Source organism: Carassius auratus, unplaced genomic scaffold (assembly GCF_003368295.1).
Source record: "Carassius auratus strain Wakin unplaced genomic scaffold, ASM336829v1 scaf_tig00027954, whole genome shotgun sequence".
NCBI classification, from domain to species: Eukaryota; Metazoa; Chordata; class Actinopteri; order Cypriniformes; family Cyprinidae; genus Carassius; species Carassius auratus.
The window spans coordinates 37,166-292,500 of NW_020525644.1; the positions used below are offsets into that span (position 1 = coordinate 37,166).

Consider the following 255,335-nt stretch of genomic DNA (forward strand, 5'->3'; position numbering starts at 1 on the left):
TCTGAAAATTTTCTAGAAAATCCAACTAAAATACAATCTCCATATAGATCTGTGTGTGTGTGTGTGTGTGTGTGTGTGTGTGTGTGTGTGTGTGTGTGTATAAAGTATTGATATATAAATGAATTCGTTTTTTTAATTGTCAACACTATCAGAAAAAAATGCAAAAGCTGTCACTGGAGCACTTTCAAAATATAGAGGTTTCGTTAAATTATGTCCTTAATATTTTTATTGTTTGATTTTAGTATTAAAAAAGAAATGATAGACTATGACCATACTATATTGACTCATTCACATCACCTCCTCGTGGTAGAACTATATAAATACCATATGCTATACTTTATTTATTTTCATAAAGGTATCATGACGTTAGCATCTGATGCTATCCTGTTATGGTCACGCAACAGCACGTTCTTGTACTGTGGTACAAACAGTTTATTTCACTTCCAGAGGCAGCCACAAGAGGCCGCAGTAATGTGTGCTAAAAGAAGCCCCATGACACTTCCAGCACAAAAAGCTGACTAACAACATAAATGACCTGTTTAACTGAATGAGATTGCTCGTCCAACAATAATTCTACTGGACCAAAAGGTCAAAGCTACCTTGATTAGATTCTGATTTTCAAAATCACATTACATTTGCAGGCAAATAGAAAGGCCTTTTAATCCCTAATGAAGGTGTTTGAAAGATTAGAGGCAGAACTACATGAGATTGTGACTGTGGACACGTGATGTGTACCTGAGGGTAATTTTCTTTGTTTGATGCGCTGGCCGTCCTTCTCCCTAATCAAGCTGATCTTGCCTTTCGGCTCACGTCTATTGACTCTCTCCACCTATTCTGCCGGCTATAGCAGCAAGATTAGCCTTCATTTGTTTGCAGTTTGATAACGTTTTCATTACGCACAATCCCTTAAATTTAAAAGTAGGCAGAGAATGGGGAAAATTGTGTGTGTGAGAGAGAAGGAACTGGAGCACATGGGATATATTAACTTTTAAAGCGTCCTCTGCTCCATCATCTAAATGTGTCTGATGATTCAGGTTGTGAATAACTCTCTTCTGTTATTAATTCAGTTGCTTTCATCATAGCAATTTTTTTTTATGACAGGGCCTTCTGCATTAAAAACAAGCTGAAACATCAGAAAACTCCTCAAGGCTTCATTTAAAACTGTGAGAGGAGCCAACTTCTGATGTTAGGCTGATATAATCAGTGGATTATATCAGTATCAGTATCGATTGCTGTACTGTATTCCTGCCGTTTACCTGGAGAACTGATCTTGACACTGCATAATATACGCACTATTTAATAATATCATTTATAAATGGCTCAGAGCTCTTGAGTGCGCCCGATCTTGGCCTTATAAATAGTAATCTTCTGAAAAATGAGAGTACATGCTGTTTACTTAGTTTTTATCGACCCTATTTTCAGAATAATTTTCTAAATGTTATTTTCTGTCAGTATTACTTTACAGAACCCAGATTGTTTATTCTATACAAACGCTCCGGTTTCTGCACCGTAATGATTTCCGCACACTTTCAAGGGAAAGTTTCTATCTCCCGCTCATTCCCTCTCTCTGTATCCATCCTTCTGGCTCTCCCTCACCCTCTCTCTGAAATTACACTCATTCATTCCCCTGTGTCAGAGCAGGAGAGAGAGACAGCCAGTGCGTATCTGCAGTTGACCTGGCTCTCTGAGAACATATGGATCTAATCTAAGACTCGATTGCTTGGCTCACATGTGATAGTGCCCATCAATTTATACCCTGTGATGCAATGGGAGAAAATCCTTCCAGAGTTCTGCGGGTATTATATTTCAGTGAAGATGATGCCGGAGCAGACCAGGACAAAATAGATTGTGGCCTCATGGATGTTAAAAATTTTAGCTGCTGCTTTTTTATGAAATATCACCTTGGACTTTAGTTAAACATTTTGTTTAAACAGTGTAACCCACAGTAAGTAAAGTTGTATTTCTTGATGACTTGATCCAGTTCTGCTGCTTAAATTCACAACCCCAGGCCCAATATTTTTTCTTAACAGAAGCTTAAGATTTCTTAAGATTCGTGAGTGAGTAGATGCTATGTGTCTGAGTTTGTTTTGAAGTAGTCACCTCCATTCATCTGTCCATCCACCTGTCTGTCCAGCATTTTATTGATTTATCAGTTTATTGATTGATTATGAGCAGATGTTCTGCATCAGACTAATCATGGTTTATTTTCCAGTAATGACATCAATAACGATTTTTAAAGCATTGCATGGTATGTATCATAACATCTTTCATTAATATATGTGCTACATACATTATTTTAGGCAATGCTCAGTTTTATATAAAGTCTACAAAACTGTAGATATAAAACTCTCTCTCCAACAAGACTCTTTGGCCAACACTATTAAAATGTAAAGCTTTCAGTGATTTTAAAAGAACCGTTTTTTTTTTTAGTGTGAAGAACATTTTAATAATAATCTGAAGGAAGATTATTATTATTATTTATTAACAGTTTTCCATATATTAAAGGTTCCTCATGGAGCCACAGGTGCCAATAATGAAACTTATGTTTAAAAGTGTTTAAAAATATGTTTAAAAGTGAAGAAAAGACCGGGTTAATGGCTTGACTAAATCTTTTTGAGGTAGTTTTGCATTTTAATAAACTTTATCCATGTGTACTGGGCATTATTTGGTTGATAATGTTTTTTTTTTTAAATGGAGAATCACTACTTTTAATAGAACCGTAATTAATCAGAAATCACTCACTGCTTTAAACTAATTAAACAACGTTTAATCAAAAGGACTCCTAAGTAGTTTTCAGTAGTTGGAGAGGACAAACGTCCTTCAGGGAGAGAGAAGAATTATTTTGTCAAGAGGACATTGAGAATTACTCTGCCTCTCCAAATGTAAAGTCTGGTTGAGCCACTCAGAATCAATTTAAAGTGTCGCTCCGGTAGAGGACAAGCTATCTTTGCGTGTTAATAACTGTCAATTAATGAATACAACTCTCAGATGGTTAAACTAATCACAGCTCTGTGCTGTTGTCTAATATTAATGCTAATGATGTCAAGATCTTCTGAGGGCAAACTTCAGACATGCTGAAATGACTCTTAATGGGTCAGAAATATGTGTCTAAGGAGTGGCCTCCCGGTCTGGAGACTAAGAGGCGATAATTGCACGCTGCTGTGATGTCAGCATGTTCTGACTCTGACCCAGGATCACAGAGAGATGTTAGCCTCCGTTTGGGTCAACAACGAGGCATTTGGAGAGACTGAGAGAGAGGGATCAGCCTTGCATACCTGGACAAAATCACATATTCAGAGACAGAAAGAGACACAAAAATGTCTTATTAGCTTTTTAGGCCACTGAAAACTGTAATCGTAGCTGTAATTAACTGATCTTGTTCATATAGTTTTATTCCTTGTGATTTTTCATCATCAGAATTGCTTAGAATGTCATGCACGCCAAATAAATAAATAAATAAATATATAACATACAAAATAAAATAAAAAATAAGATATGACTTAATTCCTACTGTCACCATACTAAACATATTTTATGTGTCTCTTCACCTTATAATGCCTCAGTTATTTTATTAAAATATGCCGGAACACAGTGCTGTTCAGCATTCCTGCAAACAGGGAATGTTTTCAACTTCTCCCAGTGTGACTAGATGAGCCCTGGTCCAGTTTGTTTGCTGGAAATGGCCTAATACATCCTTGTTAGGCAGCTGGAGGGACTGTTGAGTGATGCTGAGCTCACCAGTGATCCCACATACACATTCGGCTGCTTGTTAGTCAGAGGAAAGCAGAACGATCGAGAAGTGTAAGAGTAAAAAAGGCAAAATAGACACAGAGAAAGAATGAAGTTTGTGCAGTTCAGACTGATGCTTGCGGCCCTCTGTGTCCTGAGTTGGCTGCTTGTTAGTACGCTAGGACCTATGTTTTCCTTCGCCTCCCCTCCCCTCCATCTCTACTGACCCGTGTGCTCCTGGATGGCCAGGGGTCACTCGCAGCCAATTTAGAGTGATGCACATCTACTCTGTCAGCCGCCAGCTTCCACACCGAAAATAATTATAGAGTGAGCATCTGCTGTCCCTGAGAGACAAACGATAGAGTCTGACACGAGCAGGACGGAGAAATTCCACACTGTTTCTCTTTCCCCCCACTAAATGGTGGAGCAGGCCCAGAGGAGGCTATAGAGAGAGAGAAACACCTGGTGAAATTCTCCCGAAGTGATCTGTGCATATGCTTAATAACTTTGCTCTTTAGTTAATTGGAATAATTGCCCGGAATGCTCTCGGAGAAAAAGAGCGCAGGAGGCCCTGAGGAGAAAGGAGGGAAAGACTGCAGCACATGCATTGCAAATACTTTACATGTTCCTGTCAAGCTCAAAACACATATGCTGTGTCTAAAACCAAAGGCAGGTGCCTTGTTGCCTCACTTCCTAGCATAACCAAGCAAATGTTCAGTTCTATACTGAAAAAACAACCATCACCAAATTAACCTGAAAATAATAATTTATACCAGTAAAAAATGTAATGGCTTAAATCAGCTGGAAATAGCTCTTTAAAGTAACAATTGTATGTTACCAATTTTCACATCATAGCTTATTCCCCAGAAAAGGCAGGCATATTGAAAGTTAAGAATACTAATACTAATTTAATTTAATTTAAATGCTATTAGTGATCAATATTTATTATCTTGTATTATGCCTGTTTTTTGTATCATCTATATGACAGAATCTTAACTTTATAGAAAACTTTACTTAAATATTAATAAATCATACTCAACTTAAATTCTAAAACTCACTCAAGATCAGATACAACGATGTATTTCAAGTTACAGACAACCAATAGCATCCTAATGACAGTTCGAAACGGCTAGGCTAACGCGCGAAGCTAAGTTTGCTGAAATCACGTGACTTAGTTTGACACTGCGTTTTGAACAGTGATTTAAAACAAATGATTCGTGAATGTTCCTAAGCCTTGTGATGCTGTGTTTCAGAAGGTGTCCGTGCGTTTAGAAATAAAAGACGCAGTGCAGTGGAATGGAGTAGAAAGCCAAAGACAAACTTTTTTAATGGGGTCATATGATGTTGCTTTAAAAGAACATTATTTTGTGTATTTGGTGTAATGAAATGTGTTTATGTGGTTTAAGGTTCAAAAAATGCAAACATTTTAGTCGCATCATATAACCCCTTTAAAACGACACCACGTCCCACCTAAAGCAAACCACCCCCCACCCCCCAAAAAAACACATTGCCTGCACCCTTTCTTCCATAGGAATCGATACTGCCATAGGTTATTCAGCCTTTTCTGTTAATGGTGCATTTCTAATGATCATATGTTTATGTTTATGCATCATTTCTCACTGTGTTTGTTAAACTGTATACTTGTTAATGTTATTTGAACCTGTGTCACCTTCATTGTTTTTTTTTCTGTGCTTAATAACAGTGTTTGCTGTCCAGATCATCCCTAGTTGAGTGTCTTTACCCTAAAAAACAGTGGCATGTTCATGCATGCTTGCTGTGCCCTGTCATCAATGATGAACCGCTGATGGGGCAGAAATGTGAGCTGACTGTCCTTACACAGAGGGGTTGCTACCCTTTTCTGTCATCTCACTGTCTCTGAACTGCACCTGATGCTTGATACAAGCCACTACAGGCTTGATGTCTGTACCTGCGGTAGATGTACTCTTGGAAAGGCCCCTTTTTCTATCATTTAAAATGAAATACTAGCTAGTGTTAAAAATATGATGAAATGTTTCAAAGGTTTAGGTGCTTTTCCTATCAGAGGATGAGACTGGAGAACTTGACACTGTTTCTGTTAAGTGAATATTGTGAGCAACTGATGCTCACTAGTTCATTCCTGGGGAGTGATGTTTCAGTGCATTGGAATGATTTCGATAATAGGATGGCCCGAGAGATGGCTCACTTGTCGGTGTATTTACTACTTACCTAGAGATGGGTTGATGCACAACCTAAGATTCTGTTAATAATGATAGGAATAGCTGAAGATCTGCCGGTCTAGATGAAGCAGCAGATGATATTCTGTACTACAGCCATACTGCATAATATTATGTTTTTTATATTTAAACAATTGTTGATGAAGTTGATTTTGTTAGAATACACAACATTAAGTCATATACCTTCATGAAGAAAGTAAGATATCAAAGTGTTGCTGTTGAGAAATAAGAGACAGACAGTTAAAAAGAGCAGAACGAGTCCAGATGTTGTGCTTGTGGATAGCTTATTAACAGACCTAAGTGTGAGGCGCTAAAACGTCCCAGAGCTCTGCAAAAATGTCCACAACAGAGACTAATTATAAAAACACACATTTCCACACTTCTCATCACACAGCAAGATGAAGCAAGTTAAAACTGAAGTATGAATTTGATTAAGGTTTGAAATACCACACTTAACTGTTGTTAATCTTTAGGCTGACTTTTGCCTTAGATGTAAAACGTGCCTTGTTTCATTGGTTTAAACTGCACATTTTTTTTTGCATTTGAGCCTAGGTTTTTTAGTCAGTTACATTGTTTAAACTGCACGTTTTTTATTTGCATTTGAGCCTAGTTTTTTTAGTCAGTTACATTGTACATTATAAGCAGCTTTGACATTTTTGTAATAACTATTTTTATTTTTCTTCATTGTGAAGTTAATTAGATGAGATTCAGACAATATGAAGGTGGACATAATTTTTGTTGAAAGCGAAAATGTAGCTTGACGTGGCCTATATATATTTTTAATTGCATGCAGTATTTTTTTTTTGTAATATTTGAAACATAAAATATGTATTTAAATCTACACCTGTCCATCTTTTTTTCTATATTTTTATAATAATATTGTATTTAAACAATTTAATTTTTTATAAAAATATTTATGCAACTTAATATATATATAATGTATTTATTTAATTATTTATTGTTTAAGATACATTTAAAATCACACGTGCTCTCTCAGCTTGGATGGGCATGATGCGTATAGGAATATAGGAAAAGGGACTGGAGTGATCGATTGCTGCAAGAGCAATAATGACCCATCACTGAGTGTACAGAGGCTAATGCATGCCATGTATTTTATGCACTGTTCATTTATTCAGCCGCTCTGTACCTACATTACTCTTACAAGCATTTTGTATGTTGTATTATTGGCCGATTAGTGATCTGTGCTGCTTTACTGTACATTATTCAGCTGCAGCTTATCCTTGTAGACACTAGCACATATGTAACATGACTTCATACATATGAATGGGTGCTGACATACTGCAAGGCTGCATGTAACAGAGGCCATGTGCCTCGCGTTCTTCACACACGGTCTTACACGTTTCTACAGGAAGAGCTCTAGACCATTTGTCAGTTGAATATATTTATTTCAAGGCTATTTTAATTATAGCTCATTGCAGTGTGTCACTTCACTTGTGGAGTGTGTGCGTGCAAGTGTTTGCGTTTGAGCTTGCTGGGTGTAACTCCCAGGTCTTTATGTGAGAGAAGTACTCGTTCATCACTGTCTCGGGGGACAAAGGAAACCTGTAGCGCATGCTAAGTGGCGCAGCCCTCCGCATGACTGTAAGAATACATTAGGATACACACACACAGCCCAGCACATGGCTGCCTGAATACATTAAGCTCTACACATACACAAATACACTCACACACACATTTCCCGTGATAATGAGTGCTGAATTCTTGATGCTTTCCTTTCTCATTCTCTCATATCAGCACTCCGCAAAATCAATATTGAGTGGACTGATAAAACACATGTATGGACAATAGACACCTCCTTTGTTTGGTGGCGTGCTTGTTTATTATTCAGTTGCATTGTAGGACTACTTGCTTTTGCTCCCTGCGGCATGTGCTGTCACTTTCTCATACGCACTCATACACACACTTCTCTGACAATGTTTTTTGTCTTCTTTCTTGGGCATAAGCAGGTATTCCAAAGCAATGCTTCTTGCGTGTTCAACACTAAAGCTAAAAATGATGGTAAACCCTGAATCTGGAAGCAATCAACCTTAAATTTTTTATTTTTTATCATAAAAAGTATCAATACAATACATTCCGGCTGCTGTTTTGTACTTATTTCCTTAAATTATTAATATTATATAATATATTATCATATAATATGTATGATTATATATTTATTATATAATAAATTACAGCTAATTTCACCTATGAGAATAAAGATAAAAATAATGTTATTAGTTACAAATGACTACAAATTATATCATTTGATAAATAGCAGTCAGTTAATTCTAGGGATAAAAATTCTAAATGAACTAAGCTAAAAATAAACTAAACTAAAACATTTTAACTAAAAAATTAATAATATTTTTCTGATTTATTGAAACAAGCTGAAATTAAAGAAACTGAAATACTGAAATAGAAATAAATTAAAGCTAGAAATACAAAAATAATAATAAAGGACAAAAGCAAATAAAAGTATACTAATAAATAATACAATAAAACAAATAATGCTAAAGTAATGCTTATTATACCTGATAAATAGCAGATGTTAACCTATATTAAAATGCTATAATAATTTGTATAAATAAATTAAAAATAATTAAAATTACATTTAATACTGTTTTTATGAGCATCAGATGACAGAAAAGTTCATTTAAATGTCAAAAAACATTACTATTAAATATACATTATATGTATATACTGATACATATTATTCTGATGGTCTAGTATTTATGATAAAATTATTGCATTATGTCAATAATATTATTTTATTTATTTTGATCTTTTATTTTATTTTTTATTTTTTTTATCACTCACTCATGTCACATACCACTTTGGAAACCTTCACAGACCACCAGTGGAGCACAGTTTGAGAACCATTGTCATTACATGTGTCATTGGATCTCTAGTGGTGGATATATTCATCATGTGTGTCTATGTTTTAGGAAGCACTCCCATCAGGCCTAGCTTATCAGACAATGTCAGACCTCGGGGCTGCCAGTTTGTTTCGTACCGATAACGTCTAAATTAAATCTAGATCCTCAACCAAATATTTCCCTTATGATGACAATAATTGTCTTTGTTAGCATCCGTAAAACCAAAATACATGCTCAGCCAAGGCAACCCACGGCTGCCGTATGTTTTGCTCTTGCTTTTGTATGTTTTGGTTGTAATGGCATGTTAGAAGTGAGTTGATGTGTTCGTAAAGCCTATTGCTGGCTGTTTTTGTGTGAAGGTCCAGACTGCTTCAACCCTGCCAGGCTATTTTGTCACTGAGCATATATACACCCCCCTCTCTACACTCCCACCTTCTTTTGTTGCTCTAGCACAACATTAATATGGTCAAGAAGCACTTCAGGGTTATTTGGGAGCTTTTCAGGGAAGTGTGTAAGCCGAAAGGAGAAGGAATAATGAGGTGTGGTTACACAAAACAGACTAAATGAAGAGATAAAACAAGATTATTATTGTGGAAATGGCAAAGTCAGCAATCTTCCTTCAGGGTTCTGCATAAATCTAAAATTACCGAATTATAAAACTATAAGAAACAGAATTGGTGTCTCATGCACCAACCATCTTGTGATTTTTTTTTTTTTTTACTTTTTATCACTACATTTTCTTTATTTATTTTTTCTCTATTTATTTTTTTTCAGTTACATGCACATGCTGTGAATGTTTTGAATTTCAAAGGGTTGCAAGTGCTGAATTATTTGTGGGGAAAACACTCAAATTCTATGGATTTATTCATCCCAAAATAATCATGCATATTCATGAGTCCCGTCTGCATAATATTTGGGGGGAGGGGCAGACACAATAGTGGGTACAAAGCAAATCTGGTGTCTGATACCATTTGCGACACCTTCTCTTTTGAAAATCTTGGTCAGTTTTAGACTTTCTTTTCTCCCCGGTATAACAATGAATAAAATGCTAAGTCTTAATTTTTTAAAGTTTAATTAGGCCATTTACATATATACACACACACACACACACACACACACACAGTAAAAGCTTTATAAAACCTGTGACCCATGTAAATGGGAGATAAGCAGGTTGAAAATCAGCCTGCAGCAGCAGGTAGCCTGTATCGAGGACAGCAGACATCACCCCCCTCCTCCGTAACACAAACAAACCCAACACAAACACACACAACCGCTCTGAGGAGGCAAAGACTTTAAAAGTTTATTCTACTGCAAAATAGCCTTCGAGAACAAGAGTGGGTTTACACACAGTTATGCTGTGGAAGCAGAAGTGTTTGCCTGTAATAAAAGCTCCTCTGGGATTTGCTTTTGTTTGTAAATGCAGTGAAGTGGTTGGCTTAGAATTCCACAGAGTTCTGCAAGACATCTTTACTGCAATTGATTTCATTTTAATGGGCTGCGTTCTTCTTTGAGAACATTTTTTGTATTCTTTTTTATTTCTTTCCTTCTACTTTCCTTTCCTTTTTAATTCCAATTATCTAATATACATTTTTATATAGTAATTATTTTATTTTCCCTTTCTTCTTTTGTTTCCATTTACTGTATTTTCCCTCCCTCCCTTCTTTCCCTTTCCTTTCCTTTCCTTTCCTTTCCTTTCCTTTCCTTTCCTTTCCTTTCCTTTTCTTTCCTTTCCTTTCCTTTTTCTTTCCTTTCCTTTCCTTTCCTTTCCTTTTTCTTTCCTTTCCATTCCTTTCCTTTCCTTTCCTTTCACAAGTGGTTTGTGACTTGATGACATGATACTTCAAATTACATCTGTTAAAGGAAAAATGAACCCAGTAGATAATATTAGATGATATCTGCTAAAGGCAGTACATTTTTTTTATGATTTCAGAGAAAATGCCCTCCCTGGGGAAGTTTTGGGCTTTTGACCAACGGATGAAATCAATCCCACAACTGAAACGGTATGATGATATTAGACTCCCCATGAAGAGCAGGTTGGTCCAGGGAGACGTTGGTGAGATTTAGCTTTACTCTCATCTTTTTCCTTCTTTCTTCCCCCATTACACATCTCCTTTATCCTGGCAGGTTTTCAAGCAACCGTAAGGCAGGTGGGGAAAAAAAGGGATAGAAAATGGAAAGAGAGGCAATGGGGTAGAGAGGAGACAGGCAGATAAAGAGCAATCTCCTTGGCTGGTTGTGAGGATGTAGGTACACTCCAGATGGTGACCCAGAACTGGATGGGCTACACTGTGGAAATAACTCAGAAATCACTCATGGTCCAATAACAAACCTCTTTCTCTGAGCCACAGCCACCTCCATCACAACAAGGACACCTTTAGAGAATACGATTCTGAGAAGCACCAGTAACAGTTTTTCAGTTTGCTGGAAATCTCCATTACGAACAACCAGTTCATGAGGGATCTAGCAGAAACACGAGTGTAAAAATGTACTGACATTCATTAAATATTAGGGTAAGTCAAGTTTAATATCTGCTTTTATGTGCTGTCCGACATAAATATATTGTATGAATTCTATAGACAGCACTTGGAATAATTTGCTGTATATAATAATATAATAATAGTTGCATTAAACTTTTAGCACTATAGTCCAACTTACAACTTTATTCTTTAATTGTTTCTCCACACTTTATTTAATAATTTTCTGTCATAATTTACTCACTCTGTGATGTAAAATAAGATATTTTGCCCATTGTATGGACAAAAAAATACAATGGAATTCAAAGGGAACAGAAACTGGGTTACCAGTATTCTTCAAAAATAATCTTGTTTTGTTTTCTGGAGGTGTCAGAAATGCGTACAGGATTGGAATGGCAGAATTTTTTTGAGTGGAATGTCCCTTTAATCCTTCATTAAAATATTACTATTTTTAGCACAGTTTAGGCTAGCAGAAAAGGATGAAGGCCAAAAAGAGAAAATAATATTTTAAGCTTGACTCACCAGCCCACACGGACAGATTTCTCTCTGCTTTGGGATATAAAAATGGATTTTTGTCTTGCTATGTATTAAAAAGGTGTTAGTGAAAAGATGAGAATTTGATTTAACATGTAATATTAATAATTAACAGCATTGTCCTTTCCTTAGCATCACAAACACAATCAAATCTGCTTTTCAGCTTTGTTGACTAAAATACCCCTATCCCCAGCCCACCTCACTAAACTTTACATAATCAAGTGAAATCTGCATGCTGCACCATCCCCCCCCCCCTTCTCCCCTGCTGTGCTACAGATCACATGTATGTTCATTAACATGTGCAGTGCTGCTCTGTTCCTCAGGAGATCCGCCGGTTCATCCGTGTGACCTGGAATGCTGATAATTAACTTGTGCTAAACCGGTTAAGCCACCTGTAGTCAATGCACATTTGCATCAAACATCATTGTTGAAAACAGCTGTGCTGCTTAATATTTTATGGAAACTGAGATAGGTTTTTATTTTCAGGATCAGTTTAACACATCCTGGCTGAATAAAAGTAACATTTTGTGTTACTATATCGCCCCAAAGTTCTTAAAGCTAGTTGTAGTGAAGTAATATATTTAAAAATTGATTTTAGAAAGTTTCAAACCCAGTGGAATTAGTTTTTCCACACTAAATAAAACTCATTTATGCTCAATAAAATTAATCAACAAAACCGCTGAGACCTTTGCAGTTTAGTAAGAGCAACAACTACACCAACAGCAAGCATCCACCTGCTATTTCATATCTCCCACCTGTTAGTAAAAATCCTAACTGAGATTAATTCTGAAGTACAGCAGAGTGTTTGCATTTGCGTTTTTCACCAGTGTGTCTTTGTGCAGCATACAGTATAGAGACTGGGAAGAAAGACAACAAGAACTCAAAATAAACTGTGTCTTCTGGAGGGCTGTATATTCAGGTAAAGAGCACCCTGTATAGAGTCAAGGCAAATTCGCAATAACATTCACAACCCTCTTTCTCAGGCCTAATAATAAAAGGACACAAAGAGAACATGAAATAAAAGTAAGAGTTGGAGCACCTCTTCACTCTGCTATATCCTTATTATTGTCGACTCATCTTGAATTATTGAACACTACAGAACTTATGATTACTCAGATGTACTCAGAGGCTGAACAGTTGATTCAGCCTTGACTTGTTGTGGTTACTTGCAGAAATCTACTTGTTCTTCTTGCTTTATCGATTGTTAAGCTATTGCAAGAATATAAACAAGCATGTGTACTAAGACAACTCTGACAACTCGACTCTTTTAGTTTATGCTGATATGTCTTTATTGTTTTCATGTTTGAGGCACCAGAGACACCAGTGACATATGTTTAATAATAATAATACAATGATAATACTGAATTGATCAAAATTATATATAATTTTCCCTTTATAGTTTCTCTGACTTGATTAAAACCCAATCCAGTTAATGATATTGTGACAGCAAAATATGGTTTTCAGTTCATACAGTATCTCCTTTGTATACTCACCATTTTGTTAATAGATCTCCAAAGTAAACTCTTTGCTGCTTCCAGATTCTTATCACCAGAGCTGCTTAAAACCTGCTGCTTCCACAAATCCAGTCAGAAATCATTAGGATGCTCTTCAACACATTTCTACTGACACGTATGTTAATCAGTGCTGTAAATTGAACCCTGTTTAGATGATGGGATGACACAGGAGGCTTACAGCCACTGAAAGTGACATTTCATTGACTTTTGCAGGCCTGTGTCATCCTTTACTTGGACAGCCAGGATCGTTTTCATCTTAAATGGTGTATGCTGCTGTTGATGATAGTTTACACACAAACACAAACACTATGAGACACTCTATATTAGCAATGTGACCTTTTGTAGAAATAGAGGGTGAGCGAGTTGTTTGTATGCTGGAATGTTCTCATCTTATCTGTGCTTGTGTTATCATTGAAGAAGCAGACAGGGTAGAAGTCTTAAGCTGCAGTGTACAGTCCCAATCCATCCTGATTGCTTACAGCAGATGTACTGTACACATTGCCATTTTTAAAATAATATGTATATATATATATATATATATATATATATATATATATATATATATATATATATATATATATATATATTTAAAAAAATGTAAAGTCTATTACAAATAAATAAATTAAAGAATCTTGAATTTAAAAAAAAATCATGTCATTATAATTGTCATTATAAATGACAAGATATATTAAAATAGAAACCAGTTATTTGAAATTGTGATAATATTTCACAACATGACTGTTTTTTATTTAATTTAAATAAGAGATCAACACAAAACTTTTAAACAATAATGTATCCTTTACTGTAAAATGAAGACATATGCGCCCAGAGTCTGATTCATGAACAAATTACTCTTATGGACTGGTTCTTTTCAGTGAATCAAACCTTATCCAGTTCACAAAGAGAACTTACTGGTTTGAATACACTTGAATACATTTAGATACACTGTATAATTATTGAATATCTTTTATATGCAAGCAATATTACAATAGATGCAAATGAATCTGAATCCCTTTTCTTTCTTCTTTTTTCAAAATCAACTTATGACTCAATTTCTTCCCAGAAGTAAGCATTTTACACTGATTATTATTATTATCTTACATATCGTATTGAATTAGTTTTAGATCATTGTTTAGATTATTGTTCATCAGGGTGCTTTGGAAACCTGTGGCAACTGGGCAACTTCCTTAGATTTAGGACACAGCCAGAGTTTTAATTGTGCAGTAGTTCATTATAGATATCAGAATGTGGGAGCTGCACTTCTGAGGCGAACAAAGACAAACTATAGTAACTGAGACCCAATGTGCTTTATCTCACCCACTCACTGCTGCCATAACTTTTATGCTAAAAACCTGTTCACTGTTGATCTAAATCACTAAAATGTAGTATGCTGATCAGCAAACATTTAAATGCATTGAAAGTCTTTGCTTGAGCTGTTGTGCAGGTTTTGTTGTGGTATTTGAGTGAGCATCATCAAGTAATGAAGTTCACGTCCATCTGTAATAAATACTTAACATCTGTCAAGCTCTATGGTTATCTTTCTTTATTGAGCAATGCACAGTGAATGGAATCTCTCTCTCTCTCTCTGTGCGTGTGTGTGTGTCATCCTGCACCATCTGGAATAAAGGTGTTCACAAGCATACTGGTGCGCTTTGGGAGGCTGTTAGATAACCACGCCCTACCAGACAGAAGATTCATATCAAGAGCCCATTGAATCATTCGTTCTGCTGATAAGAGCCGATCTTTAACATCACATCTCTAAATCGAGTGAACGACACGTGGCACATCTAATTATAACACCTTTTAAAACCTCATCAAGGTTAAATGGGTTTATAAGATGTACACAGATGTTTATAATGTTGATTAATTGCCTCAACTAATTCATTTTTAATCCGTTTTGAAATTTCGTGCATTCCCAAAAAGCTGTTGTGATTTACTGATGATTAAAAAGAAAATATCCAGGCAGCAAGACGCAGAGTGTTTGAAATAGGGTAGGGAAGGAAATATGTGGCTGGGTTGAGCCAGTCTTAGCATTTAATTATCAGCCCAGTGTTTTCTGTTCATTATCTTGACTGATTTTGCCATCCAGATTCACAGTGTGCACGTAAACAGCTCTCTAAACTGCGTCTCTGTTTGTTCATCATAGTCTTGGTTTAATCAAGCTAGTCATTCATCAAGGGAAATGTGGAGTGATAAACTCAGCGTGCGATTTCAGTCTAAACTTTAAATCTTGTCGTTGTGGTTTGAAATGGCGTTTGTGTCACACGAACACACACTTGGGATTCTAGATTATAAGCATTCAAACATAATAAATATACAGTAACCTGCAATGTTTTTTTTTTAAATCTAATTTGATTCTGAAAATGTGGTTGTGTTGGTATAATCTATAGTAATACTTTTGACTAGAATAAATATTAATTTAGCATTATTTTCACTTCATGTTAAGGTTCTCAGCCTTTTTGACTTGAAGGGCCAGCTGTCCAATGCAATACTTTGTGTAAGGCTACACAAAATAATGTAATTATAAACAGAAACTGGGAAAGTTCAACAACTGTAAATTCTTTGTCTTCTTCTTCTTAAGATTATTGAGAGAAAAAAAGATTTCAGATTATATCAGCATTAATGTTTTTTAGTGGGTTAACTGAGTTAGATAATCTCAATAAATACTAATTATTATTACAACTTTTATTATATTATTAATAATTGCAGTATTATTTATATATTATATCAATAGTAATTATATATATATATTTATATATATATATGAGGACCACTGTTTTCAGTCTGCTTTTTACACATATGCATAACATCTTGTTAACTTTGTTAACACTTTTTAATCATAAAAAAGTACTTTGTTTCTTTTTTAGGTGTTTAATTTCTATCTGATCAATTATAACGGACAGCAATAAGTCAGCAAAGTTAAGTATTTAATAAACAAGCTTGCAAGAAGTCCACAGTTTTAACATTTGGTTGATGAATATTTGAATGCCAACTTTCATATTTGCAGTATTTGATTCCATCATGCCATATAAAGTATGTGCAGAGTTTCTCAGGGATTGGTTTCAGATCAGAGTCTTTGCCTGTAATCCTCAAACACAGGCATACTGAGCTCTGCCACACCTGCAGCTGAACTCAGGGTTTGTCTTTACTTTCCATAAACTGTTCATCTCGTGTTAACCTTGATGTGATGATTCTCTCCCTTGAGATAAACATCACAAAGCCAGTTCACACCAATATGGCATCAAGTCTGTCCTGCTATCAATCTCAAAGAGGGGTTATCTGTGGAAGAGAGCTCAGCTGCCTCATTCCTCTCCATCTGACGTCTACCTCACTGCACTTATAGTCTCCATCACGCACTTAGAGGATAATGAGATTTTTCTAGCTTTTGTTTTTTTTTGCCCAATCTTTCACAGATAGAGAGGACCAGAGAGAGAGAGAGAGAGAGAGACAAAGGGATTGATGTGCAAGTATTTAGTGGATAGTCCACACAAAAATAAAGATTCTGTCATCATTTTCTCCCCCTCATGCTGTTCTAAACCTGTAAGACTCACTTTATTCTGTGGAACACTAAAGAATATATTTTGAAGAATGTTGTTAACTAAACTGTTTTAATTCCCTTTGACATCCATTTTATGAACAAAAAAGTTGAAGTAAATGGGAATCGAAACTTTTTGTTTTTAAATATTCTTCAGAATATATATATTTTTTGTGCTCAGAAGAAGGAATTAATTCATAAAGGTTTGGATGAGGGGGATTTAATTATTTTTCATGTTAATATGTATATTTATTGAATTAACTATTCCCAAGAAGTTCATTTCACAAGGGTTTTCATACCTACAGTGATTCAGAGGCATTTTAAATGTTTGCTCTTCCTTGTTTTAAAGTTGAAGTGAATGTAAAACACTGTCCTAATTCATGCAGCGATCGCATTATATGCAATATTATTCTTGTGTCTTCTGTGTAATAAGGCAGTGCAGCAATGCCAACTCATAGACCTTCTGCCAGTGTACTGCATCAGATGAACTAATTATCTCTTCCAGACTTCATGCTTAAGAGCGAGGAAGGCCCTGCTCTCAGACTCCAACAGAGAGACGATAAACTTCACAATTACACACACAAACACACACAGATTCATCTGTAGGATCATTGGCGCACAGTTCTCGGATATTAGGGAAATCTTTCTCTCTGTGTACTCATAAATAGCTTTCTTCCCTTCAACTCTTTGGCTGGTTATTTTCCATCAGGGAGTGCAGGACGGTTGGTTTTGTTGGGTGAAAAAAGGTGTCGTACTCGGAGGGAGGAAATGGATTCTGAATAAAAATGCTAATCAGATTAATTCATTTGACCTTGTACTCTTTGTCTGCAGGGTTAGAGTTCCCTGCCAAGTCATGTCTATTTTCAAATGCCTCCGTTCCCTCCCCTCTACTTTCCTCTCTGTCTTTTCTTTTCATCACGATCTGTTAATTATAAGGTCATTGTCTGGTGTATGTTAGTACATTGTGCTCAGCCATTCAAAGTGGCCGGCTTGCTTCATTCATATGAGGAAACAATGGTGCGGTGCACATATAATCAGCTTGCTGCGCTGGTGAGCTTTAATAGGTCAAATGCAGAGGGCGATGGGGATGTACCCAAAGCTTGTTCGGAAGAGTAAATAAAAGACAATTTCATGGGTCTTATTAGCATTACAGTGTGGATACTGTCATGCCGTTTCAGTGGGGAAGCACTATATATTGATACCCTATTGGTTATTGTTAAGTAATAATGTTAAATAAATAATTTAAAAGGTTTACATTTATTTCAGTGTGTCCCTAATTTCTTTAGGATGAAATTGGTGCTAGTAGTGTCAGTGTACTAGTTTTGTTTTGATGAATGCATGAACTGAAATAAAGTGTGTTTGTGTATATATTTATATGAGAGTGTCCTCTAAAAGCGTAAAAATGCAATGTAATGTGGGTCAGAATGACTTATTCTTGAAGTACAACACGTATGCCATGTTTTATGGAGTTACTTGAAACGTTCCTCCCTTGTTACGCTGCATTTTTATCTGAACCACAGTACTCCCATACCTAATATATTTTACAGCATGATTTTGCTGAACCCGTTCAGTTAACTCTCCTGTGTCTTATGCCTAAAAAGCCTCTTGCACCCACACATACAGTACTCACAAACACACTCTCATACAATACAATGACAAGCCTCTCCATTATGAAACTATCTCCAGCCAAAGTGTCCAATTATCGGACCTACTCAGCTGAGTCTTCACACATGGAAGGGCACACACTGAGGCCAGCACGCACAAAATTCTCCCTTTCTCTTTTTTCTCCTTCCTTTAACAAGTTGGGTACAGAGTGCGAAAAGACAGCATAGAGAAAGAGGCAGAGAGCGAAAGAAAGCGAGAGATGGAGGAGAGAATGGGCAAAAATCAAACACCATTTGCATAATGTGGCTTTTGTCCCCATTTTCAGTCTCTTTAACAATCACATCTAATTAGAGCTCCAGACTGCCAGCCAGAGATAGGGCTGTGTGTATATGTGTGTGTGTGTGTGTGTTTGGGTCTGTTTTCACGATTGGGTGAGATAAAGAGGCTTTGCTGAGTCCCAGGCTGGCTCGTTCCTTTCCCAAGAGACTGCTTATGACAAATAAGATTAATGTTGTCCCTCTGTCACCGGACCGCAGTCCTGTAAGTGATAGGTGACTTTTTCAGCTGGTAGCCAAAGTACATGCTGGTCAGCGCACGCTTGAGCTGTTTGGCCATTTGGACCTTGATGGAGACCAGCCAAACGATGGGTCAGACATGAGGTCACAGACTCTTACCCATAGACTGTGCTCTAATTGCAGTACTTAATGCATCCACTAGAAACCCTGAAATAGAAATCTACTCCTCGTGAAACCCTGTTCCTGTCGTGTAGCCAAGGCACACATGCCACGGGAAAAGCATTGCGGGGGCACCCTCTGGTCTGTTTGTGTTTTAATGAAATATAATTCTGAACCCATCTGCTTGTCAGAGAAGTTGCCAGGTAGGCTATGCCGCTATTTGCAAAACTGGAAATCTGACAATCGACATGTTTAGGAAAGTTTCTTTTGATTTGAATGTGCTTTTGCAAATACTGATTTCACTTTTTTTGAAAATGTATTGCAGCCATTTCCGTGTTTTTCTAATAACACCTCTTTTCCCCCCCCCCCCTGGGTGTTTGTATTTGTACTGAGGGTTGACAGCTTGACTGAACAGACGGTATTCAGCCTTTCTATTAGATGGGGCAACAGCCAATCAGAGAACTTCAGCTGCAAGGTGCTTTGCTGTTAGGCCAAGCTGACAGCCTCAGTGTTTAGGAGGTTGCCCTTTGTTACTGATGTGAGGTGAGTGACATTGGTTGTAACACTTTCTGCTTTAACATCTGCAAGGCAATCATTTTTGCATTTGTGAGAATATGAAAAATAATTATTATTAATAGATTTTGATGTGAAAGGACAAAAGGGGATGTACTTTTTCAACTGTTGAAGCATTATTATGGATGATGGATTTGTTGCTTTAAAAAAATGCAGCCTTTTGGCTTCACAATATGAGGTTTTATTAACAAAGTTCGGGAGGACCATGTTCAGATAATTAACACAGGTGGAGAGCACTCAGGCAATCAATGGTAAGAGGTATATATACAGCAGTCTCACCTCAATTCATCTGACAGTCTTGCAGCATCCCCCTACCACCCCTTCTCCACACTTCCGACCTAAAACATTTACATAGTGGGGAGCACTTTGGTCTCGGGCCGAACTCCAAGCTCGGAGCCCTCCCTCCGGACAACACGCCAAATACACATTCAACTTTACCCCCTCAATTTGATGTAAGTGTGAACTCTTGAAATGTCAATTGATGGATTAGAGAAGGTTTTCCTGCTGAGTTTACCTCTAACCCTAATCAAATACACCTGAGCAATGAGCATGCTAATCAGTGTCTTCAAGATCATTAGAAAATCACAGGAAGGTGAGTTTGATCAGGGTTGGAGCTCAACTTTGCAGTGCATTGGTCCTCCAGGGCAAGATATTAGGAAATCTTGTGGATTATTGTGATGTTTTTATGAGCTGTTTGGATTCTTATTGTGACGGCACCCATTCACTGCAGAGAATTTGTTGGTGAGCAAGGGATGCATTGCTAAATTTCTGTTCTAATGAAGAAATAAACACCCCTACATCTTGGATGACCTTAGGGTAAACTTTCAAATGTTTGTTTCTGGGTGAGCTATTCCTTTAATGTGCAGAGAGTGCTGCTGTGACAACCAGCCCCACTAACAGGGTGAATCGTAACAGGTGGTCTGGGAGGTACTGGAACACCGTGGAAAATAGACATTAGTTTAAATTTTGAGTTTTGTCAATCAAATTGACGTTTTCTTTTTCTAGAATTATTTAAGATTTATATTCCAACCCCCATTAACCACTTGCCCAAAGTCAGCTCACTTCATTTTGAGCTTTTTAATCAAAACATGATTACAAAAAGAAAAAAAGATTATTTTAAAATTGCAAATAAGTTGGAAAAAGTATTGAACAAATATACATAAAGCATAAGTTAGCAATCAAGAAACAGTTTGTCATTGTTATTTATAACTGCTCTACTATTAAAGTTTCTATTCATATTTTGAAATGGATTTTATTTTTATATTTTTTATACCATCCCTTGTATCCCCTGTTATTCAGGATACAGAATTCAATAGGAAGTCGATCTCTGGGCAGTTTCTCTGGGCAGTGAGTCCACTCTGAGTGATCGGGCTCATCACAGTGATCTGGAAAAAACATCTGAGAGCCTTTCAATGATCCGCAGGGAGACGAATGCAGAGGTAGATTGCTAACAGTGCATGTGCTTTTCTATGTGCGTGTCTGTTTACGTGTCAGGGTAGGCTATAATATCGTCTCTGAGTGAGTGTTAATATCGCTCTCCCTTGGCTCCGTGTCTTACCGTTCAGAAGGATGTAACCTCCGATCACTTCTGACACACCATTGTTTGACTGTCAGCAGAATTTAATGATGTCTCTCTATCCTCTCTTTTCTTCCGCTCTCCAAAACGGAATTCCCAGTCTCCAGTATGTTACCCTTTCACAGAAAGGCTTGTCAAGTATAGAAATGCAATTTCACTGATTCAAGGCAATTACCTTGGAGCCTCTCTCCTGATCAGGATGAAGAAACTACAAAGGCACAGATGGAGGCTGACTCTTGTAAAGGAAGGAGCTTGAGGCAAAGATTCGCAGCAGCCCCACTGATACTTGCGTGGTTATGTCTTAAATCACTAAAGCGACAAAGAGGAGAGAATCCTAATTACCCACCATCACTTGCATCATCCTCAATTAACTGTGAATGTGGTGGAAGAGAGAGGAAAGAGAGAGTAAAATACAAATTCATACAGTGTGTGAATCGTAGTGCCCCCCACTAACTTTAGTATCTCGGGTGTTTGTCTCACTGGTTTGTCAATGTAGTATGTTTTACTGAAGTCACGAGAAAAGAGGAGCGCAAGGTGTGTTTTACTCAGACCAGCATTTCTGGCCTGTTGAGGACTGTACTCAGCAATATTTTTATTGTTATTATTGTGACAGCACGCTGAAGGATAATATGCAGCAGTCCCCTTCATTTGTGCACTGAGATCTCTGCTTTTGTAGTTTGAGTTTAAACATCGTCTTCACTAATAATTATAAATTCATTATAAATTAAAAATAAATTAATGTTTAGTTTAGACAAAATGGTATATAATTTTATATTGATTAAATATTTTCTATAAGATATAATAAATATTGAATACATATTGTTTATTATAATTTAATATTTAATATTAGTATTTGTTAAAAATCTATATTTTAATATCAGCCATAATCATTAGTATGTCCCAGAATTTCAATATTGGTGTCATTAATATGTACAAGGCCTATTCTCATTCTTTCTTTACTTGTAATGCCTTTTACATTGTAGCTGCTTGTTGTTAACCAGGTAGCAAGTGTACATAATAGGTTTTTGTTTAAATATTTGGTTATGATTTCTTCAGTGTTTCTAGTGTCTGGATACTTTGTTAATTCAGTTCAGTCTATTTAAGATGACTAACCAACTATAATTAAATATAATATAAATATAATATAATTTGAAAACTCTTTTCAAATCTTTAAAAATTCTAGGTATAAATCAGAATGCCCTTACGAAAGGAAAATATATTTACCAATATATTTGTTAAAATATATTGTGATATATTGTAATATATTATTTTACCTTTTTATTTTCTAAAATTTTATATATTTGAATACATTTAATAATATATTGATGATACATACATTATATAATATATTGCAAAATATACAAATGATTGCCGCTTTCAATATATTGCAATATATTGGAAAAAATAAATATATATAAGAATATATGCCTAATATATTACATGATATTTTCCAATATACTGCAATATATTTTTGTTTCGTAAGGGTGGTCCAGTTTAGTGTCAGACTGACAGAACCGCTCTGATTGGCACATTTTTGGGGGTGAGTTAACTGCTTTCAGACCATTTACCAAATTTGTGTTGATCAATTTAACACTGCAACCTCTTCTCTCAAACTCCTTGCCTCTCTTTCTTCTAGTGATTTTTGAGTTCCCCATGCGCCCCACCCACCCACCCACCCAATCCCCAGCTTGTTCCCACTAGGCTCCATCTGCTCATGGAGGGGGCTGCAGCAGCTGCAAAGCCTGAATCTTGTGCTCCTCTGTGCTTGCCTGCCTGCCACTGCACACGAGCACCAGCTGTGAACTAGCCTACGCAGCCTATATAGCACTGCTGCTAAAAATCACTGAGAGATTAGGCAGGTGATGAGTTAGTGAAAGCACTGAGTCGATGAGATTTTTAGAAATAGTTGTTAAACAATATAAACAATAGGCATGTTTTGGGAGTACTTTATGTCTGAAAAGCTTACTGTAGAATTTAGATTCTGATATCAACTCAAAGGGTTAGGGGCATTACATAATATTCGCCACTGGCCTCTGTGTTATAGATGTTATACAGGGTTTTTTCTTCACTGCACAAAAGAACAATAAGCAGTGTAAAATAGATTATTGCCATAGCATCTTTATTTTCATTCATTTATTTTACAGTATATATACACACAATATTTTCTGCCATTTCTACTTGTGTTTTTTTTTAAGTAATAAATTAAGAGGAATATTTCTATGTTTATATGTATAATGGGTGACAAAACCACCTGAAGGGCTTTTATGGAGTTTGTGGATGTATTTTATGGAAGCTTCAGAGTTGTTAACCATAGTTAAGGAAAAAATTAGAAAGCTTTTATCATGTAATTATTTTCATATAAAGAAAGAAAAGGAAAAACAGCTGTAAAATGATTTTATAATCTTAAAGACAATAGAAATCTAATTTCAAAAGTTTCTATCTCTTGTCTTTGGTCACAAAATGTGCAATTTTCATGAACCTAACCCTATGAATACAAATCAAAGAGAAATAACCAGTAGATTAGTCACTGACCATAATATATAGATGGGATTTAAGGTAGTGCTGGTTAAACAATATAAACATGTTTGAGTGCAGTTTATGTCTGAAAAGATTTAATAGCAACTCAATAGATCATTTGTATTATCCAATAATCTTCTTTCAGTACTTGATGTCTGCCTCTTACCTTTTTTTTTTTTTTTTTTTACCATAAGGATGTGTTTTCTTGTACAGTACCTATGGTGGCACAAAAACAACATTTATCTAACGCATATGCCCATATAATTTTAAGAAAATATAATATATACAGTCGTGGCCAAAAGTTTTGGCAGTGAAATTATGTTTTGCAAAGTTTGCTGCTTGAGTATTTGTAGATTATTTCTCCACATGTGTCTATGGTATACAGAAAAACAATGATAAGCATATCATAAGGTTTAAAGGTTTTTATTGGCAAAAAAATAAATAAAATACAACTCAGTGTTTACAATGTTGACCCTTGTTCTTCATAACCTCTGCGATTCACTTTGCCAAGCTGTACATTAGCTTCTGGACCAAATTCGACTGATGTAATGTTGAAAGAAGTCTCTCTTGCAGGACATTTTGATACCATTCTTTATTCATGGCAGTGTTTTTGGGCAGAATTATGAGAGAACCCACTCCCTCGGTTGAAAAGAAACCCTACACATGGATGGTCTCAGGATGTTTCCCTGTTGGCCCAACACAGGACTCATGGTAGCCTTTTCTTCTCTTAACAATAGATTTTCCAACTTTCTCAAACAGTCAGACGGGAGCTTCATCAGAGAAAATAACTTTGCACCAGTCTTCTGCTGTCCAATCCTTGTACTTCCTGCAGGATTTCAGTCTGTCTTTTTTGTTTTTATTAGAAAAAAGTGGCTTCTTTGCTGCACTTTTTGACACCAGACCATTGTCTAGAAGTTTTGGCTTCACTCTGTGTGCAGATGCTCTCAAACCAACCTGCTGCCATTCCTGCGCAAGCTCTGCACTGCTGGTGACACTTTTCTGAAGCTGACTCCTCAGGAGGAGGCTGTCCTGGCGCTTGCTGGACATTCTGGGATGTCCTGGAGACTTCTTCACTGCAGTCAAAGCTCTCCTTGAAGTTCTTGATGATCCGGTAAATGGTTCTTTCAGGTGCAATATTCTTTGTAGCAATTTCCTTACATGTGATACAATTTTGATCCAAAGTGATGTTGGCTGCACATGTTTCTTTAAAGGTAACCATTGCTAGCAAGAACACAATAATTGGAAGTGCTTCTTCCCTTATTTTATAGCAACCAGTCTTCTTCACTCTTACAATCTAATAAGCGTTTTCACCTCTAGAACTCTTTTAGCAATTATTTAAAATGCAGTAATCTAGAAACAATGTGAATGAACACAACAACTACAACAAAGCAGCAAACTTTGCAAAACACAAATATTTTGTCCATGACTGTATATATAGTCACCTGTATATTTGAATTTGAATTTAGCAGACGCTTTCATCCAAAGCTACTTACAGTGCATTCAGGCTAACAGTGATTACCTAACAGGTGTTCCCTGGGAATCGAACCCGCAACTTTGCGCTGCCAACCTAATGCTCTACCACTTGACCCACGGAAACTTATAGAGGTTATACTGTATACATGTATATGTACTGTAGAAGCAACTATCCCTGACTGTAAGCCTAAACCTGACATTTCTTGAAAACTGATCCCTCGATTCTGATTGGTTGATTGGTATGTTGTTCCAGGATCAACAAGGATGTTGATCCAGGAACATGTTGTCCTCGGTGAAATCACGTTCCCCCAGTATATATAGGCTAGAGGAAGATTTCTGTTAATATTTGTGATGTACTTTTTAAATGGGTGAAAAAGCAACCCGAGGGTTTTATTCATTGTTGGCATGTGTATGAATGTCCAATGTATTTTGTGCAAGCTTTCAGAGTAGAGGTGCCTGAAAACGTCCAGAGAAAAGAGGAACAGGCCAAGTTTGAGGTGTCACTGCTTTTTCATATTGACTTGCTTTTCGAGAAAAAAGAAAAGGAGGACTGTAAAATGATTTTAATTTTAAACATTCACGCATGATTTATAAAAACGGTTTACTTTGATTTATGAAATGTGCATTTTTGGATGAGACTCGTTAGATTGTCGTAAGACTTTTCACAAAAGTAAATTCTTAGTCCGCAGAAATATGGCGGGTTCCGATGAACGTAGAAAAAAATAAAACTGAGAGACGAATAAACAGCATCAATAAATCATTCTCGTCCAATGTTGTTCCCGGGAGCTTTCTGATGGATGAAATTAAGCACTTCCATCTCCATCTCCCACCTGATCGCGCGCGTATAAATCCCAGCAGCTGATGAGCAGAGCTCAAGCATTTAACCGACCCCGCGCGAGCAGAGACGGCAGCGGACACCTCTCTCTCCCGCGTCAACGTTAACAACAGCCCTTCCGGAAACGTGCTCGCATTTAAAGCTGCCCATTTTTGGAACGCATCCATTTGGGTCTGAGCGCACTCTACACACGGGCTCCTGGAGGCGGATCTGTTGCTGCCGTCGCGTGCGCTGTCCAGTGCTGAAGTTGCATTTCGTCTGTGCGGAACGGCTCGTGCACAGCTGAAGCTCCGGAGGTTCCGCGTCTTTCCCCGCGCTCAGGTGTTTGACTTTTAGCCCTGCTGGACCAACTCTTATTTTTTTTGCTGTGGATAAAGCGAGGATAACGTGCCGGGACAGGCTTTCCGCTGTGCGCTCTAAACATGCCAAGGTCTTTTTTGGTGAAAAAGGTGAAGCTAGATGATTTCTCATCCACTGAACTTGAGAGCGCGTACGGCAGGTCCAGGAGCGATCTTAGCTTTCGGATACACGACAAAGGTAAATGCAAAGGAATGCTTATGGGTTTTTTTCGGTTTATTTAGCACCCTTTAACCTTATTCAAGAGGAGTTTTAGATGCAGCCATAATCAAACACATCTGAAATTGCTAAGCATGTTTGTGGTGTTCCTTAATGAATGAAACTCTGTAGGAAGGGATGTAGAACTCTAGTAGCGGGATTGAGGACCCCTGTGGCTTTGTTTGTGATTTATATGAAACCATAAGGGATGCAAACATAATTAGTGGGATTCTATCACTGAAAAGGCATAGTTAACATTTGCATGCAAGCCATGTGAATATCTGCTGCTGGAAACGATGCTTAACTTCTCAGCAACTTGGAGCCGAGTCACTTCCAGATGAGCTTAGGTGCTCGTTTATTCTGCAAATCAAAGAAACGCTTAGGGCAGCTGCACACGGCACACTGTGCTTATGGTGGTGCCTTTAGAAGGAGGGTAATTAATCTTCCACTGTAAAAAAAAAGTGCTATCTGTGCTCATACTGTAAGTCCATAGTAAATGTGGCATCCTTCACAGCACCACGGCTTTGTCCTGAAATAACTCTGAAATAATACGAAGTCCAGCTGACACATATTCTATTTGAAATGTCCTGTAGTGAGTGGTCATTAAGTCTAATTATATTCTAAGAGAAATGCTGATTTTGTTAAACACATAATGAATCTCAAAGAGCACTGGCACAGTCTGGTCGCCGGTTACCTTTGCCAAGGTGGAGATAAATTGAGTGGAAAAGTGGCCATCGCATCGCCGAACCCCATTGTCCTCACCCGATTCCCTTGTGAATATGAATAATTGAATAAAAGATCTTGTTCTCTCCACACTAGGCTACATCAGTGATTACATCTCCCCGGCTGTTTATGATGGAGAAATTGACGGTGGCACTAAAGTACCTTCTCCAGGGCCGATTTACGACAGCAACCACAGTGACTATGGGACACCTGACTCAGACCAGCCAGACAGCCCACAGTCAGAGATCACATCTGGGTACATCAATGGCGACAATGCAGTGAGCGAAGGTTACACTGTGGACGCATTCTTCATCACAGACGGCAGGTCCCGTCGGAAAGTGCTCGGTGCCTCGCGGACCCTACAGCGACACACGTGCAACGAATGTGGCAAAACCTATGCGACGTCTTCCAACCTGAGCAGGCACAAACAGACACACCGGAGCCTGGACAGCAAGATGGCCAAAAAGTGCCCTACATGTGAGAAAGTCTACGTGTCCATGCCAGCCCTGGCCATGCACCTGCTTACTCATGACCTCAAGCACAAGTGTGACATATGTGGGAAAGCCTTCAGCAGACCTTGGCTACTGCAGGGCCACATGCGCTCTCACACGGGCGAGAAGCCCTTTGGATGTGCACACTGTGGAAAAGCATTCGCCGACCGTTCCAACCTGCGAGCACACATGCAGACCCACTCCGCATTTAAACATTACAAATGCAAGCGATGCAACAAAACTTTTGCGCTCAAGTCGTATCTGAACAAGCACTACGAGTCGGCGTGCTTTAAAGGCACGTTCTCACCGCTCGCATCCGTCGAGGCATGACTTCCGGTCTGAAAACACTCACTCCCCCCTCAAATGTTAGGATGATTACGCTATCTTATCCAGTTATGTCTCACAATCAAAATGAAGTCCAATAATAGCACAATTTTATCTTTTTTTTTTTTTTGCAAAGTTGACCTTAAAGGAATATGGAACCTTTGCATGCACTTCAGCACCCATGCCCTCAAATTACGTTCAGACAGTTCACCTCGGTGCTGCACAGCACTTGACTATGACTTGCGTCCAATGAAGGTTTGAGCGACGCCATGTTCCTCATTAAAATAAAACTCTTTTGTATTGTCAGTGGATATTATCATACTGCTGCAAGTGGCCCAAACGTATTCACAATCGAGGTAAACCGGTATTATTTATTTGTTTTTTTTAGATATGTATATTTATTTTTGGTTTGTCAGATTTTATTACTTCATCTAGGATGTATGATTCTCTGTGATGCACTGATAGTGTGATTTTCATGTATGTATATATTTATTTATTTTTAAAGGTTCATTTGGCCTTTTTTTTTCTTACTCTATAATGTTGCCTTTTGGGTTATGCCAGTCTTATTAACATGCCAAAGCATTTAGATCCATGGTAATAATTTTAATTGTTTTTGGTTTGTTGTTTGTTTGTTTTTTTATTTGATATTTTTTTTGCATACCTACTTAATGCATGCAAAAAGAAAAGAAATCTATGCCAATACCACAAAGCTTATAATTTTGCCAAAATGTAGAGATAATACCAGGGGGCAATATTTCTAGGGGTTCTCATAAGAATATAAAAAGCAATAATCATAATGCATGGTATTTTTGAAAGTAATAAAGTATTACCTATAGCAGTTTTTTTCTAAATCAGGTACATTTTGATCCAACACTCTTAATAAACATTTTAAAATACCACATCAGGGAAAATGCCAATGTAGAGTTTAGTGAGAATCCATAAGTCTAACCCATCTTTCTTTGCTCTCTGCTTATGCACTGCCTGCCTCAAATTAAAATGTAGATTTAGGATGTAGGCCCAAAGTGCTGTAACTCCACTCTAAGCAATTCAGAACCATTCTCTGGAAGTGTAGAACATGTAATGGCTTTTCTGAGGTTAACTCAAAGGGACTCACAAGGACAAGAAAAGGGCTGGAGTAATGGGACAGTGTACCATCTGCATAGCAGTTCTGTAATGCACTCACACTGCATTTCCAGCTCAGATCAGATACTTCATTTTCTCTTGTTTGGGTGTCCCTGAGGTTGCAAACACCTTATTGTAAAAATCCTTAAAAAGTAGCACAAAAACCCTAGATTCAGGTAGATGTTACCTAGCTCAATCTTCCTTTTTTATACCTCGAAAGAGGAATAACAGCTCAGTTTGTGAGATGATCTTCATGTAGATACTTGTTTGAAGAGGAAAAACCTTTTTACTGTAGACGAATCCACTAAACCTGTTCAAGAAACAAACAAAAAATGTCCTGCGACTTTTTGAGCCAATGTTCAAATGATGTAAGCACAAGACAAAAGGCATTTTAAGCACTTCATAATAAAGGCAAAGTAAACAAACTAAGTCTATTGCTCATTTGTCCCTGATTATTGCCGTTCCTCTGTGAAATTAGTCTATTAAAGAGGCCAATTAATCTTGGTGAATGAAAATCAATGCACACACACTGACGTTGCAACACAGGCCAAGAAATGGGACGGGTGAAAACCTGCTATGGTTATTTACGGTTCAATATATCCACTCCGGCAGTAGCAATTGGTTGTTTTTAATGTAGCACCAAAAGCTAATATAATGGAAATAATGGAGTGGCGATAATGAAAGTCCAGAGGGAATAATTTCCACAGGTGCTGTGTTTCCTTCAGGGTGATATTCTTGCCACACAATCTTTGTTGGATAAGAAAAACATGCACTTTTGTTAACTCAATTCAACAGGTTTCATGGTGAAGCTGCAAAGCTGCATGATTCTTTTCCATGATTCTTTTCCAACCGCTTAAAGTGGATGCATTATACTTGAGTTTTGGTGACTGTTCATGCAAGATAAATTGCCTTTGTGTTTGAATGCAATACACTTCACAAAAACACTACGAAGTGCAGCTTTTACTGCAGTTCCATCTGTATCTGCTCAGTTCTCATTCAGCGAGGCGCACCAAACTCTCCCACTCATGTTAATCTAACTTGTGCAAACGAGGCCACCAGTGTCATCAATTTGCTGGGAATCATTATCCGAGCATTCTGAGTGTCTACGTTCCGGTCTCCGGAGCTCTGGGTAATTGTGCTAGCAGGATGGGATCAGCAGGAGCCATTATTTAACTGGAGACAGCTGTGTGAGGGGCCGCACACGTTGATCTGTTTGCTGTTTCATCCCTGTCTCTCTGCTTTAGAATCACAGCATCCCTTGAGTGATTCCTGTGTTTTCTGTACTCTCCATGTACTTCGGGGTCCTCGGCTCTCTGACAAACCCCATAACGCTCTCTCAAGTCGAGCAGGTTTAGTTTTACAACACAGACTGAGCTAGATCTCAGATTAAACATTTTTAGAAATGATTATTGGATTTGGGTTCAGTCAAAGAAACTGCTTATTAGTGACATTGCTGTTTTTCGTTCTGGAAAGCCAGAATCAATATCCATGAGTTTACAATCAGCAATGGTTGAAATTGTGCTTGTGTCAACTAATGGATTAGATCAGAAGCTATTGAAGCAAGCCTTGTACTCAAAAACACATAGACAGGGCAGAGAACAGTATTTATTATGAGTTTGTTGTTTGTTGATGTACTGCTACTAATAGCTGGCCAGTATCTGTACATGCCAACACTCTCATAAGAAAACATCAATGTAATGGCTTTTATCTTGCACCAGAAAAAAACAAAACAACTCTACTGTATTTTAAGTTGTTTGTTTTTTTCTCTAAAATGTGCAAACAGTTTTTTTTCCCACTAAATGTCAAAGCTGCATTATAGTCCACTGTATTCCTCTGATAAAGGCTACAGTATAAACCTCCTGAAGCCATGTTTTAATGGAGGAGTTTAAGTTTTGATATTCCCTTATTATCTTCCCCTTCGCTATTGCACTTATATCTTTAAATATTCAAATTGGTTTACCTTAAGAAACATAATGAAGTTTAACAATGTCAGTTGCCGTTAGCTCTTGTGTGTCTTGTAATGTACTGTGATGTGTAAGTTTAAAGATCTCTTTAGAATGAGATTTAAATTGTTTTTTTCTCGTGCATATTTCGCTATGAGTTCAGACTAATTCTGCGTGTCCAAGCTACTTGGTTTGAAAGTGACTATGAACTGTGCTTTATTCAATAGAAAGTGGAAATTTCGCTGACGTGACCCACACCTACTTGTTTCACAAAACCAGACGTCTGTACACTGTAAAACAGGTTGCATTGCGTCTGATTCAGGTCTCATGTATATGCTTTGTTAAATAGGAATGTTTAAGTCAAAATGCCTTGAAAGAAGCTGCAAACGATGAGCATGACTGATGTCATATACAAACTGATACCTAAAAGTTTTTTTAGTAATATTTTAGATTAGGGAAAACATTTTACTATTAGCTAATTGCTTGTTAGCATGCATATTACTAGCATATTGGCTGTTCATATAAAGTACATATTAATGCATGGCCATATAGATTCATAGTGCCTCAGCTGTCTGTCACATCCTGTCTTTCTCAGATATGTTTCCCTGTCCAGCGATTTCCATTCTGTTTATCCCAGCAGTTTGTGTCTTTATAGTCATTTTAATAACATACTAATCCATATGTGCACCAGCAGTGTAACCATGACACCTATAAAATAAACCATACTGTTCCTCCTGATGATCTCATCATATAGAGAGGGTTTGCTTCCCTAGCATTGTGTAGATGTCCATACTGGTGTAGGTGGAGGTCTTGAAAAGCAATGTCTGCAGGCAACTTTGCTCATACACACTTCAGTAGCTACAAGTAGCAGCCGGGCGCTCAGAGAGAGATAAAGAGAGAGAGAGAGTTTTTTTCTTAATATAGCTGTTGCACAGCCACTTGAGAGAGTGTTACTTCTGATGAGAATAGACATTGTTAAGCGCATTGATTTTATGCTCTGTGTTTGCATGTGGTATATACTTAAAAACATTTTTTTAAAATATTTAAACATATTAAATCGATAGATTTTTTTCAGTGGATGAAAAAGGTTGTAAAAATAGCACACCTTAGGCTGAAACAGCTGAAATTCTAATTAGCATAAGGTTAAATGTTTAACTTTTAGGTTTTGTAGTAACTAACCCTGAATTCCTCCCCAAAGAGGTCCTTGAAACAGAAATAGTCAACATTTTTAAAAGATTAAACCATCCTTATTTACATAGAAGTGTGCGACTTATCTGGTAAACAGTGGAAGATTCAAATAATTCATGAAGCCTTTCAGTCATTCATAATGAGGTCTGTGTGTCTATGAGATGTCTATTTTGAGAGCGGGAAGAGTTCTTGTTGCATGCTCTTGCTCTGTTGCATGGCAAATGTTCCCAGGCAGAGAATAGCACTTTCAGGACTCTAGGAAGAGGAAGGGTGGGATGGAGAGAGAAAGGGTGGGAGGGATGGAGAAAGAAAGAGAGGGAGAGCGAAAGAGAGAGAGAAAATGAGGAAGGAGGGAGGGAAGTTGACCCAGTTTGGATGACATGCAGCTGAGAAAGCGTGTTCTAGCCTGAACAGTCAGTACATTTTTAATAGCTCCTTTTGAATTTCCCTATGAGAGGAACGGTTCAGTTCCTTAATTGTGCCCGACCGAGTCTTCTGCCCATTAGTGTGTATAAGCCAAGTGCTTGTGTGCAATCGTTGTCTAATGTTAGGCTTGAAGGAGCATTTATGAAGAGCCATGATGTTCTGATTATTGTAGCTTTGTGGTCGTTTCTTGTCATCTGTGCCTGTTGCAGTAATGTAAGCTGGTAACATAAGCACTTCAAAGTGAAGTTTTAAGTAATTTATAACTATCGTTTTAACTATTCCAAATAGATATGTTGCTTTGAGTATTGAGCATGAGCACTTGGTTTGCATAACTGAGTGTTTACTGTAGTGTACCATGGGCCTCTCAGTGATGAATTTGTGCTGAATAGGCCAGGCATGTGCTTTTGTTTCGACCTTTCATTTAACGTGGCTGAGGAATTAACACATCGTACATATTCAGCAGGCAAGAAGGAGGAGCAATGCCCCACAACAGCCTTTGATGTGTGTGTGTGAGCTGTTGCGAGAGGCAGAGATGCTGCATTACCGTGGCTTTAGAATAACTAAGACCTATTTATTCTCCTCCGCTACAGGAATGTGTGTCTCTTCTCACTGCAGGTCCATTTTTACACTGACTCTCACTTGTTTTAAATAGAGCACGTTCTAGCGTATGGGACTGAGAGCATTGTGAAGTGCTGTGACTGTGTGTGCCATGTCCACTCGGGTTAATTTTGCAGGTTTGAGGGCTTAAAAATACATGTTTAGACACTGTTTGACCAGAATCCCATTTCAAATAAAGGGATTGGAATCAAATGACAATGAACACTTGTTGAATTTAGTCAGGAGATAAATGCAAACTGAGTTTAACCAATTGAGAAAATACTTTGCGAATTGTTTTAAGCGCACAATTTTCTCCCCCTTTCTCCCTCAGCAATGGGATTTAGACCCATTCTGCGTCATAACCTGAATGATGTCCTCAAGGAGAGCTCAGCTCTTGTTACATGATACTTTTTAATCACTGATATAGGATCAGCCTACCTAACAACAGACTAAGCTGAGCTTTAGACTGTAGATTAAGCTGAACATCCAAACTGTTCCAATAACGGAGTATAATACATATAAACAGTGACAATACAATACTGGAGGTACAGTAAAGGTTTGTGAGAACCCTGAGCCAGAGTGTCCGACTCTGTTCCATGTTTTGTGTGTGTTTCTGTCCCAATTGTGTTCTTTCCAGGTGTTCCCAGTTTGCATTAATTTGATCCCAGGTCTTCCCATTGTCTTGTCCTGCATAAACAGTGTTCCAGTTTTGAGTTTGCAGTCAGCTGTTGAAATGTTTTCAATTTTGCTGTGTTTATGCTTTGTGATTATCTTAAAATTCCATGTTGAAAAAATCGCCAGCGATATATCCGTCTGTCAACCTGTACTTGACCTTATCACAGGCATTTTTTCAATTAGACCGATATTGTGATGTATCACTTTAGGATTGTCTAGCAATATATAAATTATGACAGAATTGCTGTATGGTGATGTTATCTGTATCATGAGCCATGTATCATGTAGTGTATCATATTGTGAGGTACCCTGTGATTCCCACCCCTACCCTCCACCCCAGATTCAGTGTTCAGATTTCTTCCAATATTTCAAACCTCGCAAACAGTGAGCTGACGCGTCTCTCTTCTCTTTGCATCTCTCTTTATCGTGTCCCATCTCTCATCTCTGTTAACATCCTGAAGTATTTCCTCATTGGAGTGAAGCAATATTTACATAGGTGGAGCAAGATACTTCATTCTTCATCATTCTATCCGATTGGGTTTACGCTGTCAGTTTATGCTGTTATTGCAGAATTGGCAAACAATACCATTTCAAAGAAGGCTCCTCAACACTGGTCTCTTCCTTACGAAATGCTTTCTAGCTTCACACCATATTATAATGTGATATATTGTTTAAGTTATTTCACACCTTGTATTGGGCAAGAATTAACTTCATCCTTAACTCTACAATCTGTTCCTTATAGACCCTCTCCTCCTCTCTATCTTTGCCTTTTTGTCTCTTCATCTCTTTCCCTCTCTCTCCAGGGCATTTTCTCACCCCAGATTAGACTACCTGCCTTCATCATTACACAGGCATTAAATATAGCACAATAACCTCAAGACGAAGAACGGAGAGAGAGGTTATAAATTACACCTTTCTTTACAGACATGCAGTATGGGAGAGAGAGAGAGAGAGAGAGAGAGAGGACACTGCAGGAATTATTTGAAGCTGATCTGTTCTGTTCCTTCTTTTTGAGTTAAGTAATAATGGAGAGCGTGAAGAGGTAAACTGACTCTTGAAGACAGTGTGCTGATAAATGCAATGTTGCCTCCTGATTAACGCCTCTCAATGTTCTACATCTCGTTTGAAAATTCAACATTCCTCTCTTGTCTCTCAGTATTTACTGTATGGTGGCCTTGCCTTGACAGCTGTATGTTCAGTTTGAATAACAGAGTCTCTATGAGTTAGCCGTACAATGCATTTGGGAAATGCATCTGGTCTGTTTTGTTCAGTTTATTTCGGTTCATATCAGTTCAGTTTAGATCAATTGTTCTGTACCTTTAGGTAGTTCAGTTCACTAGTTAAAGGGCAAGTGCTGCATTTCCCAAAAGCATAGTAAGCATAAGTAGATCATGAGACCATTGCTGCTAATGATTACTACGATCTATTTAGGCTTACACTGCTTTTGGGAAATGCACCCTGTTATTTTTTATATAATTCAGTTCAATTTCTGCTCTGTTAAAATCAATTTAGCTAATTTTAAGTAGTTCTGTTAGGATAATTTCAGTTCAATAATTTGTTATAAATCAAGCCTATTTTATTTATCTGTTTTATTTATATAATTGTTGACTTTTGTTGTAAATTCATATTTAAGCTCTTTCATATTTGATTAAAGTTAGTTGAATTCTTTTAAGTACCATTCTGTTCAGTTTAAATATTGGTACAGTTTAATTTTGTCCATTTAGATAAACTTCAATATATTTATTTTAGTTAATTTTTCTGTTTTGTACTTATAATATAGTTCACTTCAGTTTAGTTCACTTCAGTTCTGACTTGTTTGGCCTATTTCAGTTAGTATTTGGTTCATTTTTATTCTATAAAAATAGATAAATCAGTTCAGTAATTTGGGAAGTTCAGTTCAATTTAGTTCAGTTTAGCGTAGTGTAATGGAGTTTGCTGATTAGGTTAAAGCAGCACTGTTCAAATGTGCATTGCAGTGCAATGCAATGCAGTACCAGGAGAAAGAGAGAGAGAGAAGGATGCTGGAGTAAGTAAAGTGTTGAAAATGTTGGTCTGTCTTCTGTGCATGTTTTCAGCTTCAGTGGGTCAGGGTGAGTCGTACTTCGAGCTGCTCTGCCGGATCAGCACTTTCTACGCCAATCAATGCAGCCAGGAAACCAGGACAGGCATGTTCCTCACTAGGATACACATGCAGTAGACATATACACTCTCAGAAATAAAGGAACAACAGCTGTCACTAAGGCGGTACCTTTTCAAAAGGTACATATTAGTACTTAAAGTACATATTATAACCTTTAGTGTACCTTTTGAAAAGGTACTGCCCCAGTGACAGCTGTTGTACATGTGGGGAATGTTCTTAAACATGTATCTCTGAAGAATACATAGACATGTGCTTGCAGGCATGATCCTAATCACACCAGCTAAAGAGATTCATGCAGCAACATTATACAGACTTACTTTACACACACACACACACACACACACACACACTTGTATATATTAAGCATATTCCATTGTTGCCACAGACTAACCCTAACCTAAACCTTACTTTATACCCTAAAAGAAATATGCATTTTTAAAATAAAAAAAAAATACACACACACATTCACAGCTGTGCATGCATGAAAAAATGCACAATACAACAGACAAATAAGGACAACCTGAACATACACACATGCACACACACAAGCATCAGAGCGTTCTGACTATTGTGTAAATAGAGTTGTGACCTGCTCTCTGAAGCGGCAGGTCTATGTGACCTTGTCCTTCCATCATAACAGGAACACAGCAGGATCGAAACGGAGATGAGACATGAGCCAGATGACTCAGGGTTTAGTCGAAAGCATCTCATTCTCTTGTACGGGACTTAAGAAATCATTACAGGGTTTGTTGAAAGATAAAAAGGTATCTGAATTTGGAATATGCCATGTCGAGAACAGGACAGATGCTTCTGGTCAGATTGTACCCCGGGGGGCAATCGAGGTTCAAATTAATCAAGTGGCTTTTAGCAGGAATGCTGCTTCTGTTGGATTCTACAGAATTGCCGCACAAATAAAAACAAAGCGCACAGCCAAAAGCACAAGAGGTCAGTTAGTGATATTTATAGTCTCTGCTCAAGGTCTTATGGAAGATAATGCCACACATATCAAATCATCAGTAAATGGAAAATAACACCACACAAAAGTCTGGTGTATCAGAGCCCTATTGAGAATCTGATTTTGAACGTTTTGATGAAATTTTTTTTATGGTTTAAAATTTAAGCATCCTGTGCTAAGGCCTTTTCAGTTAAATACTGTTCACTGGAATGAGAAAATGTTGTTTTTTAATTGTTTTCAACATAAATTATGGAATTCTGTAATCTTATATATACATATGGAAAATCTTTTAAGCATAAAATTGATAGAAAGATAGAGAGATAGATAGATCTGCCTCTTTTTGAGCGTGTGGTTTATACATCAGGGTATTGTTTGTTTTTATGTGTGTGCATATTTGTGTGTGTATCTGAAAAGTCTGTTGTCTTGGCAGTTGCTTTGTTAGTTTTCCTCAGGGCAGGACTGTGTGATGTCTGGTTTGAAACAGAGAACCACTCAAAGCTCAAAATACACTCACTTCAAGCATGGGCACAGTTTAAGCAACCGAGTCAGAGAAAGACACAGTCTCAGACAAGAAGAAGGAACATTTTGAGCATTTTACTCTTAGAACAAGGACAATCATCAAGGGGGAAAGACTGTGAACATCCGGGTCATGGGATGAGGGGACTCCAGTAAGCTCCGCTGTGCTATAACTTGGCATGGGTTACAGGTGGGATAGTCATGTTGGTGATGAGATATTGTTTATATATAAAATTAACTTAGAACATGTTTGTAACTGTCATTTTAATGTCTAATGATCTAAAGGAATAATGAACATGAGAAAGTACCCAAAAATGAAAATTGACAAAGTTTCTTGATCAGAACCGATAGAGGAAGGGTTATTATATATTATTATATATTATTATATATTATATATTATTATATATTATATATTATGGACTGGCATTTTGGCCAGAAGTAGTTTAAATTAAAATGTTTTAATGAGATTCGGGACTATTGTGATGTTTTTATTAGCTGTTTGAATGCTCATTCTGACGGCACCCATTCACTGCAGAGGCTCCACTGGTGAGCAAGTGATGTAATGCTAAATCTCTCCAAATCTGTTCCGATAAAGAAACAAACTCATCTACATTTTAAATGGCCTTAATGAACTTTAAATTGTTTTATTCTCTTTAAAGTATTTGCCCTGGTTTTATCCATTTCCTTTTTTTTTTTTTTTTTTAAGTGGGTGGGTTTTGGTGAGTTTTTGGGTGGGAAATTGCCATTCAATCTGGCTACACTGTCTGGATGAGTTTTCTCTTTAAGACATAAAAAAACACAAGACATTGTGGAATACTTTGAGCTTTGTGACTTTCCAGATCTTATACATGCAGCTACATAAGACACTAAGAAAAAGGAAGACCTGAAAATGCATAACATGACCTTTTGAATTATTATCTGTCACTAAATAAATATGAATGCATCAAATTATTTCTTTAGACTCAATCTTGAGGAAAATTATCAATAGTACACTTTTCACAGTATTGCACAGAAATGCACACCTGTAAACAGCCAAGTCAGAGAATATTTTAAATACAATTGGATTTTAAATGGTTATTATTATATTGTTTATTATATTAAGTATTGTATTGTTATTTATATTTCTTTAAATAATAATTATTTAAATATTTTTGTTATGTAAAAATGTAAAGGTTTTTGAAAAAAAGCCTTTTATCCTCACCCAGGCTGCATTTATTTGATAAAAAATAAAAACAAATATTGTGTAATATTATTACAATTCAAAAGAAATGTTTTCTGTTCAGTATATTACAAATAATTTTATTTTGCATTAATATGATGATTATGATTCACAATATTATGATTTGTTTTTACTGCGTTTTTTATTAAATAAATGCAGTTTTCATGAAAAACAAATAAATAATTGCATTTGCACTTTGTACTTCCCCCGGCTGGTTCTGGTATGAGCGCATATTTGGTGGAAAGGGGATGAGGGTCTCATCTGAGGGTCGGTGATATAGTGACAGGATCTGTTCGTCAATTTCCAAGGGTGTTAAACCTCAGAAGATGTCAAGAGCTGCCTAACCTGTCACCTCGACACACCTCAAACACACACACACACACACACACACACACACATACTTTTTTAAAGGCCAGATGATGAAGTGAGTCTGGCCTGTGTGTCTGTGTGTCAGGCCTAGAGAAAGAATAAAGAAGTAAATGAGGGACAGCCAGCACACTGGATTAGTATGACAGAATGTGTGTCTACCATGGTGTTTTTGAAAACATTCATATTTATATATATCCGTCTGTGTCTAAGAGCCTCTGACATCTCTGGGGGCTCTCATTAGGAGGTTTCCAGTTTGTGTGCACTTATGTATTTCTGCCTAAGGGACGCAGCATGGAAAACTGTTAGAGGCCTAATTTAATCGTGGCAGTACAGACGGTCCTGTAACATTTCAGTGGTGTAGAAGTGTGCTTGTTTGTGTTTGTATGTGATGCAGGGTGATCTTCTGTTGATCTCCATGCTGAAGTCTCTGATGTTGAGCCTGCCCCCTGCAGTAATATCACCTATGGTCTTTTGAGGGTCTTTACAGTTCTCCCACCCCTTTAAACTCCTCTGAGCCCTTGAATTACTGAAGTGTACTCCTGAAGATCTGCATTACATATGACCATATCACGCTGCTATAACTCAGATGGTGTTGATTTTTGTCATGGATCGCAGCAAAATATTTGACCAGTAGATTAATTCAGTTGGGTACATTTGGTTATCATTTGCACCAATACAATAAGTTATAAAAATTTAATGTTTTATATCAATTTATTGCATGCATTTTGAACACCTTGAGTATACATAAAAATGCTCAACTGCAGGTTTCTCTCTTGTAATTAAACTTTTTTAATTACTGGCAATAGTACAATACATTAGGGGTGATTGAAATTCTTATTATTATTATGTGTGGTATGTACTTTTTTATGTTTTTTGAAAAAGGTCTCAGCTTTAACTGTTCCTAATAAACTGTTTAACTGCAGTCGCAAGTAAATCTCCAATTATTTTGTGGGATAATTAAATATACTCTAAATAAACTACAAACGTAAAAATATATACATTTATTTTGTCCTTACATTCTTTCTTGTAACTCTTCCCTCTCAGTCACACACCTGACTGAAAGACTCATTATGCGAGCCTTTGTCTTCTAAGGCGTAAATTACAATGATTTTCATGGTCAATCACGCCTACTCACATATGCCCTTTCGAAACAAAAAGTGTCTTAGAAATTTAAATCAATCTATTGTTTTCTGTGAGTGAGTAAACAAGATGATTTTCACATCATTTTGAAGCAAAAATACTAGGCTAAAAGCTCCGGGTTTTACAGTCTTGTTAACAAATGTTCTCTGTGTGTTTTATAACCTTATTTCAGTGACTTTTTAGAGAAAAATGTACGTTTCTCTAACTTGCATAAAGGTTGTCAAAAACACAATCATGTACATACATGCAATTTATAGATTATTGTAGCCCAGTTTGTACTGAATTCAGTGTTTTCAGACTTTAGCCATGTATATGTTTATAAGCAACTGAAAAAAGCACAAAGTCAGGGCATGTTAAAACTTTTCCAGGCCTCCAAAAGCCCCTAGGCCTCAGAGGGTTAAAATCCACAAACAGTCATATCACTGCTGGGAGACGTCTTTGTAAAAGCCATCATGCCGGTCAGAAAGCAACTGATCTGAGATTTTATCAGCTATTGAGCCGAAATCATTATTCCCAGCATGAAAGTATTTGATCAGTTTTAATATTTGCATGTCAGATGGATGTCAGGCTTCTGTTTGAGCACCTGAAACAGGGCACAGAGGCTTTTTTCAGGCTGATTGATGGGGAAGGTAATGAGCCTGTATTATAACTGTTACCTAAATTAGCCTCCTGCTGTTGAGTGCATATTTGAAGGGGTTTTCATAGCTCATTCTATAGTTACTTTATATCTTAGGCTTTATTTATTTATTTATTTGATGGATGACAGCCAGCTCTCTTGACCTGAGGAAAAGGATGAGAGGGGAGCGTGACAGCCTTGCAGTTCTCACACACTCACATATATAGTATGTACACACATACATTGTCCTCTAAAAGCCTTATAGCTATAAGTGACTGCAAGGTATTTCCACAGTGTCAGTCAATCAGAGTTGAGAGCAGTGATTCTGTGTCTATAATGAAAGCTTACTGGACTTCAGAGGTTTAGTAACACAAGGTGAGTGAAGAAAGATCACTTGTAGGTCAGGGATGTAGACTTTACACTGAAGTCATGAAACACATGTTAATGATATATGTTTTGAACCAAAAACGTGATGTGTATACAAGAAAGAAGGGCATGTGTTCAACACACTGTATATAACTCCAGCTTCATCAGACTCTAAATAGATAACAATTAGAACTTTACAAAGAGCCATTGTCCTCATTTAAGGTAGAAGACAACAATTAACATCCATGGGTTGACAATAATGGCATCGGCCATTGAACCCCCCCCCCCCCCTTTTTTTTTCTCTGTGTTGCTGAAAATGAATTAAGTCATGTAATGCCGTTCTGTTCTGTTGGTCCACTCCCTTCCATTTGTCTTTCTGTCTCTGCCGTTTCTTTTCTTTTCTCTTATCCTCTTCTTTTGCTAATGTGTCTACTTATTACTTTCCTTGCACTTGATGTGTGCTGGAAATATGGTAACCATACATCCTCTTTTTCCCAGACGCGTCCTGGCCAGGATTTCAATATTTCCCAAAATATCCAGGCTTTGGCTTTGTTTTCCTGTTTTCAAACTTGCTGAAGGTAATGATTGAAAAGTAGTTTGACCAATAACATGAAGACATTGTACTATTGTACTGATTATTGTACTAATCGCGTGTGAGAATGTGGGATCTATAGAGAACAGTCAAAGCGATGCAAATACACATAGATATCAGGTGTGTTTGTCCTGAAGCCATGCTGAGCAGACACATCCAAGTACTGCAAAAGCGATTCAAAAGCATTAGGAGTCATCTGCTCATTATAGCTCTTATGGTAATATAGTAATCCTGGTCAGGACGTCCCAAGGAAAAAGATCACATTTAGTCAACCTACTAGAGAGTTTCATCTTTGTGTATTTTTTGTGCTGTTTATGGGTCTTAGGTTATATCCAATAACATTTTGTTCTCATTTAACCATTGAAAATATTACTCATATTTGGGAAAATCTGGCTAAAGATGGCATTTACGGCACATGCACTGTAAAGCATACACTTTCACACCCCAAAGTAAATAAACGGAATTACCGTGTTAGCAGTAGATACCAAGCCATGTAACTAGGTTTTGGAACACAGCCAGACACTGAATCAGTTGACAACTGATCAGTCCTAAAACTAACAGTGAGCATAATTAACATTTAATGAACATTTTTTTGCAGTTAATTAGACTGATGCATTTCTTTGTTAATGAGAGCAGCCAAAGTCTTGCATTAATAAAGTTTGTGCATTAGTGTATCTCATTGAGGCCCATAGATTCCCTCTGGCAGGTTTAGTCTAGTTTTCCAGTTAAGCATGCTAACATTTAAAGCTTTCATATGCTCCACATCTACAGCGCCTTGTGTGCCGTTGTGTTTGAGTCCAGACTCAGCAGTTCTGTTCTGCTAACACATCACTGCCATGAATCTCTGTACATTTCTCAGCTGCACTCTGTCACAATGGCATCCTGGGCATAATATGCTAAGCATGCATAACCGCGTGCAATCAGTAGCGGTGTGCATGCTTTCGGCTTTTTGCATGCATGTGGATCTTCAGAGGGAGGATGAATGGGAGGCTGTTTAATACATCTGCCTATTGTGCGAATTCTGAATTCTGAGTTTGCATATTGTAATTATTTTTCAGAATAAAAAAAAAATCTAAATGCAGTTTTTCTTTTTTCTTCTCAGAAACTGCAAATGTGTAACTTGGAAATCTTAGTTTATATCTTGAAATTTTGACCTTTTTTCTCAGAATTGCATACATATATATATATATATATATATATATATATATATATATATATATATATATATATATATATATGTGTATGTGTGTGTGTGTGTGTGTGTGAAAAAAGCAGCATGAATATTCGTTAATTTTCACTTATGTTCCACATTAAAGCTATTTTTTTGTTTGTCACCAAAAATATTCCGCTATTGTTTGTTATTTACATCTATTTCCTCCACCTTAAAAAAGTAACTTGGTGAGAAGAGAAACTACACACTCATCAGCAGTGTGATAGAGTCATGAGTGTTTGACAGATGGCATCATGGGACTGCTGCAGAAAGCGGGTGTGAGTCTGAAAAAGGCCTACCTGTTTTAATTAGGCAGGAATGCTTCTCTAAGCACAGCTGTGCACTCTCACACACTGTCTTTGCTTTTGTCGGGCCAGCTGTGAGACAGGCCTTCCTGTCAGTTCGACAGTCTTTCCGTGCAGAGAGTCTGATCAATCCCTCTCCCTCGAGAGCAGTGTGCACAGAGAAATCAGTGTAAAACAAAGACCTGTGTGCCATTCTACATCCACGTTAACTTTTGCTTAGTTTTCCAGGGTCAGACTTAAGCGAGTCTAAGCCTAATCTTAATACAGAACCTACCATTTGTTTAATAAATCACATGAAAATTCTGTCAACATTTACACATTTATTAATCCTTCAGCAGTTTTCTTCCATGGAACATAAAATACTGTTACTATTGACTACTGTTTTTTTAATATAACAATATATTGTGTTTCAGTGAATAACTAGACTTTCATTTAGTGTGCAAGTTGTTTAGACTACTTCAATGACGTTTTTTTATGATGCTTTGTTCTTCATTTTGACCATGACAGCCCCAAACCTCATTTACTTAAAAAAGTCACCTTTTATATGCCAAAGAAGAATATTATTTAAGGTGGTGATTGATGGTTTACACAATTATATAAAATCAAAAGGTATGATTAATTATACTTATATACTGTTCGAATTTATGGATTTTTTTCTCATATGCTTATCAAAGTGGCATTGATTCAATCAAAAACACAGTAAAATTGTGAAATATTATTACGATTAAAATTCTTACTAGTTTAACATATTTTAAAATAGAATTTATTCTTGTGATGACAAAACTGATTTTTCAGTATTTTCAATACTGTAATTTTCATTGTCACACAATCCTTCATCTGATTTGGTGTTCAAAAAAACATTAGCAAATGAATATACTTTATAATTTTGTGGAAACTGTGATACATTCTCTTAGAATTCTTTGATAAGGAAAGTTCTAAAGAACAGTATTTTTGAAAATCATTTGAAAAATCTTTGTATTTATATATACACTTTTTTTGGAGGGGGGATTATTTATTAAATTAATTATAACTGTGGGATTTAGTCCTTAGTATTTAATATGAGACAGAAACTTTTTCGGACATGTTTTTTTTTTTTTTTCATAGAATTTATATTTGACAGCATTTTTATTCAAAGTACAATATACAATACATATCTTGAACATTGCAGGCACCAAACTTCAGCAAGAACAAGAAGTGGATTCTGCGCCGTGCTCCATTGGAGTGTGGTCACTGGAGTGAAAAAGAGAGGGCAGGACAGAGTTATCTTTCCACAAAGTAAACATGATATACTCAAGCAAAAACAGACAAAACATACACCCCATAAATGTGTTGAATCGGTGAACCAAATGGCTCAGACTAGCATTTGAAGTCTCCGTGCTGAAGTGCTAGCATGATTGTTCTGGTGACCCAAAAAAGGCCAGGCCCTGTCGCATATCTCCCTCAGGAATACTTCCCTATGATCAGACAAATGCCAACAGACAGGGCCAGATCTCTTTGTCAGCACAGAACAAGAGTCTGTCAGAAGGTGCCGAGTTCATATTAAATAGAAAGGCTAAAGGGATAGTCCACCCAAAAATGGAAATTCTGTCATTTTACTCACCTTCATGGTGCTCCAAACCTGCATAACTTTCTCTCTTCAGAAAGACAAAAGAAAATACTGTTTCAAGAACTTTGGCATCCAAACAAGATTGTCTAATATATTGCTTTGCTGGACTATTGACTTCAGTTGACTGTCATCTGGGAGCAAAGTTATGAACGATATTTACAGCAGATATCTCCAGTTAATCCTATTACAGCTGAAACCGAAGCTTTTTAAGCGTGTGTGTTTGTGAGACGTTATCTCTGTGAGTTTCAAAGATTTAATACCAGTCCCACAGGCCTAATATCAAGCATCAAGCCTAGTTACACTCCCGATGGCTTGACTGCTTATGAAATATATTTTGATTGCTTTCAAGTACAAAACATCGACTTTGAATCTTGTATGTGGTGGCTGTTTGGTCTATTTAATAAAGCGAAATAATTAAATAGTCAAATATCATCGACAGTTTTTGTTCCTAAAGCCCACAGAGGGTTTAGGTAACAATCAGAATGGCGAATTGAGTTTAACTTGCCGTGCGGCGGAATAGACCTCTCGCAAACTTAATTATGGTACATAGTCTCAGAGGAAGCTTCAAATGCTTGCAGAGCAACATTGCCTTCCAACCAAACTGCTCCTAATTTATTGAAAAATATTTGTTTTACTTTTACAGGCTAAACCTCTGCTGACTTGTTACATAACAGAGAATTTTATGGCTGTGTTTATGTCGTATTAATTTCAAGTGGCACTCTGAATTCTTATAGGGCTTTATCTGTATCTTTATACCTTTATTCACTATGCAGTGCAATGTTGGTTGTGTCAGCCTAGAGTGTGTATATATTTATATGTCCCTTTGGTGAAAAAAGATCTACAGAGTAAATAACCGTAAATGTGCAGTTTGTCAAGCCACACCATTCACTAAACCCCACTATGTGTGAAATTGAATTTGTATTGTTGCCGCAAGGTTCTCCAGAACTTCCTCTGAGTAAAGCTGTGCTAATTTGCAGCCGGCTACAGTGTCATTCCAAATTTACATTCCCAATGACACGAGGACTTAACATGCTGTAGGTTCCTCTGCACACTGTGGGAGAACATTATAGCCTCGGGCTCCAAGTCAAACAGTCAGGACAGGAAGTTCCATCACTCCTGTCTTCCAATCAGGTGCTCCAACGGTGCCGCTAGGTGACAGAAGGGCTCGATTGGCCCAAAGCATCACCCAGTGCTCGGTAGGACACCAGAGGACACTGGGACGGACTGTGGATCCATAGCCAACAGGAGTACAGGATAAAAATACTCTGCTGACAAGTCAATTAATCAGGGTTTGAAGGTGTTACAGTGGAGGAGAAGAGTCATGAGGGGAAGACTGGAGGGTGTTACCAGGTTCACAGGGAAATGAGGTAAAAATAGTGACCAGTTGCCAGACCCACACTGTCAATCATAAACTATGAAATCCACAATTAAAACTTTATTATTTAAAACCAATATAAATTCTATAAAACATAAATGTATTGTCTCTAATTTCTGTTAATATACAATTCATTTTCAAACTGTAATTTTCTCAAATTTTGCAAGCAGTAGGATTTTTTTATTTACATATGCATATTAAATTCATTGTGTAACAGAGGTAGAGATGAGACTCTTCTTCCGTATTGTGATGTGCTGAGTGGAACAGGTTATTGAAAAGAAAAAAAAATAATGGCGGGGACTTGGTCCAGTTCTTCCAATCCAATTGTGAGGATGATATGAATGCAAGCTTGCAGTAAGTCGTAAGAAATATTGAGGGTTAAAGTGGATGAAATGATTGGAGAAGACTTACATTTGTCACCAGAGAGAACTGGAATATCAAGTTTTGACATTTTAATTAAAATGTACAAGGTGAAAACATGTGCATGGATTACTCATTCACGATAAGATGAATAAAAAAGTTGAGGCCAAATTTATTAATACATTAAATGCTAGCTATGAAATTAGCCATAGCGAGACAAAAATAAATAAACGTTAAAATGTCATTGCCATGACATACGTGATTGAAAATGTATTAGAATTTCACTAGTGGAAATTGAATTAACTTTGAGAAAAGGAACATTCTTTTATATTATTATGGTAACATTATATATAATATTTTAGTTATAATATGTAGTTATAATGTGTATATAATATTATAGTTTTTTGTCACATTTTTTAGTTTTAGACTTTATTTCATGGTTTTATTAACTATGTTTGGTGTTTTTGTAGGTTTTTGTATTTAGTTTTAGTTTACTTATTTTTTTATTGGTTTTGAAATAACTAAACTGAGAGATGTTGCCTTAGTAACTAAATGAAATTATGTGTGTGTGTGTGTGTGTGTGTGTGTGTGTGTTACTTCAGTTTCAACGTTTATTTTATTCCAAGTAACAAAAATGTTTATTTTTTAATTTTTAATGTATTTAGTTTTAGCTAACTATAATAACCCTGGTGTGCATTAGCCACCTCCACTGTCTAAATGCAAATGAACATAGAGCTGATCAAAAAAAGGACATCAAGCATTGCCTTTTTAAAACCATTCACATTAATTCAGAAGCCTCTCGGCAGAAATACTGCATAACAATGCACTGAGGTGTCTTCTCAACACTAGTGTGAGTGTGAGCTGTCAATCAGCCCTGATAACACTGGGTTAAAGTCCAGAGATGTCTGGCCCCCTGTAGGAGGTGCTGTCAGGTTGATGTGATCTTATTGTCAGTGCTGGGGATAGGATGTCCAGAAGCAGTGACCACAGGCAGAATGCAACAAGTTATTGTTTCAGGAGAATGTCTCTTTATTTATTTGAGAAAATGCACATTCGGGCTAATTGGACAGTTATTGGCCCAAATAAGCCACAAAGTGGATGAGATTTTGTGCTGATAGTCCAAAATCTTGTTCTCCAAGGCATTTGCTCGGTTAAAACAGGCATAACTCTGTCAGCTCTGCTTTTACTTTCAGAGAATATTGCAGTTGATGGAATGGTTCAGACCTGGGCCATGAACCCACATGGACAACTGTAGAGATATTAATTTCACATGATCCCTCTGACAATAAGAATGGAAGGCAGCGAGTGAAAAAAAGGTCTTGAGGGTCTCCAGCACCCCATATGATGAATGGTCTACCTGACAGAACGCACAGTCAAAGTCCACTGGTCCACCACCTGAGATACTGTGGTATTGATTTCTGTGTAGAAATTCAGCATGAACCTCAGAGCCCTGGGCCCTTTGATAAAAGCTTTCATCCATAACGGCAACAGTGCGGGTAAACCGTCTGAGACATGAAGTCTGGAACAAGCAGGGGTTTTTTTTGGAGTGATACGAATGTCTTCGCTATGCCCTCTTACATTACAGTCAATGCCACCATTGATATTGATCTCTCAGCGTTTAGTTTGTTGTGTTCCAGCACCCTGGGTGTGACCCACTATTTCCCATCACTAGAGACACCTTTCACTGTCTCTGATGCTGCAGATCACTTTATCTCAAAAAATGATAATGTCACTGAAATTGAAGGATTTTTTCAACACCAATAGTTCGCTAACACCAAGATTTCTAAATTATTTACTGTACATTTAGATACATTAACACATTTTTGAAAATGCAAAAATGTATTATACATTTTTTTCATTTTTATAATATTGATTATTTTGCATATCTTGTGTATCCATAATAATGAAATTATATACATCTGAACATAGTTGCATTCACCAAGCTATAGAACTGTGTTCCTTAATCGGAACAGATTTGGAGAATTAATGCTAAAATACCTCCATCCATAATATTGCTTTCTCCGGTGAAAAATGCATCTTGTCTGAGACAGGAGAGAAAGAAAAACAGTTCTAAACAAATATTTTGGTTTTAATTTATATTAAATGCCTTTATATTAGGATAGAGATCCCTGTTGGCACCGATAGCCTCATGGGCAGCAGGCAGACGTGCCATTGTATTTTGGTTTCTTTGAATTTGAATCCTGGGTTTGTGGACTTTTCCCTATCCCACCTTTCTCTCTCTAACATTTTGCTCCCTGTCTACACAGTGTCCTGAAGTCAAAAATGCCAAAAGATAAATCTAAAGTATAGGGATGCCTTCATTATACAGGGTCTTTGGTATTAAACTAATTGAGAACCCATGCATTCAAATATGCAACTGTAAATCTTTTCTGGTTGAGCTGCAGAATAGGTCTTCCTTATGAATTTAAGGGTTAGTGGACACTTTTCTTCAGTGAAAAGAATGATCACCACTCCTTGTCTCTATGTGCTGTACGTCTGGCCCCAGGGAAGCAAAAAGTACTTTGTTAAAGTGTGCACCGCGCCTTACTAGAGAGAGAACTCGTTTATAGGCTACACTCTGAGCTTGTTCCACTTTATTAGAACACAGCCAAGTCACCAAAGGGTCTGGAGAGTGTGGTCAGACTAGCAGAATGTTCTGTGAAAAGCTTCTTCCATGAATAACTCCTAGGAGATTTTTCTATAAGAAAAAAACAATGGACCCTTAAACCCTTATCACCTTGGTAATAGAGGGAAGCAGACTTTTCCATTACATCAAAACAAGAGGGTTTGCATTATTACAGTTATTGGAACACTGTAAGACTGTAGTCAGCTGCTTGGCAAAGATGAGTACCATTAACATCAAACAGTGCTGATAACTGCAGTAATGCACATTCATAAAATGCTTTTGTGAGACATGCCTTCATTCCTCACAGCATATGTTCAAAGCGCAGTTTCGCATTGCAAATCTATCTAGACTAGCAAACTCTTTCCATATATCTACATGTTGTTATAGAAAACAGAGATGCACTGCTCTGTGTTTTTGTATGTAGAATGCTTTATATGAATATCTTTGCTCAGTTCTTATATCAATATATGCCTGTAAATTAATAAATCACAGATGGCTCAAAAGAAGTCAATAAAACTGGTCTTTTGATATTTTCTGCTATCTTAGCTTAAATTGGAGAAACTAGTGTAAGACAATAATTTAATTATTACAAGTATTTATTTAATTATCTACAATTAATTAACAATGTTTCAGGCTTAAACACACTAAATATTTTTGATAAATAATAAGAATAAGAATAATTCAGATAAAATCTTTAAAGGGCAAAATTCAATTAGAAGTATTTTGAGAAAAAAACAACATTTTAAACCAAGGCAAAATTGTCTTAATGGGTTTTGATTTCTCAGCGTTAACTGAAAAGTATATGCAGTATTCTTTATTTTCTTTTTCATAACAAGAAAAGATCAGAAAATTAAATTACAAAATCAGATCGGCATCTGAGCACTGGCAGACGGGGGGAGTGTTCCAAAAACCTGTTTGAAAACAATCATTATTTAATTTTTATAAACTTTATAAACAGCTTAAAAAAAGACCCATAGCATGTTTTTATTTTTATGTTTTGTCATATAATTAAGTTTGCTTTAACTGTCATCAACTACCATATGTGTGAAATAACAAATCACACATATTTCTAAATAAAACTGTAAAACTGCTAGAAACGATCTCAGATCTGCTTGCATGTGTTCCTCTGTCAGCCTGTGCTGAACACTAACACAACGTCTCAGATATTAAGAAACCTACGAATGCAGCATATTCTAAGCTCTGTCACTAACGCAGCAGGAACACACTTTCAGCTAATTAGAATCTGAAGATTGCACATTGTCTGTCACCCAAACAAGTTCACAGATGGAAGGGAGGAAATTTCTAGAACTCGGAGAGGAAGTGCTGGGGTCAATGGTCCCTGACGAGAAGGGTACAATAAGAAGCGTTTTAACAGAAAAAATATTAATTATTATCTTGTTATCTATATTATCTTGATTACAATATTGATTAACATGCAGTCAATCAAAAACAGCTTTAGCAGTGAGCAACCACATTTTGAATGGTGCCATTGTTATCTTGTTTACATAAAACAGATTCATTTCTTTTAAATATATCCTTCCCCGTTCAATTTGCAGAGATAAACCCAATATTGTTTGTATGCTGAATTAATAATCTCTAAATATAGAGGCGGTTCATGTCCTCAGGTGGCATGTTCACAAGGGAATCTTTGGCAGAAGAGGAAATGGTTTCTAAGAGACTTTTCTCTCCTTGCATTAAAGTCTGCAACAAAACTGTTTGAACCGCACTTGGAAGTTATCACATCCCTGCTGTCAAACACACGGTGACGGACCACTGCCTCCATCTGGCTCAGATGTGTTGAATTAGAATAATTTTCTCCAACATAATTTGATCAACTTCTGTGGGGGGAAAGAAAATCTTTCTTAAGCATGATATTTTTAATCTTCATTGTTCTCCACCACAATCTGTTCCTTCTTAAAGACAGCAGGTACTGTAGTACTGGGACAATATTCACTCTGGACACTATGATGTAAGACATTAAGAAGCCATACCTGCTGATTATTACACCAAAATTAGCATATATCTCCAAACTTATATTCTCCACATCCATTTGTCTCTGTCTGATAGGCACTTCTACATGTCATTTCAAAGAAAGTCTCTCGTCTGCATTCGTCTAATTTAGTCACGCTGTCTGAACGGGGGTTTAAGAAGAGCTGGGTGTCCTTTTATTCACCCCTGGGGAGACACTTAACAGATCAGTCTCTGCTGAAGTTCAACCTAATTGTGTGTTTTTCACCTGAACTCTTTTTAGCGGCGGGTCGCAGGATAAGATGGGACGGGGATGAGGAAGTACAAAAGAGGGGTATAAGTCTTTCCTTGATAGCCGAGTTTCCCCCAGTGACTGCAAGAGTGGCAGAGAGAGATTCCCGTTTGATCGTCACTCTCAAACCAGCAGTGGAAGGAAGCCTGCTGAAGCCGAGGAGTCTTTAGATTCAGACATGGGAAGATGACTTCTGAAGACACTTTCAGGCTCCTTATCAGTACAAAAGTTGGTTAATACATTCACTCTTGCAGTTCTGTTATAAAGGTCAGCTGCAGTGTTCGAAACAGTGCTGTAGTGGAACTAAACAGTGTTCTGATTCTTACTTCTGATACAGAATATCAAATCAAATGGCATCTGCAATTTTTTATTTTTAAACTATTATATATATATATATATATATATATATATATATATATATATATATATATATATATATATAATAGTTTAAAAATAAAAAATTGCAAATTTTAAACTTATTTAATATAAAATATTTTACACTTATTTTTTAATTGTTAAATATATATAAATAATCTTTAATATATGAATATTTGATATACCGGTATTGTACTAATACACACACACACATATGTATACATATGCATTGACATAATAAAAGTGAAGTGACATTCAGCCAAGTATGGTGACCCATACTCAGAATTTGTGCTCTGCATTTAACCCATCCGTAATGCACACACACACAGAGCAGTGAACACACACACACACACTGTGAGCACACACCCGGAGCAGTGGGCAGCCATTTATGCTGCGGTGCCCGGGGAGCAGTTGGGGGTTCGATGCCTTGCTCAAGGGCACCGAAGTCGTGGTATTATATATATATATATATATATATATATATATATATATATATATATATATATATATATATATATATATATATATATATATATATATATATATATATATACATACCCACACACACACACTCACTGGCCACTTTATTAGGTACACCTTGTTAGTACAGGGTTGGACCCCCTTTCGCCTTCAGAACTAACTTAATTCTTTGTGGTATAGATTTAACAAAGTGTTGGAAACATTCATCAGGGATTTTGATCCATATTGACCTGATAGCATCACTCAGTTGCTGCAGATTTGTTGGTTGCACATCCATGATGTGAATCTCCTATTCCACCACATCCCAAAGTTGCTCTATTGGATAGAGATCTGGTGACAGTGGTGGCCATTTTATTAAAGTGAACTCATGTTCAAGAAACCAGTCTGAGGTGATTTGAGCTTTGTGACATGGTGCATTATCCTGCTGGAAGTAGCCATCAGGAGATGGGTCCACTGTAGTCATAAAGGGATGGACATGGTCAGCAACAATACTCAGGTAGGCTGTGATGTTTAAATGATGCTCAATTGGTACTAAGTGGCCCAAAGTGTGCCAAGAAAATATCCCCTACACCATTACACCACCACCTCCAGCCTGAACCGTGGATCATGCTTCCATGTTCTTAACACCAAATTCTGACCCTACCATCTGAATGTCGCAGCAGAAATCTAGACTCATCAGACCAGGCAACGTTTTTCAAATCTTCTGTTGTCCAATTTTATCCACCCGGTGTGGTCTTCTGCTGCTGTAGCAATGTGTTGTGCATTTAGAGATGGTATTCTGCATACCTTGGTTGTAACAAGTGGTTATTTGAGTTACTGTTGCCCATTCTCGTCTGATCTCTGACATTAACAAGGCATTTTTGTCCATACAACTGCCGCTCACTAGTTATTTTCTCTTTTTCGGACCATTCTTTGTAAACCCCAGAGATGGTTGTGCATTGAAATCCCAGTAGATCAGCAGTTTTGGAAATACTCAGACCAGCCCATCTGGCACCAACAACCATTCCACATTCAAAGTCACTTAAATCCCCTTTCTTCCACATTCTGATACTTGGTTTGATCTTCAGCAAGTCGTCTTCACCACATGTAGACACCTAAATGGATTGAGTTGCTCCCATGTGTACCTGATAAAGTGGCCGGTGAGTGTATGTGTATATATATATATATATATATATATATATATATATATATATATATATATATATATATATATATATATATATATATATATATATATATATATATATTATCCAATACAAAGATCTATTGTTTTTGTTGTTAATGTAATTGTACAAAATGTGCTATTTTGCTTCAACATGTACCGTTAAGGTCTACTTGTGAATATTGTTGGACTGGAAGTAATTAGATTCATATTAAGTATACTCTAAATGATTTCAACTCAATACTATCACATTTTAAAATTCTTGCATTTTAATGACTTGCATGACTCACGTGCAACCTTAAGACTTTGTCCTTGGGTGGAAGTGAGTGAAATATTTCATTATAATGGTAGAAAGCCAAAGTATAATGTGATATATAGTGAAAATATGTTTCTCTTGGTTGCCTGTACCACTGCAGATTAAATTAGATTAAATGATGAGGTATTAAAGATCCTGTTTACTGAGAATTAATGTGAAAGAGGTCAGAGATACACTCGACAAGGCAGCAAAATGTCTTACCCGACAAATGGACAAGATCACCTTCATGGCACTATGCACATTATTATGACATGCAAAAACGTTACCTGATCATGGGCAACAACAGCAGAAGGAATTCTCTCAGGGAGGTACGAAAAACAAGCTTGTATTAAGTCAATATGCAAACACATTTTGCAAACACAGGCAGATGTAGTTTTGCTGATTTCTTCATGTTGATTTCACATTGACTTCATATTGATTTCTTCTTTGTGCTCCTATAAGCTGTGCGTTGTTCACAAGGCCTTTATGTCCTAAAGGAACTTCATTTGGCTCAGAGTCGTGCTGAGGGCCAGACATAATGACCTATTCATGTTTGCCAACTATTTGCTCAGTGACTGGATACAATTGGTGGGCGGATGAAATAATTCAGGAGGAGAAAGAATATTGTAGGGCATTTGTCTGGTGTATTAATTAATCATTTGTTCTCAGCTGTGACTGCAGCGAGGGAGATTCAATGGAAGCGTTTCTCATCTCTGTGGGAGTCTGATTGCAGCTCATCGCTGAATAGATTCACTTATTGAGTAGATTTGGCTTGAATGTGTCGAGCTGATTGAGTGCCATGTGACTTTCTGTTATAATCGTGGCGTGAGTTTCATATGGCACGCCAGCCTCCTTTAGCTGGACCACAAAAGCACTGTAATGCCTGTAAAATAAGTCCAATGTCACACATGGCTTATCTTTAATGGCATGTATAAAGCTGGAGGGGTAACCATCCACATCATTGAAAAGGTCACTCTTATGGGAAGGGCTGCGCACCACACACAGGCTAATGAAACAGCTAATATTGTGGATGGGTGTAGATTTCATCATTTCATGGATTATGGGCAGAGAAGCACTGCTGGAGAGCTTTACCTTTAAGAAGTGATTGCAAAATATAATAAATGATGCACTTGATTATAATAAATGATGCACTTCATGTAATAATATATTGCAATAGTACTTGCGTTAAGCATCACGAGAACAGAGGTTTCTGTAAGGAAGTTGCATTAGATGCCCACAATACACTCAAACGGCAAGGATGTTTTGAGCAAACACTTTGCAGTCTGCCTCGTACAACCTGTGTCTTTAAGAGCCGCCTTTTGCTTTTTTGTATTTTGGGCATGTGATTGTTACTAAATATTTACTGCACTCAACACCCCCCTAAAGAGTTCAAACTCAGAGAGTGAAATCACACCAATTTCTGACGCGAGAGGGTCTATTTTCTGCCTTTAAAGCGTTTTCCAGCCCCTGACTATGCACCATCCTGTTGAGACGTGCCCAAAAATACACTTCTGCCAGCACCCTGGCAGCACTGTAGCATATGTGACGCGGCTGGCCTGCGGTGGCCCCCTACAGAGCTGCCTGCGCTCACATCATTGTCTTAAATACGAAACTGGCACACTCGACGGGCAGTCACCACATAAAACCCCCTCTATCCTCTCCGCCAACACAAACACACATTTATATCTGAGGGACAGAATAAAAACACAGAGAGCGGTATGTTTTCTGGTGCATGTGCGCAGCGGCACGGAACACTTTTACTCCCACACAAAGGTCACAGACTGATTCAGTGTCCTCTGTTTGGATAGTTATCTCAGCAGGGATTAAGGGAAATGGTCTGTCTGATTGGATCTTGAGCTGAAGCTAATACGGCACTCTCTGGCTGTTTGCGATATTGAGGAAAATTATAACCTGTGAGGGTGTCAAACAGCGGAAAATACAACGCATACTTCATCCCAGCGGTGGATGAATTAAAGCAGCATTTGGAAGGTATATTAGTGTAAATGGGAATATAAGAGCCATTCCTAAATAATATACTTGCAAATATTTCCCTCTTTGTATTTTGTGAGCTTTGAGCAGGGTCTAATGAAGGCAAAATTATGCCTACACAAATATGATAAATGAGGAGCTGCTATTGAGCTCTACTGTGGCTCTGCCTTAAATGGCACCTTTGCTGTCCTCCTCGGAATTCACACTTTGGGGACGGATGTGTACTCTGTAAATGGGCACCTCATGAAATTTTGCGAATCCTAAAAAATTCTTCTTATCCCAGGCCAAAATCTGCTGTCGATTTTACCTGAAATTCTACCAAGGTCAGACGCAGTCCTGCAATGTAACCTCTCCTATGCCATCTTTCAAATCAAGAACAACTTTGTAAAAAAATGTGGCTAGCCACCATGGCTCACCCTCACCAAACATGTCTTAAAGTAACTTCCCCAACAGTGTTATGGACTCTCATTCCCTACCAGCCAGTATCTTGTCAGTCATTCTGTTAGACAGTATCAGCATATCAGATCGCAGTGTAGATCAACAGGGGCTCCCTGGCACAAAAAAAAAAAAAAAAAAGAAAAAGTGTCAGATGACTCACAATCCCTCTGCAGTACTTGCTGATGCCTCTCTATCACCTGATTTTATGATTCACACTCAGCGGAGATGCAGGCCTCCAATAACACACATGCAGCACTTCTAGTGAAGCAGACACTGCATCAAATTTAAATTTTTGTTACTTACAAAAATAAACACTGCCCCATAAATGAATTTTCGGCAGAAAAAAAAGAAGATCACTGCATAATAATAGACCGCAGACGCATCCTTTATGGCTGAAACGGCTCCTACTCTACAGAGATTTGTTACACTAGAATAATAAAAGCAAGAAGAATGGAGCGTCTGTCTGATCTTACAATGTAATACATTATTTTCCACTTTTTCGCCAGGGCCGCAGGATGCAAGCAGGAACCAGAGAAAGGGAGGCATGGGGCGGATGGTCTTAAAATAACCGAGTTATAAAAGTCTAATTCAAAGAGCCTCCCCTCCACATTAAGCTGATCTGCTACTCCTGCATGTGGAGGAGGAGCGTTGAGGTCCACTGTTCAGATGAAGATTGACAAGTGCAAGCCAAGAGAAAAGATCAAAGACCTCGACTGACGAGGCACACGCAGCCTTTCTGTTTTCGTCTAGACAAGAAAACTGTTGCCTAAAGCATGTTGTAAGCAAGGGTATCAAGATTAAAACATTACATCATAGTTTATGAGGTGAAGTTTTACAGTCGAAAGGTGAACTCAATTCAGTAAACATAATTTATTTAAAGTTTTTCTCATATTTTTTGCATAATAGCAAAATGCACAAATTAGCACTCAAGTTTTGAAAACACTAATGCTATCGATTTCACTTAAAACATTATGCACTTGAGAAGCTAAGAAGTAACTTTTTCATTGAATGCATTACACACTCCAAAAGTACACTATGTATGTTTCTGATCTCACTTCACTTTTTTGTACATTTAGTCAGGGCTGTACAGTGGAATTTTACAATAGTTGATGCATAATGATCAAAAAAATAAAAAATAAAATAAAACATTTTATAGAATTATTTTATAATATTATATATGCCTTTACCATCCCTTTTGATCAATTTCATGTGTCCTTGCTGAATAAATCAACACTTATTAAACCTTACTTTTAAATGGTAGTGTATCACAGGTCCACAAAAGTATTAATCAGCACAACTGATTTCAATATTGATAATAATAAGACATGTTTCTTATGCATGAAATCAACATATTTACTTCAAAGTTATACTTTATTAATTTAATTCTAAAAGTAATTGTAAAATTACTGTACAAATATTGCATAATACTCTATCAGTGTGGTAAAAAAAAAAAAAAAAAAAAAAATCCTGCATGTAGATTAATTATTAAACCTGATGAGAAAATGCTTGTATAGATGACAGCATCTCTCACCATTGGCCAACACAAAAATCAACTTTCAAATCGAATGTCATCTCACGCATTATCAGATCTTTAAAGCTCATATTTCCTAATTCAGCACCATAACTGAGCATTAAGAAAAACACAATTACAATCTGACTAAAAAGCAGAAGAACTACTGCTTTCCTGAAACCTAGTCCAGCACAACAGCTCTTTCAGGTTTGTTTTTTAGCCAGAAGCAACTGGACTTATCTCAGCTCGAGCTCTGAAGAAAGAGGATCTCTTCCTGACGAGCCTGCTGAAGATAAACTTATCATACCGTATTTCACACCCATGTCTCTCTCAATCTGGCAAGCAGAGAGCAGGTGGTTTGCTCTCAGGGGAATCGTGCCTGATGCACAGCACTATATCACCAAGCCACATATATCAAATCAATCTCTGCCTGGAGAGAAATGTTACAAGTGTGCCATTGTAGTCAAGTTTCATAAGACTTATCTAAATCTACTTGTCAAGAAGTGTTGACAAATTCTTAAGGAACCATTTGGTTTTATAGCATGCAGAAAGACATAACAATCTGCTTGATTGATTGCAGATAGTTGATGAGCACATTAAATATTTCTGAAATCTACTGTGTGTAAGCTTTCATCATTTGATTAGGGCTAAAGTTAAGTATAATTTTCGATTATGTCTGCACATCTACAGTATGTAAACCTATGTCATATAAACAGATGGAATTTCAAATGTGTTTTTTTTTTTTTTTACCCTGCCTTCAACAAATCTTTGCACTGCAAAAAAGTTTTTTTTTTTTTTTTTAAACAGCTACTACTTTGACAGCAGAAACTTTTTACCTAGGTTTAATCAGCTATTTTCAATCCAAGTTGCTGTCAGAAATAAAAAAATGAATAAATAAATTAAATAAATACTGTACCTTTTCCCTCTCATCTTCCTTATAAATGATGCTTATACCAGCTGTTGGTTTAAAATAATTCTGTCTCTCTGACTCTGAATGTGTGAGTCTCGCTTTGGTGAGAAAATGCAGACAGATCTAGAGCTGATCTACAGTTAGACATCATGTTGAATAAACGTCCAAGACCTCTCTATAAATAAAACATGTCTATTTTAAGCCCTTTTACTTTCACAACCAGAGAAATACTTTATATGTGCCATAGCATCTTCAAAACTATTTTATAGCTGGTGATATTATCCCAGTCAACGGGAAATGTTCTTAAAATGTTCTGGCCAGGTTCTCTCAAAGTTCTGAATATATGTTTGTATAAGTTATCTGGTTTTTAATATCATTTTCAAAATGTAAGCACAAAAAACATTAATACACAATTCATGGAACATTTTTCAGGAACATTATAGTTGGTCTGTTTAAAAAATAAATAAAAAAACATTACTACTTACTACTTGTTTCAGATGATTCAGAAAACATTCAAAAGTAACATTCCCAGAATGTTTGCAAATTATAAAAAAAAAAACACATTCCCTTAAGGTTTTTAAAACATTTAAAATCCTGTGTGCTTTGAACATTCTGAGAACTTTCAGAATTTACATTTTCATGCAGGTGACCATTTTTATGAATAACAAACAATAATAATGTAATGAGAAAAAAGGTTCCATTTTATAATATAATATAATATAATATAATATAATATAATATAATATAATATAATATAATATAATATAATATAATATAATATAATAACAAAAAAGGGTAATTTTCGAAATTGAGAGTTATAAATCATCTGAAAGTTTGGCCGAAATACAACTATTTGAATATCTGGAATCTGAGGGTGCATAAAAATCTAAATATCTGAAAGAAACACCTTTAAAATTCTCCAAATTAAGTTCTTAGCAATGCATATTTCTAATAAAAAATTAAGTTTTGATATATTTACAGTATGAAATGTACAAAATATCTCCTTGGAACATGATCTTTACTTAATATCCTAATGTTTTTTGGCATAAAAGGAAAATCAATAATTTTGACCCATACTATGTATTTTTGGCTATTGCTACAAGTGACTTAAGACTGGTTTTGTAGTCCAGGGTCACATATATACTTTCACACTTGTCAGTAGAGTCATATATTTTTCTCTGACTCTAAACTTTTGACAAGCCAAAGGAAATACTGGCTAAATAGAAACCAACATCACATAGAGATTGCCTTCCCAGGAAATATTAGAAATTTCAGCACACTCCCACAGAATTTCCATACCCACTTGACAAGTGACATCCATCAGTTGTGCCTCAGTGCGGCGTAGACCCAAAAAAACGCTGCAATTACTGCTCAGACCAATGCACAAAATAATTAGGGGGAAATATGTTATACTCTGACATCATTTTACTTCATTCTCTTATTAAGCCTCATCCATCACGAGTAGTCAAGACTGACTGTTTCCTTTTTGACAAATACCGGCTGAGGAACTGCACCCACTAACATTCTCTGGTTTTACTTATAAATGAGCCTCTTTCAGCAACAGGCTCGTGGAGAATGCGAGCGCGTCATTGCTAGGATTAATCAGCTTGATTTGTATGACAATGGGGCTAGTGACATATGCTCCGCGGTTATGGCAGTAAGTGTTAATGAGCTTTGGTTCAACAGGCGGAGAATGTCGAGTCCATCTATAATGCTGCAGAACAAAGCCTGCACGCTGTCTCAACTCAGCGAAGGTTGGGTGTTTACATTTCTAATAAAAGACTGTGATCCTTAATCGTGTCTTTCTGACATATGGCGACATGTTTCGCACAATGGCAGGATTTCTTGCTTGCATACTGAAGACAAATGTGAGTGGAATACATCAGGTCCATCTGTTGGACCACACAGGCTTTAGTTATGAGGTTACAGCAGCATGAATTTATCTGGTTACTTATATGTAGTTGCGGATGAGAGATTTGGAGAACCAAAACCTTTTGACTTGACCCACAAGAAAACACTGTTAGCCTTCAGTGGCTTTCTGTTATATTCCTAAGCATGCAGGGCTTTAGTTTTTTATGGCCTGAAAGAATAAAGGTTTGTTGACTTATTAAATATTCAAATGAAAAGCTAAGTTCAGGCCAGAAGGAAGGCGCTTCAGGAGGCAAAGAGTAACGATAATCACCAAAGCCATTTCCAGACAAATACATGCACATAATAATAAGACTCTCAAGGGTGGATCAGCTAAAAATAGAGCATCAACTGCAGATTGATTTGAGATAGGAGCTCTGGATCTGATTCAGCTGATAATTTCTTGGCAAAAAAAAACACATATTTTCCTCTGGTTTTCACTCAGTAGATATGTGCTATTATTTAAATCTCTCACAGGATTTAGTCAAAAGTGACTGGACTATATAATGAGTTTAGACATGCTTAATAGCACTTGCTCACCAGTGCAAGACCACAGTGTGCGTTACTATGCCATTGCATGCATTATAAATGAAATTGATATTTTAGAAATTATTCTTCACTGGATAGTTAATGTAAGGTTGGAACGACATGAACACAGAATTTTCATTTTTGGTGAACTTTCTCTTTAAAAACCAAAGTTACTAAGCATAAAATGTCCCTGCTAACTGTGCTATCTGACAGGTATCACTAAAATAGGTGTCATACTGGTCTCTGTGACACCTCTAGGCTCGATAAACAAACCATGATGCTGCGATGATGGTTTTTCAGCAATTCAGATACACTCTCTTTAGTGTTGGTGTTTCTTCAACTTGCAGCCTAACTCGAAATTATGCACTTTAAAAATATATTTTATTATTTTTATCATCACATATCAAGTTTCATATTTAATCTCAAGTTTGCCACACTGTTGTCTCCTTAATAACCAAGTACATTAACTTTCCAAAATAAATAAATAAAATTAAAATGCATATTATGCAAATAAATTTTAGGGGTAAATTCAGTGTTGTGGCAATGACACCACAACTGTGGAACAGGTGAAATAATAAATAAATACATTAATAAAAATAACAAAATAATTTTCTCATATTTAAATGAGCTATTTTACTCAGTTTAATATAATTAAGTTTTTAAATTCTAATAATGTATTAATATCTAATACATTTTAAGACTGAATATCTGATCTGGGACCAGGCTAAAATAAAATCTATAAGAAAAACTGATATTTTATAACTGACAAAAGATAAAGACATGGTTTTAAGTTAATTTAGGGGGAGATAGAGGGATGGTTGTAACATTTACCATTTCTTGAAACACGTTACAAATCACCTTATTCACTTCACACGTTCTTAGTTTAGTCCTTTTTCCACATTTGAAGAAGCTGATTTTGGAGAATAAAAACAAATTTTGAGGTAAGACAGTCACTTTTTATTTTTGTGATGGCAGTCCCTGCTTTGCAGCGAAACTCATCCAAGTTACATTATGGTGGCGACTTTTTTTTTTTTTTTGCAAGTTGTTAGTGTTAATGTTTTGGCTGTTAGCTATAAGGTTAGTTAGTTCATGACAAGACTCTGGGTTAGTTGTGACAGGAAGGCTCAAGATTAGTTGTAGCAGCAATGTTAACTTACTCCAAGCAAATATTTGATTTATTTATACGTTTTTTTTTTTTATTTCAGTATGCCTTGGTATTGAAAGAAAGAGACAAATCCGGGGGTGTCTCTCAATGTTCAAGTTCAGTTTCATCATGGTCAATTGCTATGACTGACATTAACAAACATACTCACACACACACACACACATACAAACCAATTATGTTGAAATATCAGTGTTGAATAAAAAGTCAGTTTTTTGTCATAATCCTTATTGCACAATGTTACATCTCACCCTGGTGGATATCATAATGTTACATCATACCCCAGGGTATGTTACAACTAACTCAGACTATATGGGGTGAATTGGAACATTTTACTCCTCAAGTTTTAAACTAATCCATACATTTTCTGTTTGTGCTGCAAAGATAACAGCAATGCCATTTAAAAGTAGACACATGTTACTAGTTTGAATCACATTTTTTATGCACTGGTTTAAAAGACCTCCTAGATTCAGACAGAAATGTCAAAAATGTTACAAACATCCCAGGTCTCCCCCTATATCACTACAGTTAGATTTTTTTTAGATACACATTTACACTACACATTTAGATAAAAAAAAATTTGAAATTTAAAATATTAACACCCAGGTTTGCTGTTGTCTGGCTAATGGCGGAAGTCTTTACTGGAGCTTTAATGTAAAAATGCCCAAAATTGTTCCTACTCTCTTGGTTGGTGGTACATTAACAGCCGGTACCATCCTGTTCCAGGAACCACTGCATTAAAGGCACTCAAACTCAGCCTGTTCTGAGGGAACTGTGACAAACAGTATCTGAGCCTTTACCCACAATCCTCTTTCTCTTATGCGTTATTTACATTACAACTAATAAAAAAAATTATATATTAATGACAATTTAAGACTGCTGTTTCTCTCCTGAGAATATTGATAAAAAAATAAAATACAATAAAAGATGTTGCTGTGCCATCTAATTTAAAAATCCTTAAGAAATCATAGAAAATTCAGTTAATGTTTATTTATTTTGTACTGTATATAAATGTATGGGATCGATGTGTTTACGTAAGCTGTCAGTGACAGATATCATATTGATCTGATCTCTTTTGTTTACTCTGGATGCTCCACAGACTGCAATGGATCATTTGTTTGTGTGCCGCTCGTTAAACTTGGCCTTCAGCCTGTTCTCAGAATACACACGGGCATCTACATGTATGAGCAACTCGCTAGAACAAAGCATATGTGGGAATAAACAAACATCAAAAGGTCTGAAAATCTGCCATTCTGAAACATGATGATGAGTGGTCGCTACAGAGCCTCAGCTGAAATTAGCTTGACTGTATTGCATTGGATGTACTAGCGTGGTTCTTTGATTCTAATGTCTGAGATTTTCTTTTTTTGTTATTGCTATGGTTGTTTGATGATTGACCCCTGTTCCTTGGATCCAGACGCTTCTCTCCCTTCCCTGTCTGTGTCTGGAGCATAATTAGCATCAGGTTCTTTTTCTGTTCTCTTTAGCTTTTGAAGCTTCTGCATACACCCCCCACCACCACACCCCTCCCCCAAAGACGGTGTGAAAGGCAGTCTGATTTTTCTTGATTGTTCAGTAGAGTTCTCTCAAAACGTGAAAAAAACATGTCATTTGGCTGTCTATCAACAAGCCTACATTATGAAATCAAACAAATTACAGATTAAAACCCACATACATGATGGCAGACATAGTTATTAACATCCCTGATTGGAATTTAAAATGACATCTACTCCACAGAGGAGTATACTGTATATATTTAGAGTCACATTGTACAGATAATGCCATTTTAGCTCTGTTCAAAAATGTATATACTACATACTAATTAAAATGGTACCTCAAAAAGCATTTAAATCGCATCATTCAAATAGAATCTTCAGTCGGAGCTCACAAAGAGTCAGTTGATTCCGATAGAGTTTCACATTAGCATGTTGCTAAGCTAATAATGAAACACACCTTAGCTGTGTCCAAAATCACAAACTGTCTAGTTGGCAATATAGTTAGTTTGAAACTTACTTTGTGACTGTTAAAAAAGTATGTTAAATTGTGAATATGGGTAGTATGAATAAAAATTGGATCTAGTCACTGTCACATGACCAATCTCAGTGTCACACTGCCATTCACAACTCCTCTCCCAAGGCCTCATGGGACAGTTCAATTAAGTGTTCATCAGATGCACATTTCTGAATCTCGCCGGAAGGTAACCCATACTTTTCAGGAATAATATGAATTCAGACATACTCGATAATAGAGACTATATGATAGAGAAGGCATATTCAGATGCAGGGTTTGACTTTTTTTGGACTGGTAGCAAAACAAAAAAAAAATGTTCTGCCTGTCCAACATTTGTAGTGTGAAAAGGAATACATGAAATTGAACCTATCCACCTTATTTTTAATATAATAGCTGGGACAGCCTTTTTTAACTTGAATGTGCAAGTCTTCTGGTTTCAGCCGCCAGTTATTTTAGCTGCGTAAAAATAGTCCATTGTGCTGCCCGGAGGTGTTGCAAAATATGGCTGCCGAGTGAACTGACTTTCCTTGATAGTGACTTTGTTATAACCTTCAGTTTCAAGTCAGATTTAAAAAAAATAAGCATTCTTAGCCTACAGTGAATGCAGTGCTCCTATACATTTTGGCCAAATCTTAGTAGGGAGCATACTTAAAGGGATAGTTCATCCAAAAATACAAATAAAATTCTGTCATCATTTACTTACCCTTCACTTCCAAACCGTCTTGAGTTTTTTCAAGATATTTTGAAGAATTGTTGGTAACCGAACAATTGACGGTAGCCCTTGACTTCCATAGTATGAAAAAAATATTATCAAGTCGGTGACTACTGTAAGCTGTTTAGTTACCAAAATTCATACTGGCTTGGAACAATTGGAGGGTGAGTAAATAATTACAGAATTTACGTTTTTGGGTGAACTATCCCTTTAAGTTGCCTACCTTTATGAATAACCTTTGCAGGCACCTCACTGAGTTTTTGAACACAGTTTTCTGCAGGAGACATCAGACGGTTTTCACTAACTGTGTCATTCTCTAAACTGGTGTCCAAATGTGAGGGAGTGTAAGACTGGAGGCCAAATCTGTGTTACAGTAGCTTTTGGACAGTGCAGCACTGTTTTGAGTGAGATGGTGCCCGTGTGGTAAGGAGAAAGGGAAGTGACTCCACAGCTTCAGGCTGGCTGGCAGAGACATTTGGGGTGGTGAGGGCGAGGTCAGCCAGCATGGACGGATCTGACAGCAGGCAGTGCCAGCTTGGCATCTCAGGGGCTCCGAACACGCTGCCAGCACCCCCTACAGAAATACAGAGAGACCACTCTCCTCTGGGAGGCAGAAAGAGAGAGACACAAAGAGAGGGGTAAGGTGAGGAATGTTTGTGTACATGTGAGAGAAACAGCGAAACCAAGACAGTGAGAGAAAACAGGAAGGAATGGAGGCCAAATCTGCTGCCCCAGAGTTTAGCACCACAGGCAATGGAAAGAGGGTAAAGACAAAAGAACAAACAAAGGCAAAGCTGCAGAGCTGCATGGCTGCAGGTTGTTGACATATAGCTGAGCTCAGTCCTCTATGTTTCCTCTCAGATAATGCACTGGCTTAAGCAATACTCTGGATCATCAAGCACAGATGAGATCAAGCTAAATCAAGTCTTTCTGAATAAATTAATGTCTGACGGATGCCTTTATTTGCCGCTTAAATACAATTTGCTTCTGCACAGCAGTTTTAAATCTTATACACTCATCCATATGTGATGCTAAAGATCTGGGAAGGACTACAGCAAATTGAAGCATGTCAGGAGCAAATGGGGAAATGCCACTAAAGGGCCGTAGGTTGCAGAGAATATAAGCATCAAAATTATTATCAATATTATCATCATTTCTGATGACTTAAAACTTGCAACTCTAAATGTATTTGATTTATTGCATTTATATACAGTTTCTGGATCTGTTACATACAAAAAAGCTTGTATTAAATTGAATAAACTATACTATATTAAGATGCATTGTATTAAATGGATCTTATATACTTTTTGTTATGCAATTTTTAAATGTATTGGATTTTAAGATCCTCTTATAATATAAGCCAATGGATTGTTGCACCAAAACAATCATATTTTGCAGATGACTGTTGATCAACCTCAGGCCATTAGAGTTAAAGTGATTCCAAACCTATATGAATCTGGTTTTCAATGCTTTGACCCCTGCATACTGTATGTTACAGTAGATTTTAGTTAATTAGGCAAAAGTCCCGTCTCACTCTACAGGAGTATAAGAGGGAAATGGATTTTTGCTGCTTGGTCAATTTAGTGGAAATTTTTTTTTGAACTTCACACCTAAATGTCATTGCACGCAAATTCAAATGATGTAAATTTGATCAATTCATAAGCATCTGGTTATGACCATTTCAGTGGTCACAACCAGATATATTCAGGTACAAACTAACAGACATATCTGTCAAAAAAAAATTGGATTTTTTTGTTTCGTTGTATCTACAATAACTAAATGAATTGCATTCAAGTTCTACATTTAATTAATTACATTTATTAAACATTTTTATTTCTTACTGTGTCTGGGTGAATCTGGAGAGGGTGATTATTGAATATCAAACTGTAAGAAATCTCTGTGCTCAGTGCTCATCTCTAAGGGCTTGGAAATCTGCCAAGTGAACCATGCCTTCATATTTCTGGCTGTACTGTTCTGCCTCTTTCCTGTCCTCTAACAGTTCTCTCTCTCCTGAGCAGCTATATGATTCATGATTAAACCAAGAGCACATCTCAAGCTTGTGGTGAGGTTCTCCAGTACCCCTTCGATCCCCTTGTAATTCCAGGGTGAAGCAAGAATTGGATTTAAATTAGTTTCACAGTGAACACTTGAATCCCTCTTCCTCTCATAGTGTGACCTCATTAAACAGATGAGCCACAAGGCCTGAGAGCAAGTACAAAAACATACACACACTTTTGGAGAAGCATACAAATACACATACAGTACTATAAACACACAGAGACAAACTGAAATCATGAAGGATCACAGACCAAGGTTAGTATCGATTACGAAAATTGGAAACAATATTGTTAGCCAAAATAAAATTATTAATTTACATTAAACTAAATCTGACACATGAAAGCTTTAGCTACAACTTTAGTAGCACAAGAAACACCGTGGTCATGGGTTAGGTTCCCAGTGAATCTTGAATGCAACATATAGTTGTTTTGGATAGACCATCTGCCAAAAGCATAAATGTATTATTTGCAAGATACCAACTAAATAAAACAGAAACATTATCAAAACACATTTTAAAAAATGAAATCAAATGAAATACTGTTTATGCATCATTAAAAGTGGACAGCTAAAATTGAACCAACATAAAGAAAAACATTTTTCTGAACGATAATAATAATGCTGTCAAAGACCCAAACAAAATTATATTTATAATAGATTCACATTCATGCGCACAAACAAAGGGCATGCTGCCTAAATATTTTCTGCATAAATGATGCTGATTAGTGTAGCCCAGTTACACATGAACAGAAACAAGACAAATTGCCAAGTCTGTGGAAAATTCTTTTTTTCCCTCTCGGCAGCCGAGAGCTGACAGAGCAAAAGGTCATTAGAAACAACTCTTGAGTCATCTTTTTTTTTTTATGCAAAACTCAAATACGAACATTGGCTCATAATCAAATAAAGATATTAGTGAAAGTCCATCCATCTTAAAGAGCTCAACAGTGTAAAAACAACAAAACCAAGCCTAATGAACCAGAAGAATGGGAAAAAAGCTAATTGGCTAAAAAAATTAGCATCCAGACACTACTCTGTTTAATGTGATGATAAGTTCATTTAAGCCGTGCTTATGCAGACTGACATGAGATGCTAGAAGATAAGTGGATAAGCGTTTTTAACTGTCTGCAAAGCCATGTTTTCATCTCAGTTACACTGCACTTTTGTGCACTTTTTCTCTCATGGAGAGTGGTTGCAGGATGGAGACAAGAGAATGATTTGTATGCTGTTCACCATTCAAATGCTGAAATCAAATTTATTATCTATAACAGTACTCTTAGAAACATTACAGAGGGTGCTTATTATGTTCAGTTTAAACACATTTAGGGTTGTTTTGTCCCACATTATGGACATTTTGTCCTTGTTATTGGATGGAGTACCGCTGATCTAATATTCCTGTTATTACTGTAAGTGCTTCAGTTCCTGTTGTTTCTGCCCTCTGTGCAGTTGTCTCCAGTTAATAGATCGTTTAAAGGCTCCTCCTAAAAATCTGTCAGTTGTACAATTATTGAAATGTTGGTCTTTGTTGGGGCCGTGTAACCAACTCATATTTATATTATTAAAGGAATAGTTCACTTTGGAGTGAAGAATTCATTGACTCATTGGTAAAGGCTTCTTTTGCTGCTGAATGAATAAGTGATTTTTTTTTTTTTTTAATCACTTGTTCGGCAAAGTGGGGCCCCAGGCTTGAGGTTTCACCACACACAATGCCTCTCATGTTTCTGCCCTGACTCTTCTGTTTGCTCACTGACATTTACATGAGGATCTTTCCAGAGGCTTTATTATCAGCTGTACCCATGGCTAATATCCAGATGTGGCTTGTGTCCCACTCTCTCTCTCTTTCTTCAGGCTATATAGTGTGTTCCTCGCTTCTACGCTTCTCTCCGTGTATTATTTTTCTACAACTCTTTACATGTACCCTGAGGCTCCACCCACAGATGCTGTTTCTCCGCTGTTGTAGCAGATTAACGCACTTGTCACCGCAGATTATACCGTCAAACAGCCATTTTTTTAGCAGCGGGAGACTGACACAGCAGTGAATGAAGAAACTGCAGCGTCGTCATCTCTTCTAGAAATCAATAATGTTTGATCACCGGAGGAGAACTCTGCTGCAGCAGCGGCGGTGACACTTGAGTTCCACAGCTCCACGTATAGTCTAAAAGTAAATCAGTCTAAATCCAGTTTGCTTACAGGGAATTCTGGAATTTAAGTTTAAAAGTGTCTGACAATTGTGAAGACAATTTGACAAGATTATAAATAAGGTCAAAACATGTTCTCATAGTTTGGTGTTTCTTCAATCATGGGCATGTTTAGCCTTGCAGAAAATAAACTCTCTTAAAACAGTTTTCACACTCTCACTATTTTTATTATTATATATCCAGATGTGGACAGACCCCAGTAATCCAAAAGGGCAAGCAGAAAAAAAAAAAAACCCAGACATGACATTAAAACAGTAAAGCTGTTAAAATATTAAATTAAATCTTTATGATCTTAATAATCTTTATTTAAAACAAATATAAAAGAGTAAGGCATAGAAAAAGTTTCCATGTCTATGTTTCCAACTATAATATTTAGAAAAAAAATTATTCATCGTGGAGTGCAGAAAGAGGTTTCATCCAGCAAGGGACGGGGTCCAGATATGTGCTCCCCTCCCAGCCAACTTAATAAGATCTTATATTGCTTTTGTTCCATTTAACTATATTTTCCTGTTATCTTCTCTTTATCTGTTCTTAAATAATTGAAGTTAGAGATTGACTGCACAGACATCTCTTTCTATCTCATTCCAGGGCTGACACAGGCTCCCAAACGAGAGTTCACATTCAATCGTTTGGAAGAAATTACAAATTACTATTGTCTATTCAGTGTTTTCTGCCCATTCCACCTGCTGCTGGTTTGGAAGAGCACAGTGTACTTTGATGTCAGTTGTCTGTACCTCCAGTTCTCCATCAAAGCTCTGTGTCGGTCAGCTGGGTTCAGTGGTCTGGCTCAGCCCAGCCCTGCAGAATATGCTGTGAATTTGACAAATCTCCTTGACCATTATCACATGACTACTGCTGACGTACGTAATTACCATTCTGGGGTTTAGCCATGCGTTTGTACTTGAACAGTGTTGACCTGCGTTCACACACACACACACACACACACAAATGTATCAGAACAATAGTCAAGAATATGGACAAAAGAAAGGACTTTCAAAGTAGATGATGGATGCCCATCTAAGTTGTTCTGACCGAGTGGTTGGACATTTCATCGACAACTTTCAGTATTTGAATGTGTGGTAAATTAAAATAAAAATAAAAATAAGCAAATTTTTACAATCATTTCAAATAAATTTTGAATTTAACCTTTTTTTCTCTCTCTTTATTTTTGTGTGTGTTGTGGAATAGGAAGACATTTGGCATTTCCCATTCTGCACAATGGTTACAGAACATGCTGGAACTCTGTGCTTTCTTTGAGTTCTCTGAGAGAATTAAACACTAAATCAATACACCTGCACACAGACATAATTTGGTTTTCATTTACAACGACCTTGTGGATTCATTTCCCCAATGATTCTAGATCCAAACACACACATATCACCTGTGAGGCTTTGCTTAGTGTTATATTTAAGTAGCAAAACAACTCATGTTAAAAAATATATATATATTTAGTGTCATGAGATGGACAATAAAAGCATCAGCTTCAAAACATCAGCCCACTGCTGGCCGGTTCCTGTGCAAGAAATCCACCAACTGCACATCAGGAAGACTACAGATGAAAGTCTTCCCGGAAGTCTTTGTGGCTTGTATGGCTGTCAGAGATTCAAGTGTAGAGTTTTACGTGCTGTTTGTTTCCAAGGGAGAGGGAGGCGTAGGAACAGAGAGCCAACAGCAAGCTGCCAGTGTAAAGAGAGCCTTTGATAACACCGGCACTCTCAGTACCAGCTACATCGACTTTACTGAGCCACTAGACACATGTGCCATCACTGAAACACACACACAACCCTATCATACTGTAGATATGGTCCAACATCTTCCTTGTGAGTGTTTGTCTTAATCAAGGCCAAGTCTGACCTCTGTCACGTCTTACAGTCAGCCGAAAAAATCTCCTCTCTTTTCATCATGTCACTTTTCAGTTTTGCACCTTTAGAGTGCTGATGCTCCATATGCGTGGATCTGTAACACGTCTCTCTGGGTGGCCCCACATCGCACCACACCCCGCGGATGCGGCAAGATGAACAGAAAGACATGTTTAATGTTCGTTCTCCTTCTCCTGCTGAAAACATATCAATTCATTGTTACCAAACCATGCTCTTTCACACACTCTGTGTCACATTTTCTCATTCACCTAGACAGTCTTGTTGAGCACATTCAAAGAATGTAGCTCTCAGTATAAAAATGAAAAAACAATTTTAGCAGCTGATGCAGTTTAGTGTTCAAAAGGAGCCTTCCTCTGAGTAAAAAGCTCCTTCCCAATGGCGGTAATTGGAGAATTTATGAATCTCGACCTCCTGTGGGACCCTTGAGGACTATTTTTTCTTCAATCAGCACTCTAGGTAACATCCATTTAGATATATAAAGGAACGTAAATGTAACGTTATGCAATGTTGCAGTACTAGTTTGGCTATTTAAAGGTACATTTGCAAGTTAACCCGGTCCTGTGATTCAATGTGGCAGCTCAGAGACGAAATTGAGAGGTTTTGTTTTCATGGATTAGATTGTCAGGCCTTATAAAGAAAGATAAGCTCTGAGCTCCAGTAACATGGGACCAAGCCCTCAAATCTGCTTTTGATGAAGACAAATGGAGGATAGGCTCATTTAACCATCAGCATATAAAATAAGGCTCATTTTCGAGTGCAGTGTAGAGAAACATACATATTCAGTAAGTAACTGATAAATATTCAAAATCGCCCCAAAGTGTGCATGTGATTGGCTCATTATATTGTACAGTGTGCAGAATAATCAAAAATAGAAAGAAGTGCTGTGGATTGATGCTCTGTAATGTATGAAATCAGTCGTATTGATTTTTCTAAGTCAACCCTGGTTTAGTCTGTTAACAATCTTCACTGTCAAGAGGCGGAAAATAGGGTACTGAGCAACAGTTCTGTCTAATTTTGACTCTTGATTAAAAACAATTCTTAATAATGTGTTTCACTCAAATCATTTGATCAGAGAAATAAAACTTTTTAAGTGTTTTGGATGATGAGAACAATGTTTAGATGATTGGGTTCAAAGTTTAGTATATGAATATTAATAAAGATATTTGAGACTTTAATGACTAATCAAATTGGTATAGCCGAATTTAGATGTTGATATTTTGATATTTTATAGACAAATTATTTTGAGAAAATAGCCTACACCTGGTCTGTGCTGTGGATTGCAATATTTGAAGATCATTACGACATTATATATGTCATATTTATTTTTTTTTCAATTAAAAAAAAGAGCCTGTGAGGGATAATGAATGAATGTCCAGTGCCACAGCAAAATCATTAATATTTTACACAAGGTGTCCATGTATTGCAAAATAATGCCAAGAAAACATATTTTTAATAAGTTGTCCTTGCGGTATGCACTCTGCACGATTCATGAGCAAATGTGAAATACTGTGACAGTATTTTTGACATAGTGTGACATTTGCTTCTCTGAACTGACTTACCGAATGCATCAAAGCAATTACTTAAAGGAAAAAAAAAAAAGACTTATTTACTTCAGATAATTATTTCAGCTTCTGATAACACACAACTCTTTCCAAAAACAAAGCTTATTTATTGTAGTTTCATCAAATGCAGGCAATTCAAATTCAGAATTGCCCAGAATGTGTGTGTGAAATGCCAACAGGGGGTATTTTCATGGCAGTACCCACGAACCAGTCCATGCACTGGCACAGTGATTGCTGACTACACTCACTCTGTGGGCCAGATGGCAACACATGTTTGCAGAATACCACAATCATGTTGCTTGGTCACGGTGACCATGGAGACATGCAGACCACCAGCTGGTAATCAACCAGATGCCCAATCACATCATGGAATAATGGTGAGATGTTGGGAATTTGCGTACGACTCTGATGATTAAATCTTGTTTGTTTAGCAAGTAGTTTACTGACACAGTTGATTCTCAGTGTCCCTCTTTTTTTGTAAGGCATTTGTGTATAGCTAGCTATATCCAAACTGTTTGTGTAAACTGGATTTCCTGTGGCCTTTGTCTCGATCAACACAGTCACATAAGGTTTGTGAGGCTCATCCAAGCTCTGCAAGCCATCTCTCAATCCATCATCTCTCTCAACACCTGTTCTTTGTTCCTTCATGTTCATGATAAATCTTTCTGTCTCTCTCGCTCACTGCTGCTCATCCATCCCTTGCTCATGTTCCCCATGCCAGGTCAGGTCTGAGAGGTCTGAGCATGTGGCTGTTAGTTGATGCCCTTTGCAAAGCAGCGGGGTTCTGGCCCATCTGCCCGTTCGGCTCTTTACCCCATCTACTGTCAGAAAGCAATGCGCTCCAGATGCAACTGCTGTGACTGCTGAGCCCTCTGAGCCAAAATGGCTGCCAAAGCTGGGAGCCCTTGTTGGAAGTTGATTCAGAAAATGATCCAAGACCAGATTACTCTATGCAAACTCCAAACCTAGAGGTGCACAAAACTGATTAGCCCAGCAGAGAAGGTGGTTTTGTCTTCATTTGGATGTGGAGCTGTGACAACCTTGGCAGATGTATGAGTTACTACAATTATAAATGATATGCTTTGTGGTTAGAGATGAAGAGAGGCTCAAAAAGTACACATTTTAGTCTTAGCTTTTGGAAAGGCTACAGCGATGACATATGATGACAGGATAGCCTGAAGTTCGCTTGCCAATGTTGTGCTAGCACCTGATGCCTAAATGCCATGTGCATCCACTATTATAAATCTGCTCCTTAAAAGCAGAGCAATTTATGAGGCAGAGCAGAGATCTGGGTGTGTGTATTGTATGTGTGTAATTGCTCCATCCACTTGTGTACATGCGAGATGACACATAAGCTCGGATGATTAAAAGATAAGATTTCAAAGACAACTGTTTCACGCTCAGGCAGCTTTTAACTGAGGTGCCAGTGAACTCATCTGAGCCAAATGTCCTTCCTTTTTACTCTCTCCTTTCCAACAAAATCTACTGCCAAGAATAGACATAAAACACCCATCTTATTTACCCGGCTATATTTCCATCCTGAAGGCAGGTCCACATTATTACAATGCTCGGTTGATAATATACAATAAGCAGCATCGTTCCACTTCCTCAAATCGAAAAAGTTTTAAGCCGTGCATAAATCTTTGGAAGTCACTTGTAAAATTAAAAGTATTTATAAATCAGCTTGTCATTGACCCGCCCACATCCTCTTTTACACATTTCTTTCTATCTCTCCTCATCTCCTGTCTATTGTATATGGAAGCATGTTTAAAAAAAAAATAATAATAATTTATATCTCTCCATTTGCAAAGTTTTCCCCAAAAATAGTTCTGAATATGGCTATTTTTTGCAATTACCGCTTTATACAGTATATATATATATATATATATATATATATATATATATATATATATATATATAATTTTTCAGAATTAATCAAATGGTAGCCCATAAATTTATTTTCTCAAAATAACAACTTCATATGTGTCACTATTTTTGTATTTGTGACTTTGGTTTTCTAAATTTTGACTCTAAATCTCACAGACCCTGAGGTGGAAACAGGCTTCCCACAAATCTATAATTCCTGTGATGTCAGTTCACCCAATTCTTTTTCACATCACACACTCTTCCCATAATGACATATAAAAGTCAATAGAGCTCTCTCCCAACAATCAGTGTGTTCAACCGATATAAAGAGCTCTGATGTAATGAGACAGAGATTTTAATAATTCAGAGTATTTTCCCTAGTGGGACACCTGGTTTGTTCGTTTATTTCATACACCTGACATTCATTCCACATTAACACTCTAAAATACAGTTGCCCGATTTCTCAGTTAAGCCACTGCTGACAACCGTTTAATTTGCCCTGGGAAAGCTCTTGGAGAAACATCTATTAATTATAGGAATCAATCAGAGAGCTCCTGGCCAATTGGCCGTGCCCAATCCAGACTGATGAGAGGACCGATCAATGGGTCCACAATGCTGCCTCCTTCAGACCCCATGAATCAGCACCTGTTTGAAAACTGGAATAAAACATTAGGATGTTTTTCATGAAGAAGACAGAGTGCTGGAGTCTACAGAAACAGTGACTAACAGACTGTTTTTTGAACGACTGTGTAAATGACATAAGGAATACGAAACTCCCCAGATTTAAGACAAAAGATTTATTATACCAGATGGAAGCCTGCTGGCGGTACAGGAGGTTATCAGTATGGCTGCTTTAGGTTTCACTGCCTCTGAACTGATTTGACTTGTTCCCATGAGACTTTGTGACGCTCTGCTGCACAAAACCTCTCATTTCTATCAGTTTCCTTCTAGATTACATTAAATATGAGTCTAACATTTTGCAAATGAGTCTGAAATGTTACAAGTAAGTCTAATCATTGAGAGCTGTAAGGGTGAACAGATTTAGTTTGCTGTCTATAATGACACTTTTGCTGTATGATGACCAGAAATGATTCACTGTTTGTCCTCTCTGTTCAGGTTTTTAGTTCAATGTTCTTGCTTTTTATATATGTTTACTCAAGAAAGGTTTTTTCAAGGCCGTTATGCTAGTTCCCCTGTAGTATCCCAGGGTTAAGGGCCTTCCCCAACGCTCCACCAATGGTCAAACGAAGGGCTGGGACATTAGAACAAGCGCTCAATTTGAGTCAAGTCAGTATGTTGGGAAGCCCTGCAGGGAGTTTGAATCCACAACCTTCTGTTCACTGCTTTTGGGTTGTTACCCACTACATTTAACACTTTTTTACATACACGCTCATATACAATTCATGCCAGCACTCTTCATTGAGTTCCCTCTGCAAGCAGATAAATGGTTCTCAAAAGTAGACTTTTAGTGGCCAAGAAGAGAAAAACATGTCAGAAAAGCCTCACTGCTGCACAAAGAAGTCCTGTTATACAGTCTGAGTGTGCTCAAAGCCTAAAGGAGCTCTCACTTTTAACTCAGCATGTGGAGTCTTTCATGGTGATGCCTTTTTAAAGCACTACAGGTGCTGCTAGGTAGGATAGTGGAAATGCAGAAGCAGCAAATCATGGCACATGTAATGCAAAAGCGAAATGCATAATTTACAGACATTTCTTAACTTTGTCTGGTTTCTACAGACATTAAAGTCGGCATGAATTGTCATCTGCAACCCGTTTTACTTCTGTAATCTGACAGACAGATATCTAAATTAAACAGGATGGAAAAAATGTTCTGGGGCCAAATGCAAATTTGCTAAAACTTGCTAATCTATCCACCTATCTACCGGTATCTATCTATAGCATATATATATACATATCTTTGGTAATGTTTTTTTTTAGGGCCGGGACTCGATTAAAAAAATTAATCTAATTAATTAGAGGCTTTGTAATTAATTTATCGAAATTAATCGCATTTTAATCGCATATAAATATTTGACCTGAGAACAGTGAGAAGTAATTTTTTTTTCACATGGATTTATAGTATACCATTGAATAATGACTGAATACATAAGCTTAAGCAACAAAATATTGTTTATTTTTGTTCAACCAAGTCTAGCAGACCAGTGCAATTTTTGCCATGAAGTGTAGCAATAGCATATTTAGAAACAATTTAGAAATAGTACATTTCAGAAATTCAGGAAGCTTATAGGTGCTGGAACCTTCTGTAAAGTGTTTTTTTTTTTTTTTTTTTAAGTAAAACACAATACTGTCAATTACATTCAGAACATTGGAAACACTGACTATTAGAAAACATGGAACTCAATTGGAATGCACTTCCTTTTCTGACGCGCAGACTCAAACGAAGCTTGACGACGTCAGCAACCTGTCTGACAGATGTAAATCTTCTAAGTGGCTGTGCGTGCAAACTGGCATCGTTAATCTTGCAGAGACGGCGAGCTTGAGCAGGGAGTTCTTTGCCGTGAGTGAGCAGGAGTAAGTATTCTGATTAATTATTTTGTATAGTATTTTAAAATGTAATGCCAGTACGCCATATTAAGTTAATTGCCTGCGAGCTTCTCCTCCTGTCTGTACGGTAATGCAACAGAGAGTCGAGTGGTTATGACGCAATCGTTAGCCTATTTTTACAAAAACTGTTTCTACGGGGCCATAATGTAACATAGAAGGTAATGGAGCCCTTTATACATTGTCGTGTATCTTTAGAAATAAATAATGGACAAACGGAGTCTTTAAACGCCTCAGATGTAAAGTTATTCGCTGTCAAAGTGACGCCAAAATGAATGGGAGTCAATGGGAATGCTAACGCAAGTGAAGTTCTGCTAAAAGATGGCAGCCCCCACCCAACTTCAACTTCCGGTCGAGTTCCTTGCCCCCTGGGTGATACCATAGACAGTAAAAGAAATGGACACAGCGACCCCATTGGAACTCAATTGAGACAAATGAAGCCCAGTTTTAGCGTTTTTTAGCACTTCCGTTTCTGACGCGCAGACTCAAACGAAGCTTGACGACGTCAGCAACCTGTCTGCCAGATGTAAATCTTCTAAGTGGCTGTGCGTGCAAACTGCCATCGTTAATCTTGCAGAGACGGCGAACTTGAGCGGGGAGTTCTTTGTCGTGAGTGAGCAGGATTAAGTATTCTGATTAATAATTTTGTATAGTGTTTTAAAATATAACGCCAGTACGCCATATTAAGTTAATTGCCTGCGAGCTTCCCCACTTGTCTGTACGGTAATGCGACAGAGAGCCCAGTGGTTATGACGCAATCGTTAGCCTATTTTTTACAAAAACTGTTTATACGGGGCCATAATGTAACATAGAAGGTAATGGAGCCCTTTATACATTGTCGTGTATCTTTAGAAATAAATAATGGACAAACAGAGTCTTTAAACGCCTCAGATGTAAAGTTATTCGCTGTCAAAGTGACGCCAAAATGAATGGGAGTCAATGGGAATGCTAACGCAAGTGAAGTTCTGCTAAAAGATGGCAGCCCCCACCCGACTTCAACTTCCGGTCGAGTTCCTTGCCCCTTGGGTGATACTTGAGGCTCGATGTGCTGCTGCGGTGATATGCGAACGCTAGTTGGTGCTCCAGTATAATCGGTCCCGCCGAAACTCATCCAGTGAGAAACGTTCCGCGGTGCAAAAATAAGTTATTAAAAATGCGGGATTTTTTTTTCTGTAATTAATTAATCTTAGTTAACGCGTTATTTTTTGTGCAATTAATTAATCTCAATTAACGCAGCCCTAGTTTTTTTTATATAAATAATGGAAATGTTTATATATATGTAATGGTATTTATTCATGGAAACATTTTTAATTTATGAATAAATGTGCAAAATTGATTTTCATTTTGGCTATTTGCCCAGTATCTCGCATTGCCTTACCAGGCCCTGAGTGAGCAGGTGTATTTGTGTGTGTGTGTGATAACAGAACATGAAGCAGCAAGTATTTATCATGACACTCAAACTGATGGTCATTGGCACTGATTATCCCATCAGGATTGAAAGACACTCATATGATGGTAAAGGTGATTTTATATAGCGAGTGTCACCGCTGATTATGATCCAGCACTAAAGACCAATAGCATTTATGAGTCAAAGCACTGTCCCTCTCCCAGACCTGTCATTTATATAATGAGATGAGAGCAGTGGGCATTGTGAAGTACAACTCCAAGGAAAGGATATTCACATATTCTTTAACCTTGACTGCAACACTGTAATGCATTCTGGGGATAGAATGCATTTTTCACTTAAAACAATAATCAGATTCCATGTCACACATCCTGAATGTCATTCAGCCTAATAATTCACTTTCACACCAAAAGATCTTGGCACCCTTGATAGTATGACTGATGGATGTCAGTGTGAGTTTCCATGTAGGGGTAACTGATTATTTGATCATAACAGTGACAGTTTAAGTACCACGAAACAACTTACCTTGTGAATAAAGTATAGGCCCTACATTTAAAATCACCATGAAATCAAAAATGACAGTTCTTATGTTTTAAATATTGCAGTGTTTATTCTAAAAATGTATTCATGCACATTATTATTTATTTATTATTCTTTGAAATTGTGCCCTCATAATATCTAATCAAAAATATGAATTTTCCCTTTTCCCTTTAAGCACCCAATCATCATTCAAATTATTTCTGAAGCACTATGTCACACTGAATACTGAGTATAATCTATTGAAAATTCTAATCTGCCATCACAGGAATAAACTTTAAAATATATTACAGAAGAAAACTTTTATTTTAATTTGTAGTAGTATTTTAAATTACATTAAAAATCTTACCAACCCCAGATTTTTTAACAGTACTGTACATAATAATATTACCTGAACAAAATGACAAATCCACAGATGAAGTTCAATTAGTCAGATTTCATAAATCACGTTACTCTTTTTCTAAAACACAGACCATAATAACGAAACATATAGAATTTACAGTATTGTAACATTACATTACGTTTGAGTAAAACTAATGAGCAAATTTGAATTTGACATTAAATGCTGACTTCAAAAACAAAAGCTATGATTAAAACAAAGAATCCGTAGAAATTGGTGATCTTACTTGAATAGAGGGAGAGTTTAACCGCAGGGAGCAAAACTGCAAAGAGGGTTTGATGGAATCAGTAGGGGGTAAAATATCTGTGTGTGTGTGTGTGTGTGTGAGAGAGAGAGAGAGAGAGAGAGAGAGAGAGAGAGAGAGAGAGAGAGAGAGAGAGGATGTGCACCTCTTGTGGTATAGTCTTCTCCTTTGATCTTTCCACTTGGCCCACATTAAGAGTTGGAGAAAGACATTAAAGCATTGTTCATGTTTTTTGTTGTTGTTATTTTTGTCAAGATAAATGTACACATACACACTGTTTCCAAAGTTGTAGCAGATTCCCTAAAGTTTGTGTGTGTGTGTGTGTGTGTGTGTGTGTGTGTGTGTGTTTGTGTTTAATTTATATAGAATTAGGCAAGCATATAATCACTGAGACATGCCATATTTATCACAAACAATAAAACCCTCCCCGGCCTCCACCCCCAACAAAAGCACAAAGCACTCTCCCCGGAAACCAAAGAACAATAGGACCGCCTTTCATGTAACGGCATATGTGTGTGAGCCCCTGAGATACGAGATAGTTTCATAGTATACAGTTACTCCCACGTGAGAGAGGAGGAGATATTGATTGCTCTGAACTGCAGAAATTTTCTTGCTTGGATCTTTCATTCCTGTATCTCTTTTTCTCTCTGCCTATTGTTGACCTTGTAAAATCACTTTTTCCACAGGCTGGAAATGAGATGTCCAAATTCAATCTGGGTGCTGACAGGCAGTGTTTGGATATAACAGAATAGGATGGAGGCAGGCAGGCCATGGCATTGTTGCATCACAATGGCTTTACAGGCTTTTAAGTGCGCTGTGGGGGAGATGTGATGACACTCTAAACATTGCCATCTGCTGGAGATAACAATAACATCCATAGGACTTTCATATTTGCAGACATATTGAGAGACACTCCTCAATATGTTTAAGACAACATATTTTCTGGTTTCATTAACTAGAGATTTGTTGGTCACAAAGCACTTACATCCCTGGTAAGTGGTAAAACATCCACTTTACTATATTAACAACTATAGTTCAGGTCCTTTGATTTGATTGTAGCTTTTTGTCTTTGTGTGTGCATTCCAGACATCAATCTGTGCATTTAGTGTTGGGGATTTTTCCAACTACTCTTCCTGCAGGTTATAGTGTTGTCACATTTACTTCTGCTCGACAAAATCCAGTCGTTTCAGAGAATGTCACAACAAGTGGGAAGAGCTTATTCTGCAAGTAGGTGGAGAGACCTTCAAGTTATTGGCATGAAGTTTAGGGGTAGACCTTTTTTTCAACCCATTTGGAACTATAGTTCCACCTATTTTGGAACTACACTGCCCACTTGGAGCTGGTTCTGGGCTGCTGCGTTACCTATTCTCATAATTTCAATAGGAACACACACACACACCTGAATCAGTGGGCAGCCATATTGCTGCGGTTCCGGGGAGTAGTTGGGGATTCAGTGCCTTGCTAAAGGGGCTCACCTCAGTCGTGGTATTGAGGGTGGAAGAGAGCGCTGGTTATTCACTTCCCCTATGACAATTCCTGCCGGACCTGCGACTTGAACCCTTCATCCTTCTGAAGGTAAACACTTTGAAGGGTTTACAGCATAGGGATAAGCCCTTCAGAATGGAATGCAGCATTATTTATTAAGAAACAAATCAATAATAAGTCACTGAATTTTTCACTCAAGCGATTTTTCAACACACACAATGATTCAACATGTAACAAGCCACCACTACTGTACATGCTAACAGACATGCATCCAGCTTGGGAATGTTTTTGTTGGTGAAGCAAAACTAGAAAAAACTGACTATATATTGAGTCACTGAGTTAAGTTGATTCAATGCATTTACTGAAATGATACTGTGTATAAAAAAACCTCTGCGTATTTTTATGCATGGAGTGTGTTATGGCTTTTACCAGCAGGGGCTATCGAGGCAACTCTTACCCTTGGTTGATTGCATCATAAATTAATCTTTATTATGTCATTGTTTTCATGAACAAAACCCTATCATCTCACTGTCTGTTTCTTCCATTCTGTCTATCTACCTCACTGGTCTAGGACGATCTGTATGGCTTCTCTGGGCTTTGAATGATTCGGTCTGAATCGGTCATGCTTAGCTGTGTAATCCCTCTCTCCGTTGAGAAATGCATCTTTATCTCACTTATCCAGTGTGTGTGTGTGTGTGTGTGTGTGTGTGTGTGTGTGTATGGGTGTATGCTTTTGCAGGTTCCGGCAGCATCTGTCAGCATGTGCTAGCCTTCCTGCTGAACAGAGCACTTTGAGCTGCTTTTGTAAGACAATATGCTGCCATAGCCAAGACATATGCATTATTACCTTTCACAAATAGAAAAAGGTGGAAAAATACTTATTTTTGAGTTCATAAAACAGCATTAGGTATTGAACACTGTATGAATGACAGACGAATGAAATATATTGAAAATAATGAGCTGTTTATGAAATTTTCATTTATAATGTCTGAATTAATTACCTCTTTCTGGGAATTTCAGAATCTGCAGTATTTTATAGCATGTTCTAAGGAAACAAGGAAAGGATTCACTAAATGAATGATTTAGCTATAATGAATGAATGCACAAACGAAACTGCTCAGTGTGCTCATTTGCCTTTACTTAACCCCAAAAACTCAAAATGATAAACTGGGGCAATAGTTTGTGAGAGTACGATTTTCTGTTCAATGTCAGAAAATTTTGACAAACTCGCATGATGATACAGAGGAAGCTACTTTTGTTATTTATTTATTTATATATTCAGAAGGGAAGATAGAAGAGGATGTGATGGAGTGAAGTGGTGGAATGGGATTAGGAAGATTCGAACTGGCATCACCCACACCAGTGCCACAGCCATAAATGTAACATTCTCATATCACAAAAGGCATCGTGACATGACATTTTGATTAAAAAAATAATAATATAAAATACTTTGGTTGAGTTCTTTGATTAGTTAGGTGACCTTTGAGATATATTTAAATCCTACTTCATGATTAAGCAGACAATGCAACAGCATATTTACATATTCTGAGCTGCGTTGCCAGGCAAAACTCTACCCTGAACTCAGAGACCTCGACCAAACTGACCAAATATGGAGCCCTCTAATCTAAAGCTCTAAAATTAGCAAATAAAATGTAATTACCCACATGAAAAGATATTGTATTTTGATTATATTGTGGGGAGTAACCATTTGCTCAAAATTCTGGAAGTTAAGTGGCGTTGAGGGCCTCAGGTGGAATAAGCTGATCCACAGGTGTGTTGTAGCTGGATAAACAGAATGTGTATTACTATTCATGAGGCAACATGCATGCTTTCGCTGCCTAGAGACCTGTCCATCTCATCTCTTCTCAACAAAACACTAACTCTGACAACACAATTATCAGTTTTTAATTAAACGAACATCAACAGAGCGTACACCATGAGCAAAGAAACACAAAGTGTGCCTGAGAGAGCTTTTGCATGAATGCGAGTGTGTGTATTTTGCCAGTACTTGTGGGGGGTGATGAACCCACAGGAAAGAAAAATCTCAGTTGTATCTCCTAGACCTAGACAGCTATGAGACTTCAATTGAGGAACAATTCTAATAAAATGAAAATTGTCATCATTTACACTCATGTCATTCCAAACGTATTACTTATTTCTGTTGAAAATGGTTCTCGTGTTCCACAGAAGAAAAAAGAGTGATATATGTTTGGAATGACATGAGGGTGAGTAAATGATGACAGAATGTCCCTTTAAGTCTACTCCTTCTCAGATTTATCTCAAAGTAATGTGATGTCAGTTGTATAACATAATAACAATGAGATTTCAATATGGTGTCCATATTAACCATGCAAAGTTATTTTAGTGTAAGTGAGATATTATGATAGGTCTTTAATAGTTATAGTATAATATAATAGTTATAGTAATAGTTTTCATTTTATGCATTTTTGAGTTTTTTTAATATATAAAGTTTTGATTTATGATTTTTTATTTAAGTTCTAGCTATAGTTATTTTAATTAAGTTAATTTTAATTTCAAGTAACAAAAATGTTTTTCATAGTTTTATTTTTAGTTCAGTATAATAACCATGGTCAAAAGGTCTATTTTTATTTCTCTTTAAGAATTTTATCATTCACATCTGATCTGAGGCAAAAAAAAAATATATATATATATATATATATATATATATATATATATATATATATATATATATACACACACACAAAACTGAAAACATTTAAGTAATATAATTTTTCTCCGGTTTGAGAGAATCACTACCTGGACCTAGACATCATGCATCTCTTGATGACGGCCTAATGACCTGTTAATCTCATAATTTGTGCTTTGTCATAGAGTGATGTCACTACGGCGGATGTTATTTAAATGAATCAACCTGTCAGTTAATACGTGAGAGCGAGCAAGCGTGCTAGACAGAGACATATAGAGAATGACAGCGATATCAGGAGTCAAGTCCTTGACTGAACTGCAAAAGTGCTGACACCCGTGCCACATCTGAAGCGTCTATCAGTCTGCCTGGATCACAACTGAGATAAACTAGCTTTCAGTCTCTAATGACTGAGTAAATGTGGCATCCCTGTGATAAAACATGACGTGCCACTACACCACACAGGAGTGAGTGATTTCAGCCTCACAACTTCATTACAAAACCAAGGACATGCTCACAGCCAGGCACATACCTCCTCACCTCAGGCCTACACAACCAAAGCCCCTGCCAGCTTGCTCTGACAACCCTGACAGAAGAGAGGGTCACAAGTCATGCGGCCAGGCATAAAATACAATCAACCTGCCACTGAAATGTACAGAATTAATCTCTCTCGGGCCCCTATTTCATCTGGGGGCTCTCAGCCAAGTGAAACAAGCGGCAGTATCTTTACTGAGAGAGCAGAGAACAAATGCAGCCATATGAATTCTAAAGTCACATTTTGATTCTGCTGCCCTTGCCAGAGGTTGAGCTTGTGAACTTACACCGATGTTACTGACATAAAATTAAGCTCCTTTTTTATTTTAGATGCACTGGAATAAAAAAATTTAGCTATCCCAAATACTGTATGGCTGCACAGAACAGTTTTAGCTGCACTGCTCGGCACTGCACAGCATCCAAAATGTTGTTTCCGAAATGTCTTGCTCAGGTTTACTGCAGACGGTTTTTTTGTAGTTTACTTTGCAACTTCGGGAAGGTGAAATGTTCTGCCTCGATGAGCACTGAGCATCTTGGTAAAGCGTTTGAAGTCAAAAACTTCACAAGACAGATAACTCTTACCTGCACACTTGCACAGCTTATTTGCACCTGTTTTCACTCCTGGCATAAAATATTCTGGAATCACACAGAATCCTAAACTTCAACTATAACAGAAAGTTACTGTGGTTTCCAGAATACCACATTTAAGGGTCTACATATATATATATATATATATATATATATATATATATATATATATATATGTATGTATGTATGTATGTATGTATGTATGTATGTATGTATATATATATATATATATATATATATATATATATATATATATATATATATATATATGTAGACCGTTAAATGTGGTATTCTGGAAACCACAGTAACTTTCTGTTATTTTTTTTAAATATATATATATGTATGTATGTATGTATGTATGTATGTATGTATGTATATATATATATATATATATATATATATATATATATATATAAAATTAAAATGTGTTACTTTGAATTAAAGTGGTACTGTATACAATATTTTAACAGGAAGATCATGAAAACTTTTATGATATACTTTCACTGTATGGAAAAAAGACCCAGCCAAAAAAAAGTAATAGGAGTTTCAACACCATAAATTATTCTTTGTTCAACTTATACTTTACATTATTTATAAAGGTCATGGTTTTACTGAAATATCACAACATGACCTTTAAGGCAGCTTAGAGTTACACTATTATACACTGCTGACTCCTATTGGCTTAGATGAGTCCTTTTAATGCCAGAACGAACGCGGAACTAGATCCGGGGGAAAGTCGTAAACCTCCCCGAGACTCGTGTTTTTATCAAACGTGCTGAAGTCCACGAACATCTATTTGAGTCAAACTGCGTTATTACCAATCTTGCGTCAGTCTAGAGCTTGCAAAACTGGGGCTTTGAGCAAAATCTTGTTTTTCCGGTCGCAGAGCCAAATGAAACTCCAGCGTGAACTCGGCTTACTTCATTTGTTTGCTAAAGGCTTGCTGTAAATTTGCTGGAATCATGACTGACAATGGTGATTTTGGGCCCATCACACGGAACCGTAGACGCGCGACTATCACGAGCGCAAAGAGCGAGACTGTGAAACACCGAAACGGCGCGACCGCATCAACCAGTGATCTCACAAGCGGAGCCAAGGCGCGGGAATCTTTCACCAAAACCTTAAAACTAAACGAAGACAGCAAACAGAAATGCGATCCCTACGACAGAATGAGGTGAAGTATAGTGTGCGTCAGGACGTCATGAAAAACGTAGGTTGTTGTTGACAGAGTACATGGTCACTCACTACAGAGAGACGGACAGGTTTCGCCAGTGTGCGTATGTGGCACTGTAACGTCACAGGACGGTTAACCTCTTTTTACCCCAAATACCATCATTTCACTTATCTTACTGTAAATGAAGAACCATTTAACTTATCCTACTGTTACTGAAGAACTATCCCATTGAGCAAAAAAGAAAATAACACATGCGATGATTTCAGGAATTTTAGACAACGTTACATAATTCTGCAACATAATATAGAAACGTAGTTCCAGGCAGCTCTCTTGACCGCATTACATTTCCATATCACTTCGCATAATTAACTGTAATAACGGAAATTAGCATACAGTACCAACAAAAACAAAGTAAATACACTTGACATTTCTCACTAGCGAGGTAATAACTGCTGAATAGAGACGCTGCTGCATAACACTGTTGAGGGACCAGTGGTGGAAAGAGTACTGAAAATTTGTACTTAAGTAAAAGTACTGTTACATTGCTGCAATAATACTCAATTACAAGTAAAAGTACAAAGCACTCCTTTCAAAAACTACTCAGAGTACTAATTACTAGTTACTTTTTAGTCTGCAATATTTAATCACCAAAAAATATTCATATCAAAGGCCTATGGGGATAATAGCAACTTTGAACAAAACCAACTTTTATCTTATTGACCAAGTATTTTATTTTTCATGTAATTTACATTATTTCAATACCTTTCTCCCCAGTCTGGCACATATGGTTCGATTATTTCTGGGTTTGATGAAGACCTGCCTTCTGAAAAACTAAATGTGCTGGATTGGTTAGCTGTCCCAGCACGTAGTGATTGGTGAACGGCTCAGACAGTGTTTCAGTACTGCCTGCGGCTCTTCCCAAAGCAGCAAGTTCTCTCTGCTCCAGTATAGTTAAGGTGGCATCCATATTATCATACATTTGAGCTGGATTTAAACCCTGAGAATATTAAACAAGAGGATCACGCTTAACCTTTGCACGCACAGATATTGCAAAACATATTAGAGTGGTAACATTATTGTTCTTTTGAAGCCAATATCAGGACTGTATGAAATAAGCAAATCAGATTTAGATAAAATCCTGGTTAGATCAACATTCATCACACAATACACCATTGTATCAGGACAAATTTGCACTGTATAGCAACAAACAGGTGTTTAGGAAACTGCTGTGACAGTGTTTGATGCTATGTAGTGTTTTTTGGGAGGGGAAGGGGGTCTAAAATGCTTTTTACATTATTTTAGCCTTGTAATACTGTATGAATTTTATACTTTATACTTTAAAAACGACTTTATCCATATAAATAACAATAATAAAACATTGTAAAGTTTAATCATCATTACTGATTTTATTTTACGTCATGCTTTATTGAATTCTTTGCTCCTTATAGCTGCCACAAGTTGCAGGAATCAATGCTGAGTTCTGCAAGCGGCTTCAAAAATTACAGAGGCATCCTGAACTGGTGTGTGGTAATGCTGGTAAGTCTGAAACAGTCACAAACCTGGTGGACTCCATGCTTGGACTTGCCTTCTCATTCTTCTAGTTAAACTATGTCCCAGATATCAGTGTGGGTTTGTAAACATTCCCTCTCGTTCAGAGGTGCTGCCAAAGATTACTATTCATTTTTATTGCGTCTCATATTTGGCAGTTACAGAGAAAAACGCCTACTTGTTGCTCAGACATCCATTGTCAGATCATTTGATAATTTAAATGTGTATTGTGTGAGAGTATACTGTGTTCATACAGTCACATTGAAAAGTTTGGCTTTCTGAAATGAAGTAGAATCATTAGACCTTAATGAAGCTAAAATATATCGGTAGCACTTTATTTTACATTCCTGTTCCCCATGTACATACTATGTACTTATTGTAGTAATTACAATAACTGTGTAATAGCTAGGTACTAACCCTGAACCTACCTCTAAACCTAACTCTAACCCATGTAGTTATCTTGTATTACCAGAACTTTCTTAGATAAATACATAAAGTGCAACCAATATATCTCCTTTTGGAATCTGAAATATATTTAGACTTTGAGAAAATCTGCTGAAAATTTACTCACCCTCAGGCCATCCAAGTTGTAGTTTGTTTCCTCATCAAAACAGATTTGGTGAATTTTAGCATTACATTACTTGCTCGTCAGTGGATCCTCTGCAGTGAATGGGTGCCATCAGAATGAGCGACCAAACAACTGATAAAACATCACAATAATCCACACAACTCCAATCCATAGATTAACATCTTGTGAAAAAGTGAAAAACTCCTTTGTAAGAAACAAATCCATCATTAAGGTTGATGTTGTTTACTTTTTTGTCCACTGGAAAAAAAAGGCCATATTATGGATATAGGGCTCATATTTTATTAATTGAAAAAACAATTTTCTTAATTTAGTTTTTGATTCATACAAACATGAAGATTTTCACATCAAAACATGTTCATTTATGGATCTGTGGATTATTGTGATGTTTTTGTCAGCTGGACTCTGACGGCACCCATTCACCGCAGAGGATCCATTGGTGAGCAAGTGATGGAGATGGAATGCAATTTTTTTCAAATCTATTCCGATGAAGAAACAAACTCATCTACCTCAAGGATGACCTGAGGGTGACTTCATTTTCAAGAAGTTTTCTTTTTTTTTGTTGCGAACTATGCCTTTAATGGACTTAATGTATGCATGTGGGAAAACCCACATTAGTGGCAGAATTGTATTGCAAAAACACATTTTGATTAACGTCGGATGGTGTGTGGCAGTCATGTGGCGTGTGAAGAATCGTTAATCAGTGTGTCTGTTTATGGAGACACACTTAATGCCAAGTGACGCCTAAAAATAAACGTCCCAAAACAGCTTGTCTGTCTAAAGACCAGCTGAACATGGAGGACAGCCAGCCAAGTCCTTGTCTTCAAAACTGTGAAGAATGCATTCACGCTCTTCAGCATGCTGTTAATGTGAGCGTTGAGATGACTCTATTTTGTCCTCTGTATTTTGTCCTTTTTTTAAGCCAGACTTTTTTCTTTCATATTCCAGTTTTAAGGCTCTGCTTAGCATTTGCATTTTCTTTCTCTTCTTCTCCATTGTTCTCTTTCTATCTATACATATGAATAAGCGTGTCTGTCTTCTGTACAGATTTATGGACATGAATTTCAATATATCTCTGCAAACTGTGTACGGACAGTGAATAAGGATCTTTGTCGGATTGTATTCTGGTTGTTCTGACATGTTTAGCTAGTCTTAGTGATGTATCATTGCATTGGTTTTCATTTGATTTCTCCATGAATATGTGTGTGTCTGCCCTTTTTTACAGGTTTTGAGCAATGCACGCCTCTTCTTGGAAAACCTTCTCAGGTATGAACAAATACACCATGCACACAGTTTCTAGTGAAACAGCCAAAACACACAGTTTGAATGTTTAAAGTCTGGAGAAAGATGAAAATTCACTATCTATTGAATGATCTGACTGTGCAGGTTTTATTTATTTATTTAATTTGATTTTATTTTTAAAGCAAAATGTCACAACTCGGTCTCCTCTCTGGTCATGTATGCTAATCTTCATTTATTTAACTCACTTAAAACCCATCTCTCTCTTACATTTGACTGCAAACTTGCATTCAGATCTTCCTCCATCCAATCAAAAACTAAAATGACCTCTCAAGCAATGACCTTTACCTCAAGCATCCCCATTGAGCAAGTGTCGAATGGACACAAAAGTGTAAAAAAAAAATGCAAAAAGCAGTTTGTCTCTCTCTCTCTGAGTTTTGAGTGTCATGCCGATGAAGATGAGTCTGTAGGGTTTGTTTGATAAGTGTACAGGCCTTCCTCTCCCTGAGTGGAATGAAACACTGAACCCCATGCTGGGAGAACCATATGCTGTCATCATGTTGCACACTGCTGCTTGCAGACAGTATGTACACAGCTGCCCGCAGAAACTGCCGCAAATAATCAGTGGTTTAGAGCAAGAGACCACTAGAGGAAATGAAACATGTTGTGTCCTATGCGTAATCATTTATAAATATTTAGACATGTAAAGGTTTGGGAAACATATCTGGTTTGTGTACCGTAGGTATGGCATTTTGGTGGACCCCATTCAAGTGGTGTCATTGTTCCTCAAGGACCCTTATAGCTGGCCTGCTGCGTGCCTTGTCATTGGTATGTATTTTAAGGGAAGATTAGCATAAATTTCCTAGATTAGCCTATTCTTTTGTAGTCCAGACAGGAAAATTATTCAAATTAGGTGGGCAGACAACACGCCCCGAGTTCAAATAATGAACTAAGTTTGATTTGGAGATTGTCAGAATACTTCACTCCCATTGTTAATCAAATTAAATGTAGATTGTGTGTGTAATTTTACATGTTATCAAAAACAGAGGCATATGTTATAATTGCTTTTTAACCCTCAATCATTATAGTGCGGCAGGCGATTGTGTCTGTAGCAGGTGGTGTGATTGTTCAATGTATGACTGCTGTGAGTGTGTTTATGTGTGTGCTGGCTGTCTGCCCTGTTGTAAAGTTCATCCTGAGGATACAATTTTGACCCTCTTCTGTTTCACTACACCCTGAAAAATGCTTTTATGACTGAAACTGCCTTTCTTTTCTTTTTTTTAAAGAAATAAGATAATATTTGACATCATAACTACTCTTTGCTTGCAGTTTCTAATGTTTTTATATTTGTGGCGTTGTACACCGAGAGAAAACTAGCCATGGTGAGTTGAAAAGCCATTCACATTTCTACATTTAATCAGTTTATCGTAACGAATAAACCCATTGTCTTAAAGATATAGGGGTTCAGTCACTTTACACAGTATAATTTGGCATTTGGAATTACGTTGAGGGGTTGTGAAGAGGTCAGTTTAGAGAGCAAATTTGATTCATTGCATTTTAAATAGCCTGGCATATTTGAGAGAGCTTGCAAAGTATCAGCACATTTGCTCAACTGGCTGAATTGAAACTGAATGAACTTTTAAACAGTTCAGGCATTTTGCTGATGTTTTGTAAGACGTGCATAAAAAATAAATTATAGGGCTTTTAGGGAAGATATGCTTTTTTATGTGCAGCAAATGTGAATTGTGTTATATGTTATAATGTTGTTTGTATTGTGCAGTTATCAGACTTGGTGTCTGTATTGATGTCCAAGCACTTGTATGTATTATGTATTATGTATTATGCTTGTTAAATGTTTCCTCATTGTGTTTTCCAGGGGTCAATCAGTGAGAAGGCCGGCCTGCTGATCTATATCTTTAATTTAACAGTCATCTTGTGTTTTCCGGTGGTTGTTGTGTTGAAGCTGCCATCTATTACACCAGGTGAGACTGTGCATTATGCATACAATTTTAATTTTGCATTGTGTGCACAATACAAAACTTACACAAACACATACATGGGATTCAATTTTCAATACTGTCAATTATAATATTGTGATTTTTTTTAATAATGATTTGTTTAAAATGAAATTGTGTCATTTAAAATGATTAATTGTAGTTTTTAGTGTTTTCTTTATTTATTGAACAAAAATAGTGTGTACGGTAATTTAAATATTAGCAGTATATTGGTTACTGGCCAAAACAAAGATGATTTAATTATTAACAAATGCTTTATATATTAATAATTACAAATAGATGTAAATATATATATATATATATTTAATACAAAATGTGATTTTATAGATTATTATTATTAAATATTACATATTAGATTTTTTAATAAATTTTATACCAGTGCATCACTTATGTCATACTTGTTTTTCTAGGCCGTCATCAACACACAAAAAAAAGAAGCTTTGCTTGTTGTTGCATTTATGTTCTTGACTATAATATGTCATGTGATTAGGTGATCCAGCTTTGCAGAAATAATTGGGCACCAATTTATGATTTACAAACTGAACTAATCCACCATTAAACAAGCATTCAGATCTCATGGGATCAGTTAGCATGTGTATTGTATTTTTATCCACAATAGAAGATATAGCAGTAAACAAATCCTTGGATTAGAGCCACAGCCTAATGGTTATCAGTGGTTCTGAAGCAGTAGATGCAGGTTTGAGTCTGACCCTCATTGTGTCCTTATTAGTGATCGATTTATATGATTAGCCATTTCAAATACTGAAATCTAAATTCAGTGATCATGCATTTTGGGAGAAAATATATTCCCTCGCTTCCTCTTCTCCATACTACAACTTTCACTGGCTCTTCTGTCACTCTCATCTGTTTGCACCATGGGAGGAGAAAATGTGCCTCCATCTGTCAGCCTAGTACCGCACACACTGCTCCTGTACCAGACAGCCAGGTCATTTCAGGGGCCGTCAGGGCCTACAGCCCTTGAGTCCATCTCTCTGGAGCATAGATGCACTCCAGAGCCCCTGCATAGACCATTTCCACCCAACATATGGCTGCCATTGATAAAGCAGTGGTAGAGTGAGAAGAAGGTGTGAGCCAGGTCTGTGGTGATGGGCTATGAGTCTGAACGTGTTGGGTCACGTGACTATGGGTTATGAACCTTTGAAAGGGGGCATGCTGTGGTGTTGTGATAGAAGTGTACAAACCTCATGTGTTGCTTATATATTCAGGTATTAAAAGAAAGAAACGAGATCCAAATATGTTGAATAAGTCTAATGGCATCTTTCTGCAATTGTGTCCTTTTATGCAGTTGGAGGGGCATTTGCTTTGGGAGTCTACACCATCCTGTTTTTGAAAATGTACTCCTATAAGGATGTTAATAGGTGGTGCAGAGAGAGAACACAAGTGAAGGCCCGCAGCCTCTCCAGATCTCTTTCATGTGAGTAAATACATCCACCTCTCATCAAACATTAGGTGAAGAAGTATAAAGGGTATGGAAATGCTAGTTCAATGTATTTACTGGAGTGCAGTATACAGTATGTCCAAAACTGAGATGTCATTTTTGTGCCCCCTGTTGGCTATTATAAGACTAGTTACAATACAATAAATGCAATGCTGCAATTCAGACATTGATCTTGTCCTGGTACAGTAATTAGGGGGCCCCATCCATAAAATTGTTTCAGGGTCATGTGAATTTTAGCAACGATCCTGCTACAATGAATGATTTACTGTTTGCACTGAAAAAGGCAGAAGGAAAATGTGTTACACAAAAGAAACAAGATTAAGATGTTAATACATAAATTAACGTTTAAGAGGTTGTTCATAAGTTATACAGTCCCATCAGGATTCCATTGGATCTTTTCAAATATTTGAAGCCCAAAATAATAGGTTTTTCTGTACCTTTTCTCAAAAATTGTGATAGTATTTGCAGCAATTTTGTGTGTGTTGTTTAGCAGTGAAAAGCTAGCAATAATCCTTATGTTTATGTAATAAAATGCACAAGGCAATTAGTGACACTGTATAGAAATCTTTATAATTATGCAGAATAGTGTTAGACACAGGTTAACATGTTTGCAGAAAAGGTTACAGAAATAAGACAAGAGTGCAAGCTAGTTTACCCAAAAATGAAAACCATGTCATCATTTACTCACTCTCATGTTGTTCCAAACCTCTATGAGTTTCCTTCTTAAAGAACACTGGTAACTGAACGGTTAGCTATTGACTTCCAAATGGGGAAGAAAAAAAAACTATGGAAGTCAATGACTACCGTAAACTGTTTAGTTACCAACATTCTTCAAAATATCTTCTTATATGTTCCACAAAATAGTAAGGCATACAGATTTGGAATGACATGAGGGTGAGTAAGTGATGACAGTTCATTTTTGGGTGGACTTTCCCTTTAATTCTTGTAAGCGCAAGACTGCAAAATCCTGGATGGACTGGTTATGAGATCAATTTTAATATAATTGTTTTAGTGATGTCCTTCCGACATTTCAATATGTTTTGTAGTAAATGCTGTGACTGTGCGGAGTGAGTTGCTGAGACCTTATTCCTTAGCTGAACATCAGGTTTAAATGACTTTAGAAGCAGATTCGTTTATCTCTTGACAGTTTCTGTGTTTTTTTTTAGGTCCATCATCTCCATCTGCGTCCAGCCGTATGCAGTCACATGTGTCTTACCCAGGAAATCTCTCTCTCAGGGGTGAGCTGTGCCTTACAGTCCAGTCACCAAATGTTATTTCCAAACTTAATTAAAGAGTTTGTTTTATTTTCATGACATTTAACAACAATTTTGTCAAATACTATGACTTCAGATGACCTGAGAACTTGTAGTTAGTATTTTGCCTTGTGTTTTTCAGATATGTATTATTTTGTTTTTGCTCCAACCCTGTGCTATGAGCTCAATTTTCCCCGCTCTGAATCCATCCGAATGGGATTTCTGCTCAGGAGGCTCTTTGAGATGGTAGGCAATTGGCATAGACATATGTCCTGACAGTATTGGCAGTTCGTGTTGAGCTCATCATTACATTGATAAGTTGCAATACCAGATTTGGTCACTGTATATTATGCCTTGTTAATTTTGTGAATATTGCATTCTTGTCTAAATCTGCAAATGGCAATAAATCATGGGAATTAGCTTTTTGTTTGCAAACAACTGCTGGGAGGGTAATGTATGAGGGTAATTTTTATTTATGAAAGTGCTTGTTGTTAGGGCATTACTTCTGGTTATAGCTGTTGCAAATTACACATTTAATTCACACACACACAGAGACATTCTTATGTAAACAGCATTGTTATCATTTCGTTTTTATATTTTGTGAGAAATCAAAAGTTTTGCTTGTCTCTTGCAGTTGCTCCTCACTCAGTTATTAGTTGGTTTAACGCAGCAGGTGAGCATCACAGTGCATTCGGTAATCACATCACACCTGCAGTTTTCATGTCTTTAAGACATATTTCATATCTAATGTTCTTTCAGTGGATGGTGCCAATCATTCGGAGTTCAATGAAGCCATTGCAGGTTTGTTCATGTGCTTTATCTTCTTTTTTCCGTCCCTTAAAAAGAGGCGCTTTATTTAATTCAGTGAAACGTTTTTTATTTTGCAGGAAATGGACTACAGTAGAATGACAGAGCGTCTGCTTAGACTAGCAGTAAGTTAAACCAACTAAACTAAAATCCTCCTCAGAATAGAAACATAAACCTATGTTCAGTTTTTTGCTTAGATCTGTTGTTTTGAAGGAGAATATGAAGCAAGAAAAGAATGATGGAATGAATACTGATATCTTTTTTTATATTAGGTGCCCAACCATCTCATCTGGTTGATTTTCTTCTACTGTTTTTTCCATTCCTCAATGAACTTTGTGGCTGAGATATTGAGGTTTGGAGATCGGGAATTCTACCGTGACTGGTGGTGAGTGTTCTTAACAGTTATTTCTCTTTAAATTAAAAAAAAAAGCTTTATTTGGGCAGCTAGAGGTACCACTTTCACACCACACTCACGCGTTTGGCTTTAATGCAGTCAGTCTGGTTTATATATGCAATTTCCGCCTGTTCCATTACCATTTCATTTGCTGAATTTAGATTTTAAGTCTCAGATAGATTATGACTCTGGGTTTTTTCTAGGAACTCCGAGACAATAACGTACTTCTGGCAAAACTGGAATATTCCCGTGCACAAGTGGTGTCTCCGGTGAGTGAACGGAGGTTTTGAAAGAGACGGCGGACAGCTGTTGGGAGGCGAGATGAAATATGACACAGTAAAACTCACAGAGACTATAATGAAGAGAGATTATAATGTGATCTATCCGCGAGAAACGTATGGTTATTTACGGTTCACACTGACTGTGAGTTTATGTGCTTCTCTCTCCTGTTTTCAAAGGCACTTTTACAAGCCGTTGCTGAGAAGAGGTGCTGGCAAGTTATTGAGCCAATCAGCTGTATTTTTCGCCTCTGCTTTTTTTCACGAGGTGAGATGTGAATAAATCACACGCTGTTTTAAATATTCTGTCGGGTCATGGCAAATAAAAGTTAGCGATCTGATCAGGGTAACAACCTGTGTGAATTCTAGCTTTTTTAGAAATGTGCTATTTCTCAATAGCAAAACACTGATATTTTAGAAGCTAGTGTATTTACATACAGAATATTACCTTGGTTTACTATTATTACCATTAAAATACCACATAAACATAAACTAACAAACATGAATCCAATTTTTAAAAACGCTACTTAAAGGCAGGGTAGGTGATTTGGTTCAAAAACATTTTTTGTTATGCTGGCTGAAAGTCTCATCCTGATAATTGTTAATAAAATAATAAATAATAAATAAAATTTATTTCATCTGTGGAAGGCGTAGGACCATACAATGTTTGCCCAATCAAAATCTTCGGTCCTAAGATTACGATAGGCTGTTCTTCCTGCCTATCATGTATTTGCATACCTCCGTGCACCAGATATGATTCACCATCAACGCGTTCCATTACGCTATTGCAGACCAAGTGAGAATGGAAGGCGTTATTATTGTAATATAATGTGCTTTGTACTGTAATGTTTTCTCAATGATGTATGAGATATGAGGTAATCTGACAACGATTCATTCAGTCCTCCACCAACGCCGTCTCTCATCCTGTCGCTGGTTAGCTCTGGTCTGCCAGTGGACGTTCTTGTGTTTTATAGGAGGCGTGGCTTTACAGAGTGATTATTCAGGGGTGGGATCTTGCTTTCAAAGCTAGCTTGCTGTTGCTATTTAAATTCAATTGGTTTTATTTTATTTAGGGCTGCAAATTGATTAATTAATCGCATCCAAAATTAAAATTTGTGTTTGCATAATAAAAGCGGGTGTACTATGTATTTTAATTATGTAGAAATACATACACGTGCATTTAAAAAGTGTTTTATTTATATATTAATTCTCTCTCCCTCTCTCTCTCTCTCTCTCTCTCTCTCTCTCTCTCTCTCTCTCTCTCTCTCTCTCTATATATATATATATATATATATATATATACATGCATGTGTGTATATACATAATAAATATACACACTACACAGACATATTTTATGTAAAACAAACTTTTACTTTGGATGCGATTAATTGCAATTAATCATTCGACAGCCGTAGTTTTTCTGTGTTTTAATTTCTTCTAGACAAAACATTATCCCATTTTAATATCAGCCATTTACCAATTATCAGCCATAACATGAAAATAATTTATGGCTTATTGGTGTCAACTAAATTTGAATATCGCTGCATACATACCTAACATCGTAATTTATTCTTGTGATAGCAACGCTGAATCTTCAGCAGCTGCTTCTCCAGTCTCCAGTGTCACATGATCCTTTAGAAATCATTTTTAGCATTTTTTATCAATATGATAACTGTTGAAAACAGTTGGCGCTGCTTAATATTTTTGTACCATGCTTTTAGGATTCTTTGAAAAATGAAAAGTTCAAAAGAACAGCATTTGATTTAATAGACACCTTTAGTAACATTATAAATGTCTTTACTGTTACTTTAGATCAGTTTAATGCTTCCTTGCTGAATATTAATTTCTTTAAAAAAAAAAAAAGCAAAATGTTGAATGATAGTATTCAGATGTATCTGCATATGAGGCTGGAAAATTAAGAAAGTATTTTAACATCAAAATAGTACATAACACCCAACGTAGCAAAACTTTGGTCTCTTTGGACATTGCAGCAAGCAGCTGTTCTCTGAAGCAGCTGTGTATTCTAGAATAATTTGTAAAGTTCTAGATGTTCTTCACTCCCGAGGCAGTCTCATTTCCCTGACTCAGAAGCAGGTGCCCGGCGTTTGGCTGGTAGCCACCGCTCTTCAGAGGAGATGAAGGTCAGAACGAGGGATGAGGAAGAGGAAGAACAGGCGCCTATCAGGCTGCTGTTGTCTGTGATAAGCTGTGAGCTGAGCTGGAGGAAGGGAGAGGGAGGGTGGAATCAGAGAGGAAGATGTGTCCAGTCCGCAGGTGCAGGCAGATAGTATTCTTAACCGTCTTATTAAAAAACATTGACCTTCACAGGACGCCTCAGAACCAGATCCAGGATCACAGTAAAGACTCCGAAAGCTCAGATGGAGATTAAAGTTTCCTCTCACAAATATCTAAAACCGGAGGTGTAAAGATATGCTGAAATTTTAAAAAGTGGTCATTTATTTAGAGCTGATGTGCTGATCTAGTGAGGGTTGTAACAGGAATGTCAGTGTTTCAAGATTCCCCGGAGTGAACTAGAGGTTAAGCACCTAGTTAAAGGACACAATGATCACCCCTTCAGTACTTAATCAACATTTTGGTTTTGTGATTCTGGGTTTCCTGGTGTGAATTGAGAGTCGCTAAATTCATATAACAAGACAGATTTGCACTCCACTCTTCAGGATTTAAAAGAGTAGTGCAACAAATATATATATGTTATATGAAATTTGAGCTAAATAATTTATTCACAAAAATACATTTGGAAGGTTTTTATATGAAGGCTATTATATGAGTTTTGAGCTGAGGTGGTAAGAAATCAACTTTGTATTGCATTCTCCTTAAATTTTAAATGAATGAGTGAATTCAAATGAATCACTCGGGGTTGCTTTTTTATTAATTGTAAAAATGAATTACTTATTCATTATGCCATTTCAGACATATATGCAATTGTTCTTTCTGTCAAACACAAAAGGAGGAATTTTAAAGAATTCTTAGGCACTTCTTGGCATACAGTGACAGTTCTGTTCAGCCCTAAAAGGACCTGTTGTTCAGTCTTAAAATATTTAAACTTTTGTGTTCGACGGAAATAAATGCAGTGAGGGTGAGTAAATAATGAGAGAATTCCATTCATTTATTTTTATAGTCAATGAGTCATTTGTTGAATCAGACTCATCAGAGTAATGAACTGAATCAGTCAGATGACTCACTTCTTCAGTCAGTTGGCTTTGATAACTGCAGATTAAAATGGATAAAAAATTAACAAAATGAAGTCCTCTTAGAAACTTGGAGTCTAATGTGTTTAATGTAAGTATATGTCCCTGTCTGCAGTACCTGGTCAGTGTCCCTCTAAGGATGTTCAGACTGTGGGCGTTTATGGGCATGATGGCACAGGTATGATTTTTTTTTTTGTGTGTGTGTGTAAATTGTCTAATTATCTTTTTTTGGCAGTAGTTATTTACAGTTTACTTAAAAAATACTAATAATGTGTTTCAGCTCCCACTGGCATGGTTTGTGGCCAGGTTTCTTCGTGGTAATTATGGAAACGCTGCTGTGTGGCTATCACTCATTATTGGTCAACCTATTGCAGTTCTGATGTATGTTCATGACTACTATGTAACCCACTGCCAGGACGACCCCACAATCACTGAAGCTCTGTAATCACACAAAGTTGTGGACTCGGCTAATCAGCTAGACTTCTGCATATTCCAAAGGTACTAGTGGGAGTGATACAATTGAAGAGTCCTGACTCCCGGCAGTCAGATTTCCATGAAGTCTTCAAATAAACTCCTAGCTCTAGGCTATGTTTAAACCTTTATGAAAAATGAAAATAGCCAGTCTATGGAAATCTTTTCTAGAAATGCAAGAAGAAAGCACAAGGGTCTATAAGCTTCTGAATGTGACTTCACGGGTGTTGATTGTTCATTTTTTTACTTGCTCATTACTAAATGAAACTGTCCTGATTTTTTTGAGAGTGTGTTTTATGCATTACTAGCAGGACCTCCTGTTCAGGAGACTTTCTAACACTCAGGTCCATATTGTGGTCATTCTTTTTTCTTCTCTTTTTTAGCATTTTAACACATGCCTTTAGTTCAAATATTGTAATAACTCCTTAAACTGGACATTAATCCTGTATAAATATATGCTGTTGTTTTTTTGTGTTTGTTTTTTTTTACTAAATGCCACTACATATATCGATAGAATATGCAAGGAGAGCATGTACAGACAGAAATATGCATTTTTATTTTATTTTATGAATATATTTTTAAACCCATACGTGAGCAAACACTTTGTTTATGTATGTTTTTTTGCAAAGGGAAACGAGAGAAAATGTTTGTAAAATCCGTTCATGTTACGTCCATATGTTTTAATTGATATTTGTTGCAATAATTTTGAATTGCATTTTTATGTCTCTAAACTGTTGTTCACAAGTGCTGAGATGCCATCTGCGCTCAGTTATGGGCATTATGGGACCTGTTCATCAAAAGTGCGCCGCCCTGTGGCGAATGTTGAGAATAAACAACCCTGCAAACGATGTAACTCTGGCACATTTAATTTGATTTATTTTAATTTTTGTGCAGGCATTTATCAAGTGTAATTGTATTCAAGAGAGAACCGGATGCATTGTAATCACAATTGTTATTTTTCACTGATACAGGGCAATTCGTCCTCACGTTGAAGGTGCCAGATCCTCACAATCAGAGCAGGTCTGTGATAAATGGCTTAGAGATAAGTCTTATAATAGCGCCGGGTCTTATTGTATGAACTTCCTATCGTGTGTGCCGCTGATAGTGCTTCACCGTGCTGCGATCTGTTTAGTATACATTGCCATACAAGATTGGAACAGCCGAAGAGTGATTACGGTGCAGAAAATCACTGCTGTAGATGTCACTGTTTATTTAGTTAAACAACAACAAGTTTGAAAACATTACAATTTTGGGAAAAACTATATAACTATAACTCACTACTAGCCTATATAATAAGCTAAGCAGGTACTGTATACCATATAAACAAATAATTTTTTTTCAGCAAGGATGGATTCAAGCGAAAAAAGTGTCAGGAAAGCACTTTAACATCTGCGATAGTTGAAATATTCTGAAATGTTCTGAAATTAAAACTTTCTTAATTTTCCAACTCCTTAAATGTTGTTTGGTTTTTGTTTTTAAACTAAATGCCAGTCCATAAGCCAGTAGACAGAAATGTGAATTTTATTTTTTTATACAATACCAAAAAAAGTTTGTGCTGTTTGTATAAAGTTTTTCTCAAAAATATTAGCAACTGAGATATACCCCTGTGATAGCCCGCTCTCATCCCTATAGTCTGGACAGACATAAAGCTGGATGGGAATGTGCTCCAGTCTCAGTATTGTAGCCCCTGAGGGCTGGGTTTGATATGCATGGAGCTTCAGGCATGCTCCAACTCATTCACCTAAAAACAACCAGTACTTCTTACAAAAAACACTCAATACGATTTCTTTTATGGAGCCAGTCTGGAGCAATATAAATTACATTTATTTAATTTATTTTTTAGTTAGAATTTTTTTGAAAAAAACAAAATCTTGATATAATATTTTTTTATTGTTTAACGATTATTTAGTTACCAACACTTGAGATTCCTATTGATTAACATGCATGACTTTCAAGAGCTTATGGGCATCCTGTAAATGCCACTTCTAGACATGATTCACATACTTCCAGTGCTGTTAAACAGTATTGAGACAGGACAGCACACTCTTTCAGGGATTTTAAAATCACTCTCAGTCACATTGGAACCTAACTTGGTTGTAGAAATTTCGGAAACATCAGGACAGACCCTTGACGGATGGTGATGGAGGAGTTTGTAATGTTTGTAATGTCAGGGTTCATCCAAACTAACTCAATCTTCCTGTGAGCGAGAGGATGAAGGGAGGGAAGGAAGGAAACAACAAAAGAGTGAAACTGACAGTGAGGGACACAAAAAGAGACATGCAACATAGACAAGGTGGAGAGAAGATTTTCTTATGGCCTCTTCAAGGTGAATATGTTCAGCATGTTTAAAGCACATGGGATTGGTTTTATTTAGATTTATTATTCTATTTAATCATTTATTTATTTATTTATTGGACAGATGGTAAAACTTAGTCATTATATATACTCTCCGTGTGTGTGTTATATTTTGGATCCCCTCAAATGTTCCCAGACCTTGGTGTTTTGTCCCATTTTTTGTCTGTCTGTTACAAAGCAGTTTTTGGGGATCATCCTCGAGCCAAAGTGTTCAGCCTACATCAAAATCTGTGACGGTGACTCACACAAAGATATTTATGTGGACATTATTAACACTGTTTCTCAAAGGAAAGTCAAAGTCTTGTCAGTCTTCTGCTCTTTAGCTTCATGTAGATTTAATTTTACTGTCAGTGTGAAACTGCCAAAAATGAACAAAACGGTTCAAATGTTATTTATTTCAAAAGGAGTATAACTTAATTTTAATCATGCAACCGTGCTTGACATCATTCAAAGATTTAAAGCAATTCTGTGGAGTTTCGCATCTGATGTCTAAACAATTATTTTGATCAATAAACATTGTATATTGTTCTGTCTTTTCAATTAATATGTAAATTGAGCAGAGGCCCGAGTAAATAAACACATGAAAGAGCCAGGAGTCTGAAGACTTCAGACACTGCTCAGAATTAATTTGTGTATAGAGGGATCCACATCTATTCCCATGAATCCCAGTATCCAAACAAATTCTTCCCATTAGTCTTAATTATTAACACATCTCATCCTGAACACCATTTGAACGGTGCCAGAATAGGCTGTTTGTTTATAAGGCTCATTCTTTCTGTGATGAAAGGAAAGCATATTTGTTTTAGCAGGCAATTTTCCATGATGCCACATTGTACCATGTGACACGGGTTCAAGATGTATACACACAGTCTTATACTAAATAAATTGTCATTTATTTTTATGTTCTGCATACTAAATGTACAACTTGACCTGATAAACAGTTTGCAACTATACATGTTATACTACTGCAAATTAGCTGAAACATTCAGCAATGACTTCTGTTTTATTTTTACAAATATAAATTACCTAAAATTAAATATCCATTCAAGCCACTTAGCTATTTAAAAAAATTAAAGGGGGGGTGAAATGCTATTTCATGCATACTGAGTTTTTTACACTGTTAAAGAGTTGGATTCCCATGCTAAACATGGACAAAGTTTCCAAAATTAAGTTGTACGTTTGAAGGAGTATTTTTGTTCCCAAAATACTCCTTCTGGTTTGTCACAACTTTCGGAAAGTTTTTTTTCGAGTATGGCTCTGTGTGACGTTAGATGGAGCGGAATTTCCTTATATGGGTCCTAAGGGCACTTTTGCCGGAAGAGCACACGCTCCTGTAAAAGTGAGGCTGAGCACAGGCATTTCACTGATCAGAGCGAGAGCGTCGCGAAAAGTCACAAAAGAAGTGTGTTTTTGGTTGCCAGGCCTTATTTCTTAAGGATGATGCAATCCCAACGAAAAAGGGTCATGATCGTGTGTTGGAACCGCAGGCGGTGAGAAAAACTGCTTAAAATATCTCTGCCTTCTTGTTAGTGCGTCCGCCTCCCATGCCGGAGACCCGGGTTCGAGCCCCGCTCGGAGCGAGTCGTTGCTGCTGCTGTTGCTGCTCTCGTTCAATTTCAGTCTCTGGATCTGATTCTGGATCATAAATAAACGGCTGAATCTGACTGTAAGCCATGGTTTGTTTTGGATGATGTTTTTTTTCCCTCATGGTAATGTCACAGCTTCCACATGCTCTCAACGCAAAATAGGGTGACCACCTGGCTATTGCTCTGTTGCAGGTCAGCAGACCTGATTTTGCGGGACAATGCGGGACACGAGGCAGAGAAATTACTATTATTATACTAGGTGAATAAATATAGATTTTTTTTTATTAGATATCTTTTTGCAGTGATGTTAACATGTTTTAAATTGCTAAAAGGGTTTATAAAAATGTTAATGACGGTGCTGACCGGCGCTGTGAACGTCACTAATAATATTTAATAGTAATATCAGTAAAATAAATATCAACATAAATAGCACGTTAACAGCACGTTAACAGAACGTGTCTATTCAATCCAAATAATTAAGTGAAAATAATAATCCAATCGCTACAAAGCACATTTCCAAATAAGCACATAAATTCCATTAGGAAAGACTAGAAAGATTAAATGCGTTCTTACCGGATTCAGTGCATCTTGAATTTATATTTTTTGTCTGATCTGGCAGCTTAGAGTAGGGCCTTCTCATTCATTATGTGTCATTAGAACTCCTGGCAGGTGTAGCTGTAGTTCACTTTCACCAGGAGTTTTTTTTTTTTTTTTTGTCTGTGTGGGTTTTTTTTTTTCTCAGTGTTTATTTTCCTGCTCTGGCTAGCAGCTAGAACCAATAATAACGGCTGCGCTGCGCATGTTCAGTGTTTTCTTACAAAGCTTCAAATTTCGGGACTGTCCCGGTGGTCACCCTAACGCAAAAGCCTACTCGCGCTTGTGATTCTTTAGCTCCGCCCACACGTCACGCCTCCAGCCGGTCGTGTTTTTCCGGAAAAATCGGTACAGACTATCTTTCTCTTATGAATATAATAAAACTAAAGACTTTTTGGAGTTATGAAGGATGCAGTACTACTCTATAGGTACTCAAGATTAACAGGATATTGACTGAAAACGAGCATTTCACCCCCCCCCCCCCCTAAAATCTTTATTTCAGTCTAAAAATTTAAATTTTTATTTATTTATTTATTTCATATGGTACATGTTGTATTGTAAACTTTTTTGTCTAATGTTTTATTATTTCATTTAATTGAATCGATTTACAAATTATTCAGAAAAAAATTAAATAAATAAATATTAAATAAAAATAAATACATTATAAATAACAGTCAAAAGATATTAGTAAAATAAGATAAATAAATTATAATGAAATATACAATCTACAAATTATTCTCACATTCTTATTAAATAGGATTTATGTATTTGAATTACATATAGCTATTTACATTTCCTTCCATTTGGATTAAAGTGTCATTTTCAGTCAAATGTAAATGAAACAAATTTATGAAGGTGTTTTAAATACATAATAACCAGGTTTATTTGTAGCCATTTAGTATCAAAAATCCCATTTGTTTCAGTCTCATACATTTTAACTGAATATTGCTTGTTCCACAGATACTGTATTTTATGTTCATACTTTTAACCTGAATAAACTGAATTGTCTTCACAATTAACAGATTTATTTAATTTGAATAATTTAATTTTAAATATAATTTTTTAATTAAATCAAATAAATTAAAATAGTTAATTATTATCACTGCCGTTTTTTGAACACATCGAAAGGTTGTAAGTTTGAGTCTCGGGCCGGCAGGAATTGTGGGTGGGGGGTGTGCATGAACAGTTCTCTCTCCACCTTCAATACCACGACTTAGGTGCCCTTGAGCAAGGCATCGAACCCTCAACTGCTCCCGGGGCGCCGCAGCATAAATGGCTGCCCACTGTTCCGGGTGTGTTTACAGTGTGTGTGTGTGTGTGGGTGTGTGTGTGTGTGTTCACTGCTAAGTGTGTGTGCACTTCGGATGGGTTAAATGCAGAGCACAAATTCTGAGTATGGGTCACCATACTTGGCTGAATGTCACGTCACTTAAAATGACTTAAAATGAATCAGGTTTAATAGTCTGTGTTAAAAGTGCAGTACAAATTGAAATTTGATATGAAATCTTGAATATTTTTTTAGTCTACAAATAAATTGCTTAAAAAAACAAACAAAACCCCCCCCCGGCCATCTACTGTATTTGCACATTTTTGTTTTTCTTTGGTTTTTGTGCAGATCCAGCCCTAAAACCACAGAGATGACCCTTACAGAGTGTTCATCGAATGTGAACCTCACATCAACATCAGCTCCTTTCCTAACAACAAATACTTCTCCACCACTCTGTGAACCTTATTTGCAGAGACTGGCCCAGTTGGATGAGGGTCTGTATAATGACTTTTACAGTCTGTGGATAGCTCTGGTGGTTATCAACACCCTTATCTATGTGGTAGGGATGACTGTTATCAGTCTGGCTTTGTATGTCTTCTGCTTCAGGACCAAGCCGAAGACCAAGTCAGTCATCTACACCATTAACCTGCTGGTGACGGACCTGTTGGTTAACCTCTCTCTTCCCACTTGTATCATATTGTACTGGAGGAAAATGCCTCATCTGTTACATGCACATATTCAGCTACTTTGTCAGCATGTACTGTAGCATCCTCTTCCTTACCAGCATCTGCGTGGATCGCTACCTGGCCATTGTTCAGGCCGAGGCCTCACGAAAGTGGAAGAACCCTGTTGTGGCCAAAGCAGTGTGTGTCTGCATTTGTCTGTTCGCCATCATCGTGACCTACTCGCTGCTCGTGACAGCCTTCAAGCATTCAGGCTGCTGACTCTCCAAACTCTTCACCCAAACACCCTGAACAGCTGCTTGGATCCTGTGGTCTACTGTTTTGTCACCACTAACTTTCAGACTACCATGAAGAAATTTTTTAAGAAGATGGAAAGACAGCGGACGAGTGGAGACATTATCAGCATGCAGAAGAGCTCGAAGGCTTCAGGCACAAGGATTGCAGTAGCCAATAGTATAAGGTTAAACACGAGCCCCGTCCAGCAGGGAAGCTGACCCGCATGAAGGAGCCCACATGTGCCATGTAGTTTTCAGATGGTTGCCATTACAATGTCACACAAATCCAAAACCAGTGGCATATAGTTGAACATTTGTTACTTAGTTTCGCTGTGTTCTGTAATAACCTATTTGCTAGTATTTCATTTCATGTGACTCTGTAACTGCTAGAGTGTTTTCAAACATGCAGTGCTTGTGATTCTAAGGACCTTGAAAAATGATGCCCTCTTAGAGAGGGAATGTGTACATTTGTATGTAGAGTGAGTATGAAGAAACATGAAGATTTCTTATTGCCTATATTGTTACTGTAGGCTACTGAAGCCAAAACAAATGAGTAAAACATTATCTGGAATATACATTCTTTATATCCACAAATACTGTATCTTTTCTACCAACAGTTAGAGTAAAATTAGAAGTACACTGCCATTTAAACGTTGGGGTTGTTACATTTTTTTTTTATGTTTTTGAATGAGTCTCTTATGCTCACCAAGTAAAAACAGTAATATTGTGAAATATTATTTGTATTAATTTTTTTTTTTTTTACACAGTAAATAAATGTTTGCATTGAGTTTCTTAAGCAATTCAGGGTGAGCTGGGGCTAGATGTTTATTAGCATTTTATCTAAACATATAGGCCTAACTTATATAATATGTCAAATTGTGTTATCAATCTGTCCTATTCTTTTGTTAATTTTATTATCAACTATCACTTAAAGAGACGCAGTAACATCTGTATGATGTGGTTAAATCGGAATTACATACTTTTAGTGATGACAAAGTCTTCGTGGCTTCTAGGTTTTAGTTCACAGATTTTGACGGCGACTTTTGCATCACTGCATGATGAGGGAAAACGTAACGACTGGCAACCTCGAGCAGACAATATATGCAGCTATATCCGCAACCTGTGAACAGGTAGATTTAGATCTTTAATATTTTCCTTCATTTTTCGAGGATGCTCAGATTCTTTATTTATCCATAAATGAAAATGTATTTTATAAATCGGAACATATGTCGTTCTCGGCAACTGTAGGTATCAGCTAAATTTACTGCAGAAGCAAGTTAACTAGCAGACTAGCAGCTAATGACAGACGGTTCAAGCATTGATCAAACAGATAATTCATTTAAAGTTCGGCAAAATCCCACATGCATAAAAATTGCAACTTGCTTGCTCATCCCCATTCAGATCACGTCACCCTTCCAAGCGATGCAGCTGGAAATATGTTTATAGTGAGTGTGGTGGGGGGGATTAACGTTATTGATTTTTATTTTAGCCAGCGAGGTTAACTTATGTGTCTAATATTAACATATCACGCTATTAACTGAAAATGACTGGGTTTAATTTTTGGTTTCCAGGCGTACTTCCAATAACAAACAGGATACCGTACATGTTAAGACATGAACTGAGCTCTTTCACAGCCTTCTTAAAAAGGTTTTTGTTTTTTGTTTGTTTTGCACGTGATTCAGCATATAAGGCACGTCCTCATCCCACAATAACAGATAGCTTGTTCTACTATATAGTCCCCTTGTCTGTTTGTCACAATTTCACATCAGTCTCTGACACAGGTGTCTAGCCTATTCGTCCACCTGTCTCTGTTCACAGCGGGTCGGGCTGCTCTCGGGGTGAACGTTACCTGTCAAAAGCGTCTGGGTGTAACCTTGCCTTATCAGTGCACAGGGGAAGACGTGCAGTTATCACGAGCGTCTTAGCCAGCAAGGAAAACTAGTGACACATTTTTGGCTTTATCACTGTATGCGAGTGTCACTATAGAACTTCTGGCGATTACCTGTCTACTTCATTTTATGTGGAACAGTATTTCTGCGATAAAAGGATTTTGACATCAAATGAAACAAGCCACTGGAACGAGGTAAAATATGTATTTTATTTTTATTTTTTATATATAAATGTGGGAGATGTTCACGCGTCTTTACTAAATTTAACTAGCCTATACTGTATATATAAGTCGAAATGATTTCACCTCTTCTATTTTTTATTAATAAAATAAGAAAAAAATAACAAATAATGCATAGTTTATGCAAGTTATACAAAAAAATAGCATAACAAATGTAAAACGAAATACCAAAATTAAAATGTCTATCTGAGCATACAATAATTTTGAATAAATCAGTTTTATCAGATCAGCTGATCATTCACAATTAGCCTTTTAGTAAAACTCTTATGTAAATGGCGTTTGTGTTCCGATGTGCTGTTTAATTTTATAATGCTACAGCAGCTCAATTCTGTAATTCTAACGTATTTGAAACTAACTTTAGAACTGTACACAATGTTGGTGCCTATATGACTGTAAAAGGTATAAATGCAAAATAAATAAATGGTCTTTAACGGTGTTTTCACACTGTTAAAAAGAGCTCGTGCTTGGACAAACAGACACTCGCAAACAATCGAGTTCGCGTGAGGACGTATCCATAGCAACAGGACGCCACTGCAGGAGAGTTTTCTGTAATGAGTATGGGATGGTAAATCGACTAAAAGATGGCACCTATTGCCCCTATATATCACTTAATGACTTCATTGTAGATGTACATTTCATAAATATATCAAATACATTCAGTTAAAAAAGTCTTAAAAGTTCTAGACCTGTGATTTAGGGCGTCAACAGAGAATTTAGTTTGCGCGAGATCAACATTTCGATGAAAATGGCCAATAAGAATTCCTAAATATCATATAGACATAATTCGTATATAAAATGTACATTAAATTGTTATATTTGTAATAGCAGGTGGTGTTTGGTTGTATATAATTGTTTACTTATGAATAATTATGTACTTTCTACTGTCTTTTCAGAGCCTTTCCCCTATTTTAGTTACTTTATTATGTCATATTCCTTTCTCCTGGGATTTCAGATATGCCAAATTCTGTTCTGCTAAAACTATGTTTACTGTCACAATGCCAGGATTGTTCCACATCTTGTTTCTCAGTGACATCTTGGTTGCACTTTATTTTACAGTACGTGTACTTACATGTACTTGTAGTGTACTTACAGTGTATTTATCTAAGAAAGTTCTGGTAATACAAGGTAGCTTCGTGGGGTAGGGTTAGGTTCAGGGTTAGTACCTAATCATTACATAGTTATTGTAATTACTATAATAAGTACATAGTATGTACATGAGGAAAGGGACTGTACAAATAAAGTGCAACCGACATCTTTCCACTGCCTCGATCTTTCTGGATATCACTTGTTAATGGAAATATTTCTCTCTCTGTCTCATTCACTCTCTCATTTAATCTCCCTTACATTTAGAATAATAAGTAATTCCATGGAAGCACAAAGAGAAACATCCACCTGTTCTGCTCTCCTTGCCCTACCACATTTCCCTTCTTCCTTTCGTCAAAACATGACTCATGAGTTACACCAACAATGTTGTATATGGACTTCTATATGAAAGATCAGCTTGGAGGTCTTAATGGGAATAGAGTCTAGACTTTAGAGGGGTAACGTTGAGTACCATTTCTGGATCAAGGCCCCAGAAACCAGCTTTGTATATGCAGACCAGCATGGCACCCAAGGACGCTTTCACAGAGTCCGTTCCAGTGCTGGAAATGATACAAGTCGTACAAGAAAAAGATTCAAATTGTGGACAAAATGCAGGGAAGAAGAAAGAGAGGGAAGTGGAGAAGTCAGAGGACTCGGCCAGTGAGGATTCAATAAACCATATCCCGAAGCGGTTATGGGTCATGCACAGTGCTGTCATGTTCGGGAGAGAGTTCTGCTATGCCATGGAAACAGCGCTGGTCACTCCTGTACTGTTGCAGCTAGGTCAGTAATCAACAAACCTTTTGATGACTTAAATCAACTAATTTCTCTTCCCTCAACATGTTATTCCAAATTTTTGTCTTTCGCTGGTTTTGTGGAGCATGAAACATATTATGAAAAATATTTTTTTGTCAAAATAAAAGCTAGCGGGTTCTAATGTTGTTTTGGACCCCACAGAATTTCATTTATATGGGTAAATGGGTAGTTCAGTGTTGTTGATTCATCCTAGGCTTAAGGCCTCTATTCATAATCATTGAGCAGGGACATTCCTTCAAATTTGGTAAAGATTCCCTGCAATGGCAAACCTGTGTAACAGTAATAAGCTGGAGGGATGTTTGTTTGCACTGTAGCATGCAAAAATGAGTGAGGTAGCGTTTGCATGGAATGCAGAATGTGTGAGTGTGCATATTTCTCTTTCTCTCAGGTTTTCCATCTATTTTGAATAAGATCAATGTCAATAGATCCTTTCAGGGAATTGCAGGGTTAATATGGTTTGAATCGCTCTAAAGGCCCTGTGATCTTATACCAAAAGCAGTTTAAGTAGATTTAAGTAGATAATAAACAGAACTGCTTGCGTCTTGCGGAAGAACATTGTAGCCGGAGCTACTTCTCTCTGTTTATGTCTATGAAGAATCACAAAGGTACTCGGTTACTCCGCCGTGGTACCCCCGAAGCAATCTAAAATAGTCAGAATATAAACACTTATTATAGGTGCACCCTAGTGATTCAGGACAAGCTAAAATCACGGTTTGGAAAATGGATTCATGGTGTACTCGCTTATTATGTTCATTTTTCTACATTTTGAACACAAACAAAGTTACGGACCGCAGCTCTGATTGGTTGTTTTTTACCGGGAGCGTATGACTTTCTGCAAATGGCAATGGGACCACTGGGAGGAGCCAGAGGAGCTTGATTTTTTTCACAGATTATCTGTCTCATATTCTACTGTCAGGACATAATGACAGGTTTAATAAATATGTAAAAAATATTTTTTTACAAAAGTTCCCTACAGCACCTTTAATATATATTGAATACCATACACTAAACTCTGAAAGACCATTTCCTTAAAAAAAAGTGTATTTATTGTGTTTTTGTCTCTTTAATGTGCATGTTTACGCAAAATATATGTGTCCCTTAAAATCTTAAATAGCTTACTCAATGAAAATATGTAAAATAATTGAAATTTTGAGTGTTGTTTAATAGACGATCAATCAGAGTCTGTTTTTAGATTAAACAGGATAAAAGCCTCTCCTCTGATACATTCAATGCAGTATGCATTGACAAAACCATCTCTTTGAGTTCTGGCCCTTGAGAGTTTTAACACTGAGTGTTATTGCTTCATAATACAGGCTGATTACATCATTACTTCATACTGCACCTTAAACTGATCTGCAGAGATTTGAGTGTTGTTGGATAGTTGTTCATCTTTAAAGCTGAAGCGAATTTGTGAAATGTCTGTTTTCTGCACTTTCTGTTCTCACATTCCCAGTCATCATCCCGCTACACACATGACCTGTAGTTCTTTCACACATTTGGACCTCTTGAAAAGGAGAAGTTTGGGTTTTAGTATGCCATCAGTCCTGGCATGAGTTCTGCGTGCCGCACTCATGGAAAATTCTCTTAGCTGTTAAAACTATTTGCTGTGAATCAACACTACCAAATAATCCCAAATATTCTTTGCAGTTTTCTCATGCCCTTTTTATAAACTCTGATTCATCTCATTTGCTAATCATTTTTTATCGTCAGAAGCTGTTTCTTTAATTATTGTGACACAAGCAGATCTAGTATGTGAAAGGTTTATAGTGTTGTAAATGACAGATTAATGAACTGCAGACATGCTGAAACCTGCCTGGTTATCGGTTTCAGCTGATGTGGGTTGCTTAATTCACCATACTGGTATTTTTTGCAGTACTTAGTGGTATATTTAGAAGTTATTAAAAATATATATAGTTTCGATCTGCCTGAACCTTGGAGTTGAATTAATCGTGGTCTGTTTCTTCTTGCAGGTCTCCCGGAGCAGTATTACAGTTTAAACTGGTTCCTCAGCCCTATTTTGGGTTTAATTTTCACCCCTCTATGTGGCTCAGCAAGTGACCGTTGCACTTTGAAATGGGGTCGGAGGAGACCCTTCATTTTGGCACTGTGTGTAGGAGTGTTAATAGGAGTGTCCTTATTTCTCAATGGATCTCTTATAGGTGATTAGTATTATTTTATATATTTCTATAATACTTAAAATGGACAAGTTGCATGTCACCGTTGTTTAAATAGGAGGCCCTTGACTATATTATGTTTTATTATGTTTTTTGTTTCATAAATTATTTGTGTTAGTGCCAGTAGTCTTGTGTACATATTGTCCCAATCCCATACACCCAACCCCCCCCCCCCCCATACTTTACTTTCAGTCTACATACTGTCCTGTCATAAAAAAGGGCAAAAAAAGGCTTTGATAAATAAATTAATGATTTGTCCTTACAGTATTTTTTTTACCTGTCTGTCAAACAGGTCTGTCTCTAGGTGATGTTGCCAGTAATCAACCGGTTGGGATTGTGCTGACCGTTGTTGGTGTGGTAGTTCTAGATTTCTGTGCTGATGCTTTAGATGGACCAATCAGAGCCTACCTCCTGGATGTGGCTGATACCGAGGAACAGGACATGGCTTTGAATATCCATGCTTTCTCAGCAGGTGTATATTTTGGAACGAGGATTGATGAATTGATCTGAAATAGAAGAGACACTCTGTTTTTTAGCATCATACTTGAAACCTTCTCAACTCTTTAAAAAACCTCAGGTTTTATAAGATAATTATTCATCTAATCAGAAAAATATATATATAAAACGTGATGATCCACTATCATTCAAAATGTCACTGTAAAGACATTCATAATAAAAAAAATAACAGCACTGCTGATTTCAACATTGATAATAATAAGAAATGTTTCCTTTCTTAGAGTTATGTTTGCTGAATATTCATATTTGCCATCACATAAATAAATTATATATATATTAAAAAAATAGAAAACAATAATACAATAATAACATTTATATTTTTATTATATTTTTGATTAAGTAAGTACAATAGTGCGCTTAAGGTTATACTAGATGGTGATTCATTTTTTTAAAAATGTTTTTTAGGGCTAGGAGGTGCTTTAGGTTACATGTTTGGAGGGCTGGACTGGACCAACACCTTCCTAGGTCAAGCTTTTAAGGCCCAAGAGCAGGTCCTCTTTTTCTTTGCTGCCATCATCTTTATCATTTCTTCAACGCTTCATCTTTTCAGCATCAATGAGCATCAATATAGCCCGAACCATCAAGGGGCATTAAAGGATGAGGATGAAGTAACTCCACCTCCTGTCCAGCTCTATAGCAACTTTCCATCTACTCATGTCATACCTCAACTAAAACTGATCCCTGAAGAGGAGCTGTTTTCAGCCCATGAGGATAATCGCACTGAGCAGGATGTTTCAATTGAATTTCTAAATGACTTGGTGCGGAGTAAAAGTGACTCAGTTTTAGCCATGCCAGATTCTACAGTAGAGCTTATCCCAGACTTGGACTTGGATCGCAATGGGCAGTTTGTGTGCAACATCAGACCTACTTTACTCCTAGACTTTCAGGGTCTACAAGATGATTCCCACAACACTTGCCATCCAGGTCAGAGCACTGACCATCACTTACAGTGTTGTGATAGCAATGGGGAAAATATCTGTGAAGTTGCCAAAACTGGAAATGAAAGCTTTGCCATTTCTGGAAATCCAATAAATGGTGCAAGGAATGCTACCAGTCAACCAGGTAAAGTCGGTTTACGCCCACCTGGCACCTCAGTGCGTCGCCGCCACCCTTCCCTCTATCGCCAGCCCTCGTTCACTTTCTCTTATCACGGACGTGTGGGCTTTCAGTGGCGAAGGCGCTACGGCAACGTGGCTGGGCCGATCAAATCTTCGCGAAGCCTGAATGACATCGACACAATCGATAGACGCCATGAATGGCAAAAGATGCAGCTAAGGCGCATCTCTGCATCCCGCAGAGATGCAGAGGATGAAGAGAGCGAGGATGGGGATAGTGGTACGTCGGTCAAACTGCTCTGGTTGTCCATGTTTAACATGCCACCCCAGCTCTGGCGTCTGTGTGTATGTCACTTGCTCTCCTGGTTCTCCATTATTGCACAAGCCGTGTTCTACACAGACTTCATGGGCCAGGTCATCTTTGAAGGAGACCCAACTGTACACTGTTAAAAAATTACTGTAAATTTTACAGTAAAATACTGGCAGCAGGGTTGCCAGCCAGGTACTGTACATTTTACAGTAGTCGTACTGTAATTTAATTTACAGATTTTTCCTGTATTCTCAATTACAGTAAAATTCTGTAAATTAAATTACAGTAAGACTACTGTAAAATTTACAGTAACTGGCTGGCAACCCTGCTGCCAGTATTTTACTGTAAAATTTACAGTAATTTTTTTATATTTTGTATACTGCATTTTTACAAAAAAATATATTATATACTGCATTTTTAATACATTGTATATGGCATTTAACAATTATTTAAATAGCAAATGCACACTTTCAAGTAGTTTACTGTGCAAAGCAATTCTTTGAAAAAAAGCATATGTGTATTTGCTATATTTAAAGTATGTAAAATGATAGCATACAATATATTTTCCCTATTGCTGACTTAACTTTAACTGCATAAAGTGTTATATAATGCATAACTTAATTCACCAAAAAAATATAAAAAAATAACATTTTTAAAATCTAAAAAAAAACAGGTCAAAATGTTATATATCACTTTCAAATTTACATAAAAAAATGACATAAAAAGTATATTATTTTGAACTCATTTTTATTTATTTTAAAATTATTTCATTTTTTTTTAAATGGATATGAAATTTTGGCATGATTTCTTTTTTATTACTTGGAACATAATGGCCATCATGGACCTTGACACAAAGAAATATTCAAACTGCGTTATAACCAAAACATGACCAACATGGTCATATTAAAACAGTTCACCCAAAAGTGAAAATTCTGTCATTTCTCACCCTCATGTCATTCCACACCCTTAAAACCTTTGTTCATCTTCACAACACACATTAAGATATTTTTTATAAAACCTGATGGCCCAGTGATGCCTACATTGCTAGCAAGATCATTTCCCTTTCCAATGCCCAGAAAGGTACTAAAAACATATTTAAAACAGTTTATGTGACTACAGTGGTTCAACCTTAGTGTAATGAAGCAATGAAAATACTTTTTGTGTGCCAAAAAACTAAATAATGACTATTCAACAGTATCTCGTGATGGATGACACTGCTTCATGAAGCTTCAAAGCTTTATTAATCTTTCAGTTCAAATCAGAGCATATCAAACTGCCAAAGTCACATGATTTCAGTAAATGAGGCTTCGTTACGTCATAAGTGTTTTGAAATTTCAATGGTTCGTGTGACTTTTGCAGTTTGATACACGTTCTGAGCAAATGATTTGAAACAAAAGATTCGTAAAGCTTCTAAGCTTCATGAAGCAGTGTTTTGAGATCGCCCATCACTAGATATAGTTGAATAAAATCGTTGTTTTGGGAGATGGGGGTGGGGGGGGGGGGTTGGCAAAAAAAGTATTCTCGTCGCTTTATAATATTTAGGTTGAACAACTGTAGTCACATGAATTGTTTTAAATGTTTTAGAGGCTTTCTGGGCATTGAAAAAAAGAAATGATCTTGCTAGAAATGCACGCTTCACTGAGCCACATCTTATTATGTGTTGTGAGGATGAACGAAGATCTTACGGGTGTGAAACGACATAAGTAATTATTGACTTAATTTTCATTTTTGGGTGAACTAATCCTTTAAAAACCACAAAGACATTTTCAGATAGCTATCATCATTAAGGAATAGACCAATATTGCCAAACAAGTCATACAAAAAAAAGTGATGCATGACTGACCGGAAGGAGCCGCGCACTTGCAGATGTCATACAAACTTTCCATCAAACAGATAAAAATCAACCAAATAACAATTATGCTCCAGATGAAGTTCCATCCCAGGATTCAAAGTGTGACTAGAAATATTGAAAAGAGTAAAGAGGACAATACATTAGATATATTACAAAACATAATAATACTTTCAGAAACAAATAGGGGGAGGACAGATACAGTCAGAGACAGATACAGGGATGAGAGGTACAGTCAGAGAGAGACAGAGGGATGAGAGGTACAGTCAAAGGCAGATAGAGAACAATAAAAGGAAGACGCAATCTTGGTGTGTGTGTATCCTTACATTTCAGAAATTCCATTGGAATTTGCACAGAAGAGTGGCAACATGTGGGTTGACTGCCACACATTTTCTTCTGTATCACTTTTCTTCTGTAACCTGTTTTTATTTCGATGGCACTTTTCCCTTGGCTTTGGGTCCTCTCTCTGGATTTATGCCCACAAAGCACCTAAAGGGTCATGAAACAGACAATATGTAATTAAGAGCGGTTTTAGGACCTCCAAGAAAGATGGAGATGTCCACTAATAATAAAAAAAAAAACATATTTAACTCAATAGCTTGCTGGTGTTAAATAGGGAGACAAATATATTCTCTTCTCGAGTTAAGACACATTGTTTTAAAGGCATCAACAGAAATAACACTGATAACATAACATTATTAAAAGGAATGTTCTGATATAACTTATCTATAAAATGCTGGTTCTGAAGTTGTTAGAATTCAACCATTACCTTTGAATGAACTCCAAGGTACACACTGCTTCCTCCTGATACTCAAGATTAAACTAGTAATAAGCAGCAAACAGAGTGGCAAGGCCGGACAGGAAACTGGGCTGAGTGCCCTCACACACCACCTCGCCTTCCATACTCAGCATCCAGTGCCCACTTGTCAAAGTGTCTCCTAAAACGATCAACATCACAATAGTAATTAATACCTATACCATTTTTTTTTTTTTTTTTTGTATTTCAGATTTTTACATTTACATTACATACTATATTTAGTAGGGGTGGGATAAAAATGTGATTCTTAAATGTATCGCAATGCATAACCAGACGATTCTGAACTGATTCACAAATGTCAAAAATAAATTTTCTAAACGTTAATTAATGTAATGTTGACGGAAAGTAAAAGGCGGATCTCTGAAACGCGGAAGTGCATGCCCAGACAGTCTGTGACATGCACATATTTCTTTTACTGTCTATGGTGTGTATCCACTGGCGCAGAGCAAGCGTTTTGAGACCTATAACGTTACTTGAGCGTTTTCAGTCCATTTAATGGAAGTTGAGCTTCCATAGTTGCATATGGTTTGTGGTGGATCGATTATGCAGCAAAATGCCTCCTAATGTGAAACAGACTGCAAGCACTTTGTTTTTTTCTTCCTGAACCTTCTGGTTGTTCGTTCATTTGAAATGACTCGAAAAAAGATTCGTTCATTTTGCTGAACGAGACTCAAAAGTCCGATTCGGTAAAATGATCCGAACTTCCCATCACTACAACTGATGATAAGATTCAAGTCATAGACGCAATAAAACAACTCGTTTGTTTATTGGTCAGTGTCGCGCATGATCAGTTCATTTGTTCAAGTGTCACCGCACTGATAAGGTGCCTTTGTGCACCCTGTGCCAAAATACACACAAGATTTGCCGGCCGACATAAATATAGACACATATATATAAATAGCATATTTAATAATTTCAAGGAAAACGTATTTGGTCGCCCTAAGGTAATAAATTAGGCTAACTATACAAAGCAGACTTTATATCAAACAGATTTGTTAAAGTTTTCACATTAACGTTACCTGAAGTCAGCAAATGCTCAAAAAAAATCTACATCTCACTGGTTACGTTAACCTCTTAGAAAAGCACCACTGAGAATTTATATGACACACACATCCTCCGTGAGCGACCCTGACTGACCGCGAGGCTTTAGAAACGCGTTTTATTTCGGCGCCCGTGTTAACAGATGACTGCATGTGCAAAGTTGTTTTACATCATAAAATAATCACGACGAAGTGTGCTGATAAACACTAAGTTACAGTGAATATAAACTATTAGCACTGAAACATGTCATTCATAACGAAGGATTCCAGAGATTTTCTGCCCTTGGCTGCTATAGCGCCGGGGGATGTGTGAAATCCTACCGCGACCGCGCTACTGAAACCCCGCGCAATTCTGCCTCGCGCCCCGCGGACGGATGATGCTTGAATCTGGGGTTACCAATATAATCCGCGAATGTAGATGCATTCATATACTATAAACTACCAAACAAGAAATATAAAAAACTGAAGTCACTTACCACAGTTGTGAATCACTCCTCTTGTCTTTAACGTTAATCTCCTCGACCGTTGACGATGCGGCTCCGAAGATTTGAAATTTACAGCAAAATTCTGTAAATTTGAGTCAGACCTACACGTGACCCCAGAATGCATTGCAGTTTACAGCAATATGCTGTATTATTAAAAAACAGTCCGCGGCTGTAAAATAATGCTGTAATTTTTACAGCAATTCATTACAGTGTAAGTTCCTTATTCTGAGCTGTAATTAAAATAATAAAAACTATAGATTTAATTATAAACAAATCAAAATTAAATCAACAATTTTTCTGATAGTATAACTATCAGAGTGATAATCAGTATAATTTTTTGGTATTTGGTATGTTCTTATCAAAATATGACATAATTATCATACCACATTTTTAGTTTTAGTGTCGCATGCCATTTACATTTCTGTATATGGAGAGTCAGTTTGATTATTTCAGGTTTTATTTTACTGTTTGCAATACTGAATAAACTTGATATTCTATTTATGTCTTCAAAACCAGGCTGCTGCTAACTCCACTGCCCTGCAGAGCTACAGTAAAGGTGTGCAGATGGGCTGCTGGGGGCTTGTGATCTATGCGGCTACAGCTGCGCTCTGCTCAGGTGTGTGTTACGTTCATGTGATTGAGGATAACATTTTTGTTTTTCCAATAGTGTGATCAGGTTTCAGTTCTTTAGTTGGACCAAGTTATGGAATAAGCAGATTTTTTCAGAGCGTCATAGTCTTTCTACATTTTTGCCTGGAATCTGTTGTTTCCTTCAGATTGTTATTTTCTTATTGTTATATTTACCTCTTATTTAAGATTAAGTTGTCATTTTTAAGAAAAACAATTAACTTGTCACGTTACATAGATTTAATCTTTGTTTTTTTAATTGCTGATAACAATCAGTTTGTGTACAATTTCTATATCAGTGCACATTGAGAAAATTATTCAAATAAAATTGTATTTTTATTTTTTATTTAACCTTTATTTAACCAGGAAAGGTCCCATTGAGTTACAATAACTCTTCTCCCAGGGAGTCCTGGCCAAACAGGCGGCCAAAAGTATAAATGCACAAAAGACAGGACATAAATTACATAATACACCACAAATCTCTATACACTATACATACTTGAAAACAAAACAAGACATGAACATCAGCAAATACAAACATACAATTGTATAAGATATCTAATTAAAAACAATTGCACTGTTCAGTCAGAGTTGACTTTAAAAGGTTTTTAAAAGTATTACTAGATAGATTAATAGATTAATAGGAAGTTATACTGGATTTAAAGTATTTTGGAGTTCATATGATTAAAAAGCTCTTTTACTGATGGCCGTTTTTGTTGATGGAGTAATTAATAGTATTTTCTTTGACGACCTTGTCCTGTAAACACTATTTTGGTAAATGAGCAAACTTTAAATATATATGGGTAATTTAACCATAAGTTCTCTAGCTATAAAAAGCAATAAACGGATTTTCCTTCTGAGGGAGAGGGAGGACCATTGTACAGTTTCATACAGAGTCCTAGCTGCTGCACCTGTAATGAAACGTAAGGCTGAGTGGTATAGTACATCTAGTTTTTTTTTTAATAAAAAAGAAATAGAGTGCATACAAATTAGGTCACCACAATCCAAAACTGATAAAAATGTGCTCTGCACCAACCTTTTCCTTGCTGAATTAAGGAAAGCACTAATTTAATCAAATAACCAGATTTTTTTTTACAGATGTGCTCCAAAGGATCTTAAACAACTATGACTTAAGCATAAAAATCATCTACATGTTAGGGACTCTAAGCTATACTGTGGGCACAGCCATCATGTCCATCTTTCCAAATATATATGTTGCTATGGTGATGATAAGCACCATGGGAATCATTTCTATGAGCATGTCATACTGCCCTTATGCTCTGCTGGGACAGTACCATGAAATCAAAGAGGTATGTATCATTTATTAACTCATGTAACCAAATATGTGATTTGACCAATAATCCAAACTAACGTTTGTCAAAACATTGTACGTTGTATTTGGATTTGCCTTTAATTTAATATTATGAAATAATGCTGTTTAAAATAAATGTATTATTTTAATTTTCAATATGTAATTTATTCCTGTGTTGGCTGAATAGTTGAATTTTCATCAGTCATTACTCCAGTTTTTATTGCCAAGTGATCTGACAGAAAACCTTTTATTATGCTGATTTGGTGCTCAAATATTATTTTTCATTTTTAAATACAGTTGTGCTGCTTAATATTTTTGTGCAACCTGTGATAAAAAAAAATGCAGGTCTCTTTGATAAATAGAATTTTCAAAAGAGCAGCTTTTATTTGAAATTGTTTTTTGTAACATTATAAATGTCCTTACTGTCACTTTTAAGCATCCTTCCTAAATTAAAGTATTACCCCCCCCCCCCACCACCACCACTTTGAAGGGTAGTATGTATAGATCTGGATACAGATCTGGAAGCTGTTCCAGAATTCATTTTCACAGCAGTGCTCTCAATCAGTGTTTTTCATCTTTCTTTTACATTGTCATAGTACATTCATCACAGCCCTGGAAACTCACGGCGAGGGTTTGGCATCGACTGTGCCATCCTGACGTGTCAGGTGTACATCTCTCAGATTTTGGTGGCGTCGGCTCTCGGTGCAGTCGTAGATGCTGTCGGGACAGTGAGAGTGATCCCCATGGTGGCATCAGGAGGTGCCTTTCTTGGTTTTCTTGCTGCAGCGTTGCTCGTCATCTATCCTGATACATTTGATGATGATGAAGATGATGACGACAATGAAGATGTTCTGTGAAGTCAGAGAAGCTCAATGTTTCAAAGCCAGTGCTATGGAGCAGTTCCTGCAAGCTGGAGGTTGAATCCACAATTTGAGTGTTAAAACTTAAAATACTTGAGTTATTAAAGTACAAATCACAGATTGCACAAGCACAAGGTTCATTGTCTATCATTCATACACTCTCTCATATGCAGAATGTAATTCTGATATGTTACAGAGACAAAGTCAAATATTTGATTTCTGAGATTATTTCTCAAGCCATTAATTGTTTGTTGCCAATAATGTCAGTTGTCTACAAAAAAAAGTATGTTTCAGTTTTGATTTAGATTTTTTTAATAACCATGTTTAAATAACTAAATTTGAAAAAAATATTTCACATTCTAATATTTTTTTACACATTTGATCATTGCACTTTGCAAATCAACATTTGCATTCCAGATGCAAGTTTGCATTTTTTACACTGATATTTTTTCAGTGTTAAAATGAGTCTGATTACCATTGTATTTCCCATCTCAGCCTCATATCATAAGAAACACTCAGGGGAAAGCTGAAATGATTGCTTCTGGCTGCTGTTTCTGAGCTCAAAAAGCTCACTTCTGTTAAAACTTTATCTATGTACAATGCCAAATATTTTTCTAATGATGCCATACATTGGTTTTGAGAGTTGCCTTTGATTTTCTCAAGTACACTATTTTAAGGTATAGTATTGAAGAGCTGTGACACCAAGTAAGGAAATGGTTTTGCTTTACAGCAGTGATTGCTTTGTGAAATGAAGAAGTGTGTTTAGCTGTCATGGCAATTTTTACTTGGTTTCCAAATAACACTCCAAGAGTGGCAGTATTTTTCATAGTCAAATTCTTAATACTGTTCCAGTAGTTATTATACACAAGTTACTGAGCTTGTTTCCTGTTCAGGAAGACAGGCCAAATACGTTCTAGTCAGTCACGGAAGTGTGACATACAAAGATCAATAGGCTGACGTTGTATCCTATTTTATCAAGCTGAAAGTTTTTCTTTGTGTGTGTGTGTGTGTGTGTGTGTGTAGTGGTTTTGTAAATAAGGTGAACACTTTTTATTAATTTTTCTGTATATGTGGCACTGTTGTGTTTGAACCAAATTGAATGTTTATACTGGTTCCAGGTATTTTTGTTTTGAATGTTTGTGAAGTTTCGGTAAAGACAAGGTTTCACACTTTTCCCTGTTTGAATGCTTGTTTGTTTTAAACTGTAGCACAATGTGGTTTAGTCTGAAATGTATTATGGTTGACGACTATCCGTATCGTGCACTCTGGTGTGGCGTCGCGGCCATCGACCACTAGGTGGCGCGAGTGCATAATCAATGAGATACTGGGTGACATAGATATGCACGAACTGAAGTAAGGTATTAATGGAAAAATTAAATTCGGTCTTAAAAATGCTACATTATTACCGTCAAGTTACACTGAATGATTTCTGCAATGTCTGAAAAAAGCGTTTACCTGAGAAATCAGTAGGCTAGTAGCCAATTTACAGAGTGAATTTCTTATTAAAAAAAAATAACAGAATAACAAATATCATTTACACTTCATGAATAAGGTAAAGGGGCTTCGATCGATAATATTTTTAATAACTATTATTTCAGCAAATAATCAGTGAAAGGAGATGCTTAAACTTCAGAAAATGTTAAGGACAACAAACTATATACGCCTATATATAATATATATTTTTTATTTTCTTTTTTTTTCTTGCTAGTTAGATAATAATTGATCAAATAATAGATAATTTTAATATTTCTCACCACAAAACAGGATCGCTTTTATTTAGAAGACGCTTTTATACAAAGCGACAAATGAGGAGAAACACCAGAAACGATTTATCTTAAGGCAACAGCATGCTATTAGCCTAATAAAGTTTATATTTTTAAGTTAGAAGTTTTTTATTTATTTATTTATTTATTTATTTGTAGCTATAGTCTACAGTTAAAAGTTCACCCCCAAAATGTGTTTATTCTGCAATCATTTAGGTAGGCTGCACGGGTAGGCTAACCTGTATGAGTTTCTTTCTGTTAAACACAAAAGAAGATATTTTGAAGAATGTTGGCAACCAAAAGATCGTGGGGGAAATGACAACTTGAGGGTGAGTTAATAATGACAAGCCATTAATTTTGGGGTGAAGCGTCAGGTTTCAGTGTTTTCTTGAATACTGTCAGTTACTCGGCTGCTCGGACATATTTTAAAAGATAATTCCACCAAGAGTTAGCTACTGTAACAGTGAACGAAAACATTCTGGAAAGATTGTGATGCCCCTCTGTAATGGTACCACGAATCTCCGACAGCAGGCATCATTTTTCAGATATAGTTAAAACAAATATGGCAGAATTACAAAGCGAATTAGACAGCATCTATAAGAAGTCTGAATGAGCCTTTATAGCAAAAGATGGCTGGAGGAAGGTGAACAGAATAGGCTATACCTCCTAGCATACTTCTTTAGTTTTGAAACAAAACAAAAAAACCAGGCTATAAATATTGTTCATCAGTTAAAAAATAATGACAGAATATCAAAAGAGATTTCAGAGTTTCGTTCCATCTTTTACCGTTAAAATTATATGCGTCACAATATGATGCTAAAGCCGATAATGATTTCTTAAATTCACTGGGAGAGATTTAAAAAAGAAATAATTTAGATAAAGAGATGTGTGACCAACCTATTAGTTTAGAAGAAATAACCAATTAAATTATTAACTTAAAAAATATTAAGTCTCCCGGAACTGACGGTATAACCTCAGAGTCAGAATTGTTATTTGATGAGCAGCTTGCCCCTTTCTTCCTTTCGTTTTTTTGTGAACAGTATCTAAGTCCAACCTCCCATCTACCTCGACTAAGGGGTGAATTACCCTTATTTCTAAGCCTAAAAAAGATTAGACTATTATTGATAATTGGCGGTCAGTTAGTATTTTGAATAAATATTATAAAAAATAATTGCCTCTATATTTGCTAAAATAATTAAGAATGTATTAGAATATATAATAGATTAAACTCAGTCAGGCTTTATGAAAAACAGGCACATTTCGAAAAATATAAGATTGCTTTTAGATATTAGACTATTCATATTAAATCGATGAAAATACTTTTATTCTCAGATTTTCATAAAGCTTTTGACACATTTGGGGTTTGGTGAGTTTTTTTTTTTTTGTGCAGCAGTTGAAACCCTCTATAACTCAAACATGGAACTAGCTCTAGATTTGATTTAAAAAGAGGTATTGACAACGATTTTAAATTGGTTAGTCATATAATAAAGAAGGAACTCTTTTCTTATGATGAATTCCTTTCTTATTAAATGCCAGTTACTCAAAAAAAATCCCAAAAAGAATAATAAAGCTATCCATACTCTTTTGTCTCATTGGGTCTCTTTATTGAATGGAAAATTGATTTGCTGGAGAAAAATAAATTATGAGAAGGTTAAAGAAGTTTCTTATAAGCTTATTTATAGAATGTATCCAGCATTATTTACTAAAATTTTAAAAAGATATAAATATAAATTGTATTTTGTTGTAACGAATTTGAGGAAACTGCCTTGCAGCTCCTTCACTTCAATGGGAAAATGTACTCTTTGGCATTACTCACTATCCTGACTAATAGAAACAGTACCTTTACTTAATTTATCTACTTATTCTATTGACCAAATTTCACAAGTGTAAATTTACCAATAAAAAAAATGGTTTTGTTGACTTGAATAAGTAGCCTATATATTGACAGTATCAGAGACTCTGTGAATAAAAAAAGTTGTAAGAATTTTGAAAGTTTGTTTTCTTCTCTTATTTTAATGTTATTTTCTTGATAACATTGTGTGTTATTGTTCCTTGAATGAAATGATTTTTTCCCTTCTTTTAATCTCCGACAGCAGGCTTCCGGAGGATGTAAAATAGCGAGAGAGGAGGTAGTGGTGTAAAGCAACGGGTCACAGAAGATTACAGTGGAATATCCCAAAACATTTTAATACATTCATATTTTCCAGAGAGGTTTGCTCTACATTACTGCATGTATTAAAAGTAGCACTGGCCACCGAGAACATGTGGTGCCTTTTGACTGTCGCGCATGCGCAGATCACTCTCATTCAGCAGCTTGTCCTGTTTGTTGTCTCAACCTGTCCGTGCCTTAATTTCACTTTCATAATACCGGTGATCGACAAAGGTACGTGCATTCTTATCTTTACAGTAAAGATGGGCATTTATTTACATGGTTAGAATATAAAATAAAATTCAGTGTTATCGCCTTATATTAAAACTTTAAGATTAGCCTATTTATCTGTTCATTGAGAACATCAGCTGCTCTTCGAGTTTTTTGCAATTATTCTTATTAGGTCAAATACTTGAATTATTACAGTTATCGTTCTTGAATTAGCAAAACTGTTAATACATTTTGGCTAAATAAAACCAGTGACTCATTATCTGAAGCTGAAGAATTGACTACAATGTGTTCTTTTTTCTATTCACCTACAGCTCCATTTGTTACAGTATCTTATATATATATAATTGGCTTGCACATAATTATATTTTTAAAATGTGTAGCATGTTGTTTAAATTGTGGATTGAATACGTGTCTAAAATTATAATATGTCCCACCCTGGCTATTCACGTATTCTAGCCTATAAGCTCTTCAGAAAATTTTTTGTTTGTTTGTTTGTTTTTTTAATAGGTATTTTACTCTTGCAACACCTGCATGAGTCAAATTAAAACCAGGAACTTCCCAGAGCAGGAAAATTAGATTATTGGCACATCTCTTTTATCTGTGGTTTCCGTTGTGTCTGTATAATAATAACTGTTTTTAGTTTGTTTCCACAACCATGCTGCTGTGTTATTCTTGACTTTTTAATGTCTACACTCTATCTTAATATAGTATATTTAAAGTTCATCACATATAATCTACAGTGTTAAGCAAAAAATGTTTTACTTCTTTTAAATTTCAGTTCACAGCCCAGGAGCTACACATTTCTGAGATTGAAATGAATATGTGTGTTTTCTTCACTGATCTCTCATACAGATCTTATAAGGAGTGCCAATCCTGTTGATTATCAATGGCAGACGGTCTGCCTTCAGGATTACTGAAAGCTTGTATCGTTGTTGGACCTGAATATGATAAACTGAAGGAGCTGTCCCAGGTAAAATAATTTCCTTCGGCAAGTTTTTGTTAAACTGTTATGAGGTGTAAGGCACAACAGATCTCTTCATTTAAAGCAACTTATGCATCAAACATGATGGAACAGGTCTAGAGCTATAGACTAGATTATGATGGAATCTGAATTTTGTTTTCAGTTTTAACTTTGATGTAGAGTTTCAATTTTAAAGATAATATCTGTTGTTTTTTTATATGAATGAAATATTTCTTTTTATTTTATTTCATAGAGGTTCATGGGAGTTTGTTTGTGAAAGCTAGACTCTGAAAGGTGCTAGAATGAAGGTTCATTAAATTATTTCTATTATTTTATTTTATTTGATCTATTTGATATGATTTGATTATAGATTTATTTATTTATTTATTTATTGCATCTGAAAAGGGAACATTGCTTTTGAAAAAAAAGTTTAAAAAGATGTTTATATTATCATCAGATTGAGTCATATCATTGTGTCCAGTCTTTGCTGCAGGTGAATGGAAGTCCTCTACCGCTGCTCGATCCTGTGGTCCTGCAGGTCCATGCACCTCCATTTGTGTCTACAGAGAATCTCAGTGAACCAGCCGTGAGAAACCTAAGCCAGACCCAGCAACAGCACTTCTTCAATAAGAAGAAAAATGATAGGCCTGTTATTAAGGCTGGCAACCCCAAAGAAGAAACCACAGAGGAAGTCAGTGTTCCCAAATACCTGGACCTGGCGCTGCCACAACTCTGCTTTCCAGGTGAAACAACTTTGTGTGCAAAAGCTTGTCTGGTTGTTGAATCATATCAGTGCATTCTGCTGAAACCCTGTTCCATGCAGATCTTAATAGATTACATAGTGTAATACTTCAGAAACATCTCTATAGGATTTGTTCCAATGGTCAGCACACAACAATATAAGAGAATAATAATAATGGTTTTAACTGACTGCAATGCTGTAAATGTTTAATACTGTAGTTCAGTTCACAGTAGCTGTAACTTTAGTTTAGAATGATTCGATTAGAAAAATATTAATTTCTTTCTTTTAAATCAGGTGGTTTTCAGATAACTAAGGAGCAAAAGGATGAACAGTTTCACTTCCTAGTCTTCACTGACGTGTTTGGAAACCAGTCTCATGGAGTAGTTCTCCAGTACAGTAGATCAATACAAGTAAGGTTCATTTTTTATATTTATATAACACCTGTGCTGAACTTTTTATTAAAGTTTATTACTCTCTGGACTAATAACATTTAAGATTACACTTAAGATTTATTTAACAACTTTAAGATTATTCATCTGTTCATAGACAATGCCAGTTTAGTGAACACTTTTGCAGTTATTCCTATTAATTTTAATGGTAAACATTTTTCAGTTATTCTGCTTGAATTAGCAAAAATGTTTTAAAAAAAGAAGGCAAAATGAAGTCAAATGCAAAGTGAATGTTCCTGCTAACAGTGCAAGTATTGAGACCTATATGCAAATACTGAATATGCAAATATTCTCTTTCTATTGAATTTTAGGCAATTGATTTACAGCTTTTTTTCTTTTTGTTTTTGTTTTGCATCTTGTGGATTGAATATGTGTTTAAAATAGTAACATATTAATATGTCCTATTTGGTTATTTAAAGTAGACACAGGTCATGTTAGGACAAAGGACAAATGGGGACATGGGTTATGTCCTCATAAGTCACCCTCTCCTTGTAATACCTGTGTCATACCCATGTCATTATACAGAGTTGTGTCCTGATATGTCACAAAAACAAGAGCACACACACACACACACACACACACACACACACACACGTTCATATGAATATCATTTGTCTAATATCACAATATCAAACTAATACCATTGATTAATGAAACTGATACTGCAATGGGAAGTACTTTCCAGACTACATGGTGGTTTTTCAGTTGATATTCTTTTGATTAAGGCACTGACATATTCAAATATTTTGTTTCAAACCCTGCTATACAGGAAGGAATGCAGAATGGACGCCACAAGTCTCCACAACTCTACATTGGTTATGCAATATGTGTTATATCAAAACACCCATATTACAATGCTCTCAAGGACTGTCTGTCTAGGTAAGATTCAAGACATTTATTCACATGTACTAAAAAAAAGGAAATATTTGGGAAACAAAGGAGAATATAGGGCTGGGCAATATAGCTAAAAAATGTATCACAATATAATATTTCATTTCGGTATCACTCAATAATTATTGAAACTCTTTTATAACCCTTCTTAAATAGAGAGCAGTAGAAAAAAGGTTTAAACTGAACCGCTGTATTTTCCATTTAAAAAGAAAACATTTTTCTCTTAAACAAAATAACAAATAAAACAAAATAACAAAATAAAATCTGAAACAAATATCTCCTTTTTTATATTTTATATGCAGATTAAATATAAGTTTAAGGAAACTGTCATGATTCTGCCTTCATGTCCTGACTTTTCTCTAGTCTTGAGGCAGGATCATATGGCCTTGTCTTTGGGCCATGTGCTTGTGTTGTCTCGTCCCCTTGCCCCGCCCCCTTGTTATCCTAGTCTTGTCGTGACTGCCTTATCTGTGCCACCTGTTGTGTCTTAATTAGTTCCCCTATTTAGATCCCCTAGTGTGCGCTGTCTTTTGTCGGTTCATTGTTCCTCATTGTGATTGTTCCACATTGTGATATGTGTTACTCCATGTTCCTGTGAAATATTGTTACTCGGTGTTGCCCTTGGAAGAAGACGTTGTGAGACCTGTTGTTGTTTATTTGTAGTTAGTGTTCTTGTGTTTCGAGTCTTTGTTTATCGTGTCTTGTTAAGTTATTTAGTGTCTACCCTAGTCATTGTTTTCCCCCTCGTGGGTTTTGTTTTCCCCTTTTTGTGTTAATTAATCCTGTGTTTGGTACATCCTGTCTGCACTTGAGTTCCTCCTTACCCCTCCACATGACAGAAACATCTGACCATTATCCTGAAGCCACAGGAGGGCGAAATGAGCACAATAATGAACCTCATTATACTGTTTATTCAATGCAATGATATAAAGGCTGTCTATAAAAAAAGTGCATATCCTCTAATCTTATATTATCAAATCAAATATAGTTTCATAAATTGCATTAACAATATGAACAAACATCATCATCTTGGTTTCAAGCCATTTACTTTGGCGCCTGGCCAAACAATATATTCTCTGCACTGAGCTTCTATATATGTCTCAAATACTTTGAATGAAAAATGCAACAGCGGAGCATCTTGTGGGCTCAACTGGACAGACTAACAAAATCTACAACTACACTTAGCCTACATCACCATCACCTTATCTCGTGCACCGCTGATAATGCTCCCTGAGCCACATCTGAAATTCAAATAAACAATTTTTGCATTCGAATGCAAATTAGTTTTAATTTCGACTAATATACCTTTTTATTAATTCTGTCTGATCTTCGCAGGCAGGCACGACACTCAGCATGTGTTTGTGTGTTATGTTGGCTGTCTGCTTGTCACTCATAACACCCGCCTTTAAATTTTTCTTATCATTATCGATGATGGTGTACCTTAGATAAATATAGAGACCGGGCTAAGAGGAATAGGAGAATATATAACAAGAGACTTATCAGCAGTACTAGATTCTGCTATTCTGTCTTCATAAAGCACTCAGTTTGTCTATACTATACGAAACACACATACAACACATATATTTGCAATATTTGAATTATTGTAAAAACAGAGCTTGTTTTGAAATCACTTTAGAGCCACAGTATTCACACAATCTAGAGAATTACCTACAAAAAGTTTTCTTTGCATATTAAACTGATCTAGGAGAAAGCATTCGAACATCCAAAATGACACACACACCACCTTTTCTTCCATTTCCTGAGTTTTCTCTCTCCCATCCGCAGCCTCTTAGGTCAGCTCAAAGTCTGTCAAATGACTGATATGGAAGAGCAAGTGAAGGAGTTTTCTGCTAAACTGGCTCTGGTCCCAGTCCCTCCTCCTGGCCAGCTGTATGTGGTGGGTTCTTTTAGACATCTAACGTTTATCAGAGTTGGAGAACTGAAATAAAATTGTCATTGTGCAAAAAATTCTATGCATAATACAACATGCATAATACATGTGAAGTATTTATATTATTTGTTATGTCAGGCATTCACCTTAAGCCCTCTGACGATTGTCCTTCCATCCAGAGAAGACAAAAACCATCCTGTTATCGACCTGGACTTGCATCTTCCGCTCTTCTGCTTCAAGTCTAGAGAGCTGCTGCAGGTCTCAAACATAAATGACTTAATGCGGAAACAAAAATAATTGAGGGGTTTTCTTTGTTAGCAGTTTGTGTGAACACAGACGGTCTGGAAATCACAACCAGTCAATTTTAGATAAAAAAAAAATGGATGAACGTTTTGACGAAACAAAAATGTTAATGAATGTTTTGGTCCACATCACATTGAAAAAATTTTTATATGTCTCTGTTCCCCTGCAGATCATTGCCAGTATACTCACAGAGCAGCGTATGGTGTTCTTTTCCTCAGACTGGGCCAAACTTACTCTGATCATAGAGTGTTTCATGTTGTATATTTGGCCCCTGCACTGGCAGCACACACTGGTGCCTATACTGTCCCACAAGATGCTTGACTTTGTTATGGCACCAACTACCTTCCTCATGGGATGCCACATCAGCCACTATGAGGACGTTGCCAAGGTAAAGCCTAAATAATGGTCTCTATTAACTCATTCAGCTGTTCTTTAATTCAGGATTTTGTTTATCAGTTAACAGATGACCTGATTCTGATCAGTATTGATGAGGGAACTGTGTCCTGCGCTGGCTGTCATTATGTTGACGTCCCAGACATCCCGCAGGCAGCTGCTCAGCGTTTCAAGTGTCGGTAAGAAACATTATTCTACTGGATTAATCAAAATATACAAGATATTAATAAACTCACAGAGACCAGGGGCCTGCACAATGATAGTAGCTTAACAAACTCAAGTTGACAAATCCAAATAATCCAATCAGGCTTTGTTGGTACCATGATGCTGATCATCAACTTTCTCCGTCACCTCAACTAATCCTGCACTCAATTCATGTGTGATGGATTTAAGGTCACAATCTAAACTGAACTATAAATCAGTTTCATGGTATAGGCCCCAGGTCCCATTATATGTTCGTAATGTATTCAGTCATGTATTTGTCAGAATTGTAATTGGTTTGCTGGATCTTCATGTAGAAGGAAAGGTCTTCAATTACACTATGACTTGGAAATGGTTCATCAGAGAATATGTAGCAGTCTTTATGAGCTGCGGATGCAGAGAAGACAGTGGCAGCACAGGCTCAATTTGGAAATACAAAACATCACCCTGGAGCTCATCGTTAACATGTTTAGGTCAGTAAGAACCTATGCAGGAAACTAGACCTGATTTTTGTATCTTCTACACATGTGTAATGAAATGTTTCTTTATCCAGAGATGTCAGTGATAACCTTAATTACGAACACAGAATCTTTAACACTGATGAGTTTCTGAAGACCAGGGAGCCAGACGACAAACAATTCTACAAAAAGGTGACTTTCAATTTAATAATATGTCTGGTCTACAAAAATTCAAAATAGAATAGAATGACTGGTGGCTTTTTATTCATGACAGGTCTTGGAAACACACATTTTCCACTCCTTCTTGAAAGAACGTTTGAATGGAAAAAGAGACAAATTTACCCAAATGGAGCTCAGTACTCAGACAGAAGACCAAAAGTAACTTGAAGCTGTGTTGTCATTTTCGAACAAATGTCTTTGCCAACTTAGAATAACATATTTTACACATTAATAATTGAAATGTTTAGTGATTTTTGTAAGCATTAAATTGATTGAAAGTGACAGTATATATATATATATATATAATTTGTTATTCATTTCTGTAGATTGTGTAGATCGATGGATTACTCCCGCAGACCCACCATAAAGGAAATAGTTTTGCGAAATGGTTCTTTAGAGAGCGGTTTGAGCAAACGTCTGGGCTCAAGTCTCCCTGACCTGGACAACAAGAAACACCTGACTCTCCTCAAAAAGATGTCTCCAACTAAGATCATTCCTGGAAAGCGTAAGAGAACTGCAGTACTGTAATGCTGTTTTGTATTTACAGATTATCATAATATATTTATGTTACTGACCGTCTTTGTGAAATTCCTTATCCCAAAAGCTTTGAATACTCCAGTCAGGCCATTCAAGATCTTCCAGCTCCCAGATTTCCCTTCTCCGTTGAACTACCCCAATGTACTCCATTACTTTGGAGATCTTATCCTCCAGCTGAACAAAGCCATATCAGCCACCCCACTTGATGATTCCTCCCTGCTAGCAAGATACTTTTACCTGCGCGGCCTCATCAACATGCTGAGCTCTAAGCGACTGGATGCCCTCAGCGACTTCCAGAACCTCTACAAAACAGATATTGCGATTTTTCCTGGAGAGCTGGTGAAGACGCTGATGGACTCTCTGCAGATAGAGGATAGAGTCCAGGTAGAGAAAAGATCTGAGCTCAAGCGACTCATCTGTCAGGTGAAGAACAATGAAAAAAGCGAGCATGAGGAATCAGACTATCACGTGAAGAAGTTTGAGCTGCCCAAGACCCCTATGCAGCTGGAGGAGTTTGTGATGTGCACTCAGCAGTCTGGTATTGTGCGGGACATGGCCACTTCACAGAGACTGTTTGAAGCTCTCATAGTTGGTAAGTTTAAGCTGTACTGTGTCATTGTATAAAACCATTAAAGATATGCAATATATTTGTACCATACCAGTAAGTAATAGACATAGAGTTTTTGGATAGAGATAATAGAGATAGAATATTTAATTTATTGGTACTTTGCTGTCTTCTATAGCTTTGTGGTATTCTATAGTTTATACTTAATGTTTGGCAAACCTCAGGCTATTAATGAATATTAAAGGTGCAATGTGTAATATTTACAACGATCTATCTACAGAAATGCAATATAATATACATAACTATGTTTTCAGATGTGTATAAAGACCTTACTTAATGGACCGTTATGTTTTTATTACCTTAGATTGAGTAATTTCTATCTACATACACCACGGGTCCCCTTGCATGGAAGCCACCACCATGTTTGTATAGTAGCCCTAAATGGACAAACTGTTCAACAGAGCGTGTTTCGTCACTTTGTTGTTCTTGCGAATAAAACACTGACACAATGATGAACAAGTACATTAACATAGTATCAATTTATTGAATAATTAAGTAAAAATAAGTCCTTGATTTACCTTTGCTCTCTGATGTCTTTACTGATGACATCTTTACCTGTGTCGGTCACGGTAGCTTCTCTCAAGGGAGGGGCGAGCGGGGGACTGTGCCATTGGTTGCAATTCACAACCTCACCTCTAGATGCCGCTAAAATTTACACACTGCACCTTTAATTTTCAAACTGTACAATTCTAAGACTTGTAGTGTTTAATCATAAACTATATTTTGAATACATTTAAACAAAAATACAATAATACAAATTAATTAAAAAAAAATCTGAAAAAGAAAATAAAAATATTCTACCAGTGTTGTGTAACATATTTTATTGTAATATGTTTGTTCTTCTCAGGTGGTCCGAAGCATATTCATCCAGAGATGTTCAGAGTGTTTTATAGCTTCTGGAAACAGGCCGAGGCAGGAGCACAGGACATTGACCTGCCTGCTGAGGTCCTGGAATGTCTAGACAACAATGAGTGTGTGTACAAGCTGTCCAGCCCTGTGAAAACCAGTTATGGTGCTGGCAGAATTGCCATGACTCAAAAGAGGCTCTTTCTGCTGACAGGCAGATGTCGATATGTTGAGATTGCCAAGTTTAGGGACATTGAGGTTAGTGAGTCTTTATACCTATAAGCTGTAATATTCCTTTTAAAATTAAATTAGAAAATAGTGTTTGTGGTAACCGTATGAATTCTGTGAACCCAGGAAGTGAACCTCTCCGTTGCCCCGCTTTTGAGGATCCCCTCTCTAAAGATCAAGAACAGCCTAAGGAAGGAAATATTTGAGGCTAATTTAAAATCTGAGAGTGAACTGTGGAACCTGATGATCAAGGAGATGTGGGCTGGGAGAATGATGGCAGACAACCATAAGGTCAAATTCACCTGTACTGTCAAATATCTCAAACTGGAGTCAAAACATGAAATATAAAATGAAAATTTTCTAGAACAATTATTTTCTATTTTTCAATTTCATTTATTCATGTAATGGCAAAGCTGAATTTGCGTCCATTCATTATTTCGTAATAGGGTGTTGTTTAGGGAGTAATAGTTTTGAAAATCACACACAACCTTTGATATGGCCTACCAGTTCATTCCCATTTACTGCCATTAGATAAACATCTATGATAAACAATATGCTGTTTTTTATTTTTTTATTAAGGATTCAAGTTTGTTTCTCTTTTCTTGTTTGAGACGATGACTGTTATTCCTTTTCAAAATCAATGCATGTTTAAACTACAAATGCACAAAATACTTTAGTTTGTGTTCTGTGGTCTCTTGTGTTTATCAGGACCCCCAGTGTGTGCAGCAGGCCCTGACCAATGTCCTGCTTATGGATGCAGTGGTGGGATGTTTAAAGACACCCAAGGCTATTTGTGCTGCCTCCAAACTGGCCTATTTTGAAAAGCAGCGACAAGAAGGTGTGTCTCACTCCCTACCTGTAAGAACAACTGCATGATGAAGACAAGACAGTTGAATTAAAGTATCTTGTCCTCATTCCCACAGTCCCCATGATCATCCCCAGACCCACAGCAGAGACTCTGAAACACAAGATCAATCCGTCCCAGAACATGACGCTCCCTCAGTCTGTCGATGTCTTACTCTACACTCCAGGTCTGCATGCAGGAGTTTTTGGTGAAATAGATAAAATATGTTTATGGTCTGGGTTTGCCCTGTCTAATCTGTCCACTGAGAGACTTTGTCAGATTATGATATACATTATTTCAGTTCAGGTTATTAGACACATTTTTTCAGACTGAAAAGTGAATCATACTGGACAAAGCTACATACTGCATGAATTGAGCATATGCATGTAATCAAATGAAACTTTTTCCGTGTTTTTCTTTTTTTTTCAGTTATAAATATAAACTTTATTTGTGTAAGCATCTGTGTTATGTAAGATTTATATAAACTGCTTGTGTAAGATTTCATGTTAAATCATTCTTTTTAACATCTTCCAGGTCATTTAAATAGAGATGTGGATGGAAACCCCAAGCTCTGGTGTGCTCTCAGCTGTGGGAAAGTGGTTGTGTTTGATGCTGTCAGTTGGTCCCTGATGCAAAACTGTATTCATTTAGGAGAATCTCGACTGGTAAGATGCTGCTGTTTGATTTTAAGATTTAATATACTGATATATTTTAAGATTTTGATTTAATATATTGAAGATGATAGAAAAGTACTTGATATCAGCAATATCAAAAGTTTAATTTAAGAAATCTATTTAGTGATCCTGCAGTTGTTGAGAAAGTGTTGTTCAAGTGGGGCCTGAGGGACCTCAGTAAATTGTATATCATGTATTGTACAATCACCTTGCCATAATGTTTGCAGCTTTTGTCTTATACTTCTTATACTTCTTTGGATCTGTGGAAGAGGGAAAATTGCAGTCTATATCTCAAAACAGATTTCACACAGTAGTCTTTTTTTTCTTTTTTGGTGCCCAGAACTGCATGATGGGATTGGACCAGAAGCAGGTGTGGATTGGTTCTCAGGACTCCGTCATTTACATAATTAACATTCGCAGTATGTTGTGTCATAAACAGCTGACTGAGCACCGTGGAGAGGTCACAGACTTTGCCCTGGAGAAACTGAACCCTGAGAACAGACCAGGGTGAGGACTGGACATTAACATCATTCACTCGGTCTGTATCCTGGCCGGATTAGACTGGTTGGATTAGACCAACTGCATTGCAATATATATATATATTTTTTTTGGAATTTATTATATTTTTAGTAGAATGTACATATATGTGTTTATATATATATATATATATATATATATATATATATATATATATATATATATATATATATATATATATATATATATATAAACACATATTTGGTTTGTTATATAGATAAAGGAATTAAGAAAATTTACTCCAAAAATACAATTAAAAGTGTTCCCATCAGGTGGCAGCATTGTTTGTGGTACTTTTTGTATATTTGGCCATATACAATTTCATTTTGATGTGCTCTCCAAGCCAAGCACAGGTGTATTCCTGTAGTGCAGATGGCACTGTGATCGTTTGGGACGTCCCCTCTCTGAAGGTGAAGAGACAGTTTCATCTGTCCTGTGACAGACTGCAGTCCATTCAGATTAACAATGACGAATTATGGTGTGGTAAGTTTGAGCTTGGTAAAACTGTCCAAAACTGTTGTTAACTAGAAGGTCCAATACATACTGTAAAATGTTTACATATTACATTTTACAAAAGCATTCAGGTGGCCAATTTTTTGTTTTTATTTATTTATTTTGCCGATGGATAGCTTAAAGGGGTCATATAATGTGATTCAACCATGGCTACCTGAAATGGCTCGTCGTAACACGTAAGGTGCTTCTGACTCACAGTCTGTAAGCATGTTTACATATTCAAAGGATTAGCTACTGATGATTCAAAAGTGAGTTTTCAACAGTGTAGAGTAGTGTTTGTTGTTTGTCGTTTCTCTGATCACAAATGCAGACAATGGTTTTATGTTTACGTGGCATGATATGCTATGCAACATGTAAAAAGACAGTAAAAGTCATTATAATAAGTAATTATGTCCCCACTGGATGCAACAAATGGCTCGTATATAATGTGTTTTATTGATTTTGTCTGGTCATGCCTGGACACGGCATCTCAGTTAGGTAAGGGGCATAACATTTCCAACACACACTTGAGGTATTAAGCCAATCACAATGCACTGAATGGCTGGCCAATCAGAGCACACGTCACTTTTCATACCGATGAGCTTTGTAAAAATCAACATGTTTCAGAAAGGCAGTGCATAGAGGAGCAACAGAACAATGTACAGTATGTGGGAAATAATGTGTTTTTTTAACCGCATGAACACATTGCATTACACCAAATACGCAAATTATGTTCTTTTTAGCAACATCGCATGACCCCTTTAACATTATTGAATGTTATTGAATATATTATCAATCTATACATTACTTAATTTCAATTTAGCATGTGTTTATTGCTTGTGAAGGTGCCAAGGATTGTGTCATGAGGCTGAGTCCCCGTGGAGATCTGCTTTGTAAGATTTCCCTCCCAGATGATGTGAAAACCACATCCTTCAGCAGTTTCACACTGTTTATGGAGGTTTGTATTTTTCATGGTCCGCTCACAGTATCAGCTGTAACCAAATATGACCCCCAAACATGATTATCCCCCATCCTAAAATATATATGGACAGAACATCTGTTATTATTCATAAAGACTCATATATGATGTATAAAAAAGCTAGTTTTAAGTTATAAATCTTTATTTATTATTTTAATGAATGAGTATTTATGGGATCTCTGTGTATGACTTTATGCTGTTTTAGTGTGTAGTTTTCCTTTGCCTTTTCATGCTGTTTGCACAAACACATTTGACACCCAGACAGGCAGAGAGGTCAGCCATGCCACTAAATGGTGTGAATTGCATAAAATTATAATGTGCTCAGATATAATGATTGATCTCAGGATCTTGTTATGTGTTTTTATAGAAAAGACAGATCTGGACAAGTTTCACTGACTCAGCAGAGCTTTGTATATGGGATTCCAGTGACCCCGTCAAAGCACCTAAACAGGTCACAGTCCCCAACTGCAGTGGGGTCACCTGTATGATCAGAGTGAAGGATCAGGTAAGATGTTACATTTTACATGTCATTTCCATGGTCATACTTTCAGGAATTTGAAATGAAATCTTAAGAAGAAAAAAAAGGTTTCAAATGTTTCTATTTTAAATAAAGGCTGTTCTTTTGAACTTTTGAAATGCTATTAATTCCTAAACACTTAAATCAGCATATGATTTCTGAAGGATCATGTGACACTGAAGACTGGAGTAATGGCTGCTGAAAATTAAACTTTGCCATCACAGGAATAAATTGCTTAAAATAAAAAAACAGTTATTTTAAGTTTAAAATATTCCACGATACTGTAATTTTATTAAATAGATGAAGCTTTGGTAAGCATAAAAGACTTCTTTCAAAAATGTTAAAAGATCTTAATGTCCACAGACTTTTGAACAGTAGTGTAATTTCTTTTTGTTTGCTTGGATGAAATGTGATCATATAGCACACTGGAAGAAAAAACGTGGTCTCTTCTTTCTCTTTCTCTAGGTCTGGATTGGTTGTAACGGTGGGTCAGGCCTCAGTAAGGTTGTGGGGAAGATCTTTGTGTTGGACTCTGAGAGCCTGAAGGTTGAGAAGGAGCTGGAGGCTCATGAAGACACTGTTCAAACTCTTTTCTCAGCAGAGGACCGATACATACTCAGTGGCTCTGCAAAAAGTGATGGCAAAATTGCCATCTGGAGAGTAGATTAAGCAAGCTTACCCAACAAAAGTTTTTAAGTTTTCAGCTTTATAAACGGGGGCATCATGATCTGTGACATGCAAGTAGTTAATCAGTGCTCACAGCACAGGGGAAGAAATATATTCACAGTTGCCCTTTAAAATGTGCTATGTAATCCCTTTAAGTTTTGGTGAGTAGAGCTGTTTATACTGGTTTTGATTAGAGTTAGCCAATGATGGGTACTGTGAGGACCAACTAGAAAAATCCTGAAAATTGCAAATATTTATTAAGATAGATTATGGATTGAAACAACTACTACAGGGATTTCTTTCTACAAATAGTCCTATGTTAAGAATGCTCAGATCTCAACGGTCTCTTTGGAAATATATATTTTTGTATAGCTTGTGGTTGTAAAGTGTAAACAACAGGTTATTATATCTTTCTGGATTCATTTAAAAGCTCTCGGTCTTTTGAAAGCTGTTTTTATTCCAAGAGAGCTGAATATAGAATCTGGTGAGGTTTGTGGAGTTGCCATGTACACAATTTCCTGTAAAGTCCTGGATCAAAGGGAACTGAGGACCAACCAGCAGCACTGCCTGAAGATGGACTGCAGCCGTAATAAGTAGATTGTGGAACGGTGTGCCAGTCCTTGTGGTGTCTCTGGAGTGGCTAGTAAGATTGTATGATACCCTCTTTGATGGACCTACTGTCTTGGTTTTTTGTAATTGCAGATCTGTATTTATTTTATATCAGAAATGTTTTGGGGGAATCTCACACAGAAATGCCTGGGTTGTAATTTTTCTCAAAATGTCTTTTTATTTTCTTTTTATAATTGCATTAAGTAAAAAGTAAATACAAATAAAACAATAATAAAGCATTTATATTATAGGCCTGGCTTAAATCGTGCTTGCATTTTGATGATATTTTATTGGCAGTTAAGCACACTTTCCCTAAAAGTCTCATTACTGCATGCAAAGAATATTACTGTAGTAATGTAATTATAATGTCCAACCTGTTACACTATTTTTAGAATAAATTCAGTACAACATCAGTAATAGTGCCCTTGGTTTTAAATATTATAAATAATAATGTATAAATATGATTGAAATAATGTATTACATTTTGCATTACAATAATAATAATAATAATAATGAGAATTTGTATTTATTCAGCAATAAGAAAAAATAATTTAATAATTTATTAAAGAATATTTTTCTTATCAATTATTGAAACATGAGATAAATGTGCTTTAAAATCATATTTTGTTGTGGTCTTTTTATTTTATTTTTTTAATATACAATCTCCTCCTAGATCAGCCCTCCTTTCCCCTTGAAAACAGATTATTTAATGTCAAGTCTTTAAATAGCAATAATTACTGTGGAGTTTGTGCTTGCCTTTAATATTCAAATAAATATGAATTAATAAACATGGAGCCATTCTGGACCAGTGCTTCTCACTCTGGAGGTGTTAGCAGAAGGGGCCCTTGGCTGGATTTTTGCCGCCCATGCAGAGAGCAGTGATTGGCTGATGTGTAACATTCTGAACCTGGGGTCAGCCATCTAACTGTCAGATGTAATTGGAAGGAATTTTGGGGATGTGTCTGGAAGACAAAGCCAGCACACATCCATCCTGTCCCTAAGTCCCTGGAGTGTGTGTGTGTGTGTGTGTAGGCGTGCAGCAATCCTTTCAGAGCTGCTGTGCGTGGCATAAGAATGAATTTGTATAATTGAGAAGCAAAATAACAAACCGTATTCATGGATCTTATTCATTTTGATGTCAAAGAAACATTTTTTTGAGGACATTCTTGGATCAAGTTGACAAGTACACCACTAATTTGCCAAATGAATCACAGTCAACTCCACATTCAGTACATATAATGTATAGTCTTTTGTACCAGTAACTATACCTAGCTTATTTTTTCCAAAAGCAAATTATCATCACTTAATATTTGTATTATTGCTGGGCAGCCTGAGGCCGATTCAGCCATACTGGAGCGGGCAATTCAGAACTGCAGCGTTGGAAAACATGATTCATTTAGCAAATCGGTTCGTTTGAATCGTTCGTTTCAATGAATCAATTCTTTTGAGACGTCAATCCAAAGTTCCCAGAATTCTACGCACGGTTTTTTGGAAGTAAACCACTGATCTATATATAATTATTATCTATTATAGATCAGTGAAGTAAAGACATATTGTATTTAGGGTGTTGTATTTAGATATATGCCTAATTATAACTGTTAAAGATGTGTTGCATATGATGCTTTCAATGGAATTAAGCCCATGTGTTTATTTTTGTTTTTTCTTCTCACAGATAACTGCTCCTACCTGTCGCATAGGCTATATGTCGTTATTTGTAGTTAGCATGCCATTCACTTTAGCTTTGCGAATCGGTTTTACAAAATGATTCAAAAGAATTGATTCAACATAATGATTCATTCGCAAATCGGTCATTACTAGCAGCAGGGAGAGTGAGAGCAATAGGGAGGATTCCGGCTTCAGATCCACTACAGACCCCACGGAGTCTGGACAGACCCACAAACAGCGCTAGCACGGGTTACAAACCCAAGCCAAACACTGAGGATTACTGGGTGTTTATCAAGAAGCCGCGTTTTTGGAGACATCCGATGAAAAGAATACGGTAAGTATTACTCCTGGTTAAGAATTCACATTTTATATTTGCTGTAATAATTGCTATAACTGTGTTAGCTTCGTAGCATAGCGTGAGGGTCTCATTTGCGATTGGACCTGGAGAGTGGGCTTGAAATGTTGTGTTGCATTGTGAGTGCCAGGTGTGTTATGTATTGGCAAGTGCTTAGGATTCCCGTATCATTATTAAAATGTTGATAAAAGTCATATGTGCACGGTTTTTGCAGGACAAATGCTCATGGCAATACGAAAGAGACCATAAACAGTAATTTCAAGCCAATCCGTGTTTTCTTCCTCGCGGACAAAGCGTTGTGACTAATGTAACACCAGTCTGCATGATTAATAACCCGGTATAAATGTTGTGTTCGCTGCTGGATTGTTATGTTGAGTTAAGTGTGTTTTTATACAGTCCATGAGTGTGTCGCGTTAGTGGCTGTGTATCGTTGTCAGACTGTTTCTGTTCACATGGTGAACTGAAAACAATAACAAAACACAAACAATGCAAGTTTAGTGCGCGGCAAAGATTTATTAGTAGCATTTGTCTGTGATGCTTTCCACCAATTTGATGTATTAAGTGCAGAAATTTTTACTTAATGAACACTAGTGCTGGCAGTGTATTATTAGGTACAGTAGGCTAGTCACCTGTTTCAGGTAGCCTAATATTTCGGATACATGGAGGAGGTGTTTCATATCAATTGGGGGTTGATAATTAGTTGACTTTTTTATCATTCATGATTTCACTTAATATAAGAAAAATATTTCGGACAAGTGTGAAAATTAATTTTAATCAACATTTAATGCCACACATTTTTTTTTTTTTTTTACAAACTGAGCGTGGAATATATTTTTAAATAATCTCGGGTCTGTAAGATTTCTTTAAGAATTATATTTTATGGTTTCCACTTTCCACCAAAATATTAAGCAACAAAACTGTTTTCAACATTGTTAATAATAAACACCAGCAGATCAGCATATTACAATGATTTCTGAAGAATCTGAACACTGGAGACTGGAGTAATGACTGCTTTAAAGGAAGATGCCATCACTGGAATAATTTAAATGTTAAAATGTATTAAATAAAAACAACTGAATGTTACTGTTTTTTTATGTTTTTAATCAAATAAGAGACTAGCAAAACATTAAAAAAAGTCTTGACCCCAAGCTTTTGGTTGGTAATTGTAGAATACTTGTTAACAGGAAAAATGTATACAAGACGTAGTCAACCAGACGATGAACACTATTAACAGCAATTATTATGTGATTGCATAGTAAGTAGCAATATTTGTTAATTCTGTATGTTGTCTGTAATACAGTGTTGAATTATATTTATTGTTCATATCTATTGTATCACCTTTATTAAAATCTGAATCTTTGTACCATTGTCAGTCTTGTAATCTGATATTCATAGATGATTGTTGACTGTGATGGCTTATAGATTAATGTTTTGCCTGCACTGGTGAACCATGACTCTGTCGAGAATTGCATTAAGAAAATTTGGTAAAGAAGATCCAGTTTCTCCGACCTAAAGTTCAGTCCAACCAGAGCACTGGAATTGTCAGGTGTAATCCTGGACATGATGAGTGGAATATGGATTTATTCAGCTACACCAGGCCTCAGGGTCTGTCTCCTCTGGGCTATTCATTAGATCAATTATCCTGGGTCGCTTTTAACCAGTATTGTGACATGTTGACATTTTTCCCTGTTATTATTGCTATTGATTGGCAGTGGCCATGCGCTTCTTACTGCTTTAGAACAGCTGAGGGTTTCATTCTGTTATAGTGCAGAGTGACAGGGTCAACGCATATAGCAACAATGAGACATTTCTGTCTGACTGATTTCTTTTTAATGGTGATTTTTTTTTTTTTTTTTACTTTTGGGAATATATTTCTGGGAGATACCATTCTTACAGATATCACATCACAGGGGAAAGTCATAAAGGTTTGGAACAACATGAGGGTAAATAAAATTAGGGGTGCACGATATATATATCGGCCTATGATTAATGTCCATAGTAAGTAAAGCCGGTTCTCCAATCAGCGGGTAAAGTTAACAACGGCTCCGTTTAGTAACAGCTGCTTTATAGGAAATCACTCACCTGATGGCATTTACCGCTGATTAGATAACCGGCTTTACTGATGAGATGTGCATTAATCATCGGCCGATATATGTCGGTGCACCCCTACATAAAATGATGACAGATAGACAGATGCCTAGAAGTAACCCACTGTAAAGCTGTGTCATATTGCATTGATTTAAAGTCCTCTTACCCTATTCTGCACCCAAAAACTGGTCTCAGTTCAGCATCTGTCAGTTAGCAGCGTGATGAGTCTTTACGGCAGTGTCTCAGGCTCAGTGGTGTGACTGCTGAGAGGAGAGATAAGCGGTTAAATGAGTTAAAAAGTAAAACACTAAAAACTAAAATAAATTGTTTTAAGTAACATGATAATGTACTGTAAAAATGGATATTCATTTTGAGTTTGACTGAAGAGTATACATTTAATAGTGTTGTTAAATAATAAGTGTTTTGAAAGAAATTATAAGTGAGCGTAAGATGAAGGTAAATGTGTTTAAATGTAAAAACTGAGTAGCACAATGATACTTATATAGTGATAAATTACAAAAATGTTAAATAGCAGATGGTCAGTGATGTGGTACTGATATTGTGCATCCCTGAAAAATCATGTAGATAGATCTACCAATGCTACTTCCTGTTTGCATTCATCCTGCATGGAAAGTATGGAAAAATAATTGAATGAGGATGTTAACGTTTAAAGATATTTTCCAAACCGCTAAATTGTGAGCATAACATTTGGCCAATTTCTTAGTTTTTACTTTATTTCCTAGATTTATTCTTGGTGTAAAATGCTTTGGGTGTTACAATAATTTGGCACCAGTGTTTCAGTGTGTGATTATATGAATGATAACATCTCAGCCTCTTCTTGTACTCTCACTCTATCAAATACCTATCAGTCTTAGCACAGGCCTGGAGCTACAGCGCAGTCTGTCACAATAGACCAATGCTCCCTCCTTCTGCTCATTTGTGACAATTTTGCCATTTTCTCTGTTCTCGATGAAGGATGCGGCTCCAGTGTTTGTTTCGTCTCTTTTTCACAATTGCTGTCTGTCTTTCTTCTATTTTCCTCGGTTGTGCTATGTGAGGTTTAGGAAGATTGCCAATTTTAATACTGCCTGTGTTTTTGAACAGTTCAGGGAGTGAAACCTAGCTGGTGAAAAATAAGCCAGATTGTAGTTTTATAGATTTGGTAGAATACTGCAGTGTCTTTAGAATTAAATACAGTCTTATTTATACCTTTGTTGTAGTTTTTTTTTTTTTTTTTTTTGCTGCAATCCATCACAGAATTACAAAGTCTGGTCATATGGCGTTATTTTAATGACAATTTGTGGCCTTTTGTTTCTTCACCTTTTAAGCTGAATGTAGTGTGAGATTCTAATGCTTCGAATAGCTGAAATCCACTGCATTCCGATTATAGTGCATTCAGATTCAGCATCTACAATGAAAAGATGATCCAGTGTTCCCTGTTCAATGAGACAGACATTTCAGCAGCTCTGATTGCCGCTCAGCCTCTGGATGACCTTCTGATAGAGTCTGAGTGAACAGTGGGCTCAAGAATGACCTCATTCTGAGCTTTGTGCATCACTCTGTCCTTTCTCTGTGCCATAGTCTTATGATAATGGTCTTTGGACATAATTCTGTTCTATTCTGTTCTAGACACAAACATTTCATTTTCAGTTTTATTTTAATGATACCTGTACATAATAGTAATTTATTCTAGTCTAGTCTAGTCTATTCCACAACAAAAATGGGAACCTTAAAATTTTTCTTTGAGTGCAGTTTTCTTACTACTATTTTAGTAAGGAAGTTTAATTACATCATAGTCATGAACCGTGATTTGCTGTTGGCTGGTTAATAGTAGTTTCACTAGCATACTGATAACCTCAAAACAAAGACATAGACTAAAAGCCACTAATCTCTTAAGAAAGCTCTTTTAAGATCGAAACTTTTTTTGTTGGCGTCAGTTTAAGATGCAGTTTAAGTTTAATTGGGTCTATATTTTAGTTTTGGTATCTTTAATTCTGTCAGTCTTAAAAAAATGTATCTGTGTCAGTGGTTATTTCAGAAGCAGTTATAAAAAAATTCCCATAAACATCCAATCTTTTCTAATGATTTAATTGTAGTTGAATGTGTTGATTAGCAGTGTGGTTGACAGCTAGAGGGCCCTCTAAACACACACTGGAAGACATGCACACACAAATAGTGCTTTAACACATCACTTTCAGTTCTTTTGTAGAATAGAGATAATTTCTTTTTTTTCTCAGATATTTAAAGGATATCATATTATGAAGGTAAGACAAGCTCTTGTACTCTCTCTCTTTCTCTCTGAAATGGATTTCAAATAATTCACAATAGCCGTGTTTCCACTATCGAGCTAAGACCGGGCGTGCTAGTGCGTGCCAGGGCCAGTCGCGTTTCCACTGTCACTTCCGGGGCTTAATCGTGCCTCGCCGGGGCTTCCTTGGGGCCAACGGCCAGGTTTTTTCGGCCCGACAAAATCCTTGGGCCAAAGCGGGCCAGCTGGGGCTAGAGGAGGGGTTACGAACAAAGGCGGAGTTTCTCCGTGTCTGGAGAGCATCAGCGCGGATCATTTCAGAAAGATAACAACTTTAACACCAGCATTAAATACTTTTTAAAATCAGTTGAGCTCAAAATTCACTCTTAGTCAGCAGCGAGTGTTTGAAATAACTTGATCCGATGTGGATTATAATCACTAAACAAGGCAGAAATATTTATAAGTGATGTAAAAGACTATGCACGCTAAACATTAACATTACCATCGTAAATATGACCGCTTGGAGAAATCAGACGTCAGCTTCTTACTCTCTATCACAATTGTGTATTTATTAAGTAACATTTTATCTGTCGTCTTGTTTCGTGAGTTTAGCTCCACGTTGCAGATCATCAAAATATAATAATGATTTTTGTTCGGGAGCTTTTATAAAAATAGAGATTCTGCGCTGAGGATCATTTCAGAAAGATAGCCGCGATAACGCCAGCATTAAACACTTTATTTAAATAAGTTGAGCTCAAAACTCACTTTCAGTCAGCAGCGAGTAATTGAAATAACTTGATCCAATGTGGATTATAATCACCATACAGGGCAGAAATATTTATAAGCGATGTAAAAGACTATGCACGCTGGGCATTAACATTAAACATGGTAAATATGACCGCTTGAAGAAATCAGACGTCAGCTTCTTATTCTCTATCACAATCGTGTATTTATTTAGTAACTTATATTATCTATCACAAGCCTCGTCTAGAGAGTTTACCTCATGTTGCCTATTATAAAAATATAATAATGTTTTTGTTCGGGATCCTTTATAAAAATAAAGATATTCATTGTTAATGTGACGTATAGGCCACTGTGACTACAAATAAACAGAAACAGACTCTACTGAATAAGCAGGCTATTTTCATAAGCGTTAAAAATAAATAAATAAAATAGAAAGTGTATTTATGTGTGATTAATTTTGAGTCTTGATAAATTAAATCAATATGATCACTGTATCACTTATTCTATAGTTAAAACATCGATGCTTTTGAATTTGAATATAAAACAAAGCATGCAAACAAACGGCCGCTTTTATCATGTTCGTTTTGTGATCGCGCATGTTCCAGTGACTTATTTCTTAATTTTCTGATTACTTCTCTAGTGAAATAATGAGGTTGCATGACGTTGTTCTGAGAGGCGTGTAAAGGGCGTGTTTTAGTGACGAGCAGCGGTGCTTCAAGCTCCACTGTGGAAACCCTGCGCTATTCTGGCCTCGGTGCTGCTGGCCCGGGGCTATGAGCCCCGCCCGGCCCGCTTTAAGCCCTGGCTCGCACTGGCCCGACAGTGGAAATGCGGCTAATTAGTGTTCTCCTGAATAAAGCAAATCAGTACATTCTCTTCAAAACCCTGTCAGCTGCCTTTGGGCTGCCCGTATGACAGTGGAGCTGAATTTGAATACTTCCCATAACCAGCTTTTCTCATTTGATGTATTAGTAATTTATGTAAAAAAGAAAAACACTTTTAAATGCTGTAAGTGTTTGAGTTTGGGTAATAGCTGTAATTGTATTGGCATCAAGGAAATGTTGTTCAAGTGCAGATGTGTTACTGGTGCATTCTCAATTCATTCATCGTTTTCTGAGGAATTGCAACATTGTCCGACTCCAAATACACATTCAAGATGCCCCACCAGTCAGCTGATGTTTCATATTTTTAACCTCGATTCTTTCCATCGCCAAGGGCATTACTGTTGGAAGGAAGGAGGGCCTTTTTAGACAGTAGGGTTCCTGTATGTCTGTATGGCAACTATGGAGACCATGATTAAGCTCAAAATGGGGCCTATTAGCTGATATTTGAGAATGCAGTTAGTATAGCAGGAAGTGACCTGTTTGCCCTCCCTATAGGAACGAGTGCTTGGAATTGTAATGAATATCTCTGGCAAACATGGCAAGATGAAACTATTAAATAAAAGCAAATAATTTTCTGAGTTATTCTTTGCAATCAGAAGTTAGTTATGACTCAATAAGCACAAAATAACACTTAAATCTACTGGTATGATTTAACAGTTATTCCTTTATACCTTTGTGTGTGGTGCATCACTCTATTTATATATATATTAAAAAAAAATTAACAGGTTCCGTACTTTCTTCTCACTTGCTCTTTGTCTTACTCTATTTCTGCTATTTCTGCTTTATATTTCAACCTATTTTAGCAAAACTTTAATATAGAGAGGTTGCAATGTTATTACAGATTGAATTATTGTAAATCTATCTCTAATGTAATTTCCCATGGATAGACCAGACAAAACAAGGACTTAACTGTAGATACTAAGATCAAATATTTGGGATCACAAAAAAATGCTGAAATATTTCTTCAGTACATTTCCAAAGTACCTTATAGGCAGATTTCTTTGTGTTCATCAGCATACATAATTATGTAAATCGCAAGGCTGATGATTGCTAAATAAACCATTTATTAAATCATTTATTTTTGCAAATCTCTGCAAGTATGGGCTGTTGTCAAAAACAGGAAACCAACTTCCTTCCTTGAGCTTTGTCAGGTAGCTGACGGACATTCCTCTCCACATGAATCTCAGCGAGCTGTCCACAGATAACCTCTTATTGAAGCATACAACACTCCTACCATCATTCGTAAGGTGATTAGAGGTAACACAATCCAGAGAATGTAAACCGAAGCCAGACCACCCAGCTGAATATTCCTGGTTAAACCCACACCCTGAAAAACCTGATCGGCTGCTTCTTTTGGCTCGGTGGTCTGTGTTTTGTAAACATGAGCTGGTCAGCCAGTAGCAGTTGGTTTCACAGAACCATTAGCATATTTAAAGAGGCCCCTCCTCTTAGGGCTGATTCTTTTTCTCTCTCTCATCCCTCCCTCGTAAGCACACTTTCTCTCTTGATGCACTCTGCCCGGATTGTGAAAATTACACATGCCATCACCGCAGCATCTCTCTTAATCTGGATGAACTGTAGAAAGGCAGCTAAAAGGAAGCTTTTCAGCATGTGAGGATTAATCTTGTCAGCATTTTATTCGAGTCTCCCCTGCTGCATCCATTCTTTGGATTACTCTGGAAAGCTGTGGGATTTCTCTGTCACTTCTGGATCTTTTTCCACTGCTCTTGCTGGTGGTTTTTTAAAAAGTGCTGCTGAGGGAAACGAGAACGGCACGCCTCACATTTTTGCGTATCTACCTGCCATCCTCATTCCTGTAACCACACATCCTAGCTGATCACTTCATATTTTCGCACACTCCTGGATTAGTTCTTTGGTCAGCTGACCAATCACCTTCCTGTGACCTCACACCACGCCTCATCCCAGGCCTCTGAGGACCATCCCTGGTGGCCTGGTCACAGTGCGTTGCGGTGGGCCGGGGTCACCCCCTGCTCCCTATGACTGTGCCAGGGAGACGGAGAGCCGCTGGGCCTGGGAGAGAGACGAGAGCAGAGGCCAGCGGATGGAGAGCAGCGGCTGCAGCCCCTTCCCTCTGTGCTGGGCACGAGGAGCCTGCGTCTACTCCTACCCTCCCCCTCTGCCAAGTATGTCACCCAGATACAGAACTGCAACCCATTTCTAGAAAACCTCCACGATACCATTTCACACTCGATCTGTCTTACAGGATGTGGTATATTGATTTGACGGTGGTTTAGGACAAATGAAAGGTGTATGACCTCTCTGTGTATTTCATCTCTAGCTTTCTGCTGCTGTCATTTATGGTGATGTTACTTTAATACCTCAGTCGATGACTGCTAGCACATGATCTGTATTAGTAGGGCTGTTGTGTTACAATCCTACATACAAATCTATCACTATCATGTTTGGTGAAGAATCATGATGGTAAGGTTATTAATTTACTTTTTTAATCACTGTGCCATATCACACCACCAAAAAGAAAATATTTTATCAGATGGATTACTCTACCATTTAAAAGTTTTGGGGTCGATAAGATTGTATTTACATTTATAAAGTTTAGAGCTCCATTTAGATGATGAAAATGAAGGAAAAGGTTATTTTGTAAAATATAATTACCATTTTAAAAATGTTTTCTGTATGAAGATTTTTTTTAATGTAATTTATTACTTTGATGGCAGAACCGAATTTTCAGCAGCCATAACTCCAGTCTTTGGTCTCGCATGATCCTTTAAAAATCATTCTAATAGGCTGATTTGGTGCTCCAGAAACATTTTTGATGATTATTAAAGTTGCCTAATATTTTTGTGTTTTAACAATTTTTAGGATTCTTCGATGAATAGAAAGTTTAATAGAACAGCCTTATTAAAAATCTTTTGTAACGTTATACATATTTTTTACTTTCAGATTTGATTAATTTAACCATACTTGCTGAATACACATATTAACATACGTACACACACACACACACACACACACAATTTGACCTGCCCCAAACATTTGATGGTAGTGTATAGTACCAAACCATTACGCTGCATATTATCTACATCATGATTTTGTTTCAAGTTTTGTATGTTACCTACATATAGCATGCATTGAGTTCTGGACAAAAAAAAAGATCAAAGCAGATGTTTTTTTTTTTTTAGTCTTGGATTTGAATCTGATTTGAGTTATGTACAGGTGCATCTCAATGAATTAGAATGTCATGGTAAAGTTCATTTATTTCAGTAGTTTGTGAAATTCGTGTATTAAATAAATTCAGTGCACACAGACTGAAGTAGTTTAATTCGTTGCCTTTTTTAATTGTGATGATTTTGGCTCCCATTTAACAAAAAACCTACCAATTCATGATCTCAACAAATTAGAATATGGTGACATGCCAATCAGCTAATCAACACAAAAACCTGCAAAGGTTTCCTGAGTCTTCAAAATGGTCTCTCAGTTTGGTTCACTAGGCTACACAATCATGGGGAAGACTGCTGATCTGACAGTTGACCAAAAGACAATCATTGACCCCCTTCACAAGGAGGGTAAGCCACAAACATTCATTGCCAATAAGCTGACTGTTCACAGAGTGCTGTATCCAAGCATGTTAACAGAAAGTTGAGTGGAAGGAAAAAGAGTGAAGAAAAAGATGCACAACCAACCGAGAGTACCGCAGCCTTATGAGGATTGTCAAACAAAATCGATTCAAGAATTTGAGAGAACTTCACAAGGAATGGACTGAGGCTGGGGACAAGGCATCAAGAGCCACCACAAACAGAAGTGTCAAAGAATTTGGCTACAGTTGTCATATTCCTCTTGTTAAGCCAATCCTGAACCACAGACAACATCAGAGGCGTCTTACCTGGGCTAAGGAGAAGAAGAACTGGACTGTTGCCCATTGGTCCAAAGTCCTCTTTTCAGATGAGAGCAGGTTTTGTACTTCATTTGGAAACCAAGGTCCTATAGTCTGGAGAAAGGGTGGAGAAGCTCATAGCCCAAGTTGCTTGAAGTCCAGTGTTAAGTTTCCACAGTCTGTGATGATTTGGGGTGCAGTGTCATCTGCTGGTGTTGCCCCATTGTGTTTTTTGAAAACCAGGTGGCAAATTTTTTTTACATTAGTTTTGTGAAGTACTGTATTGTAATTTGTCGAGATAGGTGGGTCATTGGTGGGTTTTTATTAAATGTGAGCCAACATCATCACAATTAAAAGAACCAAAGACTACTTCAGTCTGTGTGCATTGAAATTATTTAATACACAAGTTTCACAAATTGAGTTGAATTACTGCAATAAATGAAATATTACACAACATTCGAGATGCACTTGTAATGTTTTATTCACTCATCAAAGACAATTTTTAATTGCATTTGCCAGTGGATGAGTGGTCAGTGTGAATTAAACTAATCTCAGACTGTAGTCAATTGGAGATTATTTGCCTTTTTGAATTAATATACCAAAGGCTCACTGATTGACAGCTAATTTCATTGCTTTTCTCACCCTTTTGATTAGACATTTTTGCCCTAATTCACACAGCTATTGCAATTTACAGCCCACTGCCAACAACGCATTTTTTTTAAAAATTCAGAATATAAATTGTAATTTTATTGTAAAAGCAGTGTGTGTTAAACTCATTAGTACCCCATGTGAGTGTCCTTTGTTTCTTCTCTAACCATCCGGGCCAAATAGATGAAATCAGATTTCCTGCATGGCTTGCTTGTCTCCACCACAGTCAGCCTGCTTCCTTTTCCATGCAACAAATGCAGATTTTATATCCATTAAAAGATGAGAATTAACAGTGTGTCTGAAGGGAGAATGACAGATACAATAGCCATATGGTGTAATGTGCATAACGAAATTGGGAAACTGACTTTCTCTATAAGCCAAGATCAAAGAAATGAGGACACGGAGAGCAATGGCAAGGCAAAAGTCTTGTCCAATGTTTTAGATCAGATAGGACCAAGTAATGTCACACTCTCTCTTTCTTTTTTTTAAAAATTCTTTTCGGCTCCTGTCTGTAGATAAATTAATTATGGTATCGTAATAAACCATTCCAGGGGCACAGAACCATCCAATTTTTACTCTCTCTGCATGAGGCCTGTACATTTGCTGCAAATAATCTGTATGCGTCTTTGGGGCTGTTGGTGTCTTCTTGTGAGAGACTGAATCCTCTACCCATGTATCTGTGCAGAATTAGCCTATGAAAAGAGCCCTTTCAGTCATCTTCAGTTTAACACAGCTCTGGAGGAGGCAGAGAAAGAGATGTTAAGTGAGAAACAGACATTGAGGGAGACCACTCTCACTATCAGATGTCTCAGCTTATGTTTCTTGAGCTCAGATATAGGAGCTTTTTGTGTGGTGTCCAATCTCCCTGGTGGAGAGTGAGCTCTTTGAAAAGACCATTGATTGTTGGGTGAAAGATAAGGTGAAGGCAGCACATGTGTACTGCCAGATAAAAAGAGCATGACACTGATATGTCTAAGCAGTGTCTTCACTTTCATCTGAATTATGTTTTTTTGGCAATAGTTTGTTGAGTGTTTGGTTTGTTTTGTGTTATGGTTTGGTTTGTTTCTGGTTTTGGTTGCAGAGTTTGTTTTTCTGTGTTTTGCTTTTCTTTTATTTGTCTTTCTTTTTTGTCTTGTCTTTTTTTATTGTATTTTTTTTATGTTTGCATTTTTGTTTTGTTTGTGGTTTGGCTTTTCTATGTTTTACTTTTTTGTCTTGTTTTTTGTTGTTGCTTTGTTTTTGTCTTGTTTTATTTTGTGTTTTGCCTTGCTTGGTTTAGACTTTAACCATATATTTGTATGTTGTGATCAGAGTACCCGAGTTCCCTTTATGCAATGTTCTTTTGAGACACTTTACATCAGCCTAAGTAAAAGGAAGCAAAGTATTTGGGTGGGTACCGATTATAACCATTCAGTCTACTGGATGACTGAGATTTTGGACAATCCTTCTGAAGACAATGAGTACAGAAACAAAGCTTCTCTCTCTTGCCTCTGGTTCAGTCAAGGATATTCATGTGAATAATCTTATGCACAGACTGAATCATTTCATCATGTCATTTTCTTATTTCATCCATTGTAATGCCACCGGACCAATTTCCTCTATTGAAATAGCACAGCTAAACACAATACTCACAGGCGTTACTCTGCAAGCCATATTTAGTGTCAGGTTTCATAATGTTTAGGATCATTCAAAAGATCTGAGTTTTTAAATGTTCAGCAGGCTCAAAGTAGTACTTCTTCACGTTTTTGACTCGAAGGCTCCCTGATGTCCAAGACAATATTCAAAGAAACTCATGTAGGTTCAGATATTTCCTCTAGTATAACTTTTCAAACAGAATTTACAGAAACTGTCAGTAAAACCAATAAAGTCAGTCTGAAATGGAAGTTGCAATGGTCTTGTATTCCCTATTGTGATGTATATATCCGTATATAATCTGTTGATACGATGTGTCTTTCTTGTGTGTATAATTTTAGTATCAATACTGTTTTTTTATATCAGAATGTAGTAGAAATACATAATTCAGTAACTTCAGTAACTTGTAAATGCAAAGCTCCATTGTTTTCAGTCAGATATGTGAACTCCTCCTCCTGGCCAAGGTCCCATTTAACCACGCGTGTTTACTTGTGGGCGAGTTCAGTCGCGTGTGTTTATAGTGCGAGTGCTTGTGGTCTACCAGCTGGTTTAACCCCAGTGTTGTGATTTTAGGGCTGTGAAATCCAGGTCTGTGACTTATGATCGTGTTGTGAATTCTTCTGGTCTCCTCAGGGCAAGTGGACAGGAACTAGATTGCCGGTTACATGATACATTATAATAAGCAGGATATGATGTCACACAGAGGAAGCTACTAAAATGTATTGTCTGTTTGAATATTTTTGTGAGAGCATTTATGTCTGAAATCTGTCCCAAAAGACTGACAGTAGTGAGAACATGGATTTTATGTTTTGTTGATGTCCTTTGGACCCACCAGAGTGTGTGTGCGCTTTCGTGGACGTATTGTTTGTGTTTTTAAAGGGCTGTTTAAGCCTGAGCTTTTGAGATCCACGCTGGCGTGTACCTGCTGGCCCTTCTTCAGAAAAGGTAGGAAAAGCACTCTCAGAGTAAACTGAAACTAACTAAAAGCTGCAAAAAAATGTGTTCTATAGATGTTTCACGCTGATTTCATTTCCTTTTTGCAGAGTTTTAACGTGTGGGTGACCCTAATTTTGTTTATCATATTCCTGGAATTATTTATTTAGGCTATATATATGTTTTTGTGTGATTATAACTGACAATATTTCTTACACTACACTGTTCTCAGTGGAATACTTGATTCAGATTGGTTAAATAATGAACAATGTCCAGAGCAACTGACTACTCATCTGTTTCATTCATGGTTTATTTTACGACAATAACCATGTAGACTTATCGTGACCTTTATGCATAGCTGTTCATCATCTAACCTCGTAATAGAGAGGAAGATACATCGTAGGAATGTTTTGGGCTGATTTAGCTGACCTGAAACAGTTAGCCATTGTTGTGTTGACCTTGCAGCTCTGGAATGCTGTAGTCTGCCATCATGGATTGTTACACTGAAAGCTCTTCTGCCAGAATATCTGACACTATCATAGTCCCCAAGGCCACTCGCCTGGCATGCTCGCAGGAGACATCTGTCTGAAGTGTTGGGGTCTGGATATTTTCCTTTATTTACTTCCAGGAGTCCAACCTCCTGTTAGTGTGTGCAGCATTTTGCTGTCTGACAGTTGAATATCGAGCTGATGAGATGGTCTTGGGATTACCTTGGTTCTGTTCATTGCCTCAGTCGTTGTGTTCAGGTTACACCTCTAGACACCTTTTCATTGTCTTGTCAGTGTATTTTGATTCATTTGTACATCCTGCAATGGAAATGAATGTTTGTGCTCTGATTAATGTGTTTTTCTTTTTATTCTGAACAAGAATATTCCATTATGTAATATGCAGTGATCCGATTATTATTGTTATTACAAGACTAAACGGACTGAAGGCATTGCAAAGCTGATAGTTCATCCATTTACAGTAACTTTCTTCATAATCCTTCAGATCATATTTGTAGCACAAACAATAATAAACATGTCACAAATATTGAATTGAATTAAATTATCATTGTCCCTTCAAGCTTTTTCCATTTTGGTTGATTATAAGAACAAACAAACTGATATTAGATGAATCGATTATTCTGTTTGCTTTTTTGTTTTCACAGGTTTAGTCATTGGTTTTAGTTCTTTTTTTGTTGATTGTAGTTTTTTAAGGTCTGCGTTGACAGCTTTGTATTCTCCTCAGAATATGACGGACAGTTAGCACCCACCAAAGCCATGGCAGCGGCTTACCTGGACCATGCCCTGAACCAGGGGGTCAAGCCTCACTTCAGCGCAGGGATGGAGCGCACGGCAGGGGCTCTGGAGCGCGTACTCCGAGTCTTCCACTACTTCGAGAGCAGCAGTGAACCCTGTACTTGGGCCAGCAACATCCGACACGGGGACTCTACTGATGTCAGGGTGAGTCTGCAGATCAGCTGGCCCTTTTAATGTTCTCCAAGATGTAGAATACCTTATTGGACCATATCAGTTGCAGCAGAGAGAGAGAGAGAGAGAGAGAAATGCATTGGAATCGATCTTATACACTTTTTGCTAATATTGAGGCTGTATCCAAATAATATCTGATTTTTGTTTATATGGTAGGTATTCATTTTTTATTATTATTATAATGTTTTGAAATGTAATTATGTGTGCAGAATTCTATTTGAGAGCTTTTTAAAATTATTTTTATCTTTCAAAAAAAACAATAACAAAAATAACAATTAATATTAATAACAAAATAACAGTTTTTAGAGCTGTCAAATGATTAATTGAGATTAATCGCGTCCAAAATAAGTTTTTGTTTACATAATATATGTGTGTGTGCTGTGTTTATTTATTATGTGTATATAAATACACACACATGCATGTTTATATATTTCAGAAAAATATGTTACTTTTATATATTAAATATATTTATCTATGATATAAATATATGCTTATAAATATATGTAAATATTTTCAACATACATACTGTATGTGTGTCTGTTTATATATACATAACAAATATACACAGTTCACACACATTTATTATGTAAACAAAAACTTTTATTTTGGATGCGATTAATCGCGATTAATCATTTGACAGCGCTTATAGAGTTATTACACAGTCAAATTAGTACATATACTTCTATTTTTCATTATTATTGAACGCAAACAAACAATAGATCATCATATCCACTTTTCAGAAAAACATAATTATTGGCTAATTTCTGGAGTTTTGTCAGTTGTAGGATTTTTTAAAAGTGACTTTTTAAGTTCTAAATTGTGTATTTGTGATTTTTGTTTTTGTTACTTTGGTACATCATTAGCCTTATTGAAACAGACAGTTACACCACAAACATTCCTGTGCAGGACTAAAGAGGATATTTCCTCTGAGCTCCAGGCTTTTCAGCATTATTCAGAATGCAGCTTGCAGTGGAATAGAACACTCATGGTAAACCCCCTCAGACAATGGCATGCTACTCTAAATTATTTAATGAGGTTGGTTTTTGAAGCCAAATACTACAAAGCATATTGTCCGCTTTCATCCTTCACATGGCTGCTATTGTCCCATTTCTGTGCTGTTTTACATCTGATGTTATCAGGTCTGAACCTCATCCAAACCTGTCCCAAACTAAACCAACTACTGACACAGAAGTGTCACATTAACTCACACTACTTCAATAAATGAAATAGATTGAATTAATGCCCTGTTATGAAGCTTTGTTTTCTCTCTTTAAAATGTTATTTGTTTTTTAGACTTATTATATCAGTAGTCAATGATGTTTGTTAAAGAGATTTACAATTATTCATCACACACTAATGTGGCTGATCAGTTCTTGCCTCATGCCTCATGCATTTTGCAGTTTTAATAATACATGTACATAAGTTCTTTCATCCTGTTAGACATTGTATATTATGTGCATGCACACTATTGAACTGTTCCTCTTGGTCTCATCCATCTCCTCTCTCTCCATTGCTCTCTACCGACCCATAACATGACACATCAATCAAAGAAAGATTAAACTGAAACTCTTCTGACTTCGAACCTCAGGGTATTCACCCACATGTACTTTGAGATGTGTCCTGCTAAAATGTATAGGGTGCTATATGTTGTCACCAAATGCTTGTGTGTGTTTTTCAGGGCATTATACAGAAGATGGTGGACATCCATAAGGTGAGGTGTGTGTCCTGCTTTGGTCTGCGCCTGAGCCACCTGAGAACAGGGGAAGTTCATTGGCTCCACCCCGACATGGGCGTGTCTCACGTGAGGGAGCGGTACGAGCACAGCCATCCCCAGGACGACTGGAGGTGAGTCACTGTTTTCATGCTTGTATCATAAGCATAAAAACATTGTTACAGTTAGAAGCTGGTTTATTTATAAACTGTTTATTTATCAGTTAATAAATAAATAGCACAGGGTTGGTCTGTCTGTATTTTTATTTTTTTATTTTTTTATTTTTTTATTATTATTAAGAAAAACATCTCAAGCACAGTACAAGTATCAGAATGCTTCATACTAAAAGGGGGAAAAAAAGCAAATATTAAGCAAAGCATAATAAATACTAGCATACAAATATACATATATTCACATATGCATATACATATAGACAACTAAATAAAGCAACAACAAAAAAAAGGAGGGGGGATCTGTCTTTTTGAGCCAATGGCAAGCAAGGAGATTATTCGGCAAACCTACACTACCGTAAAAATTTTTTTGTGTTAGTAAGATTTTTTTACTCTTTTTGAAGGAAATCTCTTGTGCTCACCAAGGCTGCTTTTATTTGATCATTAATTAAAGTAAAACAGTACTATTGTGAAGTATTATTACAATCTCAAAAAGTTACATTTAAAATATATTGAATTCCTATTAAGCCAAAGTTGAATTTCCAGCATCCATTGCTCCAGTTTTCAGTGTCACATGATCTTTTGGAAATCATTCTAATATACAGATTGCATGCCGAAGAAGCATTGTTTGTTATTAAAAAATAACAGTGGTGCTGGTTAATATTTTGCGGTCAGTCAGGCCAATTCATTGGCTGATATTGATTCATTTTGAGATTTAAATAAATAGTAATAGTAAAATAGTAGTAAAAGGTGTGTAACGTTTTCAAATCTTGAAACAAGTCTTTGATTTGTAAATCCTGAATGTCGACATTATATTGGCTACCTTAAATTCCTGATATCAGTGTCGACATTAGCCTTTGAAAAATGTAGTTTAAATGTCTAGTCTACTTTGAATGTGTTCTCATCACATATTTTTTTATATGAATTTAAAATGAAAAGAGAACCAAACCGTGAGCTTTCTGTGGAGGAAAGTAATCATGCTTTAGATTCTGGGATATCTGTGTGGCCGTACAGGGGCTTAGTAAAGTTTGCCACAACTTATCTCTGTCATTGTTCCCCCTTGAACAATTGCTTGATGTTTCTGTCTGTAATACAATCAAAACACCTTTTACATCTCTGAAATAGCACAACTTTGAATATCTGAGACCACTGTGGGGCTGCGGTACATTATTATCTTTAATATTATTTTCTTTGTCTGGGGGTCCCTACTGTCACTGGTGGTCTATTGTAGAAATGATGGTGGCTGGAGCATAAGACCATTCAGAAAAGTGTTAAATAGCTTTCCCTTGTTTAATTGCATAAAACCTGAGTCTTGCTCCAAAGTCTTTATATCAAAAACGTGCATTGTTATATCTGGGTCATGCCTGTTTTATGAGGATGACACTGCACATCGTTCTGTTGTAAAGCATTAAAAGAGTGAACGTGCTGTTCTTCTAGAGGATGAAAGGATGATATAATGGCTTATGTATAATTCATACAGAGTGGGGGTGAATAGTTCTGCATCACGATGAGGGTGAAACAGTGGGTGGAGCTTCAGAATGAATGTGGCTCGTTATAGTTTTATCTTAATGAAGCTAAAGAACGCAGTCCGTGCTTAATTGCTCTATTGTTTATATTCAATTCACGCTGCCCAGGGCTTGTTTCACGCATCTTCTTTCGATAACCATTAATTATGAATGAATGGGCTTTTTATGCGTTTACCGGGGAAGTCCGTGATTCAAAGGATGAGCTTGATTCTGTTTTGCCCTCCAGCATGTCTTCATGATGAAAAACAGAGCCCTGATAATACATGCAGCATTTTGCTTTAAAGCAAGACATTTTACTCTCTGCAAATGCAGATCAGCGGGTTAAATTCCTTTTCAGGTTCTGCAGAAATATAAAAGAAATGTATAGGATTTAACTGCAGGCTCCCTCTCATTTTTCATTGTCTATTATCATGTTTCTCACATGGAATAATGTTATTATTCAGCACAGCCTAAAGTACGATGTGATTAAACTGATTTAAACCAGAAATCCAAACTGGTTCTATTTGAATAATACTGTTTTGTATTGGTGGGAATTTGTGCTAGCATATGCAGAAGAATTTTTGTGTATCATAAATGTAACTGTTTCTGCACAGATGCTATAGAATGAGCAAAGAACTGAAAGGAATGGTTCACCCAAAAAATTTTAATCTGTTTTAAATCTACTCACCCTCAGGCGATCCAAGATGCAGAGGAGTTTGTTTCTTCATCAGAACAGATTTGGAGAAATTTAGCATCACATCACTTGCTCACCAGTGTAACCTTCCTCTGTAGTAAATGGGTGCCATCAATGAGAGTTCAAACAGCTGATAAAAACATCACAGTAATCCACAGCACAGCTCAAGTCTATCAATTAACATATAGCGAAGCGAGAAGCAGCATGTTTGTAAGAAATAAATAATTTTAACTTAAAATCGTCGCTGCTGATGAAAAATACCAATCCATAATCATGAATAAGTTTTCCTCCAGTGAAAAGTCCATCCTTCACATCAAAATTTCAGTTCAGAACTGTTTTGGACTGTTTTTGCTTGTAGACTCCTGATTTAGACAAGACAACTTTTCCGTTAGACAAAGAAATATCATGGATACAATGGAAACAATGGTTTGAAGTAAAAAAAAAAAAAAAAAAAAAAAAACGGTTCCACAAAGCATTGTAAAACTATTTGACGCTCAGTTTGTCTTCATGTTCTGTGCATTATCTCTGAGGCAGATGGCAGCAAGTTCCAGGTGCATCATCCAGTTTAGACAACAGTTTTGAACATGGGAGGCAGGTGCCGCAGCATTCTGCCTCCTGTTCAGTTAGAGAGATGTGTAAAACCAATTTAGTGTAACTGAGAGCAGTCAGTGGACCAGCTGTGAGAGAACAGGGTGTGATTTTTACCTCCCAGGCAGACAGCTGCTGAGAGCACTAATACTAAGTCTACTATTATTGTGTTGTCTGGCAGACACATATGAGAGGGAAGAAGAGTAAACAGCTCCATAAACTGAACCGTTATTGTTGTTAAAGATTCAAGGCACACAGTGAATGAGTTCAACCTGAGGGCGTCATTTTCTGAAGCATCTGCTGTGATTGGGCAGGCTGTACGACAGCTGCCATTCATTGAGGATCACTTGTGATTGATATTCCTGTGTGATTATTTTGTGCTTTATACAGAGATTCTACATGTATTGCTGACAGCATGTGGAGTGTGTTTTATTATTAGATCATTTATTTCCCTCTCTCTTCTCTTTCCAGATATGAGCTACGGATTCGATACTTGCCTAAAGGATTTTTAAACCAGTTTACTGAGGACCAGCCAACTCTCAACTACTTTTATCATCAGGTGATGGATAGTTTAATCTGACAGCATGTGTACTGCTGCCAAACCTTCCTCCTCTCTTTCAACACCACATTGGTGAGTCCAAGGCGGTCAAGAACGTGTTTGGGGTGGGGGGTGGGTATTTCACCCCAAAATAAAATGAAGCTCTAAATTACAGTTTTTAATATTTTATTTTATTAGATCAGTGAAACCTTTATTGTAGCATAAATACAATGTTTTGCAATTTTACATTATTTCCATGACAGTTAAGCACGTTCACTCTCCAGGTCTCAGTACAGTAATGCAAAAAAAGATTATTAATACAATTATTAATACAATTTTTATATATATATATATATATATATATATATATATATATATATATATATATATATATATATATATAAAATTATATATATTATTTGCAATATATCTATATAATGGTGGTCTTTGTTGTACTGGTAAAAAAAAAAGCAAGAATGAGAACCATTATTGTCGTGAAAATGTCACAATGCAACAAAAAAAATCTAAATTTGCAAATAAAATAACAGTCCTACTCCTAGGTTTTCTTTTCTTCTTGCAGATTGTATTTATATTATTATTTTATATTATTTTGTGGTGAAATATGACCCATTTTCGTGAGATTTACCAACACAGTGCTTTAACAAAAGAAACTGAAAGGTGATTTAGTGTTCAAGGCTCAGGCTTCGTAACTGGTTTGATCAGTGCCAGGTTACCAAGATCAAACCATGAGCTCACAATCACCATTATAAACACTTAACCGACAGGTGACTGGCTCTGTAATAAGTTCATGTCTCTTTTCTATAGTGTCGTCACATGCAAGTCACCAAAACCAATTCCACTTCTCCTTTCGTGGTGATCTATAGAAAGTACATTAAACTACATTAAACTTCATAATTGTTTTTTTATGACTAGTAAATTAGCTCTGTATTATTGTGCTTTTGAAATTATCAAAACTATCAGGTCATATTATTTATTTTTATTTTTTACTTGACATGCAGTATTGGCCTGTTCCAGAGGAGGGAAATGATACATTCTGTCATCATTCAACCTGTTTGGTCAGTGTTGCCTTGTGCCTTTCTCTTTGCTCTGCCTAATATAAAACTCTATGTGCCCAGGTGAAAAGTGATTATATGATGGAGATTGCCGATCAAATTGATCAAGATGTAGCACTTAAACTTGGCTGCCTTGAAATAAGGTATGTGATACACAATACTGTTCAGAGGTTTGGGGTCGGTAATTCATCAAAGAATCCTGAAAATATGGATTGCTGTTTCCACAAATATATTAAGTTGCACAACTGTTTTCAACATTGATAATAATTAATGTTTCTTGAGCACCAAATCAGCATATTAGAATGATTTCTGAAGGGTCATGTGACACTGAAAGTTGGACACAGAAAGAGGAAAATTCAGCTGAGCCATCACAGGAATAATGTTTTAAAATTTGTACATTTTCACAATTTTTCAGTATTTTCCAACAAATAAATGCAGTGTTGGTGAGAGATTTAAAAAAATAAATAATAATAATTTCTTACCCACCCCAAACTTTTTAACAGTAGAAGGCTATAAATGAGTAAATGTAAGTGTTATTCCATGACCTTCTTTTTCTCTGTTATAGGCGTTTTTTCAGGGACATGCGTGGAAACGCCCTGGATAAAAAATCGAATTACGAATTGATAGAGTAAGTAATGCTGTTTATGTTTGGATCATTGGTGTCACACTGTGTCCATATTTACATGAATTAAATGTTTCTTCAGACAGCATTATTTTATCTTGAGGGATTTTAGTCCAATTAGTTGTGATGTTTTTTCACCTCGGAGTAATAAAAGTAGTTGAGAACTTTTTTGTTAGAAATAATCACAATTAAGAGTAATCGGGAGAAATAAAGTTGCAGTTGTGAGATCTACAAAAGCAATAGAAATAGTCACAGTTGTGAGAAAAAATTGCAGTTATGGGCATCCATAGGGAAACCTGGCATGAAAAATAAAATAAAAAAATAATGTTGTCACTGTCATGACAGAAACTTGGATTAACTTTTTTGCTGAATATTATGTAAAAAATTAAATCCCAATCGGTTCTCATTCTCATATTACTGCAGTGTTCACTTACTGTATGATGTAATGATGTCAGTGTACTTCAAACCAAGCTCATACTAGACTAAAAGGAGTACAGTAATTCCTAATTGAACCATTAGAGGATTTCTCTTTTTCTCTTTTCCTTTCAGATTGTGTGTATGTGGGTCAGAATATCTGATGCATGGCCCTGTGAAACCTGTCGGATCTATTTTTAGTAGCATATAATTGATCTTTGCGTGTCTCCTGCAGTGTAGTGTTGCTTGCTTTACACCGGAAGAGACAATAATCTGTAATAATTGCTCAGTCACAAACAAGTTTCTGTCTCATTTCTTGTGCTTTTGCATTAAAATCTTATGTTTCACTTTATTTAAAGACTGAAGTGAATGTATTTCTGTATCCTCTTCCTGCAGGAAGGATGTTGGTCTACGGAGATTCTTTCCAAAGAGTTTATTAGACTCGGTAAAGGTAATAAGACATTTTTGATGCTCCTGTGATAGTTTCATCAAGTGGTTATCTTGATTTATTGGATGTGAGGAAATGCTATTGTTCAGGCAAAATCCATGTTATTACCTGCCTGGCTTCCTCTGTGGTCTCACACCCCTGAGATGTTTTCCTTCTCTCACTGAAGAAGCCACTGAAGAGAACAGGATTTCCCTGTTCTTTATTATAAAGGAGAACTTTTTGACTTTCACTCTCTGCTCCCCTTCCTCTTTATATTTTACATTCTACCCCAAAGCAGCCCAAAATCACCTCCTTTTTATTGGTTGCCATTAAACCCAAGTCCATGTCAAGAGGGAAGAGAGAATTACCGACCAGTTTTGGGGTTTTTAATTCGAGAACCTTTAGACTTTAAATGATTTTACATCTCTCAAGGAGAGGAAGGAGAGAAGTATCATCTCTGAATAAAGAATACTTTTTGAAAATGCTTGTGTAATTTGACAGGGCTTGTTCACACCATTAAAGATAGGTTTGAATGCTTTTAGGAACCTGTTTTTCCTTTTTAATTTAAATTAAGACCCCTTACTGAGATAAAACTATGTTTTAAGTGCAGAAATCGTTTTATTCATATGTTAAGAGATTTTCTGACTGTTGTCTTATTCTTGAGCCATCAAAATGATTCACGGGCCTTTATTCCTTTTCTCTAAAGATATTGATGAAGATTAATGTATTTTGCCTTGTTTACAGGTTCAAATGTCCCATTTTGTTGTTCTGTCTACAGCTAAAGGTGCACCAGGCAAAAACAGATAGTCCTACCTCAAACATGTGCCACTGATTGAGCTTATGAATGGTGTATAGTTGTCTTATACTTATTAAACTTGTATAGGATGAAGTATTTGATCATCTCCAAAAATTCACACACTTCACCTTTAAGGGTTTGTAATTAATGTCAATACAATACAATTTAGTCATTGGTATTTTGTCTTTGCAGGCTAAATCCCTGCGGAAACTGATCCAGCAGACTTTTAAACAGTTCGCCAGTCTGAACGACGAGCAGTGTATCCTCAAGTTCTTTGAGATCCTTTCACCTATATACAGATTTGATAAGGAGTGTTTTAAATGCGCTCTCGGGGTGAGTCGAATTTAGACGGTAATTAATTCACTTCATTAAAATAAAGCCACAAGTCATTTACATGTGTTTACTCTCCTGATTTATTATTTCTGCCTTAATAGTAAAAGACTTATTTAATGGTCTGCAGTGCCCTCTGTTGGCTGAAAGATGAAGAATTTCTCAATGTATTCCTACATTGTAGTTTTAGTTGATTATTTCTTTTTAAAATTAGTGTTCATTAGTAATTATTTGTCATTGGGAGGGTAAAATCAATTTGCATTGTATTTATCATTTTGTGTGCGTTTCATGAAGTGTTTGAGTTGAATCTGTCTGGGGTTGTGTGTGATAGTCGAGCTGGGTGATATCAGTGGAGTTGGCCATCGGACCCGAGGAGGGCATCAGTTATTTGACGGACAAAGGCTCAAATGTAAGTAGTGTACGGTCTGATGGATTGATAGACAGTTGAACAGTGACTCTAATGTCTGTATCTGTTTCTTTGTAGCCAACGCACCTCGCTTACTTCACACAAGTGCAGAGTATCCAGTTCGAGGAGCGAGAAAGGAAGGGAGTGCTGCAGTTAGACGTGGCCGGAGCACCCGAGGTAACATCCACACACTTTTTTCAGTGTATCATTTTGTCTTATGTGTGGTTTTTATTCATGGATATGGTGTGTTGTTGTTCAAGCCTTTGACAGTAACAGCTACAGCACTGAACACAGCGGAGAACATGGCCGATCTCATTGATGGTTACTGTCGGCTTGTTAACGGAACTTCTTCATCGTTTATTGTCCGTGTACAGAAAGGTGAGACCACACACACACACACATGCACGCACAATTATAAAAATGTATTCAGGAAAGCACATTAAATTAAGCAAAAGTGACAGGAAAGACATTTGTGACCCTGGGCCACAAAACCAGTCTTAAGTCACTTTGGTATTTTTAGCAATAGCCCAAAAAACACTGTATGGGTCAAAATTATTGATTTTTCTATTATGCCAAAAATCATTAGGATATTGAGTTAAGATCATGTTCCATGAAGATATTTTGTAAATTTTCTTACCGTAAATATATCAAAACTTAATTTTTGATAAGTAATATGCATTGCTAAGGGCTTCATTTGGACAACTTTTAAAGCCATTTTCTCAGTATTCCTCTCAGTTTTTGCACCCTCAGATTCCAGATTTTCAAAAAGTTGTATTTCAGGCAAATATTGTCCCAACATAAAAAACCGTATGTAAATGGTAAGCTTATTTATTCAGCCTTCATATGATGTATAAATCTCAATTTTGACTGGTTTTGTGGTCCAGGGTCTCATTTATGTTACAAAGTATTTCCATTTGAAATAAATGCTGTTTTTGTAACCTTATGTTCAACACAGAATCCTGAAAAGGTGTTTCGAAAGAACATGATTTCAAGTAAAATATTCAGCAGCATTTAAGTTTTCAACTTGAACACTAAATCAGCATATCAGAAGGATTTCTGAGGGATCATTTAGCTTTGCTAAATTAAGATATATTTAAATATAAAACGGCTGTTTTAAATGTTAATATTTCACAATTTTACTGTTTGTTTTTTCTTGTAAATTTTGTTTTAAAATGTTTGTCAACAGAAGGAGAGAGAGCTCTTCCGTCTATCCCAAAAGCTCCAAAGTAAGTTGCAAAACTCGGACCCTCAGGTATCCTAACCTTTCCAACAATTTGTCATTAGATCGATTCCGTTCGCCCTGTTCTTGCTCCTTTGGCCTCTTTGGCTCAGACATGTGGAATCTCTTAGTGTTCCCTCAACCAATGTGACCCTCAGCCCAGGTCCTATTATTGTGACTGTGGTAGTGCACATCGGTTATGTCATCGCTAATGGAACAGACCAGCTCAGTGGCTTCAGCACAGATCAGTGTGGAAAAGGTCATGCTGTGATTCAGTTTTATTTAAAATGTTCACGTTTCATCTTCTTCAACTTCTGTCACACAGATCCGCAAACCATGAGAAAAGATTGCAAGGAGTCCGGGCCAAAGCCATCTCCATTTCAGGTAAAGACTCATCTAAGAGGACTGTGATGTGACCTCACGTTTTCATTGATAATGAACTTAATCCTTAACTAATTCCAACCACGTTGTGTAACCCTCTGATGTTTTCTATGCTTCATTCTGAGCTGCTGTTCTAGAATTGTTTCTGAATTGTTTGTAACAGCCCTGTAATTGTAAAATACTCTCAAACCCTGTTGCAGTTTACAGTTTGTGTGGGTGTGTAGGACATGTTTTGCTTGCATTATGGGGACTGAATGCCCCCACAAGGATCATTAAACCTGAAGTCACCTAAATCACATGGGTCAGTGGTCCCCACAAGGAAAATGGGTTATTGAAAGTACTAAAAAAATATCATTAGCTCAGAGTAGTAACAGTAGGAGTCACTGGAAAGTCCCCACCTTCATAGTGCATGTGTTTTTAATGTAACCTAAAGGATGAGAATGCATTTTTTCAAGATCTTTCTGTTGATGATAATGGTTCGGGGCTTTGTTTTATTGCATTGTGTAACAGCCGTGAAATACTCTATCGTTCTGTTGTCTCTCCTCAGTAATGTCTTATGATAGACATTAATCCAATGCTTTCTCTTTCTCTCTGTCTCTCTTTTAATTCTTTTGCATGCTGATTGGATCCACAGATGATATTGGTGGGGATGGTAAAGTCCAATTTAATATGTCTTGCTTGAGCGGCGCAAGTTATTGAATATTTCACAATATACGATCTTGAGTCATCTTGTGATTTTCAGCAGTTTTTCAGCACTACACATTTAAGTTTCCTATAGGCACTAGTTTTAGTATTAGGTTCCGTCTTTATCTTGTGACTTTAGAATATAAATTAACTTTAAATTGAATTCAAATATGTAAATTTCTGTTTTCTTCTCTCAATCAGTTCAAAACTGATTTGCTCAGAAATGTTCACAAAAGTGTCTACATGGTTTTTTTTGTACTTACAATAAAATGTTGTATTGAAACATTTGTAGGTAGGATAGTACAGTTAATTATTTTATTTTTATGAATGTAATTGAAAAGTCTCAAATTGAAAAACAATTAGGAAAACTTGCCTTTAAAGCAACCTGTATATTAAATATCATCAAAAGACAAAAAAAATATGTTTTTTCCTCCCTCTAGAAGAACTATTTTCTGAAATCTCAGAAGAACTGTGAACCGATGCTTGCGTCAATGTTTTTCTTTTTGATAGCACCGTTTCAGTGCATTCAGTTCCCATGTTTCATCCCTGTGAACGCAAGAAAAACAAAATACCTAGGTGTGTATCTGTGATCTCTCTCAGCAGTTGCTTGCAATGGAATTTGATGTTTTGATCTGGTAAAACTAGTCAGCTTCGCCACGTTGGAGACTTTATCTACTGGAAACACACATCCCTTTCTCTCACAGTAAGGGGAAAGTGTTTGCTCTCAGCGCTCCACTCATGGGACTTCACTGACAATCATTATGAATTGTCAAAATCTGTTGGCTTTTGCCGCATTGCAGCATAGAGAATATTTGACAAAACTTTTTCCTTAATACCAAACTGTAAAATAACCCATGACTTCATGTTTTCCCCCAATGATACTAATGCTTCAGACAGAAAGTTCCCCCTGTCAGCCAGATGTACTCGCTCTGTAAACACACTCAGATATCACAGCTGTGTGGATGTGATTGAAGCCAACTCAAGCTCCTGCAGAATACATAGACACCGAAACACTTTTAAACTAAGTACTGCAGCGTTAATGGTGAAGAGACGACATGTGTGATTGCCAAAGAGTGTGTGAGTCTCCAAGATGAGAAGACGTGGGGACGTTTGGATTTAAAATACTGTTTTCCCTTTTCAGAAACCGATGACTATGCTGAGATCATAGACGAAGAGGACACATACACCATGCCTTCCAGTGAGTACCACAGGTTCATTCTGATCTCAGACCAATATTATGTGCTTCGGCTTAAAATCACCGTAACACTGATTGTACAAGTCAAAATTAGATCATTTTGTATGTGTTGTCCACAAATAATAACTTGCTGAAGTAATCTAAAATTGTAAACCGTGAATATTTCAATATTTCAGTATGTCTTTAGTGACTTTAAATCTGGAAGATAAATGGGTTCTTCTACACGACATCCTTGTATTAATTAGTTCAGCTGTTCAGTATTATAAAAGCATCCTCTAAAGCAAATACATCACTTTACACATTTTCCTAACCTTCTTCCCATTATCTGCCTGACTTGTGAACACGCTGTTTGGCATCACAGACGCAGAAGCTCTTGAGACGTTTATAGCTGCTTGAGTCGGTGTCGCTTTCTGTTTAGCTGTTTATTTAGGTCTGAAACTGAACTCTAGAGTAACGCTGTGTTCAGTTTTGTCTCTTCCTTTCTGTACGCTTGGGTCTCAGTCAAACATGTGTGGGCTTCAGTAGAGGAAGCTGTATTGTAATAATAGAATGAATTGCATTCATTGACCAGCACTGGGCACATGGACGCTGTGCCATGTGTTTAATGGACACATGAGATAGACATAGTGCTGTGGTGAGCTAGCACTGAAATGGATATGATGTTAAAGGTCCATTTTATAAGTGGAACAAGCCATTAGCTTTGTCATGTTGTCATTTTGTGTAAATTATTTAGCAAATTATTGGAAAGAAAGTCTTGTCGCTGTAAAAACCTGAGCATGTGCACTATTGTTGTGAGATGTCTTGGAGAATATTAACCTTATTTGATCAAATTATTTAATATATTTTTTATTCATATTCTTCTATGTTTGTAATCTAAAGTCATATAAATCTAAAATCATTTTACTGGAATAACATTGATAACATTTTTATAGTAAAGCATTTTTAGGGTTAAGTTACAATAATTAATAATTAATAGTAATTTCTTCATTACAATTTTACTTTTTTTGTTTTTTGTAAGATATTGTTGATACATGAAATTATGCTGTTTAATATTGAATAAGTTGCTCACAACTATGAAATAAGCACATAAGTGATAAAATCACTGGGCCTTAATATCAAGATTTGTTTGGATTTTGTAAACATTGCTTTTATTAATACAAATTTCCTATTGTAAAATGAAGTAATTATCAGTTAATGGTGACCTTAATGTTATTCAGTGTTATATTTGCCACTTTGTTTTCTCTCGTTATTGGCACAACAGAATATTATGGACTAGATGAAGGTAAAAATGTTTCTCCTGCTGTTTTCATTCCCTTTTTTCCACATGCTTGAACCTTCATGCGTGACGGTGGGGTCTGTGTGTTGGTTTTGCTTTGCCTGTTTGTGTTTCTTGTGGTTGAATCTTTATATCTTGCTTTATTTACTGATGTTGTAAATGGAAATAATTGTTTTGGAGTTTTATACACATATGCAGAATTTTAACTGACACCTTTAAGTTCCAATGAAGGTGCTCCGAACTGGCTTTGACACTTTTAAATATTGATGATCAAAGGGCTTATTCAAGTGATAATTGATTTGTTCTTCTTAACAGCACAATTCATCCAAAAATGAGACTTCTATCATAATTTACTCAAACTCTCTCGGAGGTTTTTCAAAACCAGTATAAATGTCCTCCTTCATTTTCATGGTGGAAAGTGGTTTGTGATAGTCATATATGAAGTGGTATTTTTAAGAGTTTGTTGAATGAGTCCATTTTGTCTTTCAGCCAGGGACTATGAGATCCAAAGAGACAGAATTGAGCTGGGACGCTGTATCGGAGAGGGCCAGTTTGGAGACGTCCATCAAGGGATTTACATATGTCCGGTATAAATTACTTCTTAAATTACATCTTATTCAATTATTTAAACATCTAACTTATTTATTTAGACTAATGTTCAAATTACGTTTATTACACTAACTAAGGCTGCATTTATTTGATCAGAAATACAGTAAAACAGTAGTGTTGTGAAATATATTTAAAAACAAATTATAATATTAATTTTCAGTATTAATTTATTTTAAAATGCAATTCATTTCTGTGAAGGCAAAGCTGAATTTTCAGCAGCACTTATTCCAGTCTTTTAGTCATTTTCTGTCTATTTAGTGTTTATTCTATATTAAAGTGTGAATTACTCAATGTAATGATGATGATCAGAAATTATTTTGGAACAAAGACTAATGTTTTTTACTGAAACAGTTATTAAAATATTTTGTCTTATCTTTTGTGCTTTCAGGAGAACCCAGCTCTTTCCGTGGCGATAAAGACGTGTAAAAATTGCACCTCGGACAGTGTTCGAGAGAAGTTTCTCCAGGAGGCCTGTGAGTGTTAAATCAGTGATCCCCAGGAGCCTGTAACAGCACTGCATATCTGTGTCATTCTCAATGGCTGCTTCCATCAGCATCCCATCACTGTAATTGAGAAGAATGTTTTGGTTAGTCGTTGCCGAAACTCCAAACATTTTCAGGATGTGGAGTTTGTAAGAGCACAGCTGTTGCCTTTTGTACACTGGACAAGGTGCTGGTATGTGTGTGAGAGTGATAGTGAAGAAAAGGTCAGACACTTATAAACAGGACATGATGTTTTTACTACAGCTTTTACAGATAATTTTAATTAACTGTACAATTCAGTTATTTTGTCTGATTTAGATAGACATGATGCACATCCCACAAGTCTTGAAAGCTGCAGCCTTTTGAAAAATAAACACACACTGGGTAAAGAAGAGAATCACCACCTTTAAAATAATCATTTTGTTGCTTTGTAGCCTGAAATGAAGACGGGCAACTTATAACATCCAGGTGACAAATATCTTTTAATTTCAGACTGCACAGCAACCAAATGGGATTATTTTAAAGGGGGTGATTCTTTTTTTCTATACCAAATGTATCACAAGGTTTCACACTGGTTGATTTTACTGTAAACAAGAAGTTGTGACATTTTTATAAATATTATGAGAATAATATATTTTACTTCCATTATACTTGTATTACAGTTTTAAATAAATGTTTTCTTTTTTTTTAATGTAATTTATTTCTTTGATGACAGCTGATTTTTTTAGCAGCTAGCATTTTCTCCAGTCTTTAGTGTCAGAAATTGTTATAATAATTATTCTAATTTGGCGCTCAAGAAACATTTCTTATTCTTATTATCAGTGTTGAAAACCGTTGTGCTGCTTAATATTTTCGTGGAAACCATGATACACCCCCCCCCCCCAAGATTCTTTCATTAATAGAAAATTCAAGAGAACCTAATTTATTTGAAATAAAAATTATTTGTAACAATCATTTGTCCTTGCTGACACTTTTGATCAATTTAACCGATTGGTGCAGAATAAAAATAAACCCAAACCTCTGAATACTATGTTTTTTTTGTTTAGTTTTTTAACAAACCCTGATGTTGGATTAATTTTGTCTCTGTATGTTCCTGCAGTGACCATGCGACAGTTCGATCACCCACATATTGTAAAGCTGATTGGCGTCATTACAGAAAACCCAGTGTGGATCATCATGGAGCTGTGCACACTGGGGGAGGTGGGTTTTTTCGGATGGCAGGCAATTTGGGTTAAGTGTAACAGTTTGATTGAACACGTCTTAAATCTTCAAAGGAACGGGACTTGATATTAAACTCAAGTTATTCACAACGATGGCAGCCGGGTTAAGGCTGGAGGAATCCATCATGACTGCTTGTCGCTTAATCCGGTCATAAAGGTGTAGTAAAGATGATTGCTAGTGGTGGCTGTTTGTCATTGCACGTCTCCGATGATTTATTTTTATTTTTTATAGCATTTTAATTAAAATTGTGAATATAACTAAATGAAAATAATTTTAAGACTAGTGGGTCCCGGACTCCTGGTTGAGAAAGCACTGACATAAGACCCTGTTTACATCTGTGTTAATATGTAACATAATGTCTCAGGTGATTCGATAAAAGATGAGTAGCATGCTGTTTTTTTTTTTAATCATAGGACAAAAACATAAGAAAATGTAACACATTAAAATCCTATTTAGAAAATGTGAAATAATATCTTAAAGTTAAGATGCTCCAGTTTGTCATACATATATGATAGAGATGCACCAACTGTAATTTCCTTGTCCGATTCTGATTTTTTAAAAATAATTGTTTTGTAAGTGTGACCTGAAGATGATGATTTTTGTCCCTTCTGATTTTCTTTGTAAGAACTATAATTCACAGCATATACAAACAAAAATCTTTTTTTCCCCCCAAAACGAATTAATTATTTACATAATAAAATAAATTATTACACATTATAAATTTGATTAAACCGATGTAACATAATTGCATTTACACCGCAAAATAGCAAATGCATGTATAAATTATACGATTGTTTTAAATAAAATAAATAAATAAAATAGACAAATAAGAAATGTTGGGGAAAATGAAATGGTGCTCATTTGTTTTGTTTTCTGAACGATTATCTATCTCTCACTCAGACAGGCTGCACGAGCCTCATCTGGCATGATATCAATACATTATCAGTCTCTGACTTTTTGTTTACACTGTAAACTGTACGTTTTAATCAAGCTTTAAACTTCTTGTCCGGTCGGGCAAGTTGCCCCTTTCAAAAAAAAAAAATCTACTTGGCCCAGACAAGCGTTAATCAAGCCCTGTGGTTCCCGCACAGTTTACTCTGGCCCTACACGTATAACAAATTGCAAACTTTTTGTCTTCTTCACTCACAGTGAAGAACTTCCACGCCGACGTCATGTTTACATGCAGATTTGAGCGTAGCTGTGACGTCAAAAAACGGACCGGCTCGAAATCGGCAAACTGACCGGCCAGTCACCGGTAAGGGCCGATCGTGCGGAAAATCGACTAATTCCGGTCCCTGGCCGGTCGATCGGTGCATCTCTTTTATATAACGTTGTGTGTAAATTTGACATGATTTACATGTTATTTTAGTTGATGCTTAATTATCTGTTGCAGCATATTCAATAGATGTCAGGCAAATTTTTGAGAATGTATAATGTACGTAAAATTTTTTTTTACTTATGTGCTGTTGACTATGAGCGGAGGAAAACATCATAGCAGTGCTTTTGAAAATCATTACTAGTACTGCTGATGCAGATTGTAGTTTTCTGTGACTTATACAACAGCACCATCTAGTGATAAGTGTTGATTTCAGATTAATTTAGTTTTCTGCGAATTTGCATAAAGCTGTTGAAATAATGTTTCTGGACTCACTGATTATATTTATGAATCTTTTCTCCTCTTTTGCTTTTCAGCTGCGTTCCTTTCTTCAGATTAGGAAGTACAGTCTGGATTTAGCATCACTCATCCTGTTTTCTTACCAGCTCAGCACAGCTCTTGCGTACCTGGAGAGCAAACGCTTTGTACACAGGTAAGTGTCCACATCATCCAAGCCATCATAATTAATAATGAACAGCAGCACCCACTTCCTGTTGAAAGTATCTGCAGACATAATCCCCATCTAGTAGCACTTCAGCATGAATATTTATTATAGAAATTATAGAAATGAGGTGGAAAGAACAACTCGGCATATTCTTAAGTAACGTCTTTTTTTTTCAGGGACATTGCGGCACGGAATGTTCTGGTGTCTTCAGTGGACTGTGTGAAGCTGGGAGACTTTGGTTTGTCTAGATATATGGAGGACAGTTCTTATTATAAAGGTATTAATGTATCTTCTTCAGTACAGATCAGGAAGCCCACATAAAAACAGGTTCACTTCTGAATGTGAATCATTAAAAAATGAACAAGCCTTTACACCTGACTGAATGTACAGTTCTCCACTTCTCATTCACACTAATTCTCTCTCTCTTTCTCTCTCTCTTCACAGCCTCTAAAGGAAAACTGCCTATTAAATGGATGGCACCAGAGTCAATAAACTTCAGACGTTTTACCTCAGCCAGCGATGTGTGGATGTTTGGTAAGAGAGAGAGAGAGAGTGTGTGTGTGTGTTTTCCTAAATTCCTCTGTCAGAATCAGAAAGTCAACATCCTTTGCATGTTCAGACAATGCACATTTTCCATTAGCATTATACTTGCAGTGCATTTGGGTCATCTAAACTTTTTAGAAAATATGTGTGAAGAGAGTTTTTAGTGGAGTAGAATTTTAATATTTCCATCCTGTGTGTGTCGTGAGAGTTTAATTAACAGTGTCTTTAATTAGTGCTAAAGTTGAGTTTCATCAGAGGTGGTTCATGTGTATCTGACCTCAGTTTGTGTTTTAGGGGTGTGTATGTGGGAGATACTGATGTACGGAGTAAAGCCGTTTCAAGGCGTGAAGAATAACGATGTGATCGGCCGAATTGAGAATGGCGAGCGTCTGGCAATGCCGCCCAACTGCCCACCAACCCTCTACAGCCTGATGACCAAGTGCTGGGCGTATGACCCCAGCAAACGACCACGATTCACCGAGCTCAAAGGCCAACTAAGGTCAGTCCGCATGACTTTGTCGAGCTTCAAATTCTGGTCCGCTCACTATGCACACATTAGAATTTAAAGGCGATTTTTTTTTTGCATATGTAAAACTTGCTATTTTTCAAGCATATCTTTTTCCAATTTCACGTAGGTTGCTAGTAGTCATCTCCACACTTCCATTCACCATCCTGGTTTAGAGTGTCAAGACGACAGTAATAGCATTAGAGGGCACTGTAATGCTCTAGTATAAATGACTGTCTGACTACCGTGATTGTGTCTTGTACAGCAGATGGAGATTCAGCCCAACACAGCCAAACTTGACTAAGTTCAGTGCAAACAACTGAGCAGTTTTTACCTGTAGAGCATTTTACAGGTTTTTTACAGCAATACTCTGGTTTCCTTCCAAGTCCAGGTATAATTTACTAATCTGGTTTAGGGCTTTATAGTTCCAGTACTTAGCTTTGTGTATATTATAAAGATTCTGTACATTTTGCGGGGAAGTCGTGGCGTAGTGGTTAGAGAGTTTGACTCATAACCCTAAGGTTGTGGGTTCGAGTCTTGGGCCAACAAGTGTTGTGTCACTTATTTAACACTCATTCATTTTTCACTCACTTACCATGGTTGTTATGGTTTCGTGTAAATTTTCCAAATCCATATGTGCACTTCATATTTGCAATTTAGTTGCTCTTGTTACATTTGGTTAATGTTTATGTTGTACTTTATATTCACAAATAGTTTTATTATTTCATTTGGTACTCTCGTAGTTTGATAATTTATAAAAACAAAACAAAAAAATCTCCCCATGCTTTGTACTGTATTGTACAGTATACACTACCTTTAAAACATTTCGCATTGGGGGGCGGGGTATGCATAATTTCGTTTCTTTATTAAATTGATCAAGAGTGACAGTAAAGACGTTTAGAATTTTACAAAAGATTTGTATTTCCAATGAATGTAGTTCTTTTTTTTTCTTTTTTTATTAAATTGTGCTACTGTGTAATCATTATTAAATATCAGTAAATCTTGGTGATCCCAAACTTTGAATGGTAGTGTGTATGTTGAGTGTAAATACTCCAAAAGGCATTTTAGAGGAAGTTTAATCCCATTAAGCCTTGATTCACCCTCTGCATGTCTATGGCACTTACTGTCTGGACCTTATTTCATAATATCCACCATGAGAAAAATCATACTCTCCTTCTTTTATCATTGAGGTTTTATCTGTAAACCTTTCAGGCGTGCACACATACAGCCAAACAAGCACAAACACACACACACTCCCTGCATCCTTCATGATACAATAGTGTGGAGTTCCCAAATGTCTGTTCATGTCCACACATGCAGTCAGTCAGTCAGTTCCCGTAAATGCTAATGGAGATGGAAAAAAGGGGGAAAAAAAACGAGCTGTTCTTTGACAGCCTAAATCCCTAATAATCTGAGGAATCTTGTTGAATCTTGTCATACACGGATGTCCCAGATATCCAGATTGAGGAAGATATGTCGCATCTGGAGTTTAAACATTTTTATTTTTTAGGTTTCTTGGATGGAGTGAAATGTTTTGAAAAGCATGTTGGAAAATACAGATCCCTTTCTCTACCCTCATTAAATTTGCGGTAGATTTAAATAGTAGAACGTCTGTTTCTAGTATCAAAGCAGAGATTCAGTCAATATCCTGTTGTTATTACAAAAGAGAAGTAGCTTCTGTATGCTTGAGGTCTGTGATTAGTCGATTTATGGTCTTCATGATGTCATCTCAGGGTCAGTGTTGATGGGAATTGTTTTAAAAGCGCGTCACACTGAGAAATGGGCATTATGAAATGTGATGAAATCACGTGGGTTTGACACACAGGATGCTTAATCTCTATTAAATCCATTGGCTGTTCCCCAGATGTCTTTGTCAGCAGTTGCAGAATGAAAGCATAGTCCACTCCAAACAGCTTGAGGAATGAATCATTATGTTTGTCTTTGCACTAAATAGTTTTAGTCTGAACACTGAGACTTAATAAACATTTTGTGTGTCTGAACGTCCATGTATGTTGAGATGTTTGATATGATATTTGATTCCAGCTTGCATCACACACCTGGCTGGAAGTTTCAAGTATGCCTGGTAAGACCTTGATTAGCTAGTTCAGGTGTAAGTGACTAGAATATATAGACACTGTAACACATGTACTGAATTAGGTGTGATTGTTGTGTCACAATAACACAGTAAAAGCAGTCACGTTCTTTTAACAGAGTTGCTCTCAGCTGAGTATAGTAGCCCAGTAAAGTTCAGCTTAAACTTGAGAAATTAGAGTTAGAGGATGCAGATAGTCTGTCAATCACAGACAGACGGAGGATGCTAGACTGATGTGGTTTGTGTGAGTCACCTGTGCGTCGATAGTCATTTCTTAGATTCTGTATGTGTTATGTACGTCCGTCTGCCCACCTCTCTCTCTCACACACACACACACACAAATATTGTTAATCATTTAGTCCTACCTAGAGCTGTTAAGTCCAACCTTTTTATAACAAGTTTTTTTTTTACATTTTGTTTAATTTAGAAAGCTTTCAATTCTAATGTCATCGTTTGGTTTCTTACAGCTTTGATTAGGAAGAAATCATCCTCACCAAGAGTTGTTTTGATAGATTTCAGTTTGGTTATTATTATTATTTTAAATCAAGAATGATTTATTATATAAAGCCTGTCTAGCCCAAGCCTCATGACTTTTCACTACTTTTGTTATTTTGTAATTTTGTTAATATTATTCTAAATATTTAAGAATAATTTTCTTTATAAATAGATATTAAGCATAACTTTGACATTTGACTTTTCATTTTATTTATTTAAAATTTGAAGCTTATTAATTGATTTATTATTAATTTTCTTAACCATTTTTGTTAAGAAACTTTTTCTTTTTTATATAATATTTGTGAGGACAGATTTCAGTCTTGTTGGTAATGCTCAAGAGCTTTTATGCCTGAAATAATCATAGCACCTTTTGGTCTGTTTAGTTACATTCAGCAACAGTATTTTGTCTTTTTTTGAGAGCCTGAGACCCCTGCAAAAGTCATGGCTGTGTATGATGGTCTGGGTGTGGTGAAGCTCAACAGGTCTGGATTGATCACAACAGGTGTCCCCTCTGTTTATCCTGCATCTCTCTCTCTCTCTCCATCCACACACTCTCAGAGATAACAGAGTTTCCAAAAATAGTCCCTCTCTCATTCAGCTTAGATTCTCTCACCCCAAGACTTACATGCTCCAGCCTTTCTTCGCACCTCTAGCGTTTTTGTAACCGCATCTGAGCACAAGGCTTTACTGAGGGGATCTATAAACTTTACATATCGATACTGTAAGGACTGTCTGGTGAGTTAAAAGGGCTTTTATTGAAGCTATTGCTGTTGGTGTGCTGGAGCTTTATTGTGTCTATGTTGGGGGCTATCATGAGCAGACCCCACCCCGAAACAACTCTCAAAGGTTTGGCGTCGGTAGGAGTAAAATGTTTTTGAAAGAAGTTTGAGAAACAGTCAAAATAATAATATTGTGAAATATAGAAATAACTTAAATAACTGTTTTCTATTTAAATAAAATTTTTAATGTTTTATTTTTAATTTTTATTCCTTTAATTTAAATTTAGTTCCATTCATGTCAAAGCTGAATTTTCAGCAGTCATTATTACAGTCTTCAGTGTTCAATGGTGCTTCAGAAATCATTCTAATATGTTGATTTGATGCTCAAGAAACAACACTTATTATTATTATTATTATTATTATTATTATTATTATGATTATTATCACAGTTGAAAAGAGTTGTGGAGCTTGATATTTTGTGTGAACAGGGATATATTTATTTATTTATTTATTTATTTGTTTTACAATGTAACATTGTAACTGTTTTTACTTTCACATTTGATCAGTTTAATGCATCCTTGCTGAATAAATGTATTAATATCTTAAAAAAAAAAAAATTAGAAAAAAAGTTATGCACGAGGAGTTTGTAAATCTCAAGTGTCTCTTTTTACTCACACAGCAGTCTAGCATGACATAATATGATGGATTAAATATGTTTATATAATGAGATGCCTGTCTACCTCTTATTACGTCGACTACTTACAGCCTCTCAGGAAGTATTTGATTGTGCAATAGTTTGAAGAGTGTTTCAGGTATGAATCAGGGTTGGTTTATTTTCTGTGGAAGTCGACCGTGTGTGGGTTGGGATCTTACACTGACTCGTCTGTGATGATAGAGTGACTCCGCCTGTTAACCAGTTGCATAAAACTGGAGTTGTCTTTTCATGAACTCACACCCATTGACAAGTATTAAAGCAAAGATTGAGGCAAAATTTGTCATTCGTATCGAAGAGATTTATTACCTACCAGCCCTCCAAGAGCGATCGCAAACTCTAGGATCCATATTTAGATCTCCTAAGGGGTTGTAATTTTAGAAGAAGGATGCTGTTGTTAAATAGAGGTTTCCATCGGTGTTTGTGCAGTACCATCCTCGCGGAGGAGAAGGCTCAGCTGGAAGAGCGTAGCCGTATGGAGATGAGGAGGCAGGTCCCCGTATCCTGGGATTTAGGAGGCTCGGATGAAGCACCACCCAAAGTAAGTAACTGTGCCGGGCCATTTATTTTGTTAAACCATCTGACTACTGATCTCCATGTATTGTCAATGTGTAGCTGACTAATAATGCAGAAAAGTACATCAGTTTCCATCATTGGATTGTTCGTGTGTATTTTTATTTTCGAATTTGAATTTGATTCTGAATCACAGAGGTTCAGTGTGATCTCAGGCTTTTGGACCCCCACTGTGCGTAACATTTGCTTCCCATATGCAAAAGTGTTTCTTCCCATGTGGTTCTCTGTCTTCAGTACTCTCTTCATCTGTCTGAGCAAGCTGTGTGATCAGTGAACGTATTTGGATGTGTCATAATCTTTCCATATTTTAGTCAAACAAAAGACAGGTTCAAGCGCCATTTATCACTTGAAGAATACAAAGAAATCAATCACATACTGACTGACCGATCTATAAACTGATCAGTAATTCAGTCAAATTAAACCGCTTTTAGATGAAAATCAATGCATCCGTGAAATCAAGACTTGGAGTCCGTGTGTGCCAGCTTTGAGATCGGTATTTTCGCTCCTCAAAGTTGACAAAAATTAATTTTAGAAATATTCCGATTTCTGTGCTTTGAAAATATGCTGTTTTTCTGGGAAAAAATCTTTCTTACGTCCTCTTTTAATAGGAAATACATTCATTTTTGTATTATTATTTATTAAACTACTTATAATAAATCATATTAAATAACTGATCAACTATTCAGAAGGGATAAGTTCAAATTGATCTAAAGTGACAGTAAAGGCATTTGTAGTGTTGAAAAAATGTATCGCAGTTTCTGCAAAAATATTAAGCACAACACAGCACAACTTTTTCAACACTGACCGTAAAAATAAATGTTTCTTGAACATCAAATCAGCATATTAGAATGATTTCTGAAGGATCATGTGACACTGAATACTGGAGTAATGGCTGCTGAAAGTAAATTACATTTTTAAATGCAGCCCTGGGGAGCATCAAACACTTTTTAAATATGTGCACATTAAAAACATTCTAAAATCTTACCAACTCCAAACATTTGAATTGTAGCTTTTCTTTTTTGATTGATATTGATAATCTGTCTGTCCCTCTCCTGTGTTGCTCATGTTGTGGTGATTGATAGGACAGGTTGATCTCTTCATTCGCTCTGTGTGTGGCTTAAAGCACCTCATACTCTTACTTTCAAACCCCCTCTGCTCTCTGTCAGACCCGCCAGTCATCCTGTCCAGGTGCTGATGTCTGTTTTTATGTTGACTGCTCACACCTGGCATTCTGCATTCATCCATGTCATGCCTTACTACATTTCGTGTTAGCTGTTTGTGTCATGTTTACCCAGGTTGTTTAGCTGTCATTTTGTATGCGTGTATGTTTAGCCACAGCAACCCTTTGGTTCCCACATCTCCCTTTGCATCAGACCCCGCTTCTGCTTCAGTCGTTACTGCTGCACTGCTCCCTGCTGTTCCCTCAGGGGCCCAGGACACCGTCTGATACATAATTTCATTATTAAGTATTTGACAAAGATACATGACTGTGTACTTAATCACTTAAGTGAGGGAAAGAAATATTATACAATTACATTAGACTCCAGAAAAAGAAGACGATGCAGAAATCCACCCATGTCTGATATTGATTATATATGTATATAGAGAGAGAAATTATGTTTTGTTTAATACAAAATATGCATGCAAGTATTTAAGAAGCTTGAGAGCAGAAAGAAACTAACTTTACATCATTTGCTGTGCTTTATTGGAGTGGGCAAGCTCTGATTGGTGGAGATCTTTTAGCAGAATCATGCCTATTGTAATTTTTCACCAGGTTTCCTTTTTAAATTGTTGCTTAAGTTTAAATAACAAGGACTGACAGCTTAAAAGCATATTCCATCAGTTAATAACCTTTGAGCTTACAGTAGGTCTGTATTCAGAGGTTTCTAGGTTATTGTTAAAATAATCAGTTGCCCTCTGAAGAAAGTTTGATGTGATTTTTATTTCCTGAACCAGACTGTTATTGACAAGTTATTGCTTTTAGTCTGACAAAAATTGAACTGTAAAACAGTAAAGGTATTTTATTGACTCAACCACTGTGACTCTCAATTACCGTGGTGCCTTTTAGGCTTCAGTGTACAGTAGTTCTTATTTTAGACCATTTCAGTCACGACTGAAGAGGATTTTAGAAAAAAAAAAAAGTTAAAAATCTTCCTGTGTAGGAAAACTGCATGTTGCCTCTTCAGTGCATGTAAACTAAACTGTGTGCCAGACCTGATATAACATGTTTTTAATTCAAATTAAGCTTTTAGTTTTGTGAATCTCAAAATGTATTATTGCTTTATTTTCAGAAGCACAAACAGTTGTAAAAAGATTCCCAAACCCATCCGCATCTCTAAACATCATTAACAAAAGGAAATTAGTTCTTAAAGTAGATTTCCACTAGAGAAAATTATTCCCATCACTCACATGCCAGTCTTCATGTTGGTTTTTCTCCCCATTTTAACCCTTTTCTTCCCACTTAGTGTATGTTACTGTATGTTATCATCTACTTTTCTTCTTCTGTTCCTTTGTTTCCTCCTTTGCTCTTCTGGAGCTGTGGTCAGTCGACTGTCTCTATGAACGGGTTTATAAGGTAGATCAGTCCATCTGCTGTTTTTTTTTCCTTCTTTTTTTTCCACCCACAGCTGAGCAAGGAGTATCCCATCCAATCGGATGAAGACTGTTTCCTGTCAATCAGCATTCATTTTACAATCCCATCCCTCGAATATATAATACCGGCCCATGTACTGTAGAACTATAATAACATTTCTGAAATAACGTGCATTGTGTTAACATTTAATTAACTGCTTGCATTTTCTGTTTGCCTTGTTTCATTTTTTCCCTTCGACAGCCTGAAATCTTCATCCACACAAAATGCCAAGAATATTGTGTGCATATATTGGTGGACTGAATTTAACAGCATCAACTGACATGAACCTGGTTGGTTAAGATATACTAGTATATTGACATAGTTGTGTGTGATTACAGCCCAGTCGACCTGGTTATCCAAGTCCCCGCTCCAGTGAAGGGTTCTACCCTAGTCCTCAGCACATGGGACAGCACAACCATTATCAGGTACAGTACTTCTATTCTATAGTCGAAGTCAGATGGGTAAATTGACTAAGACTCAGTTCCCATTACTTGAGTGTGAAGGAGGCACCAGACAACTAGCAAGTGAATTGAATAAAACACTAGCGAATTAACCCCTGGATGTACATAAAGAATGTAAGTTTGCTTTATATGTGCTTTTGGCATGATATAGATGGCAGGGAACTCTGGCCCACATGGCTTGCTTCCAGTGCCCGGTGGGATATACCCTTCCCAGGCCGCAGGGACTGTGCTTGATCCCCACGACAGCTGGAACCATCGCAGGGCAGCTCAGGATCACATGTGGAATCCCAGCATGGAGGTTAGACATCTGCAGGATTTCTGAATGCTGAACTAAGCTCTGTTTCAACACCGATTGAGCTGCCAACATAAACAGCACTTTAGGCATCCCAGAGATGCTCCCAATGTGAAGGCTGTTTTAAACATTAATAAATGTCGGAGGCCTTTTAAGGTAGCTCATTTTAGCCAAAAGCTGCAGCAAGTGTGTTCTCAAATCATGCTGATGCCTTCATGCTCGTCTCATGGCCTGCATGACCTGAAATGAGTTGCTGCAATAAAGAACATGTCAAACCGAGCACTTTGAGATTGTATTTTGAATTCCATTTATTTATTTTACATTTAGTTATAAATACGTATGTAATTTGGTTGGTTTTCTGCATAAATTGGTCTTGATCAGATTCACAAGTTTAGACAAATACGTATAATCTTTTTGTCTTTATCGAACACTTTTCATGAAACATTCACCGTGCTGTCAAAAGATTGTGAACTTTACCTTATTGTCATCACCTGGATGGTCATCAGTGTTTTGTTTTTTTTTCCGTTATTTTGTTCGAGTTGTTTTGAGTTGTTCACGAGGCACTTGCTTATCCTGAGCAGTTTAATTTACCACTGTTCTTCAGAAAAAAGACCAAACTTGGGCAATTGTTAATAGTGAAGCAATGCTTGAAGCACCACTCACACAGAAGTCAAAGCAAGCAGCTGTTGTTCAACAAGGCAAATTCTTGTGACTTGAGAAAACTGTGTGGGGAAATTCAGAATCTTATGCAGAGCTCACAATCATAAATTTTCCCTTTGTAAAGATAGTAAATGTCCTGGATCTTAACAGAAGGTTGTTAAGGCAGCTACAGTATCAAGACTGGAGTGCCTGTTTGGTTTTGGTTGTTCATGATTTGTGTTTGTTTCAGGATGGTGTGGCTGTGTGTGCTGGTCTGTCTCAGCTGATGGAGGAACAGTTATTGCTTCAGCAGCAGCAGATGGAGGAGGATCAGCGTTGGTTGGAGCAGGAGGAGAGACTACTGGTACTGATCCCATTCACCTTCACCTCTTCCATCCCTTCCTCACATTCATCTGCTCGTCTTTGTTCCCTAACCCTCTTATCCCCTCCTTAGCTGTATTCTCTGGTCGTTAGTTTTTTACTTCTTCCTAAAAATATTTTCGTCATATTTCAAACATATTGATGTATATTTATAGTCGCAGCAATGATATGATATTCCAAACAGTCATTTTCATATTTGTTTGAGAAGAAGTGTTTGCGGTTTCCTGCTCCATTTATTTGTAAACGATTGTGAGTGTTCTTCACAATTTGCTCTTTGTTTTTTTTTATTGCTGATCATTTGCATTGTTGAAGAATTACAGACACAATATGAATTAGATGGCACCGCACTCAGTGTTGTCTTATTATTGCAGTGTGTGCATGTGAACGTTATTATGCATATAAGTTTGTCTGAGAATATTTGTGTGTGTTTGTGGTGTGCCAAGTTTTGGCTCACAGTCTCCGTCATTTGTATCTTCACTGTGTCATTATGTTCAGTTTGTCTCGCAGAAAAACTCAAACGCAGCTTCCTGTACCAACTAAAAAGGGCATGCAGAGCTCTACCACAGCAAACAACATTCATTCTTCTGCTTAAACTATTACTTTTCCTCACAAACAACGTCTGTTGAAATGAAATGTCTATAGGAATCCAAAAATGATTTGCTCATCCCGATGTCTTTCTGAATCTGTTTTTGTCAGTGGAGCACAAAAGGGAGTATTTTGAAAAGTCATGTTGCTCTTTTCCATAAAGCAACTGTTCATAGTTACAAGCTACAAAAATGACAACAAATGTCATAAAAGTAGTGTCCATAACTCGTGAGCTTTATTCCAAGTCTTCTCAAGTCAAACAATGTATTGATCAATAATTCCCCCTCTTTTGATTGAATCATTAAGTCCATACGTTTAATGATTAAGAACAAATTAATTCTGATTAGTGAATCAGTTTTTGAAAAGAACTGGCTCAAAAGAACGATTTGTTCATGATTCTGACTGATTCAGAATTCACTGAATATTAAAGTAATAGTGCATGAATTCTATGGGCAACTTATTTTTTTTCATCATTTATTTTTTGGTTTCCAGTATGAGCAAATAATTTCATTCGAGATCATCTATTCTTTTAAAAACCTTTTCTGTCATTTTTGACCAATTAAAGACAGGCCACATAAGATCTAAGTAATCAAAAGTCCTCTAAAAAGTGCATGATTTAATAACTATTTCAAGGATGTTAGTGGTGCAACATTTCAGTAAACGCTGAATTTAACTTAAGCTATACTTTTCCTGGTCAAAAATGACCTCAAACAGTCAAGGTTTGACCTTTTTCAAAAAGTTCTGGAAGGATAAAAAAGCATTTGCATGTCCATTAAATGTTTTGTGGGGGTTTTTTTGACGTTGTGAGTGGATGAATGAGGTTTTGATCCTGGCCATTTGATACAGGTGCAGTTGTCAGGAATTCCTCCGTAATGAAGGGTTTTGTTGGCACTGAGGCGTGAGACGGGTAAACTCAGCCTGACCTACACCTGCTGAAAGCTAAATTACTGATCAGAAGAAGTTTTCATCTCTTCACAGATGTTATACGCAAATGTGCATGAGGGATAATGGGAGGGAAAGAGAGAAAACACTGAGCTAGGGAATGAGAGAGAGAGAGGAGGAGAGCAGAAAAGGGCTTGGCTTGGCTGAGTTGAGTTGAGGCTCGTCGGCTGTGAGTGAGTCAGTGTGTGCGTTTAATATGTCTCACATTCAGGAGACGAGTCACTTCACACACACACTCTGACTTATCTCTCACACACACACACGGGCTTGCTTAATGGAGGTCCACTCCGTGCTCTTCTCCATGCTTAAGAAACGCCAGAGAGAAACGCTCACAGGAAGAAACGGGAAGATGCAGGTCTTCAAATCCTGCTTCGGAAAACTGGTACAGTGAACTTCGAAGGATGTGAAGGGGAGGGTGCAATTTTAGTTAAGCTAAATGTGTAGATTTTACACTGTTTTTAGTTCATCTTTAAGGGGTCTTGAACCATCATGGACTATGACATTGGTGTAAATGATTGGTTTATGTTCAGTTGAGTTATGGATGGGTTGTTTGTTGTCATTTTACGGAGTAGGTACAGACATGAGTTAGTGTGTGAAGTTTTGTGAGCAGTAAGTGTAATGGGATTTAAACAATGAAATGACTGACCATGTGGGAAAGTGTTGATCACTTATTCTACTTTTTTGTGGCATTTAAACATCAAATGTGTTCACGCTGGCTGCTACTGTGCCTGTGCAGCATTCACATTTTGATTGAGGAAATACAAATTGCTTCTAGCTGGAATCATGTATCACTTCACTTCAGGATGGAGTGCGAATTAGCACAACAGATACAACAGACATCAATTTGTCGAATAAGGAGTTGGTTTTGACCTTCTCTCTCTCTCTCTCTGTGTGTGTGTTTGTGGGACAGAAGCCTGATGGGAGAAGTTCCCGAGGCAGCATTGACCGTGATGATGGAAGCCTACAGGGACAAGTGAGTTTCTCTTCATTTGCTTACTTTTTGTTGAAATCGATTCCCGTTTAAAAATTTGAGGTCAGTAAGAGTTCTTTTTTTCTTTTTAGAAGAAGAAATTAATAATTTTATGCAGCAATGATTGATCAAAAGTAACAGTCAACATTTATATTGTTACAAAAAATAAAAATGCTGTTCTTTCAAACATTCTATTTAGTAAAGAATCCTGAAGTATATTTATCATGATTTCCACAAAAATATTAAACCGTTGTGTTTAACACTGACAGAAGAAAGAAATGTTTCTTGAGCACCAAATCAGCATATTAGAAGTATTACTGAAGAATCTTGTGACACTGAAGACTGAAATAATGGCTGCTGAAAATTCAGCGTTGCCATCACATGAATAAATTGAGTGAGCATTAGAGACTTAAAAAAAATTCTAGCTCCCAACTTTTGAATGGTTGTGTAAATCTTAATAAACATAAGTTATTTATTTATTTAAGGTTAAAGGGATAATTCACCCAAAAATGAAGATTCTGTCTCTGTTTACTCGCTAGCATCATATTGTTCCAGACCCATTTGTTTTTTTCCCATGCTTGAATTAAAAGAAAAAAAAATCTAAGAATGTTTACACAGCTCTTTTTATACAACAACAGTTCATAGTGACTGTCTGTAAAGCAAGTGTGTGCGTGTGCATGTGTGTGCGTGTGCATGTGTGTGTGAGAGAGAGTGAGTGTTAATCATCTGATCAAGTCATGTTAAATATAGTAGTTTTCCCCGCTCGTGGACATCTGCAGTAAATTATACTGTATATGGGCGTCACCTCACACTCGCTGTGGGGGAATTCTGTGCATGCACAGGAATTTGATTTAAATTGTTTTTGATGGAAGACTAAAAGAATATATAACTGTGATTTACAACTGGGAGATTGTGTTCACTCTTGTGTAGTTATGGAGGTCTAAAAGCACACTGAAAATATGGAATTCTGGGAAAAATAAATTCAAAATTCTGTTTCAAAGCTTTAAAACGAAGGATAACTAAATTGTAAATTTAAAAGTGTGATGTTCCTGTTGTTAGTCACTGATTAAAAAAGTAAAAATTGTGACATTGGTCATGTGACTCTTTGTAAGGTCAGATGTTCTTGCCTCCATTAAAGCACAAGAATGCTCTTTAGATCATTCTCAAATCACGATCATCAGGTCTGACAGACTTGTGGAGTTCATGTTAAAAAATTGAAGAAGGGACAAACCAAATTCTAAAACATTCTGAAAATCATGTTGATTTATGAAAATTATAAAAATGGCAGTATGATAAATTGTCCTTTTTTGCATTTTTGTCATACATTTTTATTGTTGGTCTCAGATTTTTGGACTCAGCGTCTCTTTAGTGAACTGAGTTCATATACATTTGCTGTAGTGTGCTTTTATAAGCCTTAATGTAATGAAATGTGTGTCATAGCTGGATTTCTGTTAAAAAATCAGTGGGATAAGTATGAGACCAAGGACAAGGGCCCTTTTGTGAAGAAACAAGCAGCAGTGAACACTCAAGAAACCCAATCTGCTCCGCCTTCCCAATTCTAAAGTTAACACAGAACCACTACAGATGTTTGCTAGTTTTTAAATGCACTTCATGCTTGTCATGATCTGGAACCCCACAGCTGCTCTGTAGAGCTGGTTTGTCTGCTGCAGTGGTTTTGAATATCTACCCTGTCTCATTGGGGCTGTCCTCTTTGATTCACTGTGGTCTTGGGAGATGTGTGTGTGTGTGTGTGTGTTGTGTGTGTGTGTGTGTGTGTGTGTGTGTGTGTGTGTGTGTGTGTGTGTGTGTGTGTGTGTGTGTTGGCATGCCAGGCATCCAGGCTGCTCCCCACCCAGACCACAACAACACACATGGCACAGTCAGTCTTGACTCCTGCATATTTTTAACTGTTTAACTGTGTTTTTTGTTTGCAGACTGGAAACCAGCACATCTACCAACCTGTAGGGAAAGTAGGTGAGTGGGGTTAGTACAATTTTTTTTTCCCAATATTTTTGAAAGAAGTCTCTTATGTTCACTGAGGCTGCATTTACACTGTATGTGATCAGAAATACAGTAGAAACAGCAATATATTTTGAAATAGTGCGACAATTTAAAATCGCTGTTATAAAATATAATCTATTCATGTTATGGCAAAACTGAATTTTTTCTTGCAATGTGTAACTTGCTTAAAAGTGCAGATTGACTTGCAGACTGACTCTTTTTGTCATCCTCAGAACATGCAGCACCTCCTAAAAAGCCTCCTCGGCCCGGCGGTCCCAGCCACCCAGCAGGAGTCTCTGGCCTCAATCCTACAGACAGCTACAATGAAGGCGTGAAGGTACCACAAACTACCACACGGCAAACTCCTATGAGAAACCTAACTCTTATACAGTTTTGGATGAGTATTGTGCATGTGTAACTTTTCAGTAATCACTGCCGCTGTTTTTAAAACCACATAAAGTTTGAAATAGCACCAAACACACACACACACACACCGTGAGGCTGGTAAGATTAGCATCTGTACTTACGGGTCGCCTTCAGGAGCAGCTAGCATGCCAACAGATGCTGTTTGCCAAGCCTCATTAAAATCATCCTCATTCCTGAAACCCCTTTCACATACACAAGCACACAATTGCTCTGCAGGGACTCTCATAAAAAGATCCCTGCACACCAAGAACCTGGCAGTTTCCATTCCAGCGGGTTTTCCTGATGCTGTGGGTCAGCGTGCAGGGGTCCTCGCAAGCAACAGCAGAAATGCAATGCAGAATGGAAAATATAATTAGGAACAATGCACATATAATTGCGGTCTGCTTTGCAATTTTATGGTTTTTAGGAGTTTTACCTGTGGCCATGTTTGGTCAGTAGAAAACATTTATGGTCCCATAATAACGCTCGACGAGTGTGGTTTTCTTTCTTGTGCTGATTTTGTCTCGTATTTTCTGTTAAAACAACAACTTGGGTTGGGGAATTTTTAAACCGCTAAAATATATCACAGCCAGGATTCAAAAATATATTGACTTGCACACACAATGATGACATAACTTCTAGCTGTTTTCTTTTTCTATCTCTACAGCATGTATATGTAAAGTTTTTTTTTAATCTCTCTCTCTCTCTCTCTTTCTCTCTCTCTCTCTCTCTCTCTCTCTCTGCACACTATTCTCTTGTTCTGTGACTCTGCCCTTCCTCTGTTGCACTGTTCTTGCACTGCTAGCCCTGGAGGGTAAGACCACCTGTAGACTCAGTGTTATGTTCCTGTCTGTGTTTGTGCCCCCTTTTTAACCATGTCATTACGCAACCATATCATTGAGAATCATAACTTCGTTATCCACTAAACTGAATTACATGAGCTGTGTAGATCTAGAGCCACTGTGCACGTCCTTTGCTTATTAAATCAGCAGTGATTTTAGCTAATGCTAGCGCTTGTAGTGCAATCAAGTGGAGACTTTGGATCATTCTGGTGGGTATATTGTATACAGTATATTGAGTTCTATATAGTGTTAAAATTTACACTAAAATATTTCCTTGATCTCTTTTTATATTTAACATGGGGAACTACTACTTTTTCTCATCATATCAAGTTTTTTATTAAAATCAGCTCAGTACTGTAGGTGGTGAATGGTCTCCAGTAGTTGCCTGTGCTGCCATCTAGTGTTAAACATGAAATCGGTTCCATAACACACACCTCTTCATTTCATCATCACTTATGTCCTGTAACATACAACCTTCATACTAAATCCCTTGTTTATAGATAGCAACATTATATGCTTATACTTGGAATTCAATAATCTTCAGTAATGCAGCATTTTAAAGATTGTTACTTTGTATCTGTTTTTAGATTCAGCCACAGGAGATCAACCCACCCCCAACAGCTAACTTGGATCGCTCCAACGATAAGGTCTATGAAAATGTGACCGGGCTGGTGAAGGCTGTGATTGAGATGTCCAGTAAGATCCAGCCAGCTCCCCCTGAAGAATACGTGCCCATGGTGAAGGTATGTGTGTGTTTGTGTGTGTGTGTGTGTGTGTGTGTGTGTGTGTGTGTGTGTGTGTGTGTGTGTGTATAAAGCTAATAATAATAAGTGCATAACAAAATTACTAAAACTAAAATAAAAATTTAAAACTGCAAAAAAGTTCATTCAAAATATGAATACATTCTATTATAGTATATAAATAACACTAATATAACACTACCTATAACTAAATATCACAGCATCAGACAAGTTTGATTTGAGAGCCACAGTGGAGGTGGAGATATTCAGTGAATCTCAAATTTCAACATTTTCAACATGAAACTGTGTGTTTCAGGAAGTGGGATTAGCACTGAGAACACTGCTGGCCACTGTGGATGAGACCATACCTTTACTACCAGCTCACACGCGCAGAGAGGTAAACGCATTTACAAATGAACACCAAATACTCTTGTCCTCAACGTTCTTCCTGCCAGCTCGGCTAACTGTTACTATTGTACTTCATCTGTAGATCGAAATGGCTCAAAAGCTGCTAAATTCAGACCTGGCAGAGTTGATCAATAAGATGAAGTTAGCCCAGCAATACGTCATGACCAGCCTGCAGCAGGACTATAAGAAACAGATGCTAACAGCTGCACACGCACTTGCCGTAGATGCCAAGAACCTTCTAGATGTGATTGACCAGGCCAGGCTGAAGATGTTGGGCCAGACACGGCCGCATTAAGCCCCACTAGAGGATATGATGACGTGACGTGATGCCCTGGACCAATACACCAGCACAGACTTGAACACTAATGGAGTCTCATGGGCCCCCTTCACTACTCACTGACCCTCACGTTTAACCTGCATGGTAGACCACGGGTGCTGTGAGGAAGGCTCTGGATTTGTTACACAGATGAGCTGGACCAGACCAGACTCATCACGACTGGTCTCTTCGAGACTAGACCCTGAGAGGACGATTCTGAGCTCTGCTATGAGCTTTAAACATATCTGGAGGAAAACAGACACTCTTACACTGTATCTAGTATGTCTGTGTTTCATCGGCAAGCCCAAGCTCCACAGCCAGACCACACAAATCTAGACCACACAAATCTAGATCGGGTTCTGGCTCTAGAACCGTAGAAGTTGAGACTCCGTTTTGCACAGTAGAACTTGAGTAGAGTCTGGATTAGCAAAATCTGGGTTTGAAGAGTCTGGTTTTGCTTTTCGGACTCTCACGCTTCTCCCCAGGACTAAGAGGGACAGCGTTGTATATTTGGGCCTTGTGCCACCTAGAGGTTAAATAAAGCTATGACTGAATAAAAAATGAGTGTTGGAGTCTGTTTCCTGGTTTGAAAAGATGATGAAAAGAAGAGATTATGATTAAACATAGAAGTGTGTTACAGATTTGTTAGGTGTAGAAAATGTCAGCTTATATGGGTTAAATATTCTTACGGATTTTGTGAAAGGATGAGTGCAGTTTTTCCTGTGTGGATGTTGATTTCCTATTGTGTGCCTGTGTATGTGTGTGTGCGTGCGTGCGTGAGTGCGTGTGTGTGTGTGTGTATATCTACAACAGTCTATATATCTACAGTAGTCTTCCTTTTTAAAAAAGACTTGAAAGAAAGTTGTGCACATAAGCTATTTTTCAAAAAGACTTGAAAGTTGTGCACATAAGCTATTTCATAAGGTCCCAATTTCAGTTAATATATATATATATATATATATATATATATATATATATATATATATATATATATATATATATACTAGGGGTGTAACGGTTCACAAAATTCACGGTTCGGTTCGATACGATACACTGATGTCACGGTTCGGTTCGGTACGTTTTAGATACAGCAAAATGCAAAAACATCTCAACTTTTCAGAATGCCGCAAGCGCACCGCGGGTCATGTGACAAGAACTAACCAATCAGCTTCATCCTTTCCCATAACAACGTTGAAAACTCAGCCAAGATGAAGGAACAGCTGATCATAGTTGTATATGGATTGCAATTTTGAAATAAATTTAGTAGCAGAGCTACTGCAAGCGATTTTTAGAGCTGCAAATCCATTTATCCTTTGCTGAAATTTCCGCGTCTCATGGAGAGAGCACGTCACAAAGTTGCTTAGCAAAGACAGACGCCTCATGAGCGCTTCTGCCCGAGCGCTTTGGAAAGGAGGAGAAAGACGTGCTTAGCGTTTTCCACGCGTTTTTAGGAGCGATATGTGAACGGACCCTAAGGCGCTCGCTCACTCAGCACGCGCTGAAGGCTCATTGCAAAATGTCTAATGCATTTAACAGACCAGAAATATAAGATCCTAAAATAACCAACAGGTCTGGTGTTTGGGTGCACTTTGGATTCCCTGTAAGCTATAATACTGGTGTCTAATGCTGCAGGCATAGTTTGTTGCGTGCATGTTTCTCCTTTTTTTCGTCTTTTCCCAGATACTGACACAATAAGGTGATGTCGGCGTAAATGAGTTGACATGTTTCAAGTATTCACGCTGGTGTTTTTGTTTTTTTAAAGCAATGAAGCAACCGCGCGAAGCCCTCACTATATAGGATTTTAGAAAGAATGCAGAGCACTAGTGTAGTGTGCAAACTTACCACAGTGTGGATTTCAGAAAGTGTGCAAAGACTTCACGTGCACACTTACCATAACATGGATTTACAAATAATGTTCTAAGGAGGGGCTCTCATGTCACTCTGATCGAGCAGCTCATAGATGGAATCATGCATCTCAAACAATATGTTTGAGAGTCATCTTCTTTTTCTAGTCTGTTAAACGCATTGGCTATTTTGCAACGAGCCTTCAGCGCGTACTGAGTGAGCGAGCGCCTGCTGAGTAGCCTAACATAAACATAAGTTGGTGTTTTTTTCTTCTTCGGGAGTGTCAGGGGCGTTGCCTGTTACGTCGTTTGGGTTATTGGGCTACCTTGTTGAACGCATATCATTATATTTCTCTTTTTTTTTTCCAAATATAATTAATTAGTCCAACGAACCGTTCGGTATGCATAATGCGTACCGCGTACCGAACCGAAAGCGTCGTACCGAACGGTTCAATACGAATACGCGTATCGTTACACCCCTAATATATACAGTACATAAACCAAACTATCTGCTCATCATATCTGTATGAATATATTTACAAAAATCTTAATGATGTGCTCCACATAAAATATTTGTTCTATGTTCCACATTTACAACACTTATCAATCACTCGTTCCTGACAAGCTGGGTGAAACTAGTTTCTGGTTTTCTAAACGGCCTATATCTTAGCCAAGAGGGGATTTTTTTTAAACAGTATTGTGATGTAGTGGTGCCACATGATTTTTGTCTTTGTTTTGTTTTGTTTTGTTTTCCCCATGCCGTGTTTTCTGCAAGTGACTGTCCAATGCTCTGCTTAGTATTTCTGCACAGCTGGGAGAAACTATGCATGCCAATTACAGATGAGGACAGTGTCATCATTATTTAAAAATGGAATAATGGAGGCTTAACCAAAATACACTTATTAATGGTGATTGAAGCCATTGTAGCTATAGTTAACTGAAACTGTTCAAACTGTTTTCAGTAACTTAAATACTTTTGGAATATTCAAAAACTTAGGAAATTAACATTAGAAATGTTGCTAAAACTGATATACAAATGGAGCTATTCAAAATATTAACAAATACTGTAGTAACATCACTCGTGCCAGTATATTGTTTAATCAGTGAGAAAATACAGAATCATAACACCAAGTATATAGGTTAACACCTATCTATATAATGAAAAAAGTTTTATTTTGGTAGTATATAATTTTGTGTCTTTTGGGAAAACTAGAAACTGTGTTTTAAAAATACAATACTGCTCAATGAGTAAAACTGTGACTTTATGCATTACCTACCAAAACATTCCGGTAGGTGGCGGCATATGAATGCACTTAACAGGCTTCAAGATAAGAGAACGACTAAATCCAGTTCGGACGTATAAAAACATAAGCAAAAGAATGAAAATAATTAATTGTAAACTTTTAAGACATTTAAACTGAACATAAGATCTAATTTTACAGTCAGTGTAGTAAAAAGGGGGGGGGGGGTGTTCATGAAACTCTTATTTTGAAGATTTGTATCGCGCGCTTGCGGTGAGCCTCTTATTTTAAAAGCTGTTCGTCTGTGCTCCATCAGTGAGTGTGTTTTCCTGCCTCTGGCTTCACTCGCCCCGTGCTCCTGATTATTTTTAAGCTGTCGAGGCTGGCGGTGAAATCCAGGTCATCTCCGCCGGATCACAGCAAGCGCGGCTCGGGCTTCTGCTCTCCGCGGACTCACAGTGCCATTTCCTGATTCCACTCTGCAGAGGTAAGGAGCTGGTTTTCTCTTCGGGTTTGTCTGGTTTTTGTGCAGATGGCATCAGATGGGTGCGTGATGCCAGCTGTGCCAGTGACCCTGCTCATGGAGAGAGAAGCGTAGCGGGTTTAGTCTGGGGCACAAAAAGTTGTTAGGACCCTCCGACTTCATATTTAGCCCGACAACTACAAGCCTATAGTCGGGCCGTGCTGCAAGTTAAGACTATAGACTGACATGTTTATATGCTTCGATCAGATCGTTTATCGGCAGTAATATTAGGGAGAAGTGGTCTTGGGTTAACAGAGACCGCAGCCGGCTGCTTTAACGGGACCCTGAATGTAACCCAGTTCTTCATTCAGACATAATAGGGCTCATTTTAGGCCAGACAGCGTGAACTTTCTTCTTTTTTCTCCTATAATCAGCTAATTACCAAGTTCTGTGATTATTTGGTAAATACTACTATAAAAACACTATTTTTTTTTTTAGTTAATGTCAAATAATTAATGTAACATTTATTTATAAATAAGTCTTTATCGATTTTCAGTTTATACTTTTAGAGCATTCTGATATATTGTACGTAATTAAATACATGCAGTGGTTACTTTTTTCAGTGGACTCTTATACTTTTTAACTACTGTATATATTTACTTACATATTTAGCTAAAAAATTATAGCTTGTTTGTTACTATAAGAATTATTAGTATGCGTGTATACACGCACATAAAAAAATTTGTGTATAAGTTAATATGTTTAAATGCATATTTTATTATAGTGATATTAGCCATTTTGAGTAACACAATGAAAGAAGCACTGGTATGTTGCCATGAAAAGTGCTCAAATAACCAATGTAGCTTTCAGTTATGCATAATCGAGTCGACTCATCAGAATCAAGTTTTTCAGTAATGAATGTAAAAGTATATTAATTCATAAATTCATATATTCTTCAGCTCACCACAGTATTTCTGTCAGATTTAATAATGCATTAATTTATTCTGCAGGACTTGAGTTTAATGGATGGTAATTTTAAGTCATTTTCATAATTAATTTAATTAAGGCTTTGATATTTACTTCCTGATGTCACTTTTGAGCTCCAAAAAGTCTGAAAATGATCTTAATTTGTGTAACAAGAAGTGAAATGTTTGAATTTGTTTCTTAATAATGTCAGCAATGTCCAAAGCGATTAAAATCCTATTATCCTGGCTTTATTTATTGGTTGTTAATTGTTTATGTCTGGGACTGAGAAGCGGAGTGTGGTTGTGTGTATAGCTGTCAGCTGACCCTGTCCAGACTTGGTGTGCTGCTAGTGTCTGTCGTGACTAGTGTTCGGCCCAGTTTTCGACTCCACTTGTGTCCTTTCCTGTGCGCTGCAGGTTCTGGCCCAGTTGAGAGACACAGGCATGATTGTGTCATACATACGCTGCATGATAGAGTCTGACAGAGCCTTTATTGTTGCTTGGAGGCATCTGACGCTTATTTCACTCCTAACTTGTCGTCTGTAGCATTCAGTCATCGACTCTGCCCCGCTTGGCTCCAAGGTTCACTGCCTCATGTTCATTCTGTGCTCATGAATGTGAGCCGTTCCTCTGCGTTACCCCTGAATGACGTTTATCGACACAGAAGGACACTTTCCACTCCTGAAAATGAGCTCGTGTCCCAGCTGTGATGTCATCCGCTCCAGGCAGACAGCGAGGTGTGTCAGAGTGTCGGCTGATGGATCTGCAGCGGCATCGGGCCAAGTGTAACAGTGAGTCGTGGAGGCGCATGGAGCTCAGGGACTGTAGAATGATAAATTGGTCCGAAGCGTGATAGAAGCTAAACAGGACTTACGGTGCATCAGCACCTGTTTGCTTACACAAAACTTACTCTGTTGGCCACAGACTTCTCAAATTACCCAGCAGGCTTGCTGAGTGACAACCACAAATGGGCAAAATCTTAAGTACTTGTTCCTTGTATTTTTTATTTATTTATATATATATATATTATATATATATATTTTTTTAATTATTGCTTTTTTGAGAGATTTATCAATATGCAACAATTATAATTTATTTTGATTGACATGGTTTTTGTCAAAGGGTTACTCCACCCCAAAATGAAATTTTTGTCATTAATCGCTTACCGTCTTCAGAACATAATTCAAGATATTTTGGATGAAAACCAGGCGGCTTGAGACTGTCCCATAGATTGCCAAGTAAATTACAGGTCCAGAAAAGTATGAAAAGCATTGTCAAAATAGTCCATCTGCGGTTCAACCGTAACGTTATGAAGTTACCACAATACTTTTTGTACACAAAGTAAACCTAAATAATTCTTTATTCAACAATTCCTCTTCTCTTTTTATCCCCACGTCACAGTAGTGCCATTTTGACGATTCTGAGCTGTACGAATAAAGTCGTTATTTGTTTTCTCGTACAAAAAGTATTGTCGTTACTTCATAACATTACGTTGAGCCACTGATGGCAGATTGATGATTTCATACTTTTCTGGACATTGACAGTGTAACATACTTGGCGGTCTATGGGACAGTCACAGGCCTTACGGTTTTCATCCAAATTATCTTAAATTTTAGCTTTTAAGGGTTTGGAACGTCATGGGGGTAAGCGATTAATGACAAAATTTTCATTTTGGGGTTGAGTATCCCTTTAAAGAAGATGCATAATATAAGCCTGTATATTTATGTAATAATAATAAAAAAAAAAGTATTTTGTTGCATAGTGGTCCAAGAATATTGTATTGGTGAAACGCAGTAAATCGAGTTCTGTCGTGTTGGTGTGTGAGCGATTTGAGGCTAAGAGCTGGGATAGGAGCCCACTCCAGACCGGAACACTCACTGCTTGTGGGAAGAAAGCTTCCTGTCTCACTGAGAGCCGTCTGTCTGACGCGGAGTCATCGTACGCCAAGCTTCCTGTCTCGCTGCGAACCACATCATCTGGCCTCTGGCACTGAAACGTCAGGTGGCATAAGGGCTTTGGGTAGGAGCCGCACACACGCTGAACCGGGATCAGCTGTCGTTCTGCATACCCTGCTGTCTGTCATTGTCTGACACGCTGCAGAACTGGACCCAGATCAGTGTTAAAAGAAAAGGATGCCCAGGAGGATCCTTAAATTACTTGTACCCCCTCAGAACACACTTAGACCGGAGAGAAAATGACGCGGCTCTCAGGCAGCGATCACAGCTGGACACTTATGGATCAGACCATGGAAAAGGTCACGCCATCAATGTGTTCACTGCTTAGTCTCCGTTGTTTTAAAATAATCCTTATTTTGCATAAATCGGTCGAGTGCAAATCCTCTGTTTTTGTCTAACTGATGTTTTGCACTTTCTGGGTTCAGATGGATGGTCTCTCAAAGTCCTGAGACGATCCCTATGGTTAATCTCAGAACAGAGGCATATAGCAGAGATGGTCTGATAGGGTTGGGGTCCCTGGTTGGCATCCTGTGGTGGGAGACAGACTGCGGTCCTAGCGGAGCAGAGATAAAGACACTAACTACCGCTCAGCTTGTGCAGTCATTGCAGAGCTTAACTTGCCTTTTTACTTTATTTTTGGACTTTTTTTGGCTTTTGCTGCAGACAACATCTGCAGTACACCCCGAGTGGCATCCTGTTAGATCTAAAATGCATCTGCCCTCTTATGTTTAGCTCCAAAACAGCAATCGCAAGTACATTTTCTGGCATCTTTGCAGGACTGTGATATGGAGAGTGTACAAAGTAACACATCTACTGTATAGCAATAGATTGAAAGTGAATTGCACATAACAGGCACAACACTGGTATAAACCTAGATGTATATCGGTATGCTATGTCACAGTTTTCGTTTGAATACTTTGTGAGATATAAACACAACAAGGTTTTAAAAGCGGACTAGTTAGATGAATTTACTGGTTCAGTGTGCTGACATTTAATTTCCCCCGATAACCTTTGCAGTCTCATTTAGCAACTTGTTAGCAACTGGCTTTTTCCAGGCAAGTAAAACCTTAAAAATCACAAAGTGGTATTGCTGATGTATTTTATGTTGTAGAATAAACCGACTTTATTTAACCAAAAACCCATTCATGGGGATGGACAAATCACCGTCAATAATTTAGAGGAATCATATTATGAGCTGCCCAAGACTATAGTGTTAAATAATGTAAACAATTATTTCTGACTTATTCATTATCATCAATTCTATAGAATTAGGGATGAACCAAAAATAATTGGTAATTCTTAATTATGAATGCTTCTGGAGTTTAAATGTGTTTTGAAGAACTCCCGTCAGAAGTTTTTCTGTAAGTCTCGATTGGATGAAGGACTACTGTGTCTGTTGTGATCTCCATCTGTCAGAAATATTGTTTTTCCGTCAAAAATGGCAACATAATCATATGAACAATGAGGTCACTTTTGGCACATTTGTACATTGGCTAGTTGTCGCTGTATTTTAATGTCGGTAAAAAAATCAATTCAATCAACTATGCTTTTATGATCAATCATTGCTGTCATTTGAGTACATACTGTATTATTATCATTCCAAGTATATTTACATTTACCCTTTAATGGAGATTGAGATGTGAGCTAGAAAGCCATTGATGCTGTAGTGGGGGTTCGAGTCCTGTAATGTCTCGTTCTCTCTCTAATGCTTCAAAGCTGATCTCTGTTCTGATACAGGACACTGCAGCACTCTGCACCAAGCTCTCTGTCTCTCTCCCTCTCACGCACATTCATTTTCTCTCTCTTGTGCTGCAGCTTGACTTTGACATCAGCTCTTCTAGAGGACATCGCATACACAAACTTTTAGGACTCTAATTATTTACAGCATTTCTAGTCGGCTAAATCACCCTTCACAAGTCTGGAAGAAGGTCACGCGTCATTTCAACCTAGCAGAGTCAGACAGAACGGTTGTCCGTGTCATTTTGAGGAAATGACTAGTTTAATATCAACCACAGTTACGTGTACAAACTTGTTTCGAATCATCGGATTCGAAACATGAAAGTGGTGATGTTTCATAAATCAGGGCACTTATCAACAGATTTAATCAGTGTTGGAATGGATGGCAGTGAGAACCTCTTGAGAACAAGTGTCTGGTTTCAGCTCATGCTATGCTAGACTTGACCTCCGTGACCTCTGCAGTGTGCACCGCTGCAGAATGCAGTAGAGTAGCAAAGGTCTGGCTGTCTAGACACTGTGGGCGGAGTCCAAGAGGGCTGTCGATTGATTGGCTGAGAGGATAGATCCTGAAACTGATTAGATGTTCACTTCAAAAGCTCGTGTTTGTTTGCGGTCTGTGTTTCAGTTTTGGTGTGTGTGTGTGTGTGTGCCTGTGCTTTCTGAACAATACAGTTTTTGGAGGACAGATTGATTTTGTCTTTCCCACCCACATGGCTCCAGATTTGATTGATTTTATTTGCCCTATCTTCATTTAGCATCTCATCTCTGCTCTAAAAAACATATTATGCATTTGTCAATGTAAGTCCTGACCTGATCAATAAAGCCATTAATGTTTTCAGATCACTTGAGTGCATTATATTAAAGAGTAATTACTTTTCTTTTTGGGTGCAGAAAGGAAGTCATCTCATTCGTTGTTGCTAAGGCAACCAAAATCTCCAGCATCTTGCATAAAACCGACTTTCATACATACCACATATTTTCTTGTTGGCAGTGCAGGATTAAGCTAAATAAACTGTTCACTTAAGAGAGGTGGGCCGAGATACACGAGGTGGGATTAAGTGCAGTCCCTCAGATTACTGCTAAGGGCAAACAAGACCAAAAAACATACAGTGATCACAATAAAGTAATCGAGACTGTCAGAAGAAAGAGGAATGCAGGTACTGTTGTACTGATAATGATAGGCTGTCGAAACCACATCCGTCCTGACACTGTGCAGACAGGCAGGTTGTCATATGTCTAGCCGCGTTTCCACTGCTGGAACTTTACCCAAGAACTAGGGGTTTTGGACTGGTACTCCGTGTGTTTCCACCGCAGGAACCAGGATTTAAATTAAGTTCCGGGTTAAAAAAAATTGCTCAAAGTCCCTGCTGGCGAGGTAGTACTTTTTCAGAGGTCCTGATCTTTCAGGAGCGGGACTTGTGCGCTAAACATGCTGATTGGTTGAGTTCACGCAGCATTGTGATTTCAGCCATAATTTATTCAGATCATTTTCAAAATATTACTGTTATTGTGTCATGAGTTGTAGTCTTAAAGGTCATTCAGGCGAGAATGTAGTTGTTTAAAACTCAAATCTGCGGTTTATTTATGAAGACCGCACCTATTTAAAAATGTTTCGATGATTTTGTAGACGATCAGCTTCACGCGATGAGCAATCTCGACTCGGTTAGACCTGTGCTGCTGGCTCTGATGTCTTTTTATTGGTTAATCATAAAATATAATACATTTTGGATAAATCTAACAGGTAATAGTTGATGTTTATGCAATTAAAATATTATCTTAAACTGAAAATAAAAAGAGGCAATATTGTTTGATTATAATAGTTTTGTTTCACTGGATGTAGGATTATATACACATTTCCCTGAACTACATTTCTGCAGCTGTTATTATGTTTAAATTAAAACGAAAGGAGGCAGTGCTGTTTGATATCATATTTCATCTAATTGTAAATATACAGTGAGGGAAAATTGCAGTAGCCGAGGCGAGCGGACTGATGTTATCAAGTACGCTGCTGTTTGCAGAATTACGGGACTTGTGTCGTCCCGTCTGCGGGAGATCACACTCCTGAGTCAAACTCTCAAAGTCCGAACTACCGAGGATGCCAGTCCGAAATGTGCATACTTTGTATTGAGAAATGTGCGCAGACGTGCATCACTATTTGCCTAATCTTCACGGTACTTAAGACCGTGAAAAAAAAAAAAAAAAAAAAACTTTTTTTTAAAGCCGGACACCAGACCTCTACACAAGTCTTTCTATTTGTTTTATTTTTACACTGACACGGGTATAATGTCATGTGAAGTACAGTGGCTGCGCAACACTATCACTGGATTATCACTGTAGTCTGATTCCCTAATGAATTACCTGTTAGAATTAATTAATTAATTTTTTTTTTTTTTTTTTTGTGAATCAGATTTCTGTTTCTCAAACACTTTACTCAGATGAATCAGTTATTTTTAGTAAATCAAAAGCAAATAGTGCAGATTGATTTGATTCTTATGAATCAGTTCTTTTTTTTCTTTTTTCCAACACAACAAGTGTAGCAGAAATCCAGAATAAATGAGTCTATTTAGTAAAAAAAAAAAAACATAAAGCACAATCAGTTAAGTCCAATTCTAGAACCAATGAGTTGGTTCTTTTTAGTGAAAATTAATTTTTTTTATTTTTTATTGTTTTACTGAATTTATACTGCATTTAAGACTAAAAAAGCTATTTAAATGGCACTTTTTGGTATCAGAAGAAAATGTATTATTTGTTTCTTACTACAGAATTAATAATGAAATGGACTAAATAATAAAATGTTGTTACTCTTAAGAATGGAGTGTTATCCTGTAGTTCTCTCACAAGAGGTGTTGATTTTATGACCTAAAATAGGTTGTTGACCAAAAAAGGTTGCAGACCCTCGTTCTCAGGGTCTAAGTTGGGTGGGACTAAAACTTAAACATGACTGGTTCTCTCTCTCTCTCTCTCTCTCACACACACACATGCACTTATTAAACTTACTAACCCTGACGGCTGATCTGAGTCATCATTTGTTAACCTGCAGATCCTGGTTGTCAGGTAATCTTAGGACACAGACAGGAAACCACTGTAAATCTGTCTCATAAACTGCTCAGCTTGAACAGGGTGGCTGTTCCTTTTGTGGATGGGTTTTTTTCTGTTTGCTTAACCATGTGTTGTAATGGACTTGTTCTTTAGCAGAAGGTATAAAAGTAATCTATGAGTAAGATAATTAAATATTTCAATGTCATTGTATTTTATATGGTAATGAGTTAGATTATGTACGGTCAACTGCTTATTGTTGCCAATTACACAAATTTCGGCTGATATAAAACCCCACTGTTCCACGCCGGAGTCTTAATCACTTTGTTGGGGTTTCTTTTGAGACCGACTGACAGACAAGGTAGCAGCTATTAGTCTTTTTTTTTTTTTTTTTTGTGATGATTAATGAGATGGGCTGTTATAATGTTTAAGTCTGGCTGGATGAATCAGTTCAGTGAATAGTTGTTCCTAAGAGCTTCATCATGATTTAACCAGACACAGAGAGTGAGAAAGAGACGGACCCCCCTGCTGAGATCACATTACACAGACCGACAGAAACAGAGAAGATTTTAGCAGGCATTTATCGAAGGAAAATCCGACAATAATGGGAATTTTACTTTATGGGGTAAGACATCCTGTCTAACCTGACAATGTTTTTCTGTCATTTTTGTTGGCCACAAATCCCCCCCCCCCCAACTTTAAATAAAAAAATTCTACAGTACATTGTCACAGAAGAAAGACCCACATAGTGATAGACCAACATTCCTCTGAACTTCAATCTCTGAAATGTAAAGAATGTCTTTACCAAAAGAACAACTCAAAATTCCAGGGATATTTTATCACATGATGGTTTTTTTTTTTTTTTTTTTTCAGGAACCAATCACATGTGTTTTCTTGAAGTCAATCATGTTTATAGCGCTAACATAATGCCAACACCGATGAAATTCTTGCAAGTAAAAAAATAATATTTTCCAATTATATATTGGTGGCTTATCGGTTCTGTCTTTTTTTTTTTTTTTTTACTTTTTTTTTTATGTCTATCGGCTGTTTGTCCATTATTGTATATACCTATACCAGAATATAAAAACACTAATAACTTCATGAAAATATAATCTTTACCAAATCTCAAAAATTAATGTATTTAATAATGGCCAAAAGTTTGCTGCTTCAGTATTTGTAGATTACTTTTTCACATTTCTATGGTATACTGAAAAACAATGATAAGCATTTCATTTCAAGTTTTCATGGCTTTTATTGGCAAGAAAATATAATTAGTTAATATTTACAGTGGTGGCCATTGTTCTTCATAACCTCTTAGACTGGCTCTGGCATACTGGATATTAGCTTCTGGCCCAAATGCTGTCTGATCTAGATCTATTCTTGCCTTATTAGTTCTCCGAGTTGATCACAACTTGTGGGCTTCTGCTTGTCCACTCGCCTTTTGAGGAGTGACCATAGGTTTTTTATAGGATTGAGATCTGGGGAGTTGCCTTGCCACAGATCCAAAATTGCATGTGAGGCCATGACTGTACATTATAATATTGTGACTTCTAAATTCACCTGTAGTATTTAAATGTCAGATTTTAGTGCTTTATTTTATACTTAGACAAAATAGTATTGAATTTTAATATCTGCAATTATTAGCAGTCATCATCGCATGAAAAAAATTATGACTTTATACTGAATTATAAAAATTTGAAAATAATAAATTGGCATTAAGTTTCCAGTGCTAATAGATTTAATTCTGGTACATTTTCTATAAATTTTACATTTTATATTTATGTATAAGTTTTATTTAAAGAATAGAATTGTAAATTTGGTCAGTATATGTGAGAATATTTTAAAGTCAGTTAATATATTCTTTCATATCCTTAGTCTGAACTAAGCCATAGATACGTGGTTTGTTCACTCTCTCGAAAGGACAAGCACTTAGGAAAGGGAAACATGGAAGAACAAAGAGATAACAATGAAGAAAAGTACATTTAAACATCTGGCAAATCTGTTTTCTGTTTTATCTGTGACTGTGATGGCCGTAGTAGTGTCCTGAAATGACCTCAGTTGACTGTGTGTGTGTGTTTCAGTCTTTGTTTGATTTGGATGGTGTTCTCCTGTTTCGCGTGTGTGGAATATTATTTATTGTGTGATGGATCCGTGCTCTCGCTGTGTGGCATGCGGCAGGGGTCAGACGAGGTGAGGGCTTGCCGTGTTTCTAAGTAACAGCCGATGTGTGGTCGGCAGTCTGGGCTCAGCGCGGCGTCCACTGGGATGTCGGAGGGCTTTAAAGGTTGTCTGAGGACACACAATGCATCGTCGTATGCTCTAGTCTTCTCCAAATGAAAATGGAGTTGTTGTTGTTTTTTTTTGAGACTTTAAATCGATGATATTAAGCCACAGAAACATTAGCTGTGGCTTGTGATAACTCAGTTTTCAGTAAAGTGTTCTAGTGTGTTATGTAACAGTCATTAAAGGCTGACGCTCCTGCTGGGGATTGTAGATGCTAATGTGCATCTCTTCACAGGAACTTGATGTTTTGTTGCTGGTAAAGATCTGCCGTAAGATCGTAAAATGTTCATGTGTTGAACCCCTGCTGTTTCAAATTTTTGCTTAATAAAACACCCGTTTTACGATTGTGTCGAGTCTGTCTTTTTATTATATCTGTCTCGAAACTTGTCTGCCAGATCAGACAGGATCTTAGATAACTGTACAACTACGGTGGTATGGTGGCTTAGAAAAAAAATAGATACAGAGTTAGTATTAGTAGGTACTTTGATATTGTTTTTTTTTTTATTATTATTATTAGTTTGAAAATTGAAAATCGGAAGTCAGTATACTTTTGTTTTTTAAAGAAATTAATGTAAATAAAAAAAAAATTATACTCCTTTTTTTTTAGCTAGGATGCATTGATTTGATAAAAATTAAAATACATTTATTTAAATGTAAATACATTTATAATGTCACAAGCGATTTCTATTTCAAAAATATTTTTTTTTTTTATTTACTCCATTTGAATTGAATCAAGTGAATCAAATCAACCCAGTGAATCATTAATTGATTCATTGTCAATTCCTAAACACGATTTCACGTTGTAATTACTCCAGTAAAAGCAGCTTTAGAAGAAACTATAGGAACCTTTTGTAAGTGAGTTCTACAAGTAAATTTTTGCTTGCATGCACTTCAGCCACTCAACTGATTTTCTCTCTGTCTCTCTCAGTGAGCTTGCGGTCTGAAGAATGAGGTTGGGCGAATTGATTAGCACGCTGCTACGCTGAGAAGAGTTTATCCACCCAGGACGAGCGGCAGAAACTACACATTCCCTCCCAGTATCAGCTATCAAACATCTTCTCTGAATCAAGTACCTGTCTGGATCTTTCCTCGCTCGCTCACACAGCTATGGCTGGCTGGCTCTGGCTGGGAGGATAATCGGTGCTCTGGTTCCTGCTGAATAGAGCCCTAGTCTCACTAAAACTTTTTAGCCCCCCTCCACCTTTCTTAGTTTATTTGCTCTTTTGTGAAGGGCAGCGGCCGGAGCCATGGACTTATGAGATGAGAATGGCAGCACGGTGGCTGTTTGGCCCCCAGGAGCCCTCAGGCAAACGGAGCCAATAACCTGGGTGCACAATCACACTCATACGGGCCGAGCGGCTGGAGCAGTATGCAGGAGGCTGACCTACCGGCCACCAATGCTTTCACAGGTGAGCACAGGATCACAATTATAACCTCAGTGTTGGAATGAAGCGGGATAATCTGTTGGCATAAATGTGAGTTTAATGATTCATGCCAGTGGTGCAGATTATGCTCATGAGGAGGGTCATGTTGTGCTTTACAAACTCATGATGGTTTTGTGTGTGTGCTAATATTCAAAGCCCCTTTCTCACTCACCCCACCCCCCCTTCCCAAACTCCTCTGCTCCGTTTCTAAGACGGGCTGTGTTTCTCTCCCCTGCCTGGAATGGAATGCAGAGAAAGTGCGAGATGGGTGGAGGGCAGTGGAAGCTGGGTTGTGTACTAAACCACAGTTTGACAGTCTAGTGCACTGCAGACGGGACTTGGAGAAATGTGCTACTTTACTGACATAATATAATGACCCTGAACTTCTTTTCTTGTGTCTTCCCTTCTCTTTTCTTCTCTTCTTGTCTCATCTCTTCAACTTTTCCCTTTTTAGTATTTTTTTTCATACGCTGTTCTCGTTTCTTATCTACTTCTCATCTTCTCTTATTGTTGAATCTCTTCTCTCCTCTTGTCTTTGTCTTGTCTCTTCTTGTCTTCTCTTTTGTCTGGTTTTAAATAATTCTTTCTCATTTAAAGGGGTCCTATTATGCTGTTTTACATATTCTTGATTTCGTTTTTGGGGTGTACTAGAACAGGCTCTCATACTAGGTTGTTTGAAAACAACCCTTTACAGTGCGAGGATAGTATAAGTTTGGCACATATATATTTTCACTTGCTGAACACTGTGACTGAGCGCTTCAGAGTTTCACTCTCCATCAAGTGATCTGTGATATTTTTTAGTTCATCTCGATGGATACGCAGTGCACCTGTATTTGACGTACCATAACTCTTGTGTGAAGGCGTACGACTCACTGTCGCTTTGTCTCTCACACACACGAAGTGAAAGAGACAGTTGATGCACTGTATGTAAACTATATACTTTGTTGTATTTTTCTGTCAAAATAACGGTGTTACTTTTGGAATTCTTCAGCGTTTAAGAACTACTGGGTTTAGCGGAAGTTTGCGGAACTAATGATAATCTCATTGGCTGGCGCTCACCTATTATCGTTCCTGTTTTTATTAAAGCAAATCAGTTCGAGCAAACGCAAACAACCTGATTAATATTTATGAATCCAGTAGCTCATTAATCCTTTGCGTTTTATATTGTTCTTATCAGTTGAATTCACATCATTATTATATTATCAGTATTTCTTTTTTAACAGAAACACTGAATTACCAAAGAAAGCACCACCACCAGTCCAGTTAAAATTAATAATATGCATTCAAACATGGTTATCAAGTTTTAAATCTAATTATTAAAGTTCTATCATTAAATAATTTGCTAAATAATTTTTTTTTATTATCATATTACAATGCTTGATAGACTGATGTTAAGAGTGTACTTTAATTTATTTGAAATAATTTATTTTACAAACTTGTATATCATCAGTCTGGTGAGCCAGTGGCAATTAAATTGCCAAGGTGCCCATAGAGGGTTGGAAAAACACATTATTTTTCACACATTTCAGTTATTACAGCACCTTTCTCCCCAGTCTGGCATGAACAGCTCGAATAGTCCCTGTATCAAATAAAGGCCCGCCTTCTGAAATACAAAATGTGCTGTGATTGGTCAGCCGGGCCAGTGTGTGTTGTGATTGGCAGCATTTGGCACCTTGTCGAGAAATGTCATGCCCCTTACCATAACCACCTGCTGCAAGCTTCAGTATTTGTTGCTTCAAAATCAAATCAATTTCAGTGCGATTTTAAACCCAGATGATTGTAACCATTCTAAGTTCGTCTGCCTTAGGAAAGCTAGCATGTCTCCGACATTGTGATAACACTCGTTGCCTTCTCTAGTGCAGCTCAGCCAGGTCTCGTCCCATTCGTCAGTAATTGTGATGTCACAAATCCCGGAACATATGCGCTGTAGTCCAAACGACTGGTTCGTAGTAGTTTTTTTTTTTTAAGTGATTTCTGTTACGTAAAATATCTTCTTTTGAAGTGGACTTTGAGCTTTGTAACTTTGCAAATCGTTTTTATGCTCAAACAGTAACAACAGACTAACTAAAGTTGAAAAAGCATAATAGGACCACTTTAATCTCTGTTCTTGCATCTTCTCTTCTTCTGTTTGTTTTTCATCTCTTGTCTCCATTCTTCTTTTCTCCTCTGTTTCTTTTTCTTCCTTCTCTTCTCATTCTTGTTTTATCTCTTATCTCATCTTGACTAATCTCTTCTCTTATCTTCTTGACTGATGTCTCTTCTTCTCTCCTTTTTGCTCATCTCCTCTCATCTTTTCCCATCTTCTTGTCATCTACTTCCAATCTCATCTTCTCCTCTTCTATTCTTCTGGCCTCTTTTGTCCAATATATCTTAATTTTGTCTCCTTTCTTCTCATCTAGTTTGTTCCCTCTTCTTCCCATTTTCTTGTCTCATCTGCTTCTCTTCTTTTGCTCTTGTTTCTTATTTTGTCCCCTCTTCTAGTCTTGTCATCTTGTGTCTTGTGTCTTGCTGCTTTGTGCTGTTGCCTTTGTGCAGGTGAATATTGGATTGTCTCATTGTGTCTCGTGTTATGTTAAGGTGTAAGTAGGGCAAAGAACTGCTGATTTGTTTGTCTAAAGATTATCATAAAATTTTAAAAATCACATCGGGCTGCACCACACCTTGTGAGAGATCGCATGGGTGTGCTTTGGTATTGTCTAGCACCTTCTCCTCACATAGTCAAGATGTTTATAGTGCTAGTGTCATCACTCTCTGGTTTCCATTGCATTCTGGTCTTTATTTAAAGCTGTATAGTGAAGAGTCTTCCATAAAGCTGAATATCCACCGGTATCAGGTCAATGTTGAGTTTCTCTAAAAGCATGCTTGCAGGAACACTTATTTTAAGATCATTTATAAAAACCAGTGACCTACATGTAGTGGATCATCACCACCTGAGATCCACAAATCTCTGCAAAGTTTTTGGCCCAGTGAAACTATCCCACAAACTCCTGCACCTGAGCACTTTCAGATGCTCACACTCACAGGATGTCCTGGTGTTTTAGTTGTTTTGAAGTTCTTCATGGAACAATGTCCAATAGTAGGATCATCCAGGTTTGGCAATTTAGGGTCTGAGAATCAGGTGGAAACGGACCCAGCTGTAAATCAGGATCTCACATATGGTATATATATATATTTTTCATTAAATAAACTTTGCTGCAGAACTTGACAACTAGCACTGTCATCTTGCATTTTTGTTGTCATTGTAAACCAAATGATCTGTAGAAGATGCATTGTGTGTGCGTGTGTGTTCTGTGTATATATCTATATATGTAAAAAAAATTGTTATTGAAATGTTGTTGAAAGTCTCTTATGCTTACCAAAGCTACTTTTTTTTTTTTAAATATATTTTAACATTTCATCATTTAGCAGACACTTTTATCCTATGCGACTTACAAATGAAAACAATAGAAGCAATCAGACCAACAAGAGAACAAAAACAGTATACAAGTGCCATGACAAGTCTCAGTTAGTCTAGTACAGAACACATAGAGCATCACAGTCCTGCCCACAGCCCGAGAGAGCTCTTGTGCCGGAAGTAAATTTCCCATTCATTTCTCCTATTGACTTTCGGAAAAATCCATATCTAAAGAGTTTTAGAGCATGTGTGAGTATAACCAGCTACGGCTGAACTCATAAGCATATAACATATCATTTCGAGTGAAAAAATTAAGAGAAAATCAAAAAAAAAAGTCAAAGGTACAAGACTGTAAATATTTTCATTTCGAGCGCAGGAACTACTCATCCCATAAACCACCGCGCCTCATTGAATTCGACTGAAGCCACAACCGCGAACGAGCATTTTGAGCGATTTCCAAATCTGATGACGGCCCCCTGCGCGAACTTTTTCCTCCAGTGAATTTTATTTGATATAGTGAATGTAGTGAATTTACAATCATGTAAATAAATAGTGTTTTATATAGGTATTGTGTATTGATTTTTATATTTATCATAGTGTATTTTATATATTGTGTGCGTGTTTGAAAGTGGTTAACAATAACGTCAGCATTAACATGGTGCAGTGCTTTGTACTGAAATCACCACTCAGTCATCAACACATGTCGTTGCCATTACACAAATGTTCAGTAAATGCACAAAAAGGTATGCCCAGGCTAAATATTGTTTTGACAGTGGCATTATAAAATGCTTGATATGACTCATACCATATGAAGACTACAGTAGCCTAGCTAAGTTACCAACCTCCCTGCAAAACTCTCATGGCAGCCAAGGAGATCATGATTGTACTGATAAGTCTACTGTGCAAAAACGCAACACAGGTTTTTATTTTATTTTATTTTATTATTAATGATCTTCAGTCTTCACGGACCTTCGCGGGGTTTAACCAGACGGTTACAAGAGCTCCACCAATCAGATGCATCACTGTGGGATTGTGGGATTGTTCAGGATTGTGGGTAATGAAGTACTTAGCCAAGACATTGCGAATAAAAGGCATTTATGTCAAAACGAGGTTAGTGCCCCATGATCCTTTTGCGTTTATATGAACATATACTATCGCTTAGTACAGCCGTAGCTGGTTTTAAGTCTACCATGTATGGTTACGTTTTTATGGCTTATACCCCAAATGTCAATGCAGAAATTGCATTGAATTTTTACTTCCGGCACCAGCGGGACTGTGATGCTCTATAGCCAGGAATCATTTTTTAATATTTTTGAATATGATAGAGAAGAAAAGGTAAGTGCTAGTACTAGTTGGTTAAGTGCTGGCGAAACAGACGAGTCTTTAGATGTTTTTTTTGAAAATGAGTAAAGTCTCAGATGGTTGATTTTAGATTGGTTGGTCATTCCACCAGCTGGGCACAGTCCAGGAAAAGGTCTGTGAGAGTGATTTTAAACTTCTCTGGGATGGCACCACTAGGCGTCGTTCACTTGCCGAGCACAAACTTCTGGAGGGCACATTAGATTGAACTAGTGAGTTTAGGTATGTTGGTGCCATGCCAGTGATCATCTTGAAGGCAAGCATCAGTACCTTGAATCTGATGCGAGTGGCTACTGGTAGCCAGTGTAACCTGATGAGGCTTTTTTTGGTTCATTGAAGACCACCCTTGCTGCTGCATTCTGGATCAGTTGCAGAGGCTTGATAGTACATGCAGGAAGGCCCGTCAGGAGAGCATAACAATAGTCTAGTCTGGAGAGAACAAGAGCTTGGACAAGAAGTTGGGTGGCTTGCTCTGACAGGAAGGGTCTAATCTTCCTAATGTTGTATAAGGCAAATCTGCAGGACCGGGTCGTTGTAGCGATATGGTTTGTGAAGCTTAACTGATGATCCATCACAACTCCTAGGTTTCTGGCTGTCCTAGAAGGAGTTATGGTTGACGAACCCAGCTGTATAGAGAAGTTGTGATGAAACAATGGGTTAGCTGGAACCACCAGCAGTTCTGTCTTAGTAAGGTTGAGCTGAAGGTTATGGTCATTCATTAAGTGAAGTGACATTCAGCCAAGTATGGTGACCCATACTCAGAATTTGTGCTCTGCATTTAACCCATCCGAAATGCACACACACAGAGCAGTGAACACACACACACACACTGTGAGCACACACCCGGAGCAGTGGGCAGCCATTTATGCTGCGGCGCCCGGGGAGCAGTTGGGGTTCGATGCCTTGCTCAAGGGCACCTAAGTCATGGTATTGAAGGTGGAGAGAGAACTGTACATGCACTCCCCCCACCCACAATTCCATCCGGCCCGAGACTAGAACCCACAACCCTTCGATTGGGAGTCCAACCCTCTAACCATTAGGCCACGACTTCCCCTTAGATAGAAATGTCACTCAGACAGGCTGAAATGCTAGCAACTACTGTTGGGTCATCTGGTTGGAATGAGAAGTAGAGTTGAGTGTCATCAGCGTAGCAGTGATTTGCATTTATGCATTTAGCAGACGCTTTTATCCAAAGCAACTTACAGCGCATTCAGGCTTTAAATTTTTACCTATCATGTGTTCACGGGGAATCGAACCCCCAACCTTGCGCTTCATAACGCAATGCTCTACCAATTAAGCTACAGAGACACTATGATATGAAAAGCTGTGCTTCTGAATGACACATCCTAATGACATCATGTAGATGGAGAAGAGAAGTGGTCCAAGTACTGAGCCTTGAGAAACCCCAGTAGCAAGTTGTTTTGACTTAGAAACTTCACCCCTCCAAGAGACCCTGAAGGATCTATCGGAGAGGTAGGACTTAATTCACAGGAGTGCGGTTCCATAGATGCCCATCTTTCTGAGGGTGGACATGAGAATTGGTGATTTAACGGTGTCAAAAGCAGCAGACACGTCCAGCAAGATGAGTACTGAGGATTTTGAAGCTGCTGTTGCCAGTCACGGGTCTTCAGTAACCGAGAGCAGGGCAGTCTTAGTTGAGTGGTCGCTTTTGAAGCCAGATTGGTTGCTGTCCAAGAGGTTGTTCTGTACAAGGAACATAGAAAGCTGGTTGAACACAGCTCGCTCAAGTGTCTTTGCAAAGAATGGAAGAAGGGATACCGGTCTGTAGTTTTCTAGAAGTGCTGGATTTAGAGATGGTTTCTTAAGCCTGCTTAAATGCTGAGGGAAATGTTCCAGAGTGAAGAGAGGAGTTGATAATGTCAGTAAGTGAAGGTATGACTGAAGAAGAAATTGCTTGAAGGAGGTGAGTGGGGATCGGATCAAGTGGACAAGTAGTAGGATGATTGGACAGGATAAGTTTGGAAAGTCCATCTCCGAGAGTGAAGAGAAGGAGGAGGGAGAGTGTGCATTAGTCGTTGTGAAGTCATCCTCAGTCTGCGGTGTGGAGAATTGGACACTGATGGTTCTTGTTTTATTTGTGAAGAAAACTGCAAAGTCATCAGATGAAAGAGTCGATGGAGGAGGAGGAGGAGGAGGAGGAGGTGGAGGCAGATTAAGAAGAGAAGAGAAAGTTTTGAAGAGTGTCCGAGTGTCACAACAGTTGTTAATTTTGTTGTGGTAGTATGTTGTTTTAGCAGTGAAGGATGCATTAAAATGCATTTTAAAATGTACTTCTGTGATGCCATGTTGAATTTTCAATAGCCATTACTCCAGTCTTTAATCTCATGATCCTTCAGAAATAATTCTGATATGCTCGTTTGGTGCTGGAGAAACTTTCTTTTTATTATCAATATTGAAAACGGATGTACTGGTTATTATTTTTCTGAAAACTGTGGTACATTTATTCTCATAATATTTTGATTTAATTGAATATTTTTTTGTGACAAGTCTTCTATACTGTCACTTGTGATCAATTTAATGCATCCTTGCTGATTAAAAGTATGAATTTCTTAAATCTTAATCACCCCAAACCTTTGAACAGAGTTTCATTTAAATCCACTTAGCTCAAACTTTTTTTTTTTCTAGTTATAAGTTTCCTTTCACAAGGTCCAGAACAAACCAAAGATGGAAATTTGACTAGCCCTGATGCAGCAGGTGTGAAAACAGAGACTGACCCTGATTGTTATTGATTAACCTATCTGAAAGCGAGTGATTGCGGTTTTCTGTGTTTGTTTCTAGAGTGCAGATTCCTGTGCACTAACGGCAGATGTCTGAACCTGGGCTCGCAGGTCTGTGATCAACTCAACCACTGTGGAGACAACAGTGATGAGGAGCACTGTCCCCTCTCCACCCAGCATCCTGCATCTGCCATCTTCAGCTGTGAGTCCATCTCTCTAACATTGCTGCACCAGACTCAGATCTGTGTCTGTGTTCTGGTTCTGAAGTCAGCAGGATTTTTTCTTGCTTCTTATTGGTCAGTTCTCCTCTGAATTCCTGAGGCGTTTGTATCAAAGCCACCTGTTAGGTGTGAGTGTGAGACAATTGTTAAGTGGTCTCTCTGCACGCTGAAGTGTGGAGAGAGTGTGTGTGTGTGTGTGTGTGTGTGTGTGAGTAACAGGGAGTGTAAGTGGTTTGTGATCAACATAGGATGTGGTCAAATATGTAAAATGTCTTGATATTTTTCAGCTATTTTGATGTATATTTGACATGTATCTAGATGTATGTGGGTCAATGACACGACACTCATTTTTGTTATTTGCTCTTTTTTTTCCCAAAAAATAAGACATTAAAGCACCTTTTCTATGATGATCATATTTTTAATTTCTATATATTATCACAATATCATATGGCTACACCTCATGGCATTAAATCGAAAAAAAATTAAACATTTAAATGGTAAAGTTTTTCAAAATCATATGAAACCAACATAAATTCAAAGAATACATTTCTAAAATCTTTTTGTAGGAGTGTTTTAAACTCAGACTCTTTCTTGTGGTTACTTGTATGTCATTGACCCATATATTTGCATTGTAATGATGCAAATGTCAGACTTTTTTTTTGAGAAAAATCATGGTGAATATTTGATATTTTGTGCAGCCCCTGGCGTGAGATGCTGGCAGCCAGTCAGTTTTGAAGACAGTTTGAGGAAACCAGAACAGACAAGGAAAAAGTAATCTCCAAAAAAGCACGTAGCTCCTTCTACGTTTCTCTGTCCCGGCTGTGTTGAAATCAGTCATCTGTTCTTGCCATGTCATGCTCCCCTGGGCTCCGTCTGCTCCGAGGGGTGTCTTCAGTCAGAGCTGTTAGAGCAGTAATGCTCATTTCCTCAGCAGACAAACAGCCGCCATATACTGCTAGAGGGAGAGAGGAATGATGCTGATAGACGTTAGAGAAGCTGAGAGCGAGACTGAATCTGAGGAAATGTTTAGAGTCTAATCGAGTTTGCCATCAAGCTGTCTACAGCAGGGCCAGACAGATTGATCATGAATATAGTATAGACACACTGCACAAAATATTCCTCTCTCTCTGCCTCCACATTGAATGGTTGTGGTCAGGACTGTCCGGCAGACTCTTCAGAGAGGGAGGGAGTGAGAGAGAAAGGCCGTTTATCGAAGAGTATGATGAAAAGCTTTGCAGGGTTTAAGGGTGTGCGGCAGTGATCTTCTTTGTCAGTGGTTTGCATTTATTGGCATCAGGTGTGTGGGAGTCAGACTGGCCGAATATCAGGGTCAAGTATGTTGTCCATGAATTTATCATTTTATTTCTTTCATCTTAGAAAGGTACACTGAACTTGGTTGTTTTTGTGAGAAAATGTTTAATGACCACTTTTCACCCTCTCTTCTTTTGGACGTTTTTTTCTCAGAATTGTGTGATTATAAACTCACAATTCTGAAACTTGCAATTCTGAGAAATATTATTATGTTATTATTGTTATTTACTTAAAAGTAAAAATACTCATTTAAAGACTTTTTAATGTAAATTTCTTTCTTTTTGCATTAAATTGAGTATTTGAAAAATAAATTCACTCAATATTTTGGGAAAAACCATTTGTAATTAAGTTTGTATTTGTAATTTTTGCAAATCTGTATTTTTTTTTCAAGATGCTGAACTTTAAGAATAGCTGTTGTTTTTATAATAATAGCTATTTATTATAATTATTATTATTATTATTATTATAGCAGTAGTAAATCAATATTAATCAATAATTCAGTGTAATCAATATTTCTTTTACTACTACTATTACTGTTATAATTGTGAACAATAATGAACTATATTTGTTGTTATTGTTATTATCATATTATTAAAAGTTTGAAAAAGGACAAAAAAATGTTTACTCAAAGGAAAGATTTTGTAAATAATAAAGAGATGGTTTTCAGTTTTGGGTCAAATTTTCTGGGGGATCTCCTTAAGTAATCTCCCTTGAGTTGGGAGAGCGAGAATGCCTTTTTAGTGTAAACAGTGTGAAAGAGATGTTGTGCCAGTTTGTGCAGGCCACAGATCAGCCATTTTCTGCCTGTATTTGCAGGAATTACTTTAAGAGTGATGCTGATTAAACATGACCGGTTTCTACACCTCACCTCCACAGAAAAAAACACACTGATGGGTCATCTTACCTTATATACACTCTAGCTTTTACTGCAATGAGCACCGTTACCACAAAACCCATCACATCTGCCCTTTCCTGGCATCGAATCCCAGCACACAACTTCACTGGTAAAACTTTACTGTAAAAAAACAACAAACTTTCTCAGACATAAAACTACAAACGTTTATTCATTCTGCATAAAAGCTCGGGGTACGCTCTCTCCTCTTTGAAGGCGGCATGGTAGCGACACACTTTGAAGTGCATGTAAATCAGCCTCTTCAACAGTTTGCTTGTTTGTTAATGGCTCTCCTCTCTTGTGTGTGTGTGTGTGTGTGTGTGTGTGTGAGAGAGAGAGAGGAGTTTCTCAAGAGCTGCAGACAAGCTGAAGTTGTCAGGCACTGGACGTTCATAGACACTATCCCGCTAGCACTGGACCAACACATCCCACTTTGATGTCTGTCAGGGGACGAGCATCTATAGAGCTCTCTCGTACTCTCTTTCTCCTCCCGTTTCTCCTCTGCGGATTTAACACAGGTTGATGGGGGTCAGAGATCGCCGAGGTCCCGTTTCGAGCCTAGTCTGATGTGAAGAGCTCAACAATCAGTTTGTTTGAGTTTAGGATCTCCATCACTAATCTCCATCATCTCTCATGCTAATCTGGGCCGACCACAGCAGACTGCATTTCCTTGCTAAGGGGCTCGTTACCAAACCGACGTCATGCCTTCTGCATGCAATCTGTGTCGCTTGGAGGGAGGGCAAGTCCCAGATGAAGCGTTTGAACTTCTTGAAGAGTGAGAGAGAGAGAGGGAAGTGCCCGATGATGGAATTGTTTGGCTTACAGGAATGTCCGACAGTAAAAGAGACTTGAATGAAGTTCGGAGGGTCTTAATCAGGTTTTTAATGACGGATGATAATGATGGTGTGAGTGAGACACTTGTTTGGTATTTTGAAGTCTTGGAGCCGGTTTAAAGAGTATTCCGCTTTGTTTGCGCTCACTTTGATTTGTGTTATTTGACTTTTCGCAATATTCTGGATAAAGGAAAGCAATTTATCTCCGAAGATGTTTCTTAGATTTCACTTTAACGAAGCAACCGGCTGAGCACCTGTGCGATAAATTCGTCATGCACTCAATAGCGACTGTTGTGATTTCGTTTTTGGTTGTAAATAGCTTCTTTTTTTTTTTTTTTTAAGCTTTCCGATGAATACGAAGCCTGTCAGTCCGAATAGAGAGATCTCTGATTCCTTCATTCTCTCCTTCCTCTTTTCTTTCCTCCGCTTGCTCGCTCGCTCGCTCGCTCTCTCCCCCAGGTCCTTTGAACCACATCCCACACACGTTGCTGCATTAGCCGGGCTGTTTTTCAGGGCGAGGGCCATGCGGTCCTGTATTCGTTGGCTGTCAACAGCATCAGTACTGATGGGTTTCAGACAGTGTCACCTCACGCAGGCTCACAGTGGATTCTGGGATTGTTTATCATGGCTGAGCTGGATGTCTATCGGGCACTATTCTTCTGTGTTCACTCATTTACTCGATGCATTCATTCAGTCATTTTGTGCTGTGAACCTCCCAGTATGATGGAATCCCTCAGTCTCTCTCGGTGGCCTTCATGCCTCCCTCGTTTCTTCATCCGTTACCTAAGTACGTTTGACCCTGTGTGTGAGTGTGTTGAGAGAGTAATGATGCAGCTGGGGCCATTAAAGATTGGGAAACTGACAGCTCTCCTCCTTCGCTTTCATTCGCTCCCCTCAAAGAACGATAGACGGGGAATAAAAACACGAGGAGAAAAAGAGGCAGAGCAATAAATGGAGACGCCTTAAATGGCAAGTTGGTCTGGAATCCAATCAAGTTTGGCTCAAAGACTAAAGCAAAAACAAAGAAAGACACAAGAAAGTGAGGGAGGAAAAACATTATGTGAATAATATATAATCATGTAATCGATTTTAAAAAAATTAACCGTACTCTGATTCAGAGCGTTTTAAAATGTAATTTGTAATTGAATCTAATTGCAAGTACTTTTGGAATCTGATTACATTATCCAAATAACATGTGATCAGTTAATACCCAGTTCTTCCAAAAAGTGCCGCATATGGGGTTGAAGTATCTAATTTCCAAAAGTTTGGAGGGGGTTTGGGCTTCTGTTGATATCCGTTATTGTTGGTAGATTGGACAAACCCAGGATTTGTCTTAAAAACCACAATGTTCTCTGGTTTAATTAGAGCACATATTAAACATTAAATATGCCACATTTCTCAGGCTTTAGAAGTGTTTGTTATAAGTATGTGGGTATTTAGCAAGTTTAAATAGATTTAGCTTATTTTACCTCCCTACATTTTTTTCACCATTGACCACAGACATCTTAATATCAGTGATCATTATTATATTAAATATTGTTTAATAAATCATCCATCCATCATAATTCACAGCACTGCTCTTATGTGAAGAACCCAAAGTGAACTTTCCTTGTTGATGTCACAATACCAGTAATTTAATCTTCAGGTTCTCCGCAAGATCTAGATCTTAATGGATGAAATGACCTTCATCCTAGCCAATCAGAATGCTCATGATGTAGAAGACAATTTTTTTTAAATGGATGGCAACACACTTGTTGAATTAATAAAACTAAGGATGCTCCGCTCCAATCCTTGGTCACAGGATACCGATACAAGATGAAATCACAGATACCAATTTTCTGAAGCCGCCTTCTGTATTTTTATCAATAGTGATGCCCCAATCAGGATTTTTTCGATGCATTTAATCAGGGCCTGAATGTCATTTTGGAATATGGGGGGAATTCCCCTCTTAGGGGAAGAGCGATTTGGAAGACTAATTTGAGGGGGGTGAAGGGGGCATTTTAAATAATTATGTTAATAATTATAGTTTGAGATTGGTTTATGAGATCAGCCTTTAGAGACCGCTAATCAGATTATCGGCCGATAGTGATCGGTAGCCGATCAATCGGAGCACCCCTAGGTAATGGCATGGTATATATACTCTATAAACCACTGTACACTACCATGGTATACAATGTTTTTCTTCTAAAGGCCAAGGCTTGTTCTGCACTAATATTTTCACTGCCATTACAGCAGTTTGCTGCTTGGTCTAAATGGCTGTATTCAGAAAATGATATCAAAATGTTTTTTTTATTATTTTTTTTTTTATCATGTGCCCTCCTGCACCCAAAATGTTTTCCCATTTTTAAACCATTTTGAATGAGTTGGAATGCAAATGAGAAATCTTTCTCATTCTTTCTGCATTCCCCCTTCCAACCCGTTGTGTTTTTGTTCCCCTGAGGTGTTCATTTCTCACAAATATCTTCTTCTCCTCTCTCTCCCCACAGTGAATGAAGACTTTCATACTGAGACATCCTATTAGCTCATTTCCAGTTTACCCATAATGCCTCATAATGTGTTTTTATGTCATATCAGTCATGGCTGTATGGATGAAATTCAGACCCTAAACTCATTCACTCTCTGATTGCAGGATGTCAGGTTGCATTGTTGCTTGAAGATGCATGAATGGAATAAATGAATTCTTAATGTGTGTGTGTGTGTGTGTGTGTGTGTGTATGAAGGAGAGAGAATGAAACATGAGAAGAATGTTTCCTGCTGAGGTGCTATTTAGTTTCACCTCTTCTTTTTTTTGTTTTCTTGTTCTTTATTAATGGCTCATTGTTTGTTAAAAACATCATGGCAAAAAAGTGATTTGCAGCCTTTTTCCGAGGTGTCTGTATGAATTACAGCAAAGTACTTGTAATCCCATTTTTTTAATATGCTTGCATGCTTCATAGTTTCATAAGAGCAAAACTGTTAACAACACAGCATCCAACTTTTGGGCTAATTATTGATTCCCCACTTTAAACGGATTCACACACTCTGGATTTAATTCAACCCAAGTAGCCGTAGCGTTGTGGCAGCACAGGAGCTTTTGTATGGGCATTGCTTCACAAAAATCTATTTGACTTCACCGTTATTATTGATAACATGTTGACCATTGACAGAGTCGTACTTTAGAATAGCTGTAATTTTGTAGTTGTTAAGAGAGAAGCAGTGAATGTGCGTGTTAGTCTCTGTTTTTCTGGGTCAGAGCTTTGAAGTTGAGTTGGGTCAGCTGAGCTCGATTCAGATGTGCCACTTTCTCTCTCTGGTGACCTACGCGCAGGAGGTGTGTCGCGGCAAACACTTTAAGCCAGTCTGCTGTGCTCTCTGCCTTTTGTGTTTAGTTTTTGTGAATCTGTGGGTGGTGATTGGCTGGAGGCTGAACATGTGACTCATGGGAGTGAAGTGAAAATATGAGGGCCCTGATGTAAACATCACCTCCTCTAAGCGGGAAGTTCTTAAACTCTTTTGGGATTGGAAATGATTGTGAAAGGGATATAGTTTCAGTTGGAAGCAGCACTCTTTGTGCTTTGAAGGATATAAAACGAAGACGTTTGACCATTACTTGAACATAAATATATTATTGAACCTAAATTAACAAAAGGGTTTAGAACTAAATTAGGGTAAGTGATCACAGAATTTTTGTGTTTTAAAAAGGTTCAACCAAACATTAAATTAAATTTTGCTTTAATATGTTGCAGAGGAGCAATATCAATTTATCACACATCACTGAGAGAGCTAAAAATCACTTTATTATAGAAAAGATTATAAAAAGGCACCTCATGGTTTGTTTAGGCCCAGATCGGTTTCATTTTAGAGGCTCAGAGGTTTGAGACAGGAAATTAATTTAGCTTAACATCATGGAGTATATGTACAAAAAACTTTTATATAAAACATCATAATTTATTTGGGCAGCACAGTTAATAGAAATACAATTGAAATGAATAAAGACATCCATAAATTATTGTAATTTTACAGTTGTACTGCAAAATAATACTTTTTTATATATATTTTTCCTAAAAAAATAATATTGTTTTAAATGTTATTATTAATAATAATAATAATAATAATACATAAAAAAGAGATAATAAAGTTACATTCATATGATTAATATTTTTTCTAAACTCATTAAGTGACTAATGTACCTTTTTTACTTTTGATTTTTAAAAATAATAATACATTGTAAAAAAAAAAATTATATATTATTTTTTTTTTTAATTAAATATTATTATATAAATTGAAAAATCTATTAGATGTAGAATTATCATTTTTATTTTATTTTTTCTTAATAAAGATTTGCAGCTATAATTTACTCATTCTCAAGTTATGCCAAACTCACATGGCTTTCTTGTTCCCATGCATAGAACACCAATGGAGACCAATGGTCAAAAAGCACAATGAACTCTCCATTAAAATGTGACTTGTGCACTGTATTTTAAAACCTCTAAAGCTATACAATCACTCTGTTGTTACAGACTGAAATTGATTGTGTTATTCATAGAAAATTTTGCTTGTCAAATTTGGTCACTGGACTTTGGTCACCATTCACTTTCATGGTATATAGAAAGGAGAAGCTTAGACAGTCTGCTATAAACATGTATTTTCGTGGTCCACAGAAACAAAAAAAGAAAGTCACAGGGCTTTCAAAAGACACGAGAGTGAGCAAATGGTCAAAATTGATCTCTTTAAATATTTAAAGCTACATCAGCAACTTGACTTTCTCTTTGAAAACAAACATAGGCCTTCGTCACATTTCTAGTGTTCACTTTAACACATACTGTAGTTCTGTCACTGCTCTTTTTATTGTATCTGGTTGTTTTTGTGTTTCCTAAAATTCCCCAACAGCACCACATCAAACCCCCAGGTTAGCTCCTCCTGTTTATAAGCATGCAAAGATGTCAGCTGGACATATGGAGTGCTGTTATTATTTCATGAGGTTTTTATAGTATTTTTCTACGACTGGGAGTCAGGACTGACAGTCTGCTGGGTAGTGGGCCACTTCGCAAAACACATGGTTATTTGTCACCGAGATCTTCCGCTTTGATGACCGTTTGCAGTCACTGTGTCTGTATTACAGAGGAGATGATGTGCCATAAAGGGGTCCGAGAGTACGCAGGTGTTGTCCATGAGGCCGTATGGCAGCGTCCGGGGAAGGAAGCACTGCCATGTGGCTCGTTAGCAAAATGCTAATTATGTTGTCAGCATCATTAAGAGTCACAACAGCAGCCATTTTGGGAGTTGCAGTGCCTGCTGTTCTTCCTGTTGCGCCTGTGTGTGTGTGTGTTAGTGCAGGAGGCTGGCATTAAACCTAGACATTACCTCACTCTTGGGCAGACGACCCATTACGATGCTCAGCAGGCTGCAGGAGAGAGGTGAAAAAAAACTCAATACCTGATGATTATGTATACACACACAAACACACACACATACACGCACACAAACTGCAGTGCATCACATCTGCAGGCGGCCCATCTTGGCTTTGCAGATAGCAATCCCCAGTCATAAACTCTCTCGCACAAGCAGACAATTTCCCCTTGCTTCCCGTCTCACACACCACGTCCTGCAGGGATTTGTGCGGATATCACAGAGTCTCTGCGATGGCTACCATTTGTATTCTTGCAGTAATATTACAGATTAGAACTGGAATGTTTTCACATGTCTGCATCTCGTTGTTTCATAGGACTTTCCCACAGACCGGGTTGCACAATTTTATAGCCGCCACATACACATGGGCTGGTTTGTGAGAGAAAAAAAGAAACCTGTCATCAAGTGAAGCTCACCGTGTAATTTAGTTCTTGCTGTAATCTGTAAAACAGCACTGGCATTTTGAGGATCTATTCATCAGATGTTTTTAGGACACGTTGTATGAGCTTGCAATGTTTCAGTTTTGTCATGAACCCTCAGGTAAACTGTCAGGTTTTCTTCAAGGTTGTCAGAGCAGGATTATGATCTTTGTCACCAGTTGCTGGTTCACAGAGCATTGTGCTTGTTATTAGCTATTTACTAAACACTAAGAGATATTGGTGTAACTCTTTCGAGTGTCTATTAACATAAGCAGATCATAATTTTTTTTTCTTCAAGCTGATGTGTTATAGAATGTTGCTGTTGATTTTAACTAATATTTGTTTATTTTGCGGTTAAAAATGTAAAATAAAGAGGGTGTACTAGTTATTTGTATTATTTGGGTTATTATTAATTAATTAATAAATATATGTAAAAAAAAAAAAAAAAAAAAAGAATGTTCCCAAATTAGAATTTGAATGTGTTTGACTTTATTACATCAATAACTATTATATGGATTTGCAGGGTAAGCATATGTAAGAATGCAAATACATTAAAATAATATTGTTCCCATCATTATTATTATGATCCAGTCTTAAAATGTTAAACTTAATTTTATACAATATGTAACAGTGAGTCAGAGTCCCTGCTCCATCTGAAAATATTTCTGACCTCTACATTTCTGAAGTGGAGGCACAAGGTGGTGCTGTTCATCAGATATAAATAAAAACTTATTTTTTTTATCATAAAAATGTTATGTTTTTTCAGTAATTGTTTTTTTCTTTCATTGTCTTTATTTGGGTTATGATTTAAGATGTATAACAGAAAAGCTGTGGTAGTTTACGTGGTGGCAGGTCTCTCCCCCTTTAGCATTAGCATGCTGGGAGAATCCACCTCATTGCCCTAGAGACTTCCTCCTCAGACTGAGATTCAAATTCAGACTTGACCCTTAAACCCCCGATTCTGTCTTTCCCCCATGTCTGCTTTAATGGGGGGATGTGTCTGGCTGCATACGTGTCTACAAGAGACTCGACTTCCAGACTAGACCCCAGACAGATAAATGTCATTTTATTCCCCTGAGGGCTGCATTGCTAACTAGGTGAGAAATGTCTAAAGTTAAAATTTCATTTCAGTATCCCTGAACCAGCCAGGAATGATAGTAATAATTTTATTCAGTGAAGAAGAAAAAAATATATATTTTTGATAGAAAGTACAAAAAAATTATAAATACTTATGAATTATTCATGTAACAGTTTTAATCTTTACATATAATCTCTCTCTCTTATATATATATATATATATATATATATATATATACCGTATTTTCCAGACTATAAGTCACACTTTTTTTTCATAGTTTAGCTGGTCCTGCGACTTATAGTAAGGTGCGACTTATTTATCAAAATTAATTTGACATGAACCGAGAGAAATTGACCAAGAGAGAACATACCGTCTAAAGCCGACAGAGGGCGCTCTATGCTACGCTGTGCAGCTGTAGTCTACACTGAAAACATAGAGCGTCCTCTTGTGGCTGTAGATGGTAATGTTTTCTCTTGGATCTTGGTTCTAAATAAAGGCGACTTATAGTCCAGTGCAATTTATAGTCCGAAAAATATGGTGTAATTATTTATTTATATATAGATAGATAGATAGATAGATAGATAGATAGATAGATAGATAGATAGATAGATAGATAGATAGATAGATAGAGAAATTATTTGTAAAGATTAAAAATGTTACATGAATAATTCATAAGTATTTATACATTTTTTTTTACTTTTTTTTTTATTTATATATATAGGCCTATATTATAAAAAAATAAATACGTAACTTTATGCCATTTCTCTGAATTACAGGCTATTAAGCACATCTTCCTCCCCTTTGGGTCAGTGTGGATTCTGGTATATTGCCTTGCCCCACAATAAAAGCCCATATAGCTGCCAGGTTATTTATAGACAGACTGTAGGGGCTGTAGTTGGATGGAGGGGGGCTGTAGTTCGGGACACATGTGCTCTGTGTCGCCAGACAGCGGGGTCAGCCCAAGGTCAGCCCCGTACAATGCTTGCCTTGACTGCTTGTGTCTGGCATTAATGGGGAGGTGTAACACTAGACACCCGAGCACTGCGCTCGACCCCCCTCCCCCCCCTCACCCGGTCACTGACAGACCAGCCGTGTGTGCGGGGGTGGAGAGAAGCTCCGTCGGCTTGGTCTCACAAACACTCAGATTTTTGTGTTCAACCGGAGGGGTCAGAAAAGGAGATAGAGAGCGGACGAGTTCAGTTTAGTAAGTCAGAGCGAAGTGAAGCGGTTACCTGAGAGCATGTAGTGAAAAAACAGCATGTCAAGGCTATTGCCGAGGGCTTTCAGTCTCGGCGCGAGCTCTTGGACGTGCGCACACCGGCTGGCTCGTGCTCCGGTTGAAGTCTCCCACGTACTCCATGCGAAACCTCACCGCACCGGATGGCTCTAACGTCACATGCGGATCCCAACTCCAGGGAATGGAGATTTGTGAGTTTAAAGTGTTAAACTTTCTTATTTTTATTTTTTTTGCCTTCATGGCTAATTATGTCAGAGGTCTTTTGCGTATTGACGTCTGTGAATGTGACTCAAGCTAGAGCATGTAGTTTAACTCTGAGTGAGTTTTATTTAATTCCGCCCGCAGTCTCGTCTGGCTGTCAGCTCTTATCAGCTGCTTCACGCGCGTTATGTTTCCGTAAATGTCTGATCTCGGCTCTCCGCCGTCTCCGCAATCTGTCTCTGAATGCGTCTGGTATGCAAAGCCAGCAGACAGTGTTTTAACTCTAGTCTGGAGCTAATGTGTCCTGTCTTCCGGACTTTATAAACAAAGCGGCCGCGAGCAAACATTTATGGAGAGATAGAGACGTTTGTTTATACTGACTGCTTATTTCTGTCATACATTTCTTGGTAATTTAAAAAGTTGCATTTATATATTTCTAGTTTTGCCATATTCATTTCATATGTACTGTTGAAGTAACTATTAAGAATACAATCTATCAACTTGAACTCATTGTAAAACCAATAAAAAGTGTTTTTTAAACATTACAACATTACAATTTAATCATTTTGATCATATTTACTATAGTTTTTTGACAAAATATAATTTATTAAAGTTAATGTTATTTGTGTGAAATCATATTAAATTAATCTATACTACTGTTGAAAAGGTTCGGGGTCAGTATTTTTTATTTATCTTTATAAATACCAGTTTTATTCAGCAAGGGAAACAGTAAAGGTATTTATAATGTAACAAATGTTTTTTTTATTTTTTTTATTTTTTCAAATAAATGCGGTCCTTTTCCAAACATCAAAGAATCTTTGTATGTATAACATTTTTCACAAAAAATATTAAGCAGCACAACTGGTTTTAACATTGATAATCAGAAGAAATATGGCTGGAGCACCAAATCATCATATTAGAATAATTTCTGAAGGGTCATGTGACACTGAAGACTGCCATCACAGAGAGAAATTGTATTTTAAAATGTATTAAAAATACAAAACAGTTGTTTTGATGTGTAATAAAATTTCACAGTATTACTGTTTTTACTGTATTTTGATGCAGTCTTGATGGGCATAAAATCTTTCACAACCTCTTTCCAAGCCCAAACTTCTGAACTCATTTTATGTCTTCATTTGAACAGTGTTAGAAGGTTGGTGTTTTAGCCAATAACAGACAGTGTTTACCGTAGTAAGTTACACTTGTTTACCAGTGAGAACTCCTTCAACTGGAAGGCCCTGGAAACAAAAGCATCTTTGGATCTAGAATTTAATATTAAATTAAGATTTGGCAGATGCATCGTGTAATCTTATTAATTTCTGTTCATCCGTCTGTCTGAAGCATAGACAGGAGTCTGTCTAGCTCTGATGTTGATGTCGTGTTCTGGTGTTCGCTTTGTGCAGTTTGCTGCTCTGTCTGGCCTGCCACTGATGGCTCTAGAAACACAGACTCTTTCTCTGTTTTTGGAGTGAAAAGTTCATATTCTGTCTGGATCTTAAATATTGAATTTAGTCCTGGGGAATTCCCACACAGTAGGTAGAAAAGGCCTTTCAGTAGTTTTTTCCAGAGACTCTTCACATATGGTTCTGCTAGACATGAGCATGTGGTTTTTTAATTATCCTTTGAATTCTGCTGCATTTTGAGCACTTCAGACATTTACATGCACCTTAAAACATCCCAAAAAGTGCAGCTGTGATGGGAAAGTGATATATATCGAAAGTTTCTAAACAAAATAGCCGTCAGAAATTGAGCCAAACAGATTGTGTATTGGAACAGCAGCCTCTCTTGCAGTCATGGCTTCACATTGAGCTCAGCACACTGAAAGCTGGGCCGGGTTAAGCAGCCCCGAGGTGCCACTATGAATTATTGATAAAGGCCAGTGTCGTCATGCCAGTCTGAGTGCTTTTGGCATTAACCAGGATGATCCTGATGCCCATGCACGATGTCCTGCTTTTAATAAGAGATGCTTCAGCTTAGTTCAACTCAAATTTAGAAATTTAGCCGTTAATTTTTTTTTACCAGCATTTTTTCTATGTAATCTGACCTTTTAATATTGTGTCTACTACCTCTATGGGTTATTGGCCTATATTTGGGGGCTTTTTTAAATATTAGTATTATAGTCAATACTGAATATTTTCCAACCAATCTTGGATTTTTAATTGTGGACAGCTGTTTTAGATGAGTTTTGTGCTAACTTAAATGGATACCACTAGATAACAGTGAACGGTTATCTATTTCTTGAATAGCACTTTTCTAAAACTGAGGTCGCACTTAAACAATTAAAATTTCTCATCAACTATTAATTTAAAAATTAATACTTAATTGTGTTTCGCACTGAACATTACAATTGTGATACATAAATTCACCTAACATCGCAATATTATTTTGGAATTGACCAATTGATTGTAGTTTTATTTATTTTTATTATTTTTTTTTAGTTATTAGCTATAACCCCCAAAATGTTTTAATTATTTACATATTTATTATAATTATTAACTAAATTATATATAAATATTATTTTTTTTAAATATAGCTTTAAAATAATTTCTGGGTATCAGTTATTTGACATTACTTTTTATTTATTTATTAATTTTAGTTTTTGAAGGAAGTCTCTAATGCTCACCTTAATTGCATTTATTTGATAAAAAAAAATACAGTAACAGCAGTAATATTGTGAAAAATTAAGTCTAAATTTTATTATTTTATAGATTAAAAAAAATAGCAATGTCAAACGATTAATCATGATTAATCGCATCCAAAATAGTTTTTTGTTTTTTTAAATATATGCCTGTAATGTTTATTTATGTGTATATATAAATACACACACATGCATTTATACATTTAACAAAAATTGTTTCTATAGAAAATAATATTTGTAATAAATTCTATATAAATATATATACATACAAATATTTTTAAATATATATAACATGTTTGTGTATTTATATATGCTTCATAAATATACACAAGTGCACACACATTTTCTAAACAAAAACATTTGGATGCGATTAATCGTTTGACAGCGCTATTAAAACGTAACTCATTCCTGTGAGAGCAAAGCTGATTTTTCAGCAGCCTTTACTCCAGTCTTCAGTGTCACATGTTCCTTCAGAAATCATTCTACTATTTTGCGTGGTTGCTCAAGTAACATTTCTTATTATTATCAGTGTTGAAAACAGTTGCTGGTTAATATTTTTGTGGAAACCGTGCTACAGTTTGCAAAAGGAACAGCACAAGTAGTACTTACAATAGAATAGATTGTTTGGTCCGCACATGTCTTTGTAACAGATCTTGCTCCAAACAAGACCTGTAACCTACTGTATATCATCTGCCTGTTCTGCCTGAAGCTTTTAAAAGCAGGCGTGCAGCTGGTGCGGGATCCAGCCTCAGGGAGTGACTCATCACCCTCGACAGCCCGAGTAAACCACAAAACCATCTGTGCTTCTTAAGAAATCCATACTTTGTTCTTCTTATCGTTAAACCGGACCACCCATGAAGGACGAAGTTTTAATAAGACGGAGGGTGTGGCTAACAACAACAACACTGCTTTGAGGAATAAAGAACCAACTTTCTTCCTTCTCTCCATCTCCCCCTTTCTCCTTCTCCTCTCGCTAAACCCTCTTTCTTGGAAATGTCACCAGTGAACTCTGTCCCACCCGAACTCTAATGTTCTCAGATGCACCAGTGAGATTCTCACCACTGCAGCTCTCTCTGCAAGTTCATTCGGCGGTCATGGAGGAATGTTTTAGAAAGCAAAGCTATTTTCCCTCCCTTCCAAAAGATCTTTCAGAAACTCCCCTCGTAGCGAAGTATGCCCCAAGGCAGACTGTTACGCTTCTTGCACCTTTTAAACTAAATACAGACCAAAAAACAAAACACAAAAACGTGTCTGGCAAGGTTTTAAGAATACTGGTCATGGTTGTTAGCACTCGTGTTCTTGGTGAGCTGCTGTTTAACCCACAACATGTAGGTCACCACACCTTTAGCGGTCATCTCTTGAGGTCGCACACCCTTAACCGTAGAGTCCCAAATAAGCGCTGCTTATATTTGGCTCATGCAAACTATAATTGCTGAATCTGTAATTATACATCATCACAAGAACAGGCTCAAAATGTTTCCAAAGCTGAAATATGTGCTTTTTCACCAAGAAGTCACCCCTCCCCCTTCGACGTCTGCGTTTTTTTTTAAATAATCTCGTTATTGACTGTGAAATCAGCCGTGTGGCATAGCTGTGGAGACCGAGCTGCGTTGGCGAACGTGGCTGTGCTGTCTGTGCTGTTTGTTTGATGGTTCCTCTGCATGGCTGGGCTGGATGCCCACTCTCCTGGTGCCCAGCAGGGTGCCAGTCTGCCAGCTTGTTTTGTCTTGTTCTCTCACTGTCCCTGCATGCCTCTGGCCTTTCATTTCAGCACACAGACAACCTGTGTGATCGCTCCTTCACGAACGCCCTCAGACAGGTTCGTCAGACCTCTTTGGAAATTTTCCACTAGTGCACCAAAAGGCGTCTGCATCCATAAAGCAAAACGTGGCGTATATGAAACGCCGCATTAAATCAGATCCCAGGCGAAGAGTCCTCTGTATGAAAGATGCATGGATCTCTGTCAAGTATAGTAAACAGTAAAAGCGCTCATTGCCGTCTCGCTGCTTGATGCTTTCTATTGCCTGTCAAAACTCTTGGATGTTATGTAGGAGTGTCCTGACAGCGGTAGACACGCTGACAAACAAAATCACTCTACTTGTCAATTGAATCTATCTCTTCAAAGGTCCTCTGCAGTCAAGATTTAGCCTTAGGTTTTGGTTTTGTGTTGTGAAATGATCTATTTCCTGTTTTAAAATAAGCTGTCTAACCTGCAGGTAGTCAGTTCTGGCTCTGTTACAAACAAGTCTCACTGATTAAGTGACTGCACCACTGGCAGATTTGTTATATTCACTACCATAAAAATATTTTTTTGGAAAGTCGCTTATGCTCACGAAGGTTGCATTTATTTGTAAATACTCAAATATACTGTGGAAAAAATGGTAATATTGTAATCTATAATTATAATAGCTGCTTTCTATTTTAATATATTTTATAATGTAATTTATTCCTGTAATGGCAAAGCTGAAATTTTCAGCAGCAATTACTCTAGTTTTCAGTGTTACATGATTCTTCAGAAATCCTTCTAATATACTGATTTTGTGGAAACAGTGATACTTTTTCAGTGACCGATTCTTAAATCAATAGAAATTTCAGAAGAACATAATTAATTTTAAATTGAACTCTTAATCTAATATTACACATATACACCTTGGAAAAACCTTGGGAAAGTTGTACTTCTAGAGCCCTGTCACTGCAGACAGATTTCTTTTTACAAAAATAGTCCAAAATGAGTCTTTGAGACCAATAAATACCCATTTTGTCTGTTTTGTCCTTATTGTGTAGTTGAGTGGTGACACACTGTGCTGTATATACACAGCAGGCAGGGCTTTGACCTCAGGTAAGCACACCTGTTCCTGTTATTCAGCACTAGCTTGGCATGATGCAGCGTCTAGTGCAAGGTGCCCATCTCCCAGACCGTCTAGAGGAGCCATGTGTGTGTGGCACTGGGTGTTATGTGTGAAGCTGTTAATTATTTAGGATTAGTGTGTGTTTGTGGCATAAAGCATCTAGACAGATCTGGCTACAGCGGGAGGTCATTCTCTCTCTCTCACACACACACACACACACACACACACACACACACTTCTGAATGTTAGATTAGAAGGGGAGGGGTAGGGGTAGGGTCCTGTGAACATGAATTCGGTCTCTCTCAATCACTCACTCACTCACTCACACACACACACACACACACACCTGCTGCAGTCCTTTAGGATATTACATGACATTTGTGCAGTTCACTACTTTGACCAATAAATGCACACTCTTCAAGAAGTTGCATCTCTCAGCTACTTTGTGAATATTGAATTCTTTCCAATGCTAAATATGCTAGTCAGCTTTACTAATAGGTTGCTAGATCCTGGCCAATCCTTGGTTCTCATTGAGTGAGCAATCATAAGTAGAGATAAACCAATATATATATATATATTGTAACTTTGTTTTCGTGTTCTTTGGGTTTACTGATAAAACTTGGTGGGTCTCTAAAGAATAGCACTCAACAATGAAATTACAACAGAGTGCGTTCAACAGGAAACGCATTTATCTTTTGTAAAAAAATTTTTTTGCTCCAATTCATTTCAACTTGCTACTTGAGCAGTGTTTGATAGTTAGGCTGCAAAAACAGAAGAAAATTCATTTGTGACCATTTAGATCTAAACTTCTGAATGTAATAAAATATTATAGGTAGTAATAATAATTAATTACTATATGATACTAACAAAAAATCATATTAAATAATATTTTATTATTATTATGCAATGCCAACAAAACCTATTAGTATACGATACAAAATATATAAAAAAAAATATTAATCATGTTCATTAGGAATATTTTATTATTATTTATAATTATTATTAATGTATTAATAAAATATTCACATTGGATATTATGCTATAATTAGTCGAAACATTTGTTAGTGTCGTGTCAAAAAGCAGAAATGAAATGATAATCCATTTTTCTTCTTAGCTCCTGTATGTCAGTGGGTGTATATCAGAAGTGGTGACACATTTATTAGCATTTTGTTCTGTGATTTCACTGAACGGATATCCAGCCATGGAAAAATGCTACACTGGAGCACAACCACGGATTATAACATGCATAGATATGATGAAAACTTCTGCTTGACAATTGGAGAGGTCTCTTGTCTCTGCATTAGACATATCCTTGTCGTAAGCTGTTCCACAAAGTGGCTGGGACATAATGGCTTATGGCAGGAAGTAATGACACCTACGGATGTGACCTCCATCTACTCCTGAATATGTCACCTTCAAGATGCACTTTGCTTCTTTCCGTCTACAAATCTCTATTCTCTTCCTCTGCCTCTCACACACAGCTCCATCTCTCTGTCCTCCCTCTCTCCCATCACCCACACACACACACACTCTCTCTCTCTCTCTCTCTCTCTCTCTCTCTCTCTCTCTCTCTCGTGTCTGGTCTACCGCTTTCGGTCTGCTCTGCCTGGTGACAGAACGGCCTGATGGATTTTGATCCTCTCTCTGTGGTGTGCAGAGAGAAACTTGTCTGTGTATGGCTGATCTGCCGTCTGTGATACCCAGAGCCTCTCTCATTTGTTCACGCTCTCTTTCTGTCTCTCTGTGATTGGCATGAGAGGTCAGTGTTACATAGGACAGAAACTGTGTCAATGGGAGAACTGGACAGGACATAGTAACAATCAAAGTACACGGTCACTAAAGAACTCTTCAGATGGGATTAGTTGTTTTTTTTTTCAAACTGAAGTGTCTTGTCCGGATGTGGGTGTTACAGAAAGTCATGTGCTCTACCCACAAAACCTACTGGTTTCTAGCTGGTCTAAGCTGGTCATTAGCTGATCTAAGAGGGTCTTTAGTTAGTTAACAGCTACTGTGTTCCAAAAACCAGCTTAATCACCAGAAACTGGCATGTTGCTGGGCCAAAAGTGTCTGCTGACAACTTAGACCAGCTAGAAACAGCTATCATGTTACAAAAGCTCTCAGCTTAAGGTGTTCTCTTTTTATTTGTATTTTTCAGTTTCTAAGGTGTTATGCATGGTACATTGCTACATTATCTGTTGCTAAGGTGTTCTAGGTGGTTGCTAGGGTGTTCTGGGGGGTTGTTTGTAAGAGTTACCCAAAGTCTGTGAAATTGTTCTGAGCATGTTGAGCCCAGGGAGGTCCATTTTTTTTTTCATTCAAATTATTTTTCATTATAAATTATTTAATCTGCATGATGAAAAATATAATGTACATATTTGTATGACTTTTATGGTTTGAATCAGTACTTCTGTGAAAGCGAGAAAATCTGACCTGTTGTACAAACAAGTTCACATGCTCAGGGTCACAGATACGCTTATTTGTTTAGGGACTTAGAACTACAGAACTGTAAATATTTTTTGTGTTACTTCGACATCATGACATTTCTTTGTTTTACAGTTATCAGCATCCTAGAAATGTTCATTTTTCTAGGTTAAATTTGATTTTCAATGTGGACTCTCAAATCCCCAGAGTACATTTAAAAAGACTTGCTTTTATTTCCTGTATTTTTGATCTGAAGTCGGAGGAACAGCTCAGTATTCATGGACTGGTTTCATTGATTCAGTTCCAGTCTGATAGGTTTGTGTTTGTAGTCTTATTTGTTCTTACCGGTATTCTGATCTGAGTCTCATTCTCTCGATCTTATCTGCCCTCCTGTCTGATTGTTACTTCCTTTGTCTGTTTTGCCTGGCTGCCTGTCTGTGTCCTCCCCTTTTTTCTTCTTTTTTTTTTTTGGTCTCCTCATCACCCTCCCCTCTGCTCTGTCTCCCATTTTTGCTTCCTCCTCTTATGCCCTAAATTAGGAGAGAAGTGTTTGTTTCTTTTGATGTGTGAGTGCCAGTATCCCGCAGTACTGCACTGCAGGCAACAACTCACTCTTTCGTTCTCTCTTCATGACACTCTCACTTTCAGCCTCTCTGTTTGGTTTTCTCGACTGTACGAGGTTCCAGAACGGTCCCTTGGTGCAGTTGGTAGAGGGCTCATTTTTGTCGTCTGAAAAGCCTGTGGACTCCAGAAGTATTTCCATCTGAGAAACCGTTTTGCTCTTGACTGAGAGAGCAAGTGCGAGTCCAGCTCCTCATGTTCAAACAGAACATGCTTAAGAAACATTGATCCATCGATCTTCCGGTTTCATCATTAACTACCCCAAAAAACGTCATTTTTTTGGTGAACTATTTATTTACTCCCCCTCATCATCTTAGACCTGTATGCCATTAGTTGTTTTCATGAAACATGAAAGGAAGATTTCAAAGGGATAGTATATCCAAAAAGGAAAATTGTCATTATTTATCCTCCCTCTTGTCATTCCAAACCTGAATTACTTTTGGTATCCATACAATCCTACAACAGGAGGAGAGTAAAGGAAGTCTATACTAGTCATCGTTATTGAACTATTTCCTTTCTGTTGTCCATGTCAAACCAAAATGGCTCTCATTATTTATTTATTTTTTATTTTTTTTTGTCAAATGATATCACCAGTTTGGGGAACTGTAGGCTTCATGAATGTTGATTTGATTCTGCTGCCATCTTTTGGTCAAAATGATATAGCATTTTTGAAAATGTCTTGATTGTAAACAGGGTCCTTTTTATTTCCCATTCTTAGCTTTTTCTAAACCCTTTGTCTTTATATTTTGCAGCTGAACTGGAGTTTGTGCAGATCGTGATCATAATCGTCGTGATGACTGTGATGGTCGTGGTGGTCGTGTGCCTGCTCAACCATTACAAACTCACCACATGGTCGTTCCTGAGCCGCGCTAGTCAGGCACAGAGTCAGGACCTCTCTCTTCAGCCGGTAAGACTCTCTGCTGCACTAATCACAGCAGCACCTTTGCTTAGACACTTGTACATATTTCATACAAAACACACAAATCATGTTTTTATTTATATAGAAGCTTTCTAGAGCCATTATAGAGCCACTTTACAGAACATGATGAGCAAATAGGAAACAGTATGATGAGCAATTAATTACAAGAAGCAGACAAATCAGAAGGAAAGAAATGGATATGGCGTGAGAACAAATGTAAACAACATATAACAAATGCAGAGTAGCATGAAAACAGGAAAACAAAATGATCAGAATATTTCTGTAAATCAGCAGCGGAATGAAAAATTTATTATCTAAAAGTCATAAATAAAATGGAGATATTAGTTTTCAACAGTTTTCCAGAGTCGAGGAGCAGCAAAGTTCTTGTGGATCATCTAAATAAGTGAATAAGCAAAATCATCTTAATAAGGGCTTAACCTATCTAATATATATATATATATATATAATGTATGTATATATCTCATAAACATCACAGTTCCTTGATATGTTTCTGAGGGTGAGCCGTGAAACATCAATTTCTAATACTGAATAGATGAATTTTTCACCTGCTGTGTCATCTCTAAGCTTTCTTTGGTATATTTTATGCGGGTGCGCTTTTATCTTGGAAAAGAAGAAAACAGCAGGGCCTAAAAGTCTCTTGAGTGGTGTGTGTGTGTGTGTGTGTGTGTTTACTTCTGGAAAGGTCTTCTTTTTGTCTAATCCAAAATAACTTGCAGCAGTGCACTGAGCTGGTGAGAGGGAGCACTGCATGTGTGGGTGTCTCATCTCACCCCAGGGATGAATTTCGGAACATTTGCACCGTTTTTAACCAAGCAGACAGCATGAAATTAATCTTACATCATTTATCTCACTTTAAAATACAGATCATTGTCGTGCCCTAAATGTTAGTGAACATGCTGCGGAGTGCATGAGGTTTTAGTTGTTCATGCTGTGGGCGACTGCACAGAGAATTTTCATGGAAAACTGAATGCTGCATTAGGACACATTACATCTTACTGGATGCATTACATGAAACACTATATATTTTACTCCTTTAGAAAGGCAGTATGTTTTGGAAGAAACATAATGGAGATGTCCCTCTGAGATCAGGGCTTGTTGATTATATTCAGCAGTTCTGTCTAGACGCCAGTCAAACTCAGACACGCACAGCCCACTGCAGCACCCGGGAGAGACTGCTAAATGACTGAGACTTTTCATTTTCATTCATGAGGGAACGCGAGGGGGAGGGAGGCAAGCAGCGATGTCTGGGAGAATGTTGCTTACTGGTTTTCTTTAGGTTTTTTCATTAGAATGGATATGTGTAGCCACAGAGAGTTTTTAGTTTAACAAATTGGCTCTGTCTGATTCTATTCTTTTATTTTATTTTGTTACTGTCCCCTTTTTTTATGCAGTTTTAAATATGGATATAATTAGGATTTAACAAATTGGTTATTTATTTAATGTGTTATTTCAGTTATTTTCTGTAGTTTTTATTTTAGATTTTTTTTTGGTTGTTTAATGGTTTTAAATGTAATTTTATGGAATTTACTTCTAGAGATATATGAAGGCATAGAGCATTCTTCATTCAGCATAATTCTTTTTTCCTTTTATTTATTTTGTTATTTTATGAGCTTTTTGTATTTTTAAAATGTCTATGCCATTTTAAATATGGATATAATTTAGGTTTAACAAATGGGTTATTCATTGATTTATATATATATATAATTTTTTTTATTTTATTTTTTTTATTTTTTTTTTTTACTATTAATATTATTTATTAACTTTTTTGTAATGTTTTTTGGGTTAATGATTTTGGAAGATTTTTAATCTTATCATAAAATGTTCATTCATGACTCATTTATGGTTTTAAATGTTCCTCTTTAATAAACGATTAGTTGTTAACAAAACAATATTGCAGAGTTATTACATAAAATATTTTAGTATCAATATTATGTGATATTTATAGTAGACTGTGCTATCTTAAAATTGTAAACATTATATCTGTTTTGTTTTTCTCCTTGTTTGTAGGAGGGTTCTCTGTGGCCATCAGATAATGGGCTGAGACATGGAGCATCTGAGGTAAGCTGAGTGTTTGTGTGTGTTTTCAGTCCTATACTCTAAGGACCTTGTTTCAAGGGTTGTTGTTCTCCTTGTATAAATGGCATGTCTGCCTGTAACAAGCAGTGAAGTCTCCTCAAGTGTGTCGTCTTTGTGCCTGTGCCTCTCTCAGTGTAGGCGTATGTGAGGGAGGATAGTCTCTGATACGGTGTCTGTGAGTGATAGCACTAGTATAAATCTAGTGTGTGGAGAGAATACATGCATATATATTCATTGTTTGTGTGTGGGGGGTTGTCTCTCTCACCGGGATGCAGCCTCTCAGCAGTTCATTAATCTCTCACTCTCCTCTGGCAGCGTCTAGACGGTCGTCTCATAGGCCAGGCACTCAGGGTCTGTCTGTGTAAATTGCTTCCCATCAGCCCCAAACTCTCTAATGTATACGTGGCCCCTGCAGTAATGAGGCTGATCTCATTGGCTAACTGATATGTAGATTTCACTAACATGAAGGATATTTTATCAGCTGCACATTAGCATACTAATGTCTGGACCGGGGACCATTTATGTTTGGAGCTCTGGTGAGTTTATATGGAAATGGAAGAGTCACATTTTAGCTGTGTAGATGTGGGATGAGTAGAATACAGTTCTGTTGAAAGAACACACTTTTCTCTGCTGAAAAAAAACAGTTTATATAAATGTTGTTCTGGTATCTAGTAGTCCTTTCTGGGCTTCTGGCCTTGATCATACAGTGTCTTATATGTGGTGTAAGGCTGGGTGATGTAGCTTAAAAATGTATCTTAATTTTGTTTGCTTTTTAAAAATGTTTATAAAAAATTATTATTATATAATCAATTATAAAATGTTATATAACATATATATATATATATATATATATATATATATATATATATATATATATATATATATATTGCTTAAAAGTTTGTGTGTATAATTGGGTCTGTCAAATTTTCATATATTTCATACATTTTCATATATATTTTTTCATCATTGTCATAATTATTGTCAGATTATAAAATATAATCTTTTTAATTGTCTCTCATAATTTTTTTTTTTATTATCATATTTTATTTTATCTTTATTTTATGCACGAATAAGTGAGTAGTATTTAATTATTGATTGATTCATTCATTCATTCCTTCAAGTGCCCCCATTATGCCATTTTTAAGGTTCCTGATACTGTTTTGGGAGTCTCCTACAATGGGTTTACATGTGTGGAAAGTCAAATAACGCTTCCATTTTCTGGAGCATTTTCCAAATACGCACTTAATATCACCAAATTTTCCCAAAAAATTCTCAAAAGATTCATTCAAAGCAGTTAAATTAATCCACTCTAAACCCCTCCTTTCCTTGAGCCTACTCTGCTCTGATTGGTCAGATGACCCAGTCTGTTGTGATTTGGTTTTCCGTGTACAGCACGTGTCGGAAACAATATGCCCATTACAAAAGTGCCATATTTTGAGTGCTAAATAGAAAATATACACATCTATTATTTATCATACTTACAGGTTGTGATTCAGTGGAGCCAGCTGGTCCAAATAATAAAGAACATTACAAATAATTACATTCACATACAGCTACATTACACACTGCATGAAAGAGTGTATTAAAAATCGTATAATAGGGGCACTTTAAACATGTAAAATCACACACATTAAATTGAGGGATGTTGCAAACAAATCATTAAACACGAATCATGTTTTCCTCGGAATGGACAGGTATGAAAAACAGAAAACTGCCATGTTTTATTTCCACCAATAATGCTGAATGTATTAAGCTATACCCAAGTTATCAAAGATCTAAGCTGGTAAGTGTAAGGTTGTGGGTTCAAACCCTGCAAGAGACAACACTGCAAGGAACTACCACCATTGCGGCATTGAGTTTTGCATACCAGTATTTCATGGCGCTTTATTGGATTTTATCTCTCTTCTCCTCTGCAGGTGGTGTATGCTCCTCAGCCAAGGGACCGCTTCACCGCACCCACTTTCATGCAGCAAAACCGCTTCAGACGTTTCCAGCCTACATACCCATACCTGCAGCATGAGATCGATCTGCCGCCCACCATCTCGCTGTCGGACGGAGAGGAGCCACCACCGTACCAGGGTCCCTGCACACTGCAACTTAGAGACCCCGAACAACAGCTCGAGCTTAACCGAGAGTCGGTACGCGCCCCGCCGAACCGGACCATCTTTGACAGCGACCTCATTGACATGCACAGTTCAGGAGGTGGAGGTGGGCCGCGGCCTCCCAGTAGCAACTCTGGGATCAGCGCGGCCAGCTCCAGTACCCATGGACACATGGAGGGCCCTCCGCCCGCTTACAGTCAAGTATTTGGGCAGCAGTCGGGCGTCGTACTTTACCTCCACCAGCACAGCAATAACCCGCCCATCCCCGTCACTGTGCAGACTCCTCCCAGGGGCCGGACGGATTTAAACGGCACAGAGAGCACAATAGCACTGAGCAATGGCCAACAAAGGGAGGAGCTAGTGTGAGGGGGTGGAGCTAGCACACGTTTAGGCAATTGCGATCAATTTCCACCCATAAAGGGAACAGGTTCTCCCTCTTGACACTCCCGTGCACAACAGAGCTTGATGTTTTCGCGAAGAAAGTAAAACCAGGTGTTGTTTTGTTTTTAAATAACAATATGGAGCTGAGCTTACGAAAGAAAACATTGCATTTGTTTTCTAAGACCAGCTGCATTAAAACTGGGGTTTATGCACTGCCTGGAGTCTCCCACCTTTATTGCTCTGTATTACTTCTGTATAGCCGACAAATTTAGAGAAATTTATTCGCGCACAAGACAGGCTTTTTGATGTTGTTGTTCTTGTTGGTTTTATTGTATTCCTCTTGAATGCCCCCCTCCTGCCCAACCCACACGAGATATACTAGCTGTGTGGATTTTGTTTTTCTTTTATTATTTAAAGACCGAGATCTGTGCAGCATGAACAAAACAAATGCGAAAAAGGGTTCAAATCCAAATCCTAGTGCCAAGGTTTTTGCAGAAGGTGTCATGGGGCGTTGACTGTCTTAAAGACTTGTTATACATTTAAATCAAAACCCTTTTCTGAACTTTGCACTATTGTTGATGTTAATCAGAGAAATCTGGGAATGGGGTAGTGGGGAGGAGGGGTGATATATGTGTTTACTGTTTGTACTGTCGTTTTCGTGTAGCTCCGATCATATGCTTCAGTGCGAGCTTTCTACCGGAGGGATGCGATCTTGTCTGTCTTCAGCACAAGAAAAATCTCGGATCCAGCCTAAAATAACCTTGATCTAAAAGAGGCACAGAATACAGAGAGTCTGCTCTACTCTCATCTATCCTCACCACTGACACTTTCAGCCGCTTTCACAGACTCCAGCTGATCTGAGGTCAGTTGGCTGCTGGCACGTTGGACATTTTGCCTAAAATATCCTCGCTTCATTAAGAGATCTGAACAGGTTTGACATGTTATGAGGTGTGCTTTTTCTAAGAAGTTTTCCAACCTTATTCTCATCATTTGCTTTTTTTTTTTTTTTTTTTTTTTTTATATTCTATATTGATTTTTAAATGTGTATATAAAGGGAGAAAACAATAAGACATAAATAATGTTATTTTCTTAAAGGCATTAGCAAGAAACTATTATATTATCTTAAATAAGATTACATTATATATATAATTTTATTATGGGTTTTAACTGATTTTTTTTCTTCATTGGAGTCGGTCAAAAAAAAAATCATGATTTTAAGTTTACCATTTCATGCCTTTTTGCACTTTTGTTTTTGAGTCAAAACTGATCACCCAAATGATCCTTTAAAATAATCCAGAACTGTATTTTTTTTTTTATTTTTTTTTTTTTTTTTTACATAACCCATCAGTCACTAATTGTTCAGTTTCCACCTCCACCTTACAGCTGATACCAGAACATAGACATTCATTGGCTAAATCTTCTAATCAAAATGCCAGTGTGTTCAAAGAATTTTAAAACCCTTGTTTTGCATGTTGTATAATCTAGTCCCCGACAAGAATTAATCAGGTTTAAAATGTGGTGAAGTCAAGGGCTAATGTGATGGGCATTTTTGAAAATACCTATTTTTACCCAGCAATCTTCTGTCCTGTTGCCTTTGCTTTCATTCTGACACCGGCCAGAGTGAACCTGACCCTGACACCAGCTCATGCCCAGCACGCACCAGTCCTGAAAACTGAACACTCTTCCGGTCCATGTTTTCCTCTTATTTGCCACGTAGACATACAATCAGAAAATCTTAGATCCGTACACTTCAGAGCGGCTCTCTGCATTCAGTTTAAGCTTGGGTGTAGTTGATCACAATCGTTTAGGCTAGATATAGGATGTTGCTCTTGAATCTGGTCCGGAGGTAGAGAGCTAATTTAGAAAAAGCCCAAAGACTCTTACCAGTTAGTGCACACACATCCCTTTAATAAGGAGACTGAAGACTGAGCCCGTTTTTAGTCGCCACTGAATCCGTCAATGACAGATGGACATGTGAAAGGGCCATGATGATTTAAATTTTTTTTTAATGCTTTTAAGTTTAGATTTGTTCAATGGGGATTATGGTCAAAAAAAGTTTTCAAAAGCAACACACTCACCTTTATAAGCTACTCTATTTGTACTCTGAATGTTAGAGTCAGCCAATCAAAATGTGTTTGAATGCTTTTATTTCATGTCTGTGTTAGTTTTTCACTACTTTTTTTTTTTTTTTTAATGGACTGGAATGATGCCACCTAGACATATGTGCTCTATACCAGACTAAACAAATACTCTCCTCTTCTATATTTAGAATAGTAGAACCAAAACAACTGGACTTAATTTGGAATTTAAATTCTAGCTGTTTCAACCTCTGGCAAAAATGTTGTAATAACCACACTTAGAGGACATTTCCACAGATCTTTTTTTTTATTTTTTTTTTTTAATGTATTTATTTTTACTTTATGGCAAATAAACGAATCGCTGAACATTCTGGTTTCGTGAAAACATGAATTTAAGCAAATGAATGATGACCTGAATTCTTTGAGGCACGTGCTTTACTAATTAAACACAATATTCTCCATTAAAGTGGCTCCAACTTTCATGAGCAAATGGAATAAAATCAAATAAAACCCACCATGCCTTTTCAGTCAGATTGAGATCTGAAATGTTTGTTAGCTCATTGAGTTATGTCTTTCCTATAAAAAAAATGAAACTTATTTCTGATCGTTTCACAAAGACAGAATATTATATTATTAAACAATAACATTAGAATTTATATATATATATATATATATATATATATATATATATATATAATATGCTATCATTTTTGCCAGGGTTTGTAGGCAAAATTTTAGAATTCTAGAATCCTATCACATTTCGATTCTAGCTGATTTCTATCTGATTTAGAATGTAATAACTCTTTTATAATTTGAAAAATTATAATTCTAGAATTATATCACTTTTATAACTCTAGATTCCTACTAGAATTGGAATTCAAGAATTCCAGCAGCTCCGCTTGATGTAGAATAGTAGAGTACCTTGAATGGTGTCTAGATGCTCGTCTTTCAAGCACAAACTTTAAAAACACATAACTTCAGAAAATCATATTGCAGAGCCTGAGATGAGATGTTTCTCTCAGATTAACCAAGACTACAAAGAACGAGAGCACAATGTCACTGCATTCAGAACTGTGTTCTATTTAAGAGTTTGTTTTACTTTCGTTACCTTTCAGTCTGTTCTTTTCACTGGCCGTTTTCAATGCTTTCATTAGTTTGCTGCTCCCACCATTGCTGCTGCTGCTGTTATGCTGCTTCTCTTCTTCTGCACGTTTTGTTTTGCCTGTCTGTCCATCCTCCTTCCTTGCACCATCCTGGTTAAATGTTCACCACAATTAGTTTCGTCTCAAGGGAAGAGCTTTCTGGCGTTTCCTACTGTCCGAGGTGTTTGCATGTTACTCGAGCTGAATCTGTGCCTATCGATCGTGTTGTTGTTTTGAGCGATGTAGGAACCCACTTGCACTCTAAAAGTTCCCACCTTAGCTGTGCCTCACTTCCAATGGTGCTTTCTTCTTCTGTGTAATGTTTTTTTTTTTCGTTCATTTGTAAGGTGCTGTAAATAAAGTTAGTCTGTATGCACATATCCTACCCAATGGGTAGAAACCACAAAAAAGACATTGTTAATAATGTAACAATTTATAACCGATATAAAGATTTTAACATGGTGGCAATGGATTTGTAAATGCCTAAAGTTCATATGTGCTGCTTTTTTATTATTTTTATTATTATTATTATTATTATGGTAAACAAGGAAATTCATTAACCGAAGGATGCTTAATTATGAAAATACTGAACTTACAGAGCATTTCATAGAGTTTTATTGAATAACAGAAAGAATGAAATGCTGTTCTGGATTAGGATGTTTCTTTAAACACTGCCCCAATAACAAAAGGCACAGATATACACATGCACACAAAGGAATTTATTCAACTAGTTTTTACTCTGAAAACCATGGTTTCTACAATCACAATTCAGATATTTTTTCTCACAATTCTGAAAAAAAGTCTGAATTTTTAATGCACAATTGCCAGAAAAAAAAGGATTATGAGATAAAGTGTCAGTTTTTGTCTGCCATTTTTTTTATTAGTATTATTATTATTATTATTCCTTGATGAAAAATAAATATGTAGGATAAGAATTCTAATTTAAAAAACAAAATCATTTATTTTTTTTATTTTTTTTAATTGCGAGGAAAAAAATATCCCGTGGTGGAAACAGGCTTCTGTGGAAAACCATTTTAACTTGAACTAGTTAGAAATTGGAATCCAGTGTATGGAAACATGGAATATGTAGTTACCAGTACCAGACCAGTACAAAAAAACATTGCAGCATCATAATATGACAGTCTTGCTTAAAACAAGTGTTCATTTTATTTGACTTTTCATGCCACCCTGTGTTGTGCTTCCTGTCTTTACAAGTTTAATAATGAACCAAATGAGAGATGTAGTTTTAACATTCTTATTTTTGTTATATACTGTATTTCAGACATTCTTGTGTATGTGATGTATAGGAGCAAAAATTATTTTAAATTGCAGATATTTATGTGCTGGTGCTCCACTGTACAGTAGCTTGTATTCGCATGTCTATAGATATATACCTGAAGATAATGTACATAGCGATGCCATTTTGACTACAAGCACCTGACTAACAGCAGTTGTGACATTTTGAGCAATGCTTTCGAAGCTTTTCTTTCTTGCACAAGCACAGAGAAACTAACAAAACTGAAAAGGTTTAGACTAGTGTCTGAAAACAGATATTCAGCATTAGAAAGCACTAATATCAAGACATTTTACACTCTACATTTCCCCCGGCTTGTGTTACTCCGCATGTTCATGTGTGTGGACATTTTATATACATGCACATGTACATATTTTTTATTTAAATCAATGTGGTGTAATTAGTTTTAAACATAAGGTATGTTACTGTAATACTTTTTTTTTCTCTCAGAAAAAGTAATCAAAACATGTTGCTCTTATCACTGTTATAGTCAAACTTTTATGCTTGTACTTCTGCTGTTGTCCAACTGCAGTAAACTAATAAACTAAAAGTACCAGTTGCTGATGTGTCTAATAATTACATTTTTACGTTAGGTAAAAAAAATATCCTGTACATGATTCACATCAACCGTTTTACTCTCTCAATGAACACTGGCATATTAAGTTGATTAGTGTTCTTCAGTACAGTAATGCATTTTGACTGGGCTAAAAAGTGGCTAATAAATTATCTTTATTACCCACTGAGTTTAAACGGTCCAGATACTCCATAAACACAGTGCAATTCAAGACATTGTAAAGTCTAGATCACCAGGCAATATGCACAACAACTCAAATAACAAATGCATACATTTAAAAAAAAAAAAAATCACGTAGAAATAGTTTTAATACTTAAAACAGTTTAAGTAAAATACATTCAAACAAACACAATTAACATGATTTTGGCTTAATATAATTCTAGTTTTATTGCTAGTTCAAGTTTGCTTCTCTCCAAAACACTCAACTTGCAGATTTAAGTGCATGGAAACCATTTCGACATGATGATGGTTCCTGTGTGTGAGCATTCCTTAAAGGGATAGTTCACCCAAAAATGAAAATTCTGTCATTTATTCACCCTCATGTCATTTTAAACCTGTATGAACACAAAATACTTTTTTCAGTCATTAAGGTCCAAAGTTGATTTGGACTTGACTGACTTGCATTATATGGCCAAAAAATGGCCAAAAATTTTTTTTTGCAGGAGAAGGTTATTTATTTCAGCTGAACTGTCCCTTTAAGTCAAAACCAAATACCTAATGACAGCAATTATTGATTGTCTGAAACATTCCACACTAGGCTTCTGAGTTTTTAGTGACATTTCTCTTCCCAATGCCATGCAGCCTAGTCGGCTTTCTTACGAAAAGTAATTTTGTCTTTCGTCTCCTGCAGTTTCTCAGAAAACTGGTCTTTTCTCTCTGAAAACCTCTCTTTCGTCTCCTCCATTTTTCCAGTCAGTCGTTCCCTGGTCTCCCCCATTTTGTCTTGAAGGTACTCTTTGACAGGCGGAGGGGTGGAGAGGTGTCCATGTTTGCGGAGGTACTGTACAGACAGGGAGGTGCCTCCCAGTGTAACCGTGTACCGTGCAGGAGTAGCGAGCTGTGATAGACAAAGTTATTAAATAATGCACATATAGATTTTAAATCCATATCAAATAATCTTAGGTTTTTTTTATGTACCTTATACATTGCATAGGCTGTGAGTGCATGACCACCCTGGGAATCCCGCAAAATTCCCACCATCCAATCCGGTAAACCGATGAACTCCAAAAACGGGACCAGATTCACCCCTCTGTGGAGTACGCAGAACATTAACATGTCACTCACATTTGCTTTTTTAACCATCAAGTGCTGTTTGTATTGAAGTAGCTGACACTGCTAAAGCTCGTCTGACCTGCTGAAGCTCAGACGGACTTTATCTGCTAAAAGTCAACCTCCCTGCCAGCCTCACTTAATCCCAGTACGCTTGATCTGTAAGGTTTGGTCTCTGAAGCATCTCAATTCATGTAGTGAATTCAAACATGTAAAGCCTGTTATGTACCATGCATGATGATGCACATACATTTGGCATCATATTAATAAAACTACATAAACTTTATAATGCACAATATATTGGTTATCAGATTTTTACTAATTTAATTAATTTCAACATTTACATTACAGCTGTCGTCATCTAACATTCACTTAATCTTAAAGTTATTAAAATCTGCTAATTTAATAACAGTTAGATGTAATCTTCAGCAAATGGATATTCACTTTTCATACTGTACATTTTTATACTGTGATGTCTATATTCAGCTGCAACTTTTAAAATGACTGATTTTAGCTTTGTGTTTAATGAAGAAAATAGTGTATAATTTTTAATATCGGCTGTTTATCGACAGAATTTATCAGCAGAATTATCCCTAATTAAATTAAGAAATATGTCTTTTTAAGGTCCATGCTTACAAAAGGCCATCTTTGTAAAACATTCAGACCCAAGAATAATAATTAATAAAATACCAAATTAAATATATAAATAATCCAACATTTTTACAGGACTGAAAAAAATTAGAAAATAATCAGAACAAGAACTGACAAGCTGGACAAGTCGAAACAGAGACAGAACATTTTAAAATAGAACTTTTTTTTTGTTAAAGAGTGCATTACTCATGACTCATGTTCACTTACTTCATTGCAGCATAATAAAAGCTCCCAAACCAAACAGTGGACGTGACGATGTGCACAGGCACCATGACTTTACCATACTGTTTAAACGTCTTTTTAAATCTCTGAAAGAGCCCGATAGACTTGTCCTGCAGAGGGTCGACATCACCCTTATTCTGAGGGGCAGATGCCGAATCTGCCTTATAAAGACCCTCAGTCCCAGCTGGACTCTGCCGAGGGTTTAATGCCGTTTCTTCCTCTGTGGACGTTTTGAGGCCCTCCTTCGTCTGGGTGACATTAGTGCATCTGAAGTAGCGTGAGGTCCGGACGGTCACAGGAAGCTCCCCCTTATCCCAGGTGCGACCAAAGTACGCGGAGCGCAGCAGGACCACACGCCGCACCGTGACTGGAGCCCACATCCTCTGCATCACCTCCTCCCCCTACAGAGCGCCACCTACTGGACCTGGACAACCCAAAGAGGTTAGTGTCAAACATCAGTTACACCCAAATTATGAACATCTTGCTGATTAGTCTGAAAAATAAAAAAAATTTAATTTGTTATTTAAATTAAACAATTTTACATACAAATGTTTATACATAACATAATCGTTCTAAGCAGTGAAAAAAATTATGAACAATTTAAAATGCCCACTAACATTATTCTGTCTGCTTAAGAGGTGTTTGCAGCGGGGTTTAACAAACCTTAAACACACTTGATAAATGACATTTTGTCTAACTGATAGTCGTTGTCACTCTGTGCGCATGATAGATATGTTAAACGCCAAACATGTCAAAAGTGGAACAAAATAGCGGTACTCATATGTACTGTGCGTCACACAAAGACCTTTTATCCACTCACCTCAAAAGAAAACTGTGTAAAATGAGTTTAGAGCACATGCATTTATTACAGTGACCAGACGCAATCACGCACTAATGCGACTACATTATTTTGTTAATTATAGCTACTATCAGTTGATGTGGATTTGTAATTGAATGTCTTTAGGCTACTGTTTTTCAATACAAACACCACAGAAACCATATAGTTAGGCTAATTTTTTACCGTGGTAATGAAGTGCTGTATTATGACCTAACAAATGTATGAAAGATTAGGCTGTTACAGATTTCACAATGGTACTGTTTTGGTTAATAAAAATAAATGCTCTGAATACTCTGAACTCTGTTTCTATAAAACTAAACTTGTAAAATTATTACATGTTCGGTGCTTCCAAATCAGGTGCTGGTGCCACTGCTCTCAAAACTTAGTCTGGGGCCCTGATTATATAAATTGTACTGTAAAATGTTACCGTCATTTGAAATTTAATCTGTTTAATTGTAAATTAAATATATATTTGGTAAACAATTTTTTCTTTTTTGTTTCGTTTAATTTTAGTATATCATTATTATACCATGCATAATTTTACCTTTTTTGGTTTAAAGAAGAAACCAAACCAATATACCGGTAGTTGAGCTTTGAGGCTCAATGCTATAGAAAAGCAATAAAAGTTCAGGAAGAGTGTTTTCAGTATTGTGCTGCCAAATATTTTTTATGGGAAACATAAATTCAAAATATAAATCTTTTCTAACAATATAAATCTTTGCTATCACTTCTTGACAAGAAGTTCTTGTCAATTTAACACATCCTTGCTTAATAAAAGTTTTAATTTCTTTCAGAAAATGAAAATAATAAAAATGTACTGACCCCAAACTTTTGAACTGTAATGTATATTGTTAGAAAAGATTTCGGTTTTAAATAAATGCGCTTCTTTTAAACTTTTTATTCATCAAAGAATCCTGAAAAAATATTACAGGTTTAAAAATATATAGAAAATTAAACAGCACAACAGTTTCCAGCACTGATAATAAATCAGCATATCAGAATGATTTCTGAAGGATCATGTGATACTGAAGGATGGATTAATGATGCTGAAAATTCAGCTTTGCATCACAGGAATAAGTTAGATTTTAATGTACATTTAAATAGAAAACAATTATTTTACATCATAATAATATTTCACAATATTATTTTTTTCCTGTATTTTTGATCAAATAAATGCAGCCTTGATGAGCATAAGAAACTCCTGTAATATATATATATATATATATATATATATATATATATATATATATATATATATATATATATATATATATATTGTACAAGCTAAATAATGAAGTAAAAGCAGCCAATTAGTGCCAAGGATATGTGGGAAGCAGACTGATCAGGTTAAAGACAAAAGTATTGCAATTCCAGAGATTATTTGGGTAAATTTTAACCAGTCAGCTGAATTAGATTTTTTTATTTGTTTATAATTTTTTTTTAGTGTTGAGAACATCCCCTTAAATTTTCTTCAATTTTGACATCTTTCTCAATTCCTAAGAAAAAGACCAACCATCTTAGCTGAAAAACTCAATTCTCGGCGCTTTGGTTAGTTACATGAATAAAGAGATCTGTTCAGTCACAAGAGTTTCAACACATTTAATCCACCAGACGTTCGGGGCGAAATTAAATTCCTGACATGTTATATTTATGGAGTAACATCAGTTTGCTCCCAACTTAATATAGATCTTCTATGTACAGTATGACACTGGGGTTGCTTTAGAGGACAGACAGACGTTTACAGAACTAAAATCTCTAACGTCAAAGCTCAGTTAACAGGGCCCTGAACTTCAATACACTCTGCCAGAACCAGAACAGCTAAAACAACACCAATTGTATCAGCTGGTAGAAACTGTTAGAAATAGTTTGTTAGAAACAGCGTGGAAACTTACATACACCTCTCGAAGGTCTGCTGTGGGTTTAAGGAGAGTCCTCGCAGCACTCCGTACTTCACCAGACACATGTCATCATGTGCACGCACGTTCACTCCACATGGAGCGGCTGCGCGCGGCATTATGGGAAGTGTAGTCTTTTGGAGGTCGGTTACGAGCCCTCAGTTTAGGTTCACTAATTTTTATCCACCCACCTTTTTCCAACTTTTTTAGTTGTTATTATTTTGCATGTATTTTTTAAATCTATTTTTGCTTTTTTTGGGTCAGTTGTTGCATGAAAAATATAACAATAAAATAAATTAAAAATATATATATTTTATCCTATTTTACTATATCCTAAATTGCTCTGGATTTTATTATTTCTTTTTTTAATTCTTTTTAATATTATATAATAATAAACTTCAATTTAACGTTTAACTGGAAATTATTTGTAAGTCTGCAGTTATGTTTTGTCTCCACTAGATGGAGGTAAAATGGGGAAACGTGGATCAGAGTTGTACTGTACAAAGTCGTGGCCAAATGTTTTGGTAGTGATACATTTTGTGTTTTGCAAAGTTTGCTGCTTTAGAATTTGTAGATTATTTTTCCACATGTTTCTATGGTATACTGGAAAACAATGATAAGCATAAGTTTTAAAGGCTTTTAATGGCAAAAAAAAATATTTACAGTCAGTATTTACAGTGTTAATCCTCTGCGATTCCCTCTGGAATGCTGGATATTAGCTTCTGGGCCAAATCCTGACTGATGGATCGTTGGAAGAAGTCTTGCATGAAGTTTTGATACCATTCTTTATTCATGGCAGTGTTTTGGGGCGTTTATAAGAGAGCCCACTCCACAGCAAATTTTATGGATGATGAGAACACCAAAGTTGGTGTTAAAAGTTAATGGATTAACTGGTCAACACTGCCCCAGTGTTCAGGTGAAAAAAAAAAAAATATTATATATATATATATATATATATATATATATATATATATATATATATATATATATATATATATATATATATATATATATATATATAAAACCACAAAACAATAAAATGTTTACATTTATTTATTTTATTGAAACGTTGTAATTGTTTTCCCCTGCACCAAAAATGTCTTCACTTTCAATGTTTCAATTCAAAACAATGATAATGAAAAAAAATTAAATGTGAAGAACATACTTTGTATGTAAACTTACAACAATTAAACATTCATACTGTCAAAAAAAATCAGTGTAAAGACACAAAAAACATTCTTATTTGGTTCTTGTACTCTTAATGTCATAAGCTTTAATAATGCTGACATTTATCAGGTTAAACAGGTTAAAAGAATACATGTTAATGCTCACTAATCAAAGTCTGTGAAGGTGTTTGGACCTCCTTGGAGAGAATAGTCTTTTTCTCTTCTCTAGACTTCTTTTTTTCAGCATGACCAGATGCGTTTCTCAGCCGTTTTAAGCCAAGCAAGACATCCACTTCACATTCGCGAACAAAGAAAATGGCATCTTTGAAAAGTATTTCAGACGGGTAAGGCTTGCACACGAGATAATGTCCCAGATGTGACTAATAACACTCAGCAGTGTTAATAAGGATTACTCTCCATTTTTACACCAGCCAGAGGGTGCTGTTTACACAAGCTAGTATTAATCTTTTGAAATCCAACACCACAACTTTAACTCTTTCTGAAAGTCCTTAACACAGGGATTTCAACACTGGAGATTTAACTGTGTGCCTTGGTTGAAAAGCAACCCCACACATGGATGGTCTCAGGATGCTTCACTGTTGGCATGTTACTGGACTCATGATGTTGTTCACCTTTTCTTCTCCTAACAATGGATTTTCCAGCTTTCCAGCTTTCCAGTCGGATGGGAGTTTCATCAGAGAAAATAACTTTGCACCAGTCTTCTGCTGTCCAATCCTTGTACTTCCTGCAGGATTTTAGTCTGTCTTTGATGTTTTTCTTGGAGAGAAGTGGCTTCTTTGCTGCCCTTCTTGACACCAGGCCATTGTCCAAAAGTCTTGGCCTCACTATGTATGCAGATGCTCTCAAACCAACCTGCTGCCATTCCTGAGCAAGCTCTGCACTGCTGGTGACATTGATTGTGTGGGTGTATTTTCAAAATATACTCTCTTTCTGAGGGCATAAATAACCTGTTGACCTTTGGAGCAGCTAAGAAAAATGGTAAGAAACAATCTCTCTGGGTAAGGGGCTTCTCACATTGAGTCAGTTTTTCATAACAAGCACCACACAGAATGTGACTTCTGACCTAATGTTCAGCGTCACGTCTGACAAACCTGAAATAGAGAAATATAGAGTCCAAGATGGTTGAGAGATGGATGATTTCTGTCTCATTTAGGATTCTGTGTGTGTGTGTGTGTGTAACCCCTCTCACCCGGGTCCTCTCTGACACTCCTCGCACTCGCTCCGAGCGGGACTCCAACCCGTGTCTTCCGGCATGGGAGACGGACGCACTAACAAGGAGGCTAAATGGCTACAAGCATCTGTCGCTAGTGCGTCTCTTGAGATGGGGGAGTGAGGTTTACCTGCACAGCACTACTCACTGGCCTCTGTTACACTCACCCCCCTAAACCTCACTCCCATCCGGATCACGGCACCAATGTAACCCCTCTCACCCGGGTCCTCTCTGACACTCCTCGCACTCGATCCGAGCAGGACTCGAACCCGGGTCTTCCGGCATGGGAGGCGGACGCACTAACAAGGAGGCTAAATGGCTACAGCCACTATCGTCTGTCGCTAGTGCATCTCTTGAGATCGGGGAGTGAGGTTTACCTGCACAGCACTACTCGCTGGCCTCCGTTACATGTGCATGTGTGTCTGTATGTCTGTTTCTATTTTAGATTGGTTACTGTGGCGGATTGACATGAACGGGTGCAATAATCAGTGGAAAACTATCAGAGAATGAAACAACAAGCATCTTTAATGGCAACAAAGCACTTTAAAATCAATATGTTACTTTTAAGGACTATTGGGGAACTGCGAAAAACAAAATATGAAAAACATGTATTCTGAGATTTAAAAAGCTTAATTTTAAGAAGAAGGGGGTTTTAATGAGAAGATGTGACTAGATGCTCAGAACATAACACTGAGACACAAACCTACAGAGCATATGATAAAAACAGACAATTTTTGGTTCACATTTAATAAGCAAGCATAACCTTCCTGGTTAAAGTGCTGAGCACAGCTCAGTATGTGAGATACTTTAAGTATGTATTAGTTTCTCTAATATATCATCATAATCATTTTTTTTGTGATGCTTACCAGTTACAGAATGGTTGTTGAATAGTTTTCCAGCTAGGATGTTCTAGCAAGGAAAAATCTTGCAATAGCTACAATACTCTTTAAAGATGATTCATTGACAGTCTTAAGTCTAGCCCTTTACCAAATATGATTGATTTTAGTGATTCTATATTCGAAATCATTGTATAGGCTAATATTGTTTGGCCTTTGATCAAACATTTTCATTCTAGAGACACATAATAATGCTTGTTTAAATTTTTTTATAAATAAGCCTACAAACCCATTTCCCATTTAAACAGCTGAGGAGGGAATGAGATTGAAAAAAAAAAAAAAAACATGACAGGCAAATAACGGGAACATTTCAGGGACAAAGACAGATTTTAGTACCAGATTGACTGGTACCATTGTGAGCAAAGTATGTTTCCGTACTCATTAGGGACATGATTAGTCTGTTCCAGGCAAAGGTTGACAGAAGAAAAAACTGTTATCTAGGCCTCTACATGACCCAACAACATTTCATAATGAGGGTCATTTAGAAACATGAAGTTCATTTGTTTTGTTTGATCCATTATTTGTTAATGTATTTGCACCCTTAAATCTGTAGTACATTTTTCAGTGATGTAAGCTCAAAAGGCAAGTGTAATTAGAAGTTGAAAGGCTGGTCCAGACAAGAACAGAGTCTGTGATTAAAACCTCCCATGTCGACAGAAATCCCACATTCCTGACAATTAAACTTCTATTCATCCACATCAAGTCCATGCACTTTCTGACAGTTAAGAGACCATCTGAGAATAGTTGGATTTACAGACACTAATCACAAAGGATAAAACAGAGTGTCAAATTATTCCATATTTGTCACATTTACTTAACGTTTTTCTCATCAAACACACCCACAGCCATTTTTATCTTAGAGGCATCAATGCTCTGTTGTGGCTGTTATAGACAGTGTGTGGTCATGCCTGTCCCTAAAGCACAATGCAAAGCCTTTCCTCTCGAACACCCTTTATTTATCAAACCTTGTTACACATGTGTTGCATCTGTGTGGAGAATACTCTCATCTATGATGGGTGAAGTGGCTTGTTGGTTGTTCAACCTTGGTTATTTTAAAGAGCAATAAAGGAGTAAATTCAGATTCTCCTATAAGTATAAAAATAACTGAGGTTAAACACACAGAAACGGATCTTTCAGATTGAACATCCATCATTACCATCTCTACTTTGAAAAAAAATAAAATAAAAAAAAAATATATATATATATACTTTTGGGGTTCCAGAGACTTTTCAAACTTTATTCTACCACACAATCACAATTCGAACTATTATAAAACAAGATTGAAACACTGAACAGTAGTGGAAGTAGGCCTATTGAACGAGAGTAATTATTGAAGAGCAGTGAACTGCCTCTGTAAGGTGATGCAGTATACTTGTTATTACTGTTAATTATCATGTAGCTATCATTAATATAAGGCGTATTGGATGGAAATATCATGTATTTTATTTTTATTTATTTTTTGTATCTTTATGCCAATATGCCATTTCTTTCTAAACATTTTCTTTTTGCGTTTGAGATTTACGAGAGTTTCAGAACAATTCACTGTGTCACTGTCTGTGTTGATGCTGCCACCAGCTGGAGAGACACAAGTTCAGTGAACCTGAGAAGATGGAAGAAAGTCTGGAGCGAGACTCCTCGTCGTCAGCAGCAGAGGTCACTAGAATACTAAACCATAAGGATAAATGCAGTTTTGCGGTAAAATATTAATATATTATTATTATTATTATTATTATTATTATTATTATTATTATTATTATTAATTTATTTATTTATTTTGCCAACCAAATAAAGTATAACCAGAAACCCATGAAAAGAGGAAATAGTATCACAAAGAGGACCCCTCTAGTCACATGATAATGTATGTATATTTATTTATTAATTTATGTACTTTATTAGCTACATTAAGTAAATAACATAAATAAATACATATGGGAACCAAATTTAATTAATATAGGCCTATCAATTTAATTTTTTTCATTTTTAAAAAGATTTTGCTGAAAAAATCGGGGTCTGTAAGCTTATTAAAGAATTTAAAACTTCTGCTGAAATGTATTAAATTGACATAGTGACTGTAAATACAGAAAAGTTTTATTTAAAAAAAAAAAAATTCTTTTGAACATTTTTATATGCGATTAAAAAAATCCAAAGAAATGTATCACGGTTTCCACAAAAATGATTAGCAGCCCAACTGTGTGGTTTTTTTATTATTTTTATTATTTAAAAAAAAAAAAAATCATAATAATAAGTAGCAGATAATAAGTAGGCTATAATAAGATAATAAGTAATAGCATATAGTGTAAACACTGAAAACAAATCCGATATTTGTTTAGTAATGTTAATGTAGT

At 36.9% G+C, this 255,335-nt stretch overlaps 7 protein-coding genes, 1 long non-coding RNA gene and 1 pseudogene across 25 annotated transcripts; 7 read left to right on the plus strand and 2 right to left on the minus strand.

The window, feature by feature from the left end:
- Positions 1 to 26,139: 26,139 nt before the first annotated feature.
- Positions 26,140 to 29,064, plus strand: LOC113079416 (transcriptional repressor scratch 1-like). Its single transcript, XM_026251687.1, has 2 exons — positions 26,140 to 26,665; positions 27,503 to 29,064. Exons 1-2 carry the CDS (start codon positions 26,551 to 26,553, stop codon positions 28,225 to 28,227), a joined length of 840 nt encoding a protein of 279 aa, XP_026107472.1. The 5' UTR covers positions 26,140 to 26,550; the 3' UTR covers positions 28,228 to 29,064.
- A 56,905-nt stretch (positions 29,065 to 85,969) lies between these two features.
- LOC113079406 (diacylglycerol O-acyltransferase 1-like) lies at positions 85,970 to 100,562 on the plus strand. Its single transcript, XM_026251674.1, has 17 exons — positions 85,970 to 86,455; positions 87,904 to 87,991; positions 89,815 to 89,855; positions 90,571 to 90,656; positions 91,158 to 91,210; positions 91,705 to 91,810; positions 93,150 to 93,278; positions 94,469 to 94,540; positions 94,698 to 94,801; positions 95,190 to 95,228; positions 95,315 to 95,356; positions 95,443 to 95,487; positions 95,635 to 95,747; positions 95,960 to 96,025; positions 96,215 to 96,302; positions 99,359 to 99,421; positions 99,524 to 100,562. The coding sequence occupies exons 1-17, from the start codon at positions 86,244 to 86,246 to the stop codon at positions 99,686 to 99,688; spliced, it is 1,512 nt and encodes a 503-aa protein (XP_026107459.1). The 5' UTR covers positions 85,970 to 86,243; the 3' UTR covers positions 99,689 to 100,562.
- Positions 100,563 to 103,873: 3,311 nt separating this feature from the next.
- On the plus strand, positions 103,874 to 106,490 carry LOC113079407 (G-protein coupled receptor 20-like; annotated as a pseudogene).
- A 1,680-nt stretch (positions 106,491 to 108,170) lies between these two features.
- LOC113079409 (solute carrier family 45 member 4-like) lies at positions 108,171 to 122,682 on the plus strand. Its single transcript, XM_026251675.1, has 8 exons — positions 108,171 to 108,557; positions 109,953 to 110,468; positions 112,472 to 112,660; positions 112,968 to 113,147; positions 113,597 to 114,684; positions 119,264 to 119,363; positions 120,473 to 120,684; positions 121,283 to 122,682. The coding sequence occupies exons 2-8, from the start codon at positions 110,195 to 110,197 to the stop codon at positions 121,541 to 121,543; spliced, it is 2,304 nt and encodes a 767-aa protein (XP_026107460.1). The 5' UTR covers positions 108,171 to 108,557; positions 109,953 to 110,194; the 3' UTR covers positions 121,544 to 122,682.
- Positions 116,836 to 118,934, minus strand: LOC113079410 (uncharacterized). The gene is made up of 3 exons (XR_003281704.1): positions 118,739 to 118,934; positions 117,175 to 117,343; positions 116,836 to 116,894 (listed from the first exon to the last, which is right to left on the minus strand). It is a non-coding gene; the product is annotated as an uncharacterized LOC113079410 (long non-coding RNA).
- A 2,836-nt stretch (positions 122,683 to 125,518) lies between the features above and the next one.
- On the plus strand, positions 125,519 to 140,144 carry LOC113079413 (DENN domain-containing protein 3). The gene is made up of 24 exons (XM_026251681.1): positions 125,519 to 125,692; positions 126,542 to 126,659; positions 127,132 to 127,393; positions 127,687 to 127,802; positions 128,611 to 128,720; positions 130,518 to 130,629; positions 130,762 to 130,881; positions 131,096 to 131,314; positions 131,383 to 131,498; positions 131,838 to 131,993; positions 132,074 to 132,170; positions 132,253 to 132,356; positions 132,524 to 132,702; positions 132,802 to 133,326; positions 134,207 to 134,463; positions 134,560 to 134,724; positions 135,142 to 135,271; positions 135,357 to 135,464; positions 135,812 to 135,942; positions 136,292 to 136,458; positions 136,832 to 136,971; positions 137,826 to 137,938; positions 138,327 to 138,464; positions 138,942 to 140,144. Exons 2-24 carry the CDS (start codon positions 126,576 to 126,578, stop codon positions 139,143 to 139,145), a joined length of 3,753 nt encoding a protein of 1,250 aa, XP_026107466.1. The 5' UTR covers positions 125,519 to 125,692; positions 126,542 to 126,575; the 3' UTR covers positions 139,146 to 140,144.
- A 1,303-nt stretch (positions 140,145 to 141,447) lies between these two features.
- LOC113079404 (focal adhesion kinase 1-like) lies at positions 141,448 to 192,241 on the plus strand. Of its 16 annotated transcripts, none has more exons than XM_026251671.1 (34): positions 141,448 to 141,750; positions 156,032 to 156,246; positions 157,952 to 158,118; positions 161,413 to 161,500; positions 162,616 to 162,695; positions 163,118 to 163,180; positions 163,985 to 164,039; positions 165,004 to 165,144; positions 165,473 to 165,550; positions 165,626 to 165,724; positions 165,808 to 165,925; positions 166,734 to 166,773; positions 167,092 to 167,150; positions 167,782 to 167,799; positions 168,973 to 169,029; positions 170,288 to 170,308; positions 170,792 to 170,889; positions 171,300 to 171,384; positions 172,493 to 172,593; positions 174,307 to 174,422; positions 174,611 to 174,711; positions 174,879 to 174,968; positions 175,272 to 175,476; positions 179,930 to 180,041; positions 183,044 to 183,130; positions 183,318 to 183,464; positions 184,348 to 184,461; positions 186,916 to 186,978; positions 188,910 to 188,958; positions 189,210 to 189,313; positions 190,187 to 190,195; positions 190,811 to 190,966; positions 191,280 to 191,360; positions 191,454 to 192,241. In XM_026251671.1, the coding sequence occupies exons 2-34, from the start codon at positions 156,064 to 156,066 to the stop codon at positions 191,664 to 191,666; spliced, it is 3,198 nt and encodes a 1,065-aa protein (XP_026107456.1). In that variant the 5' UTR covers positions 141,448 to 141,750; positions 156,032 to 156,063; the 3' UTR covers positions 191,667 to 192,241. The 16 variants fall into 16 exon arrangements, with proteins under 16 accessions (XP_026107456.1, XP_026107453.1, XP_026107458.1 ...); XM_026251668.1 differs by lacking the exon at positions 141,448 to 141,750 and adding an exon at positions 149,246 to 149,879; XM_026251673.1 differs by lacking the exon at positions 141,448 to 141,750 and adding an exon at positions 149,246 to 149,879 and having other exon boundaries at positions 188,910 to 188,949.
- A 2,815-nt stretch (positions 192,242 to 195,056) lies between these two features.
- On the plus strand, positions 195,057 to 242,326 carry LOC113079414 (low-density lipoprotein receptor class A domain-containing protein 4-like). 2 transcript variants are annotated; one of them, XM_026251682.1, is made up of 6 exons: positions 195,057 to 195,259; positions 206,140 to 206,620; positions 214,188 to 214,328; positions 234,988 to 235,142; positions 237,183 to 237,233; positions 239,168 to 242,326. In XM_026251682.1, exons 2-6 carry the CDS (start codon positions 206,581 to 206,583, stop codon positions 239,717 to 239,719), a joined length of 939 nt encoding a protein of 312 aa, XP_026107467.1. In that variant the 5' UTR covers positions 195,057 to 195,259; positions 206,140 to 206,580; the 3' UTR covers positions 239,720 to 242,326. The 2 variants fall into 2 exon arrangements, with proteins under 2 accessions (XP_026107467.1, XP_026107468.1); XM_026251683.1 differs by lacking the exons at positions 195,057 to 195,259; positions 206,140 to 206,620; positions 214,188 to 214,328 and adding an exon at positions 225,070 to 225,696.
- Positions 242,327 to 244,865: 2,539 nt separating this feature from the next.
- On the minus strand, positions 244,866 to 249,823 carry LOC113079415 (uncharacterized protein C18orf19 homolog B-like). Of its 2 annotated transcripts, none has more exons than XM_026251684.1 (4): positions 249,695 to 249,823; positions 246,950 to 247,388; positions 245,960 to 246,071; positions 244,866 to 245,879 (listed from the first exon to the last, which is right to left on the minus strand). In XM_026251684.1, exons 2-4 carry the CDS (start codon positions 247,351 to 247,353, stop codon positions 245,625 to 245,627), a joined length of 771 nt encoding a protein of 256 aa, XP_026107469.1. In that variant the 5' UTR covers positions 247,354 to 247,388; positions 249,695 to 249,823; the 3' UTR covers positions 244,866 to 245,624. The 2 variants fall into 2 exon arrangements, with proteins under 2 accessions (XP_026107469.1, XP_026107470.1); XM_026251685.1 differs by having other exon boundaries at positions 249,699 to 249,789.
- Positions 249,824 to 255,335: the final 5,512 nt, after the last annotated feature.

Excerpts from the sequence above, each read along its gene's own strand:
- LOC113079416 (XM_026251687.1), top strand. The coding sequence starts at position 26,551 with ATGCCAAGGTCTTTTTTGGTGAAAAAGGTGAAGCTAGATGATTTCTCA. Across the intron at positions 26,666-27,502 it reads CTTTCGGATACACGACAAAG|GCTACATCAGTGATTACATC; the intron begins GTAAATGCAAAG and ends TCTCCACACTAG.
- LOC113079414 (XM_026251682.1), top strand. The coding sequence starts at position 206,581 with ATGCAGGAGGCTGACCTACCGGCCACCAATGCTTTCACAG. Across the intron at positions 206,621-214,187 it reads GGCCACCAATGCTTTCACAG|AGTGCAGATTCCTGTGCACT; the intron begins GTGAGCACAGGA and ends GTTTGTTTCTAG. Across the intron at positions 237,234-239,167 it reads TGAGACATGGAGCATCTGAG|GTGGTGTATGCTCCTCAGCC; the intron begins GTAAGCTGAGTG and ends TCTCCTCTGCAG.
- LOC113079406 (XM_026251674.1), top strand. The coding sequence starts at position 86,244 with ATGACTGACAATGGTGATTTTGGGCCCATCACACGGAACCGTAGACGC. Across the intron at positions 89,856-90,570 it reads TTCTTGGAAAACCTTCTCAG|GTATGGCATTTTGGTGGACC; the intron begins GTATGAACAAAT and ends TGTGTACCGTAG. Across the intron at positions 95,488-95,634 it reads AGCGTCTGCTTAGACTAGCA|GTGCCCAACCATCTCATCTG; the intron begins GTAAGTTAAACC and ends TTTTTATATTAG.
- LOC113079413 (XM_026251681.1), top strand. The coding sequence starts at position 126,576 with ATGGCAGACGGTCTGCCTTCAGGATTACTGAAAGCTTGTATCGTTGTT. Across the intron at positions 127,803-128,610 it reads AGTACAGTAGATCAATACAA|GAAGGAATGCAGAATGGACG; the intron begins GTAAGGTTCATT and ends CCTGCTATACAG. Across the intron at positions 131,994-132,073 it reads CTCATCGTTAACATGTTTAG|AGATGTCAGTGATAACCTTA; the intron begins GTCAGTAAGAAC and ends TTCTTTATCCAG.
- LOC113079409 (XM_026251675.1), top strand. The coding sequence starts at position 110,195 with ATGCAGACCAGCATGGCACCCAAGGACGCTTTCACAGAGTCCGTTCCA. Across the intron at positions 113,148-113,596 it reads TATCCATGCTTTCTCAGCAG|GGCTAGGAGGTGCTTTAGGT; the intron begins GTGTATATTTTG and ends AATGTTTTTTAG. Across the intron at positions 119,364-120,472 it reads TACAGCTGCGCTCTGCTCAG|ATGTGCTCCAAAGGATCTTA; the intron begins GTGTGTGTTACG and ends TTTTTTTTACAG.
- LOC113079415 (XM_026251684.1), bottom strand. The coding sequence starts at position 247,353 with ATGCAGAGGATGTGGGCTCCAGTCACGGTGCGGCGTGTGGTCCTGCTG. Across the intron at positions 246,072-246,949 it reads TTTTATTATGCTGCAATGAA|AGGGGTGAATCTGGTCCCGT; the intron begins GTAAGTGAACAT and ends CGTACTCCACAG. Across the intron at positions 245,880-245,959 it reads CAGCCTATGCAATGTATAAG|CTCGCTACTCCTGCACGGTA; the intron begins GTACATAAAAAA and ends TGTCTATCACAG.
- LOC113079404 (XM_026251657.1), top strand. The coding sequence starts at position 154,684 with ATGTCCTTTGGACCCACCAGAGTGTGTGTGCGCTTTCGTGGACGTATT. Across the intron at positions 169,030-170,287 it reads CACATACACCATGCCTTCCA|AATATTATGGACTAGATGAA; the intron begins GTGAGTACCACA and ends TTGGCACAACAG. Across the intron at positions 191,361-191,453 it reads CAGCTCACACGCGCAGAGAG|ATCGAAATGGCTCAAAAGCT; the intron begins GTAAACGCATTT and ends CTTCATCTGTAG.